Source organism: Colius striatus, chromosome 3 (genome assembly GCF_028858725.1).
Source record: "Colius striatus isolate bColStr4 chromosome 3, bColStr4.1.hap1, whole genome shotgun sequence".
Lineage (NCBI taxonomy): Eukaryota > Metazoa > Chordata > Aves > Coliiformes > Coliidae > Colius > Colius striatus.
Genome location: NC_084761.1, coordinates 9321095 through 9609452, shown reverse-complemented (window position 1 = coordinate 9609452; position 288358 = coordinate 9321095). Strand labels below are relative to the sequence as shown.

At 41.5% G+C, this 288358-nt stretch overlaps 10 protein-coding genes across 28 annotated transcripts in view; 7 read left to right on the top strand and 3 right to left on the bottom strand.

Moving 5' to 3' along the window:
- GPR139 (G protein-coupled receptor 139) overlaps nt 1–1180 on the top strand; it is a 15043-nt gene extending 13863 nt beyond the window's left edge. The window contains exon 2 of the mRNA XM_061994001.1: nt 246–1180. Coding sequence (XP_061849985.1) covers nt 246–1180 — 935 coding nt within the window. The remainder of the gene's footprint in view (nt 1–245) is intronic.
- Nucleotides 1181–66658: 65478 nt separating this feature from the next.
- Nucleotides 66659–82252, top strand: GPRC5B (G protein-coupled receptor class C group 5 member B). Of its 2 annotated transcripts, none has more exons than XM_061994104.1 (4): nt 66659–66809; nt 72834–73844; nt 78358–78470; nt 79898–82252. In XM_061994104.1, the coding sequence occupies exons 2-4, from the start codon at nt 72839–72841 to the stop codon at nt 79940–79942; spliced, it is 1164 nt and encodes a 387-aa protein (XP_061850088.1). In that variant the 5' UTR covers nt 66659–66809; nt 72834–72838; the 3' UTR covers nt 79943–82252. The 2 variants fall into 2 exon arrangements, with proteins under 2 accessions (XP_061850088.1, XP_061850087.1); XM_061994103.1 differs by having other exon boundaries at nt 72830–73844.
- Nucleotides 82253–125209: 42957 nt separating this feature from the next.
- KNOP1 (lysine rich nucleolar protein 1) lies at nt 125210–137056 on the top strand. Its single transcript, XM_061992952.1, has 5 exons — nt 125210–125241; nt 126750–128151; nt 131850–131918; nt 132367–132444; nt 134738–137056. The coding sequence occupies exons 2-5, from the start codon at nt 126751–126753 to the stop codon at nt 135047–135049; spliced, it is 1860 nt and encodes a 619-aa protein (XP_061848936.1). The 5' UTR covers nt 125210–125241; nt 126750; the 3' UTR covers nt 135050–137056.
- A 972-nt stretch (nt 137057–138028) lies between these two features.
- VPS35L (VPS35 endosomal protein sorting factor like) lies at nt 138029–194221 on the bottom strand. 5 transcript variants are annotated; one of them, XM_061992008.1, is made up of 31 exons: nt 194183–194221; nt 189388–189487; nt 188303–188470; nt 187832–187954; nt 187443–187467; nt 186331–186407; nt 184731–184859; nt 181503–181587; nt 180504–180563; nt 178193–178289; nt 177736–177783; nt 176616–176709; nt 174401–174478; nt 173913–174035; nt 173182–173228; nt 170905–171016; nt 170579–170695; nt 170160–170213; nt 169660–169740; nt 168779–168841; nt 167684–167769; nt 166603–166683; nt 163921–163984; nt 161825–161923; nt 160927–161004; nt 159309–159423; nt 148430–148569; nt 146160–146325; nt 144534–144652; nt 139686–139832; nt 138029–139125 (listed from the first exon to the last, which is right to left on the bottom strand). In XM_061992008.1, exons 1-31 carry the CDS (start codon nt 194197–194199, stop codon nt 139027–139029), a joined length of 2892 nt encoding a protein of 963 aa, XP_061847992.1. In that variant the 5' UTR covers nt 194200–194221; the 3' UTR covers nt 138029–139026. The 5 variants fall into 5 exon arrangements, with proteins under 5 accessions (XP_061847992.1, XP_061847994.1, XP_061847995.1 ...); XM_061992010.1 differs by lacking the exon at nt 194183–194221 and adding an exon at nt 192486–193973; XM_061992011.1 differs by lacking the exon at nt 194183–194221 and adding an exon at nt 192486–193973 and having other exon boundaries at nt 188303–188399.
- On the top strand, nt 193566–194308 carry LOC133625094 (uncharacterized). Its single transcript, XM_061992023.1, has 2 exons — nt 193566–193684; nt 193776–194308. The coding sequence occupies exon 2, from the start codon at nt 193785–193787 to the stop codon at nt 194217–194219; it is 435 nt and encodes a 144-aa protein (XP_061848007.1). The 5' UTR covers nt 193566–193684; nt 193776–193784; the 3' UTR covers nt 194220–194308.
- A 238-nt stretch (nt 194309–194546) lies between these two features.
- CCP110 (centriolar coiled-coil protein 110) lies at nt 194547–215511 on the bottom strand. 6 transcript variants are annotated; one of them, XM_061992000.1, is made up of 15 exons: nt 215192–215511; nt 211751–211907; nt 210311–210439; nt 207279–208917; nt 206151–206275; nt 205828–206011; nt 205012–205148; nt 204487–204603; nt 204239–204340; nt 203862–203978; nt 203290–203369; nt 202642–202704; nt 201887–201946; nt 201249–201331; nt 194547–196828 (listed from the first exon to the last, which is right to left on the bottom strand). In XM_061992000.1, exons 1-15 carry the CDS (start codon nt 215416–215418, stop codon nt 196776–196778), a joined length of 3273 nt encoding a protein of 1090 aa, XP_061847984.1. In that variant the 5' UTR covers nt 215419–215511; the 3' UTR covers nt 194547–196775. The 6 variants fall into 6 exon arrangements, with proteins under 6 accessions (XP_061847984.1, XP_061847985.1, XP_061847989.1 ...); XM_061992001.1 differs by having other exon boundaries at nt 206151–206272; XM_061992005.1 differs by lacking the exon at nt 215192–215511 and adding an exon at nt 213277–213424.
- Nucleotides 213508–221971, top strand: GDE1 (glycerophosphodiester phosphodiesterase 1). Of its 2 annotated transcripts, none has more exons than XM_061992022.1 (6): nt 213508–213836; nt 217031–217206; nt 217493–217598; nt 218282–218374; nt 218989–219200; nt 219596–221971. In XM_061992022.1, the coding sequence occupies exons 2-6, from the start codon at nt 217049–217051 to the stop codon at nt 219741–219743; spliced, it is 717 nt and encodes a 238-aa protein (XP_061848006.1). In that variant the 5' UTR covers nt 213508–213836; nt 217031–217048; the 3' UTR covers nt 219744–221971. The 2 variants fall into 2 exon arrangements, with proteins under 2 accessions (XP_061848006.1, XP_061848005.1); XM_061992021.1 differs by lacking the exon at nt 213508–213836 and adding an exon at nt 215549–215599.
- TMC5 (transmembrane channel like 5) lies at nt 215927–253454 on the bottom strand. Of its 8 annotated transcripts, none has more exons than XM_061992019.1 (26): nt 253380–253454; nt 250823–250965; nt 249048–249247; nt 241091–241249; nt 239763–239962; nt 239263–239358; nt 237586–237678; nt 236705–236804; nt 236007–236094; nt 235437–235685; nt 234061–234212; nt 233668–233812; nt 232934–233089; nt 232268–232434; nt 231562–231640; nt 230593–230690; nt 229226–229321; nt 228580–228655; nt 227625–227758; nt 226285–226458; nt 224957–225035; nt 224538–224630; nt 223442–223543; nt 223098–223143; nt 222417–222557; nt 215927–216008 (listed from the first exon to the last, which is right to left on the bottom strand). In XM_061992019.1, exons 4-25 carry the CDS (start codon nt 241159–241161, stop codon nt 222439–222441), a joined length of 2613 nt encoding a protein of 870 aa, XP_061848003.1. In that variant the 5' UTR covers nt 241162–241249; nt 249048–249247; nt 250823–250965; nt 253380–253454; the 3' UTR covers nt 215927–216008; nt 222417–222438. The 8 variants fall into 8 exon arrangements, with proteins under 8 accessions (XP_061848003.1, XP_061848001.1, XP_061848004.1 ...); XM_061992017.1 differs by lacking the exon at nt 215927–216008 and adding an exon at nt 218805–219782; XM_061992020.1 differs by lacking the exon at nt 215927–216008 and adding an exon at nt 218806–219654.
- On the top strand, nt 252956–268355 carry TMC7 (transmembrane channel like 7). Its single transcript, XM_010200666.2, has 15 exons — nt 252956–253587; nt 256216–256364; nt 256711–256878; nt 257062–257147; nt 257695–257840; nt 258448–258595; nt 260051–260221; nt 261646–261803; nt 262667–262784; nt 263322–263419; nt 263731–263914; nt 264733–264863; nt 265134–265289; nt 266080–266158; nt 267214–268355. Exons 1-15 carry the CDS (start codon nt 253064–253066, stop codon nt 267271–267273), a joined length of 2376 nt encoding a protein of 791 aa, XP_010198968.2. The 5' UTR covers nt 252956–253063; the 3' UTR covers nt 267274–268355.
- A 590-nt stretch (nt 268356–268945) lies between these two features.
- On the top strand, nt 268946–273027 carry COQ7 (coenzyme Q7, hydroxylase). The gene is made up of 6 exons (XM_061993085.1): nt 268946–269036; nt 269222–269421; nt 270324–270438; nt 270543–270682; nt 271947–272015; nt 272699–273027. The coding sequence occupies exons 1-6, from the start codon at nt 268964–268966 to the stop codon at nt 272774–272776; spliced, it is 675 nt and encodes a 224-aa protein (XP_061849069.1). The 5' UTR covers nt 268946–268963; the 3' UTR covers nt 272777–273027.
- Nucleotides 273028–288358: the final 15331 nt, after the last annotated feature.

The window sequence follows — 288358 nt, the reverse complement described above, 5'->3', positions numbered from 1 at the left end:
ATGAGAGATATCAAGCTTTTTCTCCTGTTTCTCCCTCCTGCTGTCCCTGTCTCCCTGCACACAGGCAGGCGCCCCAGCACCTCTCAGCTTCTCTGAGGGACCCAGCTGTAGTTTTCCTTTTAGTGTTTTCAACTTTAAAGGTGGCCACAGTGCCAAGCGCTTCAACAAAGCTACTGCTCCAATCAAGTGCTCAGAAGAGCTTGTGTTACATTTAACAGCCTAACTCTGGGTTTCTGTCTCCACAGCAAACATCTTGACAGTCATCATCCTTTCCCAACTTGTGGCTCGCAGGCAGAAGTCCTCCTATAACTATCTTCTAGCTCTAGCTGCTGCTGACATCATGGTTCTCTTCTTCATCGTCTTTGTTGACTTCCTCATGGAAGACTTCATCTTAAGCAAACAGATGCCTCAGGTACTGGACAAAATAATTGAGGTGTTGGAATTTTCTTCCATCCACACCTCCATTTGGATTACGGTTCCACTGACCATCGATAGGTACATAGCTGTGTGCCATCCGCTGAAATATCACACAGTCTCCTACCCCGCTCGTACTCGAAAAGTCATCGTAAGTGTCTATATCACCTGCTTTTTGACCAGCATCCCCTACTACTGGTGGCCCAACATTTGGATCGAAGACTACATAAGCACATCAATGCATCACGTCCTTGTCTGGATCCACTGCTTTACTGTTTACTTGGTGCCCTGCTCCATCTTCTTCGTCCTGAATTCCATCATTGTCCACAAGCTGCGGCGAAAGAGCAATTTCCGACTCCGAGGGTACTCCACGGGGAAAACAACAGCCATTTTGTTTACTATAACTTCTATTTTTGCCATACTTTGGGCACCAAGAATAATCATGATACTGTATCACCTCTACGTGTCGCCTATAAACAACAGCTGGGTGGTACATATCGTGTCAGACGTGGCCAATATGCTAGCACTGCTGAACACTGCAATTAATTTCTTCCTCTACTGTTTTATTAGCAAAAGATTTCGCACAATGGCAGCTGCCACGCTGAAAGCCTTCTTTAAGTGTCAGAAGCAACCTGTGCAATTCTATACAAACCATAACTTTTCCATAACAAGCAGCCCTTGGATTTCCCCAGCCAACTCTCACTGCATCAAAATGCTTGTTTACCAGTATGATAAGAATGGAAAGCCTATAAAGATATCACCGTGACAGGGGCGATAGCTGGAGTTTCTGGGTGCAAGTTCTTTTCAAGTGGTTACATCTTTGGGATGTAACTTGCTGAAATGGATGTTTTGAAGAGTGGTCACTTGATTACATTTCCCTGGGAGATGGAGAGCAGGTCAGACTGTTGGGAGGAAACAGGAGCACTTGATTTTAGGAGGAAAATTGAGAAGGCAAATGCCTCCATCTCTTACACAGCATTTTGAATATGCTTCAGAGTTCAAGTCTTAGCGTTCAGTCGCACTCAAACGTTCTGTATCCCAGCACCAGTGCAACGCAAAGTCATTGGAGGGGGGAAGCCACAACAGCACTTAATTACAACCTTTTAAAACACAGCAAGATCTTACTTGACCATGCAGTTCGCTATCGACAGAGCAAGCGGATGCTTTCGCGTACTGTGGAAGGTGCCATTTCTGGCACGTGCACTTGCCAAAAGTGATGTTTCTGACGTGAAACAACACCACACACGGTCTTGATGTCATGACCTCAATGCAGGAGGCAGCCTGTGAGACACAAACTGTGACAAGCTCTTTTTGGCTCATTTGAACAAGGCTCAAGGACCGATATAGTACCTGTTGCAGCCTTGGCATGGAAAGCAATCCTGCAAGCTGCCAATATTTGTTTGTTTTAAGTTGTTATTTAAGAACATGACCAAGACAGGGGAGCTCAAGGGAGGGAGGGAAGGAGGTTTCTAGAGCCAAGAACAAAAGCATCTTTTCCCACCTATTTCGATTATGGTGTCTAAAGACTCAAGTGTGAGGCCAAGTCCTGGCTGATGCAGAGCTCCCACTGAAGCTGCTCCTGTGAGATCTGGAATGGTCACAGCCTTCAGGTTCCTTCTTAATATTCTCAGTTATCCCCCACGTTCAGGCCTTTAGGAATTAACATATAAAAACCTCAGCATAAGATTTTCTCCAGACACATTATGCCATCCTATTGCAGATTTGCCATTCAATTGTTTAAAACCTATTTGTGAAAGAAATTGATTAAATAACCAACAGCAGTAAAAACACAGATCAGTTTGGACTAAGGCTTTTAAATATTTACCTTATTTAAAGTAGCTTAACTTCTCTTCCTTCACACTCAGAAACCAGCATCCTAGCAACACTGAAGGTGGAAAACGGGGAAGAGTTTTACAGGAAGGCTGAAAATGCATTTCTCTTAATTTCTCTCCTTTTCCAATCTTGGCACGTGGTCTCCCAGAGCCATGTACTACAACCTTTTTCCTTCTCTATTGGGTATTTAATGCAGCCTTACTGAACACGAGGGCAGACTTCCCTGCATGGTGAACACAAGCACAATGTGATCCGTGGACAAAGCAGCTTCTTAGTAACTGCAAATAAGAAGTAGCCTGGTGCTAGCACTGTGTTTGTGCCTGTACCCATCTCCGTTGCCAGGAGGGAGCTCGTGGTACATCAGGAACCGACATAGTGAGGTCCTCTGAGAAGAGATCCAGTCAGTCCCTCTTTGGTGGCATCCGAGGGCTGAAAGCATCTCTCTAAAACCCATGGATGGCTCAGCTTTGGTACATTTCCCCTAAGAAACATTAAGTCTGCAAAAATCCTGCTGAGGATGACAAGCCTAGTTCCTTTCTGCCAGAAAGGTTGTATTTGCACATGGACTCATATTAGTGTCCTGCAAGAGCAAAACTCATGCCAAACCTGGGCATGCCTTCCCCAGAGGGAGCAGCAGCAGAATGCACAAACTGTGAAGAGCAGAATCCCAAGCAAGGGCTGGTGGAAGGGCTCTCTCAGGAGGCTTCTCAGGTTGGTCAGGAGTATAGAGACAGAATGCCAAGTGCCTCAGGGACCACACACCACTCAGTCCTCTGTCACTAGCTAAGCAGTTGGAAAAGCTGCTCACAACTCTGCGAGGTGCTGGAGAACCCCAGGGACCATGCTGGTTAGAGCAGGGAGAGGGGTGTGCCCAGGGGAACAGAGCGCCACAGCTGACCCTTCCCACCCTCACCCACGCAGGGGATGCTATACCCTCCATCTCCCCAGATTCAAAGGGGAATGAGGAGTCCCCTCTATCCTGGAGGCTGTTTGTCCTTGTGATCTCAACAAAGCTTCACACTTCCTTGCAATAATAAAAAGAGGGATGTTCAGCCCTGCTGTATTTGTCATGGCAAGGTTAAAATTCGTGCTACCTTTACCAGTGTTTTACAGAAATCCGGTTTTGTGGCCATGCCTTCTACCCTCCTCTCAGAAACCTCTCTCTGGTCTTTGTCAGTTGATAGTTACCAAAGTTACCTTATGAAAAAGGTACTGTATGTTTCATTTTGGGAAAACACTGTATTTATAACTTATTTTTATTCTAAATTTGTTATGAGGAATGCTTGTCTGAGTTACATGTGAATGAGTCTGAAGTGCAATATCTATGTAGATAAGTGGTTCATTTTTGAGAATGTATCTACTGAGAAAATCTATTTATACAAGAAATTCACTATTCTACTTAATATAATAGTAACATTACAGAAGATAGTGAATGTTTAGGGCTTTTATTTATTTAAAAAAATTCAACTAAGTGCATGGCATATGCTGCCATTCACATGGTGTGATCTGTTAAGTTTTTGTAACATAATGTTTATCCTGCTAACTAGGCAGTGTCATCTGATTTTTCCTGTCCTGATGATGTATTTTTGTAAATTACCATATATTTAAATACAAAATCTTTCTGCTTGAATATTTTGTTTTCCACTAAAAATAACCCATTACATTGTTGTAACTTCATTTGAAAAAAAACCAACCCCAAACCAATTCGCAGTCCTTTCCCGTCTCATTTTAGAAATGACAAGGTGCAATTTTCGTGTACAGTGGATTGGTCATTTCATTTCTGATCATTTAGGGCTTTAAGAGCTTACTTCCAAAGCCCCTTGAAGTCAAAGGGGGGGGAGGTTTGTGGGGTATTTTTGTGGTTGGATTTTTCCAGTCCCAAATTTAGGAGGGCTTTGGATCAAGCCGTGTCCTGGTATATGAAGCCTTTCTTTGAGTCCAGTTTGGATAACAAAGCCTTGACTTTTTAGTCTGCCATATGGGAGCTGCTGTTGATAATACTTGCCTTATTTTTGGTTGTGTGAAGCATCTTGCAATGACTGTTGCTAACTAGCCAATGTCTTGCTGTATTATTCGTACCTCCTAATTTTCCAATAGTAAAACTTAACCAAGCACATATAGGATCATTACTTAGGGATGAAGTATCCTGGAGACAAAACCATCTTTGTTGTGGAGATGGTCTTTTGTACTCTGTATTTCAAATATCTACAATTAGAAAAAATAAGCTGTGAATGGACAGTTTTACAATTGCTTGTAGGCATATGTCCTTGAAGACCACAGCTAGGAACAAAATACTTTTTAGATGAGTTGCTGGTATATAAAATTATGAGACCTATCACCTAATTAAATTGTGAATATTGATATTTTCATAAGTAGACAATATATTGTGTTTGACATACTTGTTTGTATTATAATAAATTATGAGATGGTGCATAACTTACTACTGTGTTTGGAGAAAGTGTTTGATTTATAGGTTATTATGATATAGTTTTGATTTATAGGTACTTATGATCTACTACAGGTAAGAGCAGTCCTTGGCAAACATTAGTAAAACATCAGTCCTTGAGATTCTGTGGTTCTGTGTGTTCATTCCTCTGTTGAAAAAGCCTGAAATAAAAGATGTATAAGGCCCAACATTTCTTCAGATGGAAAAATCCTGACACTATGCAGAATTCATACTCCTGGTCAAATGTGAAACTTTGTGGGATCAAGCTCCTAGCTTCTCTGGAGAAATAATAGGACATTAAAAGACTATTAATAAAGTGTAAAAAACTAAGCAGACAGTGAAGTAGAGAAGGAACTGATCAGAAAAGTCGAGTGTCTTAGCAATCAAGAAATGTAAGGTTAAAATGCATGAGAGGAGAGGGTGATCCAGGTAGTGCCAGGCCCATTTGTCACATCTCCCTGCTGTGAACAGACTGGGAACAGATTTTAAAGGATAGCAAAGACAGACGAGTCGGGGGAAAGGAGCACTGTCAGGAGGGTCAGTGTCAGATTTGATGGAGCTTAATCAGAGTTGTTCCTTACAGAGGGAGCCTGGAATCTGCCTGTCTTGGTACTTTCATTAACAGCCACGGCATGGGAAGTACTGATGAAGCATACAGATACTAAAAAAGGCATTGTACTGCCAGCAGAAGACTGAAGGAAAAGTATTTCATGTCAGAACAAGATGACCTTGAAGATTCAAGTGATAAAAATGGGATGAATTCAATAGTAATAAACACAAGGCTCTCCACTTGTCTGCCTGTAACAATACATTTACTATAAAACCTCAGTAGTTAGAAACAACCAAGAAACTAGTTGTGCCAGCTGGGCTTGAATGATGATGAGTCACCAACAGAAAGCAGCTGAGAAAAATCCCAGAATTTAATCAAGACATTTCCAAAGATTCAGCATAGTTATTAATTGCATTTTACAAGAACTCATCTGCCATATGCGTATAGATATATATATAAGGGGATAAATAGCAGTAGAGAGCACTTGATAAAGAAACAGAGCTCGAACAAGAATAAATGGTTCTGAACTTTCCTTGGGTAAATTTGTCATGGAAGTTAGAAGACAGTCTCTAACTACCAAAGCAGTTAGGTTCAGAGGCTTCTGTAGCAGCCCAGATCTCCCCACTGGTCTTAAACAGAGTTCAATGGGTTCATGGACATGAAGCGGGTCGTGGAGCAAGACTGTACATCCTCAGAGTGAGCAGCCCCACAACCCCAACCTGCACTGGCACCTCAGCAGGTCCCTAACTCAGCTCAAAGGACAGCAGAGGTCCTGTGTGCAGCCACAATCAACTCGGCAGCACTCACTGAGGATGCTGCAGACAGGGGACCACTGCTAATGCATTCCCCATTGAACTCACACTGACTTCTGCCTCAGCTGTTCAGTTCTTTAAAAACCTCTTTAAACCCACCAAGCAGAGCAGAATAAAAAGCAGCCTTACAGAGTCTTGAACTGTTAAATAATAATCCTACTATTAGTGGGCTGAGGCTGGATTTGTAAGATCTGCCTTTCTGACAGCATGCAATTAATTCCCAGGAGCTGCCAGACACAACAAGGGGGCTGAAAGGCTCCAGTCTTTTGTAATAAATAGGCATTACAAATGAATTTACTATTACCTTGCTACAGTGGACCAAAGACACATAAATATTTATTACAATTACAAAATTGTTTCAAAAAATATTAAAGGCTCCTTTTCCTGCCTTACCAACAGGCTGGAAACCTGCTCCATCTATTTCTCAGCACCTTCTTTTGGCAGACTAAATGGACAAGATGAACCACAGGCAAAAAGTATGACATTGAATATTATAGTGAGAAGATTAATTTGCTACAACACAGCGTATCCCAGACCTTCAGCTGGCTGGTGCTGTGCAGCAGCATGATGAAACAGCCCCTGGCTGCAGGACTTTGCAGGAACATACAGCATCCAGGCAGACAGCCTAGTGCTCCAGGAGGGCCATCAGGTGCAGGTCAGCCTTGGAAGTGGATCATGGAAAGGAATATAATAACATGGAACAGAGGTGCTGTATGGTGCTGTCTTTGCTGTGGCAAGGAGACACACCTCAGGACAGGTCCTGCTGCTGGAGTCCAACTCATGGGGCAGTGAGCCCCAGGTACTGGCACAGCACTGCAGATGAATGATGGCCTTCACATCCACAGGCAAAAAGTAGCCAAGGATTAGTGTCACAGGATGGATCATCTGCCAGAGGTTTAAAACTTCAGGGGCTTCCTACTCCCACAGGGTCACAGCACAGCAAGGCAGCCCAGCCACAGGGAAATGTCTGATCCCCTCAACGGTGAGGTTCATCTCCTGAGATGGAGGTACCTGCCCTGTAGACAGCTCCCCATCAACCACTCATCCCAATCAGGAGCCTGAAATTCATCTTAGCTACTCAAACTGCCCAAAGCACAGCTGAGGAGAGCCACGTGCCACAGCCCAGAGTTGCTGCCTTCGTTGTACAAGTGAAGGCAAACAAGCCCTGCCTCCACCAGCCATGCTGCCCACGTGGAAAGGGGATTAAAAAAAAGGTGCAAGGATTTAGCTGAGTCTTTTCCCTGCTGGGTTTTATAATGGCTTGCAGCCCAGCCTCAGGACAGCCACGCTTTACAGCAACACAATTAGAGACATGCAGCCTTGTGAATTAAATACCACTAAAACCTGGTGACAGGCAGTGGTTTCCAGCACTAGCTTCTAAGTCATTTCTCACAATCATCTTTGTAAACATAACTGATTTTGCTGGACTGAGCTCTCAGGTTTCTGACCTACAGATACAGGCCTTCAGCATTGCTATGTTCTTGGGATTAAAAAAAGTAAAGTCCAAATCTAGGATGATGTGTTTATGAGGAAATCCATCAGATTCTCTGACCAGTACAGTACACATTGAGGTGCTTGGGACCACACATGACACTGAAGTCACACACCAAATTGTGCATTTTAACAAATGTTGCTCAAAACAGCCTTTAGCAGAGATCTCTCTCCCTGATTTTCATCTGTATGTTTTCAAGGAGAACTCGCTCTCCCAAATCCTTTAATGAAGAAAAAGAGCATGGACTGTGGAGTATTTCCTCCTCCTTTATCTGTTTAGGAGTTCCACAAAAAGCTACTGAACTGCAGGTAGTCCCAAGGAAGAGATGACTATGCCCAGTAACATATGAACAGTAGCAGAAGGATCATTCATATTACCTCACCTTTTAGCTCTATCACTGGGGGGCTCAGTCTAAACAAACAACTCAACTCCCTGTGTCATTCTATGAATCCTAACCAGGTCCTATTAAACGTGGGTTCAACATTGCTTGATAAATGCTTTACTTGTGTTTAAGATAAGGAGTCCATGGTGGTGATATTTAACATGCAAATGCCCCAGCTCCCCCAGCAGCTTCTGCTCTCTGAGCTACCAGACTTGCTACTACCCCAGGCTGGCCCTTAGGTTTTTCCATGGCTCTAGTCCTCCTCTTCCCCTCCTGCAAAGCTTCAGCATCACCTTTTCCCTACTCACCCATCCCTGCTCAGCACCAGGCAAGAATACTCTGTTGGTGCAGAGGTGCTGGGCCTGTTCACATCATGTCCCCTGGCCCAGCCACCACACAAGTTTGCTATGTACCATGTTTTCATGCCAGGAGAAATGGGGAAGTTTGGGCAGGTGCTGAAATGAGCAACTAGTTATCATAGAAACATTTTGGTTGGAAAAGACCTTTAATATCAAGTCCAACCACCAATTTCACACTGCCAAGCCCACCACTGAAGAACATCTCTCAGCACCTCATTTACACAGCTTTTAAATATCTCCAGGGATGGTGACTCCATCACCTCTCTGGGCAGTCTGTGCCAGTGTCTAACAACCCTCTCAATGAAAAGGTTATTCCCAATCTCCAATCTAAACCTCCCCTGGCTCAACTTGAGGCCATTTCCTCCTGTCCTATCACTCATGGTTTGGGATAAGAGATTGAACCCCACTTCGCTACAACCTCCTTTCAGGTAGTTGTAGAGAGTGAACACATCTCCTCTCAGCCTCCTCTTCTCCATGCTAAACAACCCCAGCTCCTCCAGCTGCTCCTCATCAGACTTGTGCTCTAGACACTTCAGTAGCTTTGTTGCCCGTCTCTGGACATGCTCCAGAATCTCAAAGTCCTTGTAGTGAGGGGCCCAGAACTGAACACAGCATTTGAAGTACGGCCTCACCAGTGCTGAGTACATGGGGACAATCACTTCCCTGGTCCTGCTGGTACAGGCCAGGATGCTATTGGCCTTCTTGGCCACTTGGACACACTGCTGGCTCGTGCTCAGTTGCTCTCTGTCAACATCCCCAGGTCCTTTCCCACCACTCTGACCCAGGCCTGTAGCGTTGCCTGGAATTGTTGTGGCCCAAGTGTAGGACCCAGCCCTTGTCCTTGTTGAACCTCATGCAATTGGCCTTGGCCCATCAATCCAGCCTGTCCAGGACACTCTGAAGAGCCTTCCTGCCTGCAAGTAGGTCTGTACATCTGCCCAGCTTCATGTCATCAGCAAACTTACTGAGGGTGCACTTGATAAACCAGAAAGCACAGAGCACTAATAGAGTCCCAGGGTGCAGAAACCAAGACCAGAAGATGCTACTATTTATATTTTAAATTGTAGATGTCAATTGAATCACATTGTCTACATCTTTCTGATCTGATCAAATAGTCTCTTTAAAACAGCATGTTATTCATCACAAGTATTAATGGAAATTATGTGGGGGAAAATTAACTCAAAGATGCTTTCTAGATTATAGCTGATGCCTGTTATAAAAGTACAGACTAAGTACAGGTACTTCGCATAGTTTTTACTCCCAGTGTATCCTGGTAGAGAAGTGTTTGAAATGGGAGTTTCTCTCAGCAGCCAGCACAGTCCATACACTCCAAGGGACCCAGGAGGTGGTTCCTGCCCTTCAGGTGCTCTGCACAGCAGCAGCGTGAGGGATGAGCAGCCTTTCACACACTGGTGAGAAACACTGTGCCCAACCATGACAGAATACAGGCCTGACCGAGTCAACAGGCTCAGCTACAAGCCATCCACCCAGCTTTTAAAGCTGTGTGCATCCTGGAGGATCTCCTGCAGACATCTGGCCACAGCTGGCTGCTTAATCAGCTGCCTGCAGGAAGAGCCATATGCGTAATAAACCAATTTTCGTTTAAGCCAATATTGCACTGGTGTGACCTTTTCCAGGAGTGCATATGTGCAAACTCCAGCAATCAACAGCACTAAAGCTCACCAGAAGCTGCGTGCAGGAAGGCTCATGCCTGACAATTCACCACCCACAGCCAAGCCCAGCGTACACCAGAGCAGGAAGGCACTCGTGTTTGCATTTGAGAGCACTGAGACAGGAGCAGTGCTCACGGGGTGGAGATAAGGATACACATCTGCAGACTAGCTGAAGAAGAGACCTGCTTAACATGCCAAACCACCACACTCTATGTGAGCAATTGCACCAGTGATTCAGAGAGGAGAAAGAATAAGGAAGGAATGAAATTTGCAGTTTAATTAAACCACTAGGAATTATCCAAGTAGGGAAAAGAGAAACAGCACAGGGGAATCTATGGGCAGCAGGCAGTGTCCATTTTGCTAAGCTGTCACCTAATAGAGAAGTATTTTAGCATAAATAAAAAATATTCAAAATCATCACTAGGTCTCTGGAGGGAGGAATCCAGGAGGCAAAAGAGGCAAGAATTAGGCCACCATAGAATCATTTAGGTTGGAAAAGACCCTTGATATTATCAAGTCCACCCATAGTCCAAAGCAGCAGAAAGGTCAGTGTTCCTCTGGATCACCAGCTCAAAGGGTGATCCCCACAGAGACCAAGGCTGATGCAGATCATGCAAAAGGAGCTCTCCCCATGGGCTGCCCCATAACCAGCCTCAGCTAGAGAGGGGCTTGGACAGTCTTTTCTTAACCAGAGCCACAGCGTGTAGGAGAAAGGGAAAGTGCTGCTTGCAGTTTGTGTGGCCAGGCTTTGGTAGCCAGGGGCCTACAGAGGGTGGCTTCTGTGAGAAGCTGTCAGAAGCTTCCCCTATGTCCATTTGCCAGGCAGCTCCAAGATGGACTCACCAAGGCTGAGCCAGTTAACAATGGTGGTAGTGCCTCTGTCATAATATTTAAGGGGAAAAGAGATGCATATCTTCTGTCCAGCAAAACCTGCTCCACTGCAGAGTAACCTGCAGCCAACAGCCCAAAGGAGCCTTTTCTTCCCCTACATTTTCAGTATTTCAGTGTTCTAGGTCATTAACCTCAGAAAAAAATGAGATAGTCTGAAGTGAAACATGTGCAAAAAGGAAAAGGTTGGGGTCAGACACCCAGAAGTCTCCCTGAAGTTAGAGCCAACAGATGTGCCACAAGAGACTTTGCTCTTCTTCAGGCCAAAAGAAACCTCATGAAGGGACAGCAGTTGAGCAGACTAGTGTAGCAAAAAAGTGCATTGCTGCTAAGTGACTCCGTGCCCAGAGGCAGCCCTGAGCCTGCACACCAGCAGCACTACACACATCTGTGGGAAGTGAGAGAGGAGAGGTCCAAGCACACCTCCTCCCTCTGCACCCACTGAGGCAGCACAGCCCCTCGCAGCTGCCTCCAGACTCTCCTGCTCCTCTCCTCAAGCAGAGGCAGCTGCCTGCAGCAAACCACCTCTGAGGGACAAGCACACCCTCACATTAACTTTAAGGCTCTGTCTATAATCACAGGCATTAACTGCATCACTGAATAAAGAGAGAGAAACTGGTGCTTGTTCAGTAGCCACCCAATGTCTGCCAAATGGTATATTTACTGTATCACATCAACCTGACACGCTGCAAGGTACCCGTCAAGGATGGATTTGGTCACTATCTAGCAGGCAAAGGCAATGGCAGAGCTGACAACTAATCAGTGCTGCTAATGCACATTAAACAAACTGATCTGCACTTAGGCCTCTCTGCACTATCATCTTGAATTCCATAAAGCAGCAAAGGGCAAATGTGAAGACAGACAACTCCTCCTCCTCCCCCCACTTCCCCCTCATTTTTTTTCTTTACAGCTAAGTTTGTCATCATCTTTTCCCCATTACAGTCTTGGGGAGATGTATGAGGACAAGTTATTTTCCTCTGCAGTAAGTCAGCCCTAGCCTTGCCCACTAAGGTATTTGATTTATATCAGGGAAAGCCCTAGATGGTAAAAGATGCTGCCCAAAGCACCCCTACTGTGCTCTCCTGAGTTGGGTTATTGTTGAAGGACCTCCATGTGGTTTTGAAACCAGCCCTGCTTCCTGGCCAGGTCTTCTCTAGGCTCCTACACCAGATGAGCACAGTTGTGCAGGACGGTTTGCTGGTGAGTACCACTGGGCAAAGTGATGCACTTAAATACTCACCACAAAGTCACACCCAGCACAATAAACATTTGCTTCCAGAAAGCAGTTTTTGTGCTTCTGTTCTAGCATTTACAGTATCTGATACCAGGTTTTAAAGCTTTAAGTGTTCCAGGGTATGAAAGCATTAACTACTAAATGGATTGAACAAAACTCATCTTCACATGCTCACAAGAGACTCAGCATTTAAAATCTACATTACACACATTTTCTAGTAATTTTGTGGAAAAACTAATACATTTTGAGTTAAAAGACTTTGCTATACTTTCCTTTGTCTATTTGTCTAACAGGCAAAACTCTGTGTGCAGCTAGCTTTCACCACAAATTCCTCCTGCCTCTGTGGCCATCATTCCTCCTCCCCAGGCCATCAGACATCCATCTGGGTTCACGAGTCCCACACCTACCCACAGCTAGACTGGGACCACCAATTCTCCAACATATCAGTGGTTCACAAAGAGGAACACAGACCCCTCTCTTGTCAATAGCTTATGGAAGTAGGTATCAGGGAAAATCCAGCATTTGCATTCTCACAAAAGATATTCTGACCTTGTCCTTAAGAGCCAGTTTGTATCTCCAGTGCTCCCATGAGCATCTACCACCCTTACCTGGAGCCACACCAGTCTTCTGTAGAAAACAGTTGAAGTGACTCAGCACAAATCCCGTGGGCCACTAGAGTTTGGCAGTCTCAAACCCAGCCCTCACATTATGGAGGAAGCAGGTGGAGAAATGAGTGTTGCTCTGGGTTCTCAAACCAGTCATAAGTGCCACCACCCCACCCTCGCCTCCTGCAAAGCCATTTCCTGCACCTGCAAAGCCCCATCTCAGTCAGGACTAGCACATTCCCACTGGCCACACAATGCTCATTGATGAAGTCTGTGAGAGTTTAAACACTCTGGGCTAAAGCCAGACTTATCTGACAAAGCTGTGCCAAGTTGAACATGTCTTCATCAACACCAAATGGTGCCAGCATCGCATCCTGCCGCTTGGGATAAGTTCCTGTGGCAAACACACTTGACTTCACAGCTTAACTGTAAGATTCAGAACAAGAAATCTTCACATTTCTAGGGAACACATACCAACATCCAGGTCAGCAATTTAGGTCATGCTGGCCTTGTTATATTACTGTCTTCTGCAGCCAGCTCCAGAGGACAAGGCCTTAATACACAAACCAGGTCATTAACAGGGAGAGGCCAAGAACTGTGTGCTATGCTTTGTGAATTGAATGCATGTGAAAGATGAATATGAAACACTAAGTTACAAATGGATAGAAAGCTACTGATTGTGAAAACAGAGCCAGGGCTGTAAAATCCAGGAGCCCAGGACACAGTATGTTTTTCCAAGATGGCTATTAACACATTCTAGTAGGTTCTATCATCTTGAAATCCCTGAGGGGGCAGTGGGGGAGAAACAACCTTACAAGTCCTGAGCAACTGTAACACTCAAGCATAAATATAAGGTCTACAGTTGCTTGCCATCTTAAAGTATCATTATGCTTTTAAGGAAAGCCAAAGAAGCCAGCCTTAGTGTAATTACACCATGTGAACAATTGATGTGAAGAAACGTCATTTTCTACATTGAGTTTGGCAAGTACCAGTAACCGGAGCAAATTCCCTGTAGAATAGTACAGGTAAAATGAAGAAATACCAGCTTCAAGGTGCCAGTGAAGACTTAAGTCTCCAGTCACAGTTCCCAGCTCTGCCACTGACTTCACAGATAACCTTGAACATGTCCCTTGAGCTCTTTCCCTCCACAGAAGCCTTTCAGTATGCTACAGTTTTCTTCACATACTCAAGTATTTAACTTCTGAAAGATAAGTACCCTAGACATGAAAAAGAGGCAGGAAATTATGCTGAATTAAGTCTCTCAATCATCAGTGACTTTGTTTCCTGGTTTCTCAGGACCTTTAAGGCATTCCAGTGCTGCTACATATCACTGACATCCCTGGCTGTGTTTTCTCAGCAGATTTCTCCCTAAGTTAAAATATTTTGATGACTTACCTATGGAGCAGAGTCTGCTTCCCCACATAGGAACTCATTGACTGACTGCTGATGAGATACGTACAGACACCCAAAAATTGCTTCTACAGATGTTTTACCAAACATGTTGGAAATTCTTCTTCTGGACAAAGAGTCTTATTTTTTCACTTCATTTGTGTTACTTGGTTGAAACTAAACAATTATTATTTAGAAATATGTTAAGATCTGCTGCAATGAACCTGACCATTCCCCAAAAATAAAGAGTCTAAAAACAAAGCAATGGATTTGCAGTGTAAGTACTCAGGAGTTACAGCAATAGGAGTCAGAAACATAAGAAGGTCAGATAAGCTAAGAAACAGAGGACAGCATGGTGGTTCCCAGCAGCATCTGGGACCAAGCTCTCTGGAATTAGCACTTGGCATCCAGCTTCTTGTCCTCCTGATGATCTTTAAGGTGTCACTTGGGATTTCTAAGCCTCCACTAAGTTTTCTGCATAACCCTTCACCACATTTCACATGCATTTTATTAAAAGTCAGTATTCAGTCCCAAGAAGAGACTGCGCTGGTGTGTCTTGCAGCCCAGCACAAGGTGGGAGATCCACAAGCAAATGGGATCTCTCATCCACCCAGTAGCAGAGTGGTGACACCGATGGCAGCTCTCAGCCTGGACTGTGTCCCAGACCTGGCACCTCACCCAGCTCATGGGACACAGGCAGTCAGATAATCTTGTAATCACACATAATGAGATGTTATAACTCCAGTGTCCTGGGAACAGCCACAGCAGATATTTCCTCACATCTGCATTTGCTACCTACTCACCTACGTTGCACATGCAGAAGCTTCCTGCTATGTTTTATGTGTATACATGTATATGTACCTGTACATACACATTTGGAAAAGTTGTGTTGCTAAGTGCACTGTCAGTGACTGCTACACTAATGAAGTCCAGTATGAGACTCCAGACAGTATTTCTGGTACTGCTTTATTTGCCAGGGCCACTCCAGAAAACAGTATGCAGGCATTGAGTTAATAAAAGTAGCTGCCAGGCATGAAGGGTTAACAGTTCATCTAGAAAAATTAATTTATGCTCAAGATCCATTCTGTTGTCACTTACTGAGAGAAAAAAAAGTTAAGCACTGTAAAATGGACAACAATAATTGCATTTCCTTAAGGACATGTCTGGCAGGAGGTCACTATCTGTTCCATGAAGTACGTGACCGTGATACTGTCATTTTGACAGCATCAATGTATGCAGCCATTAATCTTACAAGTTAAAAACCCATAAATCTCTGTTAAACCCACTGTCATTGATTAGGAATTACATTACCACAATACACAGAAGCCTTTTAATTTTGTTTTTCTCCAAAATGAATAAACAGGTCTGTTTGGTTTATCTTTTCCTATGCTGGAGTGATAAAGGGCAAAGCCATTTCATGGCTATGCATCATTGTTTTAGAACAAAATCATACCTAAGAAGCTTGGGAGAGAGGGGAACAAAGAAGAAAAACAGGTTTTCAGGATGCAATTTAGCCCAACTACTTACTATCACTTTTCAAGAGTATCAAACACTGAGACGGAATATGTCAAACCTTGAATCTTGTAAATACGGCTGATATAAAGCCAGCAAATAATCCAACAAGTCTCCTCATGAAAAAGAGAAGCACATTTGTTGTGTTGGATCTTTACCTGCTTGCCTATGTTTTTTTAATGCTCCTAGCTATTGGAAATATTCCAGATTGATCAGTTATCCAGTGAATCAACCTTCCAAGGCAACGTAGATAATTACTTCTCATTAGAGTAATGACTCGATAATTCACACAAATGACTATAAAATCCACTGCTTTCTACTGAATTTTGACATCTGGGTGCTGCTGTAAAACGTAGCAGCAGATGTGAACAGCATACAGATAAATCCAAGAGGGTCATGGGTTGGTGTGCTGATGGTTCAACACACAAATGCTCTACAGATCAGCCTGGCTCCATCTTCACTACAAAACTCCTGCAGGAGTCAGGTCACCACTTCAAGTTTCAAGTATTGGATGAGTGTAGGTGAAGGGAGGGAAGGTAACAGAGCAAGGACTGTTGACAATTAACTGCAAAATGGGAAACTACTGTTCAGACTTAACCATCTGTCAGTTTTATTGTTGGGAATGTACATATAAAGGAAAACTTTTGAGATTAAGGACTCATTGACAAGAGCTTTCTGGACAATGTTGTTGTGAACAGCCAGTGGGTACAAGAACAGGAGAGCAAGCACCATGGATACACGTCCCAGATGCATTCTGGTAGTTCCAGCAGGAAATAAAGAAGTCTAAAGGACTAATACTTCAACTCTTCTGCCTTAGTCACTCATCTTTTCTCATAATGCCCATCTCCTTTAACTGCCCATTGCTCCAAACAAGGGGAAAAGAAACTCAACCAGCTTGTCAGAGTTTAGATACAAGCACCTCGATGGAGGGTAATTAAATATAGCATATGTGCTCTTTTACTAGTTGTTTACAGCTGAAAGATCAAATGGTTCTCAGACTTTGATCTTGATGCTTCTCCTTGAAAAAAACCACACAGACAAGTTCAACGGACTCTAGTTGCAACTTCTTAGGGATGATGTTGATTGGATGCAGTTCCCCTTCACAGAGCTGCACATCTTCAGGACAGGGGAAACAAATCAGTTTTTGCAGCCTGAAAGGGGGAACATACTACCAGTTAAAATAAAAAGGAGTGGAAGTTCAGGGTGCAAGCCCCAAAAAGGGAGCTTAGGAGCAGAAGTTAAAGCAACAGCCAAACCAAACCTTGGGGCTCTTTGCACTGGCGTGCTGAAAACTTCCTTGTCCTGTCCCTGCTCTGAAGTGCTGTCTGACATGGGGAGGGACCAACCACACCATCATCACTACAGTTGCCACTAAGTGCAGTAACACTTTTTATTTTTAAATATAAAGAGGTAGATAATTTATGTAGGAAATATTTTATTGACACAAATGGGCCTTACGTAAGAATTTTGCAATGCTTTTATATAGTTCCATCAGGAGGTTTTTCCTGATTTTTCTGGCTAAGTTCTTGTTTTAAGGACACAAGATGAGTTGTGTAATTCAAATAGTCCCCAGGACCCAGCCCAGGCAAAAGAAACTATGGAAGACTGACAATAGTCAACAATTTAATTTGCCTGAGGGTTGCAAAGGCAGAAAGTAGCACAAGATCCTCTGAACACCAAGTGGCCTTAATAAATAGCCCCCTTCAGAATCATTACAGATGAATCTTGCTTTCCACTGCATTACACAGACACCAGGAGTCACTTAGGAGCTTGCCAGCTCTCAAATCGTCCAGCAAACCAAAGTCAATCCAATTGGAGTTGGAATAGAAACATTTGCCAGAGTGAAGCGGACCACATGAGATCAATAATATAGATCCTGGGACAAGGGAAAATTACTGTGTCTGAAGGAGGAAACAAATGAGAAAAAAAGTCCCACATCAATTATTGCCAGGAACTGGAGGAAAAAGAAATAGAACATGGAATAGCAAAATGGCAGCTGTCTATATATGTGTAAAATGAGTAGACGTGAAGAAAAATATATATGTACTATTTGTATGCAGAAGATTAACTCCCTCTCCACATTCCCACAACTCCTTCCATGGCTGTTTGTATGTGTAGAGAGGACATACACACACTGGATCCAAAGGAAAAACAGTAAAAAACATGTTAAAAGGTGGAAAGGGTCATTCTTGCAATTGCACCATTCCAAAGAGCACAGATTGAGTAATACCTGAGCAATCATGGAGGGGCTTTGAAGAGAAGCACTACCTTCATTTGCTGAGTCTACTTCAAATGCTAAATACAGGATTTGATAACTCATTCCTTGCAAAAATATACAGATAACAGGCAACAAAAGCAGCAGCTAATGACTCAACCACCTACAAGCCAGTGACAGAAACAGGTTGTCAAAAGATGGACTTTTGGTATGGTTCAATACAGCAACCTCTATAAAAATGGGATATGAGTAGAAAATTGCAACTCCGTGATCAGGCCAGACAGATTTTCAAGGATAAACACAACACACACATTCAAAGTAACCCCTTAACCGCCTGGCCATGATTTATAGCACTGAAGGTGGTATCCACTGTCATGGATTTGAGCCTACAGGATCAAATGTCAATAGTTTGCCTCTCAAAACACCTAACGATGACATGCCTCAGATGCCACACATGTCAGGGGATGAAAGTTCTGGGTTTAACACTGTTCAGTTTAGACCACAAGAGAATGATACATTTTGTGGCTCATTATAATGGGTTCAGCAATTCTTCTATTGAGGTGTCATCTCAGAGACCTGTCCTTTCAGTCAGAGCAACAAGCTAAAAATTTCATTTTGTCTCTCCAAGTTGCTTGAGTTAAACTTACTGAAGCCGTGGGGTATGTCACTAAAGATTAGAACACTGTTCAGAAGGGACTCTAGCAAGCTAATGTTTTTCCAGTGACTAAAGCCAGAGACTGTTTGTGGATTAGTCAGCTCCTAAAGATACTTCCTCTATGAAGTTAAGATTGACAAAGACCTCCATCATTTGTAAGTGACCCAACTAATTTTGCTGGTTTTCTACTGGTGATAATTGAAGCTTCAAGAAATCCTGTGAACAACCTCTTCCTATTCAGACAATTCCCAGATCACTTGTTTGCCAAACTGAAGCTTTTACAGTCTTGTTCACATCACCGTACAGACTACAAGCCAACAGCTATCTGCTGGCACAGCCTGCGCCGCATACGATGCACTCCTTGTATTTCCTTGTACACGTGTGCTGAGGCAACAGGATTAATGGATGCTTTCCCCACACCAAATATGACTTCCATGCACAAGGTGCATGTTTACAAGTGTTCTGGTAATGCCTGTTCATCATTGGTAGTGTCAGTGCAGAGATGAGCGTCCTTCTTCAAACACACGCACTGAAACCATGCTGACATCAGCAAGCCTGTGTGGTTTTGGCCACAGCCATTTGCTCAGTTCCAAATTTCATTCACATAAAGTTCAAAAATTTCAGCACATTTCTATATAACAGGATTTATTAGAGCATGAAGTTGCTGCTAAAAGAACCCTAATGTAGTAGAAGTCAGAATTCACGTGTGCCTCTGAAATGAGTACCAACAAGCACGGGAGGGGTCAAGGACATGAGACACTGACTGTATCATTCACTTGCACAAACCACAGCAGCTCTGTGAACATTTGAACCAAAGCCTGAGTCTAGGAGCAGCTTTCAAAAGTGCAGAAAGACTCCTGGTGAAATTAAGAGCTGATGCTATTTGAGAATGACAAAAGAAAAATCATTTTAGAGCAGTGGCCCACATAAAAAGTTGGAGCACACTGCATTTTGATGTGTCTGTTAGTTCTGGTGGGAGTTAATGTAATTATTTGGATAAATAAAGACTAATTAAAGTTCTTGAAAATAGGAATAAGGCTGAAGCCTTAGACAACAGGCATGAAACTAATCTAAGTTACCTGCAATGTGGACCTTACCCCGGAAAAGGTTCAGTGCACCCGAGACATGATTTAGTAGCTGTCAGGCAGTGTCACTAGCAGTCTCCTATGCTCTCAGCAGGGCAGGCCAGCTGCCTGCCTCCTGAGCTGAGTTCTTTCAGGGGGAACAGCATCAGTCTTTCTCCTGTCCTGGCAGTGGACTTCTCTGCCAGAACAATGCAAGGAAACATAAACAAGACATCTCTTCTAACATGCACCACTGTTCCCCACCATAGTCTGGAGTCACAGACCCCACACTCCCTCAATCTCCCAACCACTCCATGCACTCCCCAGAGGTGCAGCTACAAGGCACACTGCTGCCCTGGGCCTCCTCCAGCAGCAGAAGCAGCACTGGGCGCACTCAGGGTTCACAGCATTCAGCCTGTTCCATCTCAGAAATAACATGGAAAGGCAGCCTGTCTGGCTGAGGAGTGGTGGTACAGGGCAGTGCAAAGGAAGGTGAGACACCAGTGCCCAAATCAAGACTTCCCAATCAGAATCAGAGCTCTGCATGCAATCAACCCCATATCAAGGGGGAGAAAGGGATGCAGAGACAAACTTGGCAAGTTCACTGCATCCTCTTTGGTGACACTGATTTAATTTAAAGCAAACTGTTCCTGTGCATCTTACCCTCCAGCTCCAAATATTGAACTTAGAGGCCTCAGTCCCCCTTCTCCCCACTTCAGGGCTTCTTCCTCATCCTGCAGATCTGCACCTCATCTTGGGAATCTCTCTGCCAGCACAATCTGCAGCACGTATTCTACCATGACACGTTCCTTCTATCATCCTGACTTATGTTAATGTTGTTCTAGGATTATTAAAGCAAAATGCTTATTGGTGTCTCTCCAAATCAGTATTTCCCTGCCTTCAAACCACTCAGTTGTCCATCCCCAGAGCAAAAGCCCACATGAAGTGCTTGGTAACTTCAGTAGGGTTTCAGTAAAGGCTAACAGTGCACATTCTCCATCAGCATCAGTCAGTCTTTATGGATTTCAGTGGAGTCACACTCATTTACACCAGCTGCAGATTTGGACCAGCATCTTTCCCCAGTAGGAGGCTAGAGAAAGTTTTGGTTTGTTTTTTACATCACCTATAAAGCAAAATCTAGTGACATCTGCAGAGAACAGAGCTGCAGGAGTTCCTGTTGAGTAGTTAATAGCCCACACAGCAGCAAATCATCAGTAATGTCCATCTCACCACACAGGGCTGTAAAACAAAACTATCTCTTGATTAAGTGAGTTACATTCAAAAACACTGCAGTTGGCACTTCAGATACATCCAGAGGTCAGCTTATTATTGCCTCCAAATCCTTCCTTCCCTCGAGGTTCTCCTTTGGAGCAGAAGTAGGTGCATCTCTTCACTCAGAGGTTGCAGTGGTGGTAGTCATACAGACAGGACAGGAGAGCATTTCCCACCTGCATGTATAGCCTATGGCTTTATAGGTATTTCCATTCACAGGGGTGTCTGGGATGGGCAGGAGGTACCAAGCAGTTCTGGGGTAGTAAAACAGAACCCTGCATTTACCACTGTGGTTTAAAATTTGTTGAAGAGAATCTTCTCTACTCAGAACAGACTTTTGTGAGGTTGAAGAAAAAGGTTAAACAGTTACCTAAAGGTAATTTTGGCAGAAAAATAGAAAAGGCAGGAGGGCATCATTTTTCTTTTGTTTTGGCAAGTCTGTCTTCCAGTGGCTACCCTGGCAGACAGCTCATGAGACCTCTGTCATGCCCAGATGATTTCCTACAGACTGCACCTTAGCACTTTGAGCTTTAGGTTGGTGATACATATATCATTTCCCTCCTGCAGTTCTCAATGGGGTTTATAGCTCTGTGGAGGCTGGTTGAGACAGTCTCAGAATCTGCAAACTTCTGCTAGGAGCTTTGATGCATTTAATGCCTTGCAGGCTGTCAAACTGACTTGACAGAGCATTCTGGGAAATGGGCTCAGTTATCACTTCCTATCCAAAAAGAAATAGCTATAGGAAAGTCAAGCATCTCTGTCAGAGCTACCAACAGGTGACCAAGACAACCAGCCTGGGCAAGTCCTGGGCTGCAGTCACTGGTGTCATCCCCTCTGTGCTCCACATGCTTCCACCTGTGACTACAGCACGTGGCCAGGTCATGGTACACCCTCCCTGCACACCATGTCACAAATGTCCAACAGGTCTGTCTTCAAAGGAGACCATTCATCCCATTGCCCACAGGGGTTTAATGACAGCCCAAGGCACCCCACAGAGAAGAAACCTATCAAAGTCAGACAGACCTTCCACCACCAAAGCATTACACACTTCTGCATCACCTCGAGCTTTCTGCAGCCACTCCAGCCCTCTCAAAAGGACTCTCACCTAAGATACAAACATTTCACAGGCTTTTTCACAGACAAAGCAACAGCATATCTACCAGCAATCCCTTGTGGCCAATACCTCCACCCAACAGAGTGGGGCCAGCCAGTCCTGCTAGGTCAGTTTAATGTATAGAAGTAATATTCACTAGAAGTCAAATCTCCATATTCCATCCCCCCTCTGTCTGGCTGAAGCGTTATTCTACAGCCTGAGCATTCACTATGGGGGAAAAAAAAAACCCCAAACCTCTTCCCAACAGAAGTGCAGCAGGAGCTGTATTCATCAGTGGAGGTTTGCGGCCAGGCAGATTTTTAATTAAGAGAAAAGGGCAGAATCCACAAAATGATTAAACATCTGCCAGGTGCTCACCCACTTGCCCATGACTCCCTGCAGATGGCCAGCTTTTAATCACAGCTCACTCTGAAGGCAGAGGACCAGCTTTGTCTCTTCTCCTGATACTTAAAAAGACACTACTGAAACACAACCAAGTTTGTTTTCTCCCCTACTATGCATTATATATTCTTACAAGCACTTGTACTTACACAAAAGTTAATTGTAGAATGGACAGATATACTGGAAGACATGTGCATTACCCATATCTGCAGCACCAGCCCTGCCTGGCTTTGCTGGGGCTGCCCACAGGGTCCCAGCTCTCACCCTCAGATCTGCAGCATCGTACAGCAGTGCCCATATACTAAAGTTGTGCCTAGCCTCATTAAAAAGACAGCTCATTTCAGGTCAGCAAACTTATTCACATGCTGAACACCAGTGTTTCACAGGTCAGAGCCAGGGCCTCGTCTTGGCTTGTTCCCAGTGGTGGGGGAAGCACCAGGAGGTCCCGAGAGGCAGGTCTGACCATGGTGCAGCCAGAAACACACCACATTGCTACACCTAGGACAAGCCTTTCACCCTGGCACAGGCATCAGAGCTGGATTCAAGCTACCGCAGGGACCTCCAAGGACTACAGCATGCTTTTGAATGGAATAAACACTCAGAACATACCCACCTCATGGCAGCAAACCTGCAGGTTTGTTCTCTGTTTGTCCAAGTCACTTGTCTGCCTCTCATGCAGCTGGAGGCACCACAGACCCCTGTACAGGTCTGTGTTTGCTCCTAAGCACTAACACTGTACTGGAGCACGCCCTGCACCACATTAGTGCTCATCACAGTATTTGCCTTTAGCACCTGGGCCTGTCTTAAACCACCCTCTGGCTGCCTGGCTGGCTCGTTACACAACATTCTGTTTACACATAGGCTGTTAGTTCTTTATGCTGCTCAGTGCTGTCTTAGCAGAACTTCTTCCCTGGGACTGACGTACACCACACAAACTGTGTGTGGTCTGTATCACCTCCGCTTTTGCATTCAGTATCATGCACCGTCCCATCATCTGCCAAGGAAGGACTTATTCAAGCCAAGATGCTCTTATCAAACCAACTGTACACCAGCAGAGCAGCATTTGCCACTCCTGGTTTGTGCCAGGTCCAAGGTTTTAGCTTCAGGCAAAACCTCCACTGCAGCGGCTTGGGAACAGGGGCCAGAAAGATAATGCTGGAGTCACCCTACTGCATCAAGAGGTGAAGGCTGACTGATGCAAGCAGGGGACAGCCAGACTCTCCTGGCTTTATCAAGGCTGGCACAAGGTTTGCAGCTAGATAAGTTTGCTATTTAGATGGCTGCCACATCTCCTCCTAGAAATAGGCATCACCAATAGACAGCTGCCTCTACCATGCAACCCTGTTTCCTCCCAATATCATATTCCCCATGCCACATCTTCTCAAGGAGTTAAGAATTTAGGACCAAATACTCATAAGCCTTTTAAGTATCCAAGGGCTCCTCTGTACTTCAGTTTTTAACCCTAATTTCTCATGTTCTGCAGTTGACAAAAGCCATATGATCTGCTGCCCAAACACACTGGCACATAATCACCCAAAGGGTCTGGACAAGGAGTGGTGAAGGAAGAAAGCAGCATTTCTGGATGTAGCTCCCAAGACTCAAAAAAGCCCTGACCTCTGTCCCTCTTCAGGGTGGCCAGCCTGGGCAAAGGACAGCAACTTCAACCTAGTTCTTATGCTCCAAGTCTGAACATTTACCATCCATAAATTGGATTGATTTGCCTTCCCCAAGCAATTAAGTAAGAGCACCAGTCAGGGTCAAGTGCTCCTGAAGAACAAATGCAGTTGGCACTGGGATTGCTAAGGCTGCTACAGAAGAATTTGCTCACTTGGGAAAGGTATCATCAGTCAGCACAGGTCAAGCACTGGAAAACACATCTCCAAAGGGAAATACTTTCATATTGTTCAAGCTTTATTATTTCTTCACACAGAGATAGCCAGAGGATCCCATCATGAGTCTTCAAAAGCACAGAAGAAGCTCTTAAGCACACTGTTCTTTGTTGTTTGCTTTAGAAGGGAAAGTGGTAATTAAAGCTTCTCCCAGAGATGCTCTGAGAAAGCAGACTGTAATAAATACTGTCAGACAATGATCCCCTCCCTGGCAGCCCTGAGCAGGGCCATGCCCAGGAGCTCACCTCCTTACCAGTGCTCAGCCTACATCAGGGACAGGGAGCCAGAACAGGGTCACACACACAACACTTGTGTCCCATCTATGAACTGGGTACTCTCTCATCTGGGTCAAAGGCTTGGAAGAAACAGGAAGCAAGAAAGCATGAAGTGAGAAGGAACCAAGTGGTGAGCAGTGTCAGGCATCCCTTTGCCAGGCTATGCTAGCTCAAACCCATACACTGAGCAAAAGCCTTTGAAGGAATTCTGTTGGGCAACTGAATAGCTCTGGAAACAATCACCACATTTCATATTCTTCTCAGCCAGGAAAACAAATATTGTTGTGGGCCCCTTTCACAGCACCCATGGGTTTTCAAGGGATATGTGTATTTCTCCAGCCAGCATGAGGCATGGTCCTCTGCTGTGCTAAGGATTCCAGATGGAAGCTGCATGCTAAAACTGTTGCTGAAGAGAGAAGACAGAGCCTATGCAATGCAGCAAAGGACTTCTACTGCTTCTTTTATTGTTTTTTATTCAGTGAAGTGCCTAGATGTGCAGCTAAATTCCAGTTTAGGTTATTATGAAGAACATGATTCATACACCTAAATGTGAGTGAATAATGATCAAGGATCCATCCTAACCAATATACATAGAAAATGCTAAGGTGTGGGCCCTACAGCAGACTTCTTTCTCCCCCATACAATGTGTCTGGTCCTAAAGCCAACTACTTTAGTGTATGTATCTTGCTAATATTTAGGTCAGAAGCAATCAAATTAAATTCAAACTCCATTTGAATTTTTAGTCTTTATTGTGGTTGCATATTTACCTTAAAAGAAGTCTGGTTCTCAAAGTCCCAGGCATCTACTCAATAAACTGGAGCTCTTAGTCTCAAGCTGGGCACTCAGAGTGAGAAGGAAGCCATAAGCACTGCTGTTGAGCAGAGCTTTGGTAAAAGAACAAACCCTTTCCAGCTCCCAAGCTGTAGAGGGTTTGGGTAGAGCTCCTTATTGTGTAAAAGTGAATTTCCTCTAATTAAAATCATTTGGCGTTATTTCAGCTACACACAGCATTCTTGTTCAATTATTTTGGCCAAACCAGTAAATCTGACAATTCAGGAATGGATATAACCAATTAGATTTACTGTATGATACACCATAATCTGATCAAGTAGTCTCAAAGGATTTGACTCATTAGCATTTCAAAAGCATCGGAGGGTTTTGAATAATTTATGACATTTCTTTCAAGCCTGTCTTTGTCGATTCATTATGTAAAGATAAGGCAGATGTTTTAGAGAGACTTGTGCCATACCTACTTTAAATTGTATTAATCTGTTTCCAAAGGCTTATCTTTGACAGACGGCTCAGCTGAAAGTAATAAGTTCTGAAATAGCTTTAGGAGGAGCTCAGGGTTGTGCCTCTCAAAACTCAAGTTGAGATATGGGGATTTCCCCCACCTTCCACTTTGTGAGAAAGAGCTCTTGTCATTTACTTTCCCCTGGTTTCTTGTCTCTAGCCTCTCTCACCTCTGTTTTTAACACATCCACTCATACTTCTGCTACAAGCTACAACATTCTTGCATCAAAACCTCCAGAAATAGCAATATTAGCTGGATTAAACAAATCCACACCACCACAGTTCAATCTGATAGATGCATTTTTCACCTTGCCTACTAAGGGGATTTGTGAGCTGGCAGTTGCTTGCCCTGTTAAAATACCATACAGTACAACCTCCTTTGTTACAACAGCAGTTGTTTCCAGGGAGGTGGCTTGCTCCCTTGCCCACATCCCAGGAGGACACCTTCCACAGGTTGTTTTTGCTTTGTTCTTGTTCTGCCCAAGAATGAGTTATTCACCAGAGGTTTGAATTTCTATGAACAAAACTTTACTGAGTTCATTTAGAAAAGGGCACACACTCATTACTTTCTTTTCTGGGAGCTCAAGGCAGAAGGGCTCCAAAACTACATCTTTCAGCACAGAAGAGGGATCTCTTCTCCCACTCTGAACTGAGCAATAGCATCAGAGTGACCTTGTGCCCAAAGGTAACATCTTATAGGAATGAAAAACTGAAGCATAACCTCCTCCTCCTTTGCTGAAGAAGGATGCTAGACTTCACAACCCACACAAATCTGACCACTAACTGCAAAACCTTTTTCTCTGGAATCCTTTTGCAGCTTAAGCCAGACACAAAGGGTATTTTTGTTTCAGTAAACTGTTTTTAAGCACTCTTACCACTAATAGAGTTGAATTTCTTTTTGTAACAATCCCTCCTCCAGGAGAACATGCCCATAGCACCAACCTCCACATATATCTGCATAGAACTTCCTGTGTATTGTGTTTTTATATATACTGCTATTCTGATTTTACTCCAAAAAACCAGCTACCTTGGGAGCACAGCTGGCTTCTGAACACAGAGACTGACCATAAAGTAGGTCTCAGCACAGAAAAGGAGGTCAGCACCAGGAATCAACCCAATGCAACTCAACAGGCTTCTCAGCAAGAGGCACTGGGCCCCATGTGGCCAACTGAAATACTTGGTGCGTGAAGGGAGGATTAAAAGACAAACACATTCATATCAGGAAACAGAGATGAGCTTCCTTCTCAAATATCTGTTCTACCTGAAGAAAAGCTTCCAACAGCAAATTCAGAAACATTTCTCATGCTAAGCCCACTTCAGTCTGAGGGATTTCCTGATGAGCTAAGGTGACAATCCCTGAAATAAGTATGTGGAGTTATTCTGAAAATACAGAACTCTAACTGCCAAGACAGACTCTAATAAGCAGTCTGATTTCAAGGACAATGTCTGAAGTGTCCTATCTATCTAGAGTGTTTCTCAGTATTTCCTTACTGCCAGTATTAGAAGATACATGATAGTCCTCAGCTGCACCAACCCAGTAACAAGCACTTCATGACAAACACCCAGATCTCTTAACCACAGGTTTCCTCACCTTTGTTAGCTGGCAGAGTAACAGAACACCAGATAACACAAGATTTGTTTCTATCCCTTTACCCCTCTCCAATGAAAAGTATTACTAATTTGGTTATAAACTCAAATTTCATCACTGATATACATTAACCAAAAGAGTCAGGTTATTTAACATGTATGTTTATACACCAGCTAGCCACCAACTATGGTCACCTGCAAGTCTAAGGTGAAATAGTTACTACAGTCTAAGCAAGGAGCTGCAATTCAGATACCTGTCTTGGGAACTGATGGACCTGAAGCTGTTTCTCTCTACCAGCTCTAGAAGGAGTATAACTGGCTGGCTAGATGAGGAGAGAGCAGCAGATGTCATCTACCTTGACTTCAGCAAGGCTTTTGACACTGTCTCCCATAACATCCTCATCAGAAATCTCAGGCAGTGTGGCTTGGATGAGTGGACAGTGAGGTGGATCGAGAGCTGGCTGAATGACAGAGCCCAGAGGGTGGTGATCAATGGCACAGAAATTAGTTGGAGGCCTGTAGCCAGTGGAGTTCCACGGGGATTGGTTCTGAGGCCAGTCTTGTTCAACATCTTCATCAACGACCTGGATGAGGGGACAGAGTGTACCCTCAGCAAGTTCACTGATGACACCAAACTGGGAGGACTGGCTGATTCCCCAGAAGGCTGTGATGCCATTCAGTGGGACCTTGACTGGCTTAAGATTTGGGCAGAGAGGAACCTCATGAGGTTCAACAAGGACAAGTGCAGAGTCCTGCATCTGGGGAGGGACAACCCCATGCACCAGTACAGGCTGAGGATCAACCTGCAGCTCTGCAGAGAGAGACCTGGGAGTCCTGATTGATAATAAGCTAAATATGAGCCAGCAATGTGCCCTTGTGGCCAAGAAGGCCAATGGCAGCCTGGGATGCATCAAGAAGAGTGTGGCCAGCAGGTCAAGGGAGATTCTGCTCCCCTTCTACTCTGCCCCAGTGAGCCCTCATCTGGAGTCCTGTGTCCAGTTCTGGGCTCCCCAGCTCAACAAAAAGTTGCACAGGCTGCCTAGGAAGGGTGTGGAGTCTCCTTCTCTGGAGGTTTCCAAAACCCACCTGGACAGGTTCCTGAGTGACCCAATCTAGACAGACCTGCTTGAGCAGGGAGATTGGACTAGATGATCATTATAGGTTCCTTCCAGGCCCTACCATTCTATGGCTGTGAGTATAGACAACTACCATAAACTTAGCATGTGTCTAAAACTTAAGGTGATATGAAACTCGCTGTTCTTCAGCTAGAACAGTAACCAAATTCTTCAAATCCTGCACATGCACGCTGCAGTTGTCCACAAATGTCATGCATGTAACATTACAGTCTTGCCCATGGGGCCAAAGAGGTAAAAAAGGAAATTATTTGGAGATTTCCTAGAAGATACAACACTTCTGTTGCAAAGGATGTCCAAGTATGCTGGGTTAACAGATTTTGACATAACTTGAGGTGGTGTTTGCTGGAACTGAAGGCTATGAAAAAGCAAAATTGTATTAGCAAAAGCTAGAGGTGGGTAAATGAGAACTGTGACCCAGCAAGCACACTTCATGAATAAGCATTACATCTGTGAGGGTTGGGCCCATGAGGAAGCTCCTGCTGTTTCTAGTTCAATACTGTCCTCCCCAACAATCTGTCATGAGAAAACAGGTATTTAAACATTCTTTGAACCAAGGCTGATAACATTTCCTGTCACAGGTCATGCCAAATGTCTTCTCCATTAGAAGTCACTGGTAACTTTTGAGGGTCAGCAGTTGAAGTTTAGACAAGGCTGCACAGTGAGATCTGCACCAAGCAGAAAAAATTCTGTTCATGTACATACAGTAAGATGGCATTATAACACATACCTGTGGTAGTGCTCACATGCAATACTGATCTAAAAAACTCCAGCAATAAAGCTGGAATAATCCCAACATTTAACACTACTCCTTAGTAATCTAGAGTATTTTTTGAAACAATTATGAGCTTTGAATTAACTCATTAGCTGGAAAGTAAGTTCTGATCCAGGAAGCTGTATTTTATCTTTATTCTGTGTTAAAACCATCTGGACATAAATCATACAGATAAACTAGTATCAAAAATATGTGGCTATTACTAATTATGGTATGCTGAGCCATTTCTCCCACCACCTGCTAGTGATGACACAATAGTACTCAAGAATCAAGCTTGATAAGCTTGATGAATAATTTTTAGACTATTTTCTTCAGCTTGTAGATGATCTCTCAGCAGATTCTCACCCCTCCCCATATCTAACCCATTTTAAATTAGTCACAATGGTTTTGGTGACTAATTCCTGATCTGTAACTTGTTTATGAGCAGTGTTGCAAGTGCTTGAGATTTGAAATTCAAATCTTTGGTGTAGAGTTTAGATTTGACGTGTAACTCAATAGTGGCTTAATCTCTGACTGGGAAACACCACAATCGCTATCCTAGGATGATTATTTGCGCTGTAGACTCAAAACTCACTTTCTACCAGCTCATTAGGGTTCCTTACAGTCTGCTGCACCTTCATAGATCATTCAAAAAACCAAAGAAACAGGAAGCCTGTGGGCTGGAAGAAAAGATGGGAGAGGCAAGGAATTGCCTGAGATTCCTGTTAAGACACTCCTGTAAAGCCAGAAATAGTCAGCTATCCCTAGCAAAGTTTCCAAACAACATGTTCACCACTTGATCAATACGAGACTTCACAAGCAACTGCAGACAAAGGCAGAGACCTTCCCAAAATAACTGTTCTCAGAACCATTCATCTTACAGCCAACTTTCTGTGTAGATAAGAAAGGTCTTGTTGAGAAGAAGCTCTAATCCCATAAGTCACACATTTGCTTGATGAGGGCTTAAGCTTCCTCCCATCTCCCAGCCTCCATGACATGCACCAGTTTCATTTGGAAGATGAACTTATTTGAAAGATGAACTTATTTGAAAGCACAACACATAAGCAAGGAACATTCCACATGGGAGACAGTCCACTAAAGTGAAGCAAAAGTATTTCTACAATCTCCCCAGAAGTTTAGACTCAAGCTTACATTTTGGGAGAGGGGTTATCACACTGTGGGTCAAGGAAGAAAGCACATTCCCCCTTCCAGGGCAACACAAAGTCTCAGTTTCCATTCCTCTCAGTTCCATGCAGCCCTGTGCAACTACATCCCCTCAACTCCTGAGTTTCCAGACATCTTAAGATTGACCTTTTGTGCTCTTAGTTTATGGGTTGTTTGGTTTTTTAAAAGTCATTTGCTTTCTCTCAGTCAGGTTGCCATTGAAGAGTTTCAAGTCAACATGGCCCAGAGAGCAAAGACCACTACAACTTCTGCAATTTCAGAATCATGCCTTGCTAGCTGGCCAACTCCCTCAATTTCAAGGCAGCATGCTCCATTCCAAGAAGCAGTTAGCACAGGGCTAGTCCCAGGAGAAGGATGAACTGGAAGCCAAGGGTGACCCCAGGGCAATGTCCTCACCCAACATCATAGTCCCACAGGCTCCAAACACATCAGCAGTCTGAAACAGCAGCCAAACACACTTCACTGTCACTAACATCAGTCAACCCAGCTAAACACTATCAGAGCTTTGCAGCAGAGGCCTTCGAAATAAAAGTTGCCACCTTCTAAGGGCTTTTCCCTCAGGCTGTGTTTTGAAACTTGACCATTACATCACTCAGTGCTACAGACTTGCTTGTTACTTCTGGGCACCCATCACCTTTAGATACATCTTCACCTACTCCTCTTGTTTCCCAGATACACTCTGAAGGAAGTCCAAACACAAGACAAGCACCCCCAGGAGAAGTACTTTCAACCTATCCACTTGGAGGAGAAAGCTGGGGGAAATAAGCCCTGGTGTGGGACTGGGGAGTTAAGCATTGAGCTCACAGTCACAGGAGGAACACTTACAATCAAGGATTTCCAGAAGATAGCCTGTAGCTCAAGGTGGATAAAAAGATTCACCAGACAGCATTCCCTGGCCTCTGTTTAGCAGGAGGTCTGCAGTACTCTAAAGGAATGATAAATGAAACTTGAGAAAGAGCTTGCACTTGTAACACAAAGCAGATTGAACAGTAGAAGAAACAGCTTGTGAAGCAGCTGTAGCATCTGCCCCATCAGACTTAACCACACCATGTGTAACACCACACTGCACCTGAAAGCCCCATGCCCTGTTACATCTCAATCTACTGATCTTATAGAACTGGTTATTTATACAGGATGGCACAAGCAGATCATAAAGATTCCTCCAGACTAAAGCCTATGAATGTGTCATCATAGTGTCTAGAACTGCTGTGTTCTCCTGACTGCCCTGTCACAGGTACTTTGGAGCATGCAAAGATGCACCACAACCAATATTAAACTTAATTATTAATTAAAAGACCAGAGAAGAGTTAAAGTTCAGTTTTAATTTAGCCCTATTAATTATGATTAATGTTCTTTTCACAACTTGCCAGGAGCATTTTCTTTGTTAATGCAGCAATTTCACTCATTAGTTTTCATCTGCAAGTCAGACTCACTTATACCAGCACTTGGGCATGCCCTGTAAAAACAAATGAAAGAGAGCAATCAAAGCCATCCTTTCTGATGAAAAGTTACCCTGTGACTCTATTCAGGAGAATTATTCAGTCATATGCTCCAAACTTCCAGTTCTGTCCTAGGAGAATAAAACACATGGTTACAGTTTGAGTAAGACAGGCCACTGGGCTGGATGGAAGATTGGACTGATAGAGGCACACAGACAGTGGGGCTGAGTGCACCCTCAGCCAGTTTGCCAACACCACCAAGCTGTGTGGTGCTGGAAGGAAGGGATGTCATCCACAGGAACCTTGGCAGGCTTGAGAGGTTGTCCTGGATGAACCTTGTGAAGTTCAAGGTCCTGTATGTGGATCAAGGCACAAACACAAGCTGGGCAGAGAATGGATCAGGAGCAGCTCTGAGAAAGACTTGGAGGCATTGTTTGACCAAAGGCTCAACACTTGCAGCCCAGAAGGCCATCCATATCCTGGACTGCACCAAAAGCAGCATGACCAGGAGGTTGAAGGAGGTGATTCTCCCCCTGTACTCTGGTTTCATGAACACTGTACTGCAGATGGGGTCTCAGTTCTGGAATTCCCAACATAAGGATATGGATGTGTTGGAGCAGCTCTAGAAGAGGAACACAAAGATGATCAGAGGGCTGGAGTACCTCTCCTGTGAGGACAGGCTGAAAGAGTTGGAGTTCAACCTGGAGAAGGCTCCAGGGAAACCTTAGGCAGCCTTCCAGTTCCTAAGAGGGGTACAAGAAAGTCAAAGAGGGACCTTTTACAAGGTCATGGAGTCACAGGACATGAGGTAATGGCTTCAGACTGCAAGAGGGGAGATCAATTTAAGATGTAAGGAAGAAGTCCTTCTCTGTGAAGGTGGTAAGGCTCTGGCACAAGTGCCCACAGAAGCTGTGGCTGCCCCATCCCTGACAGTGTTCAAGGGCAGGTCGGATGGGGTTTGGAGCAACCTGGTCTAGTGGAAGGTGTCTGCCCATGGCAGGAGGTTGGGATAAGATGATCTTTAGGGTTCCTTCCAACCCAATCTGTTCTATGATTATGGTTCTATGAACCCTAAACAATAGTTTAACAATCCAGTGGTTGCTTCCTGTTCTGCTTATTTCTCAACTACAAAAAATAGTTGTGCACTTGCAAGTTGCTTGGAAAAAAGAGGGGTTTCTGGTGTTCCTGGGGTGAAGTGCTCAGATTTCCACCTTCATGGTGATGTTTCCCAGTAGTGCACTAGATGTTAAGCTATCTGTCAGGGTGACTCACACCACACTTCTGGAGCCCATCATATAAGCCCAGAGAAGACTTCAGGATGGCAGGTCCAAGGCAACATTGTCCATCCCATCTGTTAACCCGCTCAAAGGACCTGGCAGAGACAGCTGAGCACAGCAGGGAGAACACAGCCCTCTGCAGTGCAGGCTGGGAGTCCTCCAGGCTCATCTCATTAAACACAAAGTTTAGAGTGGGGTAAGTACACTAGATCAATTAACTCAAAAGAGTACCTGTTGATCTGATGTCTAGGAAACAGTCCAAGGTAACATGGGACTTACTGAGACTGACTGCCAAGTCCTGTGATGGCACAGAAGGAACAGAGAGAGCCCTGGGCTAGCTCTTGTTTGATGTTACTCACCAGGCAACTCAAAGCTTCTGCCTTCTTTGTATGACTCCTTTCTCTCCAGATCATAATTTATTGTGCACTTCCTACCAAGGAAAATTGTCTTTACTGGAGAATAAAGCAAACTAAGTATTAAAATTATTTTGGAAGTAAAATGCCACATCTGGCACAGTTAAAGCACAGACAGCAGTAAGTGGCTAAAGAACAACAAATGGGAAAGGATAAACCCACAGAGTTGAGGAACACCTTGACATCAGGATCACATGGACATCAGGACCATAGGCTGTAAATTTGTTCCTTCTTTGCGGTGTTTAACCCCAAGGGAAAGGTGGAAGTGAAGAACCAGGGCTGGGGTGACTCTGTGGGAATGGGAATAGGACACAAACTGTTGCCTATGGATAAAGGCTTGCCCTGTGACACCAGTTTTACTCCATGCAGTGCTGGGGGAACAACTCAGGCGGCATCTCTGGTCCCAGCTCAATTTCTTGCTCGCACTCCTGTTACTAACAAGTCTGCTTTTAGGGGATGCTGGGACCTGCTCTGTACCTTCCCAGACAGCCCTTGCCACCCACTGCCTGTCCTTAAGGGAGTAAGAACCCAGACATCGACTGTTAAGTGCTTTAAGCAAACTAAAGCATTAGTTAAATCATTAGAGAGGTCCTGGGTTCCAGCTGGTTTATTTCCTTTCCTATTTGTCCCTGTCACCCCATTTTAATTTTTTTTTGCTGCATTTTACTCTCTTTGTGTTGGTATGAAGCATGTTTTATTGTCTCATTTGCTAGTCTCTATTTCTCTGAACGTTGTGCTGGAACATCTCCCCATTCTCATGGTCTGTTTCAGACAGTAAACACAGCCAGACGACAAAGCACACAGGGTACCATCCATCTTGAGCAAAGACGTCCTCACCAGGCACAAGGTGAAAGGCTCTGGTCTTCACTATAAATTGCAAACTACTGTAAAAGGGCCTGAGGGGGAAGGAAAGAAGGAGAAACTCATGTAATTTATTAGAGCTCTACCACAGCTGCCTAACTATTATTGGCTTGGGAAATTACTGTCAATACACCCGGCTCTCCATCCAGCTCACCCAGTGACATCACTCCTGCTCACAGCATTCCTCACAACACAAAGTCTGTGTCCAGACCACTGGGCTACATACCATCAGCGTCTGGCCAGCAAGACTGGTTATTTCAGTGGGCTAAAGACAGACTACAGCTGACTATCAGCAAAGAAAAACTAACAACTGACTGGCAGAAACCCTTTACCACCACCCAGAGCCAGTAGCTCAACTGGAACAGCAGCCTAAAGGGGTTGCTGCAGTTCCAGCAAAGGCTGGGCAAGAGCAGCAGAGGGCATGTTAGTGTAAGTCAGACTAAGTGCCCTTTCTGTTCTCTGCAGAGTCAGGACCCACCAAGAGACAGAACTGAACCCAACCTTTGTGTGACACTATTCCTATCTCCATGACTTCCTCCTTTCATGTTGGCCATGTGAAGCACACAAGCCCCCTGCAGATCATTCTCTGCCTGTAGATCCTAGCACCAGTTAGTTTTAACTTGCAGAGACACAGAAACACATGAGAAGACAGTCCCACACGAGCTATGGCAAGCCTGGGACACACACAAAAAAAGAACCCACACCAAGTAAAAATTAGTCCCTGAAATACTTCAGTACCAGTTGCCAGAACAACAAAAGCCGATGTCTTCACAAAGTAGCTTAGGGAATTGAAAGCCAGGAAAGAAGGGAAGGTGAAAGGCTGCAGAGAACAGCAGTTGAGTTTGAGAAAGTCAGATGAGAAAGGTCTTTGGCAAAGGAGGTCTCAGCTTATCTCTGCATGAGTCAGTTCCTGCAGATGGCCTAAAAAACATGTGTATTGGAGGGATTACACAAATACAATGTTTTGCTGGTAAACTAGTAATGACATACAAGACATACTTCTAGGTTCTGCAGGCAGCACATACAACACATCACAAATAGAGTTACATGTCTGCATTTTACCTGCACACTACATATCTTAAACTGTATGAAAATGGTCCTATACCAGAGACACCAACTGTGATCACTTGCATTTCAAGGCTACAGAAATAGGGTCTTTCCCTCAAAAGCACATACTCAGAAACAATCCAATTGAAGTGTCTCATTTTCAATGTAGTTGTGTCCACACACACATCACTTTAAGTATGGACTTCTCCAGGGCTTTACACAGAGGGCTTATGAAGAGCCAGAAAGTCACCAGAACAAGTTGTTCTTGGGGAGCAAAGCCTTGATGCTGTAGCTGCATCCAGATTTCATTAGCTCAGCTCCCTCTGGGTTAGTGGCACCACTGACCACCAATCTATAAACCACACATCCATGTTCTAAAGACAGTAACAAAGCTTGTAGTGCTTACAAGCCACAAACATTAAGTTGTATGTATAGCTTATTTAAAAGCATCACAAGGTTCTCATTTGTGTGATTAACTACCTGCTCAGTGCTATAATCAAGTGAAAAGCCCGGATCTCTGCTGACCCCAAAACACTTAAAACACTCAGTAACAGCTAAATAAGAACCTTCTTCCATCTTGCTTTCCCACTTTACCTTTCCATATAGCTTTCTCCCCTACACAGCCCCCAGTGCCCCAGCAAGATGACATAAGTCTTCCCAGGTCCTTAAAAGCATTTTCACAGACCTATTTTTAAGTCCACTAAAGTCACCTTGTTAATTGTGTCTTCTCAGCTTCCTCAGATGACCACTGCCGAGGATGACTTCACTTTGGGGAGGGATTTGACTGTTTATGTGGATATTCACACAGCACACACAAAAAAAAGAGACTAGCAGAACAAACATCTCCTAATGGACTCCTGATGCTTTATTACACAGAGTGTTAACATCAGCAAGGATATGTTTTGGGGTCTGGGACTCAGTGAGCACCTGTGTTGATAAGGAAGGCTAAATAAACAGCATCTGCTCAAGGTGATACTGCAAACATGGCATCTTAACCACCTTACCATCTTCCCTAAGAGCCAGGGAAATGCTAGGCATGGCTGAGGTGGAAAAGTAAAGCATTGTACCCTACCTAATTTTAAACTCCCTGAAGCTGGAATTAATACAAGCCAGCCAGAACAGGAGGGAGCCTGGCTGGCAAAGTCCACCTGGGGAGCAGGGCCTATACCTGGCAAGTTACCTTACACTGGTCTCTGCCCCTGCAGCCATGCTGCTGACAAAAATGGGGTTGCCCCTGACCAAGCCCACTCAGGGACAGCACCACAAGCCACCTTTGCTCCTCCAACACCAACCTCAGCTCATCCCACAATGGCACCATCTTACTCACACCCCTCCTGACTCATCCTGTCAGCTCTCCATTCATCAAGACAGCAGGATAGGAAACTGCATCAGCCCTGTTTGCTTGCTCTCATCTTACCTGCTCCTCTGGGAAAGTTTCAGGCCTCCTAACTAGTGTTGTCAAAATAGAGTTATTGCTCATTGCAGCAAAGCACCATGACTGACAGCCTTGTAAGAGTGCAGAGCTAATGTTCTGTGGCAGAACTGCAGAAAAACATACAGTGCCATTAGTCTTGAGGCAGGTAGAGAAGAGCAGGGATGTTATTCCTCCTTTGGCTTTGCCTCTACAGTTCCTATTTAACAGATGACAATGCATTTTCTTGAGTCTAGCTTTACCTTAAGTGGGTCAGACAGTCACTGACTGCTGTTTCTTGAAGAGATGTTACATCCAGAAAGGGAAGAACAAAAGCCAAGCAAAGCTTAGTAGGAAGGTGCATTTAGCACACCTTCACCTTCATGAAAGGCCCTACACTAGCTTTGGGAAGGGTCATCAGAGCTTTGACTCCAGCCTCTGGAGTTCTGCTAGGTCATTGCTTCTCAGCCATACAAATTACAAAGCAAGAACAGAAAGGCTTAAAAATACCATTCTACAGACCAGTATTGCTCTTTCCCTTGGGTTACATCTGAGCTTTCCTGTTCTTTATCCGTATGAATCTACTCCCTAACTAATGTCTTGCTATGGCACAAAACTCCCAAGAACAAAATAAGAACAAGCCTGCAGTAATGAGGACAGACCTGCTTACATAAGAAAAAGCAAAAGAACAAACCTTGACTTTTCAGCTAAGAAAATAATGTTCTGAAAGACTATGTTTAGAATCAAAGTTGTAGTACCTGCTATCGTTTAAAGAATGCTTAAAGTTGATGTGAGGTACCATTAGGTGGTTGTGTTCATCCAGGACAAGCATAAATTTCATCTCAGTTCTTCTTCCATGCACAAAATTAATACCTTCCCCAAAATGCAAAGGTGACATGGAAAGCTTCACCTGGAATGGCTCAGCTCTTGTAAAATGACAATGGACCCAAATCCTACCCAATGAAGCAGCAAGTGTTCAGTAGCCCCACAGAGCTGTTTTTTGACAGATGTCATGGCACACAATGTCTGACCCTTAAGCCCAGGATCAGGATTTGACAAAGACACTCATCCTGAATAAGTCACAACCCTGCTCTGCTCTGTATTTCCAATATACATTAACAGGAAAACAATGCACAGCATCTGACCTCTCCAGGTAAATTACTTTGATTTGAATGCACTAGAAATCTCCAGTTTGCATGTGTTCAGGCCAAAGGTCTGTCTTAAACAGTTGCTCTTTTATCTCCTTTTATTCCACTCCATACAAGGCTGATAGAAGTGCATCTCCAAAGTATCTTTCACCCTAGCAAGAAAAAAAAGGGATCTCATTTTAAAAGGCATTCTCACTGGCAACAAAAGAAAATCTATGCTTAATTGATATTTGCTGTTTATAAAGAAAAATAATTGGCTGGTCTGCACTGTGCAGATTAGAGATTTTTCAAAGGTTCCAAACTGAAGCTGGCACAAGCCCAAAAACACTGCAGTTAGTTAAAAGGCAAGAAGTAGAAACAATTTTAATAATGGAGCCACATTAGTCCATTCCTAATTAACAACATGATGGGGTTCACACTCCAGCAGGGTGACTTTGGGTAGGGAAAACATGGTATTAGTAGTAAATAAGTATTTCTATTTTATTTTTATTTACACAGGCTCAGCATAACAAAGTACACTCAGAAAATACAAAGGAAATTCAGATTTCATTAATTCTCCAATAGCTTCCGTGCTCCCCATTTTCTCCTGTTCCTCTGTGAGGTAACCCAGACCTCTCTGACCTGGCATCACCAGCTTTACACCTCCCCAGGGTGAGGACCACCAGGACACAGAGCTGAACTCTTGCCTGGCAGCTCTGTGAGTGTCCTACTTCCCAAACCCAGCACCAGGAGCACCCAAGCCCTCTTTCTCTAATAAAAATAAAGCCAGCCACATTACACCTAGCAACAGCCAAGGATGCTCCAGCTCATTTTGTTAAGCAAGGAAAACAGGGATGCAGAAACCTTCTAGTTAATTGCATCTCAATGCTACAGTGACCTGCCATGCCCTGCCCACGTTGCTTGCAGTGGGGTGGCTTGATCCCTTAAAAGATATTGGCTCTCAGTGCAAGATGAGCATCTGCAATTAGTGGCATGTATCAGTTTCATCCATCTCCAGTGCTCAGGAGAGATGAGTGTCAGAATAGCTCCAGCTGTTTTAATAAAGCTTAAACCTGCTGTCTAAAGGTTAGTCCCCTTCTAAGCAACACTTAAACACTTCAGGTGGCCTGGCTTTGTGGGCCACTTGCACAACAGACACAGCTTTACTTGTCCCTTTGTGATTTGAAGGCCCAAAGTGAATAGAGACAGAGGCAGAGCTGCTGGAGGGCAGTCCCACAGCCCTTGTGGGGAGGACAAGGAGCATTGCTGCCAAAAGCCCTCCAGCAGCCTGGGAACACATGCTCAGTGCTCTGATCCAGGATACACAGAGCAGGATTGATAACATGCTAAAGGACATCTTAGAGGCTGCAGAGGAAAGTGGAGACCTGGAGGATGTGACCTGCAGACAACAGCAAAAGCTGCCCCAAACCTCCACACCCCTGCAGAGTGGGGATCATCTCTATAGGCCACCATTTCTCTCTGCTTTCCTCCTGGGCAGGCCAGCCCCAGTTCCCACATCCCACTTGCCAGCTCCATGTTGCAGCATCCACAGACCTGGTGAGATTTGCCTCAGGACCAGCAGTTGCATTGCCACAGGTCTGTCCCCCTGCTCAGGGCCAGCTCCCCATTGGGCTCTTCATTGTGACCAAGCAGAAAAACAAACATCAGTAGGTTGACATGGCTAAACTAGACCTGGCCTAGAGAGCTCAGAGAGAGGAACTCAAACTCTATTCCTATAGTTAAGTCACCTACTGTCTTTGACACCTCTATCTGCAGGGGGTGAGTTCAGGGCAGCACAAGGAGCAGTGTGTGTGACCTTTTCCAGAAGGCATCAGTTTCTTGTTCTATCCAGAAACTTCATCAGCATAACATTGAATCATACATTAATGAAGTGACACAATGCCACCCAAACCAGCCTTTAATGGCTTCTGCCAGCAGCTGCCCTCCAGCACACAGTCTCTTCAACAGGATCCTTTGCCATCTTCCATCTAGGCATTTCCATACCACTCTTCCAATCACTGTCCTCTTTAGGCAAGTTTATAGGTTGTAACTATCCCTGAATGAAATACCCATCTGAATGAAGCTTGAAGAAAACACCCTTGGTAGGAACTGTAAGGGAAGGCATGTCAGGCTGCAACAGCCATGGCTCATTCTCTGGAAGCACAAGGTAACCCCCAAAAAGCATCCCAGATCTGCAGAAACAGGGCAGGTTCACACAGCTGGGTGAAGGCTGAGATGGAAATGTCTCTTGCATTCACTGACCCAGCATCACAGCAGGGAAAGAGCAGACACCTGAGGCTGGAACTCTTTGTACAGGGACCCAGCAGTAATCCAAACTGCTCTTGGACAGGATATCTCTTGTATATATACACACTGGCTTAGGGCAACAAAGCTTCCACTGACTTCTCATAGGAGGGTCAGGGCTGAGCTTTAAAAGTCACAATCAAATCACTTGCAGTGTAGCATCTTGTAAAGAACAGTGGATAAAAGGGATCAGAATACTGCAGTTAATACACACCTGACAAGGGACTGTACCACACAGAACAATACTTATCAAATTGGTGCACACTGTAACAAAGGAAAGGCTGACCAATTAGATCAGAGAAGGGGAGTGCCAATCACAAGACAGCAACAGAATTAGATGCAGCCTCCCAAAAACAGGCAGCTCATCTCATGGCAAGCACGAAGCATTCATCCTAGTTCAGGCCAGACTGAGAGGCCCTCAGTGCAGCATTTGCACTTCTCAAGGTCTTTTCATTCATTTCCCATCTTTCTGATCTGAAAACAGGCACTATTCACAAGGAAAAGAGGTAAAAATGGGACAGCATCTTAATGCAGATAATGGACAACATTTGCATAAAATAAGATTGGAGAGGCTTTCAGCTGCACAGGCTGCTTCTGGGTAGATTAAGGTGGCTGCTGAGCCATTCATTTCAGTGCATCACAGCCTATGTGGAGCAAGACCAGATGTTTTTGAGACAGTGGCCTTTCCAAGACCATTGTTTCTTGCCTCTTTACCATGAAACACTGACATGTGTTGTGCAACACCCTGCTGAGGCTTGTGCAGCTCCCAGACACCAACACCAGCACTCCACAGGAAAGCTGAGCCATTTGTGCTCTCCTTGGAGCCAGTGGGACAAGTGTCAGTTTCAGGTGGTTTTGGTGATGTACCACCTGCTGTCAAACCTCTCATCCTCAAGCAAGTCCCAAAGGACCTTGGAATCAGCCTGTTTAAGCCTCTTTTGCACAGATCACTGCAGTACACCACTCCAGCAATACTGTCCACCACCATACACTGGCTTCTGATCTCCAGGAAGGGTATCTTTCATGTGCTCCACACCTTCCCACACTGAAAGATCACCTTCCACTGCATGATGAGGGCTGGGATGGGGAGACACAGCCCCTTGGTCTACAGAACTGGCAGAAAGCTTTTAATTCAAAGGGAATTAAGGAGTCAGGGCTTTCCTGGGCTTTGCCTCTGCTAATAAAGGATTATACATTAAGAACCAACAGCAGCTTACCATTGTAAGATGTTTCTCCCAAGGAGCACATGAAGGGAAATTGGTCCATGACTGATGTTAGCCAAGCTAATGCCTGGAAGGCTCAGAAGATTTGTGTGCACACAGCACAGGTAACTGCATGGAGGCAGCCAGGTTACAGGACCATCCTCTGGAAGCTCACCCTGCTCCTCAGAGAACACAGCAACAAAGCAGCATTCCCAAGTTCTTCTCTTGGGGTCTCATTTGAGCACTGACTCCCCTAATGCTAAGGCTGATACTCAGCAATGCATTTGTAGAGAGGGACTGCACAGCACATGGGAGAGCTCAGGCAAGCTTGGACAAGGAGGCAATACTCATCAAGTTGAAATTCCCTTAGCAAGGAGCAGCTGCAGACTTGCCATTGACAGTGGGCAGCACTAAATACTGCCAGCAGCATGCACAAGTGCACATAGTTCTAATTTCAGCCCCTCTTCTGCACTTTTTAGATGAAATAACCTTTTGGTATAAGGATGGGTCAGGCTGTCTAATCAGTTAGGGGTTAGGCAGGGTGCAAAATGGGAAGAAAAGACGAACAAACAGTGCCAATTGTTTTCTCAGCTCATTTCATATTCTCTCTGCCCTGACCCAAGTCTCTAGCTCCATCCCTTGCAGCTTCTAGCATTTTCCCCACTGTCATGCATCACTTTTTATCACTCCTGCCATTTGCTTTCTCAAGTCCTCCTCCTCTAATCAGTAAAAAGTTTATCTGTCTCCTCCCAAAACAAAGTCTCAGTGAAGTATTTCAGAAGACATGCCAAGAGCACATCTTTCTACTGACAAAGTCTGAGAAACTGCCTAATCATGGTCCTGATAGCCTATATGACAGTCTATTCAATGCACTAACTGCTACTTCGTGGCATTAGAGAGATAAGTTTTTTTAAAGAAAAGCTCCTGATGCCAGATCTCAGGCAACATCTTTAACTGCAACTGCCAAAACTTGTGCTTACTCACCCATTGTTATTCCCTGTCACATGTTTTCTGAATGGGAAGTCAAAGAGCTGAATACATTTTAACCTAAAATAAAAAATCATGCACTGACACCAACAGCAGCAACTGCTCTAAATCACTGACATGGTTTATATTTTAGAGGGAAATGTGGTTTCTTTCACTATTTCAGACAGTGCCCATCCCAGGGAGAAGAACCAGGCTGGAGTCAGTGCTGGGCAGGCAGCAGCAGAGAACAGGCAGAGTAGGAGGGAAGAGCTCAGAGTGGTTTTCCACAGAGTGACAAGCTTGAATCAGAGGTAGAAAAAACCTTACCTAAGCATTTAATGACATATTATTAGTATATACTTACAGCATTATAATGGGTAATAGGATAATGTATTTATGTAATATAATAACCACCTAAGCTGGGAGTGAGACATTAGCAGTAACTGTAGGGTTTTCCCACTGCATTCTCTGCATCAGCCCAAGGTTCTCCCTGGCAGCTCTGAGGCTGGTCCAGCTCAGGCTGTAGCCAGCAACATAGAAGGGAAAGAAGTATAGTCTTTCCCTTCAGTTGACCTTGGGTTTCCCAGCTTGTTCACCACTCAACACCACTGCAGAAGGTATCTATGGGGGCACTTAAGCATAAACACTGATGGCTAGATTCACTGAGGAAATACCTAATCCTTCCAATCACCACACTCACATCTGCCTCATGGCCTCAGGGGGTCCCCTTTGCCAGAGTCCCTCCTGCCACCAGAGTGCTGGGAGCAGCTGGCAGACTCTCCAGGGCTTAGAAGCCTTGAATGTCCACTGTAAGGAACTATTCTCAGCTGAGACAGTCTAGTAGGTCCTGGGACACTGAACATCAGTGCTTCACCTCAGACACCACACTCTGTGAGGGGAAGCACACTGTACCAACCAGCAGCAATACCTGCTGAAACACAGTCATGGTGTGAAGATTTGGTTATGATCCAAACCAGAACATCAACTTGGACAAACTCAGGCACTGGGAAAAGCTGAGTCCTGAACTTGGCAGCTCATTTCCACCTGGGCTGTCAATGTAGAGCTCCTTTGCATTCCAGAGGCACTTAAGTACTCACTAGCTTAGGGGCTACAGCCCACAAGCACTCCCAAGCTTGAATGCAAACAGCACAAGAGCAGGACAGACCCACTGGCTATTGGTCCCTGAACATGCTGCCTGCTCGCCCACCATTCTTAGGCTTGGATTCTAGGCCTAGAAAGCTGTCCTTAGTTTCCATGAGTGCAGATCAGAGGACACTGAGTCCCACCACTTGACAGGACCCTCATCAAGACCACCTTTGGTGAGCCAAAACTGAAGAGCAGCATTTGAAAGATGTATGCACTTCCCAAAGGAGCTCTGTACCTAATCTTATACCCTGCACCAGCATCCAGAAACATGACCCTCCCTCTCCAGCAGCACTGTTTGTTCTCCATCACCACAGTGTTAGTGAGGGGGAACAAGTGGGCAACAATCCTTTCACTTGCAACAAGAGAATACATATGTTTGTTCTCATAACATAATAGCAAACTTTAATCAATCACTGCTCACTTATAGCAACATTTTAATTAGCTTTGATAATGAGACTCAAATTTTCTGCATATAGCCTATTATCCCTCCTACTCCCAGCACTATTTTTCCATTACTTTACACTTGGGTTCTACAGCAGCAGTGTGACATTAAATATTTACAACCAAAATACTCCCAGAAAGTATTGGTTTCCAATGTCAAAAACCAGGTATTTGGTGAATTCTTTGATTCAAATTATATTTTAATAAAAATCTTGTAGGAAAAAAGAAACCCTTCTTGGAGTAGCTCCTCCTGCAGTTATTGCTTGTCTCACTGCCCATATGCTCACAGCAAGCCTCCTTGCTACAGGCTGGCTTTGAGCAAAGCACTGGTCTACAGCAAAGACCCTGGAATGGTGCAAAAGAACAAGATAGAAGGCCAGGAATAGAAAGATAAACAGGTAAAAGGAAAAATCTCTCCTTCCCAATGCCTGACAGAAGAGCTAATTACCCAGCATGATCTCAAGGGTGCTGGTGAGGGATGAGGAGGCAGGAGGGATACTCAACAGTCCTGTTTTACGCCTGCTTAGATGAACTCACAGCTCTTTCCAGCCATTCTAGGACCTGTCCCCTTGCTGCTGGACAGAGAGGAGAGTCAGAGAAATGCTCTCAGGGCTGGCAGCACAGAGTGGGGCAGGGAACAGGCAGCTCTGATTTGATTATTCTGAGCTTGAGGGGTGCACACACCCTCAGTGCTAGGAAGAGAGACACAGCTGAAGCTCTCTGGGTCCCTCGGGAGCCAGTTCAGCTCTGGAGCCAGAGCCGTGTCCATCTCCAGGCTCCTAATCCAACGGTGCCACCTAGTGCCACCCAGCCCTGGCACAGGCAGCCCGGCTCCTGCTGCACAGCACGGCTTCCTCACAGCCTTTTGGGCAGGCTGGCTTCTCCCTGGGCTCTGGCACTCCTGCAGACAGCCATGGTGTGATGGAGGTTCATCACCTACTGCCGTGCTGGTGAAGGGGGTGCCCCAGCAAGGCAGCCATCAGGGGCAGAGCTCTGGGGTCTCAGGGACATGCTCTAGAGAGGGCAGCTGAGGAGGGGTTCAAGCCCACAGTGAGGGCTGACTGTAACCTGCCTTCCCATCACCTGCTTTCATCATGTGTATTCCAGGGGAGGAGAAAGAGATGATGTCTCATCACTACAACTCAGTCAAACTCCCTCCTCACAGACCCCCACACTCCCAGGAGTGACAGCCACCAGCTCACAGCCCTCCAGAAGGACCTCAGAGGCAACTCAAACACAAGCAACAGGCTACAGTCCCACCTTACAGGTCTCAAAACCTTCAGAATGTAATTTAGCTGTCAGATCTCCCTGAATCAGGGTTTCAACATCTCTAACAGGAGCTGCAGGGCTGGAATTTCAGGGCCAGTGTAGGCATGCTGGGCCAAAAGTTCATGGTGACTACAGCAGTCTCTAAGGGATCTCTCTGTGGGAGGTCCATGTGTGAAAAATAGACTCATCTGCTCAAATGACCACAGCAGCAGAGCCACATGGATGACACAGTTGCTCGAGGATTGCAAACATTAATCCTGGACCACAGAAGCCAGCACAGGGTGTACAAGTGAGCTTTGGTGCTTTGCATGAGCAAGACCCTCAAGAGACTCAACAAATATCACTGTCTTCTTGTTCAGGCAGGGAGGGGGTAAATCCTGAAAACCAGGAGACAGAGTGAAACCTCAGCTCCACCAAGACCAGAGCCATGGCCCACCAATGTTGCTGTAAGGGCAGGATGTGTGACAAGATATGGCAGCCTGCTTCTCCTGAAAGCCATGGCATGTGACAAAGTTTGACTCATGCCTACATTACTGCTCTACATCCCACAGAGCAGGTGCTCTCCTCTGGTCTCATTGTGCTATGAGCTGGAGCTCAAAGGCTAAAGGCAGAAGAACAGGAGAAAGGAGACTGGATGCCTTGCTGAGCTTTTCACCTGCCACACCTAAGTACAATAAAACCATCACCATTACCAGAGCTCTCCCTCCAGGAGGGTACTTCAGCCCAAGAAATTAAGGGTCATTTTAACAGATACAGTATTCAAAAGTCTTATTCTTTTTCTCATTGTAATGAGACTGCATCCACCAGAAAAATATTCATGAGAGAATACAGCCAAAATGTTCCTCCTGTTCCTAAGTAACCCAAGTAATTTCAACCAAATTAGGGTGGATGATCTTGGCATCACATCCTCTACACAGAGGAGAGGACCAAATTTTACTAGCAACATTAATTGCAGGGAACTGGTCACTTGATTGTGAATTTATTCTAAGGGTTCCCCTGGGTTTCTGGGAGATCAACTCAGTCTCTGCTTTTCAGGGATGCACATGATGTGAGAAGGAATCACCTAACTTCACAGCCTTGAGACACAATGGGGCAACTCTGGAATCTGGCAAGTGAATGAAGTTGGATCTGAAAGACAAGGTGCTCATTTAGATCAGTCCTGGCCAATCAGCACAGTGTTGTCAGCTCACAGATCAATGCCCAAGCTGCTTTCTGGAAATCTTAACAGGATTTGACAGATGCTTTTGCAAGGCTGTCCATGGCTCCAGCACACCTCATCTCAGCAACATTTCCTGCTGACAGGAGCCACGGGGGTTTGTAAGGGGCTGGGTAGTGACATGATGAACATAATTAACTACTGTATAAAGTGAATTTGAATGTATTTTCATATTTTCTCTATTGTCTTCTTTAAGCATTACTACCATTCAATAACAGCAAATTCACTGTGCACTGCAGACAGACGGCAAGGACACGGTGCCCAGATAAGCTGGCACACGGGAAGCATGAGGAAGCCACGTGAGCAGGTTAGAGTGTTTATGCAGGTCTGCACTCAGGCAAACAGTGACCTGAGCAAAGCACAAAACATCCCCTTGCTGCTGCTGCTTCCCTTAAGAGCCCTGCCACAGCTGCTGTACCGCCTCCCCAGCATTCATGTCACTAACTCAGCATCACAATGCAGCAACACTGGACACTGGATGCTCCTGATCTGTGTTTGGGACTAAAGGAACAGGCTGGTCAATCCCACCTATGGGAGGACCAGAAATGCTTCTAGGCACAAATGGATGTCACAGCACAGCCCTGGCCAACAGCTCCTAACCCTGATAGGCTTTGCCCAAATCATACACAGCATGTGTACAGCATGGGATGTGGGCAGACACCTTCCCCTCCTCCTCCATGGGGCACTGTCAGGCTGCAGGTACTCCTGAGCAAGGCTGTCCAGAAGCAGGAATTATTTCAGTGTGAAGGAAGAAAGGTATTCCCTCCTCTCCAAGCCAAGGGGAAGGAGCACCTCACTGCCAGGGCAGGCTGTGGGGAGCAAGGGCAGGAGGGGCCATGCACCCTTCCTAGAGCACAGCCAGGGCCACTTGGCCCTGCTGCAGGCTCTGTGCTTATGTGTTAAATATGCATTCCCTGGGATGTAGCAGTTTAATTGCACATTATCCCCTCTGCCACTGACACTCTGGGACACAAGGTGGTACTCACTATCTTCTCTGCATCAGGCAGCTGCCCCAGGCCCTGCAGCCACAGCAGAGTCACTGCAAACTCCACCCCAAAACCACTCATGTTGCTTAGAGTTCACCAACTTACTTTGTTATTCAAGCAGCCCTTCCTACTTAGGGACCAAGACCTGTAAGGGCACATTGCCAATTCCTCTGCCTGCTGCCACACAGGACCACTGACCCAGAGCCTTCTGCAGCCAGGGCTGGCAAGATAGTGAGCATTTCCAACCTTGCATGTGACTGTGCACTTCTGTGCTCATTCATGAGAGCATCAGCCCTATGCAAGACTGTGGGGATTAACAGGTACTTATATGCTTATGATAAAGACAGCAGCAGCTCTCAGTACAGCCACAAAACTAATGCTAGCCAAAGCTGTAGAAACATTATGTAGCAATGCTGAAGCACTGCTGGCTTTATGTGTGTGCTCCCTGAGAGCCAGGCAAGACACAGAGTCTCCAGCCCTTATCACAAAAGCTCAGTTTCAGTTCTGTTTCCCAGGATCACTCTTTGGCAGCCCCTAAAGATTTTTTTGCCTGTGAAGTGCTTTGAAAGGACTGAATTTTTAAGAGGAAGTGAAACAGAAGAAGGGTACTGGTTTTAAGTGAAGAAGAAAAGAAGCAAACAGACCCCAAAACTCTTTCCAAATCGTGAAGAGCTGATGTTGTACCAAAACCTTCATGGGAGGCCCCGGGAAGTGCCTGGTGCAACACTGGGTGCTCAGCCCACAGCAATTCCCCCACTGTCAAAGGGGAAGCTCTCCACTACTCCCCAATTCTTTGTGAGCTTTGCTCCCTGGCATAAGTTTATCAGGTCACATCAGAAGGAAGCTGAATCTCTAAAGCCATGCAGAAACAAAAGCAAGTTCAGAGACAAGCAGCAGATGGGCACCCTACACCTCCAACAAGGAGACACTAAGCTACTCAAGCACAGCTCCTGCAAGTAATAACAGCATGCAGGTAAGTACTAACAGCACATGTGTGGGATTCCTCCCCAAGCACATAAATAGCTTACAATAGTCATTTTGACTGGGAAAGACCTTTATGATCATCAAGCCCACCACTAAACCATAATAGTCCTTCAGGACCTCACCTACACAGCTTTTAAGTATCGCCAGTGATGGTGATTCCACCACCCCCCTCCCCAGCCAGCCAATTCCAGTGTTTAACAACCATCTCAGTGAAAAAGTTCTTCCTAATCTCCAATCTCAACCTCCCAGGTACAACTTGAGGCCATGAAGCTTGCCTGAAGCATTTGCAGCATCCTTTGGGGTCAGAGACAGAATAGAGTGGCAGGGCACAACTCCTGCAACTGCACCTCCCAGACGCCGCAGGACAGGGGACCAGCCACAATACCTGAACACGATGAGCAGGCCCAGAGACCACAGATGGGTTCCAGTAGGAGCTGAGATCACCAAGTTCACAACGATGAAGCAGCCCCTCAGATGGACAGGGCATAGCTGTAGCTGAACTGGAGACCACCACCAGGCAAGCTCACAACGATGAAGCAGCTCCTCAGATGGACAGGGCATAGCTATAGCTGAACTCAGTAAGAGGACAAATCCCTGAGCTGAGCTTAAATAGAGCTTCTGGTGCACAGCTGGAGCAGATTAGGCCTCATGTGAGTCTGGTCAGGGACAATTAACACCTCTTAGTGTTGATTGTGCAGCTGGCAGAAGTGCAGCTTTCCCCAGGCTGCAAGTGGTATCTGATCTTTATTGTTCCCCAGGGGCTGCAGAGATAGAGAAATGTCTCTAGGAGAAGGCCTGTGCAACAGGATGTTACCACCCCTCCAGCATAAGCAGGTGCACAGAGGATTTAAAGTAGTCAGCAAAGAAAAGCTGAGATAGAAGCATCCCTCTATGAGCTAAAGCATGCAGGTGGGGATTGCTCCCTTACCAACGTGACTGCTCATCACAGCTTGACATAAAGACCCCACTGCTGCCAACTCTAAAACCCATGAGTCTTAAAAACCCTGGGACATCAAAAGCCCTGCCACTATCTCAATAAAGGACTCAACAACATAAATGCCATTTAGACAGGAGGAGAGATGGCAATGCCCAAGCCCAGCCTCCCCAGCATGGCAGGGGGCTGGCTGAGGCCCCTGTGCTGGTGGCATGTGGTGTAGCTGCACGCAGACTGCAGCAGGGATGGCCACAGTGAGCTTGCCCCAAGCCTGTGCTGTGTCACAGCTCATCTGCAAAAGCAAGAGGGTTAAATGAAGTGAAAGGTGCAAGGTCTGCAGGCTGGCTCCTGATAGGCAGTGGGCTGTTAGAGATAAACACTGGCACCAGGGAAAGTCTGCACAGATTGTGTCATGGAAAACCCGAAATACTGCAATTCAAGGGGGAAACTGTTGGTGGAGAAGCACGGGGAGCAGGGATCCGTCTCTAAAAGCTCTTCTCCGTGCATGTGTTTGCCTTTTGGTGGCATCGTAGCACCATCTGATGGAAAAGCACTAAAACTGGCCATCCTGCACTTGGTGGTAGCTGACGCCCAGACAGACGCACGAGACACCAGTTTGAGGACAGAAGCTCGGAAGCCTCAGTTCACCCCAGTGTTTACAACTAAAAGGTGATAAACCTGTGTTTCCCTGAGGAAGGCAGCCTCCTAAAGCTGCACCAAATCTGACCTGCACACCTGTGTGCTCCTTTCTGCTGCTGAACCTGGTGACTGCATCCGTGTGAGGATGTAAACGTGGTCCTCAGCATTGCGCTGCGAAAGTAAGGAGTCTCATGAAGAAGAGCTGTGTCACAGAGGGGTCACTGTGCCCTGAGCCCGTGCTGCACTGCACAGGCAGCATGGCTCACTGGAAACTGCATGGCAGACAATGCTGTGTTTGCTCTAGGAACAGAATTCAGCCCTTTGGTTGGTCACAGTGCTGGACTTTACACCTGGAAAAGCGGACATAGCTTAAAACAGATGAAGTATATATTATGGCTTTCTCATGGGAGATATCTGACTTTTTGCCTGCAGTGCAGTAGGATGGGCAAAGTGACACCAGCTTCCATCCTCTCTCCCTTCCTGCCAGCAGCACAGTGCCATCACACTGGTGAGGCAGCGGGCCCACGGAGGAAAGCGACTGTGCTGAGGGGGTGAAGCCCTCCTTAACACTGGGTAGAGTCCATGTTTGGATTTGGACTGATCACCTTCTGCCTGCCCAGGCAATTCAAAACCTTTCACTGAGAAAATCCTTTCTCAGTCCTATGTGCCAGCTTCAGGAACTTCAGAGCTGCGGATCCCACCACAGGGACTGCACTCCTGCAGCCAGAGCAGACATCTCCCTGAGCTGTTGCCTGTGTGCTCCCTGGGCACTGCTGCCTGTGTGTTCCCTGGGTACTGCTGCCTGTGTGTTCCCTGGGCACTGCTGCCTGTGTGCTCCCTGGGTACTGCTGCCTGTGTGCTCCCTGGGCACTGCAGCCTGTGTGTTCCCTGGGTATTGTTGCCTGTGTCCTCCCTGGGCTGCTGCCTGTGTGCTCCCTGGGTACTGCTGCCTGTGCGCTCCCTGGGCTGTTGCCTGCGTGCTCCCTGGGCACTGCTGCCTGTGTCCTCCCTGGGTACTGCTGCCTGTGTGCTCCCTGGGCACTGCTGCCTGTGTGCTCCCTGGGCACTGCTGCCTATGTGCTCCCTGGGTATTGCTGCCTGTGTGCTCCCTGGGTACTGCTGCCTGTGTGTTCCCTGGGCACTGCTGCCTGTGTGCTCCCTGGGTACTGCTGCCTGTGTGCTCCCTGGGCACTGCAGCCTGTGTGTTCCCTGGGTATTGTTGCCTGTGTCCTCCCTGGGCTGCTGCCTGTGTGCTCCCTGGGTACTGCTGCCTGTGCGCTCCCTGGGCTGTTGCCTGCGTGCTCCCTGGGCACTGCTGCCTGTGTCCTCCCTGGGTACTGCTGCCTGTGTGCTCCCTGGGCACTGCTGCCTGTGTGCTCCCTGGGCACTGCTGCCTATGTGCTCCCTGGGTATTGCTGCCTGTGTGCTCCCTGGGTATTGCTGCCTGTGTGCTCCCTGGGCTGTTGCCTGTGTGCTCCCTGGGTATTGCTGCCTGTGTGCTCCCTGGGCACTGCTGCCTGTGTCCTCCCTGGGTACTGCTGCCTGTGCGCTCCCTGGGCTGCTGCCTGTGTGCTCCCTGGGTACTGCTGCCTGTGCGCTCCCTGGGCTGTTGCCTGCGTGCTCCCTGGGCACTGCTGCCTGTGTCCTCCCTGGGTATTGCTGCCTGTGTGCTCCCTGGGTATTGCTGCCTGTGTGCTCCCTGGGCTGTTGCCTGTGTGCTCCCTGGGTACTGCTGCCTGTGTGCTCCCCGGGCTCTGCTGCCTGTGTGCTCCCTGGGTACTGCTGCCTGTGTGCTCCCTGGGTACTGCTGCCTATGTGCTCCCTGGGTACTGCTGCCTGTGTGCTCCCTGGGCGCTGCTGCCTGTGTACTCCCTGGGTACTGCTGCCTGTGTGCTCCCTGGGTACTGCTGCCTATGTGCTCCCTGGGTACTGCTGCCTGTGTGCTCCCTGGGTACTGCTGCCTATGTGCTCCCTGGGCACTGCTGCCTATGTGCTCCCTGGGCACTGCAGCCTGTGTGCTCCCTGGGTACTGCTGCCTGTGTGTTCCCTGGGCACTGCTGCCTATGTGCTCCCTGGGCACTGCTGCCTATGTGCTCCCTGGGCATTGCTGCCTGTGTACTCCCTGGGTATTGTTGCCTGTGTGCTCCCTGAGCACTGCTGCCTGTGTACTCCCTGGGAACTGCTGCCTATGTGCTCCCTGGGCACTGCTGCCTGTGTGCTCCCTGGGCACTGCACATGCTGCATCCCTGAACAGGACCCAGCACTTCCCTCTCCTGCCCCTGCAGAGGTAGAACTGCCCATGCCGTGTGTCCTACAGCTCTGGGAAGACACTGCTGTCAGAAATGAAAGAAACAGCTTTCCAAAGATGGCATCTTATGAACTAGGATGCTTGAAGGCCCCATTCTCCCCCCAGTGCTAGCAGAGGCATTGCCATATGGCTGCCTTGGCCATCCAATGCAGGGGCTGCAGCAGGAGGATTCCCACTTCACTTGCTCCAAGTCAGCAGCAACCAGGGATTACTGGACAGGTCCAACCACCACGAACCTGGTGACCCTTCTTCCACTTCATTTCCATCACCTGCAGTGACACAGGCTCCATTGCTACAGATAGATTCCTTCTCTGCATTAATTTACTGCCTTCCTTTCCAGCATTATCATTTTATGTAATTGGCCGTGTCAGGAGAGCCCTTATGTAACCACAGCCACCCCAGGCACATGTCTAGAAACACATGCATGCCTCCCTTCTCTGTCAATTCCAATCTTTTGCACATGGATGGATTCAACCCTTCTCCAGGAAAGACTGAAAATAAAGAAAACACACTTGCAAGCATCAGGGACTCACTGAGCTTGGCACAGCAGTTTTTGTGTCTCTCACAGACAGTATCAGCACACTACAACAGAAAAAGACCTCGAAACAACATATACCAGTAGGACTATAATAACTTGCTTTGCTCACAGTCACCTTCTCTGCATTCAGGCTGAGCAGGTTCTCTTCATAAACAAGTATCTTTCCAATGTTTGCCAGTGCTCAGATCTGTGTGCAAGCCATCCCCACAGACCAAGGGCCTGCACAGAGGCTAGCAAAGCTTTGGACAAAGTCATTTTAATCATCTAAGTGATTGCATTGATTTTCCTGAGCCACTTGCATATCTAAATGAATCAGAACATTTGCATGGCTGCTGCCCATAAGCTTAGTGGCTGAAAGCATTGGCACAATAACTTCCTGTGAGATCAGCTTTATCACTGGTGCAGGGAACCGTATCAGCTTGCTCACCACTCCACTCACACAGATCATGTGCAAGGGCCAGAGTATTACCCACAGGCAAAACAAGCTGGAGCCTGTTGTGCCATGGGGAAGTGAAGCAGCACTTTGGCACTGACTTCAGGGAAAGCAAGATCAGAGCCTAGATAACTAAGGTCATGATTTGTCTGCAAGGTGAATAGACACGCCACCGGATTAGTCATTGCAACCTTCACTTCACTTGGACAGCAAGGCTTGGTAGCTTCTGTTTTACTTCATCTCCTCACTCTGGTAGCCAGTCCCATGGGTTCTAGGCAGGTCTCCCTTCTCACCCCCACCATCAGTAACTGCAAAGCTGCTCACTCCAGGCACATGCTAAAAGGAGCTGAAATCTATTCACATCTGTGAAGCTGATTTTGGCCCCATAAATGCTCCTGAATGCTGAAAGCAAACAGTTGTTTCCCTCTTTTTATAGTCAGCATTTTATTTGACAAGGCTCATCATGGCAGCCCTTGAATGCCCACACAGACTATTAAAGTGTTGTCTGGCCTGAAAATCTTCCTAGTTCATGAGATGATGTCAAAGGTTTGGAGTTGTGAGGCTGTGCTGACATCAGTCCAGCTAATGATGGTCCTTTGAAAGCAAAATGGTTTACTTTTCTCTTTGGCTATATGTTCACCCGTCGTGTTAGGGTCACTGATGGTGACCATGGAGTCACCAGATAGAGGCCAATCATTTCCTAATCATTTACTTCTAGCCCCACAACTCAGCTGGCACAGAAATGACAGTAGCCTTCTCCTGTCTGGATTTGGGTAGAGCTTTCAGAAGCCTTGGACAATTACTATTGTCCATGCTACAAAAGTCACCACATTTGTGCAAAACTGTTGCATTCTGGTGCAAAAATTTAGCCAGCCATGTGTTCAACACCCCACCTCAGACATGGACACCCAGCTTGGCACCTGTGGCTGGTCTCTGTCTCTGACCATGCAGACATTACAATAATCTACATCTATGCCTAACCACAGCCCTGGCTCTGACAGAAACCACACCAGCCAGTATTTTGACAGAAAGTTTTCATCCATTTCTAATGAAAAATGAGAAATCCCCATGAGCTGCACTTAGCTGTTATCTCCCTATCCTCTCACAGCTTGCTTTTTCTCAGGAGGGCTTGCTGTCTTACAAGCATTAATTAATTAAGCTTCTCACATGCGTCAAATGCTTGCTGGGAGGTGAGTAAGGGATTTCTGGAGGGGTTCCCTCATGGCCCAAGCACAGACACAGAATCATAGAATCTTAAGGGTTGGAAGGGACCTCGAAAGCTCATCCAGTCCAACCCCCCTGACAGAGCAGGGCCACAGAGTAGGTCACACAGGAACTCATCCAGATGGGTTTTCAATGTCTCCAGAGAAGGAGACTCCACAGCCCATCTGGGAAGCCCCTTCCAGTGCTCCCTCACCTGAACACTGAAGAAGTTTTCCCTTGTGTTTCTTTGGAATCTCTTATGTTCCAGTTTCTACCCACTGCCCCTTGTCCTATCATCAGACATCACTGAGAACAGGCTGGCTTCATCCTCCTGACACCCACCCTTCATGTATTTGTAAAGTTAATGAGATCATCCCTCAGTCTCCTCTTCTCCAAGCTGGAGAGCCCCAGCTCCCTCAGCCTTTCATCAGAAGGGAGATGCTTCACTCCCTTAAAGTCAGTGGTCGGGAGAGGACCGTGGTGGCCACACATGTGCAGAACTGCTCCTGCCAGGAGCCAGCCATCAGGTCTTGTCTGCTCCTGCTGCAGCAGCCTCAAACACCTCACTGAAGCCACAGCAGCCACAGCAGCAGGGATGGTGGGGAAAGGTGGGTCTGCACCCAGCTGTGTGTGCTGGGGAGCCTGGAGACAGGTGATGCAGCCACTAGAGTTTGTGTAAGGCTGCTACCTTCTTCCCGTTGAGAAAAGCAGGCAGGCTTATTTTTTCCTAAATTAGCAGAGATTCCTAGCACATATTTCATCCAGATAGCAATGTTGGTGGTCTGAGATGAGAAACTTGCTGGAAGCTTTAGAAGCTCATTCTTCAGGCACAGCAGTAAGTTTTCCTGATAGCATCATTCTGACAAAGTTATTTCACTTCCAATGTTAAACTCTCTGGAGAGAGTTCCTCATTCTGAAGGACTGGCAGGCTAAGCACTAATCTAAGCATTTTCTTCTACAGTTAACATTGAGAGAAGATTCTGCACATAATTTTCTTTTACATTTTTCCAAAGACATGACAGTGCAAAACTAAATCCTGCTTCTTTCAGAAAGTATCCTGACTTCCCACAGGTCCTCTAAGTCTCTGCTCCCAAATGCACACGACTGCCACAGTGCCTGTAGACTGCATGTGCTGAAGTGCAGTGGTTGGTAGGACCATACAAGCAGAGTAAATGCCTTGCCATACAGAGAAATGTTCATACAAGAGAAAGCTGGGCTGATTTAGTTTCAAATACCACATGAATGAGTTGATCTCCCACTTCTTACTGAGAGACAATGACCTTGCCTGTCAGCACAAGCTGCAAGCTCTGATCTCAAAGCTGGGTCCCTCCTCAGAGAGGACTTGTCTGCACAGTGGATCTCCACCAGCACAGGTCCATGGAGACAGTGACTCAGCTCCAAGTCCTCCCTGGGGATCTGGTGACATATTAACACAGTAAAGCACCAAAGCTGTTTTTCTACCAGAGAGAGGACTCCTTTTCAGAGGTGATGCTATTTTTTTCTGTGTTTCAGTATTAAAAAGTCTCTTTGAGTTGAAAAAAATAACCCAACATTTTACCCAACAAACTAACCTTCCTTTGCAGTCAGTCACCAGCTTCCCCACTGACCCTACAAACCCCACCTGCTTACTCAACCTTGCTCTTAAATGTGGATGTGGAATCTTTAAGCTTGCACTTGGGCATTTTATTTTCACATCTTTATTTCCTACCTTCCTTTCCCCTCTCAGGTAATCAACACCATTTGATCAAAGCATCACAATGCTGCACTTTTGTGAAACCAAAAGCTGTCTGGTTTGCAATCCTCCTCAGCAAGCTTTGTCAGCTTCCCTAGTTCTGGGAAAGCAAAGCTGGGCCAAGCCAAGAGCACAGCTTGTTATGGCACAAAGCATCCATCTCAGAGGGTAAACAAGTTATTTGCATGCTTTTTCACTCCTTCAGCATCACTCACACTCTCCAGCCAAATGTAACACTGTAAATACTAAAACAAAGCAACACTTCATCCTGCTGGCTGAAGACCTTTATCTTCTGAGGTTACACTGACAAACAACAGGCACATGAAAATATCCTCCCAAGCCTAAACAAAACAATGGTTAAATCCAGATGTTGGGGGTTTTATTTGTATACAAATCCACCTGCAGGGTTAGAAAAGAATAAACATTATCAGATTAGAAAAGTGTAACTATTAGGCCTGTACACTGCTGGCTGCAGCACCTGGAGCTGTATTTGCAGTACAGATCCAGCTGATGGCCTCCTGCTCAAAACCAGGAGTGGGACTCCTCAGTTTACCAAGATGGAATACCAGAGTTTGCAAATACTTGAAGTGCTGTTGGCACCTAAGGGGCTTGCAAACAAAACACAATGCCACCTGTATAAATATTTGCAAAATCAAGATCTCTTAAAGGCAAAGGTGCTCTTGTACTCCCGCCATGCCTCAGCGCTAGCGGCCTCCCCTGAGGCTGGGCCTCACAGGCCAGCAAATGCCTCCCTTCAGGGATGCCACGCTGCCAGCCTGCGTGCACACATCCCATTTAAACCAGAGCCTTTCTGCATGCACAGTGCCTGTTTGGATATCATTCCTTTGAGGCCAAGAAGTTCATGAAACTCAAGCACTACTATTTCTAAGATGATAATTTTCTTCCTTCACTTTAGATCCTAAAGACGGAAAAAGGGCCTTTTATTTCTTCCTCCTGCAATATAAAACCCAAGGGAGACTAGAAACCAGAAGGAGCCTGAAGGAATGTGGCCCTTAATGGCCAGGACTCTCAGAAACATCAGATGTTCTCCAAAGCCCCGTTGAATATTAGCCAGGTTTGCAGCCTGAGCCTGAACCTTAACAAAACAGGATTCCTTAGTATCCCATAGGAAGAACATCAGCCAGACAGAGAGGGAGGCCACGTTTTCACAGCTGTAGTTGATAGGTAGCTTTGCTAATAACAATTTAACAAGTGGCCTCTCCTGTATGGCTGTGTCTGGTGGTGCTGAGTGACTCTTCAGAAGCTGCTGTCTCCTTCAGGTGTTACAGACAGGCTGCAGCAGAGGACAACCTGCCATGTCTCCAGGGCAGAGGAAGAGGAAGGATCAAAAGCCCTGGCCAGGAGGCAGGAGGGAGCACTCAGGCTGCCTTTGTCAGTGGGGCAGTGGCTCCTATAAAGACATCCTTCCAGTTGAATGTCTCCAGCCTTTCATTGCCTCTGAGAGTGTGACAGCAGTGGTATCCTGCACCAAAAGAAGGAATTAGAAGGTTCAGAGCTTTAAATTCTGTATGGTCTTCCTATGAAGATCAAAAAGTCTCTGACCTCGAACAGACAGGCTTTACCTGCAAAAAAAACCAAAAAAACCCTTGACTTTCTAAACAAATCCAAAGTCAAACTATCAGTGACTGAACATGCAGATCTCTGCCTACGCTATTTCAAGGCTTGGCTGCAAGTCAGTGACTTTCTGAGCTGCAGCCAGCTGTGCCTGTCCAAGTGAATCCCTGGGGAGCCCCGAGCCTGGCTGCCTTCTGCCTACTGCTCTGCAGCTTCTTGAGCTCTGTGTCTGAGTTGTTCCTGTTCCCAGGAATGTGCTCAGTGGCACCTCAGAGAAAGGGGCAGCCTACCTCTGCTTCCAGGAGTAACACCTGATCCAGTCCCTTCCTTAAGGAGCACAAATATAACTGGAGTAAAGCAACAAGAAAAAAAAAGATACTGCTTGTGACAAAGGGCATGAAAGATTCCCTTGAATCTCATGACTTCTCCTGCACAACACTGCAGTCCTGTCCCACTCATGATGTGAGATGGAGGTGAGTTCTGACAGGGTGGATGCTCTGCTGCACATTCCCAGGCATGGCTGATTTTGCCCCATAGACAGCACCATCTCCAAAGCTGCACAGCTCAGCTTGACTGATTCTCTCCTCTTTTCCCCAGCCCAAGGCAACACTCCCAAGGGCATCTGCAAAAGGACTATCCTGCATCTCACAGAGCTGCTGCCATAGCACAAGCTTCTCCCTCCTTCCTCAACAACCTCAGACAAAAATGCTTGGCCTTGATCAAGTCCCAACAGCAACAATGTCAGCCCCAGGTGCTCAGTAAATGTTCATCATCATAACACCAAAATACAAGACCCAGGAGGGAGTCCTGTTAACTCCAGGACTGGGGTTTTCTTTCAGGGGAGGGACAAGAGCAAGATCTGCTTTTCTTACTGTGATGGCCTTGTGACCAAAAAATATCACTGAGTCGAGATAAGCTTCAGGTGATGAAAACTCTAACACAGCACAAGGAATTTCTTTTTGACCTTCAATTCTCCCTTTTGCTGAGATACAGCATTGCATTTTCACAGCTTGAGCAGTCTCTCTTTGTTGGATCCATTTGAGGCATATAATGTTTTAGCCCAAACTCCATTTCCTTCCTTCCAAAGCAGATCTGCTTATGACTCAGTCTTCAATAAAACACACAGCAAGGACCATTAAAATGAATGTGCAGTGTAGGGATAAAATTCACAGGTTGCTTTTTTTTTTTAGGCTAGAATCTTCATTGCCCTTTATTTACCCTTAAAACCAATATTAACTCATGTTTTCTTTTGGTGCAAATTAGATCTAAATTACAGTTTTGAAGGGAATCTTTCTCCAGTGGTGAGAGAACATCTGTCTCCATGTGATAAATAAAGTGATAGATGGGACTGAAGAGGCTGCTTGATGCCTGGGAGAGCTCACGCTCCCAAGCCTCCATGATACTTACAGGGACGACACTCCTCAACTATCTTCTGCCTGAATAAAGATCCCACCAGCTCCAAGGAAATGGCTTACTGAGAAGTGTGGGTGGATAGCAGAGGAGGAAGCCAGGGTGGTTTATTTTTCTCATTTTGCATTCATCAATTTGAAGAGAGAGCATTTCAGGCAAAGACTTGTATTATCAATGACACTGAAATGGCTGCGGGTTCTCCCTGTTGCTGTTTGTGAGAAAAGACACCAGGGTTATTTATTGTTATTGCAGAATCATAGAATCATTTAGGTTGGAAAAGACCTTTAAGATCGTTGAATCCTTACCTGGCTGCATGCCAAAGGGTTCCAGGTCCTCCTGACACAAAGTGGCCCTGAAGCATATTGCTCTTTTACAGCAGCACACAAGGAGTACTGAGGTAACCTATAGGAAGGTAAATGGCTTTATCCTTCCTGTACAGTGGGGGAACTGACACTCAGCATCCTATATTAATCCACTAGTCCAAAGCCTCTCATTAAATGTGTTTGAAATCCAATCCTAAATTCTATTAAATATCTTTGTCACTGAGTTTAGTGGAATTTCACACACTCTAATGTTCCTGGTTTTCCTTTTAACCAGCCACTAGCGTTCATGAGAGAGATTCAGGCACCCAGTGTTCTCTGATAATCATTAAAGCTTCTAAGTGTCCAAGAATAGGAGTGAAGGGAAATAATGTACCCATTACACAAAAAAACAACCAACCAAACAAACAAGAAATCTATGGAACTTTGCATAAATTCAGTACTAAGGATTGACTCCAGACATGGTCAAAAACTAGTTCTGAAGTACATGAAACCTATTTTTTTCAGATGTGAACTAAGAGGCATACAAAAAATACCCATTAAAAAAAATCTCCTCTTTAAAGTTTCAGTGCAACACACGGCAGAGAGCTGGAGGGTTACTTTAGACATGCTTCCAGGCAGCAATACCCTTGTGTAACACTGAGTGAGCTGAGGATACTTGTCATGGAACAGCCTCTATAGCACTAGCTTTGCTTTCCTATCAGCAGTCCTGCAGAATGCCAGCAATACAGCTCAGTTGTATATCAGTAAAAGATACAGATTCTAGGGAGCTATAGGGACAGATGTCTCATTGGAATAACCAGTAAAGATGCAGTTCTGCTGTTTGGCACCTGTTATCCAGCTCAGCAACTCATTTCTGTGTCTTAAACAGAACAAATCCCAGCTGAACAGTGTGTTTCAGGCAGTGCCTTCACCTGCTCTCATTGGTTCTCCTTGCAATGAGAACAAACCACAGTCCCATATTCTAGCTATAAATTCAGATTTATTCTTGTTTACACCAGTTCAGGGTCTGGCCCAAAGACTGGCAGAAAATGAGCTATCAGTGACAACAGATGTAAGGGCAGGACAAGGACAAGGCTTAAAGAGCTTTTTAGAGCAATTCTTCTCCTCTCCTGTAAAAGCTGTAGCATACATCTTCAGTAAAGCTCCTTTGATTCCTGTCAAGCTCTGCTAGTCAATACTAAGATGTGGCCTTTTCTTAAAGTCATCTTAAGGTCATGGGCTAATGTGACAAAAATACACCAAAGACAGGAGAGCTGGTCCTTTTTTTTCCCCATTTTTTCTTTTTTCCCTCTTCCCTCAAGCATTGGTTATGGCTTATTTTCCTCTCATGAAGTTTACCAGAACAGCAATGCACCCCACATCTTCACTGTGATGAGATCCTGCTTTCCTTTACATTAAAACTCCATGAAAACGTGACATCTGGACATTTTATAAAAGAGAAAGCTTTCTGGATTCCTGACCTACTTCCATTTACAGAATGACCATCCTGTTTACACTTAGATACAACACAAACGTCTCCGTGGTGTCATCTCTAAAGGCAAAGCTGCTTGTTTAATTCAGCAGGCTCTGACTGTTCCCTGGGTCCTGGCAAGCTGCTCAGTCACCAGCAGGTGACAGTCCAGCAACAGAAACATCCAGGCAGCTCACAAACAGGGTTTGTTCAATATTCTGACAGGACTTAAAGGTTATTTATTTGGGTTTAGACAGCTAGTTCACAAGGGGGGGGCAATAATTTTCCCCAAACATGACAATAAAGAGGAAGGCCAGCAAAGTTCTGAGTGTGGTTCCCAGCCTCACTGAGGAAGCATTACAGCATTAATGAGACTGTGCTCAGGAGGTACCAGCACAATACTTAGCAGCACTCAGTGAAATCCCTTTACATCTCACTGTAGGTGTTAAACTAGCTGAAAGCACTTATAAATCAAGCCCATTTGAGACTTAAGTACATTCAAGCGTGGCACAGTTACACCAGCTGATAACGTTTCAAAGAGGGAACCAGGACACAGAAAATCTGTGTGTGTGTTTTAGGTGATGGCAACATTTTATTTGCTGTGTGCACAGCTGGGAGCAAAATTGCTGCCTGTGAGCACAGGCAGGGGCTTAGAGCTTGACTGCTTGCGAGGACCAACACAGCCTTTGCAGCAAAAGCTACAAGAATGTTTCCTTTGTTCACATAGACAAACACATGTGACTTAGTGAAATGGTTGCGTCATGTTTAACATCTAAAGGGACACACTTCTTGAGTGGATCAGTCAGAACCAAGATGTGAGAGGGAAGGGAAAAATGAGAACCCACAGTGGGCAGAGGGAAATTTCCTACTCCATGGACATTTCATGTTATTCCCTACTGCAGAGTTGTCACTCTAAGAAACCCCACTTCACCCACCTCCATCCACAGCTGCTCCCCAGAAGGAAGCTGGAGATCCACAAGCAGAAGTTGCTAGTCTTGGCCAGGGCCCCCAGCTCCCAAATACAGACAGTTTTAAGGAAATGTTCTCGTGCTGGGAGCAGAAAGCCACAAATCATTTGCCTGACCAAATTTATTTTAACTCAGTTGAGACTTTGCCAGAGCAAAGGTCAAGTATAAACTTTTCAAATCAAAATGGTTTGGGCAGTTTGAGAGGTATCTAGCTAGGTAAAGCCTCAGCAAGTGTATTGCAATCATTCAATAAACCAGAGATATGCACATTTAATTATCCATCTCTGGTGGGTTTCCTTGAGAAATGAGAACCTGAAGGAGAGCAAATTCCCTGTCACAAGAATTTTAATCACATGAGCCTGGTGTTACAGATCATCTTGATCCAAGTCGTGGTTTAATGGAGTTGTACCAGCTGCATTAGATGTTAACACTTGTCCATGTTTCTCTGCAGTTTAGAGTCAGCATTTATGCATTACTAGTGTGATAAATGTGTTGAGAAAACAACTGAATGTCACACTGACTGCATGGTACATCTTGCCTGTGTTGCCACTCTCCTGGCCTGGGGTTGAGAGCTGTGACTGTTAAGTGGAGGAGACTGCCTTTCTGTACAGCGTATGTCAAGTGATGGAGTGAACTACAGGACAGGTTGTATTTATCACCAAACAGTCAAAGAGTTCTTAGTAGTGCAATGCTATAAAAGGTGGTGTTCTTAACCTTGGTTTGTCTAACTCAAGTTGGAAAACAGGTATAATTTAGATCTCAACATGGACACAACATTTCTCCTTAATGTTTCAATAATTCTTTGTTTCTCTCTCCTCCATGTATCCATCTCCTTCCTGCCATCCATCTTTTGCTTTGTATTGATTTCAAGACTCTTTCCTTTCTTCATTTCCCCTTCTCCTCACTAACCACATTTGTCCACTCAGACCCATTTAACAGAGTACTGTGGAGAGCAGGCTCTGCCTTTGGCCGGGCAAGGAGCAAGGTGTGAAATCCTCTGCAGCTACAGAGAAGTCATCCTGCTGTGGTCACAGCAAATCTCGCCTTCTCCTTGATGCTGCCAATCAATGGGAGCACCAGGACTTGATTCCTGCCCTGAGAAAAAGCAGGGCAAGTATTAGGCAAACTAACCATGCTGCAGGGATTTGTGTAATGAAAAGTACCTCTGCTTTGGGGGCAGAAATGGTGTAAATCAACCACACACCACAGCTTGGGGGAAATTCATCCAGTATCTCCTTATTCTCTTCTGTCACATTCATTATTGAGGCCTCTGAACATCTGGGAAGCAATAGCACAGCCCAGTCACCCTACGATTAGGGCACATGGTTTGTCTCAGGGTATTCTTTCAGAGACCACTGCAAAGCAAACTGGTTTGCAGGCTGCACTGCACACAGGAGCCCTGTCCCTGCCCGAGGCCTCCACGTGCTCCCTAAATGCACACACCAGTAACACAGAGGGAATGATCGCTGTCCTTTCCCTGTGCCTACTGCTGATCTCTTAATGAAATACTCTGAGTAAATTGCACTGGCACAAGCACAGCTACGTGCTGGCAGGAGCTAAAGAATCAGTCTACCAAGTGAAAAGCTTCTGCAGGACCTGCCATGTGACGGGGAAGCTGTTGGTGAAATACTGGTTAACAGCTTTTCTGCCTGCTCCTGTAGTTAAGCGTGACAACTTCCTGGGGTCCTCAAGGGAAAGAACAGAGGATGAGAAATGCCTTTATCTCAGGTTGGGACACAGAAAAAACCTGACATGAGGATGACAGTCTGGGGCAATATGGATTTGGCATTTGTTGATGAGTGAGTGCTTTCCATGCTTGCTCTCTGCTATCAAGTCCTGCCAGGAGGACTGTTGCAGAAGGGAAAAAAAATGGGGACACACAGCATCACACAGACTCTTTGTTTACCTACTGTCATAAGCAGGAAAACAAAGATGGGATTTGGTTCAACGAGCACACTTGTGTTGTAGGAAAAAGGGGGAGTAAAACTACTGCAAAGCCGTGGGTCTTTAAAGGGGAGCATACTTACATGCCCAGTCTAAAATAAAGACCAAGAGGTAACATGCATTCTTCACTGTTTCAGAGATGAACCAAACATTGAGCTGATATCTGTTTGCATTGTATCAGCAGAGTTCTCTAACTTCCAGCTTACTTGTGCCTGGCACATTTCCCCCCTCCCCCAGCCCCCCCAGCAGTGCTCACATGCAGGCAGTCGCTGGCTGCAGCCGCTGTAGGGGCCCAGGAAGTGAGAGCACCATGTGAAATGAGGGGATTCACACAGCCTGCCTGGCTCATAGCACCTACTCCATCCTTCTACCAGCTCTCTTGAGGTGAGGAAATGCTGAAATTGCTGGTGAGTTAGTGGTTGGCTGATGGAAATACTCCTCCCCTTAGTAAAAGCACATTTCCAGAGCATATTTTCAAAGTTACCTACTAAGAAAAGTAATGCAGCAGGAGCTGCAATTTAGTCCAGCTACCCTACAAAGTCCCCCTCTAATTTCCCTGATGATTCTGGGTTCTGTCCTACACATTTCTGTGGTAGCTATTACTAAAAACAGCTTCAGTAGGACAGAGATCAGTCTCATTCAGTAACGATCAACTAGTAATGGTTGAGAAGGGCTTTATCACCCCTGTTCTATCAAGAAAAGGCAAACAGGGGAGGCCATTTCCTTTCCTCCTACCACGGGTTGTGTCAGAGACTCGCAGAAAGAAGGGAACAATGACCAGAATTTGCATTTGCTGAAGGGCTCAGTACATTGCTCCATTGTGAGCGGGCCAAGACCTTCTGCACATGAATTCTTGTGATTCATCCTCCTCTCTGGTTTACCTCTCTGTATCCAGCACCATACAGAGAATTCTGTGTGTTTATTTATACACAAAAAATCGTTACTGTAGTATTTGGGTGCTTGTCTCAGGCTTGTTCCTGAGGGAGGGGGGAGGGGGGTATGGACTAAGCTTGGTGAATCAGTATTTTTCACTCTCCTGCCACACTGCTGAGTGACCTTGGGCAGTTTCCAGCTGCTTCACCTCTCACCACCTCACCTGTAAAATTATCCTGTTCTGAATAGCACGTAGATATCGACTGATGCAAGGGCAGGGTATTATTGCTTATGTGTGACTCAAAGCCAATGCCTAAAATCCAGAATCAGCAAAGGTGGAGATATTGAGAGAGAAAAGAGTAGGAATGTGGAATTGTTCCCCTGCCTCAGCCGTTCTCCCCCCGCTGTCCTGCCCAGACTCAGGCAACTACAGCCCAAGCACATCATCTGCTGCACTCTGCATCAGCTACGCTGAGAAGTTCAGGTAACCCTCTAAGGCACAAGCAATGACATCTAAATAATGCCATGCACATTAGGCTGAGTCTGTTTAAAGGTTACAGCTCTGTACTGAAGGATGCCTGTTCCAGAGTGGCCATTTCCCTTTGGAAGGCTCCAGACACGGAAGCCTGGCCACAAGGGCAGTGTGCTGCCCACGTTCAAGAGGGACAGACCATCGCCTCCCAAACACACCACCATGACAACTGTAGCTGCCCCATTTCTCCTTAGCAGCTTGAGGGAAAGTATAAACCCACAGCTGCATGATACAGCGTGGCTGCCAGCCCCACACGTGCCACACATATGTGCTCTAAGCAGAAAAGGCAAACAAGTTTCTGCTACTCATGAACCTCACGAACCCCCTTCCCTTTGGAGTCTGGAGGAAGCCTCATCCTGCACGTTATGGGTTAGGGCTGCCTCAGCATTGACCTGTGGAGGAGCTGGAAGGTGGGAGTGCAGCTGCACGTTTGGAGGTGGGAGGCAGGTTCCCAGCACAGGGCCTCACACGCTGACAGGGCCTGCTCCTGGATTCTGCTGCGTAAGCACACTGTAAAATGTCACTTGCACAATAAAGAGGCACTTAACATTTTTCTCTTCCAAACGTTTAGCTGCGGTCTGGGATAGCAGCAGGTTGGAAGGACGCGTTTGAAGCAGCTCTAGTGAAGGTCTCCAGCCCGTTGCAAAACCCGCAACTGCCACAGGGCTGCAAACCTCCCACCTCCGAGCGGCCGGAGCTGCCCGTAGGTGCGCGCACGCGGCCAACGTGCGTGGAAGGGCTTTTCCCCCGCAGCCGCCAGTGCCGCACACAGGCACCGCTCCGGCCCTTGCCCGCCGTGCCGGGCACGTACCGCGCGTGTGTCCGGCGCTGCACGTCTGCCCTTACCGCTCTTGTGTGTGTGTATGTGTGCGCGCACAGCCTTGCTGCGGGAGTGTGCGTGTGCTTGTGCGTGTCTGCGCGCATACCCTCGCCGTGCGGGCGCTGCTGTCCCCGGGGGTGCGGGGTACACCCGGCCGTACCGAGTCCGGTCCTGCTGAGCTGGACCAGGGAGCCGGACCGGACCGGGCCGGGCCGTGCCGAGCCGAGCCGAGCCGACCCTGGCTTCGCTGAGCCCTGCCGAGCCAGCCCGGCCAGTGCAGAGCCGAGCAGAGCCGAGCAGAGCCGTGCCGAGCCGTGCCGAGCAAGCCGTACCGAACTGTGCAGAGCCGCGCCGCGCCGGGGCGGGGCGTGGGAGGGGTCTGTCCGCGGGGCCGTAGCGCAGCGGGGCGGCGGGCGCAGAGCGCGGCGGACACCGCACCGCACCGCACCGCACCGCACAGCACCGCCAGGCGCGCAGCGGGTCCGGGCGCTCCATGAGCCGCCGCCGCGGGGAGACTGGGCGCTGCGCTCGCTCCCCGCCGCGGAGCCGCCGCGCCGCCGGTGCCGGGATGTGACTTGCGGCGGGCTGGCGGACAGGGCTGCTCCGCCGCCCCCGGCCGCTGCGGCCAGCGGGTGAGTGACTGAGTGGGAGTGAGGGACTGAGTGAGCACAGCGGGCGGGGGGCACCGGCCCCCGGTCCCGACTCCGCGGGGCTGCACCCGGGGGGACACACAATGAAACCGCTTTCCCGGCTCGACTCGGCTCCGCTCCATGCGCCGCCCGCAGAATTAGCCTGGAGGTGGCGAGCAGACAGCAGGCTGGATATAGGAGTGCGGAGGGGAGATTAGAGGGGATATAGGGCAGAGCGGGGGGGGCTCTGGAGCAGGGGGCTGCGCACCGCGGCGGGGAGCAGGCAAAAGGCTGGCGAGGAGGGCAGAGGAGTTCAGGGACAGGATGGGGAAGAAGAGCGGGGACCGGCGGACAGGCAGAGACTAAGAAAAGAAACCAGAGAGAAATGAGCGAAGGGACAAAAGAGAGGAGGCTGGAACAGGATAGCCACTGTACGGGAGGAGGAGGCAGCAGGGGGATTAAGGGGAGACCGGACAGGAGGCAGCAGCCTACGGGCTTGCAAGGAGGGGGCTGCTCGGCTTCGTCCCCGCTCTCGGCTGCGGGGTAGTTCAGCGAAGCCGGGCACCTCCGCGCTACCCCCCAGCTCGCTGCTGGACGGGAGCTCAAGGGCAACGGTAACGGGATCTGGGCTGGTGGGGGAAGAGCCTTTGTTGCCCCCCCGCCGCTGCTGCTGGCCCCGGGGCCGGTGGGAGCCCCAGCCTGGGCACAGAACAGCCCCGCTGAAGGGCTACGCTACGTTATCAGTTTTCCTTCTAGTTAATAAAAAGCCCTATCTTTGCATTACCTCTCCCCAGAGCCAGATAGCAATAGGATTTAGCACTTATGTGAACCCTTTGTTTACACCTGACCTCATGTTTATCCCAAGGCTAACAGGATTTGCTGTGTGCTGAACCTAAACACCTAGGTTGGTTATCGCGGCGGTAGTACCGAGTATCTGGTTGTCTGTGATAACCTTGCTACTTACCAGCAGTGAGTATCGGTGTTGAGGTGTTCTCTCGCGGCATCAGAAGAGATCAGATGAAGGAAACCCATCTGTCATGAGGCTGTGACATGAACAGAAACAGGCTGAGAATTCGCAAAGAAAAGCTGTGATTGCTCTCGTTGCTTGCTATAAGTAGTACAACGGACACGGGGCATTATGGTCAGGAGTATCTGGGCACAGGCAATGTGTGGAATCTGACCAAAGGGAACTGGGAGCACCTGGGACATTGGAAACATCATTTCTTATTACGTTCAGCATTGCAAAGTGTTTCTAAATGAAAACAGTACTTTTGCTACACATCCTTTTGGAATGGGGTCTGGCTTTCCGTCACTGTGCAGCTGTACGTGGCACGATGTGTATCATTCTAATGCAGGGCATGTCTAAATCATTTCTGCCTTTTTGCATACAAAGCACTATTGCACTATTAATTATTATTCTGGAAATACAGCTCTTCAGTAGCCTGAGCTCAGCTTGGCTGTTGCTGCTCCGTTATCGGTCCTGAAGCTCATTCTTTAGATCTGATCAAAAGGAGCTGGCAGAGATCCCGTGTTGTGATTAATCCCTCACTCAGTGGCATCTCTCCACAACACTCCGTGGTGGGGGCGGTTTGCTTTCGGAAATTATACAGCCAACCAGTCTTCTGCCTGTGTGTGGCACAGCAGGTTACTATCTGAGCTACTATTGCTTGTATTTACTGGATTGTTTTTCTTCTCTGTGATTGGATGCATCTTCCTGTATCAGTTGATTAGCATTATGGCTCTAAGAAGGGGAACACATAATACATCTAACCATGAATAGCCTAACCTTAAATCTTTGCATGGTTACAGATTTATTCATTATATATATTCTCTAGCAGCATTTAAAGCAGTATTTCTTTGATCAGATAACAGCTATTTTCTATCTTTGGTCAGAAGACTTTAAGTATTGAAAGCCTCATTGATTTTTTTAACCATGGCAACTTTTTGATGACAGCTGTGAGGTTTTCTGTTTCTGCTTTGTTGCTTGTAATTGTACTTCAGACCGGCTGGGGCAGCTTTGTGTCTGCCATTTCTGTAGTGATTCAACACCAGATAATGCAGGGGACCTTGCTCTTGAAAACAGTGGAGTTATGATTGTTGTCGTTGAGAGCAGATTTTGGACTTGAATTGAGGACTGGATTTGGAAGCTGTCCTGCTATTGTTTGCTGCTTTTGCCTGAAATGTGTATGGCTTATTGATTCATTTGCAGTGTTTGTGACTGCTCTGGGTTCAGGTACGTTGGCTTAACAGTTTTCATGAGCTAGAATTGTGGAGAGTGATCTGGGCAAAAGCCAAAATAATCTCAAGTTTATTTTCTTCTTTATGAACAGTTCCATTCAGCTCTGTGGGGGATGTATTGGTGCCACTTACTGTATCTGTGCTGGAATGGTTCTGTGACATTTCTGTACCACTACTGCTGTAGCTCTCTGGTAATGGGAGTGAAGTGCCAGTCAAGCAGAGTGTTATTGTTACTACTGTGAGGTTGCATAACTTTGCTGCAAACTCATCTAGACATAAAGAGGTAAAAATACTATTCCTCTACAGTTACTGACTTAGGTGACTACAAGCATTCACGTGTAGACAGAGATTTTACTACAGAATCACAAGGGACAGAGGACTCCGCTGTTCTACCCACAGCACAGGCTTGAGGAAGACACCTTTTAAATAAAAACCCTGTTTAGATATACTTGTCTTTTCTCAATCAACTTTTCTGGCAGAAAGACTTTCTAGTTTTCCCTTAAATTTTCTGTAACTGTTGTTTCAGCTGAAGTTGTGGCATTCCCTTGCCAAACTTGTATGTTGTAATGCTTTCCTTTATCCCTATAGCTGTCTGAGTCAAGAGCTGATATCAATGCAAGAAAGAGGTTTGTGGCTGATATCATCACAGAGAGTTGATTATTAACATTGCCTGCTATTACCCAGTCAGGCAGAAATACGTAGGTAAGAGGTTGCAAACATGGATATGTTGTTAGCAGTGGTGAGGAAAAGATTCCTCATTTGGAGACTTCGAGCCCAGCTTGCAAGATCTGGTGCACACAGGATCTAGTATTAAGCAAGATCTACTGCCACTTGGTAGGAATATGATTTCACACCAAGAATATCTGTTAGCAGGCCTTAGAGATTTCTAGCTTAATACCATAGTTCACTAGGAGCTCTCCAGAAGTAATTTCACAAGTGGAAATAACTTGGGAAAACTCAAGTTGAACATCTCTTCGTTTCTGAATATATATCTTTGGTCTGAATTTTCAATATCTTTTACCACAGCTAAATTCCCCCCTTTCCAAAACAAACTGCTTCTGTGTGGAGGGGGAAATACTCAAAATTCATTAACCCTCCCTTCCCCCCTCCCAAACACTTCCAGATAGGAAGAGGAAACAAATGATGGGCTGACAATATGACTGCTTACCCAAGCAGCACAATCTCCATGGAAACAGACTGTCCTAGAATAGCTCAATCACATGAGGGTTACATGACATGAATAAAGTAACCAGAAAACTGGAGAATATCTTGGAACTGGGGATACTTGTACTTAATTCATTACCCCCCAGGTCTTTGGAGAGTAGCTAATAAACAGTGCTAGCATTGAAACCAGTTTAGTACATGCATATCATAACTTGTGATAGGATAGTGGAAAATTAACATGATCCTCACTTAAGGGCTCTTCTTATCTCTTATTTATAGTTTGGGCAGCATTTAGAATGATTTTTGAATAATTTTCCACGTGACCTCTTCCTTCATGAAACTGGTACCTGTGGTGTGCAGATTTGCCTTAGTAGATCCTAGTGGATTTCCTCCCTTAGTGTGAGCAGGCACTGACCGTTTCGTGCTTTTTAGGACACCATGGATATTGTAAAGAGTAAATCCACTACTTGAAGTAGGAACTGCCTGTACATAGAAAGAAATGCAAAATTACCTTCAGAATGCTTCCTTCTAGTTAATTATGTACTCAGAGGGCAAGGAGATTTATTGAGTGTAACCATATTCAATACGAAACTGAATGTACTTCACTGATGATTAGTTTTCTGTCTGTGTAGTTAGTGTTTTTAACATGAGTGTTGTGACAGAGCCATTGAGAAACCTGTTATACAAATCAGACAGAAACAAGTAAATATTCTACTGATTCACCATAAAGTAAATTACAGCTAGGTAGAAAAAAAAATCATTAGTCATTAGCTGCAGGTCATTGCATCAGCAGAACATTGTAACCCTTTCAATACTGTAGGATACTGTGATACTGGGCAGGCCAGGATCATCCATTACCCGTTTCCTGTTTGTCTGCTCCTAGATCACACATTTTTTTGTCACAGCTTGTACTTCTGAGATGAGGTTTTGTAATGAGCTTTTTTTTACTTTTGTCTGTTGTATGGATGAAGACCATAAAATCATTACACATTTACATTAGCACATTTGCTGTCACCTCTAATAGGTGGCAATGTAATTTCCATCATCTGTCTCCCGACAGAGGCTACAAATGGGCATTGGTCATTACGTGGTGCAAAGGGAATTAGTTTGAAGATTGAGATCCTCAAGATTTAATGTTGTATTTACAGGAGTGGAATGCACAGGAAGAAACCCCATAGCTCTCAGCTGTGAGAGCCTGTGTACTGTTTCAGACAGTCTGGGTAAATAGGTTTTGTATTGGTTATGACTGATCATGTCCAATATGACATTGCACCAGCACTTTAAACCATTTTCAACTCTCATTAAAGTTTTGGATGTTTTGATTAAACTCATTTCTGATTTATGGGTAATCATTTGGAGTTGTCTGACTTTGAAAAGAGCTACCCACAGTTTCTTTCCTCTCTTTGTATCTTAATCATGTCACGTGAGCTCTGTGACTACCTCTACTGCCTGTCTGTCTGGTGCTTTTCTTCCACCTGGTCATGCCATACCAATGGAGGTCTTACTGTGAACATTTTCACCTGGGCATGTTGCTCATCAATGAACATAGTCCCACTGCAACCTGCAGCATTAATGATGCAAGTGAAGGTGACCAGCATCAGGTTTCATCTCTCTACATGTAGTGCTTACTTCAGAGTGCCCTTACAGGGCAGGTATTGCTGGGACAGATTGTTCCTGTAAAGGTTACATTTTGATCAATCTCTTCTGCCTTGCTTAGCTTAAAAAAAGCAAATGCCATAATGTTTATCTTCTTAAAGTACTTAACTTCCTAAAACTAAGTTGGGATTTGTCCAGGCTTTTGGTGCCGATGATCCAATGGGCTGTGTTGTGTTCCTGGAGAGTTTACCATTGCTCGCTCTCTGGATCAGGGAAAGCCATGTTCTGGTTTTTGTTGCTTGTTCTCTTTGAATGGCTTTAGAATTGCTAAGAAGGACAATGAGTCATTCATTTTTGATTAGCTGATTGATGACACTGCATGTGTGCACCATTGTCACAGAATATGGGATTTCTCTAGCCAACTATTCCCATTTGCAAATGCAATCTAATACCTGGGCTTTGGAAGAGGATAAAAGGTGTGAATATTATAACCACCTATTGACTGAGCAGGAAAACTAGATCTTCCTTTAAAGAAACCCCACAGTGTTTATTTTCCTGGAACTGCTCCATGCTTAAAAAAAAAGTAGTTTTGACTCTGCCTCTATTCTAGTAAAAGGAGCAAGGCTGTGAAAACATCCCAGTCTGATACAACTTACACTTGCATCAGGCCCAGTGCAATTTACACTTGCCTGAGGCACTTGAATTTGAACAATAAAGTACTGTAGATAATGTATTCTTTTGCAAGAGGATACATAATTTCTTCTGTTTGTGTTTTAGGATATTTACAGGGGGGCAGTGTTTGGAAATGTTGCTTTCAATCTGTGCAAACACAGAAATGAGTCACTTAGCATTCTGAGTACACCAGGCAAAAGCAGCTTTCTGGGAGGGCAGCAAAAGGGACTAGGGGGTTGGCTATGCCAGTGCAAGAAGCCAGTAAACACAGGCTATTGAAACAACCTGTGCTTCCAATTGCTGCAAACTCCTCCACAGTGAACTGTAGCTAAACAAACGTTTTGTTGTCTCAGACAGAAAAAATGAAAACCTACCCAGTCATTGGTTTCTTCCTCCTCTTCGTGATCAGCTATGGCTCTTCTGAAAACTCAAGTACATCCAGAGGGTGCGGACTGGATCTCCTCCCTCAGTACGTTTACCTGTGCGACCTGGATGCCATCTGGGGAATAGTCGTGGAGGCAGTTGCAGGGGCAGGTGTGCTCACCACGTTACTGCTGATGCTCATTTTGCTGGTGAGGCTGCCCTTCATCAAGGACAAAGAGAAGAAGAGCCCCCTGGGAATGCACTTCCTCTTTCTTTTCGGGACTCTGGGACTGTTTGGGCTGTCGTTTGCTTTCATCATCCAGGAAGATGAGATGGTGTGCTCTACCCGAAGGTTTCTGTGGGGAGTTATCTTTGCGTTGTGCTTCTCGTGCTTGCTAGCTCAAGCCTGGAGACTTCGTAGACTAGTTCGCCATGGGAAGAGTCCATCTGGCTGGCATCTAGCTGGTGTGGCAGTCTGCCTGATGCTCGTTCAGGTCATCATTGCGACCGAGTGGTTAATACTGACCATTGTCCGAGATAACAAGTTGGCCTGCAGCTACGAACCCATGGATTTTGCTATGGCTTTGATTTACGTTATGTTCCTGATGGTATTTACCATGGGATTTTCTCTTTTCACTCTCTGTGGGAAGTTTAAGAAATGGAAGAAAAACGGAATATGCCTCATTATAACACTGTTTTTTTCCATTCTGATTTGGGTAGCCTGGATGACTATGTACCTCTTTGGTAACGCCGAGCTAAAGAGAAGAGACAAATGGAGTGATCCCACTCTTGCTATTGCACTGGTGTCCAGTGGTTGGGTGTTTGTTATTTTTCATGCCATCCCAGAGGTCCACTGTACCATCCTTCCGTCACAGCAGGAAAACACTCCCAATTATTTTGACACTTCCCAGCCAAGGATGCGTGAAACTGCTTTTGAGGAAGACATACAGCTTCCTCGGAGCTACATGGAAAATAAAGCCTTTTCAATGGATGAACATAACGCAGGTAAGAATTTACTGGAGAGAGATGTATTTTTCTGTAGTAGCCAAGAAAATCACCTGTGTGATATATTTTTTTCAGGTGTCAAAACAAGGGTGATTACAAAAGCCATCTTTTGCACATTACATAGCCTTCCCTTTTACAATTTTCATTAAGGTATCACCTAGTGGGGGAAAAAAGTGAGACTAATGCAATACAGAAAATACAGGTTTGGTTAAAATGGTTTTTTCATTGAAAAACTGAACTGTTTTAAATGCAAAGCCAACACTGAAAGCCAAAAAACCACACTGTAGGAAAAATAGCTTCTGTTTCAAAAGAGCTTCAATGACATTTTTTGTCATTATCAGTCAACAACATCTAATAAGAAATGTTTTCCAAAAACCCAAGAAAAAAAACCCAAGTGCCCTATGTTACAAAATTCTCAGCCTCTCAAGCAACAGAATAATAATAATTAATTATATTCCCATTAAAATAGGATTTCATTCCACTTTGTGACACTGTGAGGGGAAAAAATGCCAAGTGGCTTATAGACAAGTTCAAAGACAGTCTTTGTTCTGAAAGCTTTGACATCTGAACAGAGCCAGCATAGGTAGGGGTTTCAAGGTGATGGTTGCTTTCCTTGTCACAGTTTACTGGTGACATGGAACAATGTGTGATGACACATCATTAAAATTAGCTATGAAAATGTTTTTTAGGGATTACTGAAGAGGCCAGCAACAACTAGAGAGCCAAATCATTGCTGAATGTTTAATCCAAACCAGAAAATACACAGATATGCTTATGTGACAACAATGGGAAGCATGAGCCTGATGGTGATCTATAGTGCAGGTTGCAGCCACATGCTGTCCCAGAGAGCTGGATAAAGGATTTTGTTACCAGTCACACTTTTTTTATTCACTCTGGTTGAGGAGGACTTTGGTATCCCAGCCAATAGTTGCCACGTTGCTTTGTCAGCCCCCAAAAGAAGGCTTGGGGCATGTTGTCCAGGCACTTCACCTTCCTGTTCGTCTTTATGTATCTCTGAGTTTGATGTTTCCTCTGGATATAGACCAGACATGGACGAAAGGAGCACTCTTGTTTGGCACAGTGTTGGGTCAGGAAGGCATTTTTCCTCCAAGGTTTTTAGCAGGAACTTTAAAGGTCTCCTTCTAGTATGGAAGCTTTAAACAGAAAGGAGTTAAATTCTGTGAGTATATACCAAGGGCAGTGGTAAAACAAACAAAAAATCACAGGGATAAAAGAATGGTTACTTACTGCTAATTTTCCAGAGAAGCAGAGGCAGCTTCACAATGGACTGTAAAAGCACTCATTTAGGGTTTTTTTTTTAACCATCCTCCATCCCTCATTAAATTAATTACACGGTAAGGTAACTGCAGTGGCTTCACTGGAGCTATTTCTGACTAAGCCAGATCTAAGAACAAAATTGGATCTTCCACTCTGTATTATTCCCATTCATGCATACAGTTTAAAAAAGACCTGGAAGATCCTTTTGATCTAATCACTCAGTGATTAAGTTTTGTAGTGAAATGGATAGATGTATGATAGCTATAAAATCATTGTAGTGTTTAGTATAGTGCAGTTTATGTTCTGTTTTAATCTGAACCGTACACAGTGCAATACGAAACAGTTTTCCATATCCAATGCCCTTATTAATATTTATCATAGTACATGCATGTCATTCCTGTTCCTATAGCATGTGGAAGAAGGAGATATACATTTTTAATATATCAAAACAGGCTAATTATTCCTTTGCAGCAGTTCTTTAAGCATAGACTTATGACAACAGGGCTTGGAGACAAAACTTGCTAGTATGGTAGAGACTTAAAGTAAATACAGGTAATATTATTCAAGTCATGTTATGGCTGCTGAAGTGTTAATTTAAGTCAGATCACTATACTGATGGTTGTCAGCATCCAAGCACCTGGAATCCATTAGCAATCGGCTCTCTGCAGGTATGTAGAAAATGTACTCTTCCTTTATTCAATTAATTAACCTCAATTCAAGTATTAATCATTTAGAGTTTAGAAATGAAAGGAAGGGTACTTTCTTCAATTATGCTTAAGAATGATATTTAAAATATAAGATCTACTAGTTGTAAAGTTTTAGAAGACTTGATAGCCAGAAAACACATCTTGGTGTAATATTTTAGTAAATAGCTTTAAATAGAAAATATGTTTGGAGTAATTCTTGTTATTTCTAGTAATACTTGTTTAAAGGAATTTAGTAATTTTGCTTCTTTTTTCTTTTAATATTTTAAGCAGCTTTTTAAGAATCTGAACAACCTTTAAACTATAGGTTCAAATAAGTATATGTTCTTTTAGTTTCTCTCTTCCTTAGCAAACCGTAGCTCTGTGTTGTACATAACAAGAGCTGCTCTAGTCCAGGAATATCATTAAGGATTAATAAAGCAAAACTATTTTAAGATCAGTTATTGAAACAACATACTACTCTGGAATTCTAATATTCCTATCAAATAAAAGTTGAAACATCTACCTAGAGGAGTTATCTTCATACCTATGTCTTGTCAATGTTAGTAAAGTATTTAGAAACCCTGGAAAAAGGCAACTTGACTGAGTTCACAGTGCTCTCTGGAAGCACCAGCAGGGCAACTTTTGTAAGGCAAAGAGAATTTGCCTTACACATGAAAAATTTGGATGTGACACAGAATGCTACAGCTGTCAAGAAACCCAAGCCTAAGCAGCTCTGGTGCTCACTGAATTTAGTTTAATAACTTTTAGTACTGAAGTCGCCTTCGGAGCCAACACCAAAAATCAGTTAACAATCAGTGTGTTAAAAGGAGAGTTTGACAAAAGTCTTCTCAAATCTTCTTGGCACTATTTTTTTTAACCTATACATACTCTGCACAAGTAGATGTATTTAATAGTAATGGAAAAAGTACAAGGTAGAAGTGGCATGAGAAGAAAAATTCCCAAATCAGTATTTTATCCACAAGCTTTTGTCTCTGATTCTCATGTTAAAAGAATTTTATAGTTATTGTTAGATTTTCCTTCCCTACTATTGCAATATCCAGTTGAACTTACTGGCTCTTTAAGGCAACTTTGACCATAGAAATGTGATATAAATATTTTGTATCAATATTTTCATGCATTTTAAAGAGATGGTTGTTTTCTGTGTACTAGCAAATAGCAGTGCAATTGTGTTCAACACACAAGAAACCAGAATGCAAAGAAAGAATACTACTGACCCTGAGATAGTTAAACATAAACTAAAAACAACCCATCATTCCAGTGTAGGCATGTTCATCTTTTGCGCTCCTAGTGTCTCATTTTAAAATACAGAGCAAGTGTGTGTCTGTGTGTATACGAAGTCAGCAACAGAGCACTTGCAGGGCTGGATTTTTATATTTCTGTGCCAAATCAATACTGTTGTTCATCTCTCTGCACAACTCCCAAAGAGAGAGGAGTAGTAGCAGATAGAGGACAGCATATGGCAGAAGGATCCATTTACATCTTGTTCCACATAGTGTAACCGTATTAAATCCTGTCTGCATTAAAGTCTGTGGTGAAATTCTTGCAAACTTGAGCTCATTCACAATTTCAGCCAGAGAGTGTAGAACTGTAACTTGAGTGAAATCTAAGAGAAATTCTTGCCCCAGGTGCCCAAATGAAGCATGTTTCTATTTACCAGCTCACAGATGAGTATTGCCCATTGTAACCACACAAGTCATGTGGATAAATGAGCTCTGTTCTCTGGCCACATCTGAATTCAGTGAACGTTACTTACCCTTGAAGTAAAAAGAGAGTTTGTGTGTGCCAATCCCCAGACTGGTTTAGAAAGAAAGCAGCAGAGCCCTAACTATGCATAACTCTCATTCACAATATACTTCTTCAAACCAAACCTGTGCTAAAATTCATGGAAAGACTGATATATATCTGGAATAAACATTCAGGACAATCGCTGTCTTTTCTGTTGCAGTCAATTGCTATGCTTAAGCTATTTGAAAGCAATATTTACTTCATATTTCTAGTTTCTCAGAGTAAATATAATCTGAAACATCTGGAAAAGCCTTATATGCTAGTCATGCTGAAGTAATGCTCAAGGGGGTTGTGAGCATGCTTACTGGCTCGAGCAACGTTTTGGATCCTTGTCCTCTGAACTTGATAGAAAGCAAAATGCAGTATCGTTTTACTTAACCCCACAGTATCCAGAGCAGTGGAGTAAGCACTTCACAAAATACATTGTGCTGGATACATCAAAGGTTTGGTGGTGGAAGACATTTAGCTCCAACTGAAGTGAGATGAAGCAAACTTCCAAAATTTGGTTTCTAACAGTTAATTTTATATAGAACTGATTCTTCTATGATCCATCCCTAACTACATAAAAAATGCCTACTGTTCAAAAGCAATCTAAAAGCTAGTGTGGCAGCATAAAAGTTAAAATCAACAGCAAAGTTCCCAATAACTAAATTGGAAGCAAGATGTTTTTATGGTTGGTGCAGGTAAGGAGATGCACAGCATTAATTGTGTTCCTAAGAATGATCTCTCTTTTCTAAACGCAGCACTAAGAACAGCAGGATTTCGAAACGGCAGTTTGGGAAGCCGACCTAGTGCTCCTTTTAGAAGCAATGTTTATCAGCCAACTGAGATGGCAGTTGTGCTAAATGGTGGGACTGTAAGTATCAAAATGTGATGATTTAAGAAATCTTTGATATGCATTGATATATACAACCAGTACTAATTGAAAATCCTGCTTTTAGCTTGTTCCCAGCAGGGGGAAAGCCAGAAATGAAAATTCAGGCAGCAAGTGTGCATGTAATGCTTCCCTTCCCTCTAGAAGAGATGTAATTACAAAGTATTTTGCATTTCTTTACTTGGCCAATCACATTTTGTAGTGTAGCTTGAGTGAACAAGTCCTTTGGTGAGACTACACATTTAATTAATTAAATTTCAGATTAATTAATTCCAAATGAAATGTGTGTTAAGGTATTTAACTAATAAGTGGCACAATTTTTAACTTGATTAGTTTTTTTTCAAGAGGCTGTGAATCACACATGTTTATAGGCCAGTGCATTACTTCAAATAAGAGTCATTGTTAAAGCAGTGGTAGTCTTTCACATCTTTCCCATGTTCTTGTAAAATGAATGGAATTCTCTGTAAGTTACAGACATGTACATCTCTGGGAAGATTCATCAAAGAGGAATACAGAATATTTAAATGTTAATAGCATTGATTTTTCTTTTAGACAATGCTTTGGCGTGCCATTCAACAGACCTGTTTTACTGCTGTCTGGGTATTGTAAGAATGGCTTAGTTGATTTGATGCCAAACAGAGTTTCTAGACTTTTTTCACATAATGTGTAATTTGCACTTGAAGACATTTCATATAGCAGACATGCTGTTGAAAACGAAGAGTTTTCATCCCCATATCTTTCATGCATACCTACATGCTTCTTAAAAATCTACCCATGAGCCAATTTGTACTCATGTGAGTTGGGTTTTCTTTATTTTGAATCATAAGCTGATTCCATAACTCAACCTCTACATTTGAAACACAAAATAATGCAATCTGATTGCAAGTCTCTTTGTTTTTAAAACAGTAAAGTTTTGGTTGATTTTAGTGAACTAGAGAGACTAGCTACAAGGATTTTCGTGTGTGGGTAAGACAACAGGAAGCACATAAACTTGAATTTATGCTTTGCTGTCAGTAATGAATAGCATCCTTATGATGCTTGGATTGATCTATGCCTATGTTTTCTGATACTAGAATATGCAGCTTAGGGGAAAAGGCAGTTTAAGGATGAGAAGCTGGAGAATTTGGTTTGGGCTGATTTCTCTTTTTTTGAAAGAAGAAGTTTTGAAGTGTTTGTTTTGAAGTGGATACAAAGCTTACTGGAGAACATCAGATAGTAAAATGAGAGATTAATGTGTATATATGGCCATGGTTTTTACAGAGAGGTGAATGTACTGTATGAGTGGTGTACTTGTTTCACTGTGCTCTGGAAATACTGTCTGGAAAGCTGACATGTACATGTAGCATGATAACACTAATTTTTGAACAGACTAGACCTCTCAGTTATGGGTTTGTTGTCCTTATTTCCAGATACCAACCGCTCCGCCAAGTTACACTGGACGACACCTCTGGTGAAAGGCTGTAGGCTGTAGAGAATGAGAATCCTTGTTGCAGATGTTGTTTCCTGGCAGTGTGTCTTTGAGGGAGGAATCCGTAACAGTACCAGAACCAAGCAACAAAATATCCAGGAGCTTTCAAAATCCCGCAGAGGATTTTGTCTAAATGTGAACACCGTTGAACTCAAAAGATAACTGCAAAAGCAAAATTGCAAAACTGAAGCTGAATCTAATATAAAATAGAAGTAGGCACACCTCAGATGGGAAGAGGAGGATATTGTACTCTGAAATGTAAGATACCCTCTTGTCTGTAACTAGTGTGTGAGGCAAGCCTGCTTTTGTTGGTTGCCAGTTGCTTGCAAAATACCCTCCTCTCACCTAAACTTAAATCATGTTGCCACAAGAGATGCCACTACAGTGTGAAAACGTGCAGAATTTCTTTCCATTTTGCTCCTTCTCTCTTCATTTCAAACATCATGAAAAGTACCTTGTTTGCGTCATTATCTAGCTGTACTGTACAGTCGTCACGTAGCATCATGTGTAGTCGAGCATTGTCACTCTGTGGCAACTAAATTACCATTACACTGTAGGCTGATATTCTTCTCCTTAAAAAGCTGGTGTAGGAAATGCAGTTCTGGAGGGCTGGAAGGTTTATGCATGCTTCATGTGAGTTATGGAGCTTCTTGAGGCAGAGAGACAAAGTGTAGGTCAGCAGAGAGGGCGCTGTCCTGGGCTGCCTGGGATGGATTCCAGCCCCAGCCCGGGGGCAAGGGAGGAGCTATGTGCTCTCAGGTCTCATACAGACAAAGCCATTGAGTGAAACTTTGGAGGGATATACTGGGGCAAAGACTTAGCAGGGGAGAGAACGTGCCAGGAGGAGCTGGTTGTGATGGTGGATTCAAGGCAACGCACAGCACTGCCCGAGCCAGCCTGTTCTGTTGGGCTGGTCTTGTCAAGCAGGAAAGCGGTGGCAGCTGAGAAGCACTGACTGCCTTTCAGGAGAAACTCAGCAGCAGACAGGGTCAAGGCCTCCCTCTTAACCCCTGGTCATATGAGTAGTCCCCTTGACTGCAGTTGTTTGTGCATTTAAATGTGGTTGTGCATTTTAGTGCCTAGCTAGCAGAATCTCCGTGCTGGAGGGTTGTTCTGTCGTTGTTTTTGTTTTTTAAAGGTGGTTTCTTCCCTACTCCTCCCCACCACTTTTTTGAGTTAAGGCAGACTTTCTCAAAGCTTTTACTCTTTGTTTTCTCTGGGTTATTTAAAAGGTTCCCATTGCCCATTGTTTGTGCCATGGTTTTTCATTGTGTTTAAGCAATCATTCCTTTATTTAACATTTAATACATATCGGACATTCAAAGCATCATCATATCCTCACTCTTTGGCCAACGTTATTCTTAGCTTTCCTTGATACTAAAAAGCTAATTGTTTTTACTTGAGGGCATAGGAAATATATAACAATTAAACTTTGCATATGCTGTAATAAAAAGATATATTTTCAAACTAAGAAAATGTACAAATAACTCAATAGCTTAGTAGCTTCACAGAAGGAAGTTACTTGCTGTGTACTGCAAAAGAAAGACAAGCTTTTTATTTTTCAAGAGTCTTCCTGATTCTTCGTGTACCTCCATTTCTACTGAATTAGGAACCTAGTCCTGCAGACTTGTACTCCCACGTGTAGTCCCATCGATACCAGTAGGTCTACATACAGGTACAGAGGCTGTCAGACCAGTCCCTAAGTGTTGCACACAGATAGATATGTATATATATATGGAAAAAATATATATTGCCATTCTTGCCATGATCATCTTATGGGGTTTTATTTCAAAGCCCTTTTCTTCCAGAAGCAATGTTTTTCTATCATGCATGAGTATGTTAGCTCCCCCCTGCCCTTCCCTCCTTGAGGCAAAGGGAGCATGTGCTTATTTCAGAGATTGCTTATTTTATTTTCTAAGTAACTAGGTGGCCTTAGTAACCAAGTAGGGTAGGGGTGGATATTGCATGCTATCCAGCAACTTAGAAATACATTCTGCTTGTTTTAAGCAAAGCTCGGATCACATAAGATAGCATTTAAGGTAATGATAGTTATCCAGAAGATGCAGAATTTGGAAGAATATAAAACCTATTACCATTGCTTGCCTGCAGAATTTTGCTTCTAAAAGCCAATTAAAACAACCAACTTCAAAAAACTATTGTGAAAACATATAAGATGACCATGGCATAAATGGTAGGACAGCTTTCTTTTAAAGTTTATCATGCTACAACCAAGATTTATGAATTATAATACACACTTCACAGACCTTGGACAAAATCTATACAAGATATAGTTACCGTAAGAAATGTTTGTATCTTTTTTCTAGATGTGACTGAATGATAAATAGATTTCCCAATCCTGCTCCTGATGAAGTTGTTTGGAATTTATGCAAAGATATGGCCAGGTCCTACAAACTGCTACTCACATGACTAGTCTCACTGGGTTAATCATGTGTGCTACTGACAAAATTAAACATTAGCAGGATTGGGTTGAATTTGTGGTGGTGAAGGTGTGGCAATAGATTAGGAAGGTCTTTGTTTTCCAACTTTATACAATTACTAATAAGCAACATTTTTTCCTAAGTCACTAATCTTCGATGTAAAATGCCCCAAATAAAACCATAATTGAAGAAAGCACCTTTATGTTAACTTATATTTTTGTTACAGTAAACAAATTGTTTACTTTTGCCTTTTATGAAAGTTATCTAGAATGTAGAGCATCTGTGAACATCACAATAAGTAAGCAAGCACAAGCCTTTCACAGTTCAGTTAATTATGATTAGCTTTTATGCTATAAAAGCTACTATGGTGTCCCTTGATGGTTATGTGCTCATGGTGTTTCCATGATGAAAAATAAAATCGGAAAGCACCTGAAAAAAACTATTGCCAAAACAAGCTTTACAATAACTGGCTTTTGATCAATGGCAGGAAAAATTTCAAAGCCGTAATTTACAGATCCTCTCCTGCTTTCAGATGAGTTGAGGGTGTTTGACACTTGCCAGAAAAGATGTAGTATCTTCAGAAGAACAGTCTCAATATATTCAGTTGTTCTATAAACAAGGTACAAGAAATACTCTAGAACTAGATGTTTCTGGTCTAAACACAGGCATCTTGGTTGGCTTGCTTTGAGCTTGATGCCTTGGGTCTAACCAAAGGCCATGCAAAAGGGAGCATTGTAGCTTTTATTAAAAAACAACAATTGGACTATTCTACCAACTTACAGGATTACAAAGCAGGTGCTTTTTATTAATTGATGAGAGCTACAGCTCATTTTTTGATAGATAATATATATTTATTAAATGTATTAATGTGTGTTTTATAACGTACCCTTTTCTCCGCTGATTGTTGCATACTGGTATCTTATTAAGTACATCTTTAAAGGTTTTTCAAGACAATCAATGTGTACCACGATGACTGTACATAAGGATACAAAACTACAAAGGTTATAAAGCATGGGCAAATGTTTTATTTTCAAAATGCTGTTCTTAACGAGAATAAAGGCTTTACTATTTACTTACAATGTTTGTGTTAATAACTTGGTGCTAAAATCCACCTAACATTTTTCCATTACAGTAAACTAATGGTGCTGTAGACAGCATTGTCCTGGGGAGAAGCTGTGGGTGAAATTCTGCAATATAAGCTAAGTTAAACTAAAGGAAACCAGCTCCTAGAGGCTAGGGCCACATTCCTCCTTAGCTCTGGCACTCGGCAAACCCACAGTGAGACAGTCAAGGAGCTGAGCAGCCAAACTCTTAACATTAACACTGATTTATATGTTTTTTCCAGTTGGCTCAGCAGTCTGCTGTACTATCTCAATTGCTAGTGCTTGGGAAAAGAGGGAACAGGATCACACAGCTGGGCCTGAAGAATGCAGGTTGAGAGGTTTTTTTCTTTAAATGGTTTGATTTTCCTGATCTGGCTCAACAACCAGCATCACCAACCAGGAATTAAATGAGGGCTGGGTCCTGGTGTAACAGTGAAGACAAAGGCTGGGTAAGTGATGGGAGAAAGCCGTGTTGAACCACAGCAAGAGTGGCCGTGTTTTATCATGCTTTCATTCAAAACAAGCAGATCTTTGTCTGTCTAGTACAGAATTAAGAGTAGAACTACAAATACCTTCTCTACTTGTGAAATTAAAAAGGCCTCTTAGCAGGGGCCCCAGTCTGAGTTTTTATTCTGCTTGCACCTCCTCATCCCACTGGTACTGTAGACTGAGCAAGTGGCTGCATGGCTCTGAGTAGCTGGCCAGGGTTAAACTGTGACAGTAGGTGCATACACACAAGATCACTGAAAATGCTGGCACTGGGATCTTAATGTTACACTTTCTCAGCACATGTGCTAAGTGATAACAAAAGGGCCTTTGACTTTTTTTTCTGCTGCTGAAACACAGAGCACCCCAGCTCTTGTTGCCTTCAGCTGGAGCTGCAGCAGCACAGCATTTCTCAAAACTAGACCACTCTGAGCCTGGATTTGTGTAAATTGCCAGAGCTCTGCAGAGGAGGCTAAGTGAAGGTTTTTGCCTTTAGTTTTAACACTTGAATACATGCGGCTATTACTGCATTTATTTCACCCCGAGGAAAGCTTGCAAGTGAGCATTCGGGAACACAGACTCAAAATTTTTGGCTAACTATGCATAATTCCATCTGTTTTAACAGAATTCTGCTCACTTATGCTAGGACTGAATTTTCTCTTGGCATGTTGGGTCCGTACATAATCTCCTTTGATTTACAGCACCACACATGTAAAACTGTAAATGCTAAGAGCGTTCCTAAATCAGCACCACAAAGTTTAGCCCATGAGCCTCACGTTGTGTGATGGTGGTGAGAAAGCTAAAACTGAGATATTGAATGATTTTGTGTGTGTTCTTGCAAGTCTTCCCATTTACTTCCCACTGCACCCATACAAAATACAATATTACCTTTCCAAAACATCCACAGAAACAAAAAAAAGCAAACATCCATACTTCCAAAGCAAATACTCTGTTGTTCAATAAATAAATTCCCCACCAAATCAAAAGACATATTTCTTGTATACATGGCTTTTTTTTTTTGTTTTGACACAGCTTCAGCACTCAGATACTTGTACACAGTTCTCAGTGCCATCTGTGGGAGCTGTGCATGTGTAGCTGAGGGCAGAGCTCTTTGCTAGTAAGTTATTGGATTGTTCAAAAGAAATGAAAGCAGTTCTTTGAGGTTTTTGCTTTGAAGAATTTTCAATTAAAAGCCAGTGATGAAGTCACACAGTTCACCTAGCATACAAATATATTTTTGTCATTTAAAACAACAAGCAAGGTCAATAAAGAATAGTTTTTCTATGTCTCAGTGGAAAGAAGAATGTTATCCATGTGATTGCAAAGGGTCTGCCAAATGGAAAAAAATCAGTCAAACAAAGAGCACAGGGTTGCCTGCTGGAGTAAACAATTCTAAATGAACAAAAGCTCTACATAAAAGTAAAATGTCCCACCCCCTAGTGAAAGCTGTTTTCAAAGCTCTGTATTCTTTCAGAGTGCCATAATACAGATTAACCTAATGTTTTTCTTCTAGTGATACAACAGTCTGGTTCCTCAGTCTACCGCTGTGATTGTAGCCATGAATATTCTGTTCTTAGTATTTTAATATTTAACAAACTGCATTTTAACTTACAAAGATAAAAATCTGGTTTCTCTACTCGTAACGCTTCAGAGGATGCATCTGTACCCTTTCACATCAAACAGGTTTGTTGGGGACATCTATATATGACAGTTATGCTAGAGGCAAAGAAGGCCAAATAAGCACCAAAAAAAAAAAATATCCCTTTTTGTACACAGAGTTTGAGGAGAGCTTAGTTACCTTTCCAAAGCATGCAACTGAAAACCAGCAAACACAATCCTATTGGTATGTACCCAGAATACTGGGCTGCAGCAGGCCCCTGAGCTAATTTAAGGTGTTCAACATGCTACCAACCTGAAGATCTCAGCTCGCAGAAAACATAGAGGAAAAGTGCTGGATGATGATGGTGATGATGATGAACACAACAATACCTTAGATACCCAAAATATGACTGCAGCGGCAGGATACACCCTCTGCTCTACAATGGTCAGGGCAATATGTGCCCAATGCCTTCCTGGATTTATAGTTGTTCTTTGTACAGCTGGTAAGGAGAAAAATCAGAGTGGATTAAATGTCCCATGTGACTATGAACGTCCTGGATACAAAATACTAACTACTACACTGAATTTTATCTAATATCCCTTGATGAGATGAGAGTGGCCTTTGCAAATATTTCATTAAAATTGCAACAAGTTCAAAAGCCTCAGGGCTCACACACAGAGTTTCACATGAAAATGGACAGGTGTTTTAGGTAACTACAAGCTGTGCTTTTAGGCAGGAACGTCCATGTCTTATCATAACCTGTGTTACTTAAGCATAACAACTTCAAATCACATCACACTAACCAGGAAGCACAGGTTGTCAGCATGAATCTGGATTTAAGGCAGTTATTTAAACAGTTTTTGACATAGATTTGCTTCCTATGCAGACAGAAAAGTAAGATGTCCTCAGGATTCAGATAAGATGAAAATATGGGGAAAGAAGCTGCCTGGCTAAGTCTTTTCTCTAGAAATTTCCATTGCAAAAATGCATTTTTCAGTCTGTGACACCTCAAATTGACCTAACTTGCTTAAAATATTTTGAAATGCCCAAGGAAAATGTGCAGTTTGTGTATCAGCATAGGTCCTCTGAAGTTTAGAACAAGTTACACTAGCTGATAATCCAGACAACACATATCTAAAAGCAATGAATACTGTAAATGTCAACATCAACATCTAGCTTACAATGTCATTCATGTGCTGAATTTTAACCATTTCAGTCTTAGGAGTCCTATTATTTGTTTAACAGAGCAAGAGAAACACCTATTTCTACTTTTATTTGCATTGAAGAACAAATAATAGCAGTTGAACTTTTAAGAGCACAGTTCCCATTTTATCCCTCTGTGTCCCCAGTCACTGTGTGCAGTATTTAGCTGTCAGATTCCTGCTATTGCAGAGCTGTGATTCCACTGCAATGGAGACTATCTCTTCTTAATTTACAGAGATTTCCTGCATGGTGGGGAAAGGCATATGGACATAGAACATGAGGAAATGAGTTCCAGTTGCACCAGGGAAGGTTTAGGTTGGACATTAGGAAGAACTTTTTCACTGAGAAGGTTATTAAGCATTGGAAAGGGCTGCCCAGGGAGGTGGTGGAATCACCATCCCTACAGGTAGTCAAAAGACACATAGGTGAGGTGCTGAGGAGTGGGGTTTAATTTATTGATGGGCTTGGCAGTGTGGTGTGACTGGTTGGAATTCATCTTAAAGGTCTTTTCCAAATGTAATGATTCTCTATTATTCATAACCAGGCAGAACAAAGTGCCCAAGGATGCCAGTTACACGGTGGCACTGCTGCCAGTCTGACAGGAGACTGGGTTCAGCTCCCACAAAAATGACAAACACCTTAACTCCCAAGATGTTTGTGTAACAGGATTTGTGAAAATAATCTACAGAGAATGCATAATTGCTAATTTAGGGAAGTGTAGCATAAGATGTAAATAGAAGTAGCACAATCATAGAATCATATCTGTTGGAAAAGAACCTTTAAGATCATCACACTGTCAAGCTAAATCATGATCATCAGCATTACGAAAACAGTATTTCATGTAGTTTTAAAACATCAGCTCTTGTTTTAATTGCTAAGACACAGGATCATAGAATAGTTTTGGTTAGAAAAGACCTTTAGGATCCTCGAGTCCCATCATTGACCCAGCAATGCCACATCCACCACTAAAGCATGTCCCTCGGCATCACATCTACACGTCTTTAAAAAGCCGTCAGGGATGGGGACCACTTCACTGAGCAGCCTCTACAGTGCTTGACAACCCTTTCGGTGAGGAAATTTTTCCTAATATCTAATCTAAACTGAGGCCCTTAAGTGCTATGACAGTGTAAGTTAAAAAAAAAAAAAAAAAAATCAAACTCACATCTCACTTATTTCCAGTGCTACAGTTTCTATCTATATAGGTCCTAGGGCTTCTACTGTCAGGACAGTTGAATTTCTTAGCACTTATCACTGGAATAATTTATTTAAGCACTAGTGGAGACTGTGATGAATTTCCTTTCAAGTGAAGTGGGGGTTGCTCTGAAGAGGTTAGCACAACTGTTAACTGTTATTTTTGACTTGCTACTCCTACTATAATAATCTCTTAGTTTGTCTGACAGGTTCCTTGGAAATGCAGCTCGTTTGACACAGTTTATCACACGTGTTGCAATGTGGAGGCACAGCCGATGGATAAAGGAGGCACTGGCTTTGAATATCTTTGGATTTATGGTTTCAGTTGGCTCCTGGGAGTGCAATACTCAAAAATCTGCAAAACTCCTATTAGACATCTGAGGATTGGCCTTTGTCCTATTTATATATGTATTAAGTTCAAAAATCTTTGCCATCTATTTTGGATAGCACACATTTTTTCTTTCATTTTAATGCACAGGACTGATGTTGTGCTCTGAGACTTGGTTGTTTCAGCATAGCAGCAAACTAACTATGACCTACTTTATACACTACTGTATAACACAACTGGTTTGTGACAGTAGCTTATGAAAGTTTTATACACCCACACTATTTTGTTTAAATCATAAAAAATATGAGAATTACATTCAGTAATTTAAACAGTTGAAAACAGTAATGAAAAATACCATAGACTCAGACTGTAAGAAGATGAAAATCCATTAAAGAAAATCTATTGGAATAACTTATTATCAGGGGCTTAGAGTAAAAAATATATATAGAAAGGAGTTTCACCCTAGCCTCCCAATGAAATGCCAAAGAAGCCTGAACATGAAATTGGAGCCACCAGCAATCTTTCTGAAATAAGACCTGACTTTTAAAGAGATAGCTCTTTATAAAGTGGGTATAATTTTAGCCTCTTACTATTGGAAGTCAGCACGTACGAATTATTACCGAAACCTTTCACTTCAGGAAATCTTCAGTCACTGGGGATAGGAAAATGACGTATTGAAGAAAGAGACATCAAATGAAAAAACAAATAATAAACAGGAAACTATGTCCACAGATATACCTGCTGCTCATCAATCTGAAATGGAACTGTAGGGGATCACTCATCAGAAGAGGCTTCCACAAAATAGACATATGAAAGTTCCAGGACAAACCTAGTTCTCTTAATTGGCAAGAGAGTTTGTAAAACGCCTTAGTCTTGCCTCCATGACTTTCGAGAACCATTTCATGACCTTTTTTAATTCACTTAGGATCAGATTAGGGAAGCAAGAGCTGACATACAGGAGACTCACAAGCACCAAATCCAGTAATGGGGATGGGGAAAAAGGGCTGCAAGATCTCTAGCAGAATCTGTGCAATGCACCATGCTTTGCTAATATTTTAACAGAAAGGTGAAGTAGTCATTGGGATATATTTGGATGTCTTCTTTACAATTCACGGTGTACACAGAGAAAAGAAACATTGGAAGATACAAACACTACAGTAGATGAACAACTGACATGAACACCTGAGTTTAGAAGAGAACAAAATACACAGAATTAGATACACTGGAGACTGTATTGCTACTGATTATCCAAGTGCCCTCCAAATCATTCAGTGACCTGAGATTCATGAAGAGACGTCAATAGCACAACAGTAGGGAAGAAAATCCTGGACTGAGGAAAATCCAGAACGAAAGCAATTGGTGCATCTTCAGTGCATCTGATTTGCACAGGTATTTTTCATGTAAATAGTCAAGATAGAAACGGTGAAAATAGAAGGAGCTGACCAGGAATACAGAGAAATCATTTTGGAGTGGCAGGTTCTCAGCAAAAAGCCTACTGGACTTTACAGGCAGAAACGAACATGGGCAGAAGATGCCAGATTTACTGGTCAGCTTCATGAAAACTGCATTTGCACCCATCAGCCCCTCTTATTACTGAAGTCTTTCCTACTTGCAAAACAGGATTGGTTCTGTAAAGTCGTGGAATTTAAACTATTTATATAGACTCTAACAGATGATCAGGAAAAACAAATACAGTTATATCAAAAAAAGACATCCAAGTGACTAATGCTGCAGTCTGAGTTGATTAAAGGGAAGTCTGGCGCAAGTACCTTGTTAGTTCTGCAACCTGTCACCCACTTCTTTGCTAATCTCTGAATCGTATTTTAAGACTCCACTAACAGTTTTTGTTCTATTCTTTTCTTGCTTCTGCCTGACCAAGAAGGTCTCAAGTCTAATTTTATTGCAGGACTATCTGTAGGTTTCACTATTTAACTGGTGACAGCCTTTTCTCCAGGCTTTTAATGCATCTCACAGTTACAAATAGCAAGTCTGGGTTTGCATATCTAAATGTCTGGCAAAAAAACACCAACAAAATTTGCAATTAAAAAGCTCCCATTTTTTTCAGTATTATCTTGAAAGAGGTTAAAAGAACAACAAGAAAAATAAAAGCCAAACCCATGAAGAATTTCACCTCTCCTTTAAAACAGACAATCAAACAAAGAAAAATTGTGTTTATATAATCACAGAAAAATCACCAAACTGTAATTGTCTCTCTTTTTTTCCATTACAAATCATTATTAACAACTGCAGAGTAAGGGCTAAAAATACGGCTTTGGTACAGGAGGATTAGTTCAGACTTGTGCTAGCAGATACACTGCTGTGCCTGTGGAAGCTTTTCCAAACATTCCCAACACGGTTTCAGAAATTAAATGTTACTGTATTCTTTGTAACTTTTCAAAGACGTCTGAGTCTGGGGTGTGGACCAATAAAGCAGAATCTGCATCATGAGTCTTATGACTTTTATCACTACATTCTCAGCTGTTAGTGCCAAGATTAAACTTTCAGAAACATCTCAAGCATCTTGAATTAGAGCTGATGAAAACCACCACATATTCAGCTATCGGCACTGCTTTGTTCTTGGATTTTCCTTTTATTTAAAGAAAATAGTGAATTTTTAAGGTCTTTTGTGTAACTAAAACCTTATACACATGCTTTTAAATCAAAAGCAATCATATATATGAAACCATTTTAAACCCTTTGGACTGCTTGTGTTTTCAGAAAGAACCATATATCTGTAAATACAGTGATGTTTTTTACAAAAAGAAGAGTAAAATTCTTTTAATTGCAGTGTCTTGCTGATAGCAAGTAGGCTTCCACTTTAAACCTGTTCTACAGATCACTTTGAAACAAAATAATTTGAGGAAATACCTTTAACATGTCAGATCTGAACATGTATATGTGTGTGTACAACAACATATATATATATATATGTCATATAACATATTAAAAATATAAAACCATAGAATATGGGGAGGTCACCCCTTACAAGAGCTCCATAATTAAAGGATTACAGCTACAGTAAAAGGAGGGCAGATGAAATCAGAAAAATTACATTAAGATCTTCCTAAAACATGACTGTTTCAAACACCCTTGGTGAAAGTTGTGGCGAAAAAAACAACAAAAAGCAAAAGGAAAGAAAGAAACTCCCACATAAAAGTGATGAATACCTTGCAGTTTACTGACCTGAGTTTTGCTAAATAAAAGACTGTGCCTCTGTAGTAATAAATCCATTAGCTATTCAGACTGTCTTTTCCTAATCCAGCATTATTACCTACAGTACATTTAAAATGTGGGGATTTTAATACTAGTGTAATACATCCTGTTTATACATATCCCCTTTTCAATGTTTTCCTTGGGAAACTACTCAGTCCAGCAAACACGCATGTGATTGCAACTTCATTTATGGCTTCATTAATAAGGGTCCGTTAGAGCACATGGCTATACTCATGTTTGTTAGTTTATGGAATGGATTCCAAGAAGTTTCACAGTGTAGCCATTTTTTCCTGAGTACTAAATTGAACATTTTTCCCTTCCTCAATTCATTCTGCTTTAATGTGATACGATTATTTACTTTGATACTATTGCATACAGCCATCTTTCAAGAGTTTGCAGACCAGACTTCCCTTGTTCAACTTAACTGGGTAAGCATATTTAGCTTTTAAATCCTTCCTCATAATTCATGTGGAGACACATCACAGCTGTATAAGGAGTGACTGACTGCATTTCCTTGCTTCCTGACAGTACGCATCTGTTCCTGCTCCAGCGCTCCTAAAATATGCAGCCAGTTCTCCCCTTTATCTGCGATCTCATTCCTATTTCCAAGCCTTTTCCAGTGACAGAACACGCACATTCTGAGTTTTTCAGCATGCTGCTGGTTGCATCTTCCCAAGGGAAAAGATTCTTTCTATGAAAGGAGTGTTTTTAAAATCCCTCAGCGTAGGTGAATACTGCCAAAGGAGAAACACAGCTTGAGAATCGAATGGAATGTAAAGGAATATTCCCTCCTGTATCTGGAAATCAACGCCCCACCTGCTGTGAAGATTACTTTCTGTCTCAGTTTGGTTTAACTAGATTTTCCACACACTGTGTGCATTCACAGCTACAGAAGTACCTTGCAAAGCCAAAGCTACGGTTGGTCTGTAAGAGTCACTAGCTAATAGGGTCACAATTGTTTTTGCCATAAACCCAGGAATATTTATTTCTTTTACTATTTTCCCTAAGAACAATGCTTTTTAAAAAAATAAATGTTTATAATTTGTATGCAGGCAAGAAGAAATGAAAGCCCTTAGGAAATAAAACAGCTGAAAGTGCTAGACAGTGTGTAGTGTATAAAGAACTAATGATCTTTCCAACAACACACCAGCAGAGAAATAACTGCTGTAACAGGCAGTGTCAGTGGAGTGCTTTGTCTGCTTAAGTGACAAAGGATAATTCAGGTATTTTCATTAAAAAGTTGAAATATTGTCAAATCCCTTTCATTGTAGGATGGCTACTTTTTCATTTCCAGTGATGTCTCATCAGTACTGCATCTGCATAACACATGGCTCAGAATCACGATTGGATGGGGTTTGTCCACTGCATGGAGGCACAAATCAAATTAACCACGTCATTAACCAAAAAGTGAAGGCCTGTTTCTTCTTGGAAATGTTAAAGTAAAAATAGGACTGGAGCTAGGTGCGTTACCAGCTAGAGAACAAGAAGATGCAGTGAATTATGTCCAGTTTCAAATGGGTGCAGATATTGACAAAATTGCTGTGGACAGCCCCAGATAAACATAGGCTAGGAAAAGAAGTTCTGAAAAGAACAGACAATCTCATGGTAGAATGTCAGCCTCATGAAACCAAAAGCAGGTCTTGCTATGTGCATGCCACTCTGTCACAAGCTACCAAACATGATCTCAAATAACAACCAGGTTATTAACTCACCTATTTAAATACATTAAAGTAATTTCAGCAAATCAGAAAGGACATCATCTCCTCCCCCAGCCTAAAAAACAACCCCAACCAAAACCAGCCAGCTCATCTGCTGTTCACTCACATCCTCTGGAGGCTGATGTTTTATTAACAATATTTTCTGTAGAAGGTAATATTTTTTCAAATACTGCAACAAATTTCTGCCATAAGCTGTGCTATATTAGGGGGAAATCTCCCTCTCTCTACACGTCTAAAGTTGTGAGTGCTAAACTGAGTCTTGAGTGCTACGCTTCTCCCTACATTTTCAGTCTGAAAGTAGAAACTGTCAAGAGTAAGGACTATCACATCTGAAATATAGATAATTATGTGGAAGGTAATGTTACAGCAGTGGAGCAGGTAACAAAAAAAACCAGCAGCTTTAGGATTTTTAATAAAGGCTGAAATAAACACAGCTTTTTCTTTGCACTCAAAAAGCAATTTTGCAGGCATAGACATTAAGAGTTAAAGAATCCTACAAGATGATTTTAATTTATAAAGTAATTTTCATGCAAAGTTGTCACACTTCTGTCCTAGAACACTTTTCAAAACCAGTAATAAATAGTATAAAAGACAAAGTGAAAGACGAATAAAGAATTACAAACAAAGGGGGAAAAAAAGAGAGAGACTTTAAAAACGAGGTGAAGCAAGGGAGAATCAGTGGTTTATAGGCTACATTATACTCTGGCCTACCAACACAGGCAGACAGACCATGTAGGGTATGGTTTCACATGCCACAGCAGGCACAGGACAGATTAGCTGATCTAAAAGCGAGCAGCAATCACAAATGGGCAGCTTGCTTTCCCTCTGTTACTCCTGCACCACTTGCCTTATACTGGAGGTAAGGATTGTGTCATGACTGGGCAAGTCAGTTTTCAGGCTGATCCAGCAGCAAACTAAGCCCAGGGGCAGCAGAAGAGAACTGAAGAGCAGTTTTTTGTCAGATCAGCCAGTTGAATCAACCCCCTGTGAAGCCATGATCACTAGTGCCAAGGAAAGGATGGCAGAATCCTTGCCCAAGGAAGCACAGGATTACCTTTTTAATGAGGAAGTTGCTGGACCACTTTGGCTGCCCCATAAAAACCAAGCTTTTGGCCTCTATTTGAAAAAAAACCTCCAAAAGTGTTTCTTTCTGGTTACGTTCTAATGAAAACTAAAACTTCACTATTTGTTTCAGTAATAATGAACATGGTTTTACACACTTTCTGAAACCAGAAAAATTAATTAAGAATGCCTTTAGATTTGTTCATTACAATCACTTTACATTTCTAATTTCCCCTTCGTATTCTTTTTCAGTATCACACTGGTCAAGATTATACAAACACACTTTCATCAAATCTTTGCCCAAGACATACCCTTGAAATAAGGAATACACAGCATTGTGCTGAAAGCCACAACAAAGCAGAATCAGACTGTTAGCTCACATTAACCGAGTCTTTGGCTGATATTTTCATGGAAGGTATGCTGATCTTTCTAGTAGTGTCAATAGAATCACATTACTGCTCGAGTCAGCATTTTCTAAAAGCTATTTGGCAGCTCACCATTCATCCCCTACAGTTAGATTCAACACTGTTTACAGCATCCAATAAACAGGGTCAGAGTCATACACAAATTGAAGAGATACTTCATTGTTATTCTAAACTTTGTAAGAAATTCCTTTATCTATTTAAAAACCTGTTTTCCGTATTTTTCTTTTGATAATGAATTTTAATGCTTTATATCTGAGTTTTTAGTAGCATGAAATACTTTGTCTGCTTGATGTGAAGTGCTCAATGGTTTAATTAAAGGAGATTAATTGAATTAACTGAATTAATTAATACAGTTAAACCACATGCATAGAAAGACAAAGTTAAGAAGTAGTTGTGTTATGCTATTCATTATTGTATCACTGCTCACAATCCACTTCAGCACAAAGTCAGCTGGGTTAGATTGAATCCATGGTAAAAGCAGTTTTAACCTTGCTGACTTTACAATGAATAACAACATTAATAAACAGCAGAATCATAGCAAAAATAAGAGCAGCTGGAGCACTAACAAAATTAATTATGGCATCACAGCTGAAACTGATAATGAAAACCCCTGGACAGTAACTCCTCAAACTAGTACAGCTGTTTCCAAATAGCCATCTGTCAGGGCCCCAGGGCTATTTTATGTATGGATACTCTTAAATTAACTTAGCTCAGTGAAGGAATTACAGACAATGTGATAATATTGAAAGCAACGTGATAGAAACATTATGAACTTGCAGTGGTTTGAGAAAAAAATTGAAAGGCACTTTTACAACTTTCTTTGAAGTGGTGAAACAACTGTGTGTCCTAGCATCCTAAAAGAAGTGAGTTGATGACAGAAAAGCTGAGAGTGATTAAAAGAATATTTGTTTTTCCTTTTGAAACAATTGGCAAAGAAGTTAAAGGAAATCTATATTACTATCCAAAACAACATGAATTGATTAAAAATCTCCTGTCTCTTAATAAACTACATTTAACTGCCAAATAACACAGACCACTCCACCCTTAGCCCCTATTTTTCTCTGTCACCGCATTTTGAAAACGGTTTCATCTTGTCCTCTGAAAATGCAATTCTAATGTACACCTTTAAGATTTTATGTGTATGAAGAATGTAAAGTATGGTTGTATAATTATCTAATAGCATAGACATCATTCTTTCACAGTAGTATGTTGGAAATACAGAGTTTTATATCTTACAAGTGGGAAAGGTATGCATTTGTAACTCTTACTGGTATTGTGGAAAATGGAACATGGGAAAACACGTGCCTTGATAAGATGATGTAAATGCTAACAAATTGAAAACAGAGTCCCAAACAGAAACATTAAGCTGCAGTCATTTAAAACAAATTAGCAAGCTTGCTAACTCAGCCTCTATAATCACCTTCAGGAATGCAATTTTTCAACAATTAAAACTAACAGAATTAAACATACACTAAAAAGAGAGGAACTTGGCTTCTATTTTCTTAATTGTATAATGAGATGGATTTTTTCACAGTAAATTTCAGTCCACTGTTTTCAGATCTTCAGACACACATCTACTCATGTCTGCTTTTTATTAAAAAATGCCTACTTTTTTTTTTCACAATAAACTCTTAATAAATCACAGTAAATAGACTATGAAATCCCACAAAGACCATACAACCATAGAATGGTAGGGGTTGGAAGGGACCTTTAGAGATCATCTAGTCCAACCCCCATGCCGAAGCAGGTCCATCTAGATTTGAAGAAAACCTTGGTTGCTCTGCCAAAGTTTTCTTTACACATCAGTCAAGTGTGCTGGAAGGCAATTTGTCTCATGGACTACATTTTTCATCATTTTCATACACTGTTCCAGTTTCTACTTTGATTAATCTTCTAGCTCTAAGCTACTAAAGCCAAGAATTCTATTTCACTTACTGCATATGAACACCCCATATATATACACACATATCACAACTGGGAAAAAACTGCATTTATATATTTTGCTCCTCAGAATGAATTCTTTTTAGCTATGAAATATCCCTCAGGCAATTACATGGCTTGGTAAATAAAACCTGATCTTCTGTGGATTAAAACTGCAATATACATATGAATGAATGTTTGGAAAATTTATGCAGCTTTTATAAGAAACTGCTATCACAAAGAAAAGAAATCATGACAGTCTTCCAGTTTCACTATTTGTACTGTAATGTATACTGCCCTGAAGAAAATTCTTGTTCTGAACATCTCATAATTAAGCGAAGCAGCAATCGAAAGGTCCTGCAACATAGCACAGTGCAGACCCAGAAAAGCCTGTCAGCTCATAACACCTTACAATACATAATACTTTAATAGCAAGGCAACTGAGGAAGCCATGATACAGAAATGAAAGTTTTGGAAACAATGTCTTTTGACAAATTACTCTTTCATGACAGCTTTGATACCAGCTGATATTTAACTGCCTTTATGATTTATAAAACTTCTACCCTGAGAATTTTGTAGACTAAATTCACAGCTGAAAAACAACCTGCAGGAACAGCTTTCATTGTAGTCCTGCTGTTGGCATAGACAGGCAGAACTGCTTTTGAGGTTGCCATTCATTACTGTCTTTGTTAATCATAAGTCTGCCTCTCTATCTAAATATTTACTCAAAGGAATCAGTTACAATTTGTGTTGGTATCATTGCCTGTATCAATGCAGACTCCTTATGTCAAGAGCTTCTAACATTGGGAAGGAAACATTGGAAGAATGTCAAGCATTTTGAAGGGCACACAGAACACCAATTAAATCTGCAATCTAAACTGGAAGAGCAGATTTCTCCACTGGATATTTTCTAATCAACTCAGGGTGTAATACATATGTTTGCAGTATTACAATGGAAGTAGATTTTACTGGGCACATTCTATTAAATAGGATGGTGAAGCTGAAGCTCACTGTTAGGAGCTTCAATCCAGCTCACACATTTCTCCTGGAGATCACAAAGATATGGCTGTTTGGACAGGAAAAATACTTTCAACAGGAAAATGCTATTTCTTGCACTTGCGAACATGCAGACCACAGAACTACCCAGTAGCTGCTCCTGAAGTCACCATCTCTCATGACAGGAAAAGCAGCAAAACTCCTTCTATGCTTTGTCTAAGGTAGGTAAAGATAGGAGATGTTGCTGAGATTGTCCAGGCCCTCTGGAACATGGTGGATGCAGTACTAGAATGATCGGAAACCTTAAATCACCCTGTGGTACCAGCTTGTGAATTTGACTGGCAGGTGAGCACTGCAGAAGATTAAAGGAGGAGGCTCACAGAGGCAGCTTTTCAACCGTGAACACTGTCCTGGAGGATGAGAGTTGCCACTGATTCATTTCATATTATGTGGCAAAACTTCAGGAATCTAGAGCAACAATTTGAAATGTTTGCCCCCAGTACTGCCTGGATTTTGCTGCACAGCTGTTGTGCAAGAGTGGGTTTAAATACCATTCTACTTCACACAACAGAAATTGTCACAATAGCACCAAGATATTTATTGGAAAGATTTATACTATGACTACTGAACAGTGTTTCATGAGACAATACCCAGTGGAAATACCTACTTATCCAATTCTGACTGCAGAATTAGTTGGTGTTCTGCAGGCACTTCAGAAGCTTTGTCAGCAAACTTAACACAATGTAACTGCAATATTATCCTGATTAAATGTCCTAAAAACTAATGCTGTCCAACTAGACAAGCAATTATAAATAGGGAAGCATAGAAAGGAAGTTTAAGGAATCAAAGATTTGCCAGTGGAGGAGCTTGAAAACATGAAGAACTTACAATTTATAACTTTGTGTATGTTGGCATTAAAAAAGTAGCCCATCTGGAAGTGCTGGGATCTCACACAAGAAAAAATATAGCAGTTGTTTAAAATGTTATTATTAGCCCCAAGTGCCTATAACATTTAATGTGTGTGAAGGAAGAAACACCAAAATATGGAAAACAAGTGTCTATTTTGTAATCCCAGCTGTCAGAATGAGTGTTACTAGTAATAGATTTATGTCCTTCCACTTTTAATCAAGAATTTCAAAAGAAGGTTGTGTGGAACTTTCACGCCATCCTTTTAGGCTGATCTGCTTGTAATTAATGATAGATAGAATGGGTGCACAATAAAAAGTGAAAGAATAATTGCAGTGCATCAGGTTAATGACCTGACTGCCATTAACTCCTTTGACATTTACAAAGTATGGACTATTTTATAATTGAAGTGCTTCACAGGAAGGTTTTAGTTGTGTCATCTATTAAAAAGCTGAATGGTTTTGAAATTAACAATAGCCACAAAAGATTTGATGACTAGGGTTATTGAAGAACTGCAAGGCTCTTAGTCACCTACGATGAGCTGTGACTGCTGCAGCAGTGGTGTTAGTAAGTACTACTTACGTACAGACATTCTTACTGTAGTTTCTAAAATAAACCATATTGTGAGGATATCAAACACTTAATTCCAGAATACTCTATTTTGTATCTCTGCATGAGTACAATGACTCCATGTAATTAAAAACAACAGCTAAGTTGCACAGAGAATAAGGAAAGACAAAAACACATTTGAATGAAGACCCAGCAAGAGATATGTCTCAGCTTAGACTTTAAATATGTAGAGATTGGGCATCTGAAGGTGAACCAGTGAAACAATGACGTGGTCTATAGAGGTAGCAAAGAGAAATTGCTCCAAATGGTGAACCACAAATATTCAATGCTGAGTGAAAAGCTCTCTAGGTGACTAGGCAACATAGGACAGAGGCCTCCCATTAAGCTGCCCAATTCTAGACTGCTCATCAGCAGTTTGCTGCCACTTCAAGCCCAGAGTTGTAGATTTCTCTGGACAGTAGATATCTAATGGACTAGGACTCAGCATTTTAAAACCTTTCACAGAAGCCTGATTCCAAACTGTTTTACACTGCAGGGATTCAAATCCAAGTCTTTCCTTTCACAGTGAAGTCCCACAAAACACAGGCTCTGAATGACAGCATTGACATACATGCTTTTGTGTACCAAGCTGTCTAAGCCATGATGTGCCCCTGGTTTTTAAGTCCTGCTAATCACCTGGAGATTGACAGTTACTCAGATATGAATAGTAACCAGGTATGAGAATTCCATTTCATGTTCTGGTCAAATTATCCAATCTGTGGGCTACCAAAAGTTATTATCCACCCCCCTCCTCTCCGCAGTTCATATTTTCCCTCGTGTTAGACAGAGCAATCATGTGGCAACAACGTTGTAGAAATCTAACCTGGCCATACCAAAACCCTTCACTGAGCCAAAGCCATGGTGCAGTGAGACAATGAGCTATAGAGTGGGATCGACCCTTTTGGCAGCTCCCAGTTTGATTCCAATGACTGTGTGAAACTACATCTTGAATGTTCTTATGTAGTTGAGGGCCAAGGTCAGACATTTGAGAACACATCTGCCACAGTGCATCAGTCTGAAGGACCACACAGTGGTGACTCGTACAACATAGTTTTCCCTCTCCAACAGATGAGTAACACAGCTGAATGACCTCACCTCCATCTATAGTTATGTAGCTCACATCCCTACATGTATCATACTGGAGTCCAGCTCAGAGAGGCTGATGAAAGGCAAGACTGGTTGAAAAGCTAGTGAATCCTCCTGCATTAGTACTGGGAAAATAATCATGATTACACCACTGTGCCTAAGCAAGTCAATTAACTTTGTCAGTAAAGCCCGGTCCACGATCAGAGCAAAAGGAAATATATTACAGCGTTGGTTCATAAAGCAATGTGGCCTCATTTCCCTTGGCAATTATATTGGCTTGGTTGGGTTTGTTTTCTTTTTTTAGAACTGTACAGGACAACTTCTGCTATAAATAACTACAGGAAAATGCCAGTAGAACATTTACCACGTAGAAATCCTACAGTTCAGAAAGACTGTACTACAACCTATCTGTTAAAAATCAGTATTTACATGTTGTGTTGCTGGTAGAGGACTGACCCTGACCTAGGAAATCCCAGGCCAGTACATTGTCATAGGCCTCTGAAATTACTGAGCTTTGGCTCTGTACTGTATTTTTCATTGTCACTTTCAGCTATGCAGGCAACTAACTTAGAGTAAGTAATGACTGTAAAGAAACAGACAGGCATTTCCACCAGACCTTACTCTCCCTTCTCACTCAGGATTAGTGTTCTACTGTGTGTCCTATTTCTTAATACAATTTGAAGTATAAAAATTCAACACAATGTGTAAAAAGACCTCAGAAACAAAATCACAAGTTAATTCACACACCTTTGGCTTCCTGCTTAGCCCAGAATTCTTTCACTCGCTTAGTAATGTTTTTTTCCTCCCTCAACTGCTTTTGCCACTGACGTAGCTCTTGGATTTTACTATCACAGCGGACCTGGGAAAGGGAAAACAGAAAATATAACTAAAATGTTACCACAGATGACGACACAATTACTTTTCATGGGGGCTATGGGTGAGCAAATACATGACATCCATCTTTTATAAAAACACAGAGGTTTCCACAGTTTTCAACTAACATAAAAGCAGAACTCACACAATTGACAAATCTCATTAAAAACATAAATGTGTTTATAAAGCGATCATTTTGATGACCAAGGACTCCTGGGAATATGATTGCAGCAAGATGCTTATTCTTTCAGTTAATTAGAACTTAAGGCATTATGCTGAAGAGTATTAGTGCCTTTAGAAAACCCCAACAGTATAAAACTGAGCTATTGACCAACATAATAGAGCAGAAAAGGAGCATGAAGGATGATACAGCAGGCAGTTTATTCCAGCAAACTGATTTACACCTGCTATCAGCTGCAAATAGGCTTACTGACAATCCCAGCCATACAATTTTAACAAACAGGAGAGACATTAATCTGGTATTTAAAGTAATTGGAATGCATTACAAGATATCTCTTCTTTGTCAGTCTATCACCTCTAATGAAGGGTGTAATTTGGCTTCCACATAAAATGACAAAAGTCACAGGCCTTGACTCCATTTAAGATTTCAATTGCATTACTCTATTATTGCCTTTCTACTGGTGTAGAACCTACTAATATAAGAAAGAGCTAGCTTTGCATCAACTGTTTTTACCACTCTGCTACTTAAACTTGTTCTAAGCAGGATTTGATTAATTAGCAGTGTGCTGCCAGTTGTCTGCCTCGGCATTCACACAATTACTACCTCCACTGCTACAGCAAAAATCCAGAACAGATACCATGCTTTTGACAACAGTGAGGATATACTAGTAACGAGCTTAGATGCTGATAAACTCTTATTCTCTTAGAGTCATATTCACAATAGAATGATAAAGAAATACAGTTTCTCTTTTTCTAAATGTTTTATATCAAACGTTATGTTTTAAGACTTTATGTCCTTGTAGTTCAGGCTGAAGGTGAACAATACAGTATAAAAAAGCAGGAATGAGTTTAGTTTCCCCTGGACTCAATTTTTTTGCTTTCAGGCAGCCAACTACTTCATTTTCTATCATTTGGCAATGAGTCTGCTCTGTGATTCAAACTCTGTTACTTTACTCCATTACACTCTGGTTTTCTTCCTGAGATGCATACAGAGCAAAAGGCCAGGACTTAGTTTTCCACTACTTAAAAAACACCCCAAGCTCAATGAAAACAATTTCCACTCAGAATTTCTGCTTTGTGGTGCAGCTAAGAATGCAACAGACAGTTGATGAAATCCCACAGCACTTTTCAACCCACTTAGGAGAAGATAACTTGCTTCATTTCAGATAGTGCACTGGCAAAGCAGATAGAAGGTTACATGATCAATAAAGTCAGGCAAGATTTTTATGCAGTGACTTGACATCAAATACCTCATAGGCATCCAATACTATCCCATTATTCTAATATAGTTCTGTATTATCTTATATAAAAGTTGTAAGAAGTTCTTTTAAGGCTGATATGAAATTTAAGTACTTTTTTTTAAGTAACCATTGACCTTTTCAGCTATATCAAAAAAACAAAACCATTTTCTATTAAGTCAATCAAATACTACTTGCAAAAATAAAATATAACCCCAAACACAGGATAGTTTCTTCAGGCTTGCAAGAGACTTTTTTTCTCTTTTGTAAATCCCATAATTTCCCTATTACATGGAGTTGGTTTGTCTGCATAGGAAAGGGTTAAGGGAATGCTTATGAGACATATGAATGACAGTAAAAGAGGCAGGAAAATATATGTCTATGTCTAAATATAAGAGTTTTGCAAACATGAAGCATCCATTTGGAGCTGCAGCTATGTAAGACTGGTATTTTGTCCCAGGACAGGGCCACAGTGGTCTCTGCATACTGAAAATTCAGGCCATAACTCTTAACAATTAAAAGATAATAGGCGAGTACAGTAGATTCTGGATAATCTCCCTAGATAAATAAAACAGTAAATGCATAATGAAATATACCACAAAAAACAGGATTCTAGTGTAAAGGTTGTGTCAGATAGATAGACCCAAAGACTCCAAAGTTCAACATTAAATCCAAGCAGTGAATTTGAGCTCCCAGAACAAAGTGATTTTTTAGATAAGTGAAAGAGAAAACCCACAGACATGCCACTTGCAGTAAAACAGGTAACAGGAACTTAACAGAACACTATCAACATGTCCCAAATATGCTTCAGAGGTTATAATTTAGCATGACAAATTCTCAGAAAGTAGTCTATTTTGTAATTAGAGTGCAATTCTACCATGATTAAAAACTCATGACTCAGCAGCAAGATATCCAGCTAAATAACCAGTCGACAGTCTTGTTCAAACAACTGATGTGTCCCTCTTTATGAGTGTTCCTTTAGCACGGTGCCATCTAAAATATGTGTGTGTGCTTGTGTTTAATTATGCAATGTTTTCAGAATGTCTAAGTCTTTATTCCAATAACGGTATTTAAATAGTATTTAAAAGTTCCAAATCCTGTGAACTAGAAAATAAGGTTTAATGAAAAACATCGGGAAAGAGTTTAAAATGCTGACACAAAAATATCCTCAGAATACAAAAGGGCATTACTTGTGTTATTACACAATGCATCGGTGTTAGCTGACACAGGTATTTATTTTAAAAGCAAATCATTTTAATTCTTTGGTAAATTTTCACATTGTAGAGTTAATGCAATGAAACCCCACTTAAGCTTACTGTTCTCTTTATTTATAAGCCTAAGGATAACGCATTGCTTTATGTAGTAATTTGTTACTAATGACTTTTAGCTTATGTTCTGATTGTAATTTAAATGTAAGTATTTAAAAACCCAAGTTCTTACATCTCTAATAAGCTTAAACATAACAGCTAATTTAATAGTCTGAATTATTTTCAATGGCTCCTACTTTTTATAGGTACAGTTTCTCTTTCATTTCGGGCAATTGGTTTAGAGAGACAAATAGTACTGCAAAAATTCTGAAGTTAATATATATAGCAAGGAAAGACAGTGCCCTTCAGAAGCTTTGGTAGAAGCACAAGGTACTTGAGCAACCTTGCACTGTTCAGCAAACATAACCGTTATCGGATAATGGTTGTCTTTGCTCTGCTCTGTCTTTGCTTTGCTGCAAGGAGGCCTGCAGTGATACTGTCAGTGCTAATTAATGTTAGTGTCAATGCCATCTCTGTTTAAAAAGTGAAAAATAAAGGAAAATGAACACGCAGAAAGCATCACAAAAATCTATCACTCAAGAAGATGATTTCAAGATATTTTATCATCTTTGGCTGCACAGCGCATTAGAGTAGCCACTACAGAAAAACTTAACAGAGTCGTTTATACTGATTGTTATTTAAAGGACACCAGACATGCAGACAGACATATCTCACTGTCCATCACAATGAAATTACTGCTATACCTGGAGGCTATTTACTAGTCTAAATGTTGATAAAGGCAGTCAGAGACATTTCTTTGTCTCCAAAGTCACCTGAATTTCAAGTCCATTTCTTTCCGAGGCATGAAGGTGTTTGGGCCTTTCAAATAAACATTTAACATAATCTCAATGGCTGTTACCCTCCAAAATAACAGTATTAGCCAATTTTCTTTGTATTTTATGCACCTTGATTTTCCTCCTTAAATTGAGGATTGTGTTAGTGTTGCATTACTGGCACGTTTTGTACCATTTGCTTGCCATTTTGTTTTCCCTTTCCTTGAATAACAGCCTTCACACGTCTCCTGTCACATTCTTGATCTCAATTTTTTACCCTTTGTTTCTGAACACTTGTATTTCTTAACAGACCTCACCAATTGTCCTTGTGCATCTCCACACACACTCACATGTCCCTGCATGAATCAAAACGATACTTCAGCCTTTAGCAACTAGCCAAAGATCAGCTTAAAAAAGAATTGCTCAGTGTTAATTGTGCTTCGGAAAATGGAAATTCTGGATTTTCTGTTGTTGAGGAAAACAGTGAGATTAAATCAATGTGAACGCCTGTGTGAAAAATGTACTCACTAGGCATAAGGCAGAGCAACATCCAAAGCCAATGAACCATGGGGGTCTCAGCACCTATTTATAGTATCTCCTACTTCAAATTTATGTAAGGATTTTCCCTGGGGCCTTCACAGTCCTACAGTTTTCAACATCAAGCAAAATAATTATAGATTACTCTTACCCGATAACCTCTCCAGAAGGACTGAATTACTATGCTTGCTTCTTCCTCTGATAAAAGCAGAGACAGAGGAATTGGTGGCCTAGGACTTAAGGAAAATAAAATGTGTTGTAAATAGACATCCAATAAATGTAAAATGCTTTCTTCCCTAATAGTAGATTTCATTTCAAAAATAAGTTGTTCAGGAGCTTGAAAGATACAATTGCTCCAAAGATAAAATGTGCAAAGAATATCTCCTTTTAAAATATATTGTGTTATGTATTCAAGAAGCATTTCTTCTTTAAAACAGTAATATACAAACAGCAAATCAAGAGCAGCAATCTTTCTTATTCCTGTACATGGATTTCAAATTCCTACTATTACGGTAAGGCTTGAGGTGCTGGTGGGAGAGGGACGACAGAAGTAGGCATGCCGTTTGTAAAGCAGAGTAGGTTTTAGTGTGCATGCAACAATGACCAGGCTTATGACATACATTTTTATAACAGTTACTGAATACACAGGATGTAAATATATTCCAGTGCATTCATTTACATTATTATTTCACTTAAAATTAAAATGTATTGAAAAAAAATGTCATATCTGCATAAGCATAGCTCCGTGGTTAGAAATGTACAACCTGATCTAGGTGACCCTGCTTCTGCAGGGGGGTTGGACTGGATGATCTCTAAGGTCCCTTCCAACCCCTACCATTCTATGATTCTATGAAATGTCTAAACAAGTTCTCAAAATGCTAAAGGATTTCTTTTGGTAGCTTATACACATTGCTTGGTGATAAAAGAAAGCAATACATACATGAAGTCAGCAGTTTTCAGCCAAAATATACAGTCATTTGAAAGAGTGTTTGGTGATTCTTTTGCTATCAATTTTAATGGGAGACAACCTAAACAATAATTACAATTCAGCCATAACTAACAAAACCTCAAATCACTATATTTACTCTTGCTTCCCAAAAGCCATTTTCTATGGATGTTGATTTTTTTCCCCAGACATGGTGATCAGAAAGCATCCATTGGAAAGAACAAGACAGATTTCATTGATATAGTTTCTTTTATAACAAATGTAATTTAAAGCTAATGAACCTTAGGCCAATAATGTTGCAGCTCTTGAAAATACCAGATATAAGCAGTAGACTTGGCACTGTGCTGGAATGGCTGCTAAGAGCCACTCTCTCTGCATGGGAAACAGCTTGAACACAGCTTTGACTTGGAAGGCCAGAGCATTTAGAATTTGGATGCAGCAATCATTTACAGACACATGAAATCCACGCAGGAATGTTATTCATACTACAAAGATTATACTACATATTAATACTATTAATACTACAAAGATGCAAACACTGCAAAGAGCATAAATTAACAAGCTATTTATGCAGTCTTACATTTTTGACTAAAATGTTACATCTGCCACTTTTTTGGGGAATTTATTTTACAGTATATTACAGCTCAAGGTAGGAGGCTTGACAGCTTACATTTTCCTTTCACTTAATTTCATTCATATTAGTCTCTGCCCTGGTAGCTTCCTATGCTTTCTGACGTCTTTCTCCTAGGGCTTGTCTTCACTGGAGAAGCATTTCAACTTAGAACACAATCTTAACTGTTATCTAACGCTACACTGACTACACCATTTTAGTCTGTGTACTCAGCTAAATTGATCTCATCATCATGTCAGCTGGGTTTTGGCCTACATTTATTTTAATGTGAAAGAAAACCTTGGTCTGTTTGGAAGAGTAGAAACCAGATAAAAATAAAAAGAAGTCTCTCCATGAAGCTAAACAGTTTTAGCTCTGTGAACATTAATTAGCATTTCTACTGCTCAAGGGACATCATAAGTGCTGGACAAGCAAGGCTTCCTGAGCTAACAGCTTCTTATGATCAGACTTAAAAATGTGAAGTTGGACTCTGCTGGTTTGGCTGACGGACTTCTATCCTCTGTTCTATTTTTGATCTTTTTGAAAACCAAAACTCAGAGAGGGGAAATCACAGAAAGACCTACATATTTTACAGTAGTTATATCAAAGACATTGAACTTTCTCTAAGAATGAGCACGTCTCCAAAGAACAAACTGAGACTTCTCCTAGCCGGCAAGGCTGACTCTAGCTCTCATTTGCTTTCATTCTCAAATTACCTAAATGTTTAGCTTATAATCAAACACTGAGTTTGAGACACTAGTATAAAAATCAAGCAAGAATGGGACTTAATTTTCAGCATGACAGTCATTGGCAAGTATCCTATCATTTTGACAGGGCAGCTTTAAAGAAGTCGTGCTAGGTCCAGTTTAGTCTGAGACAATATACACAACTGGCTTCAGGTCAAATATAAATAGAATCTGAGAAGAGGCAACCATCCCTCAGCTAGGAAAAGAGGGAATATGTCATTTGTGGCAGAAGACAGCTGTGTGCCTCCAAGAAGATTAAAACTGACAGTAAAATGTACACTAACTATATTCTGCTTATTTAGTCTTTGATTATGCACAATCTTAAAAGGCCACAAATTAAACATATATCCATTTGAGATCTATATCAGGTACATTGTTTAACAGAAGTTGCACCTGCAAAAGCGCATCAGGAAAATATTTCTTGTTTAGTACTGTATTTTACCAAATCTGAGTAAAGCAGACACTGACCACAGGAACCTTACATTCCAGAAACATATTTCTTGCTTTCATAGCAAACTTGTACAGATCCTGATTATGTGAGACACTTACTAATTCTATTACATTATGCAGGTAGAATTTGGCACCCACAAGATATAAACCAGACTTCCATTAAATAAATTTACGAGGCAATGAAGAAGGTTCTCAATGAAGAAGTATATTTGATTTCCTCATGGACAGAGCTGGGTTTCTCAATGAATTCTCAAGAAGGAATGGAAAAGGCCTTCCATTATCTTGTCAGCAAATTAGACAAGCTCATCTATGGCAGTTCAGAGTTACAATACAGTCAGTATTTTTACACAGAAAAGTCCAGAAACCTCAATTGCCTTTAAATTCCAAACCTGTCCTACAAAGAGAAGGTCTGATTCCTTCCTTGAACAAGAAATAAGAGAAAAAAAAAATTAAGCAAAATTTTCACTATGTATAATTCAGGATTTTGTATTTGCTCTTTTTAGTCAAACCTGTTTCCTTAGAGACAACCAGCAAATTTAACCAGCAGCCTTGCAGCTGTAGGAGCACTGTGCTACATCCACCCGTGGGCAGATAGTGTGCAGGTGAATATTCAGGTGCAGTCAATGAATGATGTGGGTTTCTCTCTAGTTTTAGAAAGTTCATCTCTAGAGATACTGAAGCAACCCTACTAACAAGAATTAGGCCTTCTGGAGACCTGTAAGTTTCAATACAACAACCATTGCCATATTAAACAGCCACAACCACTTCACCTTTAATTTGACTGTGATGGGTATTGTTCTTGAGTATTTATATAATGAATGAACACAGGCAATGACAGTCATTGCAGAATTCATAATCTAAAGGAATAGACTGAAGGATAGGGATAAATATAAGATGGTGTAACTCTTAAAAAAGGGATTCTGAGAAAGTCTTTGGTTTGGAAAGTAGCCCAAAAGTTCAAGGAGTGAAAAGGCTGATGTGGTATTTAAACCAATTCGATATATTAACCACATATTACACTATCACTGTATGAGCCTCACAGGTTTACAGGGGAATATCCCCACAGATAGTTGACAAAAACACCCTGGAACATTTTCATAGGTCAAACTGAGCATGAAGCAAGACTTTTCTTTGTCACAATGTTAGTATTAATGCAATTATTCAATAGCCAGAAATTACTAAGTACTGGGTTTCTTTTGCAGTAACCCAAAGGCACTAGAATAAGAAAAAAGTACTGGGAGAAAAAACATTCCTTACAATAAAGAAAAAGAATATTTTTGTGCATTATATGGTGGGTACATATTTGACAGATTGTGAACATGGGAAATGTAATCTTCTAAAGAAAGGACGTTGAAACAAGCAGACTCCTGCTTACTGTCTGAACTCTTCTCTGTCATCTCCAAAGAAATGTTCCTTGATACTGTCAATAGCTAAATGAATAATAAAAAAATATGTATCTTGTCCCCTTTTGGCATCCTCCACTCTCTGCATCTCCCACTCCTTTGCTGATCTTTTGATTACACTTCTGTATTTTTAATATCCTCAAATATAAAGGCTATATGTAGGTTGTGAACAAACAGAATATTTAACTGTTAAATTTCCTGTGTCACTCCTATCTCAGCCACAATGCTAACGAAAAAAATCCCCCAAATCACACATACAAAAAAGATCAGTATGAAAAAACTACAGAAACACATTCAGAAGTATTATCAAAGTGTTCATAGGGATAATATGCATACAACTGCTAACATATACAAACTATTTATGTACTTATTTACCTATTTATCATGAAGGAAAGACATGGTAAAAAGAAAATACAGTGTGGAACTAACATGAGAAAGTGGTGAGGCTGAGTCATATGATGGACAGGAGAATGAGGCAGATCAGGCAAATGGCAAGAAGAATGCAAGACGAATTAGAGGACGCTTAGCAAGAAGTCTTAGTAGTGAGAACACACCAAACCAATAAAAGACCAAGTCTCTTTTGTCTTAAGTTCTGTCTGAAAACTGTAGTGGCTTTCTTCCCCCTTAATACGTTCTCTACTTGGGAGGACCTATCCATTTGAATGATAAAACTGATTCCTCCTCCTGTGCTTGCATACTTGCTACATATTTACAAGTCACAATGTGTTGCCTCAGTTTTCTCTTTTGTAGGACCAATATTTATGCGTTCTCTAAGAATGTTTGTAGTCCTGGCCTGAAGGAAACCAAACAGGAACCTATTCCAAAGTCCACTCATGACCTCATATGCTGTAAACATGAAAAACTAACAGCAGCAAAAGTAGCCTCCAACGAGTGCTCTGACAGCAACATCAGGATGATGTCAAAACCACTAGCGTTTTCAGTTTTCTCACTGACATTTTGATAACCTTTACATAAATTAAGGTGAGTTTCAACACTACATCAGGATTTGAAACCATAAAACCTCAGTCTCATAAAACACTATTACACAATACAAATATTTTATGCATCAACTTGGTGCAATTTTCCAACACACAGTTGTAGTATTTTAAGTAAAAAATGCCTACATTAACTTGCATTCTGCCACATTACTGCAATGGTAATTCTTTACCTGGATCCACGTGGATATAAATTATTTACCTCAATTTATTAAAGCTCAAGTTGTTAAAGAAAGATACAGAAAAATCATCATTCAAATAAAATATTCTCTAAATATGGCTGGTTTAGACACAAGCCAGTGAAATATAGCAGTGTGCAGAAAGCAAAGCCTGTAGAAATTGGGCACATTACAGAAAGAAATAAATCAGTCACCCATTCAAAATTACCCCTACTGGCCATCTGAGAACTGACAATGAAGTCAACTGTAAAGACACCTGAGACCAGCAGACTTCACCTAATTACAATACTGGGGGGAAGGGAGTATAAAAAAAAATCAATATGTACATGCATGTACAGATATTTGGCAAAAAGACACTATTTCAGACTCACCAATGATTTAGACATATAGAGATATCTGTATCTTTGCTGTCCACTTCATTTAAGCCACGATAAATTTATTTCCTCTGTACCTGCACATTGATTTTGTTACACACACAATACATTAACCAAGAAATGTGTCCTTCTGAACTGAGTATCAAGTAAATACATCTATATAGAAAATGAGCAAAGAAATTCTTGTGAATGAATGTTTATTTATAAAATAAAACTCCAGTTCCTGTAACCCCTGTAAAACAGGCACACAAAGACTGATCTTCAACAGCCAGGAAAATACTTATGTTTATTCCTAACCTAGATCCATACACCATTGTCTTTCATTGAAGGTGAACATGAACAATACTGTCATGTTATTAAATTCATGTGACAGAAGACTGTTACAGTATCAGTATTTTTCAGAGCAGTGGAACTTCTGTTATTGTTTTGTTCATATTTCTTTCATTAATATGCAAAAGAAAGTTAAGTAATGATACTCTCATGATACGCAGAATAAAGACTCAGCCTGCCTATGCCAGAGAAGTAAAATTTAAGGGGGAATGGGGCATAAACACAGATCACTCTGTCCCTGATTCAGCACCTATAGCTTGGTTACTTGAGACTGAGCTTCACTGCTATTCAACCAGAAATACCACTGCAAGATGCTGACAAAAGGCAACTGTGTTGCTTGTTAACATATTCATAAGAGTACAAAGCATTCAAGGCTCTAATTCCATGTACTTTACTTGACTACATCAGCAGACTAGAATGTAGGAATGGGGACATCAGTGAGTATCTCAGCAAGTTTCCGAAAGCTTTTGTTATTTTCCTGTTAAAACTCCAGTTTCCTGTCCTCTGAAAAGTACAGCTGTCCTTTAGGAAAACAGAAACATTTTGTGCTCTCCTGAAAGTGAAATGTAGATTACTGGTCAGTGTCGAGGCTGCTCCTCCCATTGCTTTTGAAATCTGCTTTGGGAATCAAGGACTCCCAAAGGATATAACATTTTGTCAGTGCCTCTGGTAATCTACAGAACCCAATGTAAGACAAGGTAACTATACTGAGGCTTTCATCTACTGATGTCATTTAAACGACTATAAATACTAAAGCTAGAAACAAATTCAAATTTTACAAGCTCCTTCCAGCTTTTGAAGGTACAATGTCTGCATTAAAAATTCTGGAAACCAATGCAGCATTTGGGACTCCTTATAAAGGAAAAGTAGGCTGCAAGATCTCATTTAGAAACACATCATACAGACTGAGGCTCATAAGACTGTGGCTTTAACTATTCTTAAAAAATTGAGCTTCAAAGAAAAAACTGGAGGCATTGGAGGAGAGCCAAAAATGTCATACTCAAGTATGGAATATATTAAAAAAAGCTGGATCTCTGATAGAACAAAAATTTCTCCCTCTGGGGTTTTTTGCTTTTGTTTTGGGATTTTATTTAAGCACGAAGACTGCTTTGCACTGATCTACCCTATTTTAACACAGTATAGAAATGTATTCCTCTTTAACAGACTTTGGAGGATGCTTTCCAAATTTAGGCAAGTAACTGTAAAAGGAACACATGAGTTTACCCCTTAAATTTGCAGCAACACATTTTACTTCTTTTTCTTCATTATACCATTTGAACAGTTGGGATAAGGAGGTTTCCTACCAAAATCTGACCAGCACTTTTTAGCATATTGTCTCATATATACCCTGTCAAAAAAGTAAAAGCTCCTCTACAAATTAAATGGAAATTACAATAAAAAGCATGGAATCAATTACATTTTAAATGTGATATCTGGAATAAAGAAACTGTTTGTAACATATCCAGAAGGACATAATAGATTATCTCATTTTTATTCTTATTTAACATTGCAATTTTTCATTTTGCTCTCATAATGCATATTTCATAAGCAATATTTATGAAGAGTTCTGTAGTTTGAAGAGAAGTTCAGAGAAGTTGGGGTTTACTAGCAATTTGAACAATTCTCTTTTTTTTAAGGCTTGTTTAGAGGATTTAAGATAAGAGAGTATCAGTTTCTGCAGGGCTTTGACACTTTAGTGTCCTTGTGGAGCTGTCACTACGTTATTTAGGAGCACAAGTACTAACAGAAGCTGTGAGTCATTCAGGCTGTGCTTCCACAGTGTATCTCTCTTGTTGGCAAAGCTGACTTAAGCAATTCCAGCCACCACCTCTATATCTTACCAGCTCATTTATTCTCTCCACCTTGTCCTGAACCCTTCATTTTAATCTTTCGTTTGTGCCAATATAAAGACTTGTCGGGCTTCCAGATGAACTGGATTGGAGAAATTATCCGTATTTTCAATAGCTACACAAGCTCTCACACTTTGGCAGAGAGATTTCTAACTCAGAGGAGTTCACTGACCAGAACAACCAAGCATCATCCCAAACAGACAGGGTGGTACTAGGGCTGCCTACAAGTAGGCTGAAGAACAGGAAAGAGTGGGGAATTATTTAGGTCAGCTTTACTTCGAAGATAAATGTTTGTTAAACTGTGATCTTAGATATTTATCTTAGGTGCAAATATCCATCCTCACAACTCAGTGGTATCAAAACTGCCTTACTGATGGCTCTTCAGCATGCTTAAGAATGAGGATGACAACCTTGCTGCAGCTCATAACCTGCAAAAACTCCAAAATTCACTGCCTTAAACAGAAATCTTGTTGGCAAGCCCTAGCAATCCACAGAAGGAATCTGTTAGAAGTGTCCCAGCAATGGTAGGTTTGAACAACAGTGGCTGGGCAGTGTGATCCAGTAGCAGGTACCTGAAGGTATCAGAGTTGAGACGCAATGGGTCGTTCTTCAAAGATATCCACTTCTTACTGCAGAAACTTCCTAAACAACTTTGACCACATGATTACCACTAAGATAAAGTGCTCATGCCACAATCACCAGCTTGTCTCCAAAGATCTGTGCATGTCAAGGAGCTTTCCTCATACTGGATTAGTGACTCAAGGGTTCTAAGTTTCACATGACAAGAGTTCAAGAAAGTTCAATTTCCACTTACATGGTGTAATGAAGTAAACATAACTATAAAGACTATAAACATATAGTATACATAACTATAGTAAACATAACTATAAATCTCTAAGTTTTCACTGCCCACCATCTCAGCCTCCAGGTAAGTTTTCAAATAGAAAATTTTCTTCAAAGTATGACCTCTGTAACTCTCTGATTGTCTCACCATGGGCTATCACTTCTTTTCTTATACAACAGCTATATTGTAAAACAAACTGCAGTCTCAAGGACAGTAACATTTCTTTCAAAACTACTGTGTACCCTAGTTCTACAGGAATAATGAGGAATATATGACTGAGGCTGCCAAAACAAGTGTTCATTTCTCAGTCATAGGTGTCTGCAGAAATGCTTCCTGATGCCAAGGATTGTTACAGGTATGTTTTCAGACAGCTGCTTATAGTTAGAGGAAGAATTTCTACACTGTATATCCTCAAAGACATCCATAGTAGGAAACAGCATTGAAAACACTTCTTTGCTTCTTAGTACAAAGATATTCATAATATTATCAGACTACTCAAACACTCTACACTCCACAATTAAAATGTTTAAGAATTCTGAACTAATTTTTCTGTGAATAATTCTGGTACAAACATCTTGTAACTAATACACTACCATTTTAGAAAGCACCACACAGCTCTTTGTTACATGCAGTAAAGAGCATTTAGAGGGCACAACTGTAAGGCATCAAAGCTCTATTACTTTTTGGAATACCAGGGGAAAAAAAACAACAGGAGAAAAGGTTACTTTGAGCACTGCAATAACTTACTGGTCCTTTAGCCAGTCGTTAACAAAAGGAATGGAAAAGAATTCTGTGAATGACTCATCTTTCCTCTTTGGGTTCTTGCTGATAACAAAAAAAAAGAAAATAACTTATATTAATTTAAATTTCAGCTACATTATTTACAAATTAATGCCTTTGAATCATTGAGCATAATTAATAGTAAAAGTCATGATTAACTTACTTGTATAGCCACTCAGTTAGGAAGTCACAGGCAATAAATCTGGTCCTTTTTTTCTAAAGATAAAAGATAGTTTCGAATTATTTATTATCTTTGGATCAGTCACATGTTTTTACTACTGGAGAGGAACAGAAGCTAAATTGACTGCTTTTATTAAATGAAATATACAGTACATCACGCTGTCTTATTGCTCCTGCCAGCAGCCAGTGGCTCAGCCAAGATTTTGGCAATTTTGTGGAATGCTTTCAAGTCAAGTCAAAAACTGAGTGAGAAAATTTTGCATACACTGGTTGTTTGCTGCAGTATAGCTATAACAAATGTATCTGAAAGGTGTTCTAAGTGGCAACCTCCTTATAAAGAAGTTAACAGAACTATATTTAAAAACATGTTGTAAATTACTTGCCATTTTGTTCAAACTTCTATTATCATATTTAAAATACTTCATTACTTCCAAGGCACAGAAGGAACATTGATGGAACATTGTTTCCTCCTGCATGGAACCAGCTTGAGGGCATTGTGCATACTGAGAAACACACACAGGTTAGAGTATTGTATGTTTCCTCAGATGAAATTGTCCATTGGGTAGTCCAGAAAGAAAGGCAGAAACAAGGAATACGCATGTCCACAACCACAGACATTATGGACATTCAAAATCTGGAGATTCAAAGCAAACACTTGTGTCCTTTGCTCCCAGTTCTGAGATTTCACCATCACCAAAGAGAACATTGTAGAATACTTTGCAGTGGGTTGTCCACAGTGACTTACGTAGCCAGTAGGTGTTTGCTGGACAGCGCTGCATGATGGGAAGTACATTTCAGTTCAAAACTCAAATGGTGAATTTTGATCACTGTAGAACTGATTATGGCCTGCCTTTCCTTAAGAGATTTGCTCTCCATTTGCCATCTTTACAGACTGAATGTACAAATGAGTAGAGATGCTTATTCTGCTTATCACAAACCAGAGTAACTATGATGTGGAGAATATGACGTAGACTTCTGGTGGGAATACCTTATGAACCTCTTTTACATGAGATGTGTTGTGGTAGGCAAACTTGGTATTTCATTGGTACTACTACCACTTGCTAACAAAAACACAATAGATATGTAGATATGGAAATTTAAATGCCTAATGGATGGCTTGTTCCTGTGTATTATCCTCACCACTCACGTTTCCCCCTGTGCCAAAAGAATTTAATGCAAAAAGGACTGAGGAGGATGAACAGAGATGCAGAAAAAAAGTGCTCTACGTGTCATAATTCTTTCAAAGTTTGGGGTGTCAGTACACAGCATAATTTGAGTGTATTAGTTCAGCCACAGGTGAAGTGGAATAATACAAGGCAGCCATGTAGCCAGGGGATAACAAATGTGAAGTTAAGAGCTGGATTAAATGGCATACCTAGATGATAACCAGGAAAGCTTTTATAAGTCAATCTTATCCTTGGTAGACATACAGTCTGACTCCCAGAGACAAGAAAGATAACTTCTTCAAAAACAAAAAGCTAGAACAGAAAAATAGAACACTGCAAACCAATTATCCATCCTGAATCCCATGTGCCTTTGTGATCCATTTCATGACAACAAAAGCTTTGGGTTCATGTAGACCTCCATTAGTGCTTGGTTGTTAAGAAACACATCTCCTTAAGGAATCTTCATACTTGTCATGCTAATACCAGATATTGTTCCTAAGCTTTAAGTGACCAATGTTTTCACTGGAGAGCTTTCTACAGGTTATTTTTGCTGTTAAATGGACAAACTTTGACTTGAACAGAATCTGAAAGCAAACAGCAGATTCTGCCCATCTTTGTACAGCTATTCTCAATCACAGTAGGAAACTGGGTCCCATTACTTAGTGAATTGTTTCATGGAATAAATTCTATAGTTTCATCACAAAATTCAATTTAATCTAGCAGTTGCAATTTAATCTCTTTTAAGTAAATTGCTTTTCCTTTGCAACAGGAAAGAACGACCACAGTCACCACCAAAGGAATCAAATCCATCTTGTTTTGTCCTTGTTAGATACAGGAAACTTATCAGGAAGGAATTTGGTTGACATGATTATTTTATTATTATTATTTTGGGTATTTTTTTTGCCAGGAAACAGTTCTCTTTGCTAGTGAATTAAATCATTAGTTGCACATCAGTGAACATTAATAGAGGGGAAAAAATGACATAAATTGACCTGCCTTTGACATGTTCCTCCTATGCTACATGATTCAGGATAAACACAGGAAATAGCTGCACAATGTGTATTGTGAACCTGCAGATGTGTTTATAAACTGTTTATACTCAGAATCCATTTTCCATTTGTCAGTTAAATATGATGTTCTTGGTAATAGTCATGCAAATATACTGGTGATCAGGAGATAGCAAAGTCATTAGGAAACCTTCCATTCACTTTCCCTGATCCATCATGCTTTTAAATGTAATATATTCCATTAGAGTCTGACAAAGCATCATTTTCCTGTGATCACTAACACAAAAGAAAAATCAGTTTTGCTAATAAAAACATTTAAACATTGTTCAGTTTTAACACTGAAAATTCACTGTATTAGTCAGTTCTCATGACAGAAAAAAAAAGATAAGAAAATATAGTCTTTCCCCTGTCTCCCCTGGAGACACTGACAGCAGATAGGATAAAGCACAGGAGAACTTACAGCAGGGCAAAAACATCAGCAAGGGAATACACTGGGCAACCTAATAGGTTTCTTTCATCTTCAATTTAAAAATGAAGCTTCTGCATACTGTTCTCATGTTTAGGTCAGTTTGAAGTCTGCAAATACATCTAACAGCTGGTGGTTTTTCTAGGTTTTCAGATTTTTCATATGCACTACATAATGCAAGACAGCCTATTTCCAATACAATGTTTAAGTTGTTATGTTTCTATATCATCTTCCAAATAAGACCTTGCAGACTTCTTTCCTACACAAATTACTGTTTGCAGCATCACCACCCCCTTCTCCTGGTTTTCCCATGTGATTCTACAGTTCTTCCTTTCCAGACATGGGTATGTCTTTTCTGATCTCTTTCACGAATTCCTCTGTTGGTCCCATGATTTGCACTCCCTCATCCCAACTTCAATTGCTGGACAACTTTTCTACTGAACTTTTCATTCTCTTCTTATCTGCCTTCATTCCCCTTCAAAACATGATAACCTTTAGTCTCTCATCATAAACCCTCACAATCCCTTCTCACTTCTCCCAGGCTCATTCAATGTTCACTGCAGCCAGTTCAACTGTTCCTTCCTTTCTTCCAGAGCTTCTTCCATTTATCTTCCACTAGTTTATTCAATTGGAGCTGCCCTTTACAGGCTTTAATGACTCATGTCTAGCAAAAATTCAAATCCAGTATTCTGTTCTCATCCTTCATGATTTCAGTTAGCTTAATCACAATTAATCATGCTCCTCTCCCGTTCTCTCATGAATTCCATGAATCTTTCTACTCTTTGTTCTCCTATTTTTTTCAAGCAATCTTCTGATGTGTTTATCACAGGATCCTTTCTCCCTGTCCCTAACTTTGACACATTCTAATGTTGGGTTTCTAAAGGCTCTGGTTTTGATTCTAAGAATCAGTTCCAGTTATTGCACTGACCACTGTAACGCAGATTATAGCAAATCCATATGCAACATCACATTTCTTATGAAACAAAAGTATAAACAGAAATTATGTTTTTAAGTCAGACAAGGAAACAGAATGTCCAAGTACAAAAGCACCTGGACAGTAATGGAAAAGAACACAAATACTCAGCTATGTGGCAAGTGCAAAGAGCTATTGTTTTACTAGTTATTGCTCAAAGAGAGGAAGAAGTGATGTCACAGTGGAAAATGATCATCTGACATAAGCTTGCTTTCATAAACTTCCTTCCCCAATAGCTGGACATCTCTCAATATATAAAAAAAAAATCCCTTAGTGTCTTTATAATAAGACGTGTTCATTTTGTGAAGTTTATGATAAAGCAACACACAGATCCACACAAAATCCATTTTCAGAACAGACACTTTCTAATCTATATACTCCTGAAGCTCTGCAAAATTTCTCAGATTAAAAATAGATGAAATAACCTTAGATTTATCCCAAGGCTGAAACTGAAATATTTCCAAGAATTCTTCCCTTTTTTTTGTATTAAATGCTATTTTTTTGCCTTGGGAAATAAGGAACATCTCTCAAGGACTGTATGCTAAGCCAGCTGTAAGGCATGGCTTCTTTTTCCTGTTAAAGGACATGTGCTGCCTCTAAAAAAAAACCCAAATCAATATAAATTTCATTAAAAGGGTGATGAATAATATATATGTCCAATCAGTTCTTGGCTAGGTAATGTAAATGTGATGGCAGGAATGATGTACAGAGATGTCATGCCATAATGACGTGTAAATGAACCACTTTCCTATCTCACCTGTATTAATCACAGATTATAAATACATATACACACAACTATAAGTCAATCAGCTTATAGACACAGAGAAATCTTGTCAAGACCAAGCAAAAATTGAAATATTTTACTGCTATTAAATGTACAGATCTGAATCTAAAATGCAAGTTTGGGGTGTCCATTCAGGCATGGTAAGCTTTGTGTATTCACAACTATATGTATATTATGATGTTGCAAGTAAGAGGAAGGCTCAGCTAAAGGCATAAGACCAGAGAAGTGTTTTTACTTCTCTGGAAGTGTGGATGATGGGCAGAAAAAAAATTACTTCCATGTTTGGAGAAAATAGCAGAAATGATGGAAAACTCCACAACTCCCAGTACCTAATCTACTGGTGGGGATCTGTGAGTTAGGCTACGTTGACACACTGAGCTTTATTTTGCAGCAGTTACGGTTTTTAAGCAGTCCCTATACGCAATAAGGAATGTCTCTCTAGGTGTGTTTACATACACACAGACTGAAATCAAACTTATAAAAATAGATGCAAACAATGATTTTGAAATGCATCATTTTTATAAGCACATTAATCAACCTCAAATTCTTCATGTCGCCCTCAAATGAGAGATATGGATTAATCTGATAGGAAGCCTGTTTCTCTAAAATGCAACACTATTTAGGCTAGATCCAACTGGATATTTAAGGAGGATTTATTGTGAGTCAGAGATTGTCAGAGTGATTACTTGTGTGTTGTATGCAATCTGTTCTGAATTACCAGAGAAAACAACATTCAAGACCAGATCCAAAACAACTCATGATATATTATTTCATATTATCATGGTTGGTTTTCTTGCAAAAGATCAAATAAAGAAAGACAGTCTGTGAAATAAAAGGTCATAACTTACTGCCAATGATTTGAAGTGAAAACCAAAAACTAACCTCAAAACACTTCTCCTCCTCCGCTCGACGCAGAAGTTCAGCCATTCCGGGTAAGAGGACTGGAAATATGTAATACTCTAAGTACTCTTGAGAAGAACCTGAGCAAAACATCACAGCCTTCACTCTACAGGTAGGAACTTAGGTTTCACAAAAATTATAAACATTAGATATCATAAACTAAGTATCAGTCAAGTTATCAAAGCAGCTTGAACTAAGCAAGTTTGTTCAGTTCAGACACAGCCATGGATCTGTTTTCTCTTCAGCTATGACAACATAAACTTGAGTAAATTTCAAAGTAAAGCTGCATCAATGCTGCAAACTGCAGTGTGCCTCAGAGATGTCAGACTTAGTTTTAAATGAGTAAACTCAGACACCAGAAGCAGTTTAGCCACAGAAATGAAAAGTGACGTGGACTAATTTACCCTGGCAGAAAGAAAAGTAAATTAATCTGCACTGAACTCAGTGCCGTTGCAGCTAGACCACTTTTGGTATCTATTCTCATGCCCTTTACAATCTGAAGTAATAGAGTTGGTCAGAAAATTGACTTTCTAGGCAAAGGAAAAACCAAAGGTTATATTTCAGTGCTGTTGGGATTTCTTTCTCATAATTTCTTCCTACTTGCCAGATCCTTCAGAAGTTTGGACATGACTACATACACCACTTTTTTCCACCTTGGGCAGGTTGTCTGGGTTGACATCTCTCTCTTGCACTGTCCTTACAAAAGGTCTACTTACCACACTTCCCATGTGCTCTCACACATTGGCATCATTGAGTTCCATGAAGAAGAAAACAATATGACCAAAAACCAGTAGTGCTATCACCCACACTCCACAAATAGTCTAATGGTTACACGCTTGCTCAACAAGAGACTCGAGCTCTGTTTCCTGCTCAGTTTTTCTCCACATTGCATTTTCCCTAACAGGACCTCTCATCATCAACTTATAAACTAGGTGAAGTGGAAAAGCCTTCTACTCCTTCTGATGAAGGCACTGCACAGGGAGGAACTCAAGTTCACTGGGCCAGAAGGAACAGGGAGCATGACCCTGTATGAAGCCATAAGAGAATTTCCCTCTGAAATGTGAACAAAATCAAACCTGTCTAGGCAATTGGGGTGGCTTATTGGCTCAAGTGATGTCCTTCCTATACAGCCAGGCTGCCTGCCATTCAGTATTCAGGTTTTGGTGTGGCCAATAAAGACTAAAAGTGCTATACATACATATATATATATATATATAAGCTAAGGGTAATGCTGCTTCTGACTAGCTACAGAAATTTCCAATGAGCAAGAAAGAATGGAAGAGAATACAAAAAGGAAGGCTAAAATACATAATAAAACCACATCACCACTTGCTCAATTTTATAAAGTATAGAAATTGGTAAGAATGGAAGGAGAAAACTTTAGAGCTGTTTCTGTTCTAAATTGTAATCAGACAGGCAGTTAATATTTTGAAGGCAGTTTTCAAACTCAATTGTCTATTTAGTCTATTGATCCTAGCTTTGCATTATTAGATTAGAGGAAGAAATGCCTGCCTTTCTCTGATTTAAGTGGCTAAATAAATAGTCACTCATTCAGAAGATAACAGAACTACCTCAACAGCTAGAAAACATTACTGACTGGTGATGCACCATTTGAGCTTTCTCCCATTGACCAAGTGGCCCTGTTCACAGATCATGGGACTAAACATCTAAACCCACCAAAGGTGTTGTAGCTGTTAACACTTCAAATTTACTAAATGAGGAAACCTTGTCAAATGCAAGGAAAATAATCACAGCAGGGTTCAAGATAATATACTCCTACTTACATGTTTTTTGATCAGGTGGTTCTGGAAAGGGGGCTGCCTCAGGGATGGAAAGCAACTGTGGGACAACAGTATCAGCTTCAGGGACTGCATAAAATTGTTCCATCAACAGGGGCTGCAATACTTCTGCTTCCAAAGACACCTGCTCAAGGCAAATGTAACCTCTATAAATGCTCCAATCAGACTGTAAAAAAATAAAGAAGCCAATTCAACAGGGAAAAGTATAAGGTCAGTTAAAAACATATTGAGTTATAATTTCTCACTCAAATTATTTCAGTATTTTCTAAGTACTTTAAAATAAATAATTACACTTTTAAACATTCTGCAGCAATGAAATCACCCGGCTCTAACAGAAGGTATTTGACTGCTTTTATGATAACATGATGAAATATCACACTTTTAAAAATATTTCAGCCATTGTTCATTGAAAAATAGATTTGGCAGCATTTTCTGACTATTTTTTCACTCTGAAGTTTTTCTCTTTGTGTTGTTCAGAAATCTTCACACTCACCTTTTAAAGAAAATAAACTTTGCTTCTAAACAAAGCACAAACAGACAAATTCAGAGCAGATGCAAATCCAAATCTTGTTTCTTCACACAGGAACAATTACAGATACCATGAAAACACACAGCCCACCATTCTATGTATGCTTTTTAGGAGTTCAGGAAGTGTTACAGTGAGACAGAAGAATACTCCTCCTAACAGACACTCAGAAACACCTGCTATAGAAAGGCAGATACCCTTTCATCCCCAAGGGTGCAACACTGTTACAGTTTGCTATGAAAAACGTGTTTTGAAAACCATGACATCTAAACCTTTTCACTTTAAAATTCATCTGGATTTATGAACTATTGAAAAGCAGGTGATGTGATGAGACCACTATACTCATAATACACTGCATGTCAATGAAAGCAGATAGTCTCCTTTTCAACATAGGCAAGAATCAAAAAAGATGGTTTTTTTTAAAATAAAAAGCAGTGCATCAACATAAAAGGTGTATTATTTCATTTTGATACTCAAATATATCAATATATTATGGCCAGACAAATACTCCAAGTAGAGTTTACTACTGAAATTTAATAACAGCATGTAATGTGAAGCCAGTTGCATTTAGCAAAACAGGATTGGTCTAAATAGACAATTTCAACTACAATATCTTAAAACAGCTTTAAATTAACACAGTAACCCAGATACAAAATAATAAGGTAAAATATCTACAAAACACCTAATTTTAAATTTCAAGTTAACTCTGTATGTGATGCCCAAAAGAATTTTGCTGCTTCTAGAATTTCTGGGGACAAAGATTTAAAGTGGTTTGTCTTTCTTAAGTTTTTATGTCTACTGAACAAGTTTTCTTAGACTGAACTTATTTGGTCAAAATTAGACTCCAAACAACTTTGATCAAGTTTAATTCCACTAATTTCAATGGCTACATCTACATGATTCACATACATGAAGTTGGCTGCATTTGCTGCCCTCTTGCATGTGTTTCAGTGCTCAGTCTGCTTGTGACACTATTCAAAGGAGATCCTTCCACACGAAGGAGTCGCAGCAGAAAGGCAGTGAGATATGCAGAGCAAATGCAGCTGGTCATCTAATTTTAGGGCAGCGCTACCCAAGTGGCTTTAAATAAAAGCTGTGATTTGGAATATTGCATTTGTTGATTCACAGAAGTTGTTTGCAAAATGTAGTTTTTGTTTTCATTTTATGAATGAGTCTACTCATTTTCCCATTTAGCTCCCATGCAAAATCTCTAACAACCAGCCCTATGAAGACCTTTTACTTGAACAGTACTCACAGATCCATCTGGAGACTGAGGCTGCTCTGCTTCATACTCTGAAAGTAAAAGCAGCACAACATTTACCCAGATGACTTTACAAATATATGTATGTTCCTCCTAAACAAACATTACTTTCTAAAGATACTTATTCTGGTTTAAAACAACAAAAACTAGTATGCAGTAAATATTTGTTTAACAAGAAATCTAATATTTTCAACAAATAGGAATGTTAGAGCCTATTCTTTTGGCTTTAAGCCAACTTCAAGGTTCTCAGTGATAAAAAAACCCTAGATAGGGAAAAAAGTGTTTTTTACCAAAATAATAATTGAAAATCCTTTATTGTAAATAAACCACAGATGTTAGCACAGAATGAACCATGGTTTTCAGTAGCATGCAGTAGTGCTTTTCAACTTGAATTCCTCTATATGCAATTAAATCCCCAGAACATTGCTAAGTATTAAAGCAAAAGCAGTCCATGACCCACACAGATTACTGAGTGAATCAGGCTAAGAAAAATAGAGAAGGACAATGCACCTGATGTGAAAGAAACAAAACAACCTTACAGACTACAAGATACAAAAAGTTCTTCCAGTCATACCCTGCAGGTTTACCATTCTACCATTACCATTAGGACATTTTTTGGCATCATTGCTTCCATGTGTAGTACAAATGCCTCAGCTGAATCATGTTAGAGTAAGCAACTTCATTTCTACATTAAAAATGGTAATTTAAACACAAAATACCTACTCTAAGGCATTATAAAACACTAAGTAAGAACACCATGTCGGAACCATAAAACCACAGTGCTGGTGCCTCAGCTTGCTGATCAGTCTCTGCTCTCTGTAAGACAGACCAAGGCTCTTGCTATCAGAATCACATTCAGGTAGGAGTTTTATGTTCACTGAACGGTAACATTGTCACCTCTGCTTTCCTCAGGCAACAATCGAGCTCTGTTACCAGGTTAACCCTCACGGCTGCATCCACACAGGGTGCAGGTTACTGCCTGGTAAGCAGAGGCCATTGCACTGCAGTGTAAGCTGGATGCTATGGCCCAGCTGGCAGCAGACACACACACAACGGTATGTTTCTGTCAGAAGACGATGGCAATAACAAGTAACGAAACGCTCATGAGGGGAAACGCTCTCAGAGGGCAGGTCTTTAAGCCCTCTTCTCGAGGCGGGCACAGCCAACAGCTTCGCATGGCCGCGCTCTGCTGCCCGGCTCCAGAGCACTGACACGGGAACAGGCGAGCCAACAGCGGACCGGGAGGCCGGCGGCCGCGGCCCGGGCAGCGGCGAGGGGCGGCCCCGAAGAGCCCGGAGTGAGCGAGGCGAGGGAGGAAGGCGGCGGCCACCTCCCGCGGGAGGCGCGGGGGCCGCTCCCACCTGCGCACAGCCGCTCGCTGAGGCTGGACGCCCGCCTGCCCGCCGCCATGCCGCGCCGCGTTGCCACGGCAACCGCTCCGCCAGTGGGAGCCGAGGGGCGGGCGCGGCCGCGTTTCCCTTCCGGGGCGGCGGGGCGGCGGGCTCTGCACGTGGGCCGCGGCAGGTAAGCGGCGGCAGGGCGGCCGGCGGGGCCAGGCGGCGGGACCGGCTTGCCCCCGGCCGCGGCCGGCGCGGCGGGCGTGCTCCCGGGGGAGCGGCGAGGCCGGGCCGGGTGGCGAGGACGCGCCGCCGCGCTCGGCTCCTTCCATTTAGCTGGGGCTGAGGCGGAGCGGGATATGGGGGCGACTCGCCGCCTCGCCCCGTGGCGCGGGGCGGGGAGAGTGCCCCGGAGTCGGTGTCGTCCCGCCGCTGCCCAGGCGCGGCGCTGGCTGCGGGCAGGACTGGGCCGCGCCGGGCCCGCGGTGGCGGTGCCGTGACGCGCGGGCGGCTGCGGTGACGCTGCGGTACAGCGAGATCGCTTGTGCTGGCTTTTGACAGCGTGCCCTGCAAGAGGCGCTTAAAGAAATCTCGTGCTTAGTTACTAAGGGATGGCAAACCGAGGTTTCTCAGCAAAGGGCAGGGAGTGTCACAGGTGGGTACCAAAGACTCCTCTGCTGTAACCCGCTCATAGGCGTAAATATCCCAAGAATGGGGAGCAAGGATGAGAAATTGCACACAGAAGTAAACTCAAGGTAATAACTAAGGTGCCCTAAAAGGATCTTGTAATGCTAAGTGGGCAATCAAGTGTTGGGTGTTTTATAAGTCACAAGTCATACATGTATGGAAAAACACCTTAACTTGTTTACATTTGTATATGTGTTTAGGTTAAACAGCCCTAGCTCTCACAGCCTTTCCTCATATGAAAGATATTCCTGCCCCTTCTTCTTTGTAGTCCTCCACTGAACTATTTTTAGAAGTTCTCTGTGTCTTTTGAGCTGGAAAGCCCAGAACTGGACACAGGGCTCCAGATGAGGTCTCACTAGGGCAGAGGAGAACATCCCTCAACCTGCTGGCCAGACAATTCTTAATGGACCCCAGGATGCCATTGGCCTTCTTGGCCAGGATGGCACATTGCTGGCTGGAATACAAAAAGTTCCCTTTAAACACAAGGAGAAACTTCTTTGCTGTTCAGGTGAGGCTGCCCAGAGAGGTTGTGGAGTCTTCTTCTCAGGAGGTTTCCAAACCCACCTGGACGTGTTCCTGTGCAGTCTGGTTGAGGTGAACCTGCTTTAGCAGGAGGTTGTACTGGATGATCTCTAGAAGTCCCTTCCAACCCCTACCATTCTGTGATTATATGATAGGTCTTGTCATTTAGGAAAGATTTTTAGAGAGTAGGTATTTCTGTGAAAGTCAAGATCGGCAGCTGCCAAAAAGACAAATAGAAGCTTACGAACTACGTAGAAAAACACTAAAGGCCAAGACAAAAATCACCCCTTGATCAGTCCAGTAGATTATATTTTCAGTGCAGTTCTGGTTCCCTCCATCATGCAAAGCACATTGTGAAACTGGATAAAAGAATGCTAGGGGCAATGAGAGATATGGAATGGTTTCAGTACAAAGGAATACCAAACAGAGTGGGACTTGCATCGTCATGTTGAAGCAGTGCACTAACATCTTCATTTCATTTTTTAGAATGGTAATAAAGAAAAAGAGAAAAGATGTTCATGAGGAACCTGTACAGAAAAAGAAAAAAGTGAAGAGTAGTAGAAGCCAGACTGTCGTTAAAATTGAGCAAGATATTAAAACTGTTATTAAAATTGAGGATGATGACGAGATTGAGTCAAAAACAAAGGTAAGGAAAAAGGAGAATTTAAAAGAAGATGAATGTTTATACCAATTAGAACTGAAAAAGAAGAAGAAAAACAAGAGAAAGAAAGTTGTTTCCGAATTACTGAAAGCAGCACGTTCAGAAAGCTTTGTGAATGTAGAAGGCCATCTGGATCCAGAACCACAAGAAGAATCAGAGGAACAAATTAAAATTCACAAAAAGAAGAAAAAAAAAGTCCAATGTCGTTCCTCCCTGTCACTGAAGAGTAATCAGAATAGTGATGTGGAGCTTTCAAACCATCATACAGATGGGGCTAAGGAAAATGAATTTGCTTTTAAAAAAAGCAGAAAGCATGCTGCCTGGAATTTGGAATTGGATGGTGAAGTAACTAAGAAAAAAAAGAAGGCAGACGTTTTGTATTTTTCATTAGAGGACATCCAGGACAGTGAGCATAAACAGCCTGAAAAAGTCTCTAAGAAACTACACAGGTACATTTCACAAGAAAAAGCTCTTATGGGCAAACCCCACAGAACAGGGATCACCCAGAATGATGATGAGAGTTATGTGAGAAGGAAGAGGAAGAAAAAGAAAGATAAGCCAGACTCGCTAGCAGGCGATCGGGACAACACCTATGGAGTTTCTGACAGCCTCTTTACATTAAGTGACTTCAGAAAAGGGAAAAGAAAGAATTCCCAGGAAATTACAATGACCAATAGAGAGGGAGAGGACATTTCTGACAGCTTTGGAAGTATTAGGGAGACCAAGAAGAAGAAGAGAAGCAGCAAAGACATTTCTTCCTCAATAAGTGAAGATAATCAAGACTACAGTTACAGAGTTCCTGATAAGCATCTCCCAGCAGGGCAAGAAGTTGAGCCTGAGGAAAAAGAGCTTTCTGGAAAAAAAAGCAGGAAGAATATCAAGAATAATGAAGTCATCAAGAAGAAAAAGAAAAGGAAGCGTCAGAAAGAGGAGACGGAAATAACATATTCAAAAGTTTCTTTAAACAATGGCAGTGCTTCTAAAAGCCAAAAAATAATGGTTCTAGAAAGCAAGAGAACAATGAAAGGGATTGAAATGGAGCGAGCTGAATGTGGCACAGAGGACATTGCAGACAGAGTGTTATGCAATAGTAATCATATGCTCTGTGACAGAAAAAGGAAAAAAGGGGAGAAAAGTGCACCACAGGCCTTGGCTGAAGAACCAGGCTCAAAAACAAATACAAGAAAGAATAAGATCAAAACAGAAGATGTGGCAGATGAGGCACTGGTAAGTTGTAAAGAAGAAGGGATCTTTGTGTCCTCCTGCTAAGGAACTGAAAGTTTTTGAGATAGAGAGTTGCCTATTTTGCAAGCTGTTCTGCCTGTTCAGACCCCGAGGTTACTTATAGATCAAGAGAGGCCTCCTGTGAGTTTTGAGAAGCAGGGTCAGCTCATCTATTGACTTCAGCACATAATAGTTGTGAAACACGAGAAAGTCTCTTAATGCCAACTGCTGTAGACATCCAGTGTTTCAATTGTGAAAATGTGAGTATTACAACTAAGCAAGTATCGGCACAAGAAGAAAACAGCTATGTACAGTTGTAAGTGTTCACGTGTCCCTCCTTCAGTTGCTCTTGGCAAAGTGGCAACGCTCCTATGAAAAGCGGATTTTAATACCATATCATTTAACCTGAGCAAGGTGTTATCACTGGCAGCATGAGTGTCAGACTTTTCCTTAAGCTTTTGCTGCAGGGATTGCATAGTGTTAAGAAGGAGGGAAATTTAGCCAAAACCTGTTATCTAACTTGGACAAAACTTTAGAGAAAATACTTAGAACCCTAAGTGTTCACCTTAGTACCCCTTAAGTGTAACCCTTGAGCATTGATATATAAACTCTGATAGAAAAATACTAGAGAAGAACCTAAACACAATTTCTTAATATACATATATATATATAAATATATAAATAAATAGATATAAGAAGTACATCTATATAATAAATAGGTAAGAAACGAAATAGATATAAGAGCTGTGTAAATATAACTGAAGTAACTGGAATTGTATCCAGGCTAGCTGTTAAAGGAAATCCCATCCTGGAATCCTGCAGTACTGCCATTTCTGAGGTGAAACAAACATGAAGAGGAATTGATGAAAGATTTGAGACAGAGGTTTCTGCTTTGGGGTTTTTTTTTCCTAAAATTAGACTATTAAGATCTGGGTTTTATTGCTCTAACTTTTTTTTTTTTACACTAATGGGTTTTTTTTAGCTGATTACAGTCAGATTTTAAAGTTATTTAAGGGCTTAAAGTTAGTACCTACTTTCCTAACCTCTGTTGTTATCACTGGGATAACAGTGAGCTGTGAAATGCTCAGACATTCAGTAGGTATTTATCTCAATTTTTACCTGCTTAACAACTTTTAAATCAGCTCATTGCAAGTCATTAGGAGCTTGGGGTTTATTTTCATAGGTAATGGAAAACTGCATTCCAGTTTTTTACTGAGAACTTTGCATACTTGGCCTGTTTAAAAGTCAAGCATTAGTTTATAAAGCATCATTGAAGACTTTTGTCAAGTAAGGATGGAGCTGCCTGTGAAGCACATTTCGTGGTGTGCCTTGCTTTGTTATGTGCTCATGTATGCAGTTTCTTCATTCTCTGTGGAAACCTGGCAGCTTTCTGGTGTCTAGTGCTAATAACTAAATACAGATTTATGTAAGCAGGTTCTTCAGCCTTCACGGAGACCCAAATTACAGGCTCTGTCCACAAAGGTTTGTGTTGGGAGTGTGTGTACTTATCAGTCATCAGGTGAGCAGACCTTTGGGGCTTTTTACTTAGGTATCTCTTTTTGACCTTTCAAACAACAGTGGTTTTATTGCTGAGGTGTATTTTCTAATTAAATTGACATGTCCTTTTAGGGAATGGATTCTTGCAGCTGCTCACATTCTGTGAAGGCAAGATAAGCCTAACAATACAAGTAAACTACCATGACCAATTGCAATGGAAAACACAGCAAATACCTTGTCAGCAATTGAGAGTAGAGTGTAGGGTGAGGCATCTTTTGTTTCTCTTTCCCTGTGTCCTGTAATTATAAAAAGTACTTCAGAGAAATTCTCCTGAAGATTGAGAAGTCTGGGTAACTCATTTCTAGAGAAATAACAGTTCCTGCCAGGCCAAAGACATGGCTGTAACAAATGGCTGATAATGTTGGTCTTGTATTTATTTAACTGTCTCATAGTCCTGAAACAGTTCTTAGGCTACAGTGTGTCATACACAGTGCTGCATGCCTTGAAAAATCCTCTGTTGGGCTTATGCAGCAAGCAGAAGAGTGGGTTTTTAAAGATGTGGAGTTTTAAATGTGGAGTGATACTTTATTTTTTTTCCCATTGGATGCCATTGCAGTGAACTTGCACAGAGAGAGGAGGAGCAAAGACTCGGTTTACTTCTTCAAAGTTGTTTGCCTGCAGGTAGCATAATTCTACCACCTGTGCACGTGCCCCCCTTCCAGAAAGTCAGGGGAAGATTGGCACCCCTCCAGAGGGGGTAATTTTTGCCATGCAGTAGCCTTCAGCAGGTCAGTGAGATGCTGTGAATTAGCAGGGATGGGGGTGCACCCTGTACCCTTCCTCCTTCCCTGGCTGCCTCGTACCCTTCCAGCTAAAAAAATACCTTGCAGCTGCTTGCAGATTCCTGTCACACCAGTTTTCCTGCTTGTTTTAATAGATCTGAGAAGACAGTACCAGGCCATCTAGAAGGAAATTAAGGTTTGGTTTTGGTTTTTTCTTTTCATCCAAGAGAAGGAGCTCTCCTTATTGCAGACAGGGCTCTTGCATTTCTAATGCAGGATGTACTTGTGTGTGTGTGTGAAATCTGCGTCTAGAAAACGAGGTCAGTCATTCATGGCTTTAAATGAAACTGTAAGCCCTCAAAAAAAGGAATGGCAGTTTCTGCTGATAGTTGTATGTTACAAATCTTCTCCTTGTCTTAGTGTTCCCTGGCTATTTCATGCTTGGTTTACTGTTAGCTGTATCAATAGATCTTCCCCTTGGCCACCTCTTCCAGGCTGGTTTAAAGCTTATGGCTCTAATTTACCACTATCCTGGACTTATTACTTACGCTGTTAACATTGGATGCCCAAAAATCTTATCCTTATTACAATATTGGAAAAGAAAGGCTAAAGGCAGTGACCTAGAAATGACAGCAAAAGAGGCTGAGGGGCTGCACTTTGTGCAAGAGTTACCAGTATGTGGCTGCTTGTGGACTCTGCCACTAGTGTGCCTCCTGCCATCCTGCCCATTCATTCCTGCTGTAGCTGCTCTGTCTCCTCTCATCAGCTCCCCATTCCTGGCTCTCTCAATGAGGTACTAACATGCTGTTTGCTGCCAGTGTAGGAGACACTCTATGTATGTCATGATTTTCCTTGTGCCCTTTCCAGACTAGAACCTCCTTGAGGACCATCATCTACTTTACAAGATGGAGCACAATGCAGCTGCCTCTCAGTTGTTATTCGGTTTGGGTTTAGTTTTGGGGGAGAGTTTTGTTGTGGGTTTTTTTAAGTGACTTGAAGTGGGACCTACATGCCTCAAGCTGCTTCTGTGCCTTCAGAGGGGCTATTATCTTACCACCAATTTTTAATTCTCTTTAACTTTCACTCTTTCTGTCCCTTATTTCCAAGTGTAAACTTTCATGAAATGGTTTAGCTTGAAATGACCTTTTCTGCAGGTGTTACTCTATGTGCCAGTGATGTTGGCAGGGCCATTTGAATATGTGCATATGAATATTGCTTGCCCTCCTGGAGAAAAATCTCTGCATACAAATACACAGGTTTCATTGGCATTTCCGGCTTAGATCTGAGTCTTCTTGCTCCAGGATAGTACTAGCTCTTAGTGGATTAGAGTTTTCATTACTTTCTTGGTCAGAGGTGTGTTAATTCTAGTTCACTAGAATGGATACAAAAAAATAATACAAAGCTATTCTTCCTGTTTTACAGGAACTTGTGGATGCTGTAACTATTGTGCAGGAAAAAAAAGGAAACTGTGATGAAGTCAACATAGACAAGGTATGCTTTGCCTGAACTGTGTGAGGTTTAAAACAAGTCAGCATTTATGTGTAACATTTGTAACAAAAATCCTTACTTTGTTGCTCATTACTTTCCATGGGTTAAGTTCAAAATGTACAGCTCTAATCAATGTCAGAAGCTCCTGAGTAGCTTATTAGGTTAAATACAGGTTTCTTTGCCTCTCATTGATGTTGGCAGTTTCACTGTAGCTGTTACCTGCAGTTAGAAGATGAAACATACCTGGTACAGCAGTATGTTCATTGAAAATAGCACTAGAAAAATCACAGGTCTCGTGTTGATTCTGTAAAGGGATCACATACAACTTTTTAATTGTCCTTGCAAAATTCTGAACATAATGTTTTAGTCTTCTCTTATCTTGTCATTGTGAATTAAATTGTCATTTAACACACAGAAGATGGTGTCTTGTGCTGTTTTCTCTGCATGCTAGGTGAGGCGGCAGGCTCTGCAAGAAGAGATCGATAGAGAATCTGGCAAAACTAAGGTTTTCAGTCCCAAAGTGGAAAGGGTATGTATGAACTTAGACCTGGATCTGATGGAAATTCCATGACCCTGAGCAAGCTCCTGAAAAAAGCACTGCACGCTCTTTTGGTATGTGAGTCAGGTACATGGCTTGGCACAACAGGCTTCCTTCTAAGTGTAACTTGAAGGCCATGCTATAGAACAAGTTTATACAGTCCAAAGAGAATCTGGGAGCTGACCCCTGAACTCCAACAGCAGTTGGCATTGTATAGTGCTCTGATTCCCATCATCAGTCCTCAAAACCAACTTTTTCTCTGGTCCCTCTGGAGAATGAGTCATGACAAATTGCTACAAGAAGCAATTTCTGCTCACTGTGAAATAGAAATAGTTGTAGGCTACAGATACAGCAGTCACTGAATTGTTATCTGGAAGGCTTTGGAAACATTCAGAAACAGGGATGCACATGGAAAGGTAAAAGACGTGTGTGGTGTTTGCAGAGTCCTCTCCTACGTTGTTTCTCCACCTCTTTGGAAGATGATGCTTCATTCTTTGCATCACAGTCAGTCTGCCTTCTGACAGGTCTGCAGTAAGGTGGAGGAAACTGCTGCAGTGGTGTATTAGAGGGGTATTAGAGTCAGGAGGAGAGAAAGCTTCATAGCAATTCTGGATTCTTAATTTGTTTCACAAGACTGCCAGTATGCCTAGAAAGTTGGAATATACCTCAGACAAATGCCAGAAACAACTCCTGGGGGTTTTTATGCAGTGGGAGACAGACTGCAATAGCTCTGGAACTGCAACTATCTAATAGTCACCGAAGTCACTGAGAAAAATGACTTCCTTGGCAGGGGATCTCAGTTCTTTGGTGCAGATCTGTCTCCTTTTAGTAGAATGCAGAAGAATAGAAGCTATGAAAACTAATTCATCAGCTTCCCAGAGAGTGAGCTGGAAAAGCTGCAGCAAAAGCTGTGCATAGTGCCTGCCAGCAATTCACTTTCAAAAAATTACAGGGTTTGACAAGCCATAATTATTTTTGCATCTGTGCAGATGTCTCCCCTTCCAAGGAGAGGAGATGTATTTATGTGTACGTGTGCATGTGTCTGTGTCACAGACCTGGGCTTGTACAGCACATTGTCTTTGAGTGAGGTAAAAAATACTGAGGTATTACAGATAGCTTTGGGGTTTTTTAATAGCAGGCATTTTGGCCTATGATAGTGAGTGGTACTCCAGCCTTGCAATTTTTTTAACCTAAAAAACCTGCTACAGCTTGCCTGCAATATTGTGTAGCATGCTGTGTGTCATGTTGGCTGTCTAGTGGAGAATGACTGTTTCATGCAAGCTACAACTGTTCAGTTGGAAGGATTTCAGGCTTACATAAGCACACCACTAAATTCACATTTTTCCCTTTGATGTAGCCAGCTCAGCCTTATTTAGTTAATGATGAAACATTCTTCTGTTCAATATCACCCACAGTTTTAAAGAAAAAATTGGGAGTAGCAGTCATGCCAAAAAGAGTTATAAATGACTGCACAGCTCCTAGTTACAGCTCAGGAGTTAAATAAGATCCTGAGATAATGAGGCCTGTTCCAAGGTGAGCCAAAAGTTCATACAGTTTGTAAATCATATGATGTATCTTGGGTTATCCACAAACAGCTGAATTCTGATTTTATGTGGACGTTGCCTGTGTTCTCTAGAAAGGAGCCAGTATCTGCAGGCAAAAGGAAAATCCTCAAGGAATGAACTGGTTCAAAACATGCAGTGATAGGTGATTGAAAGAACAGAATGCATTTAGCCCTGTTGGATAAGGGTATGCCCTCAGTTTTTGTGCCCTTGCAATATTAGCAGTAATTAGTGAGATGAGAATGCAAAGGTTACTCAAAGCCTATGAGGCAGATTGTCTCCAAAACTAACATAACGCCACCGAGAACAGCAACTGCCTCACTAGGCAAGAGGAAAAGAGAACTGTACACAGTGGCAGAGTGAATGAGGAAGATTAATTGTCTTAGAATAGAAATAATTGGGCAATGTCTGGCTCTTTGAGCTATGTAAATAGTATCCAGAGAGCAGAAAAGCCAAGATTCCCAAAGACAAAGGAGATTCTGAAAGTGCATTAAATCCTGTCTGCAGGTTAAATGAACTGAAACACTAATGAAGCTGCACTCATGCAGGGTTGTGTCATTCTTCCATCACATTCTTCGAGAGCTACTACCCATGGAATGACTGCTTCCCAGCTTTGTGGAACGCCTGCCAGGTCTTTGAAGCTGTTTCTGTTCTCATGGTACACAGGCAGGAATTGTCTTCCTTGGTCTTCATTTTAGTGTTAACCTTCTTTTGCTTCACAGGATACAAAGTTTGGCCAGTGGAGCACAGCTGCATTTCAGAGCTCTAAGGAAGAAATGAAGTTTTTCAGACTGATGGGTGGCTTTAAAAAGAGCTCTGGGCCTATCCAGAATCTCTCAGCAACTACAAACCAACCAAACATGGCTCTGAACAGGGAAGAGGAGGAGAAGTTACAGCAGGTGCTGAAGATGGAATTTGATAAAGCAATGGACTTGAAGCAACACAGAGGAATTGGTCTTGGATATCAACCTGCTGCCAGCAAAAAAGGATACATAGACAAATACACATCTAGATCTATAAAATTTGAAGATTAAAGTAATAAAAGGAATGAAGTTTCCACAGGCAACTTTCTTTTCACTTTCACATCTCTTTACTCAAAATAAACCAATGCTTAGTAAATCTGACTAGTGAGGCACTTCTAAGCACACGTTCCCTACTGCATACGCCAGGTTGTGTGGAGCTGGAGCCTCACTTCAGCTAAACAGTAAGTTTTTGAAACTTTTACAATGTTTTCTACAAGGGAATAGCCAGCCTCCTCCAAAGGCTGAAGATAAGTGGGCAATGCCTGCAAGAAATCATAACCTAATAAATTTTTCTGAAATGCTGATTTCATAAACTCCTTTTTAGCGACATCTTTAGTGCTTCAGCAGGATTTTAGTGCTGTGTAAAATCTTCAGGTTTCTGCACTCAGTGAGTGGTACAAAGTGATGGTGCTTTGCTTTGAAGAAATACTACTGGTATGCCTACTGATTTTATGAGGGGAGGCTTTAATTCAAAGTAGTTTCTTCAATATTACCATCTTTGTTACGATAATGAACAGCACTGAACCTCCTCTATATCTGAACTATGCTCTGGCAGTTGGGTTTTTAAGCAGCAGCTGTTATCTGTAAATGAAGGCAAATGCTTTCTGGATAGCAGCACCAAATATGTGGATCTAGACTTCCTAAATTATAGAAAGCAAAGTCATTTTAATGATGTGCTTATTGAGTTCATTGTACATCAATCTGAAAGATACTTCTAACATTTGTATTTTCAAACAACCTGCTCTTTCAGTGGCTTTTTAATAGGAGTACAAAATATGAGACTGCATTTATGGATCTCATGTTCAGAATTTAAAGCATTCTGCAAGTCTTGCTTAAAGTTACAAAAAGAGAGTGAAAAACTCATGTATTCTGTTACAGGCTGTGCCATTTGTTATGGGAGATGCTGGTGGTAAGTTTTAGTGCAGCTCTGGTTTATGATTCTATGATCTTCTAGCAGCCTTCCAGTCCCTAAAGGGGCCTACAGGAAAGCCAGTGAGGGACTTTTTACACAGATGTGTTGTGATAGGACAAGAGGTAATGGCTTCAAACTGAAAGAAGGGAAGTTTAGATTAGATGTAAAGAAGTTCTCTGTGAGGGTGGTGAGGCTCTGGCACAGGTGCCCAAAAGGCTGTGGCTGCCCCATCCCTAACAGTGTTTAAGGCCAGGCTGGATGGGGCTTGGAGCTACCTGGGCTAGCGTCCCTACCCATGGGAGGAGGTTGGAAGGAAATAATCTTCAGGAGCACTTCCAACCCAAACCCTTGTGTCATTCTGTGATCTCATCAACTGAACAACTACATTTCTTGCTCTTTTACACTTTCCACAATAGCCTTCTCCCATGAACTGCTCTGTCTGGAAGTGGCTGCCTCCACACTCACCAAAACAGCAACTGGGTCCATCTTGGGCAACTCCTGTGGGGAAATGAAAATTGTGCAGAGGGTCCAGCTTAAGGGGTTGCCATGAATCTATTCCCATACCTGGGAAGAGGGAGATGCTGAACCACTTCTTGCAAGGTTCTGGACTTGTCTTTAAGGAGACCATCTCCTGCAAAATGTCATTTAAAGCCACTGCTACCTCAGAGTGAGGCTGGTTTGCACCAGTGGTCTCAAAGCTCAGTGAGTAGCTTCAGCTGGCTCTTCTAGACTTCGTCTGTTGCTTTACTTAAATTCTGGAGAGGAAGTTCTGTTCTCTCTTCTGATGTAAGAAAAATACTGAATTCATTCCCTCAGCTATTTACCTGGCAAAGAAAAGAAAAACAAAACGTAAAGGAAGAGGTAGGAAAACATCAACTAGTGACTTTATTTAGGAGGACAGGGAGAGCGTATACAGCTTTATGCTGCAGAGCCAGTCTTGGATAGAGAGTGGCTGGTCTTGCACTGCCACTGATAAAGATGCTGAAGGCAATGTTAGCCTTGTCTTTGGCTATGGGCTCTTTTTCCCATCCAGAACTGTGTATCAGTGTGTTGCTTGACTATAGCTTTGTGAACATATCTTGATACTACCATGCACAGGACAATGTTGTAGTTTGAAAAACAAGACACATACCTCGGGAAAAAACCCAAAAAGTCAGGTTTTTCCAAACAGATGATCTTGGTTTGGCCTGTGTATTTGCTATACAGAGAAGAAAAAGAGCTCTAGAATAAGCAAAGTGCTTTAACTAAAAATAATGTTGGGTCTAACATGGAAGCAAACCAAAAGCAGTTTATTAGAGTGGTTGTATTAGCTTTTAACCTAGATGTTTAAGAGTTTGGTCCTGCTAACTAACCAGAGCTTTCTGCCTGTCATTAAGCTATTTTTGCACTAATAAAAACAGCAGTAAAATGTTTGATAACATTTCTCATGGTGGTCTCACATCAATAAAGAAACCAAAGTTGTGGTGTGTTCAAAAGGCAACAGGCAAAAAATGGGTTCCTGCACGAGGAACAAAAATGGTTGGGGCATTTGTAAGCCTGCTGTAAGAGTTTCCATTTTGCAGAACCTGGAGCAACTCCACACTGGGTTGAGAATGGCACAGAGGGTAATTTCTGCCATACCACAGCAGCTGAGTGTGACCCGCTTGGTGGTTTAAGAGAGCTGAGAGTTTAATCCCACTTACCCAGTCGGTTTATCTTTCCAAGCCCAACAGGAAGAATCATCCACATGCTGTTGAGAGTGTTTTGTGCAGCTGCAGCAAGAAGGAAAGCTGAAGCAAAGTAGGACATGATAACATGTTGTACTGTTGTTTCATTATCTATGTGCAGTTTATACAAAATTATTCAAGGAAAGACAGCATCATTAAAATAGTTACATACCAAAGGTGGGGAAAGTTCTGTATTGATACTACTTCATAAGCATCTTAAATTCCTGCAATTTTACTTATCTTGGATGTTTAGTCTGTACAGGACCAAGGGGTCCTGGTTTAGTTCTTTACAACCTTCACACAAAATACATATTTTAGGTGTTTTCTGCTACAATAACCACAGAGGAGGTGAAAAACATGTAACAAGGATGGTTTCAAACTTTGAGTGGTATTTATTATCAGCTTGCTAACTCCTCAAATACATGGTTCTATCCAGCAAAACTGATTACTTCTTTAGCCTTCAGAAAATAAAACATTTTTTGTGCAACAATATATCTTAATATCCATATAAGGATTTAGGTCATTAAAATACTAAGCAAAAGCAGCAACAGATGAAAGGGTTCAACATGATTCCTTCCCATGGGACAGAAGTAGTGAGAGTGAAATTTTATTAGGTGTAACAGCAGTACAAGTAAGTAAATTCCACAAGGGTATGATGATACATTTGTATATGCAATGAAACTCACCCAGAACAAACAGATGAACTGCAAATTGCTTTATTCAATGATAGTGTACTTTGAGAATATAGAGTGCTTTGCATACATTTCCATTTTCCTCTGTAGACAGCACTTAAAAGATTCCTTCTACTTCACAAAATGCCATTGAACTAAAATGAAAGCATAAACATGTCTGTGAAAATGTATTGTAGAAATTAGAACAGGAACACCTTGTCCATTTTTATCTTCTGCTGGAACTGACCATGCAAATGTTGGCAGCATCCCAAAGCAGGAAGACAACTTGGTAAGGTTACTGTATTGAAATGCTGCTTTCTCAACAGGAGAAAGACTATTCTGCAAGTGGGATGAAGTTTGGAGGCTGTGAATTGATCTTTGCAGTTAATCTTCCTTTGTTGCTAAAATGACAACAGAGTAGATTTCTAAAGGCTTTTGCAACCACAGAGGTTCAAAACACCCTTTACTGAATCTAAATCAGCATTGAAAATGAGAGTATAGTGGTAAAACTGGAAACAGAAATACTTGTTCAATTATTGCACCCACAACAGTTTTACCTTTACCTGTGTCCAAGTAAATCTGTTACACTAAGTAAACTAAAGATACACTGAACCCCTCCAGTCAAAATCTAGATCAGTCACTTTTGGCCTCAGCTACACGCTCTGTTTTACAGATGACTCCTTGGAAAAGAGGCATTTATCAGGTCCTGGTCTGCAGAGGAAGCCGAAGGGCCAAGTCTGTGAAGTGACTCATTTCGGGTTGTTGGCTTCGCCTCTTGATGTATTCCAGAGTTTTCACCTGAGTATGAAAAGAAAGATAACTTGATATTTTGAATGTCTCTGCCTTTTCTCATTGGACAGGCCATCGTTTAATCTCCGTGGACATGTTTTAGTAGATGCTGTCATCATTTTTCCTCAGTTTCACTAACAACATGAGCATTTCTTACTCCAAACCTCATTATCATGGTTTCTTTCTTAAAGCTCTATAATGGCCACTTTCCAAGCTTACACCATGCAGTTCCTCCACTAAATAAAAATGCTGTATGTCTCTTAGTTTTCTGTACTGAAAAAAAAGTTACAGCACTCAACATTTCCAGGTTCCTTAATGTATGAAATACATTGAAAAGGGTCAGAAAAATACAGAACCACTCGAAGTAAGAGAAGCTGCTCGTTAAGAAGCATTTAAAAAGTCAAGTTGGGTTTTGTTAAATTGTTTCTTTTATTGATTGTTTTAAATTGTTTCTTTTAAAGAGAGCTAAAGAAGCTGGGTATATTTAGATCAATAAAATGTTACTTTTACCCAAATGAGGAGGTGAAAAAGATCTTAAGAAATAAAATTGCCTGCAATATCTCTCTTACCATAGTCTTGGTGTCAGCAAAGCCGTGTTTCTGAGAAAGATTCCAGAGATTGACTGAAAGCTGGTTTAGTTTGTTGTTCCGTAGATCCCCATGAGCTAGAATGGTGTTAAAGAAGTAGAATGCCAGCTGGCTCTGTCGCTTTAGGGTCTACAATGAAAATCAAACAGAATTCCTATGTTACCCCACAGTCATCCCAAAACACCCAGCATAACCTTGCTGGCTTCTCTGAACCCTTAGAAACACACAAGAGGCAGTTGCTCATTTTGTCAGCGCTCAGACACAAGAACTCAGGCACAGTTTTCATGTTCCATTCAAAATGTAACTGGTGGTAGTCGTGAATCAACCTAAGTTGCTGTAAATAACAATTAGACAAGACTCCTACATCTGTAGCACTTCGGCACAGCACAGTATGTAGCTCTGACACATTTTTAAGTGAAGACTCCCTGCAGTTGCATAGAAATCACCCTCCCACCAGCCAGCCTTGCACTTGTATCACCATAGCTATGTGTATATCAGAGAGACCACTATCATCAATCCAGATAAATGTAACTTCAGGCTATTTCCAACAGTATATTCTATTTTTCTTTATTTAACTAAAGATGTATTTTCCCCTACTGTTCTTTCACTGAAGCTTTGGTGATACCAACATATTTGCACCATATTTGCAGGTCTTTACCCTATTATTGCTGAGGAGGGACCCTGAGGAGGTAGTCTACCATGGAGGATCACCATGTCCTTCAGTCTCTGTGGAGAAGTTCTGGGGCACAGACAATCCTGCACTAAGCCTACTGGGTGCTACCACCCTGATTTGGGGTGAGGTAATTAAACCATGAGTAATTAAAATGCTTTAGCAGATTCTGCCTATTCCTACAGAATAAGACTAAAAGGATGAATTATTATTGGATGCATTTGAGATACAGTATTTGTTTATACTGGTTTGCTGCAGCTGTCCTTTGTTTTTTGCTCAAGAAAGACAACTGGCAGAAGCATGGCTACATCTTCCACAGAAACCACAGCAGCAGAGTAGTAGATAAAACTGTCAGCTGAGCACCTAAATTAATGAACTTAATACTTCAGCCCTTCTCAGTTCAGTCCTTGCTGGGGTAGCTAAATTACAGCATTACATCCTTGTCATCCAAATCTAGATAGTCCTAAAGAAAGCCATGACAGGCAGCCCTGCTTTTCCTTAAAAGCTCTCAAGTGAAGCCCTTTGGGAACCTTTTAACATCTGTTAGTTCACTGGAAAAGATCACGCATGAGCTGTGTGTGGGCAGAGCAGGTGCTCAACTCCCCCATTACACAACTGTCCTAACATGGGATAAATGAAACACCTAGCACCAACAGCAGCTGACACAAATGATTTTGTAATAAAAGGAAATAATGGTTAAAGAAAACACCAAGAACCAAGCTGCAGCTGGGAGCTCATGTACCACACAAGAGGACACGTAACGCCCTATTTTGACACTCTAGCACGCTGAAATGGTCAGAAGAGAAAGTGCTTTAGGATATAATCCTTGAAAGAGCAGTCCAGAACCTCCCTCTAGAATACTCAGAGTCTCAGTGTCAGCTTCTGCTGGCTCAGGGTGCAGTAACACTCCTCTGGTTAAGGCAGGTTGAAACATTTTGCTCCTAACTCCGTACTGGCACCACGGTAAGTTCTTCTCTCTTTCCAAGTCCTTAATATAGTTTTAAAAGCTTTCAATAGTTACAGTGCTGCTCACATCAGTTTGGTTTCTCTCTAGAATTAGTCCAATAAAGATGTGCTCCATGTGGAATCTGTGGTTCATGGAGGACCAGACCATACTTTCCAAAGCCATGCTCAATAATCTTGCTGTAGGCTGTTAGAAGAATCCTGATCTACTTATTTTAGTTTCCACCATTTACCAAGTATCTTACAAATGTGCAGAAACAATGTTCCCAATTGTTGTGGTTTGAAAGTAATTCTAGTCTTTAAACTCTACAAGCATGCCCAAGACAACAGTGTCATAAAAGGCTTAATCTGGGAGCTAGGACTCTAACTCTGAGATGAAGAAGTGGAGCCACAGTTCCTCACTGCAATGCTCCCATCCTCCACCACCCTGCAATGTCTTCTGGAAACTGCAGCAGGTCAATTCTCTTGCCACCCTCCTCCCAAAGAGGAACACAATGTTTAACCATCTTTAGAAAAACCTTAGCATAAAATTCTTCAGGACAAGGAACCTCTTCTCAATTCAAAACATACCCATACAGACTGTGTCCAACTCTGCTCTAGTTCAGTATCCAAACCCATGTGAAATTGACTGAACTTTTAATATGTTTATATAAAACTAAGAATCAGATGTGTTGAAAGGAGAAGCCTCAAGAGCATACCCAGGAACTGCTTGCCAGTGCTCCATTTTTCATACTTACTATTAAAAGTCCAGTGTCTATCATGTGGTACATGAGAAGAATGCTGTTCTAACCCTGCATTGCCAAGGACACATGCTCCTAATGTTCTGCATCAAAAGTCATGTTTGAATAAAACATACTCCATTTGGATAATTATCACTGAATTGCAAGAGACAAGGAATTTAATTTCTAAGAAACTTGGAGCATAGGGTTAGTCAAAGGCTGAGAGGATTCACTCATGACCACAAGCAGCCTGAACTTCACAGAACTGTCCAGAACTGAAAATTTCCATTCCAACACCGTCACATAAATGAAGCATTCTCTAATATTGTGAAAAGACCACATTGTGTTAACAGAAGATGAATTGTTGTCTTCTAAATTAACATTTTGGTGAAAGCATTTTATTGTGAGAAAAATTTATTTTCCTTTATAGCTTTTAAAGGAAATGAACCAATAAAAACACAGCAGCATCAGGGGCTTGTTCGTTTCAATGAGCCGCCAGGAAGATGAATAATAAAAGGTCACCAACACCAAAGCAATCCAAATACCACAGTGATTTTATGATGGGTTCTACTTCAGTGCTAATTGAGGTTTCTTGGACAATATTCTTGTCTCCTCTCTTTCCTCAGCAACAACAGCTTCCTCAAAACTCTATTCATTCTTACAAAACAATTATCTACATCTCTCATGGACATTTTACCCAACAAATAAAAATAAATGCTCCTCCTTTATAAATAAAGATGGACAGAGGAGTAAATCCAAGGCCACTGAAGCACAGGTAGGGCACAAGGACCTATATCCATGCTGCTTAGCTTTAAATCCAGATTTCTATGAAGCAACTGCTTCAGTGACACAACACAGGATCTCATTACTCAAAGTATTATACTTGAAGGCAGAAAAAAAGAAGTGCCTTTCAGAAACTAGAGCTTTCAAGCCCATGAACAGTCCCACCCACATACTCCATGTAGGAGTCAGATGCAAAAGATTTTTAATATACAATGCAGAGTCCTAAAAACTCTTAAAAATCTCCTTCCAATACCTTCTGGAACATTCTTAGCTGTGCAAGAATGGTTGTTTTCTGTTGTTACTGTTCTGAAAAAGAACTGCTGTTCACCGTGGTGACATGTACAATGATACAGAGGCATTTGAGCAAAGGATTTCTTCACCTTGCATCTCTACAATTCCTCAAGGAGTATGAACAGAATAGGGAAAGCAGAGAAAAAGCTAAACTTGGCATAGCATCCTCCAAATATGTATCACTTAACACATCCTGTATTGGCAAACACTACAGGCTGCTGTGCAAACACACTGTCTAAACAAATCTATCAAATTAATCATCATCTGCCCTCCCATTTCAATCTACAAGCCACAAGATTTCTATCAATATTCAGCAGTTTAGTAAGGGCTGATCAGGGAGTTGTGGAGGAGTTCAACCTCAGAAACTGGTACATTAGTAAAACCATAAGTTCTCATTGCTTCAGTATTACTGAAAACATGAGTCACCTGACTTTCACATACAATCCATCAAGCTGTATTTGATCTCTCAGGGCCTCTGAGAAATCCAATAAGCTGCCTAGAGTCTTCTTTAATTTATACTGAACAAATAGAACCCTGTACTAAAAACAAGGTAAAGCCAACATATCTTTTGCTTCCCTTGCACCTCTCTCGTGACTTCAATCTAGTGTGTGAGATCCAAAGCTTATACAAATTAAAGGCAGTTTACGTTGTATTTTACCCCGTCACAGACTATGAATTTTCACTTTGCCCATTACAGAATTCAATGTTTCAGGCTTCTGTTAACTTGAAAGAAAATGCAGTTTCTCTGCAGAAGAGAGAAAGCTGACAGCCAGGAGAAAACAACAGGAACATGGACATGGAGCAGATTTTAGATATAACTATACTGCAATCAAAGGAGTAACTGTGGCACTGACTCTAACTCTCTTATCTTAGGCCAATAATTGCAATACCAGCAGCTTGAAGCTCATTATAGCCAGAAAGACTCTCATAAGTAAAAAAGAAGTTATCCCACACCAAGCACTGTGTTTCTGTAACCAGACAACACCAGGACTCGGGTCAGTTAATTTAAAGCTAACTCTAAGCTCACGGTGTTGCTCTTCAATCATCACTCTGTCCTTTGGTGCACAGCCCATAGATACCACAGAGTGCACCAGAGGAGCCTCCAGTGCTTGTCAATTCTATCAGACTGCCCACATGCAGCACACAGCTAAGCAGGTAACTTTAGCATGCATCTTAAAAATGGATCATAATTGCTACATGATCTCTTTCACATCATTAGGTCTCTCCACCACAAGTCTGCTTATGTGACCGACTCACTTTTTAAACAAGTAAAATGACTTAATTTCCTCTGTTGTAAAGTTCCTGGAGCTTTATAAGACCATTACCTGGTTACAAAGGTAGGCCATTTCTTCAACTCCACAGTAATTTTGGTTTTGTGTTGAGTCAAGATAAGTAAGAACATACCTCTTCTTTTCCAAGGGTTTTCAGATGATCCAGGATCTGTGCTATCACTGTTTCACACAGTTTATTAATTTCAGCCAGGAACTTGGAGTCTCCACCATACAGGGTATCATTGGAATCAACTGCAGAGATGAATTCAAGCTTAAGCCTTGCTGAAGAGCTATGCATTTGTTTGCTACTGAAAACACCAGCAATTTAGAGGCCAGATTTGAAAATCATAAAATTACTCTCCTCCACAAAACACAAACACAACAATTTTGTTTAAGTGTCTTCCACTTGGTTGCTTACTATGTTCTCTTGATTTTGGAAACAAAACACTGAAGGGAATCTTCTAGCTTAAAGCTAGACCTAGATTCCTGGATGCAGACAAGTTCAAAAATATCTGTTGGACTTTGCAAAGCAACATATAGTGTCAATTTTAATTGTTTCCACAAACTCTTTGTTCCCATCAGTTTAGAAGAGTATGGCCATCATCTTCAACGGCAGCAGGACTGGGCCAAGCAGTTTATGTTTTACTTACTGAAAAGATTTTCCAAGGAAATTGCATTTTAATTTTGTTTTTTCTTTCCTTAAAATAAAACTTCGATAACCTCAAAGTCATGGAGAGAAATTCAGAAAGTGTATTTTCCATTTCAAAGACCTTGAAGGACTTTTGGGAGGGAGACAGAGCTCTTGAAGATTTTTACAGCTTTTACCATTGTGATTTTAAACATGTGTTTTGGCCTCATTTATTTATAAAGTTTTGCTAAGAAGCTACAAGGAGTGAAAGAGAAAGCAGCTAAACCACACTTCCTCACAGAATCCGAACAGCAGATTTACTATCGAGTAGTTGTTCAACTGACAACTATTTTCTGTGCTGCTAAGTCCAGGAGATATTTTGTCACGGTTGATAACTCTGACAGACTGCTCACCAGAAGCATTGCAGAATATATTCCAGCCTATCTCTTTGTCAAAGTCCTGTGCAGCTAAAATAAAAAGCCAAACTAGCTTGGCCTCTCAGACTAACTAATCTTACCAGTACACTTTAAAAGACTCAATTATTAGTAACCTCTCTATGATCAGGAGTGAAACAGTCACATTTTACAGCATATAAAAATGATATTACAAAAAGACTAAAGCCATTTTATAAAATGCAAAAGCTTTACTTTTTTTTTTCCTAGCTCTTCTGAAGATTTTTGTAAGTTACCACCATAATTTCCAAAACTGAAAGCCAGCCTTCAAAGCAGCAAGACCATGATTTAGGGTATAAAAACATTACATTCTGAAAACTGGAGTTGTTAATAAATGTGAAAGAAACACCAACAATAAGTATAAATGAAGTTGATATTTTAGACTAAAAGAAAACCCTCCATATGTATAAAGTCCCAATATTTACTTGAATGGTTCACAATTCTCCAGGAACAAACTAAATAAATCACTTTGCAGATTCATTTTAAAGAACAGACAGTACATCTGTTCAGGAACCCTCTGCTGTGATTATTTTAAGTTACAATATCTGGAACTCCATAGGAAAATCACTCATTCTATAAGACTGACTGCCATGATCTTCATTAATTAAGTATGGTACTAACACAATACTACAAATTGCATGGTGGAATACAAGGGTCCAGAGCCCCCCTTACATATTACCTTTATCTACATGGTAGATAAATGCTTCTTGAGTCATTGCAGACAGCAGATGCAAAACATTGGTATAAATCCTGACTTTGTCATCGCTGTTATCCTCCCAAGTATAATCCTGGATCACATTTAGTAATCCTCGCACAAGAAACAACACTCCTTGTTCTGGATGGTCCTACAGGAAAGTAAAAAGACAAGTCAAAACCAACAGCACAACACTCCCAAAACAAAAATGGGGTTATTTGCCATCATTCAGGGGTTTAGAGTCACAGTATCAGCTCTACAAGAAATCAAAAACTACAACATAATTAAAGCTGACAACTACTTTTCTTAAGTGTGACTCCTTGCAATTACTTCAAGGAATTTGTTCCAGTTTCCTTCTAAAATGCCTCTTTGACCCATAATCATAACCTTCATCTAAGCAGCCTCCACACACAATCTTTGAAGTGCTTTGTTTTCTAGTCACAGAGAAGTAGTACAACATTAATTGTCAGCTTCTTAACAGCTAAGCCTCTAAAACACATGGGATAGGGTTTTGTATTATTATTAAAATAATGTCAGTAAGCTACAGAAGCAGTTGTATTACTCATCTAATTATGAGTTTTAGAAGAACACCTACACTGGGAAGTCAAAGTTACAGACATTCAACAATCTTTTAATAAGGAAGGAATATGAAGGCATCTGCTTTCCATAAGCTAGGGGATTTTGCAAGTAGTTCTAATACTGCACTCAGCTTATTTCAAGCTAGCAGTTGGTGTAATGACACCAACATACATAGGAGAAAACACAGTCCACTGGGAACATTCCCTTCTGGTCATATATCCTGTAAAGCAAACAGGAGAAAATATTATGGAAACTAATTTCTAAATCCTGGTATCTCATTGTGAGTTATTCTTCATTACTGAATCTGAAAGGTTGGATCTCCCTCCTTCCATCATTTGTTAATGATCCCAGTCACTTCTCTGAGCAGCATCCAGTTCTGACATAGCTTTCCTTCAAAGTCTTACTTCTGCAGCCAGTGGATGGCAAACAGCCCTTCCCTTACCACCACAGCACCTCTATGCTGTTGAACACGTGTGGCTTGGGAGACAACTTCCACTGGAAAAGGGAGAATCCACTGCTCTGACTGATGAGGATCTGGACAGCACTATACTGGGTGCTGCTTCACCAAACGCAGTCAAAGAAAAAAGGAAGGAGGAAACCATACGGAATGTTTTAGTGAAGAGGAACAACCTACTTTCTCCAAGAACAAATGAAACAAACTTCAAACTCTTTCTTTTTTTAAATATGTCATGATACTAAGCCAACCCTCTCTGGGAAAGAAGAATCTTCTCACAGGCAGACAGAGCTGTTAACAGAGGGAGGTATAATTTTCAAGCATTAGGTTTCCGCTGCATTGACATCTTGAGACCCATAGGTCTGTGTTCCTTCTCCAAAGTCAACAAAATACCTTGGCTGTGTAAGTCTTACCTCAGGCCCTTCAGATTAAATTAACTTTTTTTTATCCTCACCTTTTAGTTATAGCTGAAAATATGTCTAAACTTGACAGCTGGTTGAAAACTAGAAGGGTGTAGAACGGTACTATTTTGTGAAATATTCATCAGAAGAGGAAAGTTATGCTAAAACAAATCTTCTAATACTGTTTTCATTCAAAAGATTAGGCAACCTGTAACAAAGTAACTGAAACTAAAGCTCTGTTTTTCCCTTCCTTGGGTATTAAGACTTCATAAGGGCTCAGCTAAAATATCACTTTTCTGCAAGGGTCTATTAAAACAGTAAATGATGTTTGTAGAATTAAATGACAGTGAGACTTCACTGTTCCCCACATCCAATTAAGTGCAAAATGCTACTGAGAGAGGCAATGCTGCAGCTCCACCACCAAATGATTATTCTGCCTCCCCACTTTCCATTGGGGTGAGTGACTTTGCAGCTGATAAGCAAATTGGTTCACCTTGCTCACGGAAAACTGAGAACTGCATCTCCAACTCCCAGAAGACAGAATCTTGTCACAGAATCTTAAGGGTTGGAAGGGACCTCAAAAGCTCATCCTGTCCAACCTCCCTGCCAGAGCAGGGCCACAGAGTAGGTCACACAGGAACTCATCCAGGTGGGTTTTGAATGTCCCCAGAGAAGGAGACTCCAGAACCCACCTGGGCAGCCTGTTCCAGTGCTCCCTCACCTGAACAGGGAAGAAATTAAGACCAGTCTACTTCAAATTTTTAAACAGGAAGTTAAAGCAGCTGACTCCCCTATGTGCTATTCATAACCACTTATCTTACCGGAACAACTAATAACGTGGAGAAAAACTTGCAGAGGAATTCCAGGAGGAAGGCATCGGAAGGTCGCATCTTTCCATCCACACTGATCATTTTTGGCACTTCAGGAACAAGGCTCACTGCAGCTTTGAAAAATGCATCAGCTAGAAAGTAAAAGTACAGTTGCTGTATTATCACCCCAGCTGTGACAGCAATCATTGGATCACAGACGCGACTGCCTCAAGGTTGCTTCCAACAGACTACAGTATATGAACAACTCCAGGCTCAGCAGCCAAAATCTGTGGTAGTTCAAGAAAGGCTGTTTTTTTGTAAGAAACTCCCATGTCACTCCAGACTTCTGGAATTACAATTCTGTTTCTTTGCTTAACAAGAGGACAGAACTGATTTGGGTATATTGCATCTATGATAAGAAAATTGGCACGATTCAAGTATATTGCATATATCATTAAAATCAGCATATTATTCAAAATTGAATTATATGAAGAAAGGCTTATGCCAGGAGAGTGGGGAAGCCAAAGTGGGTAAAAAAAATAATGCTATCTTGTTCACAGATTCATTCACAAAAGGCTATTATAGCAATGTGGAAGTACAACTTCATTTCTCAAAGTGCTTACAGTTATTAAAAGTAAAATGCTACCATAGTACCAGAACCTGAGGAATTGCTGGTTACACAGATGAAATTATTCTTTCCAACAACCACAATACAGGAATTACAGAACCCATCCACCATTATGGCCTCAGCAAAATAGCATTTAAGAAGTTTTTTTGTAATTATTAAGTCTCAACAACCCAATCACTAGAACACTTATTCCTCAGTTTACTAAGTTAATACTCACAAATTTAAAACAGCACTATTTTCCCTCTTACCCTAGAAGAACTCCTCTATATGCTAAGAGTTCACAAGAGAATTTCTGACAGCAACATTCTCTTGCACTTTCTTGGCTACATTTCAAAATGCACAAGTATTCAAAACCCATTCAAGTTGTTTAGCCATACACTTCAAAGCAGCTTTCAGAATTAATACTGTATCTTTATTTTACAGGAACAGAAGTCATTAAATCAAATTTTAGCAAAGAGAGAAAGAGAATTCTTGGTGAAAGCCAAGAGGTGTTACATGGCTGGGATGGAGATACCACTGACAGGCATGCATGGGGCATTTCCAGGAGTGCAGCTTGCTCTGGAAAAATTCATTAGAGTACATGAGACTCCAAGTAAATTCGCTAAATATAGTACCAACTGATGTCTAATTTAAGCTTATGAGGAATACCAGGGAAACATGTGCTTTGGAAAAACTCTAATTCTGACTCTTAGTACTTTTCAGCAGACAAGTGTTCAAGCCCTTCTGAACTCCTCAGTGCTTTGAAGATGAACCCCTTCAGTCAAGCATCATACTTCATTTTATTCTGCACATTTATTTTGAGGTGAAAAATGTTTTTATATTTATTTCAAACACCATAAGCTTACAAAGCCAACCCAAAGGAAAGCAAGTACTCTTTGAGCTTTATTAGAGGAAGGCAGGCAGCAGCAGATGTTCATTCTAGCACAAGTAAATGATTTGTTGTCACTTCCACAGTTGTCTCAGCAGAAGAGAGAAGTGTGTGCCCCACGTCACCATTTAATAAAACATGTGACCAGAAAGATGAAAAAAAAAGTGTCTCAGAAAATAGTCTGCATACCAAAGTACTCATGTCTGTGCAAAGAGTACTCCTGTCTTCTGAAGTTATGAAATAACAGGACAGGAATGACCTGTGCAGCAATCTGTCTCCACAATGAAAAAGAAGAGCTGCAAAATATCTCACCTTAATATACTGCCTGCTCTCCCAGCATCCAGTGTCCTAGACATTCTCCTCTAAACTTCTGTCACAGTGAAAACCCAAAACCTCTTATCTTCACTATGAATAACTACAATTTGATTCAATTTACTCTTCTTGACCTCCTGCTGTTGCTGAGAATGAGAGCTGCCTTCTCACCTGCCTGAGCACCTCCAGTGACACAAGCTCCCTCATAAGAGCCACTCACAGGAGCAGCATGCCCAGCTCCTCTGCAGGGGGCTGCTGCAGGCAACATGGGGAGATCCATCCACACCACAGATGCTTCACCAGGCCCTGCCCTTGCTGCAACGAGCTCCTCTGTGCAGCTGCTGTCCTACCACCTACCACAGCCTGACGTTCCCTGTAACCCCCCCACCCCTCCCAGACTGTTACTGTCTCTTGCCCCCACACTTCTAATTTTTCTTCCTTTCTTCCTCATTCTCCCTGCCCTCAAAATGTGGCAAGGCAAGACAAAACAAAAAAGCAATAGAGCACAAAAGCAGTTAGTTGCATTTTCTATTAAAGAGATGGACACTTTACTTTGGTACATTCAGAAGTACTGGCAAAGGAGAATTTGTTTTGCTCTGAGCGTAGACAATTTGTGTTAACCACAAAATGGTTCTGACACTGGAACACTTATGAGCCCATTCATCCCAGCTACATCCAACACTTTTATTTTTGCTTTGAAGAAGCAAAAATAATGTAAATTCACAGTAATGCAAAAGTTTTATCAGAGGCTTTGCAGAAAACTAAGTTCCCTCCAAACACTGCTACCCTATTTGCCTGTACAGAGGTGTCAGGGTGTGCATCGCATGCCCTGAGTTTGGAGGAAAAGCTCAATAAACACATTCTCAAATGTGCTATGAAATTAGCATTGGTATGTAATTCTGAATCCCACTAATTACGGTGTTTTCTCTAAATATTTTAAAAGTCAATTTATAAAGCTATTACCATAAAGATATTTCAAGAGAAAACAATACACCTGCTCTTCCTGGCTTCCAAAAGGTATAAGGAGCCACTTAAAAAGCACCAAAACCCACAATGATGTTATGTTCTTGATTTGAAAAAAATATATATGAAAGGCTTCTTTCAGTGAAGGATGCTGTTTCTTATCTGCCTAAAATATGATTGTGCTTCTAAAGTGAGCCACTGTTAAGTTGGATAAGGGGAGAGCAGCCTGCACATAACAACAAATCATCATGATAAAGCCTTCCCAGGCTGCTGTTAATATCTTGTGCAGTGCTCTGAACATGACATACTTCATGCTTCGCTAAAATTATCCTTTCACAGCAGCTACATCATTTTGGTTGACTGTAGTCCTGTAAATCTTTCCCCTGAGCATGCATGCTGACCTTCAGCCTACAAAAACTAACCATCATGGATATCCAAGTCAGCACTTCCAGTAATACCCTCCTAGCAAAAAAACCCCAAGTTACATTGGTGTTGAATGTTTTGCCTTTGTCATTATTCATGACAGTACACACACACTTACCTATACATACACACAAATATATGCAGTATCTATTTCTATATAGCAATCTCTCTACATATAAAGTCTTAGCTTACATTGTATTTACTCCATCTCTGGTAGTCTATTAAACTGTACTAATTCATGATTTCAAGCAGGCTAGAAACCAAGGAGGAAGAAAGCCATTAGAGAAGGGAACACAAATAATCTCCTCAAGTCCACCTTCAAAGAGCAGAAGGGAGTCAGTTTGACATACCTACCCAAATTATTTTTAGTCACAGATACAATTACACAAGGCTAAGTCTACCCAAAGGACAAAACCAAGGACCAGATGCAGCCTTCTGCATTCCACATCACCTTTGTGTCCTACAACACTGTCAGGCTTACTTTAATACTCCAAGGATTTTGCTCTCACATCCAACAGATTTGGGGAATTTAATGAAGCCTTCTAGTAGAATGCAAAAGAATTAATGGGAAGCAATCATGGGGGTTTTTGCTGCCTTTTCTTTTCTGCTAAATAAATTATAGCATGACTGTTTTGATGACCGAGCACTGCAAACACTTGGAATTCCTTCTCGCCTTGGTGAAGTCACTGTGAGAGTTTTGCCACATTGTTGAACTATATTTTTTCCCTTAAGCTATTGAATGTTCTCCCTCTTAAAAATCCTCTATGCACCACTTTCAATCCAGAAACTACAAAGAATTATTTGAAGTAACAAAGATGAACTAAGAAAATGAATGCACTGCTGCTTAGTGAACTGTAATGTATTATGCTAATTCATACTATGAATTAGCTGCAGATAAAAAGGTAATTATGTGGATACAGCTTGCTAGTACTAGTTTTTCAAGTAGCTTGATTACAGGTTGTTAGCAAGGCCTTAGTACTTCCACGCAAAGGCACTTAGTGTATGTGTCAGGGAAGGATGATCCTACAGTATAAGCAAGAACACTGGATACAACTTATTTTATTCTTAAGTTGTAATCAGTAAAAGCAACACACCACTAACCCCCCAAAACCAACAACAAATTCAGCCTGCCTCTCTAAATTCCATGTAATCCCTAAAGACTGTGAAGTAAAGTATCATCTGCAGTCTTTAAAGAGAGCTCCATTGTTAATACTGGAAACTGAGCAAATGCTGTAGTTCACTATCGTAGTTTCTCCCGGTTATTATGAGGTGAAAAAAACAAATACCAAATGAGTACACACATGAAGAGACAATGAGGGTTTTGAAGAGAGAGATCATTCCTTAGAAATTTCTCAAGTTTTCCAAAGAATCAGAAAGATTGTGTTTAAAAATGGCTCAGCCAATGCAAATACTTTGATTTTAAAAAACAATTAACAATGTCTCTCATCCAAAATGTTCTTTAAACAACTCATCTGGCAAAAGATGAGGAGGAAAGCCCTCCTGAGGATTCATAAAGGCTGGGTTGGAGGGGGAAATGAGCAGGAACAGTAGTTTTCACGGTGGAGTGAAAAGAAAACGTTTCAACCAGGTTTTGCAGAAACATATGTCCTTACGATGAGCTGGGAGGTGACAGTGTTTGCAGACTGGTTGGGAACGCGACTGCAAAGCGTCACAGATGGATTTCACCATTCTGAGCAGTAAAGCAGCAGATGAAATCTAATATTAGTAAGGCACGTGGGGAAAGAAACAGCCCTTGCTATAACTACAGAAAGATGAGCTCTAAATATACTATTTACTCTCATGAAAGATTTCAGAGTCATTATAGATGGTTTCTTGCAAACTACATCCTAAACAGATGCTGAAAAGGCAAGCAGTTGCAAGAATCATTAGCACAGAAATGGAAAACTGAGGTGTCACTGTATCCCTTACAAATAGCTGTTGTGCATTTATACCTGGAATACAGTCATGATCTCCTATTTCCAAAAGGATAAAAAGAAGATCAAAAAGGTGCTATGGCATGGAAACACAATTTCTTTTTAGAAAAGGCCTGACACAAATTCTTCAGGAACTTATAACTATCATTCCCCAGAGGCTGTGCTGCCATTCAGTGGGATCTCAACCGGCTTGAGAGTTGGGCAGAGAGGAACCTCATGAGGTTCAACAAGGACAAGCGCAGAGTCCTGCACCTGGGAAGGAACAACCCCCTGCACCAGTACAGGCTGAGGATCGACCTGCTGGAGAGCAGCTCTGCAGAAAGACCTGGGAGCCCTGATTGATAATAAGCTAAATATGAGCCAGCAATGTGCCCTCGTGGCCAAGAAGGCCAATGGCAGCCTGGGATGCAGCAAGAAGAGTGTGGCCAGCAGGTCAAGGGAGGTTCTTCTCCCCCTCTACTCTGCCCTGGTGAGGCCTCATCTGGAGTCCTGTGTCCAGTTCTGGGCTCCTCAGCTCAAGAGGGACAGGGAAGTGCTGGAGAGAGTCCAGCACAGGGCCACCAGGATGATCAGGGTACTGGAACATCTTTCATATGAGGAAAGGCTGCGGGAATTGGGGCTGTTTAGTCTGGAGAAGAGGAGATTGAGGGGAGATCTTATTAACATTTATAAATATCTAAAGGGTGGGTGTCAGGAGGTTGAGACATCCCTTTTTTCTATAGTAGCTAGCAACAGGACAAGAGGTAATGGGATGAAGCTGGAATACAAAAAGTTTCACATAAATATAAGAAAAAAACTATTTGACTGTTGAGGTGAGGGAGCCCTGGCACAGGCTGCCCAGAGGGGTTGTGGAGTCTCCTTCCCTGGAGGTCTTCAAGACCCACCTGGACATGTTCCTATGTGACCTGATCTAGGTGGACCTGCTTCTGCAGGAGGGTTGGACTAGATGATCTCTAAAGGTCCCTTCCAACCCCTACCATTCTATGATTCTGTGATCATCTTGTAGGTAGCATGAAGAAAGTGAACCAAGAATGACTGAATTTTCGGCAGTATAACTAGCAGATCAGCTGCACATAGTGAAACACTCAGATAACATTTAAAAACCATATGGAAATTCCTAAGTAGAAACTTCCAAGTAGCATGTAACTGTGGAACTCACTGTCACATGAACTTGCAACGACCACAAAGCAAAAACTGATGAAAAAGTTAAATTCCTAAGAATAGGCACATCTATCTTATTTAGGCCACACCTGGAGCTGAAAGGTAGGAAACATCATTCTACATTATTGTTTCCTCTATATTCCCTCAGTAGATGCTACTAGACACTTCCAAAAACAGGTTATAGGCTAGACAGACTTGAAGAACTGACAGACTGATAAGAAATGCTAGTCTGAAAAGCTTACAGACACAGAGATGCTATCTCTCTCATATCACATGGAAAAGCTATTGGCTGGGATAAAGAGAGGAATAGGAAAAAGCTCAGTGAATGGGGGAAGTTTCCAGCTGTGGAAATCCCAGGTAACATTACAAGCCATAATTTTGTTCAATAAAAGCAACATTTAGTATTACTAGTAGGGGAAGCAGTATCTCACCTGTTTCTCCCAAAGCTACTTTGCTGTATTAGCCAAGTGGTCCCAAAAGCTTTTACTGAGAAAACCTCTTCAGGTTTTTATTTCTCTAAATTCTATATCTCAAATTTTCTCTATTATTTTTTACTGCAAATCCTATTTATATGCTTCAGATCTACAAAGATTTTAGGAGATTAGGAGGAAATACTAAAAATTGTTATCTAATGCAATTGAGAAAAGACACTGAAACATTTAATGAGACTATGATGAACTAAATCACTCATTAGAGATTCCATACCATGCTTTCTCCAAAGTGTAGCTGAAGCTTGTCATATCTAGAGGGCATTCATGAAAAAATAACAAATAGAAAAATAAATTCCTTTTGCTATCTACTAGTGAAACTGTGTTTCAGCTACATGTGAAGAACAGAACAAACACCCAGAAGCACATTAAGCACTGGATGCTTCAAAATTAAAATCTGCATTTGCTAAACAAAACAAAGACCTGCCTCAGTTGATTTGGAGGACAAAGACTCTCCATTTTTGGAAGGTTTCATGTCTGACGATATCTCAGTGAAATGAGTCACACAGAATCAGTTGAATTACTTTAGTCACTCAGCAGGTTACTTCTGAAGTGAGGCAAGGATTTCACAGCCTTTAAAATAACGATGCCTCTCTCACACATTACGAGAAAGTTATGTCATCTCTACCCACCTGCAGAATGCTGTGACCAACAATTAAAAAACCATGCTGTCAGTTCTTTGACAGGGAAAAGCAGCAGGAAACATGTGCAATTAAAATAATATCTATGTATCAAAAATCCACACGAGTGACACAATGAAGCACGCACGTCATCTCAATTTAGCCCAAGCACTCTCTGGGACAGACAGCATGACTGAAGAGAATTTCTTATTCTATGTTGGCAGCATACAGTGTTCTGTGGCTCCATTAAAAGAATCTCAGAGCCACATGTCTGTAAAATCTAGCATCTTCCTTTCTAAGGTGAGCTCTTAATAGGCTCTCCAGAAGTCCAAGGACAAAATCACTGAAAACATTCTAAACATCATTACAGATCCATCTTATTTAAACCACCTCCTGGGAGCTGGAGATGAGACAATAGGTATGTTTAATATGTGTTGAACAGAATATCTGGACAGACATCCATCAGTGTATTAATACTGGGTTTCTCAGGAGCCTGTAAATTCATGTTTCTGACACAATTGCATCTTATTAAAGAAAATCAATTCCAAGGAAAATTACAATTACAGGTTACTAATACTGAAGTATCTGGGTGAGTCTGACCAAGCACCACATGGCTACTTCAGCAGTGTGGCAAATCCCAGCAGGCAAGGCTCTGATTTGATAGAGGATATTGGAACAGTGAGACACTTCGACTGATGTTATACTACCATCTACTAGTACTACATCACCCCTTGAGGCTGGGAATGAGGCAAAAAACACACTCCTCCAGTTACAAGCAGATTAGCTGTGTCTCTCCAGATGACAGTTGTTAGTCAATGCAATCCTCAGACTGGTAAACTATTTACTGTTACGGCCCACACATCCTCTTTATAAAAAAAGCAATCTTTTACAGTCCCCTTATCCATCCCAATAGGTAAGTTTACTCCTTTTTCAAGTTAAATTCATTGGCAATTTATACAAATCTTCCTGTTGCCAACTGAATTTTATCCTGTGAAATTCAATTTTGTGTGTGTTCAAGTGAAAACTCAGCACACTGAAATAGCTGCACTCCCTTTAGGAACTTAAAATTCAAAAAAAATCCCAGGAATTTAACTGCTGGAGTCTTTAAAGTGAAACAGCATGCACATGCTTCACTACTGACTGAGCTATCTGATCAGGTACATTACCTTTCAGTTTTATTTCTCTTCTCAATTTTAAACCCATTAAACTAATTCCCATCAGCATGAAATGAAGGTTACACATGAGGCACAATTTGACTTCCCAGTCTAATTCTGCTATTAATTGCACACTCTTAAAACTTCTCTTCATGCTGCATGGTTTTAGTAGATCAGTGTCTAATTGGCATCAGCTAACTCAGTTAACTGATGAATTTAAATATGCTGTTATGAATTACTCAGTACTTCTTACACACATGAAAAGCATTCAGTTGAGATACAAATAAAGCTGTGTTAAAAGTAACTTTCAAGGACATGTTATCTAACTACAATACATCAGAATATGGAATATGCAAATAGAGTTCACCAAAAATGTCCCAAGACAGGTGTCACTGTTGCCAAACTGGTTAACACATGCTAAACTACTCACGCAAGTGACACATCTCTGAATACAAATTACACCCAAAATAGTTTTTCTAAGGGAGTAAAAGTGTGTGTAACAATAAAATCTTGGTAAATGAAGTGAGTTACTGAACACCAGACTTTTGCATATGCTTCATTTCAACAAAAGCTGAGATGGACCAAATGCTCCTCTCCCTAGTCTGTGGGTCAAATTCAGGAGACATTGATTAATAAATAGGCATTTTAGAGACTGAGATCATAATAGTTTGCATATATACCTGCTACCCTAAAGGAATTCAGAATGGGGATCCTATTCATTGCTTAGTGAGCACTGTGTTGCAAGTCAAACAACAGCTGTGCACATTTATAAACTCCCACACTGAAAAAATCTGGACAATTGTTGAGGCCCAGGAGTCTCACTCAGACAAGACTTGGATCACACAAACTGTGGAAAAGCAAGTTGTAAATGGAAATATTATTAAATCATGGAGTTGGAGCCAACATGATCAAGACAGAGTCCTCAAAGACTAGAACAGAAAAACTGGATTTCCTTCCAACAAGAGATGCACTGCAACATCGCAACAATAACAAAAAATGTTACAAAGGATAAGGTAAGCTGGTCAATTAAACAAAATAACACAGGAAGAGAAAGCAAGTCCATTTTTGGTAAACCGTTACCTATAAAGAAACTGCATGATACTAATTGCATAACAACAGAATTTGCAGATCTTTTATTTGCACAACATACTTGGACACAACAGCCAGCTTTACTCTAAATCCCTCTGCTTTGCTATACGGGCAGCATCAGATTCAAAACAAAGAAATACAACAGTCACCCTGTACTAAAAAGTCTTAATCAGCATCCTAAGTCAGCTTGTTTGTGCAGCTAGAACTTACTGGTAAATGCAGAGTTTAGAAAACAAGCTCTTGTGAAGAAGCACAGAGCTAAAACAGAGAATTAATAGCCACAACAAAAGATGTTGCAAAGTAATTGAATTTATTATTCTCGCAGCCCCACTGAAAACATGTAAAGGAAAAGCACTTCCCATTGGCAAGCAGACCTTTAAAGTCAGTATTAAAACTGCAAAGCAAAGTAGAATGACATCACTTTAAAAACTAAAAGAAAGATACTTGCAAACAGTTAAAAGTATGAAAAGACTTTCAGCATAGTTAACTGTCACACATCTTTTATATGACCAAGACCATAATAAATGGTAATATAGACTTAACTCTCACTCTGGTGCCAGAGTAGTTCCAATTTTTTTTCCCCCAAATCACTTTTTGTCAGAATTTCCAATTACTTAAGACTGAGCTAACAGGATACCTAAAAACAGTACTCAGGCCCTGGTTCAACCTATAATTCAGATGAAAAAGAAAAAAAAAGCATTTTTCATTCTTCATATGATCTGGTGTTACTCCCTTGTCTCCCCCTGACACAGTGGTGCATTTTCTTCCTGCATGTTTTATCCTACACATGTGCTTTGGTAGCAAGTTTCTGGTGTCATTCACCTAAGTTTTAATTCTTTTCCATCTTGTTGCAGGATTTTGTCAGCCTGTGAACCACTACACAGATGGAGTAGTTCTTTTTCCACAGTTATAATAAAGGATGTCATTTGTGAGTAGAGTGCTTGCGTAATTATGGAGGAGAAAAACATTCCACACTTCCCATAATTTCCAAGTAATTTAGGACAATCTACCTCACAGCCATGACTATGACAACTAGAGTCAGCTGTCTTGGTTATTTAGATCACAAGTCTAGTGTTAGAATTGAAGAGTTGCTTTAATATGATAAGTTTTCACTGTAGCAGTGCTTGAAACAAGACTGTATTTTAACTACATCACAAACATGCTTATTTGATTTCTCAGCCAAGTTACAAATTACAGCTAGAAATGTTTCTGAAATAAAAGAATCTCTAAGTAGACAAATTCATGCCTTACCTTGTGAAAGGCACTGATTTGCCAGAGCAACCTGTCCAGAGTGTAGATACAGATTAAGACGTGTGAAAATACTGCTCAGAGATGGAATTGTAATGAAGCAGAAGGCAACACAAGCCTAAAGCAAATGAAAAAATGTAACTGAAGAGAATTCCCAATTCAAGAGTTATAGCAATTGTTACTGATTTTATACACAATTAGGAATCAAAACCTAAATCCATTTTGGGAAAGACTTTCAATGAAAAGCAAATATTAAATGAAGTCCACCATCAGCAACTTTACATCTCTCATCATTATTTCAATAATTATATCAATATTAATGATTAATTATTATTGTTATTGTGAGCAGATTAGCTCAAAACTTACTGTAGGACTCTATTTCAAAAAGTTCCTCTCTCCTCAGGTAAGCACCTTGCAGCTCAAGACCAAAATACGACTAGAAAAGCAGACTACTGGTCCTCAAGGCCAATCTGGACAATCTAACAACCAGTCAAAGCACAGGCATTGTGTATATTTGGGAGAAAGCAGGTCATGGAATGAGATCATCTCATTCCCACCCCCTCCCATGGGCAGGGACACCAGGATGCTCAAAGCCCCATCCAGCCTGGCCTTGAACAGTGCCAGAGATGGGACAGCCACAGCCTCCATGGGCACCTGTGCCAGAGCCTCACCACCCTCACAGGGAAAGGCTTCTTCCTTATATCTAATCTAAACCTTCACTCTTTCAGTTTGGAGCCATCATCCCTTGTGCTATCACTACATGCCCTTGTAAAAAGTCCCTCTTTGGCTTTTCTGTAGCACCCTTTAGGTACTGGAGGCTGCTGTAAGGTCTCCCCAGAGTTTCCTCTGCTCCAGGCTGAACATCCCAACTCTCAGCCTGTCCTCACAGGAGAGGTGCTCCAGCCCTCTGACCATCTTTGTGTCCCTCCTCTGGACTCTCTCCAACAGGTCCACGTCCTTCTGCTGCCAGGGGCCCCAGGGCTGGATGCAGTGCCCAGACTCAGTGCAGCACACTGCAGCTTTATACTCATCAACCACCTCAACATCCAGACAGAGCAAGCAGCACCCAGGCAGACACAAGTGCCCACTGGGAACATAAGCAACATGCATAACTTCTGTGTAGCTCAAAGCTTATTAGACCATATCTGAGTTTATACTCAGAGACACTAAAGCCAAATGGAGCACTTCATCTGAAATTCAAATACTAATTTTAGCTTATCAACACTGATATTACAAGATAAAAGTTTAAATATATTCTTTTCCCCCATCTCCCATTCTCTCTGCCATTCAGTTACACTGAAATTAAGTGTTTTATTTCCAATGTAATTTGAAAAGCTGAGCTTTCAATAATCCACACAAACACCTCTTCAACAAACCTTCCTTTGCAAGTCAGCCTTGCTGCTCTTTTTTAACATTAAGCTGCTATTAGATGTCTTGGTCGTTTATTTTTAAACAGTAGCATCTGGTGTTAGAGAGTAAAGATCAACGGTAACAAGAGAAAATGATACTATTGTGTCAAAAATTACTAACAGTGTTCTTGCAAAAATTAAAAGCTTTGGTGGCAGCAGATAGTATTTTCTGGTAAGAAAGTAGGTTCAAAGTTTATTAGAGTAAGACCTACCCTGACAAACGCAGCAGTCTTTCTGGAATGATTTCCTTTCATCACCTTTCTTGTTTCCATTGCTAGTTGGTTCACAGACTACACATGAAACAAAAAAAAGAAATCATTTTTAGACAAATACTCAGATTTATTAGGTCAGTAGCAAATAAAAACCTGCAAGTTTTACTGCAAGAAGTTAGAAAACAGAAACTGCCAAAAGGGATTCTAATACAGTGTGTCCTCACTGTACTGTTAGGTTTCACTTGGGAGAGTTTTAGTGACTGTTCTTTAAAGCAAGTATAATTCTGAAGGTTGTGAAGGTAGACTTGATAATTTATTCAAGGCTTTAGATCACTCCTTGCTTCCCAGCTATACTGCTGCCATCACTTCCTTCCTGGCATAAAAATCATAATCTCTAGCAAACACACTGATTAAAAAAACAAAACCCAAACAATAAAAGGATTTAAGAGAAGATACAATGTTGCAAAGGAATCAGATGCAGCTAATGCTCACCTGACATGTGACTCAATACAGGAAAGAGATTAACCTTCCCAGTCACAGCAGGACTCTGCCGATATCTGTAGACAGACACAGTCTAATCTCTCCTAGATGAAGGATTACAGAAGAGAGAACCCAAATTCTGAATGCACAAGAGTGCCATTTATTTTATTAGACATAAAATAAATCTCTCGTGAGATGGCCAGTTTTCTTTGTTGTAGTGATATCATGCCTGCCTGTCAAGCAAGAACTTCAGAGTTTAGGGTGATAAAATGAGAGATGAGATCAAAGTCTCCTTTAAAAACACCTGATAAAAAGACTTAAGATTCCTTTTGACATAGACCAATAATCTGGGAAGGTAAAGTGAGAAACGCAAATACATCCCCATTTGTTACGATAATGTAGATAAACTGTAGCTTACATGAATCAACTGGACTAACACAGGCTCCAGATTGCAAAACATTGACCTGGCTTCAACATAGAAACTCAGCTGCTGCTCAAAGTCACGGCCAAATGAAACCTAGAGAAGACAAAATAAAAAACCCCTAGATTTACCATCATAGGCCATTAACTTTAAGGAATATAAGACTGCATGCAGGCAAACCACTGATATTCAAAAGTCAAAATTCCCATAGATTGGTGAAAACAAACTCCACCATTAACAACAAAATAGCACCTGGAGAATCCCCATCCTCTTAAGTGTCTGTTTTTCAATACTTAAACTTCAGGGAAACTTGTAAGTTTTGCTGATGTTTTTTGTTCATACTTCACACGATCTTCTACTTTACAGATCAAATATTTATTAAGAATATAAAATTTAAATCCTAGATTTGACAAGTGTTTTCAAAACCACCAGAAGTCTTGTTCCATAAAGAAACAAGGCCAAAGCCTTGGCACAGTTCATACTTAAAAAGCAAAACAAAAAAAACCCTAGAAAAATAGAAATAGGTCAGTGAATCTGTACTCAGAGTCCTGTAATTTCTAGTGGATGAAAAGCCTCCAAGAGGAATTTTCCTAGTCAGATATAGGAGTAAGGAAAGCAGGTTTTTCTCAAGTTTGGTTAATAAATATATGTTTATATAGCATAGCGAAAGCCTGAGACCTTGCATGCTGGCAGGAAAGAAGAGAAGTCAAAAACAGCCCTTGTGTGAGAACACCCTACTTCCAACACTCCAGATTTTAAAAAACCAAGTGCTGTCAGGTGGAGTGTCTCAGCTGTCAATTAAAAGCCTAGCAAGAGAAACAGTCTCCAGGCAGTCTTCGTTTCTGCATTCAAATGGAATTTTTCTCTAACAGAAGTAAAGGCTGCATTATTTATTATTCCTCAAGCCCCACACACACAAAAAAGGGTTTTTACAGAATTAAAATTAAAATTACATTTAATCCTTACAGTGAAAGATCAAAGGAGCTGCATCAGAAAACAAAGAATTGCTTCTTACATTACAGACAACTGTCTTCACCACACCTCTATTGGTGCAACTACTGATTTTTGACTCCTAGTCTCAAGAAAATGTAAGAATATAAAGATTTGCCACAAAAAAGCCTGACTGTAAGGATGACTTAACAACTGCTTTTCCCTCCACATCTTAATATGTGCTGGTTTAAAATTTATAACTAGTCATTTTGCTGCTATGGGATTATTCCCCTCCCCCCTAAACCAAGACTATAAAGCCACATCAAATACCATTCAATGTGGGAAATGCTCCTAAAGGAAATTATACTATATTATACTGTATATAAAGCTTAATAAAGAAAAAATGTATTTAAAACATATTAAATATAAAATTATTATAGCTGAAGAAAAAGCAATCACCTAGAAGTAAAATCCTACCATCACAACAAAGAACAAAGAGGACAAGCAGAGACAAAGCCTGTCAGCTCTAACTATATGAAAAGACAGGCGAAGCCTTGAGAGCACCTGCTTAGAGAATCAAAACCAGCTTGAGAACCTCTCCCTAAAACAGCCTGACATCTCAAACAGCAGATAAGAACAAAATATTTTCTTGGGATAAGAGGGAGAAAAGGGTTAAAATTTAATTTCAAGACAAAACAACTGGGAGTTTTTGTGGGAGTACAAGTTTGAGGATAAAGAGAAGTAAGAATAATATACAAGTTACATTTATTTTGTGTTTCTTAAACCTGGCATTGGTTCAATTCAGAGCTGTGTACTGGAACTTCATTCACATAAATCAGTAACTTCTCTGATGGCTATAATAGGCAAGACTTTGGCTGCTGTTTAACTTTTAAATACCTCCCATGTTTTACAGGCAATTTTAACAACTAGAAAAACATTTGCACTTCAAATTCTCCTATTGCATCATGTCAGCTTCAATGGTGTATGGTATTTCAACACATGCATACTTATTTCACTAAAATACACAGGCTGAGGTTTTCAACACTCTTAAGCAAGTCAGACACAGTCTCTGATTCAGCTACAGGCACCTGTTCCTCATGGAGATGCCACGAAAATCAGAGCTATAAGGTACACCACGACAGTTGCACACAACTGAGACTCACCATTTTTATGAATCCATTTATCAAAGTTGCTAGCATCCTTTTCTCATCCTCAAGTGTTAATGCACTGTAAGATAAGATGTATAAATTTCAGAACATTTCTTATTTCTCTGTAAAGGTTCAATTATAATTTATATAATGTTACATCCACATATTTCTTGCACACTAGGATCACTAAGCTGGTAACTTTAGTTATAAAGCAATACAGTTAATTTGAATATGACTATTACCATACCAATCATAGAATCATAGAATGGTAGGGGTTGGAAGGGGCTTTTAGAGATCATCTAGTCCAATCCCCTTGCCAAAGCAGTTCCACCTAGATCAGGTCACACAGGAACGTGTCCAGGCAGGTCTTGAAGACCTTCAGAGAAGGAGCCTCCACATCCTCCCTGGGCAGCCTGTGCCAGGTGCTCCCTCACCCTCACAGTGAGACAGTTTTTTCTTATGTTTAAATGGAACTTTTTGTGTTCCAGCTTCACCCCAGCTAAATTCTAATTCACTAACTAAATTCCAAATATATTTTTAAAAGGTTAAAATTGCTAAAAGTATCTTTAGATTTTATAGAAACTCAGATTTTGGCATGAGGAGAAGGAAACTAAGCTAGTGTTCTATACTGCAGCAAGTAAATGCCTTCAATCTTGTGTTACAACAGAGAACTTGAGCAGGAACTGGTTATAAAAACCTAAATAAATGAGTAAATGTATTCCTAGAAGAAAGTTGTCCTGTTTAAGGAGAAAAGCTCTAAAAATATACTTTAAATGGCATATGTATTTATTATATATTGTTTGAGGTTTTTCATTTTGTTATGTTTTTTCAAACCAACCCTGCCAAATAATTTAAAAAATAATAGAAACAATTAAGATCACCTTGTTACAGTGCTGCCTTTTTGATGTTTTAGTAAGAACGGAACTAAACTGATATGTGAAAGAGCTTCTTTTCAAGATTATCACAGATAGCTATTCTACAGCAATCTATCAGTCCAAATCTGATTTGAAACACATTTACATCACATGAAAATCCAATAAGTCAAACCTGTTTCACAGATGAACAAAAAGTTAAACTATAATTAACTAACACAATTTAATCCTTTTACTATTATATACTTGGCTCCAGCTTTGACCTTTAGTATATCAATTACCAATTTCCTACCTCAGACACCAGATGGGAAGGGAACAATAGTTTTATTATACAAATTCAGTAAACGAGGAAAGAAAACCTCAGCATGATTAGCTCATTAGTGCAATGCCAATCAAAAGAGTCAACTGATGGGCTCTGAAAGGCTCAGAAGGCTTGTAATGAGATCTCTGGGTCAGTTATAGGTTTCCAGTTCAATTTTGAATCAGATCCCTACCAGTCTAAAAGCTGTTATCCTCCAACAGCTGTTACAGGGGTCAGCAAGCCTGACACAATAGGTACAGGGTTTCTCAAACCAGGATACAAACCAGGTGCAGGAGTTACTTTAATATAGGTGGAATTTATGATGATTTGCCAGTAAGAGATGACATGACAGAACCAAGCTAATGACGTACACCATCTTACCTCAGCTAAAAGAACTGCTGGTTTAAAGGATTTTAAGTATCCCATTAAATTATCAAATTGTTTTGGCAAAATGTCAGAGGAAGCACCAAATATGGATTGTCATAAACTGCTTAATTTTTTTAATAAGCTGCTTTAGCTTCAATAGATTGTTCTATTTAAAGGTTGAAGTGGTTTTAGTGCAAAATACAGCCAAATTAGCTGCTCTAAGCCAAAATAAAGCACTCTAGCTGAACTAAATTGGATTTTCATGCCAAATCTGACTGCTTTATTGGCAATAAATCTTGTATTCATGGCATATCAAGGCTGAGAAATTTACAAGGTCCTTTACAGAACCTGCCATGATAAGAGGCTCTGGGCTCAGAGTCCCAAAAGAAACAGTGTTCTTACAATTCTACACAGCACAACCAAGAAGAAAAAAATGAGATTTTTGCTCTTAAGATCTAAGACTAGCAGCATTGTGATTCTGGCTCTATTTTCAATCAGACACGGGTTTCCTTGTGATTCTTTCAAGTTAGCTACAACCATTTTCCCCACTGCACAATCGCTATTCAAACAGTGAGGGTGAAACAGGGTGCCCTGAGCACTCAAAGTCAAGAGGAAAAGGGGAGGTTTTAAGGGAGAGATGGTTTAAGAGCTTCTCCTCTGTTCTAACTTCCCCTACTCAAGTTTCTAGAGATGTTCCAGGTGTCCTTTTAAAGATTTCACACTCCTTTTGTACTGGCTGAAAGAAAGTGGCACAAAAAAAGGTATAATTAAGTACAGCAATCTGTGCTTTAATAGCTACATATTCAATTAAACCTCAACAGCACTTTATTATTCACTGTAACTCAAAGATTGCATTGGTTTTGCTCTCAATTCTACAAGATGGAATTCTTTAGTGTCTCTGCTTCACTAGAAAACTCTACAAAATCCTTGCTACTTTCCTTTTAAAATTCTGCTTCAGTATTCAAAATAAAGCAGTAATTAAAGAGCAAATGGTACCATGCTGCCACTTCACTGCAGAGTGCTTCAGTCACCGCTAATTGGATTCATGTCTTAATCCACCGTGAAACAAACAGCCTCGGAAATGGGAAACTAACTGTACACCAAGCAGCCCAACTTCACATAAACAACAGTTATTAGTATGAGTAAAGTTAATCTTACTTCACAGAATCATGCATCGTCTTGCAGATATGCAGCAGAGCATTGAGTATCACAGGATCCTTTGTAGATTCCTGCTGATGCCTGCAAAGTGTTTTAGAAAAGTCTGAGGAAAAATCCTGCTCTGTCAAAATGAAAAACCAGGACTAGAATAACACCGATTTAAGGCATCATTCCAACCACCAGCATTCCGTGACACTACAGAAGGTTTTAACCAAGATCACACAGTTCATAGACATAAAATTCCAACAAATGCCAGTCAAGAAATATCTTAATACAAGGAGCTTTACCACCAAGCCCCAGAACCTGAGTCCTTAAGGGCACAATGAGCTGATACAGTGAGGTAATCTATGATTATCAAAACAAAGCAATCCTACATCTACCAAGAAGTAATATAGTTCTCAGCTACTGATGGACAGGCAGGAAGGACAGATGTCACATTTAGGTACAGAGGTACATGTGCAGAGGAGCACCGCTAAGATGATTAAAGGGCTGCAGCGTCTCTCATGAGCAAAGGCCAAGAGAGCTGGGACTGTTTAGCCTAGAGAAGAGAAGAGAAGGCTTGGGAAGGCTCAGCAGTGCCTATAAATACCTGAAGGGAAGGTAAAAAAGGAATAAAATGTTTCAAGAAACCTGTAATTTATTTGAAAAGGACTGGGTGACTTTTACAATATTTGAAGATAAAGCTTCATCTAATAAAATCCATTTTCAACAGTGCAAATGCCCATTTTTCTACAGAATGGAGCTTCTAACAAGAGATCATCTCTCTTCCTCCAACGTACCAAGATTCTGTGCTGCCACATGAGCTGGAACATGAAATACATTTCATAAACTAAGGCTACATAAATTTGAAAAAGCTCATAAAACAACTATTCTGTTAATCCACAGTATCAATATTATTTCTTCAAGTTCAGCTTTCTTTGTGAACAGATAAACAGTCAACAAATAGATAAAGAAAACTGGTATATATTAATATTTTTCCCCACAGCCTGGAACACCTTCACTGACTCATCTTCCCAAGCAATCTTTCAATACATTCCCCAGACCCTCCAGAGTGTATTTAGTCCCAGTATTACCCACTTACTTAATAAATGATTCCATAATGCACTTGCAAACCTCCACTCTAACATTTTCCTTCTGGAACATATCCAGAAATGGCAAGAATTTCTCCTGAAAGTACAAAAACATAAACAAGTAAAATTAGTTATTTTACAAGGAACAGACTCAACCAATAAAGATTTTGGATAAGTTTTATAATCATAGCTGCTTTAGTTAAAATTATTCTAATCTTTTTCTGAAGATAGTAATTCCATCCTAAAAGATGAAAGAGTGGAACAAATGCAAAAGCACCAATGGGTAAGAGATGTATCAGTTTCTTGATTGCAGAGATTCAGAATGAAACACAAAACTGTTTGAATCAAATGTTGTCATTTCTAAAAGCAATCATATGCTGGAAACAGCTTAAGTTCATCACAAATTCAGACATCTATGAGAATAAAAAGTAGGCTATTAAAACAAATAAATGTCAGCAATTGTTTTGCATGTATCCAAGGTCCAAGATATTGAACTTTTCTTCAAAGATAAAGGTTGAGGTTCGTAGGCTTCTGTATTACATCAAGAATACAGCAAGGGTTAAGTTTTTTGGAACTATCTGAGCAACTTCTGAACAAGGTCTGACTTCAAATTCACTGGGTCTGTCTTGAATTTTCCTCTTCAATTGATTTCAGTATTTTGACACCTGCTATCTTTGTTCCTTTTTCTCTGCCTCATACACAGTCTCCGGGCTTTCCAAGTTTCACTTTGTTTCACTGTCAAACTCGAGTCCCATAACAGAGCATGTTAAGTATCTATTATAGCATAGAAACAGCTATCAGCAGTTGCACAAACATACACACAAATCAATGGTGGTTTATTTGCCATTAGTTGTCACGATTATGCCATAGCAACAAACCAACCTAGAGACTCTGATAGCCTAAGGAATCAAAAAACTCGAATTAGAACAATGAATATTTCCGTAGCAAGCAACAGAGAGCTTTCAAAACATTTCTGCACTTATCTACTTGACAAAAAGTCCTCTCACTATGTGAGCTGGTGAACAATCTAAATATCTAAGTCAAGTAAATTGTTTGGCAGAAACAGTGCAAAACAGTTCTTAAAAATGTATTAGAGTATCACTTACCACTGAAAAAAGCAGAGAGAAGTCATAGATGTAGGTGATAACTTTCTGAATAATAGACTGTAGCTAGAGGGAGGGGAAAAAATAAAAAAGGGAAAATTATTGTAATAGAAGTTAAATTAAGACTGTCAACACCAGAAATTGTTCATTAGTTAATCATAGAAAACTGGGTTGGAAGGCACTTCAAGCATGTAATTTCCTTCTACAAAGCAGGATCAGCTACAACAATGCTGTTCCTAACAGATGTTTTTCTAACATGCTCTTCAGAAGTCATGCAAGGAGAGGCTGACCAGCCTGCCCAGGCTTCATTTGTTCTTTACTTTTTACAGTTAGGCAGATTTTTCCAATTTATAGTCTACATGTCCTTGAGCTTTCTAGACTGAAAAAAATAAACCTCAAATAAACAAACCAAAAAGACAAAACAGTTGTTAAATCTTCTTCTGGAGCCACTTTATCTACCCTTCAGGTGACCACAAAAACATTCTTTTACAACCCGTTCAACTAATCCATATCTCACCTGGCATGCAGTCAAGAGCTGGACAGGGTAATTCACTAAAGCCTTAACAATGCCAAGTATAGATGGATTGTTTTATAGTTTACTTCTGTTTAAACAGCCTGCCATCATTGTTAATTTTCTTCGGCAGAACATCACTGTCGATGCAGGAGTTAACTATTGCTATTTCTAAATACATAATTAGCATTTCTTTGAACTGAAAGACGGATGTGCAGGGAAAAAAGGAGGTTCCAAAAGGCTTCCTAAATTATAGCCAGTGTTTAGAAATCATTCTTTTGTGGTAAAATACATAAATAATATTTAAGAATTAATTCAATCTAAGAAAATGCATATTTAGATTTTGAAAGATTTGGTAAAACAATTTCTTTACCTGTGGGTAAGCATCTTCAAATGCTCGATCAGGAGTCATGTGTTTGATAACATCAGCCAAAACTGTATTGACCTCTCGCTTCTGTGGAGCAAAAAACAACATTACAAAATACAGTAATGAAATCTGCACATAAATCAAGCCACCGAAAACCAGTTGGATCATTTCTTTCCATTTGCCAAAGCATCAGCTTTCACAGTGTTCTAGTTAAGCCAGGAACTTTAGCCATAGCTCCAGTAAATCCTTATTTAAACTAGTCCATCTGCCATTAAAATAAAGATAAGAAATATCAATTTCTGAGGAGCAGTGAAGATGCCTTCAGAGCTGCATCTTTTGTCTCTATTTATCTTTCATGAAAGGAAATACATTTTTTCATTCACTACTGAAGTCCTACACGCTTATATTGAACAGTCATAGCTTTCCATTTTTAATACCCAACTGCAATACAGCCTCTTAGTCTGCACCAGAAAACTTTCAAAGGAAACAACGTAATTTTCACATACCGTAAAATGTCTGCAGGTATATTCCACCCACACTTCAGCACAGTTGATATAATCCTAGAAATACATGTCTTATGATTACCAATGTTTATATGAGGTTATGAGAAATACATTTGCAACAATCACACTTAAAAGAATTAATTCCTGAGATAAGACTCACGCAGACCTAAAGATGTAACACTAATAGCAAACCTCAACAGTTGCTTATGAAAAATATGTTATGTAGAATTAAGTCATCCACAAGTACAGCCCAGAAAAGCAGGAATCATATGAAGATATTACTAGGCATCATACTTTTTGGCAACTGTGTGTGCCTAGAAAAGGTAAACCGTGTCATAGTAAGCACATGCTTACTGAACAACTGGCTACAATTTTGTCTTACACACAGAATCAGTAGTGAAATAGAAAGGACCACAACTCACCTGAGGGTTCTTCAGCTTTGTTATTACTTTCCAGGCTTCATTTAATATTTGAAGGCGATCATTCTCAGGAGGATCAGCCAATGCCAAGTTTAAGCCCAAGGAGCGAAAGAGGAGATGCTGAAAGTTAATGAGAAATTGTAAATTAAAACCAGAAGATGCATGTCTGCCCAACACTGCTCTAGCAGATACACTGTGCAGAAAGATTTTTTGGATCAAACCACCTTCTGTTTTTAAAAGAGTTAGAAGTTATGTAGGCAACTGAAGAGTACAAAGAACTCTGACACACAATGAACAGGAATTAATACAAATTATATACAAAAAGTTACCTTTGGGAATCCAGATTCATCACACTCTTTAATCATGCCAATGAAGTCCATAGATCTTGCAGCGATAAACTCTGCTCTGAATGCTGACATTACTGAATTCAACAGCAAAGCACTACAATGAACAGAACACAAATCAATACACCTCAACAACAACTCAAATGCTGTTGTCCCTTCTTTTACATTCACCTGACCTTCTTAAACTAACAATTGTCCAGCCTCTATTCTATTTTTTTAAGGGATAAGGAAGAAGAAACTTTTACAAATTGAGCTTGCAGTGAAGAGGATTCATAGTGCATAAGCAAAACAAGAAAACATTAAGCCATCATATAAGGCAAAGCTAACTAGCCTGTAGAATACTTGTTCCAATCGGGGTTTTTTAAAGTCATCATTTTACCCAAGTTTACTAGAAACATTAAGTAAACCAGGAGTAGTTGACACATTTAGAAGCTTACTCTTTCTTTTTAGCTACAGTTCAGAGTATATTTTGGCAGGGCAAATCTCTATTGAAGTTTTTCTCACTGAATTAAAATATATGTCTGTCATGAAAGTCAGATTTCTAGCAGCTATATTTATTAGAATTAAAATACACTCAAAGAGTCATTATCATATGCCAATTGGCAATGACATATTTAGATATTTATGATTAACCACTCAGACCCATATTGTATTACTATCAAGCCAAAGTTAGTGTTGGAAGAGTGAACTCGTGTTACTGTAAACCCCAGTTTACTGCTACTATTATGCAAACATAAGAAACAAAATCTAGTATCATTCCAAAGGCAAATCCTTTGGGTAAACTCAGCCGTGAGTTAGCAGAGAAACTGCTTCATAAAACAGTGTGTCCTTCAGTAGCCTGAAACAGACAGTTTACCTTGAGGGAAATTCTACAGAGTGCTTAAAATAGCCCAGTATCCTCTGTGTTTCTGACTGAGCATTAGTGGTCTCATTGCAATTTGACTGGAATTTGCATTTTCTCATTAGACAAGTACTTCCAGTTCAGTAGGTATGTGCTTTGCAATACAGAGAAGTAGGCTGTCACTTTTCACTTAGATGGTTCCAATGTAGTTCATGGAACGTACTGAGATTATTTAAAGATTTATATACTGATGCCTCTTGCTCTGTAATATTTTGACAGTCATGAGAAGACATAAAAGCACAGAACTCTGCTTTAAAAGAAAACACTCGTGGCTTTATAGATCATCTAAACCAGCTTATTCAACTTCCCATTAAAAAAAAAGACACATTCCAAAACCATTTCTTTAAAAAACAATCACCCTGGATAACCCTCAACATTCTGTCATTCCTTCCAAGAGCAAACAGGCACAAAGAGGAAGGACCTGGCCCACCTTTACAACAAGAGATGCTAAAATGTGATTTAAAAATAAGTTCCATAAAACAAGTCAACACCTATACAGAATAATTAATGCAGCAGGGTACACAGATCCTTTTGCTCCATGTGATACACTGTGATACAGCATTTTCAGCATGTTCACATCACATTTTTTTAAAATCACACCTTCCCCACACTCCTTAGCTCAGTCACAGAATCCTACCACTGGCATTCCTCATCTAAGTGACTAACATATTTTAGTTCCTCAGTCACTGCAGAATTGGACCGTGCAAAGCAAATTAGAAAACAAAAATAGGTAAGTAGCTGAAAGCTTTCACAGAACTCAGCCTACCTACCTAATAACAGGAACTGAGATTAGCTCATCAACAGGCCAAATTGCATTCACACAACTCAAAAAGTACATCCAAAACTTTCAGGTCATCTTCCTGAACTAGTCACTGAAGCAGATTAGTCTGCACACAGACTTCTAGGAGATTTTTGGGACACTAATTTTCATGTTGAAAAAAGCAATTGTCTAAATACTAACATCTTCCCAAGGTGTCAGCTGCAAAATGCATGTATGGGCTGACTGTAGCCAGTGGAGACTAAGGGGAAGGCAGAGGAGGAAAACAGAAAAGTGAAGCACAACCAGCAGAGACATGTCTGTTGGAGAACATATTACGTATCCTAAACCTTGGCTTAGGAGCCAAAATGCAGCAACTAAGTTAATTAATTTAACTTTTGCTCTATAAATAATCTACCATATTTTAGAATTCCATCTCTGGAAAATAGATGTTCATAATCATGATTTAGTAATCTACTGGGAGAACAAAATGTACACTGTGCATCCAGAAAGCACTTTCAAGAGAGAGAGAGAGAGAATTTTATTACAGGGACTCACAGGCACTTATTACAGACTCATGTCTTCTACATTGTGCAGTACTTACTTATTCCCCAATTTTTTGCATCTCTCCATCATCTCAGTAAGCAGAACCTGGAAGGATCACTTATTAAAATTAGTGAGTAGACACTCTGCAAATAAATTCAGATTTAATTACTGTAGTGAAGTCTACTAAAAGCTGTTTTAATTACCTATCCAATACATTCCAATAATCCTGTCTTATCCTGTGTTTACAAATGGTGTAATACAACATGAAACACACTTACTGGAATAGGTACAGTAGAATTTTAATCAAAATGACCATTTTATGGAAGCCAAATTTGCAATCCTTCACTCAAATAATTACTATTTGCCAGCCAGGTCAATTATCTCTAGCAGCAAAGGTGAAGATTACCAACTCTCTGCCACAGAATGCAAAACAGATTGACTGAGACTAAAATAGCCTGTTGACTATGTTAAGCAATGACAAAGCTACAATTTGCTACAATCATTTTTCTATCTGTATGGCAGAAGAAACTAATGAAAATGGGAAATAAAGATTAAACTATCTAAAGAGCAGCAGGAAAAAAACAGGAACACTGCCTATCAATTTAAAGCAGCCCAACTCAAACATTTCTCCTGTACAGAAGAGGGAAACAGACATCTTAGTTGCATCTAAGCTCTTTATACTCGCTTTCACATTCATGGAAGTACTGACTGAGGGGGTTATTTAACAGTCAAAATTAACTCTTCACCCCAACACTTCCTCTAGTATCGAGCACTACCACGCTTACTTACTTCAGGAGCACGGTATGCAATACACTGTAAAATCCAGTCTATAGCAGGAGAATATAGAGTCAAATACAAAGGAATCTCCACACACTGTACTACCAGCTGATTCTGAACTGTATCCCCATGGATCTGTAAAAGACAAAAACATGTTGCTTTGAAAAAGTATTTAACAGGAGCTATGATAAACTGGACAAAGTTTGTGTATGAATGGAAACAACAACAGACAAGATCACAAAGACATACAGGTATTCTGAAGCACTCCTTGCATGCTGGGAAAAAATATCAAGCTCATAACATATATTAAAGTATGGGATCATGCTGAATACAGCAGTTTCACCTTACCAGAGTGTATATAAAATGTCCCATACTGTATCTGAGTACAGGAACATCCCTAAATCCAGATTTAAGAACTTCAAAGATCTTTTAAAAGTATGCAGTAGTTTAGTTAAGGAGTGTATTTATGTGATTTTGTGAATTAAAGCTTACTTGCTTACTTGTTTAAATGTTAGAAGAAAGTCAAAGAAATTTTTATTAAGGCTTTCTTTGAGTTGTGGTGCCACTTCCATCCCAACCTGTACGAAAAGAAAGAGGAAGATTTATCTGCATCTGTCACCCGTGATTCTCACTCAACCGTAAGAAAAGAATGCATTTTTTAGATGATTACACCTAGTCACACACATCAAATCAACAAATAGCATTGAATCACATGCTTTTGATTGATTATTCCCTTGCTTACTACTATAGTAATGCCCAACAACAACTACCCTGAAGCCGTCACAGCTGTATTTAAACAGAGTTCTCCAAGCAGCAAGGAAATCAATGTCTACCCCAGTGTGTGCACTGCAACAGCCTTTATTCATTGTATGCAGAGAGACTACAGTGAAGAATACCTAAAAAGTCAGCCAAAGTTCAGAAATTGCTTAAAATTATGTGTATTTATTCTGTGGACAGAATGAAGCAAGGACCTAAATGAAAAATCTGAATGTATACACAGATATAGATAAAAGAATGATAAATTACACACAGTGATGCACAAACACAAGGCCTACATAGTAAAGTTGGAACTGCATAAACCCTATAGGACTGTTTTCTATAACAGACCAAAAATATTAAACGAAAAAGATGCAGAAGTGAGAAGTTAGTAACAGATCAGACTTAAAAACACACACAAAAACAAACAAATCCATCTCAACAGCTTAAGGTTCCCCTCTTCAAACAAACCTGGAGGTCTGAGTTTCTGGGATTCCTGAGCAAATGCAATTCTAGCTGACTTCATCACAAAGCAGAAGTACCTCACACAGACTCAAGCCAGTCATTTATCACTTCTCTTTATATATCACTTCCTCTCAAATCAGGAGGCTAAAGAAAAATGCATCACCTTACTGTTTAAAAGATCTGATTATTTTGTTTCCTGCAAGTTTTATTCACAGATTTGACTATGTAGTGACTTTAGATATCATTTATGTCAATACTACAGGTTTCCTAGTCCAGAATTTATATTCTTTAAAGAAAATAAATCTCTTTTGTTATCTTCACTGTGACAGTATTAATATAATGTCAGTAGCTGGGATATAGAAGACTACATATATTCCATTCCAGGTAAATATAAGTCAGTATTTTAACAGTTGGTATTTTATTCCAAGAACATTTTCCAAGAATCATTTTTGTGGACAAAAAAGGAGCATTCTAAGACCTTCCTTACTATATAATTGCAATTACTACTACTAGATTATTAGTCCTAACTGCTCTATGATTATGCATCTCTTCACTGTATCAGGAGCAGTAAAAGTTAGACCATGCACACAAACTGTTCCCTAAAAAACCTTCAGAAACTTTGCATTATGTAGCAAGAATGATTGAGCTGTAACAAAAATGCAGGAATTACTGTATTTTAAGATTCAGATAAACTAAGCAGCTCATCTATCAGGAGTAAACCAGAGATTAGCAATTACTTGGAGATGCAGGAATTCCTATGGACACCCCTGAAAAGCATGCCTCAAGCACATTGAACAGTTTATTCAAAAATAACAGATCTATCAACACTGAACAAATCTGTTGCATAATGGCAGCTGATTTCATTCAAGTATTGCTCATTAGCAGCCCTACCATTTTCCAATTACAGCTGAAATCTTTGCTGGGACTTCAAAAATGTATTTCACATATTTTTCCACTAATGGATGACTTTTTAAAATCGTTTTAAAGGGTCTCTTCTTGAAAAAGTTTATCTTGGCTGATCTATTTAAGGTAACTGCTGGAGGAGATGAGGGTAAGAACATAGTCACACAAAAATCCACTGTCTGAACACTTTACCAAGTGGCTCCTCTGCCAAGGACTAGCAAGCTTGCTAGTCCTCTGCCTGCCACATGCACTCCAACAGTAGGAGGAGAAAGATAAACACAGGGAAAGTGCATATATTAACTATGCAAAGCAGCAATTAGCAATGAAACCAGCAACCAGACAACAGCATGTAGTCTCAAAGTCCAAACTCTCCTTCCACTTAGGTGCCTGAAGACAAAAAACTAGCACATAAAATTATCTTTCTTACAAACACTTAAAGAAAGACTCCAAATGACTAAAACTAAAAGAGAAAATTTATGGTTTGGTTTATTAGAAGGAAGAGATAGGCTGATGACTACTTCAGGTAAAAACACTGCAGAGCAACTGCAGCAAATCTTTGATCCAGATGTGAAGGGTTAAATAATAGCCTACCCTGCAAAGGTATGCTCTTGCATAGACTGCAACCAGTGGATCTCCAATGCCTCTAATCATAGACGTTAAGCGCGGGAGACATTCCGAAATCCCCCTGGTAAGAATTTCCAGAAATGAAAAGGAGATTTAACAATCAATAACAGAAATTATATCACCTGTGGATAACTTCAGTAGCTGCCCTGTAGGCTGACAACTGAGCAAGAGTTACAGAAACACCTATTAAAGGAGATGCATTATTAGCACAAAACTTTCTTTCAGAAGTAAAATGTTATGCGTCTAGAAACACATACATTGTACTCAAATGGTAGTGTTTGGCATTAGGGGTAGTGCAGATAGCCAGGCTGGATGCTTGGCCTGTGAAAGACAAGCCCAACTCAAAAACTCCTCTATAGAGGAACAGTAGAGCTATAGAAAGGCTGTAATTCAATGGGAAGAAAGCAGCTGCTTAAAGCAGAACTGGCAGAACTCCCTGTATGTCTCATTTTCCCACAGGTCGTTTTTGACAGAGCTGTCCTGGTGCCTGGAGATGAGGCCCATCAATTCCAGTAAAAGAACAGCTTTTTAAGGATAATGAAGTTGTCATTACAGTGGTAATTTGGCTTACAACACTTATTTCAAAATACAACTGAAAAAGGATGATTACATGTGAAGGAACGTTTTCAGCTCAGCAACTGACACTGTTTAACAACACATGAAGCTTATATCGTGATTTTCAATAGATAATGGCTCATTGTTCCTAACCTGTTTCTCCAATTCTGTCTCTAGCAATGTGACATATCAGTATTTTCCCTGTATTTTTGTCACGTTCCTCATCTCAACAATCTTGGTCCTCCTTCCACCATCTGAAGCCACTGGTTTTTGCTTTGCAGACTCCTGATGTCACAGTTATACATCCAGTCCCAAATGGCAAGCACTACTGCATCTTAAATTGCATCCTTGATCACCTTGAATCTTTCCAAGGCATTTCTACTAAAAACTCTAAAACCTCTCAGTACTGCTTGTTCTCAGGTCTACTGAGACCCTATCCAGCATTAATCACAGAATTTGCATGCTTAACTCCTTCAATTCATTTGTAAGTCTGCCCATTCACTTCCTTCCCATACTTAACATTTATTCTTACGTTTTGGATAGGAACTTATTGCACTTCAGTATTGCTGCTTCCACATAACTAAAATGAAGCCAAGTTAAGGAACAAAACTAAGATGCATGTCATTTAAAAACAGAAGATCAAACTTATATACTGAATACATATTGAACAAACTATTTCAAGGCCTTCTGTAATTAATTTCGCTACACTTTGACTTTTACAATTTATCTACAAGATCTTTATTGTTTCAAAAGTTTCCACGCAACTCTGCTTTACCACAGCCATGCTGCTTGCAGCCAATAACTCAGCACTGTTCATTATGAAAGAGGGCTTGAAATCAAATTCAAAACATACAGCCTGAAACAAACAAAACAATGTCAGTATAAATATCAGATTGCTGTGGGTTTTATTGAAACAAACATGCTCATTTTTGGAAAAGTCTATGAAAAACTTGCAGACACACTCTGAGAGTCTCATTTGACAAGGATACAATCTGGGAATGAGTTCTCTAATCGAAGCAATCTTGAAAAACCAGTTTAAGCAGGTTTCTTTAGCTGTATCATTAACACTGTCTGGAGAAAAATTATCTGGGGGAAAAAAAACCAAAACCAAAAATAGTGACATCCTTTCTGGAAACAAGTTGCTTTTCATTCTAGGTTTTAAATTGGATTCTCTTTCAATAAAAAAATTAGGCACACCATAATAATCTAGGCAATACATTGCTTCTCAGCTCTGTGGTGCAGCAGTAAGAGCTGAGTTCACAGACAGCAAGAAGAGGTAACTGGAGCTCTCATCTTCAATTAAGCAGCATGTCAGAAGTTGAAGTCAAGCACTTGAAGCTAATCTCAGACCTGCTACTTAGAAACCTAACCTCTGCCTCCCACTCAAAGCACAAATTGTAAATGTATATATAAGGAATCTACAGCAAATACATGTGCATGACTGTGTAACAAATGCAGACTATAGAAAAGAGATTTAAGCACCCCAATTCTACCTTAAAAGGACAATACAATTCTATGATATGATTCTTAAAGAACATAATTTAAAACTACATTGCAATGAGATATTAAACACTGACAGAAAACTTGGCTTTGTAAGCTAAACATCTAACACTACAATGCAGTGTTCACTCCTCGTGAGCTCTGGCACAATGTGTGTCAGCTGTCAGCTGCCACCCTGGGGTGGAACAGATGGGTTAGGGGGACAGAGCTCTGGTCAGGCAGGCATGCAGTTGCACGGCTAACTGGCCTCTCTTTCTCTAGATTGCCTGGAACAGAAGGCAAAAATAGGCTTCTTGGGATCAACCCAGATGGCTGGAAAGGATGGGTCCCTCTGTAATAAAGCTACACATGCAGTTTCTGCATTGAATGTCTGCTTGTAAGTTCCTTGTGGAACAGTTTCAAAATACTGGTGCTCTCTCATCTCTGCCCTCAAGAAGGGAGAAGCTCCTCCTCCACAAGAAAGCTTCCAGCTTCCAAGTCTAAATTTTCTCATCCAGCTTGGTCTCACTTGCTTTCCACAGGATGAGCATGGAGCTTGGTCCCGAAATTCCTGGGGGTTCACACTGCTGTGCACAACAAGTGCATCATACTTTGCCTTCCACCTCTCACTATTACAGCTGCTTGGGACCTCTCATCAGAAATGCCTCTAGACACTTGTGCTTGGCTCTCCAGAAAGTAGGTAACTGTGACCAGTAATCACGATGTGCTACAGGAAGTGCCTGCCTTCAATAATGTATATAAGAACAGTTTGTCAGATCTGCAACAATCAAATTTATCTTCAATATTTTCTGAGCTGACTGAGGGGGGACCTCATTAATACTTACAAGTATTTGAAAGGTGAATGTCATAGGGCAATATACCCCAGGGAAGGTGTGAAGCCAGGGGGGTTGGACTAGATGAATTCTAAAGGTCCCTTCCAACCCCTACCATTCTATGATTCTGTGTGACTTCAAATGTAAATACTTGTTAGTTTCAAAATTTGGGCTCAAATCCTATGGATTTAACTGCAACCTACCGGTGCATTGTCAACTATAGAGTAAGAATGTTTTATACTTCAAGGACATGTACTTAATACACTCCAAATTGCATGGAAATGTATGTATTTCCACTGAATGTTTTGGTGCCTTCCTTCTTAAACTGATTCCTCCATATACATTTGTGCTGTAAATGTTGAATTAGACTCCTACATTTTATTGGACCTTCAACTGAAAAAATTAAAGGGGCCCAGGTTAGAAAGATTGTGCTATCCTAGTAAACTGATCACTAACTCAATGACAGCCTGCTGCTTCTTCCAAAAGTCTTCCCAAAATTGAAGCAAAACTATCAAATTCCCAGTGTAGCGACAAAAGCATCTACTTACCAAAACCTGAGACTCTCAGCTTTGCTAAATTTGTGCCATTAACTTTAAGCAATTAAAATGTAGTACTTTCAGAAAACACTGTACACTAAGAAAGGTAAAAATGTCTTCCTTCATCTAATTTGAGAATTCATGTTTAATTCTCCCTCTACTACATATAACACTTTGTGACTTCAAGTCTCAGAAAGAGACAGTTTATGTTTAGTAACATCAAAGCCACAAGCACATTTTCTTATACCTTAGGTATATTGAAATGTAAACCTGCATAAACAGTGTGACTAAGCTATAAGCAATGGAATTTACTCTGTTTAAAAATTACAGGATTCAAATCAGAACTTTTTTCCACAGGAGACAGTGCAGCACAAGTCCTGTTTAACCTTTCTCAAGTTAGTTTAGACATGATTTCTTTTCCAGGGGCACAGAAGAAACAAACACAAAGTTACCTGGCAAAGAGATGTGACTGTCCATGCACATTGACAGAATTCTTTCATACACTAGCTTCCCTGTAAAAAAAATCATCCATAACAAACTGTAAAACACAAAACGTTGATACAAAGGTTCCCTCTCCAACTTACAATGAAATTAGCTGGAAGAAACCTCCTAGAACACTGACACTGTACTGCCCTCTAGTGAGGTTGAAAAGTTGAGTCTGAATTTAGCACTTCACACGCTATTAAAAAAATGATTTGGCTCCCTTAAGTGCAGACGTATCACACAGGTCAGATTTCCTCCAGGCCAGGAAAGGACAGCTGGTGTCCAGTATTTGCTGAGTTTGGATATTATGTTATCTTACAGCTTTCAATGAGTAGGAAAGAGCACAAAGAGTAAGAAAGACCTGAAAAAACAATTGGATCTGTGTCATGGCATATCCTGCTAAACATGAAAATACCCTTCAACATTGAATGCCATTGTAAATCTTTCCGATAACACGGCAGAAAAACAAGAGAATCACATGAAGTGGGTGACAATTTCATTTAAAAGATCATTTTTAAATTATAAAAACAGATTAAAAAATTCAGTAACTACATTTTGATCACTTCGTAGCTCCTATTCGCATAAAAAACCTTTCTGAGTTCTATTCTTCAAACAGAAACAGAAGTAAATCCTAAGTCAAGAAGCTCTCAAAACCAAAATATTTTCTTCAAAGTGAAGAGACTGTGATTTTTCCCAAGGTTTTCCTCTACATATTCCCTAAGAGACAAAAGCATAGAACTACAAACGTAAATATTTTTATTTTAAAAACTTCAGTCACAAGAGATTTTTAACAATTATATACTGTGTTTATACCACTAGTGCCCAAATGTTTATGTTGCAGAAGGTCAGTGTTAAAACTTACAGTCAATTCAGCACATTTGGGATAACTTTGATGTTTTCTAACATTACAAAAAATATCTTCATCTTTTTAACAATTGTGTAGTGAATCTGGCACATTACATACTTACCAAAAGTATCAAGGATATCTGTAATTAGAACAAATTTACTTGGATAAAACTGGATGACTGTTGTGTCTGAAAGAAGCTTAGAACACTAGAAGGGAAAAAACAAAGAAACATTTTTAGAGGACAATGTAAGTTAAGCGTTTTTACTCCAGATAGGCTGGAAAAGATGAGAATCTACAGATGGAAAGAACCAACTAACTATCCAGCAAAAGGCACAAGAACATGTAACATAACATGTCATGGAAGTCTTTGTAGTTTTCAGGTTATTTTTCATTTCCAGCTGAGCCACTCACAGATACAAGTTAATCTACAATGCAGAATTTCAGCTGACCATGCAGATCTGTGCATTTGTTCACACAAGACATTTTCTCTCCCAGAAGCATAAAAAGGCACTTCCTTTGTAAACAAACTTTTTAAAGGGCATTTTTTCAGTTTCTCAACATACTTCTAAACATGCAAATGCAAAATCTGATGTAGACTAAATTAAGAAACAATTTTCAAAGTTTAGCTAACGGGCTCACATAACCAGTTCAAACATCTTCCAAAATGGCAGGTAGCCCACAGTCAGCTCCAGGGAGGAATCTGTAATCATCACCCATAGACAACCCTGAGCATGACCATGGCAGCTGGGCTATAATGATGGCTGGTTCAGTCACATATGAAATCATACTAGTCAACTTAGTTCTAGCATTGCTGGGTGCAAGTTCAGATAGGAACTATTTATCATAAGAATACGAGATACACAGTAGCAATGAATATATTTTAAAGACAGTTAATTAAGCTATACTTTGTTTTCCAAGATGGTGCAAAAACTACCAGACAAAAATCACAGTCAAAAACTTTGGCACAAAGAATCAACTTCCACCTGAAGAAAACATGTAAATGACTGATGGGAAAGAGACATTTCCTCCCTACGTGAGTAAAACACAGCCTTTGACCACAAGTCTTCTCCAGTCTCTATTTAAGACTGACAAGTACAGTGATATCTGTCCCTCTCTCTCCTTCATCAGGAGATGGAACAAAGTTTAAGTTATCATTACATTCCAAAGATCCAGGAGGCAGTCTGATATCCCACAAGACTGCTCTGTTTAAACAAGAAAATAATAACACTTGAACATGCTTAAACGAGGGGCACATTTAGTCTTTTTGCTCTATTCTTCAGGGAGGAACTTAAAGAGTGTACCAAAAAGACAGGTGAGAGCATTCACATCTTACAACCAAAGCAGAATCTTCTCTACTATGTGCTAAGTCAGTCATCTTCAAAGAAAGGTAATTCAGTAGCTGTTTAGGACCTACACACACCATAAACACTTACTTACCACTTTTCTTAGAGCTCTCATACATAATCAACTTACTTGATTACTTATTGGCTTACTCTAAGTAGCTTAGCTTACTCCATCTTGACAAGTAAAGTATCTTGCAAAAAGACACTTGAAGAATTCAAGTTATAAACTCAGACCCTACTTGAATAACCAGAACTCTTCCTGCACTTCAGGCTCTGTAAAATTCTAATACAGAGAATGGAGCTTCCATCCTCAAAGTCCAAATGAAAGACCTTGTGTAGCTTCATCAGTAGTTCTTAAATCAAGATAATTCCAGCATTTGAATTTAAATTGCTTTTTCCAGCCTAGTATACATTGCTGAAAATAACCAGAAAAAGGCCAAACTTACTCCTCCCATTGCACACTAACCAGTATGTGCTACTAATAATGATAGACTATGTACATAATCAAAGCCTGAAGCCAAGAACATTGTTTAGCTCTTGAAGAGGATACAACACTCTTAAAAATATGTTATTTACCAGGAAGAACCATAACAAGGAAAGATCAGTCAAGGTTCTACCCTATACTGCTGTATAAGCATAGAATTGTCATTAGTTACCTAGTCTCCTTTAGGAAAGGCTTTTTATTCATGTTAATTACCTAAACACCTGTTTCACTCTTACCCAGTCTTCAGTCAACAACGAGCATCTGCAGCATAAAGTTTGAGCGCAAAGTGAACGACACTCAGACACTTTAAGAGCTAAACATATGCAGTCTTAATACACTTTCCTAAAAGAACACACCAAATCCCATCTTAGAATCTACATTATTTCAGTCATTTGTGAAACCATTTGTAAAAGAATATATGAAAGTATTAACGCATAGATTGACACTGCATATAGATTTATTAATGCAATACACATGTATGTTTTAATACATTATATATGTATTAATACAGTGCATCTATGTCTCTTTTCTCCTCCCCTGGACTTTTAATATTGTATCCTCTTTCACTAAGATAATTCATACTTCACAATGCTACATATGGATTTCTTTTTGTAAAAGAATAATAGTGCTGATTTCATAGTGTTATAATAGAGCATTAGTCACCCTAGATCACATATAATTTTCTGATCTCCCTTCATTTGTGTTTCATTTCCTTCATTGTCTTTACCACAATTTAAACTGAAATTACTGCAAGCAGTTTTCACAAGAGCATCCAGCATGAGAAAAAAAAATTCTGACTTGATATAACCCTACTTGATGACTATTAGCATTACATCAGTTTTACAGCTTTTAAGGATGTCATTATCTCCTCTGTCCTCTTATGCACTCTGCCTCTGGGCTTTTTTAAAAGGCCAAGCCAAACAAAGGCTCATTTAATTGTCCTCTTCCCCTGCCTCTCTCACAGGCCATCACCCCAAATGAGCCAGAGGAAGACTGTGCAGAAGTTTAAACAACAAAATAAAACCACAAACCTCACAAACACTTTAAAAATCTATAGTTGTTTTCTGTACTTTGCTAAGATCCTAAATCGGATTATTCAGTTGCCTTAGTAAGTCTGGATGGGAAGAAACATGGGTGTTCAAAAAACCATTCTGGTATTATCTGGGATGGGAGCAAGAAGGCAGAGGAAGACGAGGAAAGAATGGGAAATTATATGTCCTAGAAGGAGTTGATATCACTACATGTTATTTTTTTTCTAATTATCTCTAAGCAGTAAAATTTCCACATCTGTTATTTGGCCACTCTCCTTACTGAGAATTCCATCCCACATATCCCAGTCAAAACCAATATATAACAACAAAGCTGAAAATCCAGCTGTTGGCAGAAGTCATAAAACTCTGAAAGAAATGAGTTTCAGTGAAGAACAGAATAGTAGAAAAATAACAGAAACCCTCCTTTCCCCAAAAAAGAAATTGGACAAGCCACACCACCAAACTGTACAGAGCAAAGATGGACAACTGACCTGGATGACTATTTTCAGAGCTTTTACTTTCTGATCAGAGGACCAAGCATCCTTCAAAGATTGGTTCAGTTCTTCAATTCGGTTCATGTAATCCTGCTGAGTCAAATTCAACAGCTCCTTCTGTGACCCCTGGCAAGAAAACACAAGTCTATTTATTAAGAGAGGAAGATAAGGAAGGACAGTGCCAATCACTGGGGGGAACCCACAAAATTTAAGACAGAATTACCTAATTTTCCCTTCTTACTTTTGCAGCACCAACACTGCAGGTGTTTGGCACAGGAATGCATCACAGCTGCTTTGGTTTGGTTTTCAAGAGACATATATGGTGGTAACCAAAGTTGTCCCTGAGATCAGAAATGCTGGGCTATTTCAGTGGTATTGTACTTGGGGTACAATTATACACTAACACTACATGTAATTCTGTAATTCTAACACTATATAAGTAATTCTGTACAAGTACTACTAGAGAGAAATTAAATCTTTTGCCAGCAAGGTCCAAAGAAATTTGTTGACAGCAAGAAAGATCTGGCTATGCTTCAACCCTCAGTAAGAAAATGCATCTATGCTTCATCTTCAGTAAGAAAATAAATCTATCTTCATTGCATACACAGTACTGGAGCATTCTTGTGATTCTTGTTCCAGAAGATCTTACAGACCTTACAAAAACATTGCATATCAAGAATAAACTAGGGAAACACTAAATGCAGAAATAATGATTTAAGCTCTAGAAAGAAACTGGCACAGGAATAAAGTGACTATAAACGTGTTTAGAAGAATCAGAAGGTGGCTCTGAAATAGCCTTCAACAGAAGTATGAGCAACATTAAAAAATACCCTCAGGACTAGTTTTATGAGTTTCATAAGTTGCATCACAGAACAGATTTCATAATAGGAAAGTCTAAAAACAACCATCAATAAAAACAACCAAGGATAAAGAGACAAAACACAAACATAATTAGTTTCACACAGGGTTATCCTTTTCCATTATGTTAAAGGGTACTTTATTTTTCTCCTAAAAATATCCAATCCTTTATTTGTGACATGCAACTGTTAGAACTGTGCTGCCTCAGGCAATAGGCAATCTGAAGTCAGTTAATAGGCAAAGGTTTCAAAACATTACTCAAAATGGAGTGCCTAGAAATGCCTCACAGATTCAGGTTCCAGGGAAGTTATGGAACACCTCATCTTTGCACAGTAAAACATTGCATTTTGAGAAATACCTTGAGCGCTCGGTTTTTCTATCAAGCACATAAATGTAACTTTAAGCTCAAGCAGATAGTATTCCGCTTCTGCAACTGGAGCAAAACAAATTATCAGATGTTGACTGATATTAAGGTCCATGAAGTTTTACAGCAGCTGCAGACCATACACAGTGCCAAAGTAAAACAACATCAGTAGATCAGGTGAATTTTTCAATCTCAATTTCTAGTGAAACAAAAACATGATTCAGCTGGAACTCATGGTAAGTGTATCTTTGTCTAAATACTCCATAAGCACATGCAGAATGAGGATTTTCTTAAAAGGTTTCATAAAACATTGTTTTTCACAAATATAATTCACTTCTAAAATGGTGATGTAATGAGATCAGGAAACTTTCTCACCTCTTCCAGATCATCCAGTTCTTCTAACCTTGTCCTCACTTTTTCAGAAACTGCTGAGCCAGTAGTTGTAGGTTTTCCTGTAAAGAATCACACATTTGAGTTTGTTTGACATTTAAACACTTGGACTTCTGAAGGGAAACAAACCTGAAGGGGCCTGACAGACTCAGATAACTAGTCAGTTTCTATGACAGAAGGTAAGTGGTTTGATCTGTTTGGTGGCTGTTCCTGAAGACACACATTTAAACATACCTACAGTTTATTCACTTTGAACAGGGAATGACATTAACAAAACTGATTATAAATGGATTTTTCTTGTATGTTTTGCTGGTATGGAAAGAACCACTGGACAGAAGGAAAAAAAAACTAAAAGCAAAGCACTATAGTGGTCTGTGTCCAACTCTCACTGCAGGTCCAATTCTGTTTTACATCCAGTCAACTTCACAGTACCTGAGGAGAAAGATTTTGCACCCACTCTGGACATCTTCTTCCAGTGTTTGACCACAATAATTTTTAAAAAGTATTTCTTTATTTTTTTGTTTTGCAGAAGCTGAAATGCTGCACATTTACTCACACATAGCAATTTTGGTTTACTGCAATCAGCTGTGACTATTTAGGCCAGCTTTGCTTTGCTAGAAATCGATAAAATATTTAACATTTGGTTCTTTTTTGAACACTCAGCATACAGTTGAAATAATTTCACTTTCATGTGAAGAGAAAAACTGAACAAGTTCCCAAGGGACTTGTTTGCTTTCCCTTCCAGCAAGCAGAAGAGTTGATAAACATGATCCTCAAAGTATCATTGCTCACTTTAAATGGAAGAAAGTTTTAAGTTGCAGTGAGACGCAGCAATTCTATGTCCTTCCACAACACAGTCACAAATTTCTTAGTCTACACGGCGCACAAGACAAGGTGGTTGAGTGGTTTGTCTTCAGTAATTATTTTAAGTAAAAATCCAGCAGCAGCCTTACAAAACCAACCCCCATGGATCCAATTGTATGTCAGAATGGGAGGAGGAAGGGAAATCACATCTCAGCTGTTCTTGAGCACAAACTTGTCACTGCAACCTGCCTCAAGCAAAACTTGTTAGTGCTAGATATAAAAGAACTGCTTACCTTTCTCAGATCCCATATACAGATTCTAAGGAAGAAGCAAAAAAAGCAGACTTTTAGAAAACATGTGCTCATTAGCATTCTAAGAATGCACAGGGTAATTACACTGCTAATTAAGCCTCTAATTGTTTAGAAGTAGGCAGAAGACCAGAAGTTATTTGTATTGCTACAAAAAGACAAAGTGATGGCTTTCAGTATCAACAGGCTTTTGGACTCAGCTCAAAAACAACCACTGTGAGTGAAAGCTTGTGGCACAGATTTCTACAATATTAAAACTGACATTTAGAAAATCAGTTTTCTAAATAATTTGAAATCAAAATTAAAAATAGCAACATCCCAAAGCTACTAAAGGTCTAGTACAAAGAAATAAAACTGAAGAAGCTGCCACTTACAATAGAAAGCTTCTCTGTTGTTGTGTATCTAGCAAGGATGTCCCCACGTTTGCTCGACCAGGGTTCAAAGTCACTTCCTACTGCTGAGCTGTCATCTTTATCCCGTTTCTTGCGTGTACTGTCCTGTGGGGGAGTAAGGGTGCAAATGTTAAATACAATTCTGGAGGAAAAACAAGAGATGGCTAATAAAAGTCAGTTTAACATTTCAAGTGCTTACTGATCCAAAGTTACAATATTAAAAAAGCCAACAATTCATACTTAAATGTCAACATAAAAGAGGTAAATAAAAAAGAATATTCTCCTAATACAGTCTATTTTCTAATTGCATTAACCTCCAAACTCATGTGACAAATATATTTTATCCAGGGTTGGCTTTGTGGTTTTGGGGGGAGTACTAGTTTGTTTGAGGTTTTTACATTTTATTTAGTTGAGATAACTGCTCTCCAGTGCAGTTATCTCCATGGTACTTACCATGGCAGTAGTAGCTGTCACAGGATCTGCAGCTGCTGCAAATAATGACAAGGGATCGGTACCATCCAACACACTGCTCAATGGATCCATCACAGAACTAGAAGAAGAAGAAGAGGTAGAAGATGTGCTTCCTTTCCGGTTCATTTTCTTGGTCTTGGACTCAGTAACCTGAAAGAAAAATTCAAAACTACTAAACAAATTTCCCTCTGTTTTTGTAGTAAATCATCAAAACATGTACTACATAAATTGTGCTGTTGCAATGAAAGCAAGGCCTCACCTACAAGAAACTCTTCAGAATCAGTATTATGAATTGAAGCACAGCTTTTACCCCTGAATCTGGAGGCACTCTGTACTAGCATTTCCATAACTTTTTTCTTCCTGAAAATTATGTGTCTAAAGAACTATAAGAACAACCATTGTAAATTTCTTTCTAGTACTCCTCCTCTTTTTGTTTTCCTCCCTCTCCTACAGCCTCTTTCTTGCTATTTGATTTCCTCTGTCAGTATCATCTCTAATTTCTTGTAGAATATTCAAGACAGAAACATCAAATCTACTCTTAAAGTCTCTCTATTATCTCCCTACTGACCTTCCTGAGTAGAAGCTGCTGTCCATTTATCATTTATTTACTGTATGGCTATCATCCCTGTGAAGCTGGATTTTTTTTGTACATCCATATTTTTAAAAGCCTCTCATACATACATTCAAGAAATGATAAATGTTTTAAAGCATACAGCTGACTGGAAGTTAACCCAAAACCAAATCTTACATCAGCAATTATGCAGGTTGTTTGTAACAAAACAATTTGATTTTAAACTTATTCATTATTCAGCATTTAATGCAACCAAGAAAACCCACAAGTTGAAATGCTATATTAGTCAGAAGGAGTCAGCACTTGCAAATTTCTGTAAAGGACAAACAACAGAATGAACTTTGATGCCTCTAAAATAACAGGCCACTTACACAGAAAACAACTTAGCTAGTATTATCACCAACTTCAGAGCTTTTTAATTTGAAAGGAGTGGCAGTAAGAAGAGGAAACAGCTTTAATTCACATTCATTTTCCAAAAGCACAAAGAGAAACTCACCATAATGGGTTTCAGCGGATGGTAATCCCCAAAATCCAAGGGTACAGGTTCCAGTTTGCATGCTTCAGATTCTGAAACATAGTTTCTTGATCTCGCGTGCCTTAAAAAGTGAGAGGTAAGGGAAAGTACACATGCACATAAATAATCACATAGTGATGAACAGAGAAACTTATCCTACATCTATACAGATTCAGGACAATTAAGAAAAATACATGTATGTTGAAAAATAAGTCAATGTAAAGATCAACGTTTCACTCTACTGAGATACATAAACTAGAACTGAAGACATTTTCCTTTCAACTGTTTGCTGCTTCTACGGCTGGATTCTCTTGCATTCCACAGGACATCAAAAGGGCAATTTAAACAAGCTTTTGTATGTGCCACAGCCTGGTGGAGATTACTAAACACATATTTTGGACTGAATAGTCAGAGCGAAAGAAAAAGTGTGAAAAAAAGAGGGAAGAGGTCAAAGCCATCATGCACAGATATAAGGACGGACTGCAAAGCTGCAAAGCTCTTCCCTGAGAAATCTACTTCTATCCTTTCACTGTACTCATAACAAGTTACAGAAGTCAAATTATAAGAAAAAAAAACCCAACTACCAGTACTCACACACTTTCACTGTGGATAAGTCCTTGTATAAAAGACTTGTCTTCCCTATGAAACTTAAGTAAGCCATTAAGTGAAATAAATCACAAAAATACACACATTTCAGGTTTTATTTTGAATTTGATATTCAGGGACAACTGTGAGAACTATGGTCTCCATCTCCAATTGAAAAAAAGAGACTTGACTCCAGCAAAAAATAGAAATGAAAGTGAGTAAAACAACATCGCCACTAGGAACTAACAACACCACACACTTATTAGGCAATTGCAGTTTAAAGACACTGCTCTTCTACAGAACAGACCATTCATCCTGGTTCCACTTGCTTAAATATAAACTTCTACTTTAAAAGGCTTTTAAAGCAAGTTTGACAGTGTAGGAAGGCAAAAAAGGGGGATTAAAATTTCCCTGACTAGCACCAGCTGACAATTTCAAAAGAGACTTAAGAATTACAAATGCTTTCTAACATCTCTGACAACACATCAATATATGAAATTAATTCCTTTTAATTGTCTGGAGTAGCAGTAATGGTTAAACGGGGAAATTAAAACCTCAGCTCACAAAAATACTTATGACAGTTGCTTCCCAAAACAACCATTGTAGCTGCTACATCCTACCTTCCCTTAGCAGTACCAATAGTTAAGTGCTAAGGCAGGAAAAGGTTTGAGTAAAATCTAGAAAAAATCCTTTGACAAGGTTTTCTCTGCATTCTACCCTCCACAATTTCTTCATTTCTTTTTTATTCTTTGAAACAAGATTCTGAGAACATTCACAGTACACGCTAAGGTCTTAACCAAATGAGTAAACTCAGTGGACACACAAAGGTTTCTTTAATCAGACACCTAACAAACAGCATTCCCTCCGTATAATCCACATCTCTCCCACAAAAACTAATTCAAACTTCCAAAGAATTCCATTCCTACTCAGAGACCTAACTCATTAGGAAGAATTTCAGCAGTGCCAAGCAGCCTGTTCTTCTATATATACTACCTACTCCCCCAAAAACAGATTAATTTAAAATAAATACTAAGAATGAGTTTAATTTATGGTTGTGCTACTTCAAGAAGCAGCTTTGACATCTAATGAGTCACTGAAAGAGTCCAGTGAAATCCACAGTGCTTATTCCTTTTGTTTCCTTCATCCCCATCTCCTTTTCTTTACACATGATTTACTATTTCTTTGATTTACTATTGTCCCATGATTCAATGACTCTCCTTGCTCATGTGCTTCATGGGTTAATTAGCACTTAGGTGAAAAAAACTTTTGAACTCTTTCTGGCTGCCTAATTGTAACATTTCTATTAGCCTGTTGCCAGTTCTGTCAGTATTTCTGTACCTCTCCTTTACAAGTATTTGCAAACCAGTAGTGAAGAAAGATGTCACTCTCAGACCACAATCAATTACTCTAATTATAATGCAAGGCATGGCAGCGCGAGTAGACATGTCTAAAACACACGTGGGAATGAAGAAGAGCTGCTCACCCTGGAAATAAGTCTTTAAAAAGTACATTTACAACGCAGCTATTCAAGTGATAAGACAGCCTGTAACACAGCTAATACAGGGGACTAGTTCAAGCTTGCTCTGATACTATGTTCCACTTACTCTCTAGGGAAAGGAGATTAAGCATTCTTTTCTTGGCCACAGCAGCACAACCAACTTCCGATAGTAAATAAAAACAAGACTCAGGCCAAGTCAGGGTTTCATCCCCAGTGCTTACTGCAGGATACAGCCCTGCTTGCAGGTGCTGTTTTAACAGTGAGTTTCAGCTTTTTTTCACATATGAGCAACACTGCAATTGCTGCCACCCCACACCTTCAGCACTTGCCAGACTGACGACTTTTTTCTGTCCTCCTGGTAAATGATCTTTCTTCCTGGGACTGCTGTACTTCCTTAAGTTAACCGTGACCCCTAAGTTACTGAAGCTCTTCCAGCACCCAGCCCACTTTACAAACCCAAATGCCTCCCTCTTGCTCCAGGTTCAGCACACAACCTGCCCCAGCACAGCAGAACAAGCCTGCACTCCACACCTCCCCTTTTTGGGACATGACACCTTCCAGGCATACAGCACTTGCAGAGACAGTGCTGATCCTAAAGCAAGGGCTTCAGAAAGCTTACAGGGAGCACAAAGCAAGATATGTAAAGTGGAAGAGTCTCTTTACAACACTACACATATATTGGTATTGCTGATACAAGGAAGTGCACCCCACAAGTGTGAATGTACCTATTATAGATTGTGTATTAAACATGAACTCAACAAAATATCTCTATTTAGATAAAACTTTTTAACACCTTTTAAAAACTATTATCCAGCATTGTTTAAAAATAGGGAGCATTCCTCTGAATGATGTTATCTTCCAAACTATAGGAAAAAAACCCCATGCATTGAAGCATTTTACTCTGGTTTATTATTTCTCCAGGGCTGCCTCTGCATCAGTGTTACCAGACACACTTAGACTGCTATCTCAGTGCTGTATTACTTAAAAATGAACTTACCAGCATCCCTACTGTTCTGCTTTGTGGCTTCGGTCCTTACGGTTTCACTGTGTTTTTGGTACTGCTAAAAACTCGTAAGTTGCAGCCACATTTATTCCTTTCAGCTTCTGTGAGGCCACTGACCTCTCACAGAGACTTCACCAAAACAACTGCAAAGTACCAAGAGTTCCAAAAGACAGCTAATGTGTCAGAGCTGCCTTACACTCTCAAACTGTATCAGCTACATCAACTCAGGTTTTAAAGTATTTCATATCCCAGTGAATATATTTTAAAAGGCAGAACTCTGGCGTTTTCATAAAACATTGATTTCATTAACAATGACTTTTAAATTCACCACTTATTTCCACGTTTTATTAAATATTAAAGTTCACTCATATATTAATAATGTGAAGAGTAAGACAGATGAGTTTCAGCACCATAATGTATATATGAGGGAAACTTTGTCATCCTAATGCTCTAATTAGCACTAATTGATGCTCACGATTCCACATTAGGTTCGATTTCTATTTGCCTCATGACTATAACCCACCAGGCACATGAAAACCTGGAAGATAGATGATGTTCAATGTGTTAGAAGAACAGCAGCCTCAGGAAAGCAAGTCTTCCACAAACAGAAAGGCAGCTCATTTGTAAACAAGTTTGAAGGAAAATGAACTGTAAATATAGTTTCCTTTATTGTCAGAGGGCCTGTTTTACCCTTCCGTTCCATGACAAAAACCAGACAGTAAGTCATTCCGTCTCTCACACAGTGCAACTTCCTCAGCTGCACACCAAGTTTTCCTGGTAGAATTACTGCATGAAGCTGACACTGCCTCTCCCGTTTATACCCCTAAAACGCCGCAGCTACTGCTCAAGAGCCTGCGAAAGACGACTAACAGAAGACACACCGCGCTAACAAAGTTCAATCTCCTGTCCGGAACGTCGCCTGGCGCGTTGTGCAGAAGCGGCCGCTCGCTGCCAGACCACAGTGCCACCGCCCGGCCGCGGCAGGGAGGGCACGCACCGCAACCACCACGGCGAGGGCAGGTCAGACCCAACGTCAGCCCACCCATGGCAACCTCCTTGCTTTTAAGACAAAATAAGCACCCGCCAGTGCGCGGAGAGCGGCGGCCGTCCCCTCCCGGCATCGCCTCTGGTCCTCAGCCGCCTCGCACAGAACCCCGAGGGCCCGCTCCTGCGTGAGAGCCCCACGCAACACGGTGCGGAGCTGTACCACCGCCCCGGCACTCCACAGAGCTTAATGCAAAACGTGCTGTTATACATCTGAGCTGTATCTTCACATTTCTGCAGACAGCCGCCATGAGAGCCGCCGGACGGCTGTCACAGCCAGCGGAGCCGCCGGCCCCAGCGCCCCAGCTCCCTCCCGCCGCTCGCCGAGGTTCCAGTCCCCTCCGGCCGAGCAGCTCCGAGCCACACCGGGCGCAGCGAGCGCTTACGCCTCGCGAAGGTGAGGCTTCCCCAGCGCCGCAGCTCCCCCTGGGCAGCGGCTTCCCTCCCCGGCACGCCTGGGCGCTCCCCGAGCTTCCCCCACCTCAGCCCCCCGGCTCTGACGGGCGCCGAGATGACGGCTGCCCCTCTCACACGGCCGCGGCACCCCACAGCCCGCTCCCCGCCTCTGCCCACCCGCACCGCCGCCTCGGGGCCGGGAGCGGGGCAGGCAGCGCCCAGCATCCCGGCCCACGGCCCCGCAGCCTCACCAGGGGAAGGCCGCCATCTTGGCGCCCCGTCACATGATGCAGGGGCCGGGCAGCGCCTTCCGCCGCCATTTCCCGCCCCGCCCCGCCGGCCCCGGGCTCCCGCTGCGGACCGGGGCCGGGTCGGAGACCCTGGGCTCCCGCTGCGGACAGCGGCCCCGGTACCCCCACAGAGCCCTGCTTGGGAAGTGCCACCCGCGGCTAACGCGAAGCCGGAGCGGGAGACCCTTCCCGACGCGTAGGAAGGGCACTTAGTGTGAGGTGGAAGGCCTTGCACCGAAGGCTCCGGCTTTTCCACATCTTAGGAGTCATTTTTTTCAACCCAGAAACAAGAAAATGAAGGCAGTTCTTTTTAAAGATTTGGAGTTTATTGTGCAGTGTGTTTTGAGTAAAAAGCAAGAGTGATGAACACGAAATAAAGTACAAAAATAAATAACACTTTATAATGATAGTGCAATTCCACACAAAACAAAAAGGTAAAATTAAATATGTATAAATACAAAACATCAGGTACAAAACCAAAGTCTGGCACTTGTCAAGAGAAAGGCCTCATGAAAGTTAAGAAAACCTTGTGCTACAATGTTCAGTTACACATACTTGAAGCATGCTTAAAGTAAGAGAGGTTTAGATGCACAACCTGAAGGATTCATTTCTGCTAACATTTAAACTAAACCTATTTTTACATCAACATATTGCCTATGCTAATAATACAGCACATAAAACATCCTTTAAAAACATCAGTCTTTAGCACTGATATATCAACAGCACATTTCGTCTCCTGTAACAGGTTACTCTTGTCGTTATAGATTTTTCCTCTCTAGAGATGTTTTCCACTCCTAAGGGAAGCTGGGAACCAAATCAGAGTTTTGATGCCTACTAGGTGAGCCAGAAACTTGCCTCGGGCATTTTCTGTATGACATCAGGAATTTTGAAGAGACACAGCATTTGTGTGAAGGAGGCAGGTTCTCCACTAGTGTAAAATCAAATTTACACCATTAGGGGAGCTGCCTTATTAAGCTTCCAAATGACCACCGCTATAAAGAGCCACCAAGAAGTGTCCTCCTTCAAAGTGTTTATAGGCAGCATTTTTACCCAAATGGCATACTGGGAAACGGTAAGTTACTGCATGGTATAAAACATTTGTTTTGAACAATGTCACTAGCTGAAGGTGGCAGAAAAAGGCCACAACTAGTGCCACAAGCAAGCCAATTCACTCATCACTGCCAAAGAAGATACTCTCATCCCACCATTAACGTTCTTCCTTCATGCTATTTAACACAATGAAATTTTCAGCCTGTCTTTTTCCTTAGATCTGTGTCAATATTCTACAGAGCCTCCGAAGTTAGGATGTTGCATTGTATCAATGCTGGGAAAGCAATAAAACAACTTTTTTCACATTGGGGCAGTCAGTTATCTGCTACTGTTACAAAGCAAAGCAGAGAGCACTGCCAAGACTTCAAAACCAAGCTTTTCTCTACTGGACTTTCAGTCTTAATATCATGTCTCGAGTTCATTAAAAGACAGAAGTTAAAGGCTTCTGCTCCCCTCAAGTTGAAGGGTAATATCCATCAGTATGGAGGTCAAGGCAAAATATGAGCATGATCATCTAATGTTACATTTTCACCAAGAGTGTGTTTGTTGGGATTTGGTAGGGATTCCACCTCTAATCTAAAAGTCATGATTTTGGTACAAGGGCTTGTTAGATCACAGTAGAAGAAACTGCTTAGAAAAACTGTGACTGTCCAACAAAACAGAAGAACCTGAGTTACTATTGACAATCATTTGTAAGTCTGAACTGGTTAAACAATTAAAATCCTGCCTTCTGAAACTTTTGTAGAACACAGATTTCTCTTTGTCTTGGTCAAAAACTGTTTTCATTAAAAAATACAGTAGGCAGCAGAGAAAAAAAATCCTAGGACTCTTCCAGCACCAGTGGTTTGATCTATTACATGTATAAACATACAATTTCAGTATAGTCACCAAAAGTACATCTGTCTGCCCAGCAGTTAATTTGGATATATATCTGTCCAGCTCACCAAAAATGCAAAACATTTAGGTCATTAATATTTAAACTGAGGTAATCTCATCATATAAAAAGTACATTCCAAAAGGCTGCTGACATATTCACTGATGTAAGAGCTCAGTTTTGTTTGAATTAGTATTTTATCTGCTTTAACCTTATAGTATGAAACTAAAAATATCTACACACAACAGCATGGCAACTGTACACAGAACTTGCAGTTTTAAGTAATGCAAAAGGTATGTTTCAGACAAGAATTATGGAGCATGAGAAAATTACAAGTTGATTAATGTTGCCCTACGGTGGTCTTTAAATAAATAAGATTATGAATCTTGCGTGTACACGGTAGTATGAAGATATATTAAGTTTTAACATGCAATTTTCCCACAAGTATTAGAACTTCACAGCCCTTTACCACTTCAATATGACTGTATGAATGGGTTATCATCTGGAAATGACAAACTATGTTCGTCATTTCTAAACATACATACAGGTATCGAAGATGCTGTATTTGAATCGATGCTGAGAATGCCATCGTTAAAAAATGGCCATTTTATCCTAGTGAGTGTTGTCTTCTTAAATTGTCACAACATTTGGCTTCTTTCTTTGGGTTCTTCCTGCATATGCTCCTAAAAATGAAGAAATAGCATTGCTATTTTACAATTAGTGGGACTGGTTTTTGTAACAGGATTATCCAACAAAAATAGCTCAAAAAGTTGAGGACTTTTTTTTTTTAACCAGTATTATATATTCACTGGCTACTTTTAAAATAACAGATGTTACACCCAAAATGCCTCACAAAAACTACTTCTAGGTTTGAAAGCAATGACATTTTATAGTATTCCCTTCCTGAGTAACTATCTGTCTTCTTTTCTGCTACTCTGAAACATCTACAGTTCCCAAGTTTTTAAAAGATCTGTCTGTCACAACACCAAGACAGAGATTAAATGACTGGTTAAGTACTACTTTCAAACAATCCATTACATTATAATTAAAAACATATTATGCAAGCCAAATATTTAAGGTTATGCTATCCTTTTCCCCAGCTGTCACATTAATAAACCAAGAGACAGCTGTAGGTTTCCATATGCCAAAATACACAACCATAATTAAAAGTGTGATATGAACAAGGTCATCAGGCAGAGCCCTTACAAAAGGAAAGCTGCTCAATAATGTAAAAATAATAAATATATTTTTAAATGTGTTCTCCACATGTGGAACATATATATATATATATATATTTAGAAAGCCATATTATACTACACATAACACAAGTAACTTCCAGTAATAAAGGTTTAGCACTGCAGGCTGCTAAAAAATAGCACAACTTGGCATTCATTAGGTTCAGGCAGTTATCAAGAGTGTCCAGCAATGTGAGCAAACATTTACTACATGGTGCAGAGCAGTGGAAATGGAAGACAGCCATGGAAGATGAAAAATTAGCAGGCAAGTAAATGAATGTGACAAAGTGCCAGTCCTTTATAGGCTGCTCTTCAGTTACTCAGAGTGTGGTGGTTACTTACAGGTGTTCAGGGGCTACATTCAGCACAGTGCAAAGCAGCTTTGGACATGCCCACAGAGACCTTCCCACTGCAGGATCCCTCACATCTGAACACGCTTTCCCACTATAGAAAAAGGCAATCTCGCTGGCCCAGCACTCTCCAGTGCTGTACTCTTCAGCTCACTTGTGATCTTGTAGGACAAACAACCAGGCTGACAGGCACAATGCTTTATTAGTGATTAAACACTGCTTCTCAGTTCTCCTCAGGTGCACAAGTTGTAACACAATCTCACATACAGAATAGGACAGTATAGATAAGTGTGAAAAAACCCTGCACTAGACTATGAAATTGAGGTTTTACTCAGAAGAATTACAGTCCTGAATACAATTATCACCCAATGTTTTCCCGTGGCAGAGGAGCAATTACACGAGGCCTCTCTCCCGTGACATACAACTGACATAGCAAGTCTGAGTCCTTCCTAAGTGCTGGCCTGAACTGGCACACACCTTTCTAAGTGCTGGCACACTGCACAGCACACACCATCTCACACGGGCAGTCTGCTCCCTGCTCAGCCTGGACAGGCGTGTGAGAAAGACCACTCTGGGCCAAATGCTGCTGCCACCCAAACACTCTACGTGCCTCGTGTCCCATGTGTCTGTTCCACAACACTTGCTTAGGGCAGAAACAAAGGAGATGAATAGATCTAGCTGGAGCAGTGGCCTGATCTCAATCCCCTTGTTTCTAACACAATCAGACCACAGGACAATAACCTGCAAGCTGTGCCAGGCAGGTTGACTGATCATCTCAGTCCTACTTACAATCATGTTTATTTTTCAAAAATCACCAAACAAGACTCTTCCTAGATTTATTGTTTGTACCATTCTGTTCAGCAGAGCTTTGGACTGAAGGGGTACAAAACAACAATAACTAAATTTAGGATCATCAGTTGATTCCTAAAACAAATGCCTTTTTGCAAAAAAAGAACAGCAGGCTGGTAGTTGCAGACATAAATAAATGTGTGAAATGCCTAGGCTGAGCCACTGTTACAAGTCTTTGCCTTCTGACTTGCACAACTTCTACTAAAATCTGAGAAGCACATGCTTTTGTTTGGCTTTTTACATTTTTTTTTTTTCAAATTCACTGAAGATTATATTTTCTCTCTCTGTGGTGTTACCCAGACAGAACTTGTTGCCTCTCCATGGTGACTTTCAAGGATCCCTCTTGAAAAGACACTTTATTACTTAAAAAAACCCCATGTATTCTTAAAAAAAAGCTACTAACAAAAAAGTCCTACTCAACATACAGCCTTTCACTATTCACATTTTAACTGTATATAAGGAAACCACAACCTATTGAAATGTATTCAAGTTTTTTTCATTACTGCAAAATTATGCAGTTTCTTTCATGCCAAGTGTTCCCCATCTAATAACTCCAGAAGGCATTTCCACTCATTTAGCACAAGCAGGCTAACCTATTTATAAAGGAGCATGCAGAAATACTGGTATTACTCTGTGGCACTGTGTCATGTCCAAACACTAAAATGAGGCTATGTTGTGCAACCAGAACTAGGCAGCATACAATTAGATACATTTGCTTTAACAAGAAGGCCAGTACAGAAGGCATTAAATAGCTTCCCAGATATTCAACAAATAGCAATAAAGAAAGCCAAAGAGAAATGGAGAGATACATCCCAAAGGATTCTTTCATTGCCAAGCATCAACTGTCACAACTTAGATAATTATAGTTAAGATCAACCTAGGGACCTGCTTAGCAGAGCAGCAGACACGGCCAACACGGAAGAGTGAGAAAGAATGCTTTAATTAGATGTCTGATGCCAGATGCAAATGTAAAAACCACTGCAGATCATTACGAGCTGAGCTTTAATTATATGAGATCAGGGATAGCATCCAAATCTCAAAGCAGTGTTAAACTTGACACTGACACCATGCTTGCACTACTACTCTTTCACAACCTCTCTAGTACTCACAGATGACTTGTTTTGTATTCCCTGTTCTTCTGCACTCTCATTTACTAGTTAATACCAAACATATTTTTGCAAACTTGCAGATGAAAACTTGCCTTAATGGCTACCTCTATCTGCTAAAATCATATTGCTTACTTTGTTTTCATCTTTATATTTCAGAGAGATAATTCACTACTTTTGCAAATTTTTCTGTAGTGTCACTGAGAGCAACTCAAGCTCCACTCTAGTGTAGATTGCACTGCCAGGAGAACTGGCAACAGAAAAATAAACAAACAAACCTTGGTTGTAATCTTGTTTGCTTTTTTATTTTCCCCTCCTCTTCAAACTGAAATGATACAGATGTGTAGGCATAGTTTCTTACTATATGTCTGTCCATGGACACTTCTCTTGGCTTCACAAAGTACTATGAAAAGGTCAAACACTTTGGGAAAATATACCATTTAAACAGTATAGACACTGCACTGAAACACTCAGATACTCCCCGCCAACACTGCTCCAAGGGCAGTAATAAGAAAGAATTTCCCTTATGGAAAGGTTTGATACTTAAGACAAAAAGGTAATTCAGATCACTGGAAAAACTACATTATACAGTTGCCTTATTGAGACCAAAAGTTTCCAAATTTTATACTTGACTTATGGAACTCTGCTTTGGGAACAAAGTATAATTAAGACCTTAAACAGTTTAAAAACCTATATTTCACTGTATATTTTGATAAATTGAGGTTCGTCACGTAAGACATTTAAAATCTGATTAGAACTATGGAAAGGGTACAGGGTGTTTCAGAGTGATTTGTTCCTTCCCTGCCTGAAAGGGCTCCAAACTGAGAGGTTTGGTGCTATCTACAAGCTTTTTTAATATGAAGTAACCAAGCTCTGTATGTAAGCACAGGAATCATAGAATAGCAGGGTTGGAAGGGACCTCCAGAGGTCATCCAGTCCAATCCCTGCTAAAGCAGGTTCCCCTTGATGATGTCACAAAGGAAGGTGTCCAAGTGGGTTTGGAAACCTCCAGAGAAGGAAACTCCACACTCTCCCTGGGCAGCCTGTGCCAGGGCTCCCTCAACTCAACAGCAAAGAAACTTTTCCTTAAGAGAACTTTTTGTGTTCCAGCTTTTGTCCATTAAAATTAGGGCTCAATGATACATATATATATAATTTTAGGAGTGTGTGATGACTGAATGCCCACTGCTAAGTCTGAAACTGCCCTTTCTGTCCTTCATGTTGAAGACAAGCTACACATGTGTAGAATCAAATGACAATAAGTCCATTTTGACTACTCTCATCTTCTCAGTTACAGTGAATATATCTGGCAAACGTTCTTAGGACTGGGCATCTGGAGAGTGAAAGCAAATGAGCTGTGCAGTACATTCTATATACTATGTTTATAGAATTTGGAAGTGGATGGTTAAGTTAAAAGCACATGTTTGTTTAAAGAGGTACGTTAGACTTAAGACATAGCAAAGCAGTTGCACAAGAAAAGGAAAACAACAAATTCCTCATTTACTTTTTCTAGATACTAGTAGCTTATTTACTATAAGATCCAAGCACCATTTTTCTACACACCTGAAACAGCCTTGTTAGACACTCTGTTCTCTGAGGCCTTCCTTCTAGTTTGCTCAACCCCCTTCACTGAGGTCTTAGGGGTTCTAATTAAATATAAAAGCATTAATAAGTCACTTGCAACAAAGTTGAAGGCTGTATCCAAAATTATAAAGACACTATTCAAACTGTGTTTGGCATAAAAACATTTCTTGTGTCCCCCAGAGCCTTGTCTAAGTACATGTACATTTCCTATTGACATTATTAGGGCTTACATGGATACATTAAATTTGATAAATAGATCAAACATCTTAAAACTCTATTCAAGAAACCGATTCACTTCAGATACTGTGGCATTACAATGAACATCTAAAAACCACATTTCATTAAGTGGAAGCAAAGCTTCATGGAATGAATGTTACAAATAGACATGTTGGAACACAGTGTAAATGGAGACAGTATACAAGAGGATGAGAACACTATTTTCTTGCAGTATAAGGAAAAACAAAGCTTTGTCACTCTCTTAAAATAATAAGAGAAGTAAATGTATTTCCTCTGAACAACAGTTGCACCAGTATGTGTCAACAGTATTCAGAAATCCCTGTGCTCTTGCCTTTTGCATTTACTTTCATCTTTAGGCTATAAACATACTGTGCCCTTACCCTTGTCTGCAAAGTAGTCTATGAACTGGGGCATTCTGTCCTTGATTTGGTTGAAGCACACTGTTAAAATACAAACTTTTATTAGCACTTTTTCCTTTCTTTAAGAAAAAAAATCTCATAAGGAATACTGAACTATGCATCATGTTTCACACACCAGAAAGGCTAACAGGTTCTGTACAGTAGATACCATGTAGGCAAAAGGGGCAAGGAATTATAAGTCCAGAACAGGATTATTACTTACACTATTTAAAATCAAGAAATGAAAAAGCAGAGAGATAAAACTCCTCAAACAACAAGTATTGAACACTGTAACTTCTGTGATCTAAGCAATCACACAATCTAGAAGTAAGAACTTTTCCTCACAAGGAAAAGTCACTTTTTTTTTCTGCCAGCTTTCTAAAGAGAAGTATATCAACAATTACACTGCAAATAAAAGTTATTAAGAAAAGTAGCAGTATCAAACTGAAGCTTAAGAGATACTAACAGTGCATCTCAGAAAAAAACCCTTGAAGCTCAGCACAGAGATTTAATACCATATATAAATCATTTCTGAAGACAAAATTTCAGAACTGACTCTGAAGAAAATAAATGTTTCTAACTTCTAATGAGCTAATAAACTCCTTTTTCATACCATATTAAATCAGACCTCATTACTGTCCATCGTAATAGTGGCAGGAGTTGAGCTGACTGATGGTAAACCAGAAACACAGACCAAAGAATCTATCATTAAGAGAGTACAAGTAACCTTCACTCACCGGCTTTCAGGAGTTTTTTGTTTGATGATTATTTTTTTACTTGGCATTCCCATTTCTGAAGCCCTACAGAAAAAAAAGTATTGAAACATTTAAATTTTTAAAAAATCACTATCTAGGTCTTAAAAAGAATTAGTAAGAGAAAACCTGCAACAGGATCTACATGTAATACTGCCAGAGCACTACTACACATTATCACTTTTTACTCATGAGCAAGTGTAACACAACTGTTCAGTCCACTGTGTTGCAAGATAATGCCTGCTACCATCACCTCCTCAAACTTTTCCAGAGATGCTCTATCAAATATCTCTACTGCTAGGCCCTTTAGAAACACTGATAACTTGGACCATGTTTTACAATTCACAAAATCAATCATCAACTTAAGTGCTCACCACTGGAATATAGCATAAATGCACAACTTAAAACACACATTTTTCTCCCATATGAACAAGTCTCTTGAAAGTAAGGGTGAACTACTACTAGTGAGACACCACATATCTGAAGACAGTTTTTTATTCTTTCTTTATAAGACAGATGTTAGTTTGCAAAGAAGCTGTTACTCCAAAAATTTTTTTCCATTACATTCAATGCCTCCTACTCATCTGCTTGCATTCCACCCACCACCACCACAAAGGGCAGAACTGCACCTACTTCATGTACTTTTTCCTGTCCAGAGATTTCTGTGTGGCTGTTGAAAGCGTCACTCTCTCTCTTGGGCTCTTGACTTTATCCTAAAAAAGCAAAATAACCAACAGTAACACTTGTTACTGCTCTTACTGAGCTTAATCCCATCAACTGACCTGCCCCTCCTTAAAGAAATAAAATGTTAAGAAGCCCCAAACAAACCCAACAGTGTTTTCAGTACTAACTTCACATTCAGGCTAAATTCAAGGGGTTTTTTTCTTAGGATTTTCCTTGTATTTCCTTGTATTACCAGATAAAAAAGGTTTGTGTGCCATAACATTCTTGTTATAGACCTTTTTGTTCTTACCTTCACCATGTTTTTCAGTCTAATTTTTATACAGCTACCCATTAGAAGTTTCAACATAGTAATTGCCTACTGCACTGCCTTTCTCTTTTAATTTGAAGAATGGTTACCTACAGAAGCATAATTAAACAATTTAGATTTTTTAAAAATCCCTTTGGGTGAGGAAGAATCTCTTAAAAGCAAAATGCTTCAGTAAAATCTTGTATTCAAGAGGATGTAAACTGTTACAACACACCATTTGCCTGAGCATCTTCTCTTTACGAACTTCACGATCGTGACGCAGAATGTTCATTCTTTCCGATGCCTCCATTGCAAAAAAGATGTCATGGATGTCATACAGAGCTGCTCGCAGCTGTGACGAAGAATTCAAACGTTAATGAGAGATGCAGTCAAATGAAAATCGAGCTCTTCTCACTTTCAATCTATGCAAAACACTTGAAACGATAGTTTTGAAATCTCAATGTGTCAGTACAAAACTGGAATTTTCTCTTTGCAGCCCTAGTTCAAACTTTTTACTTTAAATAAAGTCACTGTGAAGGTTTTAGGCATTTATACTACAAAAGCTGAATAGCTAGGAAAGGATTAAAAAAAAAGAGGTTTAAATTGTGTCACCTGAGCCATTACTCTTTCATGAAGAGATGCATCTTGTGCTGAAACACTTTCTCTTTTTAATGGGGTTTCAGACTGAAAATTTTTTATGAACTCCATAGTATCCTGGGGAAAACAGGAAAATAAGATGAAGCACAAAGCATAGTCCTGCCCAACAGAGCAATCATCACAAGCTGGACACATAATGATCCCAAACGCAGAACGGGCACGATTTCATCTGTCAATTCAAGATAAGAAAATGCTGATCTTACTTTTACAGTTTGCTTAAGATGTTTCAGTTTCTCTGTCTGAAGGAGTCTACGAGTGAGAAACCCTTTTGCCACAGCAGTGATCTTATCAAACTTCATTTGTATCTCTGGACTGAAAACCTTAAAACAAAAGAGAAGGGTTCTCTAAACATTTGATATAAAAAAGAGGAATTATTAATTACTTCTCCAATAACATCAATCACATGACTTAGACAAACAAACAAGTGAACTGCTGATAAAGATTTTGGCTAGGCCAGAAGCACCCACCATGACACTGAATTACCAGAAGCAATATATTGTTGTAAGATTATTTTGCATGTATGAATAAGAAAAATATCCTATTGCTGTTCTCTCATGTAATTATATAGGATATATCATGTAGGTTGTATATAGGATATATTATACAGGATATAGGAACAGACACTAAACTTTCCTGTGAGATTACTGCACAGCTATTACAAAAGATACCAGTGTCTTACAAAACCTAGAGTGCTTTTAAAGTTATAAATCAATTCTTTTTTTCCTTACCTGAGTCCACCTGGTTTTGATCCTGTTACTCGGCCTAGATACTGAAGTTTTTATAACGCCACTACCTGATGGTCCCCAGAGAAAGAATGAAGTTTCACTTGAAGCAAAGGTGTTCTGTGGTGTAGTATGTGTGAAACCTGCACGCAAAGCAGAATGGACAGTTCAACACACACTCTGTCCATAAACTAAGGACTATGTGTGTATAGACTCAGCTCAGAGGTAGCAGCTTCATTGACAAGGTCCATCAGAGGCAAGAAGCAGTCTCAATATTTGATTCATTTCCTAGCAAAACTTGCTACAGAAGACAAAAAGAAACATTTCTGCATACTCTGAAAAGGCAAGTGTTCCATCAGCTGCAGCTGTACTTCCTTAAAGTCAAGGCTCCTTGGCAGAGCCTCTCTAATCCTCCTACACAAAGGAGGACACCTGTCCCACTGCTGTGCAACTACATGGCATGAGGATGAAGCTTCTGTGACAAGATGCAAATCCACATCCTCACCCTTGATCATATGAGTTTGCTCTTCACTTGTTTTCCTCAAATATGCCCCATAACAATTACATAACAAACTCCAACACCTGGACCAGTGCAAGGATGGCTGAAACTGTGCTAAATGCCAGACAAAGAGCAACACAAAATTTGTTTTACATATGGTGTCAACAGCTGCAGGCAGCAGCTGTCCACACATCTTGATCAAAGCATGCCCTAGGGCAGGAACATTGCATTTATCAGTCCAGTGGGGCAGCAGATCCAGTCAAGCACTGTAAGAACAAAACAGATCACAGCACTTAATTTATATTCTACCCTCTCAGTATTACCAATGCTTGTAGAGTTTGCATTATGGACTGTCTCCAGTTGAGACTGCACACTTTCCAGCAAGCCACTTTCACTTTTTTTCCTCCACTCCAGCTCCATTGTACTGTTAATATTCACTTTGGAAATTTCTATTTCTGTCGTAGCAATCTTCTTTCCTTTCAACTTTCTCTCCTGCTCTTCTAGTTCCTACAAAAGAATCAACTATGAGACTATTTTTCTAACTCTGCAAAGCAATATAAAATCCATTTTAAAACCAACTGCTCCTGACACACTGCGATACAACACACGTGCCCTTTGCTTAGAATTTTTCCTCTTTCTACCTTACCTTCTGCAGTTTCTCCTGTTCTCTCTCTTGTTCAGCTATCAGAATCGACAGTTGCTGTGCATGCTGTTCTTCAAGTCTCTTCTTCATTTCTTCAAAGGCCAACATTTTTGTTTTTAAAATATCTTCTAAGAAGATACATTTCAAAGATTCAAGTATTAGACCATTCTTATATGATCTTTGCCACAGACATACATGCTTTTAACAGGAGTAAAACACTATGTGTCTTTGATACCACTTCTACAGTTACTACAGTCCTTCAAAAGACTTCCATGGTCTTATTTGTGGGATAAGCATATGAATGGAACTACAGGAATCTACTGAGTCTATACTAAAAGAAGGATGCAAGAAAATCTAGCTCAAAGAATAGTTTATTGACATTTGCTTGAGAATATTAAAACTGTTTATGCACTTCAACTTGATTTGGTGGAGACACATGCAGTCTTGAATTCAAAGAAAATCACTTATATAGTGATTTGCAACCCATTAAAAGCTATTTTCTTTTAATATACCCAGGCTATCTTTTTTTTTTCCAGTACTGTTATTTAGACCTCACACAATAAGACATACATTTCTTAGTAAAACTAAATTCCAATTTCTACATTCAAATGGGAAATTAATATTTGTGCTGTCTGGAGAATGAATACAGAATTCACAAAACTGTGACAGTGTTTTAGCTGATGTTTCCTCAGAGATTATTTCACTAAGTGTTAGTGACAAATATCTGTTATAAGACTTTTGACTCCAAGCGACTCCTGTGATAGCAATTACTGCATCCTGTAGCAGTTAACACCAGCTCAAGGAGCAAGTTGAATTTCAGAATTTGTCATTAATTATCATAGAATCATAGAATGGTAGGGGTTGGAAGGGACCTTTAGAGATCATCTAGTCCAACCCCCCTGCAGAAGCAGGTCCCACCTAGATCAGGTCACACAGGAACATATGCAGGTGTTATTTATAAATGAAATAAGGAGGTTACTGAAAAAAAATTATTACACTGAATAAAACTTTAACCTTTTGACCTATATGTATATTTAGGAACACTAATGACTATCATCATTGTGTTTTTTCCTAAAAGATTTATAAATTGGCAAGTGTAAGAAAAACCCTCAACCACAGGAGATCTTTTACCTTTTGCCATACTATCAGCGGCTGTGTTCTTGGTCACGTAAACTGATCCCACGGGATATTTCTGTTCCTGCAGCCACTGCTTCTCTTGTTCTTCCATTCCAACTGTTAGAACACAGGAACTGATTTCTTTTTGGCAGTTGTCAGTGTCCAAATCAAGTCTACGTTTTACCTTTTCAAAACTACTCTCTATAAAATGCCCATTTGCTGGGGAAACACTTGGAGTGTCCATCTGCATATTCTTGCTCTTCATTAGGAGTGGGGATGGGTTTTCTACATCGTAAGATTTATTGAGTTCTACTGGGGAGTTACATTTAATGTTTTCCAGCAAACTAGATGGTTTGGTTTCATTCCCAGGCAGGAGCTTCTGTGTTACTGTAGACTGACTGATGGCAAACGGCTCATTCAATTTCGGAGCTACAACATTAGGACTAGCGTCTACCTTGTACGGCCCTCTGCTGTCCCTCACTACCTGTCCTTCCACTGTGGCCGACACCATTCCTTTGCTTTCTAAGTGCCCAAAGGAATGGCGATTCGGTTTGCCAACCCCCAACCCATCACAAGGGCCCGAAGAATTCCTGTTGACACCAGGAACTCTGCTAGGGCAAACCATAGTGAAGTCTACCATGAACTTTGGCACTGATTCAGATACGTTGTTTTTATCTGCGATATCCTGCATGATTAAATCCATCGCTCTGCCCTTGCCTTTAGGGCTTAACTCGTAGGCGTTCACCGGGTTGTTGATCACGATGTGTCCCATTGACAGAGGTCTCAGGCGCCGCCGGGGCATTTTAGGGCTCATGCTTGGCTCCGGGCTCGGCAGCCTGGCGTAAGAGCCTGTGAGGCTCCTGACAATGCTACTGTCACGGTCAAACACACAAGTCCTTTTAAACTCTTCATCTGAATCCGAATCCACCAAAGGAGGTGTTCCAACTCTCATAGGTATGTCCACTTTAGAAAAACTGGACAAAGCGGACACGCTTGTGTTATTTGCATGAGTAGAGGCACCCTGGAGAAGGGTATTTGATTTATTAAGACTAGGTTTATCAGGAGTCAGAGCAGTGCAACTTCTGCCTGTAAGCTTTGCTCTTTCTTTCACAGAGTCAGCTGTTTTAGCGCCATCATTTTCTTTATCCGAATGACTTTCGCTCATACTCCTCTTCGAAGTACTTTTTGAGCTACGCTTGGTTTGCTCTTTCTCTAGGTACTCCCTAGATTTCTTCATCAGGTTCTGAAGACTCATTACATATGGATCTTGGACTTCCTCGTCTGACAGCGACCCCCCTAATCCCTCTTGTTTTTGCAGAGCACATGATGCAAGCCTGTTATGCACATTGTCAGGAGACGCAGCCCTTCGACACAGGATGTCTTTTGAGAAGCAGCTCTCACTTTGCTTTGAAGAAATACTTTCTTCTGCTGCTTTAACTACTTCTGTCACATTTGATGTCACCTTCCCAGTAGTACCTGATGGCATAAGTTCTAGTATCTTTTCAGGCTCTGTGGAACTATGCCTTTCAGGAGAACATGACGAATTGGCATCCGGGAGAGCTGTGAAGTCAGTCGATGCTTTTGAATCTGAATCAGGGCAAGTATTCTCAGCCTCCTGTGCATTCACATCCCTCACACTTGGTCCTCTCCTGATCTGCAAATAAAAAATTTTAAAAACTAATAAAATCACCTATTTGCAATGAAATCTCAGATTCTCAGATTGCTGCAAGCTGCATTTGAATTAAAAAAAAAAAAACAAGAATGGCACCACCTTAAATCCAATAAAAATGTTCAGCTTGGCTGCTACTGATTTCCTAGACTTTACTTACAATACAGAGCTGTTTGCCTTGAAAAAGATGACTGGAATGAAAATATAAATTTGAATAAAGTTCACTCAGAATTTTTACCAATAGCAAGTATTTGAATGCAAAGATGCTCTTCTCTTCATAAGGTAATTTGGATATATTCAAGTCATTTTGTGGCTCCAAATTGTCTTGTCAGATTCCTCTTAAAATATGAAAATATGTTTACATTAACTGAGAAACATAGCTGAAAAATTTCAGCATGAAATGGACAGTAACCAATTGACAACTAACAACAAATCAACATAAGTCCTAATAAAAAGAGAGGAACTATTTGTTGATTTCTCCACTAATCCACAGACAACTAAATACAATTTTAAAATTTGTTAAATACTTGGAAAACCAACTTTCTTTGACTGAGAATGACATGCTACTTCTAGCCAGCATTTGTTTAAAAAGATTTTCACACTACAGCTATCCTATAGGCTCTCCTATGTGTTGCAATTCAATTAGCAAAGGGACACCTTTGGCAAAAAAAAGCTATTTTATTTTTATTTTGAACATATGTTCCTGGTCTGCTCTTCCCAAGCCAGGTGACTGTTGCCATGTACACTCCAGTGAACAAAGCAAAGTGGTAAGCTGTTTGCCAACTTAGTAACAACAAATTCAATGTTAACTGGACTTGTTTAAGCAACAGGTTAATTTAAAGACTGTATTACAACTGTCCTTTTTAATTTAAACTTCTCCTCAATTCAGCATTGAAGCAGAAAAGAAAGCAAAACAGTTGTAGTAAAATTACAAAGCACACAGTAGAATTACAAGCTGTTGCAAAAATAAGTTTAGGTCTATAATTGTAAGACTGAACACAGATGATTTGCTGACTAAACAATAAGCTTGTGAATACAGCAAACTCCAACACGGTGGGGGGTTGTTCATTTGTTTTTACAATCTAGTTGTTTCAAATACAGTTACAAAAGCAACAGCCAGTCATCTGGTGTGGTCTGTCCTTTGCATATACTAAAACAAGCAGAGAAAAGCAAGACCCATGCATTACAATGTACATAGATATTATCACTAAATAATCAATTAACAGGTCACATAGCACCAGCAAATGCTGGTCCTGGACAATTAACTGCTATTAACATCACTATATACTGGTGAATACTTAAACTCCATCACTTTCACAAAATACCTATCAGCAGAGATTTTCTGTTAAGCTGTAAGGCAGCTTTGGACTAACACTACCTGAACATTTTCTAGAATCTCCTGAACACGATTCAACAAAGCTCTTTTTCGAGAGTTCTGTCTCCAGGTCTCTAGGTCCAGTGCTTTCTGTTTATATTGCTGTATTTCTTTTTTCTTCTCAAGGCTAAGCTGCAAAACAGAGTGTAAGAAACATAGTTTATTATCACTAAACACAAATTTCAATAAAAAATTACAAAAAAATAGGTTAGAAAGAAAAACAACAGAACAAAACAATAGGAGAGCAATCAGCTAAGCTGAAACTTTGTGCACATTTTGAATGTCAGCTTCTCTTTAACCTATTTTACTTTTTTTTTTAAAGGAAGATGCCAAAATTCTTTCTTAGCACACATGCAAATGACTGCCAATTTAAAAGGTCATTTATTAAAAAAATACATGAAGATTACATGCTACAGTACCAACTTCAAATGACACAGGACTCAGACTGCAGGGGAGGCATTTCTCAGTCCTCTTTGAAGATGGGAGGTTTGGGCACCCCAAAAAGCCCTCAGTGACCCATCTTCCTACCCGTACTCAAACTATTAGGCTCTATGAAGGACTAGCTTGCACTTGCTCTCTTGAATCAGAGGGGAATTTCACAAGATAGAAATAAAGGCAAGCAGTCTTCTGGATCCTTTCAACAATCAGAATCTGAAAATCTTTCAAGTTATTACTTTAGAATATGTAGTTTGGATGAAAGTCAAAAGTAGATCTACAAAACTACACCTCCAAAAACTGGTTTCACAGAAATGTCTACAAAATTAAATAGTCTCAAGTCAAATCATGCATTTCTTCCATGAAACCTTAAAATACCCACTCATTTGTAAATGAAAATATTATAATAGATCACTCAATTTCTAATGTATATCTGCATCACAGTTTTTGGACAGCACTGTTGGAGAGCCTCTCCATTTACACTTCTCATCACTGAAACAAGGAAGTCAGTTGCATTATTGCACAAAAGCTACCAACAGTCTTCTGCTTAGCTTTGTTTGCCTTAAGCACAGAAGGACTTACCATAATTGATGAGCCTGAGAAATACATTAAAGGAAGTCGCACATGCAAAACCAAAAATTTACTTAAAAGCTTTTTAACTACCTCACTATTTCCTGTATGCACATATTTTTTAACACTTTCAAACAAATTCACATGTTCAATAAGTTAAGCCCAGCAATAATATTTGCCTATTTAATACCACAAATATTTTTACTCCCTTTGTGAAGTTTCAAGAAATTATAGCAAAAGTAGTCAATGTGAAAAAAGGTAAATTTTACCCCTACTTGGTAAAATTAAGACTAGGAATGCTTAGAATACACTAAGCAGGAAGCCAGATGATACCTCATAAGGAGCTGTACGTTCAGTAGAATCATTAAATGTGGACATCAAAGGCAATGCCACCAGAAGAGTTAGCACACCAAGGAAGAAAAAAATATAAAGCCTTACCAGAGGGGAAAGCACGGGAACTCCATGGAATTGAATGAGGGAGATGTTTTTGTGCTGAAGAGTGAAAGAGCTTTCTCTTTTTATTGCTTCATTTTGGATTCTGGAAAGATGCTTCTTACAGAATATTTCATAGTCCTCCATCTTCATGTTAACTAAGCTGCAAAGAATAATAATGTTGGCCAACCTGATAGCCTTTTATAAGACGAAATCGGATGGATAGATCACAGAATCACAGAATCTTATGGGTTGGAGGGGACATTGAAAGATCATCTAAATACAATCCCAATCTCACAGCAGGGCCACCTAGAGTAGGTCACACAAGAACTCGTCAAGGTGGATTTTGAATGTCTCCAGAGAAGGAGACTCCATAACCCACCTGAGCAGCCCATTTCAGTGCTCCCTCATCTTCACAGTGAAGTAGTTTTGCCTTATGTTTCTTTGGAACCTCTTATGTTCCAGCTTATACCCATTTCCCCTTGTCCTACCATTGGACATCATTGAGCACAGCCTGGCTCCATCCTCCTGACACACACCCTTTATGCATTTGTAAACACTAATGAAGTGATCTTTAAAAGCCCCTTCCAAACCTTAAGATTCTGTGATTCTGTTACTCGTCCATGTACTTCCGAGACCGTGGAAGAAAAACAACGCCACAACTAACTCTATATCACAATATTCTGGAAAACAAACCAAGTTTCTCCTCTTCCTGTCATTAACAAAAGCTAAAAAGCTCTTCTTTTTTTCCCCCTCAAATAAAAATAGAATCTGCATATACACATAGAAACACTGAGAAGGCAAGCACTGAGACAACCAGCATTTGCAACACTACATATGCTACAGATAATCTTAACAATTTCTGTCAAAGGCTACAAACTTTAAAGTCTCCTCCAACTATCTGATTGATTGTCCCAATAGTATGGAAAAAAAAACAATAAATAAAATCGCAGACAATGTTTAAATAAATAAATAACTCATTAAGCTGGTATTAAAGCGAGGGCAGCCTTTACATTTAGGGAGCTGAGAGGAATGCGTGTCTCATTCCCAAGAGCCCCCTCCTCGATACAGCCCTGGGTGAACAGGCGCCAAGGCTTCCACCAAAAAAATACATCAGAGCCTTGCTTCCTTAAAACATCCTATACATCTCGCGCTGCCCATCGCCGCCAGAGTACTACTGCAGAGCCAAACACCACCTGCCAAGGCCTCCAACGCTTTTGTTCCCTCTCACACCTCGTCGGCCCCTTTCTGCCTCCCTCCTGCCTGCTCGAGCGTCCCAGGCCGCCCGGTTGGACCCTCCTCCCGGCCCCGACGGCAGCGCAGCCTCGTCTCGTCTCCCCGCGCGGCTACACTACTACACGGCTACCCCACAGCAGCCCAACGCTCGCCTACGGGAGGCGGGGGGCAGTGGCGGGGCGGGACCGGGCCGGGCCTAGCCCCGCGGCCCTCCCCCAACCGCCTCTCGCTCCCGGCGGGGCACGGCCCGGACCACAGCACCCGTGCCCGCGCTCTACCGGCGAACCGCTCGGTACCTGCGCGGGGCCCGAAGCCCGGCGCGGCGCTGCCCGATCGCTCCCCGCCACCTGCACGGCTCGGCTCCACTCCGCCTCGCCGCCTCCCAGCAGCTGCCTCCCGGCAACCGCCTCCTGCCAACCGCCCCGGCCGCGCTTCCGCGCCGGAGCCCGCAGCACTACAAGGCCCAGCGCGCACTGCGGCCCTGCTCCTCCCTCTTCGGGGCGGGGGGACACGGGCGAGGCTCAGAAGTTAGGGAACATCCTGACTTGGTGTAGGGGAGGGAGTGAGCTTGATCTACAGATTTCTTCACATCACTGAGCCTCGCAGGACGAGTCTGTTATTTTGGGGCGAGCTCCCAGCGAAGTCTCCAGTCTGCAAGGATACGAGGTGGAACCGAGGCCACTCAGCTGGTCTGACTTCCAGCGATTTCCACCCACCTGTCTCCAAGTTCCCCTGTTAACCCCAGTGAGGCCTATCCTGCTTTATCACATGAAACACCATCCGGCTGTGCGCTCCTTGCACAGCCAGGGCCACCAAAGGGCTTCCTGCAGGTATTGGTTTCACTGAACGCGCTCTGGTAAGATAAACATGAGAACTTGTTAATTCTCTATCTGAGCGTCAGGGTGTCACTGCTGCCATCCTACCCCCAGTCCCACCCACCAGTGCTGAGCATCCCCTGAGGCAGGGCAGGTGGGAAGCACACGCTTGTTTGCCAGCACTAGGCCCAGGGAGAATGAATTTAGTTATGGAAACATCAAGTCCCCAGAGGTGGTAGAGCTGTCGTTTCAAAAGACAGCTCCTTCATCGTGTACAACGTGTTAAATACTGCTTTTTAAAAACCTTTATCTTTGGTCTTAACAAATGCTGTCATTTATTAAAAGCTGCATCTCAGGTGCTCAGAATCAGCTGGGACAGTAAGTGACAAATATTTTAAATAAATAAGTCCAGTTTAGATGATTGGCTGGCACGTGTTCTGCTTTTGTTTGGCAGGAGTTCCTCACTGCAAAGGCAATTACTTCCATCCTTCCCACAGAGAACACAAAAATGACAAAATCGTCCTTTATGTTAATACAAACTTCTGTTTCCTCTGCTTTGGTATTGCATTTCTAGTCCACTGAGCCCAGTTTCCTCAGCCTTCACGGTCACCGTTGAGGTGAGGGGGCCCAGGCGGGGTGTGGCGTTTCCTTCTCTGGAAGTTTCCACACCCGCCTGGACGCGCTCCTTTGTGACATCATTGAGGGGAACCTGCTTTATCAGGGGCTGGACCAGGTGATCTCTGGAGATCCCTTCTGACCCCCAGCCATTCTGCGACTGTCCGTCGCACGGCTCTCTCCTCTGCTTTCTCTCCAGGCACTGGAGCTCTGTCTCTGGCAGAAGCCTCCCTTCAGGCCTGGGGCTCTGCTGTCCCGTAGACTGCTCCTGCCCCACTGCCCTGCTGGTGTCGGTGTTGGTGTCAGGTTCAGTTTGTGGGCAGCTGTATTGTATATAGAGATACAATACTTGCTCGGAAAATAACGATATTATTATATTGTTGGGGAGAAAGCCCTGACGCTGTGCAGACACGGGCCTTTCCCGACTCTGGGCTGAGTTAGGCCTACCCTTGGCTTAACTGCTTATTTTTATCTGCCATTTTTTTATCTAGAGTAAGCCTTGCAGCGCTCCTCCGACCTTTCCCCGAGGAACGGGCAAAAGCCCCAGGACCCGCGGGCCCCAGCCCCACTGCGCCCTCAGCGCCTGCCGGCGGGCTCGGCCTTGCCGCGCGGGGATTGGCCGCTGCCGCGCCCCGATTCGCCGAAGGCGGGCCTTGGCTCTCAGCGGATGGCACGGCTGCGTGGGCAGCCCCGCTCCCGCTCCCGCCCCCGCTCCCGCTCCCGCTCCCGCCCCCGCTCCCGCTCGGTGGCCGTCACCCCCATGCTGTGCGACAAGGATGACCTGCTGAGCGCCCTGACGGCGGTGCTGGGCGCGCTGCTGGCAATAAGCCGCAGCCCGGCGCTGGCCTGCCTGCTGACAGCCGGACTGTTCCTGGCGCTGCGAGCCTTCAGCCTGGATCCCGCCCCGGCCGAGAAGGCGCGGCGCGTCCTGCAGCCCCGCGGCGCCGCCGCCTGCATCGCACACCGCGGCGGCGCGCACGACGCGCCCGAGAACACGCTGATGGCCATCCGACAGGTCAGCACGGCGGCGCCTCACCGCGCCCGCCTCGCCCGCGCAGCCTCTCCTCCCCTATCCCGGCCCGGCCGGGACAGCCGGCCTCGTCCCGCAGCGCGCTGGGGGCGCGGCTATCGTGCCCCGCCTCTGAGGGCCGGACACGGCCCGGGACGAGGTTGGAAGCGTAAGGAAGAGGTAGCAAATGCTCTGCAGAGGCTGATAGCCTTGGAGAGCCCAGTCCCCATAGGTCTGGTGAGAAAGAGCCTGAAGTCCGTGGGCAGTAATACAAGTCTGTAGGTTATGCTTGCCTATGTGCCTTTTCAGTAGGCATCAAGCCCTTGTCACCCCAAATAGTTCCAGCTTCTTCCAGCTTGCCACAGGAAACTATTTATGGCTTGTCAGTCAGTCCTTCAGTCCCCAAGCAGGTTCAGAACAGTTTGATCAGTTCTCAATCTTTCTGTGGCAGCTCTGGTCTATCTCTGGTGCTGATGGGTATTTTTGCAGTGTAACAATAATGAAATGCTATATTTTGCTGATGTTGCAATAGACTACAGAGTGCGGAAAGTAACTCAGTGAGGTCATCTGCTTTTTAAGCCTTGAAAATCTGTAATAAGAAAACACAGTTATGGAAAAATCTGGTGCTGTGAGAACTTCACTGTGTACAGCCCTGCTGTGAAACTTAGGGCTGCCTCATCTGAGAGGCATCATGGTGCAGCCAGGGTTCAAAACCTCTTTCTGAGAATAATTTCAAATTGTAATTATCAGTTGCTGCTTTGGTGGTTTTACTGGAGCTGCACAACAGAGATCCTTGGCATGTATACATGGCAGATACCTTCTAGAGTAACCTCTAGTGCCTATTGGATATTTGTCTTTCTGGTGCCTTGGCCCTTTTCCCAGGAGTGCGTTTGACCTTCAGAACAATTCATCTTGTAGTTCACTCAGGTTCCTGGAAAAGAGCCAGGGCAAGAGCAGTATGTACAAAATGTTCTAAGATGGTTCAGTTGCTTTTTGCTCTCTGATATGAGGATTCCTCAGATAGGAGCAGTGACTTGCCAACGTATATCTATTATTTAGTACCAGCGTCCTAAGTGGTGCTTCGGGAAAGTTTTGTATCTACTGTGTATAGTGGCTCAAGTCTACTGCACAGAAGTGGTGAATCAGACTCTTAAAGGACACATTGTACCTATGTGCCATAAAAAAAATAACAGATGACTCCTTTACCTTGTGCAAGCAAAGACTTTATGCTCTGATGGCCTGCTCCAATCTGGCTGCTGAGTGTTAATGTCTAAATGATCTAAACTGTAGGCATTTACTTCCTATCTTGGGAGTTATTAGACCAGAAGGAGAGACCGGGATTCTTTTCTGCCTTTTTATCCCGAAACAGTCCCAACCTCACGATGGAGACATTATCACTATGTGTTTATCTATGACACATGCTATATACTTCCAGTTGATCTATGAATGCTTCTCATGATAACCTGGATAAAACCTACTCTGTTCTGCAGGTCAAGCTCACTGAAAGGAGTATTATTAGGTTTGGGGTTTTTTTACCAGAATACAAATGAATTATAGCTATACTTGTATTGAAATCTGTCTCTTCTGTTATGTGTGATTTGTTGTCAACAGGCATCTGAGAATGGAGCAATGGGTGTTGAGCTGGATCTTGAATTTACTGCAGATGGTGTCCCTGTTCTAATGCATGATGAAACAGTAGAAAGGACAACTAATGGCTCTGGAAGATTGAGTGACCTGACTTTTGATGAAATTAGGAAACTCAATCCATGTGCAAAGCATAAGCTATGGTAAATGAACTATTGCTATTCTGAAACTGCTGTTTCAACAGTGAAGAAATATTATTGATAAACAAAGTTATTGATTTGATCTGCCCTTGCTACACATGCAGCCTTTCACTAGGTGAGAGCCAGCACCACCATTGCTGGTAGGGCTTGTTCCCCCCTTTGATACAGATGTATTAACAAAGTATGTTTAGGAATCCCTAGGAAACAGCTCTGTGGAGCTGAAGACATGTGTGCTCATTTGTCTATCTGTGGTGACTGCAAACCAGTGAGGAATTCTCTGTTTCTACAGGCACAAATGCCAGAATGAAAAGGTACCAACTCTGAGAGAAGCTGTTGTGGAGTCAATGCGTCACAACCTTATCATCTACTTCGATGTCAAAGGCCACGCAAATCAGGTACCACTTACTGTACCAAGACACCTTCCTTCACCCTTTCTTTCAGTTTCTAGCCTGCTTTATTTTTTAAACTGAGATGTGTGGTACAGTCTCTTGACTCATATAAGTGAGTCCCAGGAAGCTGCAACTTACAATTAGCATGTGACTCCTCTAAGCATTGAGTCTAGCCCACAGCACCTCCATGACACAAAGCAAAGTGAATTCCCTACCTCTACTGAGGGCAGCTTGCAGCTCATCTTCATCCTCTAGCTAGGGATCCTGCTTCTCTATAATTGGTGGAGATACAGGTGATCAATAACTAACACTTTATGGAATTGAGACTTTTTTTTTCTTTAGCATAGCAAAATATAGAAATACATTCATTTTCCCCTTGAGCTAAACCCTAGGGAGTACTTCAGAATTTTATCCACAGTGTGTTTAAGGGTATTTCAGACACTGAAAACACTACTGATTGCTGTGAGAAGACTCCTGAAAAGGACTTCTGTTGCCAAAACTAAAATGTCATTTCTGTGTTAATAGCACAAATAAGTTGTCAATTTTCTTCTCCCCCCTTTCCATTTCAATCATCTTGTTACACGAAACAGGAAAGCATTTTTAAAGGGGATTTTGTTCTAAAATGACTTGGAAGTGAAAGTATGAGCGTATGTCTAACTATACCATCTGTGTGTATCTCTAATTGACAGGCAGTTGATGCCCTGAAACAACTCTACCAGGAATTTCCGACCTTGTATGACAACAGCGTTGTCTGTTCTTTCACGCCAGATGTTGTTTATAAGGTGATGGTTCCTAAAAGTTTCTTTTGGGGTGGTTTCTTTTTAGTTCTGTCTGGGGATTTCAGTGAGATACACAACTCCCAGTTCCAGGTGACTTTTGGGTTGTTAAAATTGCCAAGACTTTCAAAAACAAGTGATGCCTAAGTCTCCTGCATAATCTTATTAGATCACTCTGTGCCTATTAGATGTATGTATTGTACATCTACAGCCCTTCCCTCCATTTGGAAAGCCATGCAGAAAAAAAAGTGTTTTGCTCTTACAACTGGCATGGGGCCAGGTATCTGTGTGCAAGGTACCTATTAAACCTCATATTTTGGTGTAAATGTAGCCTATTCTTACAACTGTTCCCTAATTCTCATTGCTAAGTCCACTCAGTGTGTACTTTATTTCACAGCCTGACTGTTCTGCAATTTGTTTAACATAAGAGCAGGTGTTTATTCGACTACATTTTAAAGAAAAAACAGTAAAAATATCATAAACAGCTGTCTGAAACTCAGAGTTATGGAAGGCTGTGGCAGGGAAAGGGCACAGGATTCAGGTAGAGCTGCAAATGCAAGTTACTACTTCATATCCAACCTCTCCCAGTTCATCACAGCCTTTCCTCCTTGATCTTCCAGATGAGACAAGCTGACAAAGATGTTGTAACAGCACTAACACACAGGCCTTGGCTCCTGAGTTACCTTGGAGATGGGACACCACGTTTTTCTGCCTTCTGGAAACATTATTTCTATGTGATGGTGGATATCATCATAGATTGGAGCCTACACAGCTTCCTGTGGCGACTGTGTGGGGTTTCAGGTTTCCTCATCCAGAAAGACTTTGTTTCTCCGTAAGTCTTAGAGCTTGCTAATTTATCAGGAGGCCATATCATTCTATGAGTATATCAGGGTGGAGTTAACATAGTATATGTTAATCAATGAGTTCCATTTAGTGCTGTGTAAGGCTGTTTATGTAGCTTCTTTCCTGCATGCTGTTTCATTATTTTAAGCCTTTATCTTTTCAATCTGATCTCTTAGATCCTAAGTTTAATGTCAAAGGGAAAGAAAACTTGCTTTTGCCCACTTACAGTAATAACACACAAAAAGACAACATTGGAAAAAGTGACACGCTGTCATTCTTGAAGCAGTGCTGATGTAAGACTAAAACTCAGTTGTAGCCTTGGCACTATCTGCTTTAAGCATGGGAGTGTCAGCCTTCCTCTCACTGTGTCTTTGTTGCTTGCAGAGAATACGTATCGCAGTGGGCTTCCAAAGGGATTCACGTGGTTGCCTGGACAGTGAACACTTTTGCAGAAAAGAGTTACTATGAAAATGTCCTTGAATGCAGCTACATCACTGACAGCTTGCTGGAAGACTGTGAGCCTCACATCTAGACACGTGCTTTGGAGACACTGCTGCAGGTCTGAAGTCGCCTGCAAGAGAGATCCACTGGTGCAGATGTGACCCCTAGTGATAGTTCTGAGAAGATGTTTACTCTTGCTGCATGGACACATCTTTAGAGCAGGAAGCCCCACTGTTGCAGCTCTGGCCAAGACTGTGGTACAGCCATTTGCAGTCTGACGGATCACACTGTAATGCCAAAGGATCAGATCCGACGAGCTGACTGGGCCATGCCATGACTGTGCAAGTTGAGTTGTATTTCCTTTGCTTTGTTTAAGTCTTGGTGATCAAGTTCTAACGGCTATTTTTGGCAATTTTGAACACTTAAAATCATAGTAGTTTAGACAGTTTTGTTCTACAACTGTGGACTAATTGGAAGTTGATTAAAAAACTTCTATGTTGCTGTTCTCATAAAATAACAGTGCCAAAATAATGGTGAATTTATTTCCCTCCCACTGCATGGAGAGAGGGCTGTGCTTCATCGTGACAAGATAGCCAACTTTCCCTGGTCAGTGGGAAGACTGGGAGAGTTACTGATTAAAACTTGAGTATCTTCTGGTCCTCCAGACTTTTCAAAACAACAGAATCTTAAGGGTTGGAAGGGACCTTGAGAACCAAGGGAGGATAGAAAATCACGTCTTCTAATGATAGAGCGCACAAAATATTTCTAAAAGAAAGCTATTTATCAAGTGCTGGTAGTAGAACAAATAAGAGACATTTTGAGTCTTTGCTTATTTTTTGCATGATTGAAGGACACTCACAAGGATGGGGGGAAACAGCAATCCAGATTTAACTTGACAGCAAGAGGGTCTGCACTTAATTGTCTAATAGCTCACAGCTTTGGAATTCTTTATCAGCTGTGCACCAGTAGATTGATGCATGTTCTAACAAGTAAAACCCTTGGGAATTCTCAGGTCTTCTGGCTCCACTCTGGAGGGAGCAGGTACTTCAAGACAAGTACCTTCTTCTGCAGGAGCAGAAAATTCCTGTGGAGCCAGCCCTGATATAAGTTAGAGCACCTTTTCTCACTGGCAAATATACATGGAATTACCAAGTTTAATCATCTTGGAAGAAAGTGATAGCACTCTCAATAGAAATGAGGAATTTGAACACATAACTGACTGGTTACATGCTGCAGGTTTGTCTCACAAGCCCTCTTAGCCTGCAGGTGCAGCAGTGTGTGTTTGAGCAGAAGCATGACCTATTTAAACATAAGGAAAAACTATTTCACTGTGAATGTGGCGTCTCCTTCCTTGGAGGTCTTCAAGGCCTGCCTGGACATGTTCTATGTGACCTGATCTAGGTGAACCTGCTTCTGCAGGGGGGTTGGACTAGATGATCTCTAAAGGTCCCTTCCAACCCTACCATTCTGTGATAGGCCCAAAGAAACAGTAGTAAGGAGGTGGGTTTTCCTATCAGGGTCATGAGAGCCTCTTCATCTACCTCATGCTACATCTCAGTCTTCTGGTGTACAGCCTATAGCACATGTATGTTAAGCCCTCAGCCAGTTGCTGTCCAGCTCTTTCTTGAGTGCTGCAGCCTGTGCCTGTGCTGCTGCATCCCACAGGCACTGCCCCTACACCCCTCAGAAAAGCAAATGACCCTCCCAGCCCGAGTCCTGCTCCAAAGGTCCTTTTCATGCTCCTGCTGGGACTGTGGAGTCATGGCCCTGGTTGCAAACACCAGGCTCATGTGCCAGGATCCACAGCTATACATGCAGAAAAAATATCAAATTGATTCTCTGGTCTCAGGCTGTTTGTAAAGTTTGTACTTTTTTCTGTACCTTTGGTGTCTGGTTTTGGGTTGTCTTATCCTAAATTATGAGCATGAGGACACAATGTGCTTCTTTCCTAAGGCACTCCTATGTCCAATGCAACAAATGAAGAATAAACCAGGCACTAGTAGAAAATGGGCTAAAAAAAATTATGAATGGGCATGGCAAAATTATGACTTTGAATAAAAAGAAGCTGCATCAAGTGTCTCAAAGCTGTCTATGATAAAATCTCAATTGTGTTATTTGCACTTTATCCTTTACTGGAAAAGATATGTATCAACTCTTTGTTTACAAGCAGTGGTTTTACACAGATGAGAATTTTTATGAGTACTCTTAAAAAAGCATTCTGATAACTTGTAACATCAAAGCTGCTTTTGGGTGACTGTAATAAACTGTAAGAATGGCTCAAAATGTAAATATGATGGAAACTTAACCTGGTTCACACAAGTTACTTTGCAGCCATTACAATGTCTCGGTCATTAAAGGAACTGCACTTTAATTTCCTTCTATCTTTATTTGAACAGTACTTCCCTTTTGGTGGGTTTGGATCAGATCAAAGCAGTTGGAACAGTGTAACTGATAAAGAAATGATTCTTAAACCAAAGCTTTTATATACAATTGGGCACAAGTTTCCTTGTATTTAGTCAAGAGCAAGTGACCAGCTGTGGAGGGATCCTTACTGTAGCAAGGCAAAGGCCAGTCCCAGGACCAGAATATCACCTCCAAACCAAGCACAGGATGTTTCCTACCGTAGTAATAAGCTGCAGTCAGGACACGTTTTGCAACCTATTTTTTCTTCCATTGAAGGGTAAAAAAAAGAGTCTGAATGGTTCTTTCAGCCACTAGTGCAAATGAGTATTGCCTCCTGCAGAACATCAGTCAGTGAGTTTACCTTAAAAGTCGATTCCAACCGCTCACGGTTGAAAGTCGCCGTCTTCTCCTTCGCGGCAAGCGGCTTCCCTGGCACGCAGAGCGAGCGCCAGCGCTTGTGACACACCAGCACGGCCGCTGGGCTGCAGGGGCTCCCCTGCTGCTGCTCACAAAGGAACCAACATTAACTCCGTCATTAACAGCCACCCCCACAAAAAAACCCCCATGCTGTTTTAGCTGTCTCATCTGATATGGATTTGGCATGGTTATAGCAAGAGTAGCTCAAGCTACCACACACGTTTCCACTGCTGTTTTGATTCCAGACATACAATGTCCTAAGGACTCCACATCTGAGAGTCACACCAGGATGAAGAACATATCTAATGCAATGGAATATTCTTGCCCTTGGTTGCTCCCATGACACAAAATGGCTCATTTACCCAAAGAAATTCAACTCTCTGGTACACAGAAGCTTGGGAGCAGTCTTCAAAGTCACCACCAACATCGCAACAAGCTACGACTAAGCACAGCTGATAGAAAATGCTTACCCCAGAAACCCAGCCTTTTTGTTTTCTCTTTATACAAGGTACTAAACCCCCGTGTCTCTTACACCAAACTGTTACATGCTGCCTCTGTACTACACTGAACATTCTGAGCTGAGCCTCTAAAAGCTGCTGTCTGTTTGGCACATGCATGTCCTTACCTGTGGAGAGGTCGGTCCCCCTTGACATCCAGGCAGAATAGGGATACTGAAAACAAAATTAACGAGCAGATTTAGGTCAGTGTTTCCCCTGTGTGCCTGTCATCTTGTATTTAAAAAGACACCAGTCAACTAACAAAACCATACTCTGCAGATCTTAAGCTCGACAGAAACCCATGACCGTTCCAACAGCTATTCTGTATTCCTACCTGCTCAAATGAATCTTTACCATCATTTCTATTCATACAGGATGACCTCTTTGTTCAACATATGCCACTTGTCTATATCATGCCCCAGGTTCTATACAGGGACATCCAGCAGAGACTTCCTTCTTTTGATCACCTCACCTCATCATAGGGTGCATTTTGATTGCTGTCAAACACCCTTCCTGGGTAGTCTGGCACTTGCTGGGCAGGGTGCCTGGATGGGTGCTGTGAAGAAGAGCTTCTCTGAAAGACAGAATATTTGGCATTAGCAGTACTCTATTCTGGCTTCCAATCATGACTTTATGAGCAGCACTACTCACACTCAAGGCCATTACTCTTAGTTAAGGGAGATGGCTCTTCTGTTGGATCCACAGTAAGGTTATTCTGGCATCTCCTTTTGAAGCCTGACCTTAACAACTACAAGAATATCCACATTTTGCAGGCTATCAAACCCTCCTCTGAGGAGTTCCAGCTGGGACCCTGGACACAGCCACAGGTTTTCTACTATTTGGAAGAACCCAGCACACAGAAAATGCCCACTCACTTTAAGCTCCCAATGTCAATATTTATCACATTAATGACAGACAGTCATAGAGGGGGATTCATTTGGGGTATTTTTGAGGGAGGAGGGGAACCCAACAAATCTTTTTTCCTCACCAGTATGTAGATCAACGAGATTTTGTTCAACTCAAAAACAGTGCACAGCAGCTACATGTGCCCAATTTAACACTAATTTGATGGCTCAGTGGGCAGGACTGACTTGAAAAACACATTAAAGTTTAAGACATTAGATTTGTATCTTGATGTTGTACGGGATTATGTCAAAGCTCTCTGTTTTACCACACAAACCATAAACCTCTAAGGAAATGCAGAGTCAGGTGAGGAAGGCAGCCTCTTAGTCCAGAAAGGTTGGAGTATGGCTGCACCCTTTAGCTACTATCACTGCACACCCAGATTAGGAATATTTTCTTGCTGTTCCAAAATTATAAATAATAGCATTGAGGGTAAGGTCTTTTCTGTATCCTTGCCAGGTTAAATTCCAGCCTGGACCCAATAGTTAGGGAATTTCCATGGTATTATTCTGCTGTCTGGAGATAACTAGTAATCAATCAACTTAAGTGAAGTTTTAAATACAGACATATCTCAAAATGGCAGCCTATTTGCAAGGCTAGAGGAACCTCATGAAATTGTACCAAGCATGTAATTGAAACAGCAGAATCTGGCCTATCAAACTGACCTGCTGGTCTTGTCCTCTTGGCACAGACGGGTTTTGTTTTGTCCTTTGCAGCACTTGTAGTTTTTCAAGTAAAAACTTCTTATCTTTTCCTTCCTATAGTCAAGACACATTTGATCATTAGCTGGAATCATTCTTGAAAGGTTCAAGACTAAGTATTGACCAGAATAATCATTAAATTCCTTTTATTCTGAAATAATATGTTTTGAGAGGGAGCAGCAGCACCACAGCTTGAAGGTAAAATTATTTTGCAACAACTGTATTTGTGAGTTAAATTTCCCCCAAATTCACAGGAGAGGAGGGCTTCCCACTCTCCCTTCAGCTCTCATAGGAAAAGCAGATTACAGCTCCACAATAACAGGGTGAAGCTATCAACAAGGAAGCCAATTTTTGTTTTAAATGAAACTGAAAGTGAAACTTACATTAATAATTTGCTTACGTAAGCGTTGGGTCATGATCTTTCTTCCTTCTATTATTTGCCAGTAAATATAAGTAATAATTCTAAACAAGAAAAAAAAAAACAAAGCCCAACATATGAGTACTCATATCCACCAGTATTTCCTTCTACTCACTGCCTAAACACAAAATTACCTTGATTATTTTATCCATTATAAGCTTTATATACGCCTATCTATACATGCACACATATACATATAAACTATGCACACAGTTACGCATGGAATGGCAAATACATTGAATCACTTAAAACATGTTCTTGGAAAAGACCCAAAGGTTGATAGATTTGTATTCAAGATGACAGGTGTCATAAAATTAAGTCAGCAAACCAAGGTGCATTTCAGATAACGAATAGGAACCTAATGCACTTATCAAACTTTGTGTCGTTAGCTTGGGCACATACCTGGAACTTAAATCCCAACACTGAACACTTACTGCCTCTAGGTCAATCCTGGGAACTTGTTCTATGAGAATAGGTTTGGGCTCTTGAGTGTTTGCATGGCCCACACTAGAAACATCAAGCAGTACAGCAACAACATCAAATCCCACCAATGGGAACAGAGCTTAATGTGCATGGCTTTGCCAAAATCATTTACTTCAGCCAAAGGACAGCGTGTGAATATACCTGGGATTAGCTGGAAGCAGACTGCAGCCTACTTCTGAGCATTTCCCCATATGGTGTGCTCACTTGAACAAGCTGCTCGTGCACCACCACACCCCTCTACTGCAGTGACCCTGTGGTCAGCTACTCTTTACACAGTGTCATCTCCTCTAATGACTCAACTGATGAGAAATAGTCAGAAAAGACAAAGCAAACATCTCCAAGACTTCTATTTTTTATGCTCAGGTTCCTATTATAGATCTGGCCTGTACTGCCTGTGCTTGTGAAAGCTTGTTCTTTCCCTACTGATTTATTCACCTCTGGGGAAAAAAAAGCCCAAAACATTGAGTCCTGCCAGCTGTATGGAGCATATTCCCTTTTGCTGATGTCCCTAAAGGTAAGTGTGCCAGTGGTAAGAAGATCTGAAATCTAGACAACAGTAAACTAGAAATATTCAATTAAAAGCAGTGGATCCTAAGATTAGCCTGAATCTGGTTTCTAAGACACTTTGACATCCTCACACAAAGGAACAGGTTTTATAACTTCTTCATATACTGCAAATACATGAATTTCCAATATATTAACCATTTCTGATGCTTTAAAATGCACTTTGCCATACTTTTGAGGAAGAATGGCTATACCATAGACACTTTTTTTTTCCACTTCAGGTGATTTTCATTAGCAGGTACTTACAGGACAATAGCAGTGAGGACAAAGAAGAAAAGTTCACTACTGATTAAGTTGTAGTATATCCACACTACCCATTTTGAGGCAGTGTAATTTTCCAGGATTTTTATCCACTCAGAAACTGCAGCATACATAGAAGGCAAACCTCTGAAAGGACCACATGCTTCTGAAGGTTTCAACCTGAAAGTGTGAAAGGACTGCTTAAAGCTTCAAATGTTAACCACTGATTTAGTTACTACTGCAATTTCGTACATCTGGATGCTCATTAGATGACTATAGCCTTCTGCTCTCTTTGGACCCTCGGGGAACTTCCATGACTTATGTTTGATTTTTAGCTTGGCTCACTCTCCAGCTGTTAAAATGGCCACCCCAGACTATGCAGGGAGAGATGGGATGTGGCTGCAATGGATCAGTGGCAAGCTCTGTAAATACAACCTTGACCTAAGTGTAACAAGTCCATCACTTCAGTGTAAGCTACAGCAGATTGAAAATCTGGATTTTTCAAAGTTTCATTCCAGGAGCTTAAGGGAACCATCATTTCACCTTGTCCTCGAGGACATGAGTCACTATAGATTTTCAGTAACAACAGCATATGGTGAACTCAGGCAGACTATAACAAGAATTAACATTTTCGGGTAGACTGAAACACAAAGATGTTGTTTGCCTTGAAAGTGAACCACTGCAGACAGTCTGAAATTCCCACTTGTCATCTGGAAATGTTTGCTCTGAAATACGCCATCCCACCTGGCTCTGTGTGTAGCCACCTGTCTTACTAAATATTGAAATCATGGGGCTGAGAACTGTTAAGAAACAGAAAAAGGGTATCCATGCTGCCCTTCTTACTGTGCCCAGAGTAACAGGAACATAAACAAAGGGGCTTTAAAATACTGGTTACAACCAAGATGCATTATTGTAGAGGTCAGCATTCCCTGCAAGAAGAGCCTTTGAAGCTTGTAAATAATCCAGAAGTTGACCCCAACTCAGTTTTCCCAGGTGTTTCTCCACTGCAGACTCAGAATGGTATGTAACATGAATAGGACTAGGTTGCAGAAACTTTTAAGGAGGAGAAAAAGCCAAATTTGGGGTGACATTTAAATAGGAACCACAAACTTAAATGCAACTTTCTTTCTCCTTCCACTTTCTTACTGACAAGTTACTGCATTAACCACATTCTTGCAAACTCCCTGAGCACATTTTGTCTCAGACTACAGAACATCTCCCAGACATCTGAAACCTTCCATGAGCAACTAATACAGCTTTTTCTATAGAAAAACACAGATTCCTCTGCTTAGTATCAGGTTACACAGTATAAAACTGTACACTTGAATGGTAGTGATCTTCCATACCTCCAGACAGTGACTCCAATGACAGACAGAACTCCAACGAAGGAAGGGAAGAACAGCAGGAACATGAAGGATGTTGTCATTTGAGCAGTTCTCCAGACTTTGCGAGGGGGTTGGCAATTCTTCAGTAGACTGACCTTTAAAGAGATGAAGGTACATTGACTCTTGGAATGGTGTTACCTGCCACTTCAACTTAAGTCAATCCCAATCAGTTTCAGATGGAGGCAATTGCTGGAACAGCATCTACCAAAAGTTTCCAAGAACTTATTTTATGTGAATTTAATACATATACTGAAGTTTTACAAAACTTTGAGAACTTTCAAGAGTAAGAGGCAAAATGAGGTTCTGATGGGTTCCTCAGGACTCTGTTGGGTAGCATTTGGTTTTGTAGCATACACAAGCCACAGTTCAGAGAAGTTTGAATCAATCTTTCCAGCTACAGCTTTGTTCTTCTACATTCAACACTTCAGACTTCCCAATAACCTAACAATCAGTCATTTAGCCAGACTGATGAGACAAAGAATGATGAAAAGAAAAAATTTCTACCATGATCTTTAGCTAAATCACCCTGGTTATAACTTGGGGGCAGAGGGGCATTGCTGAGGAGAAAGCTGGAAGTCAAAGTTACAGCCATGGGTTTGGTGTCAATATTGACATAACACTGGTACACTGTTAATTCCCCAGCCTTTTTTCCCTCCTTTCTCTAACTGTGCTCTTAACTCCTCCTATAACCCTTCCACACTTTTCTCCTCTTCACATTTCACAGGTTTGCAATTCAAGGGTGTGCATCTTCACCTACATTCCTGTAAAGCAACCCTCCCCACCAAACCAAATCAACCAAACTGCTCCCCTAAACACAAAAAACAACCTCCAGACAGAACTGGTACATTAACGCAATAAACTCTGCCCAGATGTCAAATGATGCAAGTTTACAATGAATACACTTAAAGCTTGTTACCTTTTTCACATAAAACACTATAGAAAATGAAATCATCTGGATAGCAGGCAGCAGAGGTGAAAAGAGGATACCGATCCTACAAGAAAGGATTTATGAGAAAAAGGTTAAATCTTCACTTCTCAGTGCACTGAGAGCAGAAAATACCACACTAACTTCATGCATGGTTGGTGTTCGAATTTTGGAAAGGTAATTATATTAATAGTGATCCTGTAACAGTAAGTCAACCTTGAAAAACATGCAACTTCAAAATATCTACACACACAGCTGCAAAACTCTTTTATAATCAGAGCAACGTTATTCCTAGAAATAAGGCATCTTTTCCAGGGTTTAATACTGAGACTATTTCAACAGGAACCCCATTCCAGTGGGGAAGTAAGCAAAGCTCTAGGATGTTCCTTTTAAGGCTTTCTCCCAGACCAGGTGGTCACTAGATAAACTACTGACTACATTTATTCTTATTACCTGCATAATTACAAAGAGAACTGACAACACACAATCTTCACACAGGCACTTAATATGTCATCTCTCTTGGGCGTTTATCCTATTGTATCCCCCATGATGGGAGCCACCCAGAAATGTCAGAATAAGAATGTTCCACGGTATTTCCAAGTGCAAATGTAGTTCTGGTCATAAATGCAACACTTACCAAGTTAAAGTTTGTGCATAGATCAAATCTAAAACATTCCGTCCAATGTCAAATTCTGGCAGCCCCAGACTCACACAGACTGTAGTTCCAATAATTCTGGGTGAAAAAATCAAAACAAACCCATGACCAAACTCACAACCACAGCACAATAAGATTTATAATATCAGCAAAGTATGCTTATGCTTAAACAGTTGAAATGGCAAGTTGCCTCGCTACAAATCTGTAACAGCTTTTTAGAGTTCCTGACTCTCAAGAATTTTCAGCCTCAGTTAAAAAACTGAACCTTGCAGACTGACATTTTAATACATCCTAAAGTATCTCCTACTTCAAACTAACTGAGGTTGCAAGTAGCTGAGACATACACAGGTAAGCAAGTACTCAGAGGACCAACAAGATCTTTTCATCACTTCATTTTCCCTGAGCTGGGAAGATTTAGTTTCTGCTTGTTGCAGCAAGGACAACAGAGATTTCAGTAACTATCCCATCTTGCATCAAATACAGGTCTTGGTACTACCTTAACAACTGCATCAGCAACAGAGTTGCAAGGCTGGGCTTTTAGGGGGCTACTCTTGAGTACATACAAATACAAGCAATTGTGCTTTAAATCTGTCATCAGAGCTGACACTGCAGATGTGGTACTGTGACCTTTGCTGGGAGGCGGCTTTCTATCTGAATAGGATGGGAACAGGAGGAGGATTAAAGTACATTGACAAGAGCTGTGGAAGGAAAGCGTTCAAAGGACTTCTCAATGTTGTTTTATGTTAATTTAATAGAAAGTTAAGAAAGTACTACCTTGTAAACCAGCCTTGTACACAACACATGCAAAGGGCAAACAATGGATGTCCTGCACAAGTGTGGCCAGGAACCCTAAGTGCTCTGTAGAGCACTTGAATACACCGCTACCTCCAATTATAAATGATGTTTTGCAATAGCAAGGTACACACAGCAGAAGTCAGAAGTAAACAACCTTTTGCTTATGTGCTTATCTGTATTCATGTCCAGTTAAAAATGCTTTCTCACCACGCTGCAGGACTCGACCCTTGAGAGTCACATTACATCCTTAATAAAACTGATTAAAAATAAGATTTTTAAACTTGTGGGCAGAAGTTTAAGTGAGTGGCAGGTGATTCCACCACCAAAGGAAAACAGAACTCACTGGGAGAGTAGAATGGTACACACTCTAACCTCCTCCTAAATGTACACAAGTCATGTACCCAGAGACTATGCCTGGCAGAGACACCTTAGGGAAGCTTCAGTGGTGTCACAGACATGCTTCTGCTAGACTTCTCCTTTTTTTCACATTGGAAAAAAGACTGTGTCTTTGGTTAATGAACAAATACAAACAAGATTAGAATAGTAGTACTCACCTTCGTAAAAACTCTCCAAAGAAAGAGCCAAACAAACAAAAGATGAAGTCAACTAGAACAAGCCGATAGATATCTTGGCCAATCAGAGTTTCCCAGCACTAGAAGAAGTGGAAGGGGAAAAAAAACCATATCTATGAGTCAAAAATCATATGATTCTAACATTGTTCCCAAATGCTTGGACATCTAACCTGGGCTACAGATTAAAGATTTGCTAACAACCTGACTAATTATAGTTGACCTCCCACTGAAGAATGCAACAAACCAGCCATGACCTGAATTGGGCAATTCATTTTCTCCTACAGTTCATAGAATCATATAATTGTTTTAGCTGGAAGAAATCTTCAAAATCAAGTCCAGCCTTTTTCCCAGCCCTATTAAGCACTAGACCAGTTTCCTAAGCAAAACATTCAACCTTCTCTTAAACCGCTCCAGGGATGGTGACTCCAGCACCTCCCTGGGCAGCCTATTCAATGCCTAACAACCCTTTCAGTAGAGAAATTCCACCTCATATTCAGCCTGAACCTCCCCTGGTGCAACTTGAGGCTGTTTCCTCTTGCTCTATTACTTGTTGCTAGGGAGAACAGACCAACTACTGCCTCACTACAACTTCCTTTCAGGTAGTTGTAGAGAGTGATAAAGCCTCCCATGAGCCTTCTTTTCTCCAGGCTAAACAGCCCCAGACCCCTCAGCCATTCCTCATATGAGACATGCTCCAAATCCTTTCCTAGCTTGGTAGCCCGCCTCTGGATCCTCTCCAGCACCTCAATGTCCTTCTAGTAGAGTGGGGCTCCAAACTGGATACAGTATGCAAGGTGAATACATCTAAAGATGTAAATTAAAAAATGTTGGGGTAGCAAAATCAGCTTTCCCAGATATTACATGTACTTCTCTTTGCTGGAGCAAGCCTGTTATCAAAGTGGCTCCTAACCTGGCATTGTAAGTAAAAAACTTGCATTTTTGTAATTTTACCTGTGACTCAGAAACAGCCACAACATTAAGCCAGTAATGGCAGAGTACTCCAATAATTGACATTTTCAGGATGACATTTCTAAAACAAAAAAAAAGTAACAGTTACTGCACTGACAGCTGGTCCATAATCTCACTGGAGGGAATGATGGCAGGATGACCCTTGGTTACGCTTTGTTACCCCTTCTTACAAGAACAATAGCATTGCAGAGTGCCAGGACTAACAGGAGCTCTCCTGGGAGCTTAGGTGCAGTGTTATTCTATCACGCTGGCAGAAGGGGAGCTGGCCATGACAACCTTGGCACAAGCCTCTGCTAAACAGGCTACTGCTTGGGTGTGTGGGCTCCAGAGGGGAGGAAGGTCTGAGGGGCACCTAGGGGTTATGCAGTGTTAATTCCAGGCGTCTGTAAGACCTCCTCACTCCTCTCTCCACTTCCCCTCAAACAAGTCCAGAGGTCATCTAGTGAAGCTACAAACAAAACCAAGCTCAGTGCCACAGTGTGCCTGGTTGAGAGGGAAACCATACCCTGTCTTCATGCAGAGACGTAACACTCACAGAAGACAAACAAAAGATAGAAGGGGAAAGTGGACAGAAGCCTTTGGAAAAGATGAGTTCTTTTCCATAGCCCAACTAGACATAGCTTTCTGTCAAAAATAAGAGTCAGATAACTTCAGGCAAAAAGCACTAAGAGGTAGTAGCAACAAATACCTGGCAATAGTAACATATATCTGGCATCCAGGGGTGTGAAATCTCTCTAGATGTCCAAGCCATGAGTAGAAGAATGGGACAAATGTGTTGAGAAGAGACGTGACGATAGGCAGCACCAACATGGCAGCTTGGCTCTCTTGGTCATTCTTTTGTCCTTTCACAAATAGCTTAGAGAGAAAAAACAAATTAAAAACCCAACACTCCAAACAACTCCAACTTAGAGCCTTAACCAAGATGTGCCCACAGAGATATCACCCAGCACACCTCCCTGTATGTCCTCAGACTAGAGTCTATCATGTTTTACAGGCCTGTGTCCAGCAGCACAGCAACTCTCTTCCCTTCCTCTGCTTTACATGGGACCAAGGGTGAAAGTCCCAGCTTAAATGCAGCCCTTAGGCAAGGAAAGGCAGGCCTTGTTGAGGCTGCTTCTTGTTGAGGCAAGGGGAAAGATTTGCTCAGACCCCTCAGGGTCCTGTGCTCTGACCACAGTCCCCAGCAGTGTGAGCCTTTGCAAACCAGCTTTTTAGGTACAGTAGAATTTGTGTCTGCATTGGTAGAATCAGCTATGCCTCCCTACAGTCCTAGGAATGAACAGACCACTGCTTGCACTACAAGATACCCTCTGGAAAAACATCTCCAAAAACAGACTGCAAAGTCTGCCCTTACCTCTAGGTTATTAATGGCGAGGAAGTGAACACCAGAACAAGCAGCTACTGCTGTTCCCAGGAAAGCAAACCAAGAAGCAAGATGAACAACAATACGTATAACTCGCTCTCTTGCAGAAAGATTTAGAACTTCTTTGTTTACTTCAGTGAAGCCTTCCTGCAAGAAAACAATTCCTAATCAAGAATTCCTTCATCAATAGCATAAAGCAAGACTTGTTTCAAGTAACTACTTGAGAGGTGGAATGAAATATTATTTGTCTGAAAGATGGGTAGAGTAGTATCCTGGGAACATTTGCTGGACAACTTTGTGTTCCTATCCTAAAAGCCTTTTCTCTTAACAGTAACATTGCATTTCACAGATATTACAAGCCTGCCTTTTTGTTTATAAAATGGTTAAATAGCAGGAAGGAAAAACAGAAGAAATATTCTGTTTGGCAAATATTTAATAGTCACAAAGATTCATTCAGTAGAACAGAAGCAGACAAATATTTATATGCAGCTTGAAGAGAAAAGCAAGTAACTAAGCCAACTCCAGGAGCTCAAACCAAATGAAACTGAATAGTCAGATCAAAGTCTATCAGGAAGAGGATGAGCATACAAGTCACTCTGCTACAGACTTGTATGGGCATACACAAATTTGTATGCACAAATAAATGTCTGTCAGAGTGACTGGTGCATGTTAGTTTTGTTCCTTCCTACCCTTTTCTACTTTCTTATACCTTCTGTGTTTCGTACCTTGATTTGTGTGCTGAGGTTCTTTTGCTTCAGCTTCACAGCTTTTTCATTAGTTATATTAAAGTCCCAAGTGCAGAGAAGTTTGCTAGCATTTCCAGTGTACATCTGAATGCTAATGAAGTTCCTGCAGAAGGATTTTGCCATGCTGCAATGAAAATTAGATTTCTGAGATGCCTAATGGGGAAATACATCAAGTCTGATCAGCAGGGCAAGAAGGGAGATCATCATTTTTTTTTTCTCATCCCAAGGACTTATGTCAGAGCATGTCACATAAGACAACATGGGAAATAAACTTTAATGCAATAAAATAACTCTCACATTTCCTTGTCCTAGTTGCTGCTGGGGTTTTTTTTCCCTTAATATAAGTGAAGTAAGAATATATAGCTAGTTTACCTGAACAAAAGGATAAGAAAACAGATGAGAAAATATATTCCAACTGTGAAAATATAGGCCAGCTGCATGTTGTAAGATGGACCATTCTTTATTTTCCTGATTGTAGCATTGGTGTAAAAGCCATAGTAGAGCACTGTTTGATGAAAGTAGCCCTGGAAAGACACAGACCTCATTCAGAATGTTTGCTATCACCTGCATATGGTGGGAAGTATCATCATCTTAAGCCAAATTAATGGTGGGATCTGTTTCATTCCCTACTGTGAAATCACAGTTATGAGTAAATTCCTAAATATCAGGCCCTTTGTTTTCATTTTGTCAGCTAAAATACTCCATAGTTTTGAGAGCTTCTAGAGGTACACAAACAACTTGTAACCTCCTTAAGATTCTCGTGGGATGGTCATGAGCATCCAATACCTTTGCTGGATTTGGTCTTTATTGGAAATTCCTCAAGAGGGAAAGGCTTAATTGCTTCTTTCTTAGGAGCAAGGCTCTGTACTTTCAAAATAAATCAACTATGAAAGGATCAGGAAGGAAGCATGTGACATCACTACTTGTAGCTGAACTCCTGCAACAGTGACTGTACTTTGCAGTTAAACAGCACTATTGCAAAACACAGCTCTTTAAAAGCAATTTTAGAAGGAAAAGGCTAAACATGCTTCCTCTTTAAAAAGATTTTAACTAAGTATTAGAAAAGCCAGAGTCTTGTTTAATAACTAGAGGAAACCTTTACCAACAACAAAATTGACACTTTTTTACAGCAAAGATGGGCGAATAAAGCCTTCTCAGATCACTTAGCTGATGATTACTAGTAGAGTTAAAGCAGTGCAAAATGTTCTTTTCAAAAGAGCCTGAGACTTTATTCCTTGAATGTAAAGATATCCCCACAATGAAAAGATCTTTTTGTTTCCAGGCCCCACTGAGTTCAGCGAGTTGCTACAGAAAGATCTGCGTGCAAAGAGTAAAGCTTTGGAAACAAGCAAAATTCACAGGATCACATATGGAAACCTGCACTGTACTTTCAGGGGAAAACTAGTGTGAGAAAAATCTTCTGCTGAAGACTACTGCAGACATCTCTAAAGGTCTGGCTTCCTTTGTGTCTCTTCCACTGCTTTCTGAAAGAGTCATAAAAGTCTAGAAATACTGCTCAACACAGCAATCATTTGTTGTGAGGTAAATACATGAGAATGAATTCCATTCATCTCCCTCCAAGTCAATGTTTGTTGCAGCTTCTTTTTAAAATACATCCTAAATATTGTTTCTAGCCACATAAAATTCTAACTCCAGCTCTTGGAAAGAAATATTAACATCTTTATTGTCAATTTTTAAGTATTTCTTTTGCACACAGTAGTAATACATATCTGTTGTTATACACTTACATCTCCAGTGAACAGCTCCAGACCCGTGAATGAAAGGTTATTTGGTTCTGCTGCAACAAACTGAGGGATTGTGATGAAACTGAAATTTATGAGGAATGAGAAGATGTTGAAAGTTAGCAGCCACTTCAAGAAAATAAAATAAGAAAGAACACTTGTTCCAAACTCAGCACCAATGATCTTCAGAGTCTTGTTCCATAACTGCAGCAGGTGAAAATATTCTGACAAGGTGTTTCCAAATCGTCGAAGTGACTGAAGTACAAAAGAGGAGAGAGATGAATCTCAGCACACAGTCTTAAACAGGACTTTCATTCACATAACAAAGCCTCACATTTTTTACAGTTCCATTTTCATGTTAAGAACAGATTTCCCCCACTACCTGCACTATGAGATGCTTAACTGCTATTCCTAAGTGCTACCATAATGCAGTCATTGTTAATGAACATTTCACCAATTAAGTGGTTCTTTGGTAAGTAAAACAAAGCAGGATACTAGGTACCTCTGAAGATATTGATAACACATGCAGCTAAAGTGGTTTACTCTGTTGTGGCTGATGGATTTTCTGACACTTACCACTGCTGGTCCCTGCAGACACTGTGTACAGCAGGAAAGTCGTGTACTGCCGTGCTTTGATTTTGTTATCTCTTTAAGAACTTTATTCCTGAGGAATTACAGGGAAAGGGATAACAAGCATTGTAGTAGAGGTTGTAAGTAAAACAAGAAGCTAAAGAAGTTGCTGCAAATATAGTTTCACACATGTGCACATGAACAGTTAATGGAGATGTTCTGCTAGCTCTGGTTCTGTTAGCTGATACCATGGTTCTTGTCTGTGATATGGCACAACATTCTCACCCTTCCACTGACTCATTCTGGGAGGAACATTTAAGCCTATTCTGTGAGGAGACAAAAGGATGGTTGAGACCATGTGGGTCTCTTCTCCAATTTCAAAAGCCAATATCCAAATTTCCATTGAAAAGAAATGCAAATCATCATTCATAATCAAACCTCAGTGCCTTGGTATTCTGTTTTATGTTACCATGAGAGATTCTTCTGATCCAGAGAGAAGACAATGAGCCATCTTTACATTATTTTCCCTTGCAAGATGTTAACTTTTTAAAAGTACTTCAAAAAGTGCCTCAAAAGGTGCCTCCAGTTCTTTAAAAGAGACTTTCTTCAAACCAAAGCTGAGCAGTTGGCAAACACCATACTTGAGAGCTAGGTGTTGAAAGTATAGTGCTCGTAAAACTAAACAGATAAACTTTTATTTTTACCTGATCTCTCTCTTTTTTTTCATGGTCTCCGGCATCTTCTGGATTGCTTTAATCCTTTCAGCGCTTGACATACTTGCAAGATTTCCAATTAACTTTTCCTCTGCATAAAACCAAAGAAAAACAAAAAATTGGGGCTAATAATGCAGTAATTGTTATGCAAAATCTGAAATGGCTATAACAACATTGCCCATTTTCACTGCTACCAAGGTTTGGTGAAGTCTGAAACTTAACAATACACCCCAGAATAGCCTCCACTCCATTAGTACTCTAATATAGATGTAATACTGAGTGTTGAAAAAACAAACAACTTGTCTGATGCTTTTTTAATGTCAGTACAAAGAGCTGCAATAAAAAGGTAAACAAATTACTGACAAACTCCAAGACTCTGGTCAATTGCTTGATCACTGTCTGACAGTTACATTTCTGTGATGCTATATATTGACTTGAAAGTACAACTTGTGTTTTATTCATTCTGTAACTTTAGTTGACTTTAGTGCCCAAAGATGGCACTACCTATGAAACAGACAGAATTGTATTACTTGACAATCAGGATGGTTTTGTACATCTGGAATTTCATGTTAATTCCAGACACAGGAACTGAAAACAATCCATTAGCTGGTCAAACAAAGTGTAATAAAGAGTTTAGCTTTACTTTCTTCAGTTTAACACATATTCACACTGCACTGTGCTTCATTTATCATGGGATTTTACTGTGCTAGTAGAGTATAAAAGATTAACCACCAGCGCTAACATAAAACCAAGTTGTTCTCCCAACCACACAAAGGCTGTACATTCAATTCTGGTGATAAACCAACAGCAGTATCAACATCATCCTTGTGCAAGATGCTATTTGGTATTGAACCACTTATATAAATTCCTACCTTCACTGTACTCTGGAGCTGTATTAAACAGGCTGGAAGAAGTCACGGAGATGTCATCAGGCAGTCTTCTGTTGTGTCTCTGAATGAAGTTCCCTAAATAACATGCACCATGTAGTAAGCCCAGATACTTCTGACAAATTTACTTAAAAAACTCTAATTTCACTTTCACAGAAACAACTACAAAGTACACCCTTCAATCTTGCTACCTACAAGCAAACATATATTCCTCACTTGCTTCTTTTCTTGCCATGCTTGGTGATCATATGTAATTTTTCAGGTACGTGCTAGAAAAGAGGTTCTGAGGCCATGGAAAACGGCATCACCTAACCCACTCAGAAATGCACACACCCATTATTCAAGACTTTCTTCCTGGAAGACAGGTCCTTTCTTTAAAAATCTTTCCACTGACTTCAGAAGGATTGTTTTAGAAACACAGTCATGATAAATGACATGTAGCAGACTCCCATTTCCCTGGAGCCAAAATGCAAGTGTTCTCTCAATCTTTCATCCGATTATTCTATACTTCTTAAATGCACTCACCTTCCAACTGTGAAGCAGATCAGTTTAGCCTCAGCTTTCCTCACCTCACCTTCTCAGCAGGCTAATGGCCAGCCTGTGCAGTGTTACATCCCTCTTTTGAGCTGGACTTTGGGGTGTGGAAGGCCCCAAATGACCGATGTTCCTGTTAGTTAATGTAGATGGTACAGGGTCCCTCAACTGCATTTACTATTTAGATCAAATGGTTCCCTGATGCTAGCACCATTTCCACTTTGAGACAACTTCCATTGTAGCAATAAAAAAGAATCAGAAAAAGAAACATATCCGTGCCTCATCATGGAGGTACTTCTTAAGCTTTCAGCATTCCATCTTGGAAATGCACTCCCTCTTTCCTATCAGCTATTGGAAGCCATGCATGGCAGTTAATGTTTGGAATGTCCTGGTCCTATGGTCACCTGTGGAGTGAGGAATTTCCAGGTACTGATAAAATGGTGGCTTTTTAATATAAATACAAGGTTTTGTCAAATTAGATCTTAACTTAAGGACCATATTCTTCAAGATGAAAAGAAAAAAAAAAGACTTTCTCACTTTAGGGGCACAGAGAGATGGTTATTTAAACGCACCTAGGTAACAACTCCAGAAAAGAACTCTGAATTATATTCCAGAAGCAGCAGACTGGAACTGAACTGATTGTAACAGAAAAATTACATGATATGGGAATAACTGTTCCTACCCAGAACACTCATCCAAGTCCCCTGTGTTTTGATAAACACAAATCTCTAATTACTATTATAATATAGACTTCATACAGAGATAATATAGTGACCAGCTCACTACAGACTGTCTCAAAAACACATTCTACCTTCCTCTTATTTCCTCCTACAACAAGATAAAAGAGTAAGTTTGGTTTATGCTGACCAGCTTACAGGGAGTTTGGGTAAAAACTGGTGGGCATTATATCTTTCATTGCTTAAGAAACAAAGTTCATTGCCTCCAGAAAGATACTGAAATATTCAGCTACAACGATGCAGGATAGTAAAACAGAATGAATGTTTTACAATTGATTTTATTAGGTGAAGATCTTCACATCTGAACCAGAAGGCTTTAAAATATGTGTTATTTTATGGAGGGCAAGACTGACGTTCAATGTTCTGATGCACCACAATCCTTATGACTTACCTTCTGATATACTGGAAATTCTGTGGGTGTAGGGGTGATGGAAGGTAGAAGGTGGGCTATATGCCATTTCTGTCTCAGGCTCAAATGAAAGATTATCTGTTGAAGGCAATCAGAATTATACAGAAAGCTGTATACTGCCATGGATTATTTATATATATATTAGCCCTATTGAACAAATACAGCTCTACTGCAAACATGGCAATATATCCCAGGGAGGGATATATATTCCTGTATCTCCCTCCAATGTACATCCCAGTATTCAAGGACATAAGCAGTCCACACAACTCAGTATTTCCTAGTCTGTTCATACTATAAACAGCCCATGGTTCTGTTAGTATAACATCTGCACTACTTCTAGGAAAAAAAACCCAAAAGAATCCCACTGCCTCCACAAATATGTACAGAGTTGAGCTTTCCAGAGCTGCAGACTCCCTCAGGACAGAGTAGGTCATTATTCGGTCCAGTATTTCTGTAGGGGGTTCATATAAGAAATTACATACCCATAGAATTTCCATATGGACTTCTACTTAGGACATTAGCTCTTGGTAAGCCTTCACTGTATTCAGAGCTATATCTCACGGAGGCCATTGGTATGGCCTGAGGATAATTCTGTCCTCTTCCACTGTGCTCTCCATGGGAACCGTGCAATGAAGAACTGTAAGGGGTCTGGTGAGAGAATGGATTCTTTTGAGAACTCCTCCTGTGTAAGCAACAAAAAGGAAAACCCTGAGTGTCACAAAAGCTCTCGATAGATATCCTTAATAAATTGTTACCTATTATCATCAAATTAGAAAACAAACACATTCTAAAACAAACTCTAACACCACGAGGAATTCTGTATTTAGAACTCCAGCATCACAGTTCTGACTCGGTCCTCAACTGAACTAGAAAGACTGAAACTTTTCACCACCTGAAGTTAGCTTGGACTCTTAACAAAACAGGAATAACTGCTTGGAAAATGAGGACATCCAAGCTTAGCACACTGTCAAAATTCCTGGAACTAAAAGATATCCGTGACATTATGCCATAAATCCCCAAATACATTTAACAGACAAATTAATCTAACATGTAAAAAGCAAACATGGCACCTTCCTGACAGCAGCTTTAAAAATTTGGTCTGAGAATGCAAACATAAAGGAGGGATTAAAAGAATTCCACAGATTAAAACTCCAGAGAAAAAGTTTCTCCTGCACATAGAAATGTGTGGCCAGCTGGTCAAGGGAAGCTAGTCTCCCCTCTACTCTGCGCTAATAAGACCACATCTGGAATACTGTGTGCAGTTTTGGGTACCTCTCTTCAAGAGAGACAGAGAACTTCTGGAGAGAGTCCAGCAGAGACTATATTAAGTAATCATGATTAGGTGACTGGAACATCTCTCTGATGAGGAAAGGCTGTGACACCTGGGGCTGTTCATCCTGGAGAAGAAAAGACTGAGGGGGCAACTTTTCAACACTTATAAACACCTAAAGGGCAGGTGTCAAGAGGATGGGGTCAGTCTTTTTCCTGTAATGTGTGGTGACAGGACAAGGGGTAATGGGCACAAGTTGGAACACAGGAAGTTCCACTTATAAGCAGGAAGATAAACTTTTTTCCTGTAAGGGTGAGGGAACCCTGGCACAGCCTGCCCAGGAAGGGTGTGGAGTCTTCTTCTCTGGAGGCTTTCAAACCTGCCTAGATGTGTTCCTGTGTGACCTTATCAAGGTGAATCTGCTTTAGCAGGAAGTTACACTGGATGATCTCTAGAGGTCCCTTCCAACCCTCACAATTCTGTGACAGCAATGAATTTCTCTTATGTCATAGCCACAACAGCAAAATTAAATAAACTCACCTTCTATCAACTTCCAGTGTCTCTGAGAAATGGTAGTCTGGATTTTCAAAGGCTTCATTGTAATATGACATGACAAGTCCTTGGTTTGGGGGATGAGCTCTTCCTTATTTTTGTCTCAAGTGGTGCATTAATACGTTCATGGGAAGACTAATTACAGACCTAGTTACAAAACAGATGCATATACACACCAAATGAAAAGAACGGAACTTCATTTTAGCATCTTTCCTATGTGAACTGAACTAGGTGAACCTACTTCTGCAGGGGGGTTGGACTAGATGATCTCTAAAGTTCCCTTCCTTCAAACCCTACCATTCTATGATTCTATGATCTTGGAAGATTCTGCCACCTTGCTAACAAATAACATGAAACAACATTAAATAGGAAATGGTTCTAACTTAGTGCAATTTACCATCAGGAAATGAGAGCCCACCAGAAGCAGCAGGTAAAATGGGAACTGATATTTCTCTACAGTAAGCTCTTTACAAAACTAAGGAACTGGAGTGCCACATGAAATCATCCCCAGCACTGACAATGAAGGCTTTTGAAACATGTTGAAACATCAAGAAGAAGAAAAGAATTTCTTTCTTTTCTCCTCATGCATGAAAAGCCAAACACACAATACATTTCCAAAAGCTGAGAGAAGGTGAAGTCTGACTCCTTTCTTAATTGGGCCACTGCTATATACAGAGCTGACATTATTTAGAGATCCACTCTTAACAAGGGCTCTTCTAATGACTTAATGCCTTGTTCCTGTAAATAGGTTTGGGTTAGCATTTTTTCCTCAGAATGCTCTATTTCAGTCTTAAGCAAACCAGAGTTGGTCAGAGTTTAACAAACAGAAGTCCAGGTAAGTCAGTGAAAAGGGAACCTTATATTTCAAAAACAAAGTCCAAATTAAACAGGCAGTTCCTGCAATTAATCAAAAGTCATACTCAAAATTACAAAGGAAACAATTTTAAACATTTGTTCTTAAAGGCACCATGCTGATTTGATCAGCTCTCAAGCTATTCAATCACAGGGAAGGAAAGAAAACAAACAATAAAGGACACATCTGTCAAAACCTGTCAGACTCTGCTTTTTTCTCAACTCCACTCCTAGAAGTGCAAAGCTGAATCTCATTTAACACTACAAGAAAAAAAACTTCATCGTCTGCAGTGGTTTTTATTTGTGATTTCGACTGCGGTAAAGGAAGCATCTCATGAAGAAAAGTATCTTAAAAATGGATAATTGTACTGTGTATAGCTTCTGAAGGCTTGTCAAAATCATCTTGCTGTTACATAAGAAGCTCTTAAATTACTATTGTGTCCTTTACATACCTGAAGATCTTGGAAGACAGACTAAAATCCTGTAGTGACACACGGTTGTAAAACAGTGCCCAGATTTTGCATGCTGACTTGCAAAGAGATTTACTTATAAACACAGGTGGCTGACTGAAATTGAAGTCCTGCATTTTATTCAGAACACTGTCTACATTTCCACTATAGCATGATGAAGCATATTGTGAGTCCCACACCTTCAGGAAACATTCAGTAAAACAAGCATACCAGGAAATGTGAATATATGGTGCATCACCAGGTTCTACTGTTTACAAAAGGGATGGATCACTGCAAACAAGAAAGTATAAACATAATATCACCTAGGTGAAACTCGTGCCTTTTTTCAGGCAACAGTTTCAGACCTACCAAGTGAGATTCTCGTGTATTCAGAAAAGCAACTAACAGAGCCTCCTCCCATTATCTCCAAAGAAAACCAATAACCACCACTGGAATCTAAGGCTGTAACATAAAAGTGATTGAGAAGTTTATATCTCCTGAGAAGTAGGTTTTTCTTTGACAGGAACCACTTAGCTCCTGACGATCTTTTGAGAACTAGCTTAGAATATATATGAAGTTTTATACAAACTCTCCATGAATTGGCACATTCTGTCCTTATGCTCCATTAAAAAGCATGGAGATCATTCCTGAAAAAAGGTAATTTTGGTCTTCTGCAAAGAGTTGCTTGGAAAAATAAATTTCACCCCTTAAAACTGTTTTTCATTTCAAACTGTAAGGAAAAGCTAAAGAAGAAAAGATTACTTTCTCAAGGGAAGAAAACTCTCAGACAACTCCCTTTGAAGAGTGTGCAAAATTAGATTTTTCTATTTTTTAACTGGTTTCCTGGGAACCCAGCTCAGCCATTCAGAAAGCTGGGAAGCCTGCCAGCAAGGCAGCTGGAAAGCTGACCACTGATCTAAACATTAGTCAACTTGCGTGGTCGTCATTCAAACTGTAGAGAGAACGGCTATTTTGAAGGAAGTGTATGGGACATGTAGAATCAGCATTACCCAGAAGCAAGCTGGTAGGAAGAATCAATCAACTCTATCAATCAACTTGCAGTGCAAAGAACCAGAAGAAACATACTAGTCTGACTAAAAATACACTCATCACTTCTTTCTCTCACCTATTTTAAAGGCCTCTAGGCATATCCATAAAGACTTGGTAAGACATCCAAATAATCCCAAGACAGACAGTCCATCATTATCTACTTCATTTGATGCCTTCAGATGTGCTTTTTGTCAGGATTTTTATGAAAACTCACAAGGACAGTGTTACACTGCAGCCTAATACTGAACCCAGCATCTGAAGCAACTCTCTCTTTTCTCCACTCCCAAAGTTTTAAGGATTTTACATAACTTTCACATGCATGCTGAGGCAAGTTCAAACCTTTGCATTTCATTCTTTAAAAAAAAACAAACCAAAAAACAACAGATATTTTCCTCTGGCTACCTGAGAGCATTAGATCCCAAACCTTGAGGCATTTGGAGTAAGCCAGAACGTGAACACTGATAACCCACGTTTCCTGACTGAGGCTGTAGTTACTCAAAGATTACTGTGCTATAAATGCTCTCAGGTGGGATGAAAGTGTGTATGAGCACATACGCTGAGGGTGTACAGATGGCATGCCAGGGGTGTACAGGCAGCACACCAACCCAGCCACTTCCTCCATCTCAAGCCCAAAGATGAGGAGAAACTCTTCTTATCACATCAGATGCCCACATCACAGGTTTGGTTTGGGGTTTGACAGACTGTCAGTTTATCAGTTTCTGACTAGCCATAGTTCCTTGGAAGGAACCTGAAACAGGTAATGATCAAACTAAACCACTTCTTTCTCCTTTTTTTACCTATGGTGGGATGCACTAAACCATAGCCCCAGGTAAAAGCTATGATATTTAGACTTAGCTTTCCCTTTAAAAAGTATAGCTGGAAAACAGGTCATTTTGAAAGAATGGTAAAAAGCAAGAGCTTGATGTATCTTCCCTTTGCAGAGCAGTGCCCATTTGTAGGATGACATTTTGGCAAGCAACAAGACAAATCTTGTGCTCCTTCTCTGGAGGACAGAAGGGTTCAAGACCAGTGCATTTAATAATCATCAATATGTAAATAAGTTACAAAGTAGAGACTAGGTGCTTTCTGCTTAAATCATTCAACACACGCTGTACTGATATAGAACAGAAAACTCCAAGCAGTACAGACTCCTGCTTCTAGATCATTTCCCACAAAAATATCTGCCTTTATGTCACAGCCCAACAGTTTTAACAAAATACTCCAGGACAGTTTAATCCATTCCTGTACAGGTAATTCCCCAGCATACACACTAATCCTCATTTAGAATGTAAATCAAACAAACACGAAAGTCTTGCCAACATAGCACTTTTTCCTGGTATCAAGTTTCAGGAAGGCAACTTAAATCTTTGCCTGTAATCCCTCATAAAAAGGATTTACACAAAGTAAATTCTACTTACATAAATCCTGAAGAGGAGTGGAAACAGTAATTTCCAGAATTATAGCCATTTGACTTGATGGTGTTGGATGAAGGGAACACAACTCACAAAGAACTGATTCAATGTACTGTATTTCCATTAAGATCTTTTCTTTTTTTAGGATGCAACTGAACAGGGCTTCACTGTTACCTTTTATTTTTATTCATGAATCCCTGTCCTGTTCAACATATTCCACACAGCTTCATACAGCAGAAAAACAAAAACATCAGCTTGATTTCCCAAAGCCAAAAGTGAGTTTGAGAGACAGATCAGAGTTAAAACTAGACTACCAGATTACTACATTTCAGTGCCCATCACTACTCTTCCACTATCTCAAACCCAACAGTTTCAACATTGCTGCAACAAACTACAAAGTCTCTCAGAAAATTTAAGGAGCCTGTGAACTGACACTAATCAAACACTATAACCCCTCAAAAACATGATCTTTAATTGACATATTAGCAACAGAACAACTGTGAATCATACACGGAAGTGAAAGTCACCTTTTATGCATATTGCTAAGTGCACGGTCTGCACTGTCAAATGCCACCTCTGACCAGCTTTCCATTCTGTTTTTATTAATGTCAGCTGGGTCAATTACATGAGTCAACATCAACTTTGTTCCTGCAGTTCTTCAATCAATTTCAGCAATGTAAACTGTGCCTCTGCTACAAAAGATCTGATACAAAAGATGACTTGTGGTAGTACTAAAGATGCATCTATCTACTATCCCACAGGCAAAGGACAGACAATCAAACCCAGAAGGGAATGACAGCATCCCCGTTATGGTCACAATGCTGCTGTCTCTCCCAACAGCTTGTTGGATCTCAAGCTCACAAAGGAAAGTACTTTCTAGTCCTGTAGTGCAATGCTACCAACCAGAACTCAGATCCCATCCTCCCTGTCACTCCAACCCCTCTTGGTGAGAGTGGGGTGTAGAGCAGCAGCCAGGCAGGTTGGCAGAAGCAGGGAGAACAGTATCTGACACGGGGGAGCATCTCACTGTCAGACTATCTCTGTCCTCAGAGATAGTCCTCTGGCTTACCCAGCTGCTTCTGCGTTATGAGCTCTGCTCCTTATCTGCTCTCTAGACAAATATTACACCCACTCATTTGTTTGCCTCGTCCTTTCCATTTAGCATTCCTCTTGTAATCTCCTTCCCCCACCCTAAATATAGTAAGACTACAATATTTTCATCCTGTTCACTTTCTTTGCCAGTTAAATCCTTCTGTCACCTGTGGCTGCTTAGGTAAGGCATTTAGAGAAGGACTGACAACTACTTTGTGTTTGCAGTGTCTCAAGATTCTATTTCTTCACCTGAGCTTAGTCACTTTTCTTATAAACATGCTCCTGAAACACTAAAACCAAATCACTACAGTATATAGTATATTTTAGCATCCAGTAAAGTGTTGTAAAGATGTGGCATATGCTTCAGAGTTTTTCTTAATGTCTGCAGATGAAAGCTGAGATACTTCATTAATTCTGTGAAATTCATAGTACGTTCCCTAATCCCTGCTTCTCCACCCAAAAGGCCCCATGGAATCACAATTCTTATGGACTGAAGTAAACATCACCATGACTTTGCATTATCTAATCTCCTCCCCAGAGAGCCCTTTGAGAGCAAGTCCTTTTTTGTTTGTTGCTTTTAATTTCTTAACTGCTTACAAGTTGCAAACTTAATCCATTGGGAAAACTGTGAGCCCTCAGTAAAGAGGAATAATCATGAAAATTAGAAATAGGGAACTGAAGAGTAAGAACAGTATACCTGGCAGAGATAGGAAAGATTAACAGTAAGAAGAAACCACAAATGGAACTCTATTATTTCTTTAACACTTGAAAGACATTACTTAGCTTATAGTCTGACTACTATGGGGGAAAAAACAGGCTAAAGCAAGAATCACTTCATATCAGTGCAAGTCAGTCTTGTGACTAAATTTCCAAACTGCAGACTATCATGTTCTTTGCATTTAGCAGGACTAAATCTTGCTTTGCAGAACAAGTTTTTTAAGTCTGTCTGTTAACCAACGTTATCAGCTGCTTGTATTTGAAGGAAACATCTGGTTACAAAACTAAACAACAAAAAAAAGAGACAGTTCTTGAGCACCTATTTGGAATTACTTTCTGCTTTCAGTGGAAAGGCAGCTTTACACACCAGGTCTATTAGAGCCATGAGATACTGTTTAATAGGGTGGTTCTAACATTTTGCCTTTAAAGAAAGCTTTGTTTATTCTGTACTTGCAATGGATATCTATCCAGGTTAAATGCAATCTTCACATTATAATTTCATGAGCAGTATCACTTACAGGAGTCTCATTCACAAACTCAATTGGAAAAGCTTATGGAAACCACACATATGGTCATTTTAGATAATAAACGGGATTAAAGAAAAAGGCATTGCTCTGTTTGTAATTTCTAGCTTAACTTCCTGTTAGGATATTTCATTACTATTTGCACAAGCAACATTTAAGATGACCCTGAGGGAAAACAAAAGCAAATCAACTCCCAGAAGCCAGAAAATGCCTGGGGAGAACCAGTCAGAAGAAAACAGAACCAGTTTTGTCACTGGCTTCTCCAACTCTTCAAAATCCTTACACAGAGTTTTCAAATTGTTGGATAAATAATGTCACATGAACACAATAACTTTTGTACAAAACCAGAAAATGTAAAATGCAGCTACATTAAAATGTAGTGTAACATGTTAGCACATTAGGGTTCTATTCTGCAACAAACCTACAAAAGCTATGAACCACACAAGTCACAATTAGAGGCCTTTTCACAAAAATGTGAAAGAGGACACCACTGCAGAGTGCTACGTCCTATTATGTCAGCCCATGCAGCCACTGGATCCCATCACTTCACTCCTTTCATGGCAAGAATACAAGTCCTCCCAACAAGGGTACTCAGGGAAGGGGGTGGGGGGAATCCCACCAACACCAAAATAGCAACAACACAACAAAGAAATAAAAGGAAAAGAAAGTTAAATGAATAATTTTGGCTGGGGTACTGACATATCAGCCTAGACCAGATGAGATTTCAATCACATCACTTAGCATACACACAGCCCACTGCTATTCAGATCCTTTGTACAGAGACTGGCACAGCACCCACCTTTGAACTGCCGCACCTTGAACATGGCTCTAAAGCCACCGACCGGCTGCTCCTGCTACACAGAGCAGGATCAGGCCGCTGATGCTCCCAGGGCTGGCCAAGGAGATTGCAGTGGCACTAGGTCAGCAGGAGCAAAAGGTGGCACAGTTCCCATGCAGTACCACGAACTGCTGGCAGGCTTGTCTAGCTAATAGCACTACTAAAGGACAAAGCCTTAGCAACAAAACTTCAGATGTAAGGATTCGGCTTTTACATGTATAATTAATCTTCTACACTGAAACGTTTCAATTTTTGGAGGCCAGGGCATAAAGGAAAAAAAAAAAAAAACAACCATAGTGAGGCTGAAGAAAAAGAGGGGAGTAGTTAAACAATCAGCCTGTGTGTTTTGAAGGAGTGACAGAATGATTGATGTGAATACTTAAACCTGAGATTTTTCCCACCTATTTAGTACAAAAGTACTTCTGGCTTCCTGTTACCTATTGTAACAGAAAACTCACAACCTGCTACTTGAAAAATGCAGTGCCACACTCATTTGCCAGCCATCAGGCTCCAATATGCAACCTCCACCAAAGAGAAAGGCTGCAAGCTGGAGATCCAAGGGAGACTGGTGCACGCCTCACACACCCAGGTACAGCACACCTGCTGATACATCAGGGAAGGACGTGCCTGTTAACGTTTCTTCCAACTGAGGGCAGGGGAAGCTCGCACTTGACACTAACGGTGCGATAAAGCTGTGCAGTGCCACGCAGCAGGGCTGACACCGAGGGCACCGCTCTGAAGGGCTCTGTACCTCACAGACAGCAGGAGCCGAGTACATCTCTGAGCACCCATGCAGTCCAGCCCCAACAGTTCTATCACTCTGAATCAACAGCGAGCGTTAGTAAACCGTAGTCGCCTTTCAGGCATCCCGGGAGACTCTTCCTGCTCAGATCCCAGCGAGCTCCAGCCCGCTCCTCGCTGCCCGCGCCCACGGCCCTACCACCCGCCGCTGAAACTGCGGAGCCGCAGCGGCAGCCCCAGCCCGCGGAGACGCCCGCCCCGTCCCCATACCTGTGTGCCGGGAGAGGGCTGCCTGGCCCCTGCTTCCCGCCCAGGTGCCTCGCGTCCTCGGCGGGTGCCCCGGGAACCTGCACCGCGCCCCGGCGGCGGCTCCTCCCGGTGCCCCGGTCCCGCCTCTTGCCCTGATGCCGGCGGTGCCGCCGCTGTCGCCCGCCTCGTTTCGCCTCCCTCGGAATGGGCTGTGCACAGAACTGTACCCCCGGGAAGGGGGAGCTAAAGTCCTGCTCTTACAGCTCAAAGGGAAAGGAAATCAACAACATAAAAAGGTCCTTTTCCTGTTACCTGCTATAGAACATGTGCTTTGCTTTTGGCCTGAATCGCAATAACACCGAGGACAGAGATCAATGGTTTTCAGTCACAGTGTGTTACTCTTATCTCTGGTTTAATAATTTGTAGAGCTGAAATAAATCATGTTGCACTCAGATTTTTTTTCTTGGTATTACTTACTGGAAGGCTTATCTAAGGGTACAAAAAGTAGTTCATGCCAATACAATTACTAATTGGTGGCTCCTGGGTGGGGAATTTAACACCAGTCCTTCCCTGTACTCTGCAGAGACTGGAAAAGAACTTCCTTGTGTGACATACAGATGCTGATTTTGCCATTTTCCTCCTCTCCCTACATGTACTCCTTAAAGGCAAACATGGGCAAAACTATGGACTAGACAAGGCTACAGCTGAGTACCAAGCCCAAAAAGTGCTGGAGTGATGCCTCTTTCAGGAATTTCTGTCCCAAAACAGCTCAGCAGCGATGCCTTTGTTACTTCTATGACTCTGGAGCTGCGGGGTGTTGCCAGTTTGTTGCTGGGTTATCCCAGCCCACCCACCACACAACCACCACTGCCAGGTTGGTGCTCAGTGCCCTATCTGAAGGCTAATTGTGTCCTCTGAACAGAGGAACATCCTCAAATTGAATGTGGGACCCAACAGCTGCCATATGGATAGGCACAGGTGGAAAGGGAAACAAGATAAGGATAAGACTGGCTCTTCTGCCCCAAACCTATGCCCTGGCCATTGCTTTTTTCCTTTTTGTTAATACTGTACAGAATTAGAGAACCACCTTTTGTGTTAATATAGCTTGTTACACCATTTCAGCATATTTTCTCTCTCCCATGTCTTAAAACTTCCAGCCACTATTCCTAAGTAACTTCTCTGGTCAGCAAGATTAAAAATCAAACAAACAGAAAGCCACATCAGCCTTTGGGTTGAAGGCACTCTCACTAGCCAGTGGGGAATTGGTAACAAATCAATTTGCTCCATGTTCAGAAGCTGTGATGTTGTAATGGCTGAGGATCATTTTACCAAATGGCTTGTGCTTTTCCAGCTCCTGAACTGGGTAAAACACGTCTATCCTGTACTAGACTTATTCAACATGGATTTAAGTGACGTTTCCTAATACTACTTAAAGATTGTGTTTAGCCCAAAGCAACATTCCTGGAGTGACTGCAGAGAGCTGGTCTGCAGATCTCTTGTACTGATCCAGGAGCTGCCTGCATCCTGCACGGGTCACAGGGTAAAGCAGAGGGTTAGTCAAATACATGATCCTCTCACAATTAAAACACTCAGCACTTCTCTCAATGTTCAGAAGTTTTTGAGTTGTGGCATTATGAAGAGAAACTGTACAGAAGAAAAAGTGTCCTGGGAACATATGGTGTTACTAAATGTGACAGAAGTAGCTCCAGCATCACAGAAAACAGTACATGGTGCTGGTATCTGTGCTCAGCACAGACTGAAAGGTTTTGTTCAAATAATGCACAAGAGGAACCTACCACATTCCCTGTGTGTGACTGTCCAGCAGAATCGTCCATTCTATCTTTCTCAGCATGTCTGTCTTGTTTTCCCACCTGGGATTGCTGTGATCCATAAAAGTCATTGAAACAATTCCAAGTGTCAAAGGAAAAAATTTTCTCAACTGAAATAAAAAAGAGAGAATAGAGAATGTTCTCACAAAATTTCTGGGGAAGTCAATCTTGTTTCAATTCCTCCAATAATTATTGACATCTGTTCTCACAGGGTCATTAACCCAATACGTTTTTCAGCACACAGAGTTTCAGAAAGAGTTTAATTAATCAGCAAGTATATTACCTTTCTTCTTTGTATTCTTAAGAGGTGAGAAAAGGAATATAAATAAAAAGTGAAAATGGCACCCCAGATGACACCCCTAGGGAAGTCTTACACCATTGATTATTCCTGTTTAAGGCAGACCTGGCCCTGCTCTGTGTTCACAGCCAAACGTAAAGACAGCTCACGCTTGGTTGGCTTCAGGGGATGAATAAAAGTAGGTATTTAGGCTCTGGTGAGGCAATATCTGTTTGTATCTGACATATAAATTACACACTTAACATGAATACTGAACAATTTTTTTGAGATTATTTTTTCAGGAAAACTATCAGAGAATTTCAATCTCCAGCTCCTGAATTTTGAGGAACGGTCAACTAGAGGTTGTTCAAACAAAGCCCATAAAATGTTACACTCAACCAAGGAACCAAAATCACCTACATAAACAGGCTTCACTGCAGTGTCCATCTCTGTTACAAACAAGCACACCCTCAGGCTGAAACATAGCCTAGCTTCTTGGAAGGGCAACAGTCATGCAGCATCAGCCTTTGCTAAATGATTACACACCTATTTCCCAGCAATTCACCTTAAGATACACCTTTCTCCTCTACCAGTAATACCCCAACTTACCAAACACATAAATCAAAATTACTTTGAGAACTTACATTTTACGTGTTTTTATACAACCTGCTTATCTACATAGATTCTTACTGCTAATAAAGCAATTAGAGAATGACATATGTACCTGAGTTGGCAAAACACAACTGAGATAAGAAATGTTCTCGTTAATGTCTGATTCGGTGTCCTGAACCCTAATAGTGACCTGGTTTTAAAGGTACTGCAAAAAATGTATTAGGAATGTTCTGAATACTCTGGTTACCAACTTACCTGTAGAAGAATACAGCAAGAGACCCTAGAATTGTTGGGTTTTTTTTTTCCACATGTAATACTGTTGACACTGCTGGAGATTTCATATTCTTTGTTATCATACGTGGTGTTATTTTTACACAAAAGGCACGAATTATTCCAAGAAATAAGTCTCTCGGGGATGTTTACTACAACTTCACACAAAAACCACCCTGTCAGATGGAAATAGAGATCCAAGTACATACTGACTTTGTTTGCTCCAAGTTCATACTCAGTTTTCACATTCTAAAGTTGTGCTGTTCCCACTGCAGCCTGCGTCACTGCATCCAGTCGCTCAGAAGGAGGTTTGGAGTTTGGGCTCACAACCTAATGGGAGTTGACCAGATATAGGAACTTACACTACCAGTATGGTGATTTAATAGTAACAGAAGGCATCAAAACAAATCATGTTTCTAGACCAAGTATCTATAAGACATGTCCACAGCCAGAACACCCTGCCACCTTGCATGTAGTGTGCTCAGGCCTTGCCTCTTTCCAACAGAGAGGGTGGTCTGCTAGCAGCGTTAGCATCTTGTTGTGTATTTTCAAAGAAAGCCCTGGGAATAAAAAGCCTCTATGATAGCCCAAAATATGAGCCTCTTATTTTAAACCTACCAAGTTTAAGGACGCAAAGCGATCCCACGGAGAGGAGGGGGGCCAGGACTAACGACAGGGCGCTCAGTGCAGCAGGGCGCGGAACCAGCGCGCCTGGTTTTCCCGCCTCAGCCTCTCCCCTCACACCGGGTCCCGCAGGACCGTGAGCTCGAGAAGCCCCGCGCCGCCGGGGACGGGGAAGGGGAAGGCGCTGGGGCTGCTGCGGGTCCCGCGGCCCGGCCTGAGGAGGGAGCGCGGCCCCGGCCGCCGCACCGCCCGCGCCCGGCGGGGAGGTCGCTGCGGGCGCCCCCTGCGGGCCAGGCGCGCCGGGGAAGGTGGCCCGGCGGGGAGCCTCGCCCCCGCCCCGGCACTGCCGCAGCCCCCGCCCCACAACTCCGCCAGCCCCGGAACCGGCAGCACCGACGCGGGACCGCGGCTTCACCCGCGCAGACATGAGCGGGCTCGGGGCCGCCGCCGAGCCGCCGGGCTGGTGGCTGGGCAGCGGCAGCAGCGGTAAGGGCGCAGGGGAAGCAGGTACCGGGCGCCGCGGGGCGCAGACGGGGAGGCAGCCGCCGCCGGCGGGGCGGCAGGTGCCGGCGGCGGGGAGGGAAGGGAGCGGTGCTGTCCCCGCCTCGCCTCCTTCAGGGCTGCGGGGTCCCGGGGGGCGGCCGGCCGCGTGCCATGTTGCGGCGAGCCCCCCTCCGCAGCCCCTCCGTTTCCTCCCCGTCGCAGAGGTCTTTTTTCCCGAGGAGACGCGCGCCGCCGCACCTGGGGATTTCCTGCAGGAGCTGCCCAGCTACCAGTCGGCGCTGAGGCGCCGTCCCGCCGGCGGCACCCGCGAGCGGCGGGCGGCCCCGCAGGGCTCCACGGCGCGCCGCGGGGCCGCAGCCCGGGGGCTGGAGCAAGAGGGAGACGAGCTGGCTGCCCGCCCGGCGAGAGAATGCCCCGTGAGCATGGCGGAGAAGAGGAGATTAAGGTTGTTACACTTCTTTTTCCTTTTTTTTTCGTTTTAATTATCTTTTCCCGAATACAAGGGCGATGGAAGGCTGAAGCAGAAATGGGCAGCACGTAGTTTTGACTACAACTTTTGAAGTTGCTCAGGTTGCCGTGCCAAAATGCGGCAGACTCCCCGTGGAGCCTCCAGCGGCACGAGCATGGCTGGGTGCTCTCGGCTGGCATGAGGGGGACTAGCTGAGTGTGGGGAGGAATAGGTTGAGTCTGAAGAAATGAGTCAAAGCTGGGAATTACCTGCAGCACCCAAACGTGTTTCTCACTGGCTTCCTGTTTTGAGGGTTTTTTTGCCTCAGGGTTTTGTGCTGTTAAGGGTGACTGTGGGTTATCACCAACCCCTTTCCGCTATGCAAGCGCTTTGCTGAGTCTTCTCAGCAGTTCTTGAAAAAATAGGTTGTGCTCTCTGTCCGGTGTGGCTCAGTGTAGGTGGGAAGAGGCTTTCCAGGACGATTTCTTCTTTTTTTTCTTTTTCCTCTTCCTCTTTTTGAATTGCTCTTTGCTGTGAGCTGTAAGCAGTTCCTGCCCCTCCGGTGATAACCCCAGCAGGGAGGGGATTACAAAAAGCACGGTTTGTCCTGTTTGTATTTCACTGCTTGTTGTTTCAAGTCTTTCTGCTAGGCTGCAACCTCCTCTGAGGAGAGAAGATACAGTGTGTGTTTTTATGTTGTCCGGGAAAAGCTGCAGCTTTAAATCAGATACTTTGTGTTTATGAACCAGGACAGAGGTGAAAGTACAGTTAACGTCTGATGTTCCACAAGCAGCATGAGTTACTTGCAAAAGCACTTGGGAACAGGTTACAACTTGACTCTGGGGTCGTTTAGTCCTATAGCCTGTACCCAGGGAACAGCAGAAAATCTAGGTCATGGTAAACAAAAGTACTCAATACGTTGAGTTCTTATTTGAAGTTGGGGATGTAAAACTCTATTCTTCAAGAAAAAAAGAGCTGCAACCTTGTAGCCGTGGTGCCTGTTAGGAACGGAATTGGGATGGCCCAAGCTTGTTTACACGTTTTAGCCCTGAGAGATTCTGGTGGAGCTTCTTGGCACTTCTGCAGATTGGTGGTAATCTGTGTGTCTTGTGCAGCAGCTGCCAACACAAAATGCTTGATGTAAATGTCTTTCATGCTGAACACTCGGCTTTTGTAATGCAGATGGATATGCAGCCCACGCCTCTATTTAAAATGTGGACCAAACAGGGGCCAGATAGTTCTCCAGTGTAACTGTTTAAAACACTGCGTGCTGCAGCCCATAGTTTCCACCAACTGGAGTCTTTTGAGAGTAACTGTATTTGCATTTAAAGATGAGGTCATCTGCTGCCTGTGTGATTGTTGCATATAGGATTTGATTCGGCTTCCTGCCAAAACACTAACTTTATTTTCATCTGCGAAGGATACGGGAACTTTGTGAACTTGTAGCACACACAGCAGTGGTGTGGCAGTGAGTCACTTAGCGCTTAATAGGGTTGTGCACAAAGCCCTTGGAAATGAAAACCTTTGTCTTCCCCTCTAGCATGATGTCCTCATGGGTGCTTAGCTGCTACCCTCCTCCAGTGGAATCAGAGGCTGGAGCAGCATTTGCTACTTGCAAGTCAGTCTTCAAGCTATGTCTCGGGGAAGTTTTGTCCGGTTTTAAGGTTTCTTAAAAGAAAAAATGAAGCACAACCTCTGAGCCACTCAGAATTCTCCTTGATGCTGTCACTGACTATGCAAGCAATTTTTTAAATGCAAATGTATGCATACAGTATGAAAATCTATAAGAGGGAAGTGATTAAAACTTTCAGTTTGTGACATGTCCATGATGTTTGCTTGCAGATTATTATTAGACTAGTACACCTCCACAGGTGTGGACAAAGAAATAACATTGCACATGGATTGAGTTGTCACTTCCCAGTGAATTTTTCAAAATGCTACAAAGACTCAATAATTAAAAATGAAAATTTTAATAACGTTTGTTTTCCGTTCTGTACTGGAATGCGATGTGAAAGTTAAAATTACACAATTAAAGTGAAATATTTAACCCTCTTAACTCTCTATTCTAAAAGTTCTTTTTCCCCTACCAGTATATTTTGACGTTTCACACAGAATCACAGTTTCATTCTGGTTTTGAGAGCTGTGAATTTTCTACTAAGGAGGAATAATTTTAACAGCTGCGTTTATAACATTAAAAGAGCAAAGATAAACATTTTGGATTATTTTTTTAAGTGCCTCTTGGTAAAGAAGCTGTGGTTAGATGTTGTGAGAAAAGAATCTTCCTTTTCCAGCCATTTGTGAATATGAAATCATTAATGACAACTTCCCTGAGATCCCACTGGGAAGCTCAGCTACGTATTTTTTCTGTGATGTGCTATTGTCAATTGGCTATTTTTTTCTTCAAGACAGACAAGTGTTTTCTGTGACAGGACTTGCTATGTTTGAATTCATTTGATGTCTCTGTTACCAGGAGGAACAGATGGGGACAGGTAGTGCGTGTTACTCCAACTTTCAGCACCGCGCTGTCCCTCTGGAGGCTGCAAGCAGGCTCTGATGTACTAGGCCATGCTACACACAATGAAAACATACTTCTCGTGCTTAGTAACTGCCTTTCTTCATTCTTAGGGACTGCATTCAGACTGATATAAAATATCTATCTGGATGGAAACAGTGGAAAAGAACTAGCAGCAAATCATTGAAAAAAGTGCTCAGTGAAGTCAAGGAGTTGTCATCTTACCTGGAACTTTGGAGACATGATATTCACAGCATAGAAGGTATTTACTGTCTTATGTGTATTTTTCCTCATTCAATGTGCTTCTGTTATTGGTTGCTTCACATATGTGAGCTTAGGTTCAGACAGAACTATGTGTGTTTTCTTAGTTACCTACTTCCGTGGCTATTGCTGTTGTACAATTCATGATGGGGTAGAGAGAATTATAAAGAGGAAAATGATAAGAAGTCATATTTGCATTTAGGGTATATTGCTAAAGCCTGCATTAGTTACAACTAGCTTTAGTAATGTTTTGTCAGTTAATGTAATGGAAATCATAATCTGTTCACTCTGTACTCTCAGTGATTTTTATCACCTTAATTATTGGTCCATGTTTCTTTTAATCCTAGGGAAATTTGGTACTGGCATCCAGTCCTACTTCTCCTTCCTGCGTTTTCTGGTCCTGCTGAATTTTATCATTTTTATCCTGATGTTCAGTTTTATCACCCTTCCAAGCATCATTTCTGAATATGGAATATTCAACAGTAGCTTTGCTAAAGTTCAACCAAAGCACATAGGTAAACATCTTCTCTTTGTACTGCCTTTGTTTGTAAGATTCCCCCATTCCATCAGCTTCCTCTCAACCTCCCAGGAGAAGGAAATGCTTTTCGTATAAGAACTTGCCTTGTGGGAATTAACTTGATCTTGCAGTTTCATGTACATTAGCATTTGAGTGAATTCTCTTGCCTTTCTTTTGACAGAGCCTCACTGCACAGTTTATAAACCTACTGGTAATCAGGGACTTGTCTACTTCTATACTTACCTCAAAGACTTGCTCAGTGGCACTGTAAGTAAGCAGATTTTGTTAAGTTTCTGTGTCTCACATAACATGTAAAGTGTGAAACTATTTTGATTGGGGAATGAAGCTTTGATGGTTTGTTGTTTTTTGGGTTGTTTGTTTGTGGTTTTTTTTAATGAAAAGGCACATGCATTGGTGTGGTACAATGAGCTTTTTTCCTCTATCTGTGAGAAGGGGAGTTTTCAGACTGACTCGTACTGAGTGTCCCCAAGGGCTGGTTGGCCACGTGCTGCAGCCTGCGCCTCTCCTCCCCAGCTGCTAAACCTTACATATTCTGGAGCACGCTGCCTATTGTGCTCTCTGTGTAGGGTCTCAGTGTCCTTGTCATAGGGCTCTTTGATTGGAGAAGGGAAGGATTTAAGCACATGGTGTCTGCATTTGTTTGGTAGAGGCAATGGCAGTATTTAGAACTGTTGTAGCTTGCCGAGGGCCCTGATGCTAACTTCACATTTATAAAATTGCTTAATACCATCTTGGATTTAACTGGACAACTGCTGCTACTCTTGCAAATTCTATTTAAACTTTGTTTTCACAGGGGTTCCTTGAAGTGACAGAATTGTTTTATGGCTATTACACAATAGATGCTGCATGGCTCAGTACCCTGAGTTACAACTTGCCACTAGCATATCTGCTGGCTACATTTGCCTACCTTGCATTAAGTCTTCTCTGGATAATAAAAAGGTAAAGGTCTTGTTACAGTTTATGTACTGCTACCTATTGCACAGTTTACATTGTATTCTTGGTTGTAGGGGACATACTGCATTCTAGAACTGTGCAAACCAAGAGTCTTTTGCTTGAGGATGCAGTGCCACAGTAGCCTTTGTCTGTCTTGGGGAAACTGAGGCAGCAAAATAAAAGTAAAGGAATTTAAAGTATCGTTTTTTCATATGTACACATACATATCAATAAAAGATCCTCAACTATACAGTAGTACTTGTTGGAGGATTTTATTTTTTTTAATTTTTTGTTTGGTTTGGTTTTTTTCCATCTCAGTTTCTTGAGCCAGCTCTTTGCAGTGTCAGAGAAGTGCTGGGTGAGGTGTGAAGGCAGGGGCTGTGGCTAAGTGCAGAGGGAAGTAACCTGTGTCAGTCGTGGCTGACTGCTGCAAAACCTTACACTGAAAGCTTGAGAGACTTGCTGATATAAAGCAAATGTTTACTCATGGAGGGGGGTTGAGGAAATTTAGCCTTTGATGAAACAGGTTGCTTGAGGTGAGGTTTTTTTGTTTTGTTCATTGTGTGTAAAATATGTATTTTCATGAATGAATTGAAGTTGCATTTTTCTCTAGGTCTGTGGAAGGATTTAAGCACAACTTGGTGCATAATGAAGATCAATTTCAGAGCTACTGTAACAAAGTCTTTGCAGGCTGGGACTTCTGCATTACAGATCCAAATGCAGCACAGCTAAAACATCGCAGCTTGCAATATGAGCTCAAAGTGAGTAACTTTCGTTTTTCTATCATTGTGGTTTCATATAGATTAGATGGGTAAAAAAAGAGAAGTGTAGAGTTCTGCAGTTAATGGAATAAGAACAAAAAGAATTGAAGTAGTTGGTATAGGAGAAAGGGCAGCCCACATCCTCTTGCATCCTTTCTAGGTAGGTAGAATTGTGGTGGAGTGTGAGAAGGATTAACACTGAGCCTGAGGGCCCTTCCCCTGTCCACTGGGGACTGAAGCCAACCTGTTTGCCTTTTATCTGCCTCTTCCTAGCACTCCAGTCCCACTTCCTGTCTTAGTTTCTACTTGGTCCAACAGGAAAAGCGCTCTCAGCTGTGGGCAAAACCCCTGCACTGCCAGGAAGAAGTTTTGAGTGTATTGGCTTATAAGCCTGCAATGTGTTAGGCAGTAGTTTGGGGAGGAATACAATTCAGATGATTCTCTTCATACAAATTGAGAGCATTTTTGCAGTAAGAAGGTGCTGGAAGCTTTTTGCGTGCACTATGTGCATGTTTTTGACACACATGGACATACAAAATGCTGATGCAACTAGTACATTTCCCTAATTGTAAACCTCTTTGAAAAGAAAGTCTGAAAGACTTTTCTGGTGAATCAGTACTTTCTTTTTGTTGTCTGTATGCTGGAAGCAGAGATTTGTGTAGTGAAACAATTACCTTTGAAGAGAGACTTCCATTTCAAACCACAAAGCAGTAATTACAGATTTCATAAACTACAGTGAGATGCTTTCTACTCTGGTAGCAGAAATCATATAACCAGAGCCTCCTTCACTTACCACACTTCTTTTGCCTCTAGAACTCACACCTGAGGAAAAACTTGCCCGTTAATATCACTGTTTGATGGAAACAAGTCCCCAGAAAATACTGTGGATAATCTGTGGGTTTACCCAGGTTAAATTGCTTTCATGGGCATTAACTGTATTTCCACATCAGTTGAGTTGAAACATACCAAGTTTACTTGACAAGCTGCTCAAGACTGTACTTCTTTCTTTCTTTGTGCTATCCCTCAATTTTCCTTCACAAAGAATAGTATAAAGAAGCTGTAACCATAGCATTAAGGACTAGTTACTTATCTGCAGAAGTAGGGAGATGAGTGGGATGATTTACCCATTATCAGAGTTTAGTACCAAGTTATCAGAGCTCACAGCTATCTCACAACAGACAAGTTATTTCCTTATTTCCTCAAGGAAATAAATATAGTAGAGATGGAAGGATTATAAGACACTTGTCTTTGGCTGCAGGACCTTCAGCCTAAGGAAATTCAGCATACTGGGACTTCCACTCCTGCATGGCCACTTAGTTCAGTGTGTTTGGGCAGGCATTGGAGGGATCCTCCTGGAACAGGCTATGGATTTGTACATCCCAGAGGTAGAAGACGTGGCAACAAGTGTTTTATGCTGCACGAGAAAACTACACATCCTTTTTCTTTTGTTTGTAGACAGACTTGGAGGAAGAAAGACTGAAGCAAAAAATAGCTGAAAGGACAACAAAAGAAAAGCTACGTATCTACTCTCTGAGAATATTTATAAATATAATTGTCCTTGCAGTACTATCAGGATGTTTCTACTCTATTTATAGAGCAACTGTCTTCTCTCAGGAAAACTCCAATGTAAGTATCAGATGTGACATTAGGACAGATTCAATTGGGGCTGGTGATTACAGCAAGAGGAAATATTGTGAAAGAGTTAAGTATCTCAATATAGCACTTTTCTGATCCCTTGCATGAAAACACTTTCCTACAGGTCTAGAATGTCTTTAGCAGAGGACAGTAAAAAGGATCAAGAACATGTGCAAAAAAAAAACCCCAAGTGATCTCTCCCTTTGATACAGAGGCTCCAATGTCATCTACCTTAGAGCTAATACAATTGACAGGGAAAGCAGCCCTTGCTTCCCTTCCTATGTAATTGTTCTCACCTTGCCATGATCAGCTGGTACGAGTGCTTGTGTGTCTGGACAGTGAACGGGCTCAGGGCCAGGTCTGGCTAAAATAAACTTCATCCTGATCAGTTTCTTGACCCGGTTCACCGCTCAGCTGCAACAGCAAGGGAAAGGGAGAGTGAAGATTATGATCTATATTGCAGCTTGAGTTAATGCTGTGTGGGGAAACAGGAAGGCTTCAAACATGGAGTGTTTTGCTAAAGAAAAGGTTCTTGCATCAATAGTAGGAAGAATCAGGTTGGGTGGGCTTGTTCACCCCGGGGAGGACAAGCAGACAGGAAGAGCTGTTCAGAAGCAGAGCAAGAGCAGACACCAGTTTCGCAACAGTAATTGACTTCTCCATAGAACCTCGGGGTTGAATTAGTCTGACGTGAATTCAGACAGCATTTTTTTTCTCCTCTCTGTTCATTAGTGATGTGATAGGTACTGGCTGTGTATAGGGAAAGTTGTGCTTGTGGTGGACCTAACTCTTAATTTCTGTAAACTGCCAGAATTGCAGAAAGAGAAGCAGGAAACAGGGGTGAAAGAAGTATTTGTATCAGAGGTGGTGTTTGAAGGTGGAGAAAGAGGATAGCACTACACTGAACAACTCCAAAACCAGCCTCATGTGCTGTCAGCTTTGTGTATAAGAACTGATCTCTTGACCTTGCCTAAATGGTAGAGGAGCTTGTTAAGGTGTCAGGGAGGTCAGGGGAGCTGCTTGGCACCAGTGCAGATAACTTGAAAAGTGCCTGTGCTTTGGTGTTTGTATAAAAGCTGGTAGCCATAGTGCTGGATTAGGCAACATAGAGACAAGCCTTGGTGAGATGAGCCTTTTCAAACAGCAGCTTTGGGGAAGCACTGAAATACTCATACCTGAACATGGGGTGGGACTTACTGGTGAAGGGAGCTGGAGAGAGCAAGGTTATAGCAGCAAACTGCAGAGATAGATAGTAGTGGTCTGGCTTGGCCTTCCGAATATAGGTAGAGGATGAAGACAGGAAAAGATACTATCTGAGTTCTGGACAAGAGCGGCTGGTGGTAGCTGTAGAGAGCACAAGGTCAGGAAGATGTGCTTCTCTGATTATTATCTTTTTGTCTTCTCTTCTTGTACAGGACATCAATAATACAAACTTCCAGGCTAATCTCTTAGTGCAGTACTTGCCTTCCATAGTGATCACATTGGCCAACTTCATTGCTCCTCAGATCTTCTCATTTCTGATCACATTTGAAGATTATTCACCAGCCTTTGAAATCAGACTGACACTCTTGAGGTAAAGACTTTTTTTATTGTTTTTTTAGATGTTTCAACAACTTGTCCTTCACAGGTTGTAATTATTGTAAACATTGAATTATGAGGAAGCAGAAAGGTTAGGCTGTGCACCAGTGGGGCTGGGCACTGGGAGCCAAGCAAACATTGTTTGACTTATGTTTAGTTGGAAACGTTAATCGTAAATTTGGAAACCATCTCCTGTTTGGACGACAATACAGTGCAGTCATTTCAGTGTCCAAGTTTTTCTCTGTCCCATTTAGCTGTGTGATCTGGACATCTTCAACAACCTGAATAATAGTCTGTAGAGAAGTTGTGGCTGCAAAGCAGTTGATTTGCACTACTTAGCGTGCAGCAGTTCCTTGAATGAGCAAGTATGTGTGTATAGCAGTGACTGAAGCACAGCTTTGCTGAAGGCAAAAGTTAAAGTTTAGGGCTAAAAGATACTTTGATATGAGAACATGAAGAAACTGGCATTTGCCAGTTTAAGGCTGCCTGGGTTGATGTCTGCACACCCCTGTGCTTTGTATTTCTGATTTGGTTAAGGCCTGAAACCATGTGCTGCACACATAGAATTGTCACCTGGCTTCTCAAACTGTACTTGAGAGAACAGATACAGCTGAAATGACCAATAGGAACAACACTGAGAAAAGAAACAAGGGACTGTAGGCTCAAACAGGGAAGAAGAAAAGCAATTTAACTTGCTACTAAGGAAAAATGAACCCATTATCTATCTGGCCATTTCATTAAAGCTCTATATGAGCCTTTTGTGTTTCAGGTCTTCTTTGGAATCCTGTGCAAGTCAGGCCACGTGTTAGAATGGCTCATTTTTGGCAGGTTTGAAATTGGGTTTTGCCTTTCTTCCAGGTGTATCTTCGTGCGATTGGCCAGTATTGGTGTTCTCCTATTCTCACTGTGGAGTCAGATCTCTTACTGTGACACTGACAAGTGTAAGGCCTGTGGATACAACTACGAACTCTATCCTGTAAGCAGATTTATCTTGGTCTTTAATCATCTGAACTGTGAACAGAGATTTGTTTCCCATGAGACTTGCTCGTTTAGAGGTATTTGGAATCAGACCTGGGGTTGCTGTTCATGTTGTACCTGGTGCTGAGTCCTGCTGCTCAGTGCAAACCAGTCCAGTTCCTACTTACACCTTTTGCTTGTCTAAAACTCTGATTAGAATTAGTCCAGTGCAGATTATCCTTTAGCATAGAATTTCTGACTACAAAAGGATTGTTTGAGGTAGCTCTGTTTTGGAGACCATGGTGCTACTGCCAAGTGATCTTTCCTCAAAAGAAATCCAACCAACACACCAAACAAAACCCACCCAATCAATGAATCGCCCAGAAATCTTGGCATGGAAGTCCTGAAACACAAGTGTTATAGAAATGGGAGTTAATATGATGTGAACTTTATGGTGTTAACTGACTGAGACGTTTGTTGCTTTAGTGATTGACAGATTTATTTTTCACATGTTTTCGAGACTCCTAATCTTGTTTTTCCTGACTCGTTTTTGTAGTGCTGGGAAACTCAAGTTGGGCAGGAAATGTATAAACTGATGATATTTGACTTTATCATAATTATTGCTATGACCCTGTTTGTGGACTTTCCTAGGAAGTAAGTATCTCTGCTTTTTGAGCATGCTTTTACAAATGATATATGGAACACCTGTTTTTTTTCCCCTATTATTAATTCTCCATATTTCTAACCACATTACTAGTTTTAAAGTAAAACATAAATGTATTTCTAGTGGCTTAGTTACTTGTTTGCTATTCAGATGACTGTGTAGTTTTTGATATTTGATATTTTCTTCAGACATAGTTATGTTTTCTAATGCTTCTAGGATAACTATCTGTGTTCTAAATGTGTTAGAATTCAGCTAAGCTCTATAACTTCAGCTTAAAACTAATGATGTTCTTTGGGTTTAGGTTGTTAGTTACTCATTGCTCTTGCAAGCCAGTTCAGTGGTATGGTTTGCAGGAATTTGGAATTTCTGACAACGTCCTGGATATCATTTATGGGCAGACTATCTGCTGGATTGGAGCCTTCTTTTCACCACTTCTCCCTGCAATAGCAACTGTAAAATACTTCATCGTCTTTTACATTAAAAAGGTAACGAAGGTCATGTGGTGAACAAAATTTGAGCACATCTCTATGGTTGTTGTAATATAAATATGCAGTTGATCTAAAACAAACAAAAAAACCTTAAAAAGACCTAAGGATGTGGTGTGCTGGAAATGAGGTCATAGTATTCCATTTTCTGTAAGTTTTTTACTTTTAAGAGAAGTTAAAATTTTGCTTTTAAATCAAGCAAAGCAGCATTTTAGTAACTACCTCTTCAATGACGTGTGGGGTTTTGAATCATTTTTTTTATGTCATAAAACTGGTTTGAATCATTTTTTTGCAAAAGCCTACTTACTAGCAACACAGCTGAGAACTTGGACAAAATTTTGCCAAGCTGCTAAAAAATTTTGGAGCAAAACAAAAAATCAGAGCTAGGCTTGGATGTTCAAGGAATGATTTCTGCATATCAGAAGCTTTGCTCAGTGACCACACAGCTCTTTCTGTGCATCACATTCTTACTGATATTTCAGTTCTTGCAAGAGGGAATGTATCCAGTGAAGATGTGGCGGAAAAAAGCCTAAAGGCTGTGACATGGATCATACATCAAATGATTGTGACAGTTGACTGTGGAAGTGTATGAGACCCTCTGGATCACATTCTTGTTCAAAATACGAAATGTTGACTTACAGCAGAATGTAAAGCATTCTTGTCTTAGCCCTTTTCAGTCCTTGTTCCTCAAAGGAAGTATGGTTATGTGGTAACTGGCAGCATGTTTGAGAATGGGAAATTCAGTTGGTGGGGAAAATATACTTGGATGTATGTACATCTATGTACTGGTAACACTCTTGCTCACATTCCCTCATCAGGTCAGCTTGATGCACACACGTAAACCTGCAGCAAGGCCTATTAGAGCATCGAGTTCCAATTTTTTCTTCTTGGTGGTGCTGTTGATTGGGCTTGTCTTGGCCTTTATCCCTTTGGGAATCAGCATAGCACAGTAAGTGACAAGTTAACTGCTGTGAAGTTGGCATTTGTTCTAAGGCTGTGAGTTCCCTAAAAAGACACACAACTTGGGAACGATATGTTGGAATCAAATATTTAGCTTATAATAAATCAAATTATAAGTTAGTTCATATCAACAGAAATTACAATTTTAAGAACAAAGAACAATTTGACCCCATTGGCAAAGTGGTGCTGGGCTTATGTTGGATTATTTTATCTGTACATTTTGGTGTAGCATCTTCTTTCTGTTCTGCTTATTTGACAGTATCCCCTCCTCCAAGGCGTGTGGACCATTCAGGAGTTTTAACACTTCATGGGCGGTTGTTCCAGCTACAGTACTTGGGTTTCCAACAGGTCTGCAGCAGGTTCTTAACAGCATAGCATCAGAAGCCTTTGCAGTACCTTTTTTTATGGTGATTTGGTGAGTACCATGCAGATCTGATTCAGTCATGCAGCAGCACGGTTCATTTCTTTCCTTACTGAACTGATACCAAACAACTGTTGGACTAGATTTTTCCATCTGCAGTCAAAAGCATCAAAGCTTCTACTAATCCTCAGCTCTTATTGTCTTTGCTCATGTGTTCACACTCATTAGCTTTATTGCTTCCTCTTCCGTGTCCCATATCCAACGTTTGTCTTTCTCAAAAATGTTAACTGTAAATCATCCTGCAAATTAGTAAGCTCTGTGATCACAAATCCTATCCTCAAACCTTGATTTAAAGAAAAACCCCAAGAACAAATAAAAGCCTCAAACCAATCATTCTGTTAGAGAAAAATCAAGAGAGAATCATAGAATTTTTAAGGTTGGAGATCACCTGAAGAGATCATCTAATTCCATACCGGGTCAAGTACAGCAGGTGCTGAGGAACCATGTCCAGTTAAGTTTTGAGTATCTCCAAAGATAGAGGCTCTACAAGCTCTTTGGTCAACATGTTACAGTATTTTTGATCACTCCTACATTAAAAGTGTTGTGGTGGTTTTTTTTCTTATGATGAAATGGAGTTTATTGCTTTTCAGTTTAATTGAATGATTTTCACATCTTGGAGCTTTGCTGCCTGATACTTTCTACAACCTCTGCTCTTGAGAAACCATACAGTCATTTCAGACTCCCCATTCCCCCCAGCCCTCTCTTCCATTTATGTGTTCTGAACTGATGTAATATATGCTAACTAACGTGATGCTAACATAGAATGTTGGTTTTTTGTTTGCAGCCTCGTTATGTTCTATTTTATTGCCTTGGCTGGAGCACACAAACGAGTGGTTGAGCAGCTGAGGGAACAACTGGTTATGGTAAGATTTGACTCACTTCTCTGTACCCCTGAAGTTTTCTTTGTGTCAGGAATCAGGCATGCAAAAGAACAACAGTTTTCATATTCTTCTGGATACTTGGTGTTTGCACAGGCAGAGAAGAATGTTTTACAAATTACAGAGAAAAAATAACTGAAGCACTATAGTATTTCTCAGTTTAGTTTTCTTAGGTGTCAGCTGCAATCACATGCATGAGATGTGCCTCTGAGAAGCAATGTTCCTCTTCTTCATCTATTGTCTTGTTTAAATCCACCTATCTTGATGTTGGTTTTTGGTTTTTTTTCTGTCAAGTAAGAACCTGAATCTTGGGCTTCCTGTCCTCTCCACCATCTTGCACAACACTCACCTCTATTTCCTTCTTCACTCTCACAAACAGGCACCCAACTTCCTACTCTTCATGCCTCTGTTTCTACTGCATCATATCTGGTCTTATTCCTGAGTGCAGGTCCCAGCACCGCTTGCCACAGGTTCTCAAAGTGAAGCAAGTCACCACTAACTAGTCCTCTGGAGAACATTGCAAGTGCAGACATGCTGTTTTGTGGCCATCAAAAGCTGCTGCAGTGTTTGACAGCTACTGTGGTTAACTAGCTGTAGTAAAAATTTAGCCTCATTAGTAAGATTTCTCCCTTTCTTAGGAAATAGCCTGTTCCTTGGCATGTGCTCCTTTTAGATATGGCATTTAACAACCTATCCTTAGGAAAACAGTGCTGGGAAATGATTTTTTTGAAGACTAAGGATTTTAAGGTGCAAAAGCCTTACAGTGTTTTTAAGGATTCCTAAATCAGGGATTCTGAAAATCCTTGTGTGCTTTTTATTTGTTTGTTCATTGTTGTGAGGCTTCTTGAAAGTATGGGTTTAAGTTTTTAGGGGTGTCACATGAGATAAATGAAGTCAGGACTATTGAAAACTGGAAGCCACTGATTAGTGTACAATGTGCTGAGCACATGTGTTTCTTTCTAATGAAGAAGTGAGCTGCTTGTAGATAACATGTACTACTTTTATCCATCTGGAGCATACTCCTACTTCTGTCTTTCCAGGAGAGTCGTGACAAGCTGTTCCTTATCAGAAAGATAACAGAAGCTCAGAGGCATCCTTGAAAACCACAAAAAGACGGAAGAACTTGACTTCCTGAAACTCCCAGAACCACTAGATAAGTCTGCACACCTAAAAACGGAGCAGCTGACTGGCCTGGCACTGTGGTCCATGTAACAGACACTTACAATCTTATCTTGGTTATGCTAACGGACCTTAAAGTTACCAAGACTGGAAATTTAGCTTATTTATAGTTGTTAGATCTATCAAAAAACAAATCTATAGTAGGACACTTTATTGCTGCTACAATTTCAGGGTTGTTGGGGTTTAAGTCCCTATTTTTTCAGGGGTTTTGTGTAAAGTGTGATCGGAACTGAAACTCTGCAAAGTTTGTACTGTTTTTACAAATTGTGCTTTAAGACTTGGGAGGGAAGGCAAAGGTGTGATTTTAGTTGTTTCCAACTCCCTTTTCTTTCAAAACCAAAGCAAAAGAGAAATGTATGTCCATATTTTAAAATAGTGCCTAAGAGAAGAAAATAGGGCATGGCTTTGAAATCCGTTTTCTAAATGGTTTTAGCCAAGAGACTTTGGTATTTATTTTGCTGTGAAACAGCAAGTGCAGTCGAACACTGCATAACTTCCCAAAGTGGTTCAGAGAAAACAAGCTAATGGAAGAGCTCTGAATAAACACTGGGAGTAGGAGAAGACCATCAGTCACATCACGGAGTCATTGTACGTCCGTGGCACTGACAGCTATGGCTCGGGTACCAGCCTCACGACTGTGGAGTGGCCTTTTTAAAAAGCATTTGTATTTTTAATTACATATATTGAGGCATTATTATTTGTTGTAGTGTTGTACAAATGTCTTGAACTACTGTTCTGTTTGAAAAATGTGAATATTTGAGAATTAAGTTATAGTTTGGAAATCTAGCATTCAGAAGCTTGTCAGTACGCTTTAAATTCTTGTTTCTTCTCAAGTGCAACGACGGTGTGACTGGGAGGGAACAGTATTTTTAAGTAGACTACTAAGTGTTTACTTGAACATTGTGCTTCAGGATTTTCTGTACAGAAGTGCGTTTAGTACTTGAAACGTGCCGGTAGCGCACCGTTAGGCGGCGAGAGGCTACACATAAAACTGAGCCATGTTTTGGAGTGTTGCCTTGCCTTCATTTTAAATGAATTAACACTCAATAAGGGATTTTTTTAAGGGAGGAAGAAGCGTGCAGTGCCTCAGCCGGGGCTGCGCCCGCCTCCCTCAGCCCCGCGGCCGCCTCCCTCAGCCCCGCGGCCGCCTCCCTCAGCCCCGCGGCCGCCGCCCTCAGCCCCGCCCCCGCCGCCCTCAGCCCCGCCCCCGCCGCCCTCAGCCCCGCCCCCGCCGCCCTCAGCCCCGCGCCCGCCGCCCTCAGCCCCGCGGCCGCCTCCCTCAGCCCCGCGGCCGCCTCCCTCAGCCCCGCCCCCGCCGCCCTCAGCCCCGCGCCCGCCTCCCTCAGCCCCGCGCCCGCCGCCCTCAGTTTTCCCGCCGCCGGCCTCTCGCCTCCGCTCCACGCGGGGCGCCCGCGCGCCGCAGCGCCGTTCCTATGGCAGCCGCGGGACGCCGGCTCTGACTGACAGCGCCGGGAGCCAATGGCAGTGGCGGGGTGACGTCGGCAGCCAATGGGCACAGCGGGGTGGCGCCAGGAGGCGGGCGCGGTGGCGGCCCGCGGTGATGACGAGCCGGCCGTGCGCCGTGGCGAAGGAGGCGCCGGGGTCAGCGAGATGGAAGTGGCCGCCGCGGCTCGGGCCGCGCGGCGCTCGCTGGGGCCGGCCCGGGCCCTGCGCTGCGGGCCGGGTAGGGGCCCGGGCCGGCTCCCGCGCCTGCCCACCCCTCACCTGGCGAGGCGCCGCCTAGGCCCCTCTTGCACCGCCTGGGGCCGCCCGAGGCCACCTGGGCCCGCGGGGAGCGGCGCCCGCCCGCCCGCCTCGGCCCGGGGCTGCGCGGCGGCGGAGCTCGCGTCACCTTTGTCTCTCCGGCAGGTCTCCGGGGGAGATGGCCCTTGTCCGCCGGAGGGGCTTCTCTCAGGCTTTGCAGCACGCGGGCCACTCTGGAGGGCATCAACAAGCCCCTCGTAGACCGCATCATCCGGGTGGACCATGCGGGGGAGTACGGCGCAAACCGCATCTATGCGGGGCAGATGGCTGTCCTGGGTAGATCGAGCGTGGGACCCATTATCCAGGTGAGTGGGCCTTAAAGCGATCGCTGCTGGTGAATTTGGACTTGGTTAACGTTGGGGGTGTGAAAATGAAAGATCATAGCTTGCATAGGAGTCCTGTGTCAAGTTCTGGTCTCCTCAGCTCAAGAGGGACAGAGAACTTCTGGAAAGAGTCCAGCACAGGGCCACCGAGATGGTCAGGGGACTGGAACATCTTTCATACGAGGAAAGGCTGCAGGAACTGGAGCTGTTTAGTCTGGAGAAGAGAAGTTTGAGTGGGAAACTCATTAGTATTGACAAATACTTAAATGGTGGGTGTCAGGAGGTTGGGACATCCCTTTTTTCGATGGTGTCTAGTAATAGGACAAGGGGTAATGGGATGAAGCTGGAACACAAAAAGTTCCATTTAAACATAAGGAAAAACTATTTCACTGTTCAGGTGAGGGATCCCTGGCACAGGCTGCCCAGAGGGGTTGTGGAGTCTCCTTCCTTGGAGGTCTTCAAGACCCGACTGGACATGTTCCTATGTGACCTGATCTAGGTGAACCTGCTTGTGCAGGGGATTTGGACTGGATGATCTCTAAAGGTCCCTTCCAACCCCTACCATTCTGTGATTCTATAAAGTCAACGGTCCGTCTTTTTCTAAACGCTTTCAAACGTGGGGTTGTGAAGAGTGGTGGGATTACTTGGTAAGCAAGTTACCACTGCTTCAGTTACTGTAGTGTTGTCATAAAGACTTATTTTGCAACTGTTTTTATAACTGTCCTCATCTGCCCTTCACTGTTTCCTCTTTGTGAGTAGTGTTACTTCTGTAAAGAAAGTGTGAGTGGCCTGAACTGTTTTGTTTCTCTTTGTATTTGTTAGTTTTATTGGATGTGTTTAACTTCTCTGGTCTAATACTTCACTGTGATCTGGCTCTCTTGCAGCAAATGTGGAATCAAGAAAAAGACCACTTGAAAAAGTTCAGTGACCTAATGGTGTCATACAGAGTTCGACCTACTGTTTTATTGCCTTTTTGGAATGTAGCAGGCTTTGTTTTAGGTGAGTTTGTGTTATTGCTGTTATTTATGACATCTTCAAATGTGTGAATTATTTGTATTGCTTCAGATTTCATTGTCTGCATGTGTTTGGTACTACTGTCACAGGGGCTGGAAGTGCTTTACTGGGAAAGAAAGGTGCGATGGCTTGCACAGTGGCAGTGGAAGAGAGTATTTCAGATCACTACAATAGCCAGATCCGAAGTCTTATGGAAGACGATCCAGAAAAGTACAAAGAACTGTTGCAGGTATTTAATTATGACTTAAATTAATTTCTTAAAGTACTTTTTATCTAATGGAACTTTAGTCTCTTAACACATGCCCATAGAATTTACAGTAGATCTCTCTTTGTTCTGTCACTTAGAATGCTGATGGCAGCAGAAACTTTTAACTTAAAAGGCTGTTCAGCATTTCCCTTTTGATTGGGCAAGCTATGCTTTCATTTTCGTCGCTTTTAGCTGAAAGGAAGGGTTTAGAGGACAAACAAAAGGAGAAAATACGACTGTGTGGTAATGTTTTGCTGATACTGGATATGATTATATAGTTCTAGTCTTGAATACCAGTCAGAGCATGTAAGGAGCTAGTGTTTGTTAGCTCTGCAAGAAAATTATTTCCCAAGTGTTTTGGCATCAAATTGGGACACATTACTGTAGGGTGCTTGTCAGAGACTGCCTTGTTTCTACATGCACACTGAGCCTGTTTCTGCTCTCTTTGGTGGGAGCTTGCTTAAAGGTCTACATCTTCATTTCCATCTCTGCTTACTGTCAGTGTGTTTAGTTGTTCTTGGTTTAACATGCACCCAAGTCTGGTTACTCCAAAAGTGACTTCTTGTTGCAGAAATAGTATTTGAAGTAAACCAAGTTGTGCTAACATGTGCACGAGAGAAATATTACCTCTGAAAATAAAGACTGTAGACTGAGAGGGCACAAAATAAAGAGAAAAAGCTAAGCAGCAAGGTTATTCACAGTGTCACTAAGAGGAGGACTAGTACTGAAGCTCTGGGCCTTGTGTTGAGCAATCCTAATTACCTACAGGCTCCTCAAAACAAAAATTTTGTCCCAGTGAAAAATTAGAAGAGAAAGTAGTGTTTTTTAGAGTATGCTAGAATGGACAAAAGCCTTGTTGGCTTACAGGGAAACACCCTTACTGGCATCTGGCAAGGTAGAGACCTTAATTTAATTACTGACGTTGTCAGGATAATTTGTATATGTGAAAGTAACTAGTGTTACACGTTCCCAGGACTATAGATGTTCTTGAAACATTGGCAAACACAGCCATATGTTGAACAGCAGCTTGGTTTCTAAGCACTTCCTTTGGAGAATGTTAAAATAACCTTCAGTTTAGAGAACGCTGTAAAGAATTCCCTTCTTGCTGTATTGGATATTTATGTCTTTGAGGAGCTTTTGAGAGAGCTGGGCCTCAGATGCCTGTCCTCGTGCATGCAGTGGTGAATAGCATGTAGTTTTGATTTCTCTGCCAAGTGGATTTACTGATGAGCTGCTGTTTTGAAAGGTGATAAAACAATTCCGGGATGATGAGCGGGAGCACCATGACATTGGGCTCGAGCACGATGCGGAAGCGGTAAGTACCGCCCAAACGAATCAGCACTGTTAGTGAGCACTGGGAGCTGATGTTCTCATCTTCCTTCTCCAGCCACTGAGATGTAGTTCTTTATTTGAAAGACAGAAAAACAAAGTGCTTGATATTCTTTCCCAAAGTTAGATGTAAGAAAACACTGCACATGTTGTAGCTTTCATTTTTCTGCAACAGCAATGACTCTGTTGGAGCTCATGTCAAGTGTGTTTTGTGACTCTGTTTTCCTGGGAGGTGTCCTCTGCACAGTTTTAAAGTTCATTTTAGGTTTAGGTTAAATGTTTTTGATGACAAGGCTAATAAGTGCTGTCCATGCAGCTGGGAACTTGAGGCATCATCTTGGTAGACGAACACAACCATATTAGGAAGTGGGAATACTGAATAAATTCCGTGCCACTTTGAATACTGTGATTTTTTTTCTCTCCCTTGATTCTCTTGACTTGCATTTGTGAAGAAATGGAAACGTTCTGCAAAGTTGATTTGGTTTAAATTTAATTTTCTCTAAAGTAGATTAGACTACAAATACAGGTGGGTTCTGGTGTCTTGTTTTTTGATGTGTTTTGATTTGTTTAGTTTGGTTTTTTAGGTAATGCTTAGTATGCCCTACCACCATCTGCTTCAAAAAAGACACCCCACTATATGTATTTAATCTTTTATTCTTTCTTTTCCAGGCACCAGCTTATTCAGTTTTGAAGACAGCTATACAACTTGGATGCAAAGCTGCAATATTTTTATCGGAAAGAATTTAGTGACATTTTCCATAATGTTTGTGGTAATAAACTGACACAAAAGTGTATGGGAATTGCAGAAGAATAATAGCTTGGTTTTATGCAGTCTTTTAAGATTTTTCTTCACTAATCATCTGGTTCAGCCACTCTTTGTCACATTGAGTACCTGTTCAAAAAGTCTCTCTGTTATAGTCAGTTGAGCTAAATGTGATTAAAGGTGGCAGCACTGAGTCTGTATGAAATAAAACTCCTTATTCAGAGTCTGTTCACAAGGTGGCAGCAAAATCTGTTTGTATATACATGACATATATATAAAAATATATATACATACACACACATAGAAATGATAAATACATTCTCTGTTGTCTTGAAGTTTATATGTGCTTGAGATAAGCTGGAGCTCATAAGCTTGTTTTGAAATGGTTAATACCACCTAAACAGGACATTTTTGAGTTCTACTTTCAGGGTAAGTAAATGAAGTACTGGTAAGTATTTCTTTTCAGACTGTCGTGAGTAAAGCTTGGTATTATAAGATTTTCATTTGGAGACTTGTTTGTGGGGTTTTTTTGTTTTTCTCAGTATCAGTTGAGGCCTCATCTGGAGTCCTGTGTCCAGTTCTGGGCTCCTCGGCTCAAGAGGAACAGAGAACTTCTGGAAAGAGTCCAGCACAGGGCCACCAAGATGATCAAGGGACTGGAGCATCTTTCATACGAGGAAAGGCTGCGGGAACTGGGGCTGTTTAGTCTGGAGGAGACTGAGGGGGGATCTTATTAGTATTTACAAATATCTAAATGGTGGGTGTCAGGAGGTTGTAGCAGCACTTTTTTCTGTTGTATATAGTAATAGGACAAGGGGTAATGGGATGAAGCTGGAACACAAAAAGTTCCATTTAAACATAAGGAAAAACTATTTCACTGTTGAGGTGATGGAGCCCTGGCACAGGCTGCCCAGGGAGGGTGTGGAGTCTCCTATGGAGGTTTTCAAGACCTGCCTGGATGTGTTCCTGTGTGACGTGATCTAGGTGGGACCTGCTTTGGCAGAGGGGTTGGACTAGATGATCTCTAAAGGTCTTTTCCAACCCCTACCATTCTGGGATCAATGTGGCTTCCTTATTGAAGTAGAATTTTTCATACTTTTGGATTTTTTTATTATTCTGTGGCTTGCTGTTTGGTTGGTTGGGTGTTTTTTTTTTGTCCTGAGTGTGAGGAATTGATCCCTGATATAAAGAAGCTGTAGAGAGCAACTTGAAGTACCTGTGGAATTGCACTTAAACTTGAAAGCTTTAATAGAGTGTCATCTGAACTTTGTTTCTACTCTTTAGTGGCTCTTGAATAGACACTCTTGTTTTCTCCATGTTTGAATAACGTCCTTACGCCTTCTGCTGGCATCTTGGCATGGAGCAACAGAGATAAAACAGACAGAGTTGTACCTGTGCTGTTAAACTGACCAAAGATGAGAATAATACAGCACTGGAATTGTGTGTCTCAAACTGGTAGAGATGAAAGGGACTTTGTGCAAGATTGTGCCCTTTACTCTTTGTCTTAAGACCTTCCTGACCATTTCCTTCTTTTTCTATTTCATCATTATGGAAATGGGGTAACTTTCCAAGTGCGTGAGGATGATATAGAAGCTGTTGCTATCTTGATATAACCATTTTGAAGTCCCTGTCAGAACCTTCTGGTTTTATAGCTGAGAAGCATGATCTTTTGATATTAAATGTGTCAAGGCAGGGAAACCCTATGAGTAACAAGTTGCAGAGTAAGCACCGTGCTTGTCCCCTAATATCTGTGTTTCTAAAACTTTGGGGAGACATAGCTTTAACTGTTATAAACTAACTTTTGTTTCCCAATTTTACAGGTTTTCCTGTAAGTTTTACAGGTCTGGGTTTTATTTTGGCTGGTTGGATGTTGTTTTTTCTTGGTAAGAATAGCTGAGCGTGACAGATCCAGGGAGTAGAATTTCTTGCATCTTGTTTTCTGCTTAAAGGTCAGTATTTCCACAAAGGAGGATAGCTAATTGGACAGGTTAGCTGCAAATGTGAGATGCAATGGGTATAAACCTAGCTGACAAGGAAAGGGTTGGAAAACAAGTAGTAAAATAGTAGCAAGTGTTGCCCATTACTGTCATGAGGAATGAGGGCAACGTTGCCATTCTTGGCTTTTACCTTATGTGCCAAAACTACACAGTTATACTGAGGCTGATTGAGTAAGAAGTTTTGCTGTGTGTTGGTCCCTCTTCTGTTGTGCAGGACAAATGCAATGTACTGACTTTGTAGCTGCTTTTGTCTTATAATGGTCTCAGCAGTGTGGAGTTGCCACCAGTAATCTAAGACCTATGAGAGCGTCTCAGACCCAAGCATCTGGGAGCTTCAGACAACATTTAATCCAGGTACATCCCAGTCTGCCTTTTTGGGTAGCTCTGTTGGTGTTTGTAGGTACTGATTGGTGTGTGAATTGATGTGAGAGACTTCATGAAAAGGGAAAATTATCCTCTTTATGAAGGAGCTTAGATTGCAAGCTAAATTTTAGTACAGAAACTTCTATATGATTTATCATGACTGTTCATTCTTTAAGAGTAAGTTCTATCACTGAACCAGGCCAGGTCTGCAATGGGTAAACTCAAAACTGCTGAGGTTAGGTACATTGTCCAAACAAAGTAGCATTTGCTTCTCTGTCTGTGACTAGTTTGCACACCCACTGGAATAACTTGACTCAAGGAACTCAAAGCTAAATCACAGATGTCTCTGAGACTGCGTAGTAAGGAGATGGCTCAGAGATTCTCCTGTAACACCCCTCAGCCCCAGGCAGTTGTGAACAGTGTGCATATAAACATGAGTTTACTGAAGATACATCATAATAGGCTAACAACATATCTTCCTTAACTTGCCCAATTCTCTGAGCAAAAGTTACGTCTAGCAGATTGCTTACCTTAATGTCCCTGAAGCATCTGGCATGCTGGCATCTGGAAAATTCCTAGGTAATTTGAAGGAAGGAGGATTCAGCACAAAAGAATGGTTAATTCAAGTGGCTAAAGGGTAAGAAATGGTGTTGAAAGAACAGTCATGTAAGTCATGGACTTTAATGGCACTCAGCTGAAACCTGGTATCCCACAGGGCAGTGGTTACAGAGATTCTCTGAAGATGTCTATGATGGTGTTCAACAGTTGTAGGCTTTACTATTGACAGAGGAGTGTTCATGTGCTCCTTCATGCAAGATGTGTGTGGCCTCTGAGACTATCACACGCTGCTTGCTTGGGGCAATGACATTGAAGAGACAAATCTCATCATTTTTAATGCGTTTAGTTTGGCCAAAGGCTGAGAACATCAAATCCCAGGAAGTCGCCATGTGAGGTCAGTGTGTTTGGCCATTCTCTGCAGTAGCTGTGAAAGTGCTCACAGCGGCTTCTTTGCCCTCAGCAGCTGAAAACACTGCACATTCAAACAGGCCAGCAGACAGAAATACTGTCTCTAGCTGTAAGCATAAAATATGAATTGGGAGAACAATTCTGCTTTATGCTCTTGATCAGGATTTGTTCCTTCTTTTTACTGGAGCAGTTTTTCTGGGCCTGTCTCATGTCACTTCCAGTGGCTATGCCTTTCCCTGCTCATTGGCAGTAACTCTTTGTTTTGTGGTTTATGTAGGAGATGGGGTTGCTTTTCATTTTCCATGTAAACGAAGAAACATTTTTGTTTAAACACCTGTTTTGAAAGAATGCAGAAAGTGATAGAAGGTTACAGGAGGACTAGAGATGCTCCAGTGCTGTACAGAATTTTTATTGTACAGTTGCTGCAAGGCTCTAGATTACTTTTTTGTGTATTATTTTCAGGCAGAATTAAAGCTGACTGGAGTCAGACATCCTGGCAGGAGTTAATGGCAGGCAGAGGCCAAAGGATATAGCTTATTCAAGTCTGTTATCGTAGTGATTATTGATGAACTGTTGGTGTTGACAGAGGGAAAAGGAACTTGGATCAGACAGGGAGGCTGGGAAATGCTGCATTTTCAAACAGGGAGCAAGGAAGATGAGTCTCCACTGTGCCTTTGGGTTTTGGAGCTTTCTTCTGAACCTGAAGATAACTATAACTTGCGTCTTGTAATACGCAGTGAGGCAAACTCTTCCCTTTAAAATGACAGTGGCTTCTTCTGGCTCCAACGGCTTTGCTGATTTTCTCCTCCGGGAGAGAGGACCATTTTTTGGTGAGGAGGAGCAGAGAGTATCCATCCACCTATGTGTACAGGGGATATAGGGCTGTTATCTGCTCCTTGATCAGCATCTCGCCTTTAACTGTTGTCTCCTGCAATCAGTGCAGGGAACAATCTGGCCCCTATTCTCCAAAGCTGCTCCAAATCAGAGATTAAGGTAATGATGGTGCTTGGAGGTGAGTGACACAGACAGATGGTGTGGGCCTTGTGCTAAGCATTCAGGACATTTTCTGACACTGACAGCTCTGAAGCAGGATCTCTGCACTTGCAGCTACTGCTGGCTCAGGAGGACGAAAACCCAGCAAAGGAAAGCAAACAGGCAACAGCAGCTCTGTCACAAGAAGGATGGTTATGAAAACTCAAAGTAGCTCTAAAGATCTGTGTCACATCAGTAACAACTCTGGAAAGCTATGAGGGTGGCCAGGTGCACGTGATGCCACAGCAGTGTGGGTCTTGAACTGGCAGTATGTGTATCAGCCTCTTGCTGCTGCAGCAGGCTAGGCAAAAATCAAATCCCCATGCCTGTGATTAATGTGGGGATGCTGACAGAAGCTGAATGAACTTGTGCCATGAGTTACGTAAAATGGACTCATAAGATTGTTTGGCAGAGAGCTAAATCCTTGTCCAAGTGATAAATAACACAGATAGAAGAAATATGAGAAATAATGGGCTTGATCTTTGTCTGGAGTAAATCTATGTGGCTTACTTGAGCAAAATAGAGCTAGGCTTGCTATGGATTGGCTGAGGATATGCCATACAATTCCTGTGCTGGGGGTGATGTAGATTCCACCTCTCTATTTTTTCTTAGCATTTAGGGGGTTACTTACTCTATATTGTCCTTTGTGTCTGCCTGGTTTCTTGAATTTTGTGAAGCTGTAATTTCAAATGGATGCCAGTCACTTTTTGTCACTAAGTTGGAGTATGTAACTTGTATTGAATTCTGCACGAGTTTTCAGCATGAGGAGCTTAAAGGGATAGGGAAGAACTATTGGCCAATTTAAAGGAGGAATGCATGTGATAAGGGAAGAGATTGTTTAAAGGTATCATTTTTCTACTTGTTAATTCAGTTTCCCCAGAGTGGCTGAGAAGGAAAATCTGAATAGATTTAGGAGAATGACAGCAGCTTTGCAGTTGTGCTCCCAGCTAGGGTGGCAGGACTTAACTCATATTGAAGAAAGCTTGTTAATACTTGAAGGTCTGATCTAGTGTTAAGTGAATTAACAGTTGACTGGAACGGGTTTAGTGGGTAATGGATCTCTAAAATGACTTGTCTGTGTAAGAAGGAAAATTCTGTTAATTGTTGTTAGGTGGTTCTGATAAATGCAACCTCCTGTTCAGTTGTTTTTGAGAAGTATCACCTTCTATTACAGTTTTACAGAGTAGAACAGAAACTAAAGTAGACCAGAGTGTGGCAATTCCTTCTGACCACTAACAAGCTTATGGCAGCAGCATCAGGTTATTGTGTAAAGATGCAGATTAATGTGCCTATGCTGACATTAAAAGATAAATTTTATGGTGCTAAATATCCTTTACTTGTGTTCATTCGTAACTGGAAGTGAGTGATGCTCTCATGGAAAGCCAGGAATCATGGGGTGTTGCTTGGAAGGTTGCTGTGGAGGTCATCTCCTCCACCCTCCCACTTGGGGCAGGACTGAAGCCAGCACTGAAGCAGGTCAGCAGGTGATAAAAACATCCAAGGACAGAAATTCCACAGTCTCTGTGGGCAGCCTGATCCAGTGCTGTGTGACCTCACACCAGGAGTGCCTTTGTTTTTTCTGATATTCATCCTGAACCTTTCAAGACTGTAGTGGCTGCTGCTTGCTATCACAGTGGCACTGTGGAGAAGAGTTTGGAGCTGCTGTCTATCTTGGTGAATACTCTTTGAGTAGTTTAGAGCAACTCAGTTCTTACCTCCCCATTGTATGTGTCCTCCACTGAGCTAAAGTGGCGATCAGGGCGATGGGATGCAGGGCATGGACTGGGGTACACATCTTTTCTCCTCTCTTCCTGCTGCATTTCCACTGCAGCTATGGCTTTCAGAGAAGAAGGTACCTGCTGGCAGACAGTGACCTCAGGAAGGGGATGCAGAGCTGTAGCTCTCCTTGCAACACCAGGTTCCTGACCTAGCTGGGAGGAAAGCAAGAGAGGTCTAGTGGCTACCTTGGCAGATTCATCCTGTTTGTTTCGGGCTCCAGGTCTCATACAAATGCCTGGAGCTGTCTTGTTTCCCTGCAGGTATTTTCCACCCAACTGTTTACATGTCAGTGATTTGTTTTTTGATGTTACCCGTGCCTGGGATAGATGGATTTATTGATTTGGTAGTAGAGGGACATGTATAGACCAAGGTGTTCATGAAAGGAAGCCATACACACACAGTGGGTGCTTCTGCTATTTAAAATATATTTTCTGGACTGAAGAATAAAAAGATTATTTCTGGCACTGGAAGTGCTTTTCTGTTTTCTTTGCACTGGCCAGCCACCTGCCAGGGACTGTGCCAGTCAGTGTGGAGGCAGTGAAGGGTGAGGGAGATTGGAATGTTTTTCTGGTGTGTTTTGGAGGCAAACTCTGCCAGCTGCATTTTACCAAGCTTTCAGGATTTTCTCCCAAGTTTGTGGTTTGAGGGCTGCTGTATAGTCAGAGACTGCTAACTGTGTATGTAAATGGCTAAAACATTTAGTGGGGTGAAAAGCATTTGCTTCTAGAAGAGGACAGTCATGTAATGCTAAGGTAGATGACTCAATCATGTTGATTTTTGTTGCTGTCTCTGCATTGAAGTAAATTTCCTATTTAAACAGCAACCTATGTCTAATTTAAAGCCACCTCTCATCTTGCTGAGAGATTGTTTCCTCCTTCCTGTGTGAGCAGGGATGTGCTCCAGAGCTGGCACCCAGCTTCTGAGGAAGGGAAGCACACACAACTTGCTTTCCCAGGATGAGTGCCCGAGTGCCAAAACCACAGTGGGGCCTCTAGATATGTTGTCTCTGGTCTCCCCGCAGCAATGGCCTCAGATTTGAGGCAGGAACACAGACTTGTGCTCTCACTTTTAACAAACATCTCTGCTCTACTAGCCTGCAGCATTCCCATGAGAAAGGGGCTTTGATTTAGGGCTAGATTAGGAGGAGGCTAATGGGCCCAAGTCTACTAGAGATGTAAGCTTATGCTTAGCTCTAAGCCCAAGAGCAATGGGAGTATTTGGATGCTCCAGGCTAAACTTAGTTCTAGTGACTTGCCTGTGATCACCTAGCAAGTCTGTGGCAGAAATACACTGGAAATAAAGTTGGAGAGGACTTGAACTTCCCCAATGTCTGCACTAACCATGCAGCACCCCTGGTATCTGGCAAAAATGTGCAGACTTCGCTGCTTTATCGAGTAAAAGAACAGCAGCATCAGAATTGAAAATCACTGGTGAGATTGTTCTGCAAGTACAGCTTAATGGCTCAATTCCAGCCCCAACCTGGGAAGCTAACAGCTGCTGATGGATGAGGAGCTGTCTTTCACATCTCCCGTTGTCAGCTCTTGTTGTTCTGACTGGCAGGAAAAATGCAGTTTACTTGACTTCAGAGGTGGCTGAAATGTTGAGATTCTTAAAAATATATAACAACTGTCCACTTTTCAATTCTTCCCACCCAAATACTGCAGCAATCCTTACTAATGAGAAATAATTATATCTTGATTCTAAGTGACACGGCGCTATTGTTTACACAAAATGTGAGAATCTAGTAAGACATCAGGCATATGTTTGGAGGGATAATACATGAGAAATCACTTCTCTCTGCTCAGGGAGCTGAGCCTTGCAAAGGAAGATGACAGATACATGTGTTTATGGACAGACTCTAGAGCTGGTTGTATTTACTTATCGTTTGTCATCAATGCGGAGACTTGCAGCACGAAGCACTCGTACAGCATAAGCTGCAACATATGCTCCTCTCCAACTGATGTGGCGTGAATCTGAATTCTTGGTGACCAGCAAGAGGGTCTGTCCTGGTGAGCTGATGTGAGTAACCATGAGCCTTCCTGTGCATTGCTTCCAAATCCATGGAAAAGTCCCCGAGGGAGCATGTTTTCAGCTTGCATCCCTGGCAGTTCCTCACTGCTGAAGCAGCTGTCTGCACCTACCTGGTAAATTGCTTGGACATGACGTTGCAAAAGAGTCAGAAAAATGCTTACTTGAAGATACTGCTTTGGAATGACCTGTAGAAGTGACCTGATACTTCCATGTTTCTTTCCAGTTGTCTCATCATTCTCCATAGCCTTGAGAAATAACCAGAGCCAAAGAGAAATAACTCTTTCACCATTCACAGTGCTGAAAACCCTATGTCTTGTTTTCAGTGGCTACTAACAAGAAAAATCCATGGTTATATATTTTTTCCCTCTTCTTATCTTCCCTGCACTTACTAAAATGCATGTGATACTGGTACAGCCTTTGTTTTCAGCAGATTTGTTACAATGCACCCTTCAAATGTCTTCTCATACTAAGTGCTTACTCCAGGCTGAGAGGAGAACTTTACAGAAGAGACTTTTCTAGAGAATGTTCACCCATGTTGTAAAACCAATACTAATTTTTTGCTGCATCTGGCAATTACTATGCTGTGCTCTGCTCTTACTCAATTCAGCCTGTTCATCTTAGGCAACACTTAATCCTTCCTGAGTTCTCCCTCATACAGTGATACTAATCTCCTCATGTAAATAGTCAACAATGTGAAATTGCTACAGTACACCATCACAGACTTGATTCAGTAGCTGGCTGTGTTTGCTTTCTTTTGTTGTTAGGAATAAAGAATCCAAAGTGAAGCAATGTCTGTTTGGTCTCTGAAGCTGGACCCCTGCCTCTGTTCCTCACCCCTTTGCATTTTAGGGGTTCCATTTTTCTTTGCTTGCTGAGCAGAAGTAGGGACTGATTTTTCTGCAGGCTTATTTTTCCCCTTAGCTTCTGAAAGCATTTTATAAGGTGTTGCTGATTCAAATCATTAGGTCGTTGGGGAGTCCAGCTGTGCCCCTTGCCTAGCAGTGCTCTGCTTCTAGGGGATTACAGAAAGAGTCAAATACTTGTGCTGTAGGTAGCAAGTGCAAGTATTATTTGGGTTATTGATGGGTGGGTGAATGTATCTATGCAAATGCATATCAGTGAGTACCTCTTTGTAAGTCCTGTATTCCTCTGTTGAGCTGAGGAAGGGGCAATGTGTCTTTATTGGGAGAGAGTGCTGAGAGCTGCTCTGGCCTGCTCAGATCCTCAGCAGTGAGCTATGTTCAGGTGTGGACTTGGCTGTGCCTGGGTGGGTGACAGATGGGCAGGTGGCTGTAGATGGAGACATTGGCATTTAGGAGGGCTGGCAAGATCACATTATTAGCCACCTCAGCTCTTGTGGCGTGCAGAGAGCCCACAGGCCTATGTATTACTTTCCTGGACTCAAAGCCCTCCAGCCCTTCTTGGGAGCTGGTGACAAATGATGTGTTTACACTCTTGAGCAGGAGCTGGGTGTAGCTGAAGCAGAGGAGAGGTGGTTTCATGCTATTAAGACGACTTGCAGTGTGGCTGGAGGCCAGGAGAGGACAACCTGGCTGCTATTGAGCTTTTACATACGGGGCCACTGTGCCCTGTTGAGGTGTATTTTGGCCTGAATGGTTTTCCTTTTGCTGATGTATCAAGATGGTCTCAAAAACTAAGTTATGTTTATTTCTACTTCTTTTTTTCCCCTCCTCCCTTCTTTGACCAATTGACAATTGGGTATAATGGAGTTGTTGACTGTCTTTGGCAGATATCTATTCTTTGTACAAATACCTGCCTTCAATTAGTCTTATGTTATTATTTATTAAGTCATCTTCTCAGGGAGCTAAGGCAGTGCTGCAGCACATGTGCAGCACAAAGTGCAAATGGCAGAGGATACTGGAGGCAAATGGTATCCACAAAACCTGCTGGTTCAAAATTGCTCATTCAAAGCATTTGGTGAATAGCTTCAAGTGAGATAAATGTCCAACAATCCATAAATGATTCAGTAAAACAAGGGAAATAAATCCAATGAAGCATTCAGTCATCATGAATAATTCATTATACTCTAATATGTTTAGGACTGATATTTAAAATATATTTCCTAGGCTTATAATTCAGAAACCTGACAAAAAAACTGACCTAGAAAGAAGGACTAAAAATCTTGCCTCAGAGATGAGTTAAAAAGCTGTAACCACAGTGGAGCAAAAGGTATGGAAATTTCAAGTGTGTAACTTTCAATATCGAAGTGCTGTCAGAGACAGCTTGAAATTTGTTCAGCCTGAGGCATCTCTCCCCGAGCCTCTGTCATCTGTCACGCCACGGCAGCAGACAGAGCAGAGAGATGGGAGGGAATAGCACATCCCTATGAGGACAATGTCACGCCGTTTAAGAGCTGTGAGCTGAGCAGAAGGCTTGTGTTTGGGTGGGTAACCATTCCTCTTCAGTTTTCAATTCAAGCTCTTCTTTCTTTGGCCACCATGGATGGCTTTTTTTATTCTGCTACAGTGAGGATCAGCAAATGATTGTGAGAGTGATTGGTGACGCCTCTGCTCTGCAGTGCCACGTCCACACTCCCTCGTGTGATGCTGCAAAGCTGTCTGAATCTGTTTCACTTCAGTGCTTTCTGTGTGGTCTTTTACTACTCCACGCTTTCTCCAAAGTAACTCTTGTCCTTCTTTAATTGTGAGCATGTTCTTTTCCATTTAGAGAGGACCATACAAAGGTCCCAGAGGCACTGGTGACCCTGTTGCTGGGGAAGAGGGTGGATATGGGCACTGCAAGGTGAGCCTGATGCTGATGAGAAGTTGTCTGCAGGGAGTCAAAGGAGTCTCTTGTCAGTGGAGAGTGGGGAATGACAGCTGCTGAGGAGGATGTTTCAGCATGCTTGCTCCTCTGGAAGGTCCCCTTGTGTCTCATCTGCAAAACCTCCCTCTAGTTTCTCTGAGAGCTGTAAAAACCCCCAGAGAGGGATCCACTCCCTTGCAATAGCAGGACCTCAGCCAGGTCACAGACATGTCAAGATAAGGGAAGAACAACCTTTTGCATTCAGCGTTCTCCTGCCCCATTTGCAGGTACCACTTCAGAGATGGCAAAGGGAACAGCATGTAAAACATGATCCTGGAAGTAAAGAAATAAACTGCAGCTGTAAAACAGGTTGTTGTAAAGGCAGATTGGGCTTGATCTCGGTCACCCTCAGTTGAGCCAGTGTAGTTCTTGTTATTTCAGTAGGTTTGCTTTGCATCTGTACCTGTGTGAGGTCAGGACAACAACTGATATTTTACAGTTCCAGGGAGCAAATATGATGCCTTCTGTATTGTGTATTTAAGAAATGGATTTAAATTGAATTAGGTAGACTTGAAAGATGATCCCACCTCTGTTCAAGTGGCTGGCACTGCAATAATAAGGAAACCAATGACACCAGATGTAAAAATAGCTGTCATTTAATGAGCTCATCTGACTGGCCTTAAACAAAGACAGGTCTATGCTGCACTTGCTGTCTTGCTAATGAAAGTAATTGTGCTGCTTCATATCGATCTGTGGAATGTTTGATCTTAGTTAAAGGGGTGTAGCCTGAGAAATCAGTGGGGAGGGATGCTGGGAAGAGATCAGGTTTAGCCTTCCTTCAGGGAGGTTCAGGCTCCAGCACTGTGATGCTGGTCTCCCCCAGGGCAGCCAAGCAGATAAATAATGTCGCTTGGTGCAGGAAGTTTGCTTGAGTGAAGCTGGGATTTTAGGTAGGGTTTAAACAACAGCATGTGCAGACACCAGGCACTGCAGTTTCCTTCCAGCATTTGTCCACCCAAATTGGTTGTGCCAGAGCAGTGCAGAGGACACTGCCCTGCGTGAGCTGGTGTCACTGTATGGTACTTCCCAATGGAGATGTTGCCAGCTGGGGGTTGCAGCCAGGCTCCCTGGCAGGTATGGGGTAAAATCCTCCTGAGCCCAAGGACCTCTGCCCCATTGTCTCTGGGAATGCAGGGGTGAGAAACAATGCTGGCTCAGGCACTTTTATCAGGACTTTTTCATTCCTTACAGGCCACTTTCTTTTTAAGCTTTCCCCCTCTTTATTCTTGACAGGATGAGGTTAGGGTACAGGACAAAGCTTCCTAGAGCTGCCACTGCTCTCCAGCCCTGCAGAACAGGTGCTGTGAGCCAGAGGATCAGCTTTTCCCACCCTAATTGCTGAGTGCTGATAAGCCAGTTTCCCTGGGCTCATCCTTCTTCACTCAGGTTTCTTCCCACTCTGTTTTTTCCCTCCTTTTCCCTGGGTGAGTGGCCCAGCCCAGGCTCATCAGGAGGCGTGTCGGCTGAGCCAGGATCATCTCATTTGAGGCTGTAAGCGTCTGAACAGAGCTTGTTCCCTGTTGTGTGCTCGCCTTTGATTCTGCGTGCCGCATCTCATCGCTTCGTGCAGAAGCTTCATCTTTGCAGTTCACTGCTGCAGGTTATTTGTCAAGCACAAAGCCATTCTCTAATTTCATGGCAAGCTTAGGGGTACACAAGCCCAAAGACAAAAGACATGGAGGCCAGAAAGGCCCATGGCTGGGACCCAGTAATGAGAGTCACTAAAGGGAAGGTGGCTGTTACTTCTTTGCTGCTCTTTAAAAGCCATCAGTGAGACAGACACAGCACTGCTGAAACCAGTGGAAAGCTGTGAGATGAGCCCAAAGTCTCTTCTCTGACTTCCTTGCACTGGTTTGTGAAAAACAGAAGCTTTTTTAACTGTTGTTGTGATTAAGGTGATACATATCACTGAGGAGTTGTTGTCACTGTGTGACTCAAGACTCTCAGGGTAAACTCAAAAATGTTGGTTAGATGGGATTTATGTGTGTAGTGGTGAAGATGAGGAAAGTTTTAACCTGCTTTGTCAAAATGGATGTTTTTAAAAGGTTAAAAAAGAACAGGTGATTTTCTGAGCAGCTGATGAGGTCTTGGCTTTGTTGCTCTCAAGAGGAATGAGATGGCCAGGCAGTATGGCATCCTGCTGCAGCCTGAGAACCTTAACAGGATCTTTCTTGTATACATTGATGCTTTGGACCTCTGCTTCCTTCCCAATGGCCAATTTCAACCAAATTGATTGCAAAGTTATTTGGAGGAGGAGTACAAGCAGCATCATTTCCTTGAGGGGCAAAGGGGAAAAGCCTGTTTCAATAAAATGAGCAATCAATAGCAAGTTGAAACTTGTGTTAAATTCTCAGTCCTCTGCAAGCAAACAGGCATTAAAGATCCAGACCTATGTGACATGGTCCAGTTTCGCTAATTTCATTTAGAAATCAATCAAATGGCACAATAACTCCAAACTGGTGTAATGACATTGTTACAGTCCTCATTCAAATTACTCTGCTCTCATCAGCATATTAGGGCTCAGCTATGTGATCAGTTTCTATTAGTTTAGCAAGTTATGGTGCAAATACACATTCAAGTGACTTACCATTAGTGAAGGTAGACCATTGCAGGCAGTGATTAAATTTACATTTGATCAGACATATGTCCAGGTTTAACTAGATTGATATTAAACTGTTTTATGTTAAACTAGTTTAACACAAGCACATGAGAGGTTTGGCTCTACCTGGTGCTTTTTAAACTTGGAGGTTACCTGACTCCTTTTTGGGGATCCTCAGATCTACAAGCCCTGCTGAGCCCTGAGGGTGATGGGGAAGGGGAAAGGCTGAGCAGGCTCCTGCACCCCAGGGCCTCATCCTGTCATCCCAGTTCTTGGGTAAGAGCAGGCAAGGCACAGCCACGGGGTTGATTTTTGGCAGCACAGTTCAGCAGGGTGCTGACACAACTAGTACAGCATGTTAACCTCCTCCACTGCCTTAGGAGAGTTAGCAGGTCTTGTTGACCTTTGGACACAGCATGGGAAGCTATAAATCAATGAGACTGTTGTCATTCATATGTGGGTCACATCAAACACCAAACTTAAAGAGTAACTGTAAGACTTATGATCTTGGCCTGGTGAGTTTTCATGTTCCCACTTTCAATGTAAGAAACATCTTGGATGGACATACTTCAGGGCATTTCCATTCACAATTACTGATGATCCCCCTTCCATATCACAGTTGTATATATTTGCACTCCCCTTGCTGAAAGATGTTTCCTTTCCATGATGCTGTAGTTGGCTTTCTGCACAGTATCAGCAGCTTAGCTTTCTGTAGGATATAAGACAGCAGTCTCTCATGCTCACAGCTCGTCAGACAGATCTCAGCATGCCAACTGACAGTCATTTAGACAGGCTGAGGGGTTTTGTTCCTGTTTCATTGCTTAGCTGGAAACATATAGACACAGCCTCCAAATGCCAGTGTAATGGGTAAGTATAAATGCCCTGCTCACACAAATGTCTATGCAGAAGAAGTCCTTGAGGGTGTTCAAACAATATGAGGCAAGTTGGAGATGAGCCAGCTGACACAAGTGCTGCTCACCAGCACAGAGCCAGGGCATTTCTGTCTGTGATAAGGACAGGCTTAGGCAAGAGATTGTTGTATGAATTACTTGGGAAGCCATCCCTCAACAGCAAGGAAATCCTGTATTGGGCTATATGTGGTTTATAGCAGCCAGATCTGCTTGCAGGCTTTCTGCTTAAGAAGTGCTATAGCCTGCTGAGAGCTGGTGAGCACAGGTGGCAACAACGCTTATTAAATAGAATTTTTTTAAGAATGTGCAGTAACATCCCCTACTCTCAAAGTCCTCCATGTCCATGCATGTGCTCTAGCGGTCTGGCTCTCCTCAATCCTGGGATGCTGACTGCTTCTGTGACTGACAGAGAGTCATTAGTGCACAATGCAAAATGGATCCATGTCTGCCCCATCATGTTGGTTTGTGTTATAACAAACAGTATCCTGTAAAACCTGAGGGCCAGAGGAATGGCAGGTAAAGGATGTTTATTTTGATCATGGCATCTCCCTCACAGGACTACTCCATGGGCTGAGGAAGATGTTCTAGAAGCCTTTTGTTTCTGAGGAAGTAAAAGACTAATGATTGGGGCATGGTGGCAAGTGACTGATCTTTCAGACTTGTATTTTTTTTGCAATGAATTACTGTATTTTTCTGCTCTAGACTGTTTAATAGTGCAGTATAAGAAATCAGAGATATAACCCTCTCACTGGAGAGCAGCTGCACACGTAGCTCTGGTTCACCGGGGCTGATGCTGATCTAGGGTAGCTTGTGTCTCAGGAACACCATGAAAGCACCAGATAAACGTCATCACCTGTCTCTGCCTTCTGTCTATCTGCCACTTTCTTCTACCTATTCAGCTGGTGAGCTTGCTGGTGCAGATTGCTCTTCCTACATCTCAGGCAGTGTCTGGCAGACTGTAGCATTAACAGATCAGTTACACATACATGAAATACTGCCAACTGTGGAGAAACTTTAATGGATGCTATATACTCAACACTTCCTTTTGTCTCTGCAGATCTC

Bases quoted from the DNA above. Each gene is read 5' to 3' on its own strand.
- GPRC5B (XM_061994104.1), top strand. From the start codon at position 72,839: ATGAAAACCTACCCAGTCATTGGTTTCTTCCTCCTCTTCGTGATCAGC. The intron at 73,845-78,357 runs GTAAGAATTTAC...TTCTAAACGCAG, and splicing joins AATGGATGAACATAACGCAG to CACTAAGAACAGCAGGATTT. The intron at 78,471-79,897 runs GTAAGTATCAAA...CCTTATTTCCAG, and splicing joins TTGTGCTAAATGGTGGGACT to ATACCAACCGCTCCGCCAAG.
- KNOP1 (XM_061992952.1), top strand. From the start codon at position 126,751: ATGGTAATAAAGAAAAAGAGAAAAGATGTTCATGAGGAACCTGTACAG. The intron at 131,919-132,366 runs GTATGCTTTGCC...TCTGCATGCTAG, and splicing joins ATGAAGTCAACATAGACAAG to GTGAGGCGGCAGGCTCTGCA. The intron at 132,445-134,737 runs GTATGTATGAAC...TTTGCTTCACAG, and splicing joins TCAGTCCCAAAGTGGAAAGG to GATACAAAGTTTGGCCAGTG.
- VPS35L (XM_061992007.1), bottom strand. From the start codon at position 193,612: ATGCCGGGAGGGGACGGCCGCCGCTCTCCGCGCACTGGCGG. The intron at 167,770-168,778 runs GTAAGTGATACT...TTGTACTTTCAG, and splicing joins TCTCTCTGCTTTTTTCAGTG to GAGAAATTCTTGCCATTTCT. The intron at 163,985-166,602 runs GTAAGATTAACT...CTTATCTTACAG, and splicing joins ACGATGCATGATTCTGTGAA to TGCATTAACACTTGAGGATG.
- LOC133625094 (XM_061992023.1), top strand. From the start codon at position 193,785: ATGAGAGCCGCCGGACGGCTGTCACAGCCAGCGGAGCCGCCGGCCCCA.
- CCP110 (XM_061992000.1), bottom strand. From the start codon at position 215,418: ATGGCCATCAGCGTGTTCTCGGGCGCGTCGTGCGCGCCGCCGCGGTGT. The intron at 210,440-211,750 runs GTAAGGCTTTAT...TCTGTTTTGCAG, and splicing joins TTCCCGTGCTTTCCCCTCTG to CTTAGCCTTGAGAAGAAAAA. The intron at 205,149-205,827 runs GTAATACTGAGA...CTTTGCGTGCAG, and splicing joins TGCAAACTCTACAAGCATTG to GTTTCACACATACTACACCA.
- GDE1 (XM_061992022.1), top strand. From the start codon at position 217,049: ATGGGTGTTGAGCTGGATCTTGAATTTACTGCAGATGGTGTCCCTGTT. The intron at 217,599-218,281 runs GTACCACTTACT...TCTAATTGACAG, and splicing joins TCAAAGGCCACGCAAATCAG to GCAGTTGATGCCCTGAAACA. The intron at 218,375-218,988 runs GTGATGGTTCCT...TTGATCTTCCAG, and splicing joins CGCCAGATGTTGTTTATAAG to ATGAGACAAGCTGACAAAGA.
- TMC5 (XM_061992019.1), bottom strand. From the start codon at position 241,161: ATGTCATATTACAATGAAGCCTTTGAAAATCCAGACTACCATTTCTCA. The intron at 239,359-239,762 runs GTATGTAATTTC...TGCCTTCAACAG, and splicing joins TCCATATGGAAATTCTATGG to ATAATCTTTCATTTGAGCCT. The intron at 236,805-237,585 runs GTAGGAATTTAT...GGTTTTATGCAG, and splicing joins AGCTCCAGAGTACAGTGAAG to AGGAAAAGTTAATTGGAAAT.
- TMC7 (XM_010200666.2), top strand. From the start codon at position 253,064: ATGAGCGGGCTCGGGGCCGCCGCCGAGCCGCCGGGCTGGTGGCTGGGC. The intron at 257,148-257,694 runs GTAAGTAAGCAG...TTGTTTTCACAG, and splicing joins AAGACTTGCTCAGTGGCACT to GGGTTCCTTGAAGTGACAGA. The intron at 264,864-265,133 runs GTAAGTGACAAG...CTTATTTGACAG, and splicing joins TTGGGAATCAGCATAGCACA to TATCCCCTCCTCCAAGGCGT.
- COQ7 (XM_061993085.1), top strand. From the start codon at position 268,964: ATGGAAGTGGCCGCCGCGGCTCGGGCCGCGCGGCGCTCGCTGGGGCCG. The intron at 269,037-269,221 runs GTAGGGGCCCGG...TCTCTCCGGCAG, and splicing joins GGCCCTGCGCTGCGGGCCGG to GTCTCCGGGGGAGATGGCCC. The intron at 269,422-270,323 runs GTGAGTGGGCCT...GCTCTCTTGCAG, and splicing joins GCGTGGGACCCATTATCCAG to CAAATGTGGAATCAAGAAAA.